This window comes from Phacochoerus africanus, chromosome 9 (genome assembly GCF_016906955.1).
Source record: "Phacochoerus africanus isolate WHEZ1 chromosome 9, ROS_Pafr_v1, whole genome shotgun sequence".
Classification (NCBI taxonomy): Eukaryota; Metazoa; Chordata; class Mammalia; order Artiodactyla; family Suidae; genus Phacochoerus; species Phacochoerus africanus.
In genome coordinates this window covers 60,048,969-60,332,072 of record NC_062552.1, presented here as the reverse complement: position 1 = coordinate 60,332,072, position 283,104 = coordinate 60,048,969, and the positions used below count along the sequence as shown (strand labels likewise).

At 45.5% G+C, this 283,104-nt stretch overlaps 4 protein-coding genes across 17 annotated transcripts; 2 read left to right on the top strand and 2 right to left on the bottom strand.

Moving 5' to 3' along the window:
* Nucleotides 1-9,147: 9,147 nt before the first annotated feature.
* UBL7 (ubiquitin like 7) lies at nucleotides 9,148-22,621 on the bottom strand. 4 transcript variants are annotated; one of them, XM_047796104.1, is made up of 11 exons: nucleotides 22,560-22,620; nucleotides 21,004-21,216; nucleotides 19,881-20,000; nucleotides 16,866-16,948; nucleotides 16,016-16,100; nucleotides 15,013-15,070; nucleotides 14,170-14,303; nucleotides 13,861-13,910; nucleotides 13,451-13,618; nucleotides 12,759-12,881; nucleotides 9,148-9,393 (listed from the first exon to the last, which is right to left on the bottom strand). In XM_047796104.1, exons 1-11 carry the CDS (start codon nucleotides 22,597-22,599, stop codon nucleotides 9,256-9,258), a joined length of 1,212 nt encoding a protein of 403 aa, XP_047652060.1. In that variant the 5' UTR covers nucleotides 22,600-22,620; the 3' UTR covers nucleotides 9,148-9,255. The 4 variants fall into 4 exon arrangements, with proteins under 4 accessions (XP_047652060.1, XP_047652061.1, XP_047652063.1 ...); XM_047796105.1 differs by having other exon boundaries at nucleotides 22,511-22,574; XM_047796107.1 differs by lacking the exons at nucleotides 14,170-14,303; nucleotides 15,013-15,070 and having other exon boundaries at nucleotides 22,560-22,621.
* A 76,393-nt stretch (nucleotides 22,622-99,014) lies between these two features.
* On the top strand, nucleotides 99,015-187,029 carry ARID3B (AT-rich interaction domain 3B). 8 transcript variants are annotated; one of them, XM_047794817.1, is made up of 11 exons: nucleotides 99,055-99,162; nucleotides 101,693-102,336; nucleotides 134,510-134,581; nucleotides 134,792-134,864; nucleotides 148,228-148,411; nucleotides 151,439-151,734; nucleotides 151,853-152,107; nucleotides 153,598-153,699; nucleotides 174,220-174,352; nucleotides 182,498-182,615; nucleotides 186,951-187,029. In XM_047794817.1, exons 2-11 carry the CDS (start codon nucleotides 101,770-101,772, stop codon nucleotides 186,954-186,956), a joined length of 1,806 nt encoding a protein of 601 aa, XP_047650773.1. In that variant the 5' UTR covers nucleotides 99,055-99,162; nucleotides 101,693-101,769; the 3' UTR covers nucleotides 186,957-187,029. The 8 variants fall into 8 exon arrangements, with proteins under 8 accessions (XP_047650770.1, XP_047650773.1, XP_047650772.1 ...); XM_047794814.1 differs by lacking the exon at nucleotides 186,951-187,029 and having other exon boundaries at nucleotides 99,015-99,162; nucleotides 182,498-182,758; XM_047794816.1 differs by lacking the exon at nucleotides 186,951-187,029 and having other exon boundaries at nucleotides 153,601-153,699; nucleotides 182,498-182,755.
* Nucleotides 187,030-188,885: 1,856 nt separating this feature from the next.
* CLK3 (CDC like kinase 3) lies at nucleotides 188,886-203,370 on the top strand. 3 transcript variants are annotated; one of them, XM_047794825.1, is made up of 13 exons: nucleotides 188,886-188,998; nucleotides 192,115-192,266; nucleotides 192,939-193,155; nucleotides 195,006-195,102; nucleotides 195,380-195,446; nucleotides 197,762-197,878; nucleotides 198,446-198,612; nucleotides 200,830-200,924; nucleotides 201,017-201,146; nucleotides 201,385-201,467; nucleotides 201,995-202,074; nucleotides 202,252-202,342; nucleotides 202,961-203,370. In XM_047794825.1, exons 2-13 carry the CDS (start codon nucleotides 192,115-192,117, stop codon nucleotides 203,135-203,137), a joined length of 1,473 nt encoding a protein of 490 aa, XP_047650781.1. In that variant the 5' UTR covers nucleotides 188,886-188,998; the 3' UTR covers nucleotides 203,138-203,370. The 3 variants fall into 3 exon arrangements, with proteins under 3 accessions (XP_047650781.1, XP_047650782.1, XP_047650783.1); XM_047794826.1 differs by lacking the exon at nucleotides 188,886-188,998 and adding an exon at nucleotides 191,838-191,927; XM_047794827.1 differs by lacking the exons at nucleotides 188,886-188,998; nucleotides 192,115-192,266; nucleotides 192,939-193,155; ... (1 more) ...; nucleotides 195,380-195,446; nucleotides 197,762-197,878 and adding an exon at nucleotides 197,894-198,030.
* A 476-nt stretch (nucleotides 203,371-203,846) lies between these two features.
* On the bottom strand, nucleotides 203,847-267,905 carry EDC3 (enhancer of mRNA decapping 3). Of its 2 annotated transcripts, none has more exons than XM_047794823.1 (7): nucleotides 267,750-267,905; nucleotides 246,424-246,634; nucleotides 242,712-243,031; nucleotides 227,968-228,303; nucleotides 211,492-211,645; nucleotides 207,425-207,642; nucleotides 203,847-206,325 (listed from the first exon to the last, which is right to left on the bottom strand). In XM_047794823.1, exons 2-7 carry the CDS (start codon nucleotides 246,585-246,587, stop codon nucleotides 205,991-205,993), a joined length of 1,527 nt encoding a protein of 508 aa, XP_047650779.1. In that variant the 5' UTR covers nucleotides 246,588-246,634; nucleotides 267,750-267,905; the 3' UTR covers nucleotides 203,847-205,990. The 2 variants fall into 2 exon arrangements, with proteins under 2 accessions (XP_047650779.1, XP_047650780.1); XM_047794824.1 differs by having other exon boundaries at nucleotides 267,844-267,901.
* Nucleotides 267,906-283,104: the final 15,199 nt, after the last annotated feature.

Genomic DNA, 283,104 nt, shown 5'->3' with positions numbered 1-283,104 from the left:
GAGAATTCAGAGTTAATGATAACACTGCCCACATGCATGGCAACTCGCAACACACAACCCACTCCCACCTACACTCTCCCCGCCAGTCCTACATTCTCTCCCATGGTTAGGGAGAGAGCACAACCCCGCCTTAGAGGAGGAAACTGAGGCAAAGAGAGGGAGAAGGATCTTCCCATGGTCAGCTGATGGAGTCAGGATGGGAGGCTGGGTTTTCTAATTCTAGGAGCAACAGCTAATGCTGAGGTCACTGTATGCTGTGCATGTTTTATAGCCTCATTTTAATTTCATCTTCACAATCTTCAGAGGTAGGTGTTATTATTTGGCTCCTTTTGCAAACATGGAAACCAGGGTACAGAGAGGGGATGAGATGTGCCCAAGGTCACACACCTCATTAGAGAAGGGCTGGGATTGAAGCCCAGGCAGTCTCTCTGGGGCCCACACCTGTATCTTCCATATCGTAATGCTCTCGATGCAATGCACCCTTCTGCTGCTGCCTCTTGTGTATGGCTGGATCCATGCGATCCTCAGAAAGATCCAGAGAAGTTACCAGGTGTTGGACAGGAGGGCAGGCCAGGGACTGGGCTCAGCCTCCCAAGCAACAGGGCAGCAGATGGAAAATGGGGCAGAGGCTGGGGTGGAGCGAGGGGGTTGTGCTAAAGACGGTCCCACCTCATGTCAGAGGGTGGGCCTCTGGCTGGGTTCCTCCATGCTCAGCTCAGCACCTGCTTCACCACCAATGGACACCCTGAGCCAGCCAATCTAGGGGCAAAGGGCCAGCTCCAGATGGCAGCCCACTCCTGGTTGGCTATACAGGCAGCCAGGGGAGGTGAGAACTGAGCTGGTGATTTAAGGCAGCCGTTCTACAGAAGGAGAATGCAGCTTGACTATGGGCATGGAGGGGAACAGGTGCCCAGGGTGGGGAGAGCAGAGAGCCAGTATGTGGCATGGACTTGCCTGCCTCAGGTGGCACATGGAAATCAAATCAGAATGGTGAGGTGGTGACAGGAGCCTGCCCTTACTGGGGCCCAAGGCTGGCTTTTGAGCCTGGACCAAGGATGAGGGTGTGATCTCCACTCATGGCCAATGATGGGAAATGGACCAGCAGAGGAAGGAATAGATGTGGATGCTAACAGGTCTGAAGGGGAGGCACATTCCTGCCTTTCTCCTTCCCCACAGCTGGGGGCATCGGGGAGGGATGCTGAGAGAAAGAAACAATGTGGGGTCTCCTAAGTAGGAGAAAACTACCTTGAGGAGGTCTTCCCTGTGAGCAGTGGAGGCACAGCCAAATCTAAGAAAGCCCCCTGGGGAATCAGATAAATGGACACCACAGACCTGGAGTTCATAACCCCAAAGCTGCAAGAGGCCCTAGAAGCCCTCCCCAGTCTTCAGAACAAGGCCTTTGAGAGTCCTATTCAAACATTCCTCACTCTCCAAGCTTCTTCTGACCCCTCCTCAGCCCTGATGCCATGGCTACCCCTGCTCTTCAAAGGAGTGACCCACCCCTAACAAGAGGCCTGTGGGAGGCATAAGGATGAAGATATGAGTACCCCAAGCCCACCACAGCCTCCTCATGCTAGACTCCCTGCTGCTATGAGCCCTCAGAGCTTGGTACCCACCCAGGACCTCTGGCTACTAATAATATCAACTCTTCCTGTGCCCCCATCATCACCACCCTTGACTACAGGGGCAGAGAGACCAGAGAGATCTGTCTATAGGGGAGTTTTACTATTCGGCTCGAGCCTCTGGGGGCCATGGGGAAGTACACTCAGTGTGACAAGCAGCTGGTTTTTCAAGAGAAGATGAAAATGAGTTTTCTTTGAAATTCCCAATTAAAAAAAAATTTTTTTTGGCCACGCCTGCAGCACTTGGAAGTTCCCGGGCCAGTGATCAAACTCAAGCCACAGCAGTAACCTGAGCCATAGGAGTGACAATGGTGGGTCCCCAACCACTAGGCCACCTGGGAACTCCCTCAGTTTTAAAATATTGGCAAATAATTCAAAAGTAAGATATTTACGGTCATATAGGCGACATCCGGTAATTCTAACTTACTGTGTGCTCACGGCGTATAGGCCTGTGACTATCTCACAGGAAAAGGTATGGTCACACTAGCCTTAGATTCCACTGAACTTTGCCCAGCTCTTGGAAGACCATATGAGGGCTCTGGGCTGGACCAGGTAAGGTGTGCGGAGGAAACCCTCCTTGGCTCATGCAGAATCTAATAGCATAGTTCACCCTTCCTAGTGCTCTGCCCACCCCTAAACCTCTGCCAGGATGTTCCCCTCAAATGCCCACACCTCCGCTCCTACCCAAACCCGCCTCTACCCTCTAGGCCAGCTCAGAGCCACCCTGAATGAGAACTTCTCAGAATTGCCACCACGCTTCCTGAGGGTCAACACTTCCCAGCAGCCTGGAGGATAAATACTTCCCAGCAGTATCCCATTCCTGCATCTCTGTTCTCTGTCCTCGTCATTCTAGATGAATTTTTATTTGACTGGCTTTACCCTAAATTGCTAAGGTCGGAGTCTGGCCAGCCAAGTTCAAAGACAAAAAGTAAAAATCCGCAGGGTGATATTCAGTGATGGACAGGAGACTGACAGAGGAGAGAGAGACCTTTTCTCCTTCCATCAGGACACTCAGGTCACCCCAAAACATGACAGGTCTCCTTGCACGGCTTCCAGGGGCAGCACAGCGTCCTTAGCCCCAAAATTGCCCATATGGCACCAGGCTTGTGGTGTGAGTGCCACCTGGTGGTCACTCTAGAACAGAGCAGTGTCTCAGTAGAGACCAAGTGCATAGATAACACAGTCGACCCTTGAACAACACAGGTCTAAACTGCGTCGATCCACTTACAGGTGGATTTTTTTTTTTTTCCATAGAAAATACTATAGGAGTTCCTGTTGTGACTCAGTGGTAATGAACTCGACTAGAATTCATCTGCAAAAGGTTGCATATTCTATCCCCGGCTTTGCTCAGTGGGTTAAGGAACCCGCACTGCCATAAGCTGCAGTGTAGGTTGCAGATGTGGCTTGGATCTGGTGTTGCTGTGACTGTGGCTATGGCTAGAAACTGCAGCTCCAATTCAACCCCTAGCCTGGGAACTTACATATGCCACAGGTATGGCCCTAAAAAGAAAAAAGAAAATACTACAGTACTACGTAGTCCAACCCCCAGTTGGTTGAATCCTCAAATGCAGAACAGAAGATCTGGAGAGCCAACTGTAACTTATACATGGATTTCTGACTGCACAGAGTCAGCACCAGTTGACCCCATCTTGTTCAAGGGTCAACTATATACCCCCAAGCCTTTCTGGAAACAAACTCCTCCCTCCACACCTCCCTACCCTCTCTCCTACCCCCCACCCCACCCCCGAATCCATCTCTGAGCCTCCATTCTCAGCGCTCCAGGCCTGCGGCAGAGCAGGATCTTGTGGGAGTCATGTGGAACTCATCTCAACTAAGTCTCCTGACCAGATATGACTGGGAGGCCAAAGATCAAGTGTTGGCTTGGCCAGTGACCCACATTAAGACTCTGTCCCAGGCCAGGCCTCCATTTCTTTGTTTACAAAATGAGAAAGAGAAGCTACACCATCAGCTCTTCTTCTAGTCTATCTCCTATCTAGACTAGAGAAAGACAAAGCTTTCTCATTCCATCTTCTGCATTGTTTTCTTGTTCACAGGATAAAAGAAACATGCTTTTAAATCTCTGGAGGATAGATGGCATCCCAGGACCCTCCCAGTTCTGATGTGATCCCTGGGCCTGCTGGGGCTACCTGAGTAAGGAAAAGAAGTGCATGCAGATGCAGTTTCCCACAAACAGTTCACTTCCTTTCATAGATACAGTGATCCAAGAATCCTAGTCCTTTGGGTTAGAAGTAACTCTCAGAGGTCATTCAGTCTAACCTGGGAGCTCCTCACAGCAGCCCTTTTGGCATCTGCTTACATACCTCCAGTGTGTATAAGCTCACCCCCAAGGCAGCCTTGCCCATCTTGTTTGGCTCTGACACAAAGCCTTCTTCCCCAGTGGAAGACTCCCACCCAGTGGTCCTAGGTCTGTCCTCCAAGGCCACACAGAGCACGTCTAATCCCTCTTCCTGGCATAAAGCCCTTCAGGGATTTCAACAGAGGTCATGTCCTTCTGAATACTCTTTCTTCACAGTAAATAATCCCAGTTCCAACCAGGTCCCTCATGGGACTTCACTTAGTCTCTCTAATCCTGGTTGGTTCCTAGGACATCACCAGGCTGTCATTTAACAAACTTCTCCTGAGACCAGCCTAGGTGCTAGGCAATTTGGTTTGTGTCCGTCTCCTTCAAAGAGTACCAGATCAGATCAGAGCACCTAGGGGAAATGCGGAAGAATAAGGGGCTGGAAAGATAACTTCCCCGCTCCTATTACAGCCCCTCCAAAGGCACTGCTTCATTGGGCTGAGACACCAGGCTGTTAAATCCTGTTTATCTTAGCCTAGGGTCATCCTTGGGCCAATTCCCATCTATCAGCAGTGGCTTTTCTGAGGTACTGGTTGATAAAGATTGTCAGTCTGAATCTGGGCCCAGGAGGGGAAGAAATGAGACCCTAGCCTGCAGGAGAGCAGCTGATTTTCTAGGCCCCACCAGAGGCCCCCAGAGTGCCCTATTCCTAGGGCTGCCTCGTCTTCAAGCTCCTGACTCTGTCAGCCACCTAGAACGTTCGCTAGTCCAGCTCCGAGTGCCTTCATATCTCTAATAGATACGGTGTCAATGTACACATATAAGTTGCGAGGGAAAACGTCAAACAGATACGACTGAGGCTCCAAGAGGTTAGGTTCGCTGTGGAAAAGAGACCTACACCTCGCTCATTCTGACTTTGAAGCCTGATTTCCCTCCAAGCCTCAAGCTCCAATTTCCAGGAAGTATGAGTGGTGAACAGACCCTTCAGACCCTCTGAGTGGCTTCCGGCCTGCCAGCCCAGCACGAGGCCCCAGGTGGGTGCAATGATGGAATCGTGCTGATACAAACTCACCCAAGTCCCAGAAAGGCCAGTTTCCCGGCACAGTCATGTCTGGTTAACAGGAAGCACTCATCTGTAAATGGGGATAATAACGTCTACTCCTCAGGGTTGTTAGGAGAATCAACTGAGATGGCATATGTGAGCGCCCAGCTCAATGACTGGCACAGAGGGTGGTTGATAAATGAGCGCTATTCTATTGCATTGCTATGAGCCACTTTTGCCAAAGTAGAGTAGGGCAGCGCCTGGGTCTCTGAAAAAAAAAGCATTTCAAGTATAGAGGAAGCTGAATTCTGTTACCAGCAACTGCAGACTCTACAGGAGCCAGACATGGCCAGGCCCAGGGAAACCAGAGGCACAGCCAAGCTGATCTAACCTCAGCCCAGGGCCAGAGGGGATTTGGAGCAGCTGGGTAAGTGGATAGAAGGAGGCCTCAGTAACCTCCCTGCTCCACATCCTCACCAGTCACTGCTAAATCCTGCAGCACAGGCAATAAGGGGCCACCTCAGGGTAGGACTCAGAGCTTGGTCTGGGGCCCAGGCCAGATGGGGCTGAGGCAAGCAGGAGAACCAGGGCCCATGTGCCCAGCAAGCCGTGCCAGCCCAGTCCAAGTCAGCCCAGCCAAATCTGAGTTATATCAGGAGAAGGGATCTGTTCAAAAAACTCAACCCATCTCTGCATATTTGCATATTCTATTTTGGGGTCTCTTCCTTTTTTTTCCCCTTCGCTTCCTAGAAAAGTTCTCGTGATCAATTCCAACTTCACCTCTGCTGAACTGCAAAAGCTCGCTCTCAACCCCACCTCCTCTCCAACTACCCTCTCTCGGGCAAGGCTCTCCAGAGTTCTCTGCCCTCCCTGCCTCCAATGCCCTTACCTATTCCAGCCTCTGCCCCTGCAGTTGGGCTATGACACCTCAAGGTCACCATGGCTCAAGTTGTGAAATCCCAGGTCAGCCCTTGGTTTTACCATGTATCTCTGTGGCTTCTCACACCACTGACCATGCCCTCTTTGTCCAGCTGGGCAGGCAACTTTCTTCTCCCTTTCTCAGAAAAGTTGAATTCCCTTCTCACATGACATAGGCCCAGTATTTAACTTAAAACTGCTTGATCATTATCTCCAGCTGAGAAACATCCACCTGTCTACAAGACATTCCCTCCTGGCTGTCCCATGACACCTCAAGCTCAATATATCACAAACTGGTCTTGCATTACAAATCCCAAGCCCAATCCCTCATTCTTGCTGCACCATCTACCCACTCACATCCTGCCCCCCCCCCCCAAATCCAGTCTTTCACATCTCACATCCCTCTCCTCCTCCCAGCTCCCCTGCTGCAGCTCTAGCTGAGGCCCCCACTGTGTCCCATCTGGAGGCAGTGAGCCTCCGAGCTGGTCTCCCACTCCCAGTCTCACTTCCCACAAATCCAGCCTCCACGCAGCTGTCAGATTATCTCACACAGGAGTGTGGTCCCCCCACTGGCCTGCTAAAGCCATCCAAAGGGTGCTCTTTGCCTTCAGGATGAAGCCCAATCTCGACCTGATGAAACCCCCCCCCACACACACACACACACACCTCCCACTTCTCCACACTCAGAAGCCACGGCAGCAGCAGGAAGGGCACTGGCTTTGGAGGAAGACAGACCTGAGTTTCTAAGGCCGACTTGCCCACTGCTCCACCATGAGATTGTGGACAGGTGATCCCACCTCTTAAACTCGGTGTCCCCATCTGATAAATGGAGCTCATCATAATACACTTTCCCAACATGTGTTATCAACACTAATTCCTAAAGTCTCTCCCTACCCACCCCCTTCTCTCCTCCCCAACTCCCACACTGCCCGTCACACACAGTCAGTTCTAAGTGGCTCACAGCTTCCCCAGTGGTTTCCCTCCAACTGCCCCATCTAGCCACACACAGCCTCAGTGGCCTAAAATGTAAACCTGACTCCCCTGATTCAAACTCTCCTGTGGCTTCCCACTGTCCTTAGGATGAGCTCAAACTCCTTACATGGCTGAAAATGATCTAGCCTCTGCCTACCTCGAAGTCCACCCTAACACACAGGGCTCCGGGAGCTGTCTTCTCCCAGGTCCCGGCCCACTCCACACGTACGCCTTCCTGTCCCACTCCTCCTTACCTGCTGCAGGTCTCAGGCTGATGCCACCTTCTCCAAGAAGCTCTCCCTCATACACATCCCCACCCTAACCCAGTTGAGCTCCCTTCCTATCAGCCCCAAACCCTCAGGACCTGCCTGGCCTGTTCTCATTGGGCTTTAGTGTGAACATTCTGTTTGTCTGTCTTACCAAGTGCACAGCTCTAGAGAGCAAGGACCTCGTCATGTTTACCTGGCACAGAGTAGAGACTGAATGTTTGTTGAAAGGGTGAAGGGCACAATGGCGAGGAAGGAATCCTTGGCCCATGGAAAGCCCCAGGCTCGGTGGGGGCACTTATCAGACTCAACCTATATTATTTAAAACATGGCTACAGGAAGCAACGCCAACTTGCCAAGACCCAGGAGGAAAGAGCTGACAAAGAAGGGAAAGGGAAATCAGGGGAAGGTTCAATTCTGGGAAGCAGTGTAACTGGTGTTTAGGAGTCAGTTCCAGGGACAAGGCAAGGCTACCCAAGTGTTCTGCAGCAGAATGGAGCGGGGGAGTCAAGGAGCCCCAGCTTAGTCCCTGGGGTGGCATGAGCCACCACAGAATGGAAACCAGCTCGAGGAAGGCTGTATCATGGGGATGGGGAAGGGCTGTGTCAGCCCTATTTAACCAAGGCAGGCCTCTGAGGATGGAACTGGCCTTTGTTTTCATCACAAACAAGCCAGAGACATCAGGTTCAATGACAGAGCTTCCCGGTCTTTGCTGCTGCACAAAGAGGCAGCTGCGATCCAGGCAGACCACTGAGGCACAAAGGCCAGGCACCAAGAGGCCTGGTGGGTTCTGAGCCTTTTCAGCCGAAGCAAACACCCCTCAGTATCAACTCTAGGATGGAGAGGGAAATGTGGAGAGACTTCGCACTTTCTGGAAGGAAAGAATAGTGTGCCATTCAGGTCGCATCTGGAGTAGGAGGACCTCCAGTACCTCTCCTTAGGAGTATCACTGATAGACTTGAGGTCATTCAGAGAGAGGAACAGGCCATGCCAAGGGCCAAAAGCAGGAGGACAGGTCAAAGGGCAATGAATCCCTAACACTTTCCTGACTGAAGCCCTGTTCATGGAGAAGGGGCAGGCTTGTTCTGTGTGGCCCCTCAAGACAGAAAAGGGGCTCAGGGGTAAACCCTCTGGGGACAAAGGGCAGAGTAGGCAGTCCTTATCAGCGGTAAACCTTTTGTCCCAGAAGGTGACAAAGGGGATGAATGGCCGTGATCACAGATGCTGGAGGTAAAACCTCTGCCAAAGGCACAGGGCAGGAGCAAACCTCAGAGCAACTTCCCACCAAAACACCAGCTGAAGGGAAGGATTTTTTCCTGACAAAGTATTCAAAGCACATGAAACCCACTCACTCAGCTTGGACATGTCTGTGACGCTCCAGGGAACATGGTGCCAAGGGGAACGAGCACGGGCAGATGGAGCAGCAGCTTGGGGGTTGGTGCCCTCTCTTCAATATGAAAGCTGGGCCCCATTCGTGGTGTTGTTGTTGTTTAGTATTGTTATTTAACTGTTCTTGTATTTACGCCTTTAGGACAGAGAAGAGGGCCCTGCTTCCTGGCACAGCTCTGAGGCCTGGATTCTGGCATCATTACAAATCAGGCATCAGAACGCCTGTGAGGCTAGGCTAGGGGATGGATAAGAAATCTTTTGCATGCCTTTGGGAGAGGGAGTCATGTAGAGGGGGAGCTTCCCCGACCTGCTCCCCCCGAAGTCCACCTGGCCACTCCTCGCTGGTCATTTCAGAAGCACTAGTCTCTTGGCCACAGCAGCCACCCTGAGGACCAGGCAGCAGTCCTTGGACACATCCTGAGGATGCCACAGCCCCAAGCACCAAAGGGTCTGGGCTATCGCTGGAAACTTCTCCCAAAATAAGAGTGTGTGTGGGTGTCACACAGCACCTCAGGACGTAGGGCTAAAATTCACCCAGGGCCCAGAAGCAGGGGCACCAGGACCCACACACCACACTCGCCCCACTGCCTCCACCAGCTCAGATCAGCCAGAAAGACCAAGCACTGGACAAAGCAGGTCGGCCATCAGGTGTATTGGGGAAAGGAGAGATGGGGCACCTTCAGGAGTGCTTCCCACGGGCAGCTGCCTTGGCAGTTTGCTGGGGGCTCAGGAGGACCAGGGAGTTCATGGGGCCCCGCCGGCAAAGATGAGCTCTAGGGCCGCTTGGATGTCCCCCCCGGTGGCCTGCAGGGCCCGCAGGCTCAGCTCATCATCCTGGATGCCCATGTCACGTAGCTGCTGCAGCTGGGGTTGCCACTGGCTCTGCAGAAAGACAGGACAAGTAGAAGCTGTTAGTTAGGATCCTACAGAAACTCACTTATGTCTCTCCTGTCAGGGAAGAGATGGTGGGTTCCTCCAGCAAATCTGCTGATGTGAAGTCCCATATAATACAGTGCTTCTAGGAGGACTACAAGAGAGGCCTGAGAGGTTAGAGAACAAATTAAAAGTTTTTCCAGGGAGCTCCTGCTGGGGAGCAGAGGAAACGAATCTGACTAATAACCATGAGGTTGCAGGTTCAATCCCTGGCCTCGCAAAGTGGGTTAAGGATCCAGAGTTGCCGTGAGCTGTGGTATAGGTCACAGAGAAGGCTCAGATCCTGAGTTGCTGTGGCTGTGGTGTAGGCCAGCAGTTGTAGCTCCAATTCAACCCCTAGCCTGGGAACCTCCATATGCCATGGGTACGGTCCTAAAAAGCAAAAAAAAAAAAAAAAAAAAGTTTTCCCAATAAGAAAGTGGAATATGTAACATACGGATCAAAAGAGAAATCAAGAAGTTAAGTTCTCTTGTGACTTGGTGGGTTGAAGATCTGGCATTGTCTCTGCAGCAGCTCAGGTCACTGCTGTGACACAGGTTCAATCCCTAGCCCAGGAACTTCTGCATACTGCACATACAGTCGAAAAGGAAGAAAAAAAATGATACCATGCTTTAGGAGTCCCCTTATGCCCCAGTGGGTTAAGGATCCAGAGTTGTCACTGCCGTGGCTCAGATTGCTGCTGTGGCATGGTTTGATCCCTGGCCTGGGAACTTTCACATGCTACTGATACAGCTAAAAATAAATAAATAACAAGCCTGACTTGTATCCATGAGGATGTGGGTTTGATCCCTGGCCTTGCACAGTGGGTTAAGGATCTGTCGTTGCCATGAGCTGTGGTGTAGGTCACAGACGTGGCTCAGATCTGGCATTGCTGTGCCTGTGGTGTAGGCCAGCAGCTGAAGCTCCAGTTTGACCCCTAGCCTGGGAACTTCCATATGCTGCACATGCGGCCCTTAAAAAAAAAGAAAGTGAGAGAAAGCAAAGTAAACTTCTAAATTTACTAAATTTCGAAAGATTACTTTGTTTTTCCTGCTAGATGTGCGCATGCGCGCCCCCCCCCCACCCCACTCTGCTCCTTAACGTGATACATGATGAAAAGTCTTGCTCTTACCTACTCCCTTCCCCACCCCCAACAACCCATTTTCTCTGAGGAAATATGAATCTATGTCCCTATATTTGTCCTCTTCTTATATCCTTCCTTTTTTTCTAACACACAATGTATCCTGCAGATCTCTCTATGCCACTACATGGAGAACATATACTGTATAATACTCCAACTCATGGGTGCCCCAAAATATTCTACAACTGATGTGTTTCGAATCTTTGCCATTACAAACAACACTGCAGTGACTGATTCTGTGTGTCATTCTCTTCATGCACATACATCTCCATGATAACTTCCAAGACACAGGACTGCAAGGAATCATGCGGCTTTAAGGGCCATCTGTACTTCCTTTATTATGAATAGTTGGCTCATAACCTTTGCCCATTCTTCTACAGAGTTGTTGGTACTAAATTACCAGAACTTTTACAATTCAGGGAGGTTTTGCCCTTTGTCTGATATGTGTCACAGATTTTTTTTTTTTCCTCAGTTTCTTCTTATTTTCAGACTTGGTTGGTTGGTTGGTCTGCTATGGAGAAATGTTCACTTCTATATGTTACTCTTTATACAGTAATTCCTGGATTTTAACTTTCAGCTATGAAAAGCCTTCTTTACTATAAGGATTTAAAGAACTTTAGTATTTTCCAAACTTCATCAACACCTTGATCTCAGGAAGGAGGAAGTACACACCTTAGGGAGAAGGATGTGCTCACCCTGTGGGAATGAGAAGGCAGTGGGATGAAATACAAATTCAGAGAGGCACGCAGGCAAGGGTGCGGATGTGGAAGGCTTTTAAAAAACCACACAAACCATGGAGTTCCCATCGTGGTGCAGTGGTTAATGAATCCGACTAGGAACCATGAGGTTGAGGGTTCGATTCCTGGCCCTGCTCAGTGGGTTAACGATCCGGCATTGCCTTGAGCTGTGGTGTAGGTTGCAGACGTGGCTTGGATCCCGCGTTGCTGTGGCTCTGGCGTAGGCTGGTGGCTACAGCTCCGATTAGACCCCTGGCCTGGGAACCTCCATATGCCGAGGGAGCGGCCCTAGAAATGGCAAAAAACAAACAAAAAAAAAACCACACAAACCAACTCAAATTCCTTTGACAGGCCAGGTGGAGACACGAAAGCCACCAAGCTGGGCAGTGGCGTGAACTGTCAGCAGGCTGGAGAAGATGACGGAATGGAAAGACCAGCTGTCCACGGATCCTGCTTCCATTCCCCTCACTGTCCACCGGGGCCACGTGGGGCAGCGAGAACTACACGGGCCTGACTCTGTCTGCATCACTTAACGGTCAAGTTCCAGAATGAGGTTCACGCCGCAGGCTTAAGAGCGAAGGAGAGAGAGTGAAGCAAACAGCTGGTGCACAGAGGCATGTAGGAAGATGGGAAGCCCTGGGGTCCTCCACTTAGCTGTGAGCTAAGCTTCCACCTTCTGTGAGGCAGGGGAGATGGTGTCACTCCCTGCTTAAAATCTGCCATGGCTCCATGGTCATCTCAGGACAAGTCTGATCTCCTCACCCACGCACTCAAGGCCCTCACACTCATATTCCTGCTCTCCTTTTCTTCACCACAGGATCTTACACACAAGAACACTGTCTCCTGGTCTTGCGGATTTTAGTCCATCACATGTACCCTCATATTCACTCAAACAGGTAGCTGCCTCTGCCTGGACACCTCCCCACTTCAACCAAACACCCTTTTCCCCGCCTGGCTAACCTCCAACTAATTCTTTGACAGTCAGCCCAAACACCTCCTTCTCAGAAAAGTTTTGCCTGACCCACGCCTTCACCTCAAGCCTGGGCTGCCTGGCGCCCCTCCATGACATGGCAGGGATGAGGACCGCTCGTCTCTTCCCCAGAAGTTGGACCTGGATCTGGTCTATACCTGCTCAGCAGCTCATCAACGCTCACGGAACGCATGAGCGACTCCTCGACCACAACTGCCACAAGCATCCTAGCCAGTCACAAGCATCCTAGCCTGTCACAAGCATCCTAGCCAGGTGGTCCCTGGGGTCAGGCGGTGGTCACTGGGTGCAGGAGTGGAAGCCACAGGGACAACCGCCCTTGCTGGGGGCATCCTCTCCTGTCACACTGCCACGGCCCAGCTGTCCTGGAGCAAAGCAGGCCAAGTGGGAAGGGCCTCCACAGAGCACAAAAAGCTCAGTGTCCAAGGTGACAAAGAGCCGCGTGGACACCAGGAGTGGGAAGACTGACCTGAAGGCTGGGCTGCCCGGAGGCCTGCAGCGCATGCTGTAGGGCTTGGCTGAACAGATCGTTGGTGATGGGCGTCCCTGACTGGACGCCTGAGGACATTGGGGAGGTCCCAGAGGAATGGCCCTAGAGACAAACCAGAGTCAGTGCCACCCTCAGAGCCATCTCGATCTCCCAGCCCACACCCGCTGCTGTCGCCTCACCCCAGGCTGCCCCTGGGTGCCCGCTGACTGCCTCCCAACAGGGGCCTGCGTTGGTCAACCACACAGAGGCATCCAAGAGCTCAATGTGTGGCCAGGAAAGGTGCTGTTCTCTTTCGCTCCAGTGAGATGAATCAAGCCCCTCACCTAGCCTAGGACCCAGCACCGGGAGGGATGGACTTGGAAGCTGGAGTGATGGCCGCTGGGAAGGCTTAAGCCTGTGGTGTTTGGCCCCTTTCAGGGAAACGTGAGGGCACAGTACTTGAGGAGAGGGTCTTCCACACTGCTGGGAGGAGGAGTCCGTCAGGACTGTGCTGAACCCCGGACCTCTGAGCCCTGAAGGCAGATGAGGGGGAGGTCGCCTGAGCTGCAGTGGGAAACCCACCAGGGCACCAGGCAGAACTCAGCTCAAAGCGGATCTAGCACCAGAGTCAGCAGACCTAGGACCTTCTCCCATGGGGGCCAGGCCGCGTTCTTCCCGCCCTCTCTCCATACCTGGGTGCCAGGAGTTGGCGTGTGAGAGCTGCTCTCCGGAGTGCTGGCCAGGGCCAGGGCCGTGGCCAGCTCGCTCTGAGTGATGGGCCGGGGTCCGGCGGCTCCACTGTACCCCAGGGAAGCTGGGCGGGAGCTGGACGTGCTGCTCGAGGGCGTGGACCTGGCGCTCTGCACAAGGGAGGCACCCAGATCAGGGAGCAGCCCTGGGACAGCCCACATGAACCCCAGCCCGCTCCAGGAACGGTTCTTGGGGAGACTCCCCAAGCTGCCAGGTTCAGAAAGCAAGAGCAGGACACAGCTGGGCCACCAAAGGGCCTCGGACCACCTCTCTGCGGGGGCGTGCCGGGTCCCAGGGAGGGATGCATCCCCGGCACCATCTCCCCCAACTGGCACGCAGCCGGGCCACTTACTGGGTGAAAGTCATCCTCCTCATCGGAGAGCCCTTCAAACAGGAAGCCACCTGGAGGAGGGAGAACAGATTTCAGGAGGAAGAACAGAAAGGCACAGGCGTAGCTCCAGAATCAGCTCTAGCTACTCTCCAAACTCAGATTTTCATCTCTCCCCTTGGAAAATTACAGGACAGATGCACTCCCTGACTCAAAGTGAGAGTTCCCAAGGAACGCCCTCTGCCAGCACTATACATAGCTGCTGAGTGAAGCCAATCCCTGGGCCACTGCCTGCTCCCGAGGCGGCCTGCATTCTGCTGTCCTGGCGCTCACCTGGCATGTCCCGGTATGAGCTGGAGGGCATGCCGCGGGAAGAGGTGTCGGCCCCTGGCAGTGGCGTGCTACCTGCTACTGAGTGCAGAACCAAGACAATGGCATTTACCAGGGCTGGGTGAGCAGGCACCAACCTGAGATGGGACAAGAAGAAACCCAAGGATGACTAAGACAGAGAGAGCCCCCTTGGCAATGACAGGAATCCTTTGTGTCTCTGACAACAATCAAGTCACCCATGCCTGCCCTTAAATTCCCCACCCTTCAGCACCTCCCTCCAGTTGGTTTGTACTGTTGCTGCTCTGCCCTCAGAAAGAACAGCAAGGCCTTCACCTGCGGGCCTACCAGAGATGCTCCACCTTCCCCTCCAGCAATTCATGATGGGACACACACAACCCAGGAGGCTCAGGGGCCCAACCACTACTTTACTGGGCAATATTTGATAAGTCCCTTCTCTTCCAGGGTGTGGCTGTTTTCTTCATTTGCAAACAAGAGGATACAACTTCTACTATCCCTTCCAGCTCTAAAATTTTGCCATCTATGCACCTGCTTCTTTCCCCAGATTAAAATCCTCCAAAGGCCCCCTAATAGCTACTGAATGAGATCTAAACAGATCCTGGCCTGCGAAGCCACCTCCCTCAGAGCCCTGCTTCATTCCAACATCTCGGCATACCCCTGCCCTTGGGCTTTACTATTCCCCCAGCAGCCCTTGCTCATTTTTGCCTCCTGACACATTTAGGAGACATATTTGGAGGATGGGCTCCAAGAGCGGAATCTGGGGCCACAATTAAGGTTCCTGGCCCAACCATGAGAAATAAGGTCCCTTTTGTAAATGGATGTACTTACGTATCAAGCATGTTGGGATCAGCAAAGACAGAGAAGAGGTCCTTGTCCTGGAGAACCCCTGAAGCAGAACAGGGCTCATCTCAGAAACTGAAAATTCAGCCAGGTCCAATGGGAAGAAGAGGCTTTAGGCCTCAGAGCAACTGGCTTAACAGGGACTTGAGACTACAAAGCAGCCCTGAGGAGAAGTGGGGGAAACAAAGCACCAGCAGCACAAACCCCTGCCTCTCCACTGCCCCCTGCACTGAGGGTATATCCAGTGTACCAGCACACCAGCCTCTTTCCCCCATATTTCTGGGTTCTTGCCTTATCCACCAACATATGCAGGAAGTCTTCCCTGATTGCAATGGTTTGGGCTAAACATGGCTCCCTCATAGTCTCATTTTCTTTTCCTCTTTTGCTTTTTAGGGCCACACCCGCAGCACATGGAGGTTCCTAGGCTAGGGGTCTAATCGGAGCTATGGCTGACAGCCTATGCCACAGCCACAGTAACATGGGATCCGAGTCATCTTTGCGACCTACACCACAGCTCATGGCAATGCTGGATCCTTATCCCACTGAGCGAGGCCAGGGATCGAACCCGAAACCTAACGGTTCCTAGTTAGATGCATTTCCACTGCACCACGACAGGAACGCCTCGTTTCCTTTTTCTTTCTTTTTTGGCCGCACCTATGGCTTGTGGATGTTCAAGGGTCAGGGATGGAACCCGCGCTACAGAGGCAACCCAAGCCACTGCAGTGACAACACTGGATCCTTAACCTGCTGTATCACAAAGGAACTCCTCATAGTCTCATTTCTGATGTCAAGTAAGCCATGATTTCTCCATGGGACTGCCAGCTCTTGGAGGGCTGGGTAAATGGAACACATCTGGATTATTCCCTCTCCCTCCACATGACCAGCGATTCTACATTCACAAGATGGTCTAAGGTTCTTTAGGGTAACTGCCTCCTCCTGCCTTCTCTTTCTCCAGCTGCTCCTACTTCCTTAAGTTCAGCCTTGCACTTACCAAGAGCAATGGGATCACTGCTGAGGCCCGGGGTGGCCACAATAATCTGATCCAGAGATTCCTTATTGCTGAGCATCTTAAAGACCTGCAGGAGAAATGGGGAGGGCTGAGCACTCCAACCAGCTCACTGCACTCAGCAGATACCCACACTCCACTGCAGGACCCCTTCCTCCCTCTCTAAGTGCTTGCCCATACACCACCACAATGCAACAATGGCCCCAGGAAACAGATGAACTCTTTTTGCTCTGAGATCATGGTTACTGGAGGGGAAACAATACAAAAGCAAGATCGCAGTAAACCTTCAGTCTCTGGTCCTCTCCCACATTTACGGCTCTAATGCTTCCAAAATAAAAGCTCTCATTATAAGCCCCATAACAAAGGTTTCTCTAGATCCCCAAAGTCCCTTTCAATCTCCATACAATTACCATTTCACATTTATATATAGTGAGAAGTTTGCAGCTGTGTTAATTTTGCCTATCAGCTCTCCTACAGAAAAACATCAGTGTGTTTTCCCAATGAGGAAATCCTGGTGAGGAGCGGCGGGCAGGCAGTTCAGCCAAAGTCAAAGAATGAAGCCCAGCAGAAACAGTATGTGGATCCTTTGACTGCAACCACATTCACTCCATGACGCCGATGTCAGGAGGGTTGTATCATTATCATTAGACCGAATCAATAATGCCTAGCTGAGAGCCTCTTTGGGGGAAGACGGGGCTCTACTGAGACCCACAGGCATGGCAAAAACTCCCCAAGGAACTCTTGGAAGCCATGGCAACCGGCTTCCAGCTCCTACTCTGCACCACTTGCCAGCAGGCCTGGCAAGAGTCTCACAGGCACTGTGGCACATACTCACCGCCTCCCTGTAGGAGGAGCTGCTGTGCAGGGCAGTGTGCAGCACCCGGAACTCCCTCAGGGCAGCCACTTTGTCCACAGGTTCTGGGGACAAGACACTCAGTTACCCTACAACCTGGACCCTGCCCTGGCCACAAACACAGAATATCATTTCAGCTCATGCCCAGATGCAGGTTCCCTTTCCTCATCACCCCACTAAGAATGAGCTTCTGTTCAAAAAAAAAAAAAAATTATGCCACAGATGTGGAAATTGCACTCTCTTTAAAGCATCTTCAGAGGATAAACAAATTGAGATTCCAGCAGAGGGGAATCTTACCACATGAAAGAGACTGCTCTGATAAATATCCCACTGCAGGAAAACTAGACCCTTTACATTTGCAAAGGAGGGTATAATGAACTTGGTAGATTTTAGCGCAGTGATTTAAAATAAGTGCTGCAAGCCATCTGAACAATATGGAGCTATGTTGACACAATATGTTAAGAGAAAGAAATAGAACATAAAGTTGTATGTGCATTCTCTAGTAAAACTTTGTAAGATGTGTCAGTACGCAGGTGGGCCAAGGGTGGAAGGGAACAAGCTAGGGTGATGGGATCAGGGGTAACTGTGTTCTCTTGGATATTTTCTTTCAGGCTTCTGTAATATTATTTTGATTAAAAAAATAAAACATACAATGGGAGTTTCCTGGTGGCTCAGCGGGTTAGGGATCTGGTGTTGTCACTGCTATGACTCAGGTCACTACAGTGGAAAGAGTTGATCCCTGGCCCAGGAACATTTGCATGGCATGCCCCCCCCCCCCCCCCCCCCGCAAACAACCAAATACAAGAAGGACCAAGGAAACACTGTACTTCTAGGGTTCTTAACAAACTTTCATCACATGCTCAAAAGCAAGTATATCACTGGGACTCAAAGCTCCTTTTTGATATTTGGACAGTATGACTTACGTATGTGGGAAGGCTTAGCAGTTGTCTTAGTTTTATTTGGTTACTTTACTATTTAGGACATCAGCTCATTTCATAGGCAAAGAAATTTGGTTTAGGAGTTCCTGCCATGGTTCAGGAAAATGAATCTGACTAGTATCCATGTGGACACAGGTTCAATCCCTAGCTTCGCTCAGTGGGTTAAGGATCCAGCATTGTTGTGAGCTGTGGTGTAGGTCAAAGACATGACTCTGATCCCGCCTTGCTGTGGCTGCGGTGTAGGCCAGCAGCTACAGCTCTATTCGACCCCTAGCCTGGGAACCTCCGAATGCCATAGGAGCAGCCCTAAAAAGACAAAAATAAAAATAAAAACAAAAAAAATCTCCAGGCAGAAAGGGGGAGGAAAAGGAACTTAAAATCTTAAGGCCATAATCAGCCAAAAGTTATGCTTGTCTCTTTAACATCTCTGAGCTAATCTCACCCTTCGGAAATGGGAAGCAGCCATACTGGTAGAAAGAACACGGGCTCTGGAGCCAGGAAAACCTAGATTCACATTTCAGCTCCTGCAGTCATTTCCTAAGCAGGTGACCTTGAATACATACCTTTCTAACCCTCTTTTTCTTCATCTATAAAATGCTAATGCCATTACCTATCCTGCAGAGCCACTGTAATTATTAAATGAGATATCAAAAAGAAACAATCTGGCTGGAAGAAGCAACAAATACTGGCTTTCCTTCTGTCAATCCCCTCCAGCCAAAGACCAGAGGGGCACACCTGCAGCTGAGCAGGTTGTATTCACTGCTCCCTACAGAGAGAACGTGCACCACAAGAACCATGGGGCAGTTCAAGAAGAGGATGTTAGAAAAGACTTAAAGATTTGGGCTTTGGTTGGGTGACTCGGGGTGGGGTGGGGGGTTAAGGAAGCAGTGTTTTGCTATGGATTGGAGGCTGTCTGGAAGTAGGGGTGATTTTATGATCAGGTTATCTTAAAAACTCTAGAAGGAAGGAATAACTAGAGCAAGATGAAATCGGTAACTGCTAAAGAAGCAGTGGTCACTCATGGCAGCCAGGATGGAAGGATATTTGGTAATTTTCGTGGTTTGGACAATGTTCAGGCTTTTGGCTCTGTTCAGAAATGAGAAGACTCTTATTTTTGTCTTGATCTATTACAGTCCCAGAGTGAGTAGTCTTGTAGATGTTGGTGATCTATGAAACTGTTCTTATTTCAAGGCCTAGCTGAGGGCCAGGCCATCCCCCAGATATCAGAGACTGCCTTTCTCTTTCTCACTCCCCATCAGGATACAAAAAAAGATTTTTTTTTTTTTTGTCCTTTATGTTTATAACTGAAAAGAAAGAAAATTTCAAGCTCATAACCAGTCATAGCAATCATGAACATTATAAAAATATGTAAAACTGCCCATTTTTAACAAAGCTAATCTCTTATACAGCTTAGCTCTATCCTCGTGGAGGCTTTTAAAACACAAATGCAAAATTTAAATTAGTAATTCCAAGCAGCACCTTTTATTAATAAGTCATTAAAGGCATTAGAGGCTTTGTATGTTTTCTCCAAGGGCTATTTTCATATTGTTCGAATATTTTCAAGTCAGGAAAATAAGTTACCAATATAGCAGGAGTAAGCTGACTGAACAAATCACCACCTGAAGCATTTTGTGGGAAGATCTGCTAACATGAGAACAAACTACAGCATTTAGAGGAGGGCAAGGGCTTTCTAGCTTTTTTTCTAATGAGAACAACAATAACAATAACAAAAAGATACAAAGTCCACTGAGAAATAAACTGTTGCCCTAAAGGAGTTTAAACAGACACATACTCCCCATCCTATTAGAACAGTGGGTAATGAACTTAAAAGTAGAGAAACAAATCCCCTTCTGTCAGTGGTGCTGGCAGCAAGAAGACCAGAATTGCGCTCTATTTATCAACATGGTCTAATCCAATAAGTAATAAAGACATCCCCTATTATCATCTCAGTAAATCAGTCCTTTGTCCCACTCAGGCTCTGCCTCAAGAACACACAGATCCTCCTGCCCTTGTAGATATTACAGAAGCACTGCCTGTCTAAGAGCCAACAATCTCTCACCCGGTTTCTGATCAGGCTCAGGCCAGGACTTGCGCAGAACATGGACTGTGGACCCAGGCTGAATGCCATAGAAGTCAAGAGTCTGATCATCTTTGAGCTTCCGGCCACAGTAGATGAGATCTAAAAAAAAAAAAAAAATCCTGTTCATTTATCTTTTGCTCCTCAAAACAATACACGATACATGCTTTAAACAGTACTCTTATTTAATAAGTACGTTTTAATAACAATTGATAGCAGGTACAAACTGATAAAATACAGAATCTACATGCGGGAAAGCTCTAGAGCTTAACATCGTGAAGACTGTTCAATTTAAAGGAGTGGGAAAGTCCAAAAATAAAAAAGGATGAACCCAGTATTTTTTATGCCTGAAAACACACTTTTTGCCAGTTTATACCATTTTTCAGTTTATATGCCATTATGTTTATAATGTAATTAGTAGAAAGCCCTTGCCACCTTTCCTTCCTTTTTCACTGCCTTCTAACCAACCAACCATCCTTCTACACATGCCTAAGACCCACCTCAAATGCCATATACTGAGGGGCTTTCCCTGACCAGCTTCTCTTTCCCACCCTAAATTCTTGCTCTTTCAGAGAAAGAATTCAATAATGTCATAGTTAAAGACCTTTGTGATAAAGCAGGTGAGTATAATGTACAACTAAAACGGCAACCAGTAGCTTTGTTATATGACTTGTGTCTCTATTCACCCAACAACAATCACTTCGCTGGAGTGTTAACATTATGAGACAACAAGTCCCAAACTCTTTTTTATTGTTGTTGTTGTTGTTGTTGTTGCTATTTCTTGGGCCGCTCCCGCGGCATATGGAGGTTCCCAGGCTAGGGGTTGAATCGGAGCTGTAGCCACCGGCCTACGCCAGAGCCACAGCAACACGGGATCCGAGCCGCGTCTGCAACCTACACCACAGCTCACGGCAACGCCGGATCGTTAACCCACTGAGCGAGGGCAGGGACCGAACCCTCAACCTCATGGTTCCTAGTTGGATTCGTTAACCACTGCGCCACGACGGGAACTCCCCAAACTCTTAATTTACCCTTGTAATTCCAGAATTATTCTCCCCAAAAAGAAATCAGAGTAGCAGCCCATCCCCAGTCCACAGAGACTCACCAATCAGCTCCGGGTCTGGAACAGACTCCTGGAGTTTGCCAGCAATAAGCTGTTTCAGAAACGAAATACTATACCCCCCCAGTGAGTATTCTCCGAGCTCCGCCTCTGGCAACCGAAGAATAGATTTGGGGGCAAGTGGCTGGTCAGCCAGCTTCACCGCCAGGTGCCAATCTGAGAGAGACATCCTCTCTCTTTCGCGCTCTCTCTTTCTCCCTGGAAAGGAACAAAGCCTTAATGGTTAAAGGACAGACCATCACTCTACACCAGCCCCACCCCACCAAGGGGCTAAATGAGAGATAACTCAGTGTGACACTGTTGAAAAAGCCTAGGAAGCAGCATCAGGAAGCTAGAACTAGAATCTGGGGTCCTCTCTCATCCTATGACAGAGAGCAAGGAACTTCAGCTCTCTAGGCCTCAGTTTCTTTGGCTTTCAAGTAGATATAAAAATGCCATCCCAGCTAACAGGAATGTTGTGAGATTCAAATGAGATCATCCAACCCTCTCCCCTATGTACACTCTTCATTATCTCTTGCTTTAACTGCTACAACAGCCTCTCGCCTCTCCCTATCAAATATCCATGCTGCCAGCCAACTTGTTTTAAAACCAGATCCAATCAAGTCATTCCTCCGCTTAGAACCCCTCCAATGAATCCAAACCACCTCTACAAATAAGTCTAAATGCCACAGCCTGATTTTCAAAACCATTCACACCTTTTCTCTCTGACAACCGCCTTCCCCAAGAGCTCTGGCCTGCCCCACCCTCCCCAACACTCAGGTCTATCCCCAGGAAGCCTGGATTCACAACAAAGTTCTCCTCACTTTATACCTCTGCTCATCTGCTAACTCCTCTGCATGTAATTCCACTTCCCTCTTCAGTCTCTAAGCAAACTCCTACCAAGACCAACCCAAATACAACCTCTCTGTCCTCCCTCCCTCCCCTCTGTTGTTCTCACATTCCCTCATGGCAAAGGATTACAAACATCTGTTTACATCTCAATCTCCCCGCATCCCATTCTTAGAGGCCCTTGACAGCAAAGACTAGAATTTTTTGTCCTTGTTGTCCCAATGCCCAGTACATATGAGTGCCTAGAAAATGAATCTGAAACTATGAGAAAGAATCTTGTAAGGCAAGCCAGGCCATTGCTATAATCAATATTGCTTCCAAAGTGGCTTCTTTGGAAGAGGAAAGAAAGGCTTCGAGGCCGTCCAGCAGACCCCAGGGCACCCTCAAAACCTTCCATCTTTGCCTTTAAACAGGAAGGAAATAGGTCTTTTAATATACCCTATCTCATTTAATCCTCTCAACTGGACCCCGAGGCAGGCATTATCATCTACGTACTACAAAGGAACTGAGGCTCAAAAAAGTGAAATCACTGGCCCAAGGTCACTGACAGTTAATACTGGGACAGGAATACTATCTCCTGGGTGACGACCCCACCATTCCCAAGGGACCTGCGAACTAGTCAACACGCATTGAGCCCGCGCGGCCCGGGACCCAGCGCCCTCACCCGTCCCGCGGAAGGAACCCGGCCGCAGGGCCGCCGTGTAAACACTCACTCAGGTCCTCTCGCCGGAAACCGGAAGCTCCGCGCTGCATTCTGGGAGTTGCAGTTCCTACTGCGGCTCCTGCTCCTTTATAAACAGCTTGCCGGCGAGAGGCGCTAGTTGCAAAGTTTCCGGTTCCGGGGAGGGTGTGACTTCGCGACCATTTGAAAGTTACGGCGCGAGGGTCTCTGGGTGCTTTCGCCTCAGAGGGTACTGAAATTGTTAGTGTTCTAGGGTGTGGGTCTCTTGGGTCGTAAGAGCAAGGCTTGGTGTGAGGTGTACTGCCCGGTGATTCCCGCACTGTCCTGGGACGCATGCAGAGTCCGTAGGTTACGCCAGGTCCTTACAGCGTCACAGGTGGGAACGCCCGCTGCTGGGCTCTCGGCCTGATTGCGGACCCCAAATGCTCCAACCTTTCCCTCTGCGAGGGCCCTTTCCCGAGCAGCTTCTTCAGACACTCCTCAGCGGTTCTTTGCAGCCCTCACAGAAGACGACTTGCCTTCGGTGAAATCAGCCTCTTTTGTGACCCTCGCCTCTGGATTCTCCCGACTAAACCTCCCTGTGGGGGCTTACCAGGAACCCAATGATGACTTCCTCGAAAAGTCAGTTCTTAGGAGTTAGCAAACCGGGTTCCTGGTCCGCCCCAGTATGCGATGGTGGGATTTATCTAGGTCATTAATGGAATCAATTCGGGGAGGAGAATTTTCACTGAATTCTCATAGAAAATGCATACAGTCGTCCCTAGGTGTTCGCGGGGCATTGCTTCCTGCACCTCCTCCTCCCCCCGCGGATACCAAATCCGGGGATACTCACTTTATGCAAAATGGCATATAGTCTGCCCTGCCTATTCCCGAATGCCCTGTCCCTCGGATACTGAGGGGCCAACTGATTTTATGTTGTTGTTGTTTTCTTTTTAAGGCCGCACCAACTGTATTTTAGATGCATGGTTAGAATGGATTGTATTTGCGCAGGTGTTAGGCCTAGCCAATCAATTAGCGGAGCCACTTTTCTTCTTTTTTTCAATGGCCACACCTGCAGTATATGCAAGTTCCCCAGCCCAGGGGTCGAAATGGAGCTGCACCTGTGGCCTAGCCCCAGCCACAGCCACACCAGATCCGAGCCACATTGGCAAGCTACACTGCAGCTTGTGGCAACACCAGATCCTTAACCCACTGAGAGAGGCCAGGGCTTGAACCCGAATATCCTCACAGGGACAACTGTAGGATTCTTAACCCACTGAGCCACATGGGAACTCCTTTTTTTTTTTTAATTTCTTTTTCTTTCTTTCTTTTTTTTTTTTTTTTTTTGACTGTGCCCAGGGTATATGGAAGTTCCTGGGCCAGGGATGCAACCTGTGCCACACAGGCAACCCAAGCCACTGCAGTGAGAAAGCCAAATCCTCAAACCACTATGCCACAGGAGAGCTCTTAAAGGGCTGGCCCATTTCTGATTGGACTCTACTTAAGGAATTACTCCAAGGGCTAAGGAAAGGCCAAAAAAAAACACACAAAAAAACAAAAAACAGGTGAATGTAAGAAAGTAATAAGGTAGGTCCTAGGAACCAGCCAGGGTTCTTGGCCTACCTTACTAGAAATTGATAAGAGGCTAAGCAGGAAGTTCAGGCAAGGCTTTATTGGGGCCCCCACTACAGCAGGAGGGAGCAGAAATCAGCAGTAGGTTCCCTTGCTCGATCACTGAGGGGGACAAGGTTGTTCCTTTTATGGGGTGAAGGTAGGGGCAGGTCCAGAGATCAGGCCAGAGGGGTGGCTTAAGTGGCTTGCCCACCCCTTTGGTGGTGTTGTGTACAGGGGACATGTGTAGAACCCTGCTTTTGCTCTTGGCTCTTTAAAAGTGGCAATTGGTTTTTCAGTCTTTTTGTATATGTATTTTTTAATTTTATTGGCATATAGTTGATTTACAAAGTTGTGTTGGTTTCAGGTATATGGCAAGTAGATCAGCTATACATATATCCATTCCTTTTCAGATTCTTTTGTCATATAGGTTATTACACAATATTGATAGATTACCCTGCCTATACTGTAGGTTCTTTTGTTTTTGTTTTTGTTTTTGTTTGTCTTATGTCTTTTTAGGGCCGCACCCGCGGATGTGGAGGTTCCCAGGCTAGGGGTCTAATCAGAGCTACAGCTGCCGGCCACAGCCACGCCAAATCCGAGCCTCGTCTGCGACCTATACCACAGCTCACAGCGATGCCGGATCCCTAACCCACTGAGCAAGACCAGGGCTCGAACCCGAAACCTCATCGTTCCTAGTCAGGTTCATTAACCACTGAGCCACGACGGGAACTCCGGTAACCCTAAATTTGATTTTGAAATCTTTGAGTCTGTTTTGTAAGTTCTTTGGATTATTTTTATTAGATTCTACATATTGGTGATCTCATATGATACTTGTCTCTGTCTGACTTCACTTAGTATGAAGTTGCTGCAAATCCGTGTTGCTGCATTTGACATTTCGTTTTTTTTAATAGCTGAGTAATATTCCATTGTATATATGTACTACATCTTCTTTATCCACTCCTCTGTTGATGGACATTTAGGTTGCTTCCATGTAAATAATTCTTCAAGGAACACTGGGGTGCATGGAAGCCTTTTTGTATCTTATTGTCCATAATTTCCCCTCCTGTGCATGCATGGGGTTATTTTTAGTCCCTGAGAGTTTCTTTGTATTTTGTTGCTCAAAGAGACATTTGTCCAGGTGCAAGCACTGTAGCCACTGTAGCAAAGGGTCCCAGGTCCTAGGTCCCAGCCTGCCTCATTCCCTCATGAGAGATTCAGTACCTTTATTCTTAAGGGATAAGGGCCCAAAGTTCTCTGCCAAAACTTCTTCCTGGTGGTCAGGACCCTGGTTTTCCCTAGAGGTGTGGAAGGCTACTTTCCACACCTTGCTGACTGTTCCAAGGATCTGTAAGGACCTGGGCCACCCTCCACTGGAACGGGTTGAATCCTTTAGCCATCATGGGTCTTCCTTGAAATTGTTGGAGCCTAGAAGACATAAACTTAACCAGAAAGTTAAACAAACAAAGGCCAAGAAGAAGAACAATGGTCTCTAAAGGACCTGGAAAGGAAAGGAACCAGGTTAACTTTGGGAGGGATTACTTAATTGTTGACCAGACAGTGAAGGCACTATTGCCCCTGAAAAAATTGTGAAGCCAGTCTTCCTGGGCATGTGTTTCCTTAATATTCTACCTGTCCTATCACATTAATTCAGGTGCAGCAGGAAGATTAGTTATTGCATAAGCTCCACCTTATTCTGCCAGGAGATAATCAAGAGCCGGATGATGATTAAAAGCAAGAAACAAAAGAGGTCTTAAGTCCTGTTAAGGCTTGTCATATAATTAAGCTGTCTGATGAGGTTTCTCAATGCTGCCTTCATTATAGGTAAGCCTCTCCATGGAGCTGCCAGCCCTGCCTCTGCCAAGATCGCTCTTAGTGCTTTCCGGATTTGGTGGTGGGCCAGAGTGGTCCTATAATAGGTAAAAAGTCCCTCTTATCCCTGTAGTACACTCTTCTATAAAGTGAACATTGTCAGTGCATTTATAGGCTATAACTTGGCTGGAAAAGGACAGGGCCTGGCCAATTTATGAAGGTTTGGATGTTGGCAGAGGAAAACAAAGCTTTAAGGCATGCAGACCTGAATGTCTGTCTCATGGTTGTTAAGAGCATACAACCCTTGAAGGATATAATTCTTGTTAGTATACTTAAACAATTAGGGGACAGCGGACCATTATGTTGATAAGATATAAATCTCTACAACATTTTAAACAAGGTGTTCATGTATGTTCCTTTTGAGTACAAAAGCAAGAATGGCAAATGGGAGTCCAACCCACTACATTATTTTACTTATCTGTTGATGGTACCTATCTTTTGAATAAGTATTTCAGAGCTTGCACTAGCTCACAGGTCTGTTGTCCACCCATTGTAACCTGCAGGGTTTCTGGAGGTAAAAGCTTTAGTCTAAACAGATGTACCCAACTAGATATCCCTTGCAGTTTGACAGTAGTGGAGATGGCTAAAATTACTTTATGGGACCCTTGCATCTTGGCAATAATTGGTCTTTGGGGGAACCCTCTTTCCAGGTTTTAAGAAGGACTTGACCTCTAGGGTTTGTTTATTGGTGAAGTAATTCCTTCTGTATTTTTATTGGGAGCTGGTAGTGCCTTGTGGGCATAGTTCTGGATTACCTTCTGAGTTTGTCCTAGAGTAATCTCAGGGCCTAGTTCACTTCCTCATCAAGCAGAATGTCAGTGGTAAGGAAAGGCCTCCCATGGGCCATGTCAAAGACTAAGTCTCAGACCACTCCCAGGGGCTACACAGACCTCAAGGAGTGCAATAGGAAGCAAGCCATTTCAGTTTATTGGCAGAGCCTTGCTAAGGTTTTTAAAGTACGGTTCATTTTCTCTACCTTCTCTGAAGACTGAGGGTGCCAAGATGGATGTAGCTTGTAATCTATCCTAAGGGCCGTTGGGAGCCCCTGTGTGGTTTTGGCTATAAAGGAGAGCCTGTTACCACTCTGGAGAGACTTTGGAAGTCTAAACGGAGGAATTACTTCTCTTAAAAGGGACTTAGAGACTTTCATAGACTTCTCAGATTGGGTAGGGAAGGCCTCATCCCATCCCATGAAAGTATCAACAAACACTAGAAGATATTTATATCCTCATCATGGGGGCATTTGGGTGAAATTCCCCCCCACTCCCCAAATGGCCCTCAGGTTTGAACTGGCCTGAGTAACAGAAGGGGCATTGGATGAGCCTGTGGATTATTATGGGCACATAAATCCCAGGCAAGTGTTACTCATTTTACTGTTCTTTTAAGTCACTTCCCTGAAAAGGCCTTTTGCATCAAGTCCCATAGTACAGCTCTCCCATGGTGGGTGGCATCATGTAAGCTTTTAGTGAGTTTCCATCACCGGGCTTCAGGGATAAGAAACTTACCCTCCATTTTATACCAGCCTACACTTCCTTTCTCGTAGCTCCATTTCTCAGCATTTTCTTGTTCCTGTGGGGAGCATTGGGGGAGGCTAGAGAGTTCAGCGGGGTGAGCAGTGACTAGGGCCATAACCTGCTCAGGCTTCTGCACTCGAGCCGCCTGTATAGCTGTTTGATCATCTTTGCTATTCCCTTGGCTCACAAAAGATACATCCCTCTGATGGCCACTACAGTGGATTACTGCTACGTAGGTCAGGAGCTTTTTTTTGGCTGCAAAAAAAAATGTGGAAATTCCTGAGCCAGGGATCAGGCCTGCGCCACAGCAGCCACCCAAGCTGCTGAATTGACACTGCTGGATCCCCAACCTGCTGCATCACAGAAGAATTCCTGTACCTCTTTTTAAAAAGCCAGAATCAAATTTTTATATTTTATGGGGGAATTTCCAGTGGTAAACATTCCTCTTTCTTTTCCAGATGGTAGTATGAACATGTAGCATGTGTAACCCATATTTAGAGTCAGTAAAAATATTTCTTATCCTTCCCTAATTGCAGAGTTCTTATTAATGCAATTAGTTCAGCCATCTGGGCTGATGTCTGGGGTGTCAGGGCCTTGGCTCCTATGACTTCATTTAGACTGACTATGGCATACCCTGCCTTTTTTTTTTTTTTAATTCCATTTATAATGATTTTTATGTTTTCCATTATTCCTAGTTTACAGTGTTCTGTCAATTTTCTACTGTACAGCAAGGTGACCCAGTTTCACATACATTTATACATTCTTTTCTCTCACATTATCATGAACCATCATAAATGACTAGACATAGTTCCCAGTGGTATACTGCAGGATCTCATTGCTTACCCATTCCAAAGGCAATAGTCTGCATCTATTAACCCCAAGCCCCCAGCCCATCCCACTCCCTCCCCCTCCCCCTCAGCAACCACAAGTCTATTCTCTATGTCTATGATTTTCTTTTCTGTGGAAAGGTTCATTTGCGCTGTATATTAGATTCCAGATATAAGTGATATCATATGATATTTGTCTTTCTCTTTCTGACTTACTTAGTATGAGAGTCTCTAGTTCCATCCATGTTGCTGCAAATGGCATTATTTTGTTCTTTTTATGACTGAGTAATATTCCATTGTGTATATATACCACATCTTCTTAATCAAATCATCTGTCAATGGACATTTGGGTTGTTTCTGTGTCTTGGCTATTGTGAATAGTGCTGCGATGAACATGCAGGTGCATATGTCTTTTTTAAAGGAAAGTTTTGTCCAGATGTATGCCCAAGAGTGGGATTGCTGGGTCATAGGGCAGTTCTATGTATAGTTTCCTAAGGTACCTCCATACTGTTCTCCATAGTGGTTGTACCAATTTACATTACAACAGTGCAGGAGGGTTCCCTTTTCTCCACACCCCCTCCAGCATTTGTTATTTGTGGACTTATTATTGATGGCCGTTCTGACTGGTGTGAGGTGGTATCTCATAGTAGTTTTGATTTGCATTTCTCTGATAATCAGGGATGTTGAGCATTTTTTCATGTGCTTGTTGGCCATCTATATATTTTCTTTGGAAAAATGTCTATTCAGGCCTTTTGCCCATTTTTACATTGGGTTGTTGGCTTTTTTGCTGTTGAGTTGTGTAAGTTGTTTGTATGTTTTAGAGATTAAGCCCTTGTCTGTTGCATCATTTGAAACTATTTTCTCCCAATCTGTAAGTTGTCTTTTTGGGTTTTTTTTATGGTTTCCTTTGCTGTGCAAAAGCTTGTCAGTTTGATTAGGTCCCATTGGTTTATTTTTGCTTTTATTTCTGTTGCTTTGGGAGACTGAACTGAGAAAACATTTGTAAGGTTGATGTCAGAGAATGTTTTGCCTATGTTCTCTTCTAGGAGTTTGATGGTGTCTTGTCTTACATTTAAGTCTTTAAGCCATTTTGAATTTATTTTTGTGCATGGTGTGAGGGTGTGTTCCAGTTTGATTTACATGCAGCTGTCCAGTTTTCCCAGGAACACTTGCTGAAAAACTTTTTTCCCATTCTTGCCTCCTTTGTTGAAGATTAATTGGCCGTAGGTATCTGGGTTTATTTTTGGGTTCTCAGTTCTGTGCCATTGGTCTGTATGTCTGTTGTGATACCAGTACCACCCTGTCTTGATGATGTGGCTTTGTAATATTGCCTGAAGTCTGGGAGAGTTGTGCCTCCTGCTTGGTTTGTTTTCCTCAGGATTGCTTTGGCAGTTCTGGGTCTTTTATGGTTTCATGTAAATTTTGGATTGTTTGTTCTAGTTCTGTGAAAAATGTCATGGGTAATTTGATAGGGATTGCATCGAATCTGTAGATTGCTTTGGGTAGTATGGCCATTTTTACAATATTAATTTTTCCAACCCAGAAGCATGGAATATCTTTCTATTTCTTTGAATCCTCTTTAATTCCCTTGATTAATGTTTTATAGTTTTCAATGTATAAATCTTTCACCTCCTTAATCAGGTTTATTCCCAGGAATTTGATTTTTTGGAGTACAATTTTAAAAGGTATTGTATTTTTGTATTCCTTTTCTAATATTTCATTGTTAGTATACAGAAAGGTGACTGATTTCCAAATGTTAATCTTATATCCTGCTACTTTGCTGAATTTATTGATCACTTCGAGTAGTTTTTCAGATAAGTCCTTAGGGTTTTCTATATATAGTATCATGTCATCTGCATACAGTGACAATTTTACCTCTTCTCGTCCAATTCGAATACCTTTTATTTCTTTTGTTTTTCTGATTGCTGTGGCTAGGACTTCCAATACAAGGTTGAATAACAGTGATGAGAGTAGGCATCCTTGTCTTGTTCCAGATTTTAGAGGGAAGGCTTTCGGCTTTTCTCCATTGAGTATTGTATTTGCTGTGGGTTTGTCATAAATGGTTTTATTATGTTAAGGTATGTTCCTCTATACCCATTTTGATCATGAATGGATGTTGGACTTAGTCAAATGTTTTTTCTGCAATACCCCACCTTTTGGATTCCTTTTTTTTCTTTTCTTTTTTTTTTTTGCCATTTCTTGAGCCGCTCCCACTGCATATGGAGGTTCCCAGGCTAGGGGTCTAATCAGAGCTGTATCCACCGGCCTATGCCAGAGCCACAGCAATGCAGGATCCGAGCTGTGTCTGCAACCTACACCACAGCTCATGGCAACGCCGGATCCTTAACCCACTGAGCAAGGCCAGGGATTGAACCTGCAACCTCATGGTTCCTAGTCGGATTCATTAACCACTGAGCCATGACAGGAACTCCATGGATTCCTGTTTTTATATAGCTGCTTCCCTCAGTAAACCATTCGACCTCAGGTTTCTCAGGAGGTTCATGTGGATGATCAGACCTGCTAGAGTAAGTTTGTTCGGTGTTCTCTATACACTGATGCGATGTCTCCACTCTCTACCACTGGTAGCAGAGTTGCTGGGTTCAGGGTTTGGCATACCTCTAAAGTAACATCGGAAGTGTTCTTTAAGAGGGCCTGATATCTTTTTTTTTTTTTTTTAAAGGGCCACACCCACAGCATATGAAAGTCCCCAGGCTAGGGGTCAAATCGGACCTAGAGCTGCCGACCTATACCACAGTCACAGCAGCACAGGATCTGAGCCACATCTTCAACCTACACCACAGCACACAGCAAAGCCAGATCCTTAACCCACTGACTGAGGCCAGGGATCCAACCTGCAACTTCGTGGTTACTAGTCAGATTCATTTCCGCTGCGCCACAGCAGGAACTCCGGGCCTGATATCTTGTTAACCTTTCCAGTCACAGATTGTATCTGATGAGAGGTTAATACATCTAAGTGTTATTCCAGGGTAAGCTTGGACGCCTCGTTAACCAACAGGGCTGTGGCTGCTGCCCACAGGTAGCTTGGCCATCCCAGGGTCACTGAGTCCAATTGTTTTGAAAAATAAGCCTCTAGTCTCTGATCCGGTTCTGGCTTTTGGGTCAGGCCTCCTAGGGCTGTCCTGACCACTTGTAAATGTGTAGAGTAAAGGGCTTGTCCAAATTTGGAAGCCCCAGTGCTTATGCTGTACTCTACTCAGCCCTTAGAGTCTCAAAGATCTGCTGATGGACCCTATTTCATTGAAAGTGTTCCCTTTTTCTCCCTTTAGAGCCTCATATCAGAGTTTTGTTATAAGGCCCTAATTTGGTATCCAGATATGACAGAACCCAGCCATCCTGAGAAAGCCTCAGAGTTGCCCCTTGGTGGCTGGAGATGGTAATGTGCTAATGGCTGTTTTTAGATCTATGGCCAGGGCTCGTGCCCCTGGGGTCAAAACAAATCCTAAATGTTGAGCCCATTGCTGTGAGGTCAAACACTGTTCGAGTGTTTGAGGGGGCCAGTGCAAGACTTCCCTTCAACACTGGTTACTGTATGGCTTTTGGAGGCTCAGCATGAAAAATCAGGACAGAGTAAATTGTTCCCATATCACTTTTAAAATTTTTAATTTTCAGAGTTCCCTTGCTGACATAGCCAGTTAAGAATGTGGAAGATATATCATGAGGGAGGAGAACCACCAGAATTCCCAGGCCACCTCAGTCATCTAGCATGGCCATCCTAGGAGCAGGAGTACCCCTTCCCCTTCGGGACTAGGAACAGTCCCATCTCCTTTTGGTTTGCGGACAAAACATGGACCATTGCTCTTTCTGGCACTTTCAGGCCCTGTGGCTGGTTGACTTAACATTGAAGCAAATGTAGGTTTTTGATAAAACCTTGCTGGTTTTATTTCCAGGTAGATAGTTAAGCTTCCTTGGCTTCCTTGGGCTGCCCTGAGGTTGGAAGGCATGGCTGAACAGCAACAGTCATCAGTTTATCATGAGCCCTGGCCTGCCTGTTTTTACATTGCATTCTTTCTTCCTCTTCAGCCCAATCTCAATTATTAAATACCCCAAAGACCACCTCCAGGAGTTGGAATGTAGGACTTTGTTGGCCTAATTTTAACTTTTGGAATTTACCAAAAAAAAGTTTATGAGGGGCAGACTTCCTGATAAAATGTTGTCCCAGCAGAGATTGACTCTCAGGAGTAGAGGGATCAAAATTAATTTTTTTTTCCTTTTCTTTTCTTCTCTTTTCTTTTTTGGCTGCACCTACAACATGCAGAAGTTCTGGGGCTAGGAATCAAACCTGTGCCACAGCTGTGGCCTGAGCCACAGCAATGACACAGCTGGGTCCCTAACCCACTGGGCCACCAAAGGAACTCCTAGTAAATTTTCTAAGTCTCCACAAGCCATCCCCAAAAGAGAGCTGGATTTTCTTTTACTTCTTGGGTCACTCCTTTAACTTTTTCATAGTTAACCTGCTTTTTGATACACTTTCTCATCCCTAAAGTTTTTTTTTGTTTTTTGTTTTTTTGCCTTGGCTGTGCCATGCAGAAGGCCAGTGATTGAACCTGGGCCATAGCAGTGCCCTGAGCCATAGCAGTGACAATGCCTGATCCTTAACCACTAAGCCACCAGGGAACTCCAGCTCATCCCTAAGCATTTTTGCAAAGCATCAGCTTAACTGTCTAAATGATGAAAGACTTAGAAGGCACAGTTAAACACCTGATCACAATGTAGTTGACAAAGAAACTTGGTTATAATAACTAGAATTATCAGGACATACTAGACTTTTAGGAATTTCATATAATTTCTAGAGTATCTATATGAGTAACATTTACCCATACGATACCACCTAAGATTTAGTATTCATTTCACAGTGCTTCCTATATAATTTAACATAACAAATAAACCCAGTTTAAGATCTCTTTTTGGGATATTTCAGGGTTCTTTCAAAGCACAGCAAAGTTAGCTGTAGGTCAAAAGTCTTTAGTTAGAATTTGATCTTTGAGAAGTCTGTCAAAAATTTCAAAAAACTTTAAAATACCCAGTCAAATAGGATCATAGGTTACTGTGAAATATTACTTACTCCTTGAGCTGAGAGAAAGATTTCAAATGTAAATACAGGTCACTTAAAGGCACAGAAACTCACACAGTCTGTTATCAAAAGCAACATTCCGGAGTTCCCATCAAGGCTTAGCGGAAACAAATCTGACTAGCATCCATGAGGATGCAGGTTCGATTCCTGGCCCCGCCTGGTGAGTTAGGGATCCAGCATTGCCGTGAGTGGTGGTGTAGGTTGCAGACGTGGCTCAGATCTGGTGTTGCTGTGGCTGTGGCATAGGCCAGCAGCTACAGCTCTGATTCGGTCCTTAGCCTGCGAACCTCCATATGCCTCGAGTGCAGCCCTTAAAAAAAAAGAAAAAAGAAAAAAGAAAGCAAAATTCCAGGAAAACTTTGTTTTCTTATGTGAGAAACCAAATCCAGTCTTGCTTCAGCCTACTCTTAAAATCCATTTACCTGGGATGGACTGGGAATTTGGGGTTAATAGATGCAAACTATTGCATTTGGAGTGGGTAAGCAATGAGATCCTGCTGTATAGCACAGGGAACTATATCTAGTCACTTGTGATGGAACATGATGGAGGATAATGTAAGAAAAAGAATATGTGTATATATATATATATATATATGTATGATTGGGTCACTGCTGTACAGTAGAAATCCACAAACACTGTAAATCAACATAATGGAAAAAATAAAAATCATTTTAAAAAATCCATTTACCTAATTAAATTTAATCCAACCTTAGAAAATTCTGACTGAAAACAAAATTATTTTCCTAATGTTTTCTTTTTTTTCTTTTTTTGTCTTTTTTTTTTGTCTTTTTGTCTTTTCTAGGGCTGCTCCCGTGGCATATGGAGGTTCCCAGGCTAGGGGTCTAATCGGAGCCGTAGCTACCAGCCTACACCAGAACCACAGCAACACGGGATCCGAGCCGCATCTGCAACCTGCACCACAGCTCACAGCAACGACGGATCGTCAACCCACTGAGCAAGGCCAGGGATTGAACCTGCAACCTCATGGTTCCTAGTCGGATTCGTTAACCACTGCACCACGACGGGAACTCCCCTAATGTTTTCTTTCAACAAACTTGCAACTTTCTATATCCCTATTATTTTGTCCTTTATTCTTTTCCCATTCAGAAACAACAAGCTTTAGGCCAAAATCATCTCTTTTCCCCTTTAACAAAATGTATTTCTATTTCTCATAACTTCTTCACTGAAAACACCTATCCTACTTGCCTTTAGCAACCATGAACTATCTTCAGCATTCTGTAGTTTGGTAGAGAACATCTCAAGTGTCACCAAACATCTTTACTCTCTCATAAGACAACTATAGTAGGTAAATTTAAACCTGTTTAGCAATTAATGTGTCAATAGTTTATCTTATTTGCAATGGCCTGGATATTCAATGAATTTCTATAACTTTAGTCTCAAGTTATCAAAATGTGGAGAGAATACATTTGGTGGACATTTCCAAAACAATTATTCTTATAAAGTTTATCAAAATGCTCTTATATCAGTGATATTTGCTTTAAAAAATTAATCATATCAGGTATTTTCCTTGCTGACAATTTTTTTGTTTTGTTTTGTTTGTTTTTTTAGGGCCACTCCTTTGGCATATGGAGGTTCCCAGGCTAGGGGTCGAATCGGAGCTGTAGCCACCAGCCTACGCCACAGCCACAGCAATGCCAGATCCGAGCTGTGTCTTAGACCTACACCACAGCTCACAGCAACGACAGATCGTTAACCCACTAAGTGAGGCCAGGGATCAATCCTGCAACCTCATGATTTTTAGTTGGATCTGTTTCTACTGCGCCACAGCGGGAACTCCCCTTATCGACAAGTTTTATCTTTTTTTTTTTTGTATTTTTAGGGCCCAACCCATGGCATATGGAAGTTCCTATGCTAGGGGTTCGAATCAGAGCTATATAGCTGCCGGCCTAGACCACAACCACAGCAACTTGGGATCTGAGCCGTGTCTTCAGTCTACACCACAGCTCATGGCAGCGCTGGATCCGTAACCCACTGATCAAGGCCAGGGATCAAACCCGCATCCTCATGGATACTAGTCGGGTTTCTTAACCACTGAGCCACCATGGGAACTCCGATAAATTTTATAACAAAAGCAATATGCACTTAGTGATTTTCAGTAAATCCAGGTGCAATAAAATATTATATTTAGTGACTCTAAAGACAGGTCTGTATTAATTAAGCCCTCAAGCTTAAGCTAGCTTTAATACCAGATATTAATTTAATATTGAATATTTCTCAAATAACATGAACCTGAAATGTACTCTGGCAAGTTTCTTTTATATTTCTTTATTTTTTTTATTGCTCAATGAATTTTATTACATTTATGTTTGTACAACAATTGTCACAACCACATTATAGTATTTCCATCCCAAATCCCCAGTGCATTCCCCTACACCCCAGCCTGTCTCATTTGGAAACCATAAGTTTTTCAAAGTCTGTGAGTCAGTATCTGTTCTGCAAAGAAGTCCATTGTGTCCTTTTTTTAGATTCCACTTGTAATTGATACCATATAATGTTGGTATCTCGATGCCTTCACTTAGTGTGACAATTTCTAGGTTCATCCATGTTGCTGTAAATGCTGTTATTTCTTTTAATGGCTGAGTAATATTCCATTGTGTATATGTACCACATCTTCATCCACTCCTCTGTTGATAGACGTTTAGGTTGTTTCCACCTCTTGACTATTGTATAGAGTGCTGCAGTGAACATTGGAGTACATGTATCTTTCTTTTTTTTTAATTTCTTTTCCTGTGGTGTAAATTTATTTTATTTTCTTATTTTTTTATTATTACTGAATGAATTTATTACATTTATAGTTGTACAATGATCATCACAATCCAGTTTTATAGGATTTCCATCCCACAAAGGAGTACATGTATCTTTCTGAGTCATGGTTTTCTCTGGATAGATGCCCAGGAGTGGGATTGTTGGATCAAATGGAAATTCTATTTTTAGTTTTCTGAGGCATCTCTGTACTGTTTTCCACAGTGGTTGCACCAATTTACATTCCCATCAACAGTGTAAGAGGGTTCCCTTTTCACCACACCCTCTCTGGCTTATTGTTTGTAGACTTTTTGATGGTGGCCATTCTGGCTGGTGTAAGGTGGTATCTCATAGTGGTTTTGATTTGCATTTCTCTAATAATGAGTGACGTTGAACATCTTTTCATGTGTTTTTTGGCCATTTCTTTTATATTTCTGAGAGTATATGTAGGTGCGCACTTTCCTTTAAACCAATTAAATACAGCTCATTTACAAGTTAATTTTCACATAAAGACAGAACCAGAGAGCTCATAGTTTTTCCACTTGAATTTTAAAAGGCCTCTTATTTTTCTTTTTTCCCCTCACTCTGTGGGATTACAGATGGATCAGATAGTTCCTGAGAACCGAAGCAGAACAGCCACATTTCGAAGGCAGAAGAGGGAAATGCAAGCACGCAAGCACTTTTTCTTTCTTTCTTTTCTTTTTTTTTTTTTTTTTTTTTTTTTTTTGCTCTTTGGAAAGGCTGGAGCCTCAGGCAATGTGGGCTGTATTTGTATTTCAAGGCTTAAATGCACCACCATGCCCACAATTTCGGCAGAGATTTGCAAGAGCAGTTGGACAAACAGAACTGCATAAAACAAAGATACCAATGCCAGAAACTTAAAAGACACAAACAAAATGTTTTCAGGATCAAGGGGACGGGACTATGGGGTGAAGACAAAAGGAAAGGTAGGAGAGACAGAAAAGATTAAAAAAGAGAAAAAGAAGAGAGAGATTGTGGTTTTACCCACCCCCTGCAGGTGTCTATTCAGGCACCAACCTGGGTCTTCCAGAAAGGGCCAGTGGAGGAGGGAGTGCCCTGTCCACTGCTCTCCAGCGTGATCAAGCCCAGAAACCAGCCAGCTGTACACTGTGAGATTGCAACCTTCAGATGGAACTCTAACCCACACATACTCCAGTCACCAGTATGTAGAAATCAGCTGCTTCAGCCCATTCCCAATGGGACTTCTCTTGTTGGCAGGGAAATAAAGGTGAAAATACTGGGATGATTGGACTTCCAGCCACTACACGATATGAGGTTTGAACCTCTATCACTCTTACAAATCTGCTAGGAAGACCCTGCTGGACCAGGATCTGCATGGTGTAAGGCAAGTCTCTACCACCTCTCCCTGTCACCTGTCAAGGTGAGCCTTTGCCAGCCAGAGGGAGCATGGTCTCACAAGCTGAAAGAAGTGGTGATACAGCTGCTCAATATCCATTCTCTCAGAAGGATAGGACAGAAGTAAAGAGGAGAGAAAGAGAAAGCAGATTTTAGGAAAGGAAAAAGGACAATGGGAAAAGAGAAAGTGGTGAGGAGAAAGGGACAAAAAAATGGGATGAGTTGCCTGACTGAAGGTACTGAGGCCCTCAGGAGCTAGGAAGGCAGACTTATCAAAGGTGGTGATGCTGAAACAAGAGCTTCAGGAGGCTGCTTTTCACCCACAGAGAAGCCGCATTCAGTGGTCCCAGAGGTGCTCAGATCCTCTCCTGGGGCAGGACAATGGTCCCCAAAGAATGTTACCGTTCAGGGTTCTTGGCCTCCTCAATAGAAATTGGTAAGAGGCCAGGAGAGAAATTCAGGCAAGGCTTTACTGGGGCCCCTGCTGCAGCAGTGGGGAGCAGAAATGAGCAAGTTTCCCTTGCTCACTTGCTTGCTCCCTGTGAGGTGAACTGGTTCCTTATATGGATTGAGGGTAGGGGTGGCTCCAAGGGTCAGGCTGGAGGGGTGGCTTAGGTGGTTTGCCCACCCCTTTGATGATGTGTGCAGGGAGCATTTGTAGTGTCCTGCTTTTGCTCTTGACACCTTGCTTTTGCTCTTGGCTCTTAAGAAGTGACAGATTTTTTTTAGGCTCTTTGTATCATAATTTGCCCCAACTTTGCATGCGTGCAGTTATTTTTAGTCCCTTATACTTTATTTGTATTTTGTTGCTCTAGCTGTTTGTCCAGGTGCAAGCACTGCACTCACTGCAGCAAAGGGTCTCAGGTCCCAGCCTGTCTACAACTAAAGGTTGATCCAGTGTGCACAAACATAAACATAACTCTGAAACATCCCAATGTACTGCCTGGGACTAACGCAGCAACTGAGCAGGGCAACTTGACTGAGGAGAGCGGATAAACTTCAGGGTCTCTGAGGGCCTGACGTTGGAGGTTAATCACCACCCTGCTCTTCTAACATGTTATGTGGGAGATGTTCACAAAAGTCTGCCATTCTATTTTTTTTTTTAACCATACCCATAGCATGTAGAAGTTCCTGGACTAGGGATCAAACCTGCACTGCAGCAGGGACAATGCTGGATCCTTAACCTGCTGAGCCACCAGGGAACTCCAGTGACTCAATCCTGCTGAAGCCTAGGTTACTCATAGTTGTCTCCAAATAACTCCTCCCCCATTTTAAAAAAAATTTATTTTTATTTTTTTATTTTTTTACCTTTTCTAGGGCCGCTCCTACGGCATATGGAGTTCCCAGGCTAGGGGTCTAATCGGAGCTGTAGCCACTGGTCTACACCAGAGCCACAGCAACACGGGATCCGAGCCGCGTCTGCAACCTACACCACAGCTCACGGCAACGCCAGATCGTTAACCCACTGAGCAAGGCCAGGGATCGAACCCACAACCTCATGGTTCCTAGTCAGATTCGTTAACCACTGCACCACGACGGGAACTCCAATTTTTTTATTTTTATTTTTTGCTTTTTGGGGCCACACCCACAGCTAATAGAGGTTCCAGGCTAAGGGTCAAATCAGAGCTACGGCTGCCAGCCTACACCAGGGCCACAGCAATGCCAGATCCAAGCCATGTCTGCAACCTATTACCACAACCCACGGCAACGCTGGATCTTTAACCCACTGAGCCACTGAGCAAGTCCAGGGATCAAACCCACAACCTCATTGTTCCTAGTCGGATTCATATCCGCTGCACCGCAATGGGAACTCTCTCCATTTTTTGATATATCCTCTCTTTCAGAAATCCTAACTATCCAACCCTCTTAAGGCTCCTTCCTCTCCTATCTAGTAAGGTACTTTCACCTGAACTACATAATTTAGTGTTTTATTAAATTTTGTTCAATATTGTGCTTTACTGCCTGCAGGAGAAACCAGGGACCCTGTCTTCATCTTGTTTTCCTCATAGTGGAGCTAAATATACTGTATGCTCATGAATTTTTGCTTTGATTAATTTCATTATAAGCTCCATAGAATGAGCAATGATTATCCTACCCTCCACTTTATCTTCAGCAGTTGACCAGGACCTGGAACACAGTAGTTGAGTAATAAATATATGAATAAATAACTCATCTACCAAATATGGCTGTCTCGCTGTAGCTTGTTGTTTCTAGGAAAGGAGGTAAGCCTCTCTGAGTTCTGAATCATTACAGTGTAATGATATATTATTAAATGAATAAATGAATGAAGGGGGAGTTCCTGCTGTGGTGTAATGGAATCGGCAGCATCTTGGTTCGATCCCCAGCCTGGCACAGTGGGTTAAGTATGCTGTGTTGCCACAGCTGTGACTTAAGGCACAACTGCAGCTTGGATCTAATCCCTGACCTGGGAACTTCCACATGCCATAGGGCAGCCAAAAAAGAAAAAGAAAAACAAAAACAAATATATGCAATCTGTTGCCATGTTATTTACACCTCAATAAAGCTGGTTAAAAATAATAATAATTTTTTTTTAATGAGTGAAGGAATAACCCAGGACCAAACAGGTTCTTTGGGAACCAGTTCACCAAGAGCTGTTGTCAGATGCAAGGGTCAGATTCTAAGTAAAATTAGAAGTCTGGACACAAGACCAAGATGGATGACTAGATATGGTAAAAAGGAAAGTGTCCAGGCTCAGTCCTTTAGTCAATCCATGTTTGGAGACATATACCCTCATTAGCTTTCCCTGAGAAAGTGGTGAACAATTTTACATTAAACTTTCAAGAGATTATTTGCCCAATCATTAACTAAGGGAAAATGAAGAAGGCACATTTGGGGAATTCCCACTGTGGCTGAGCAGGAACGAACCAACCAGTATCCATGAGGATGCAGGTTCAATCCCCGGGCTTGCTCAATAGATTAAGGCTCCGGCATTGTGTGAGCTGTGGTGTAGGTCACAGGTGTGGCTCAGATTTGGTGTGGCTGTGGCCCGCAACTGCAGCTCCGATTCGACCCCTAGCCTGGGAACTTCCATATGCTGTGGGTGCAGCCCTAAAAAAAAAAAAAAAAAAAAAAAGCCAAAAAATATGCACATTTGTGTTTTTAAGACAAATTATATTTAATTAATAGCAGGCAAATACAATTCCTTTTTTTAAAAAAATTTTTGGAGTTCCCGTCATGGCTCAGTGGTTAACGAATCTGACTAGGAACCATGAGGTTGCGGGTTCAATCCCTGGCCTTGCTCAGTGGGTTAAGGATCGGGCATTGCTGTGGGCTGTGGTGTAGGTCACAGCCTGGGCTCGGATCCCAAGTTGCTGTGGCTGTGGTGTAGGCCAGCAGCTACAACTCCCATTAGACCCCTAGCCTGGGAACCTCCACATGCGGGAGGGCCCTAGAAATGGCAAAAAGAAATAAATATTAAATAAATAATTTTTTTATTAAAGTGTCATTGATTTACAGTGTTTCTTCAATTTCTGTTGTATAGCAAAGTGACTCAATCATACACAGTTCCCTGTGCTGTATAGCAGGAGGCAAATACTATTCCTAACTGATATATTTCTCCCTAGCTGAAACTACTTTTTTTTCCTTTTTACAGCCACTCCTGGATACATGGGGGTTCCCAGACTAGGGGTCAAATCAGGGCTGTGCTGCCAGCTTCCTCTGCAGCCACACTGGATCCTTAAACCCACTGAGCAAGGCCAGGGATTGAACCTGCATCCTCATGGACACTGTATCAGGTTCTTAACCTGCCGAGCCACAACAGGATCTCCTGAAACTACTTTCAATTTTATTTTTTTAATTTTTATTTGTTATTGAAGTATTATTGATTTACAGTGTTGTGTTAGTTTCAGGTTACAGCAGAGAGATTCAGTTATATCCATTCTTTTTAATACTCTTTTCCTGTATAGGTTATTATAGAATATTGAGTATAGTTCCTTGTACTATACAGTAGTAGGTACTATACAGTAGTACTATACTACTGTTCCTTATACTATACAGTCATCCTTGGTGCTTATTTATTTTATATACAGTAATGTGTATATTTTAACCCCAAACTTCTAATTTATCCCTCCCCCCAACCTTTTCCCTCCGGTAACCATAAATTTGTTTTTTAAGTCTTTTTCTGTTTTTTAAATAAGTTCATTTGTATCATTTTTTAATATGCCTCATAGAAGTGATAACCATACAATATTTGTCTTTGTGTGATTTACTTCACCTTAGTATGATAATCTCTAGGTCATCCATGTTGCTACAAATGGCATTATTTCATTTTTTTTAAGCTGAGTAATAGTCCATTGTATATATGTATCACATCTTCTTTATCCATTCCTCTGTTGATAGACATTTAAGTTGCATTCATGTCTTTGCTACTGTAAATAGCACTGCAGTGAACACTGGGGTGCATGTACCTTTTCTAATTATGATTTTCTTCAGATATATGCCCAGTGGGATTGCTGGATCATATAGTAGTTTTCTTTTTAGTTTTCTGAGGAAACTCTGTACTGTTCTCCACAGTTATTTTTTTGTTTGTTTTGCTTTTGCTTTTTAGGGCCACACCCACGGCACATGGAAGTTCCCAGGCTAAGGGTCGAATTGGAGCTGCACTTGCTGGCCTACACACAGCCACAGTGACATGAGATTCAAGCTGCATCTGCAGCCTACACCAAGCTCACGGCAATGCCAGATCCCTGACTCACTAAGTGAGGTCAGGGATGGAACTCGCAACCTCGCGGATACTAGTCAGATTCGTGTCCGCTGTACCACGACGGAAACTCCTCCATAGTTGTTTTTACCAATTTACATTCCCACCAGCAATGTAAAAGGGTCCTTCTCTCCACATCCTCTCCAGCATTTATTGTTTGTAGACTTTTTTTTTTTCCCATGGCCACACCCATGGCACATGGAAGTTCCCAGGCTAAGGACTGAATCTGAGCTGCAGCTATGATCTATGCTGAAGCTGCAGCAACAGTGGATCCTTTTTTTTTTTTTTTTTGTCTTTTTGCCATTTCTTGGGCCACTCCCACAGCATATGGAGGTTCCCAGGCTAGGGGTCAAATCGGAGCTGTAGCCACCGGCCTACACCAGAGCCTCAGCAACGCGGGATCCGAGCCGCATCTGCAACTTACATCACAGCTCACGGCAACACCAGATCCTTAACCCACTGAGCAAGGCCAGGGATCAAACCCGCAACCTCATGGTTCTTAGTCAGATTCGTTAACCACTGAGCCACGATGGGAACTCCAACACTGGATCCTTTAACCCACTGCCCTGGGCCAGGAATTGAGCTCACACCTCCTCAGCAATCTGAGATGCTGCCATCAGATTCTTAATCCACTGTGCCACAGTAGGAACTCCTGTTTGTACACTTTGGTGATGGCCATTCTGACTGAAGTGAGGTGATACCTCATTGTAGTTTTGATTTTCATTTCTCTAATAATTTGTAGTGTTGAACATCTTTTCCTGTACTTTTTGGCCATCTGTATGTCGTCTTTGGAGAAACATCTATTGATTTTCTGCCCAGTTTTTGATTGGGTTGTTTGTTGTTGGGTTTTTGTTTTTTTTTTTAATGTATCAAGCTGCATGAGCTATTAGTATATTTTGAAGATTAATCCCTGTTTTGTTTATGACTTCCTTTGCAATGCAAATGATGTTAAGTTTTATCAGGTCTCATTTGTTCATTTTTGTTTTTATTTTCATTGCTCTAGGAAGTGAACCCAAAAAGATATTGCTGCAGTTTATGTCAAGGAGTGTTTTGCCTGTGTTTTCCTCTAAGAGTTTTATTGTATCTGCCTTACCTTTAGGTCTGTAATCCATTTTGAGTTTATTTTTTTTGTATGGTATAAAAGAATGTTCTAATCTCATTCTTTTACATGTAGCTCTCCAGTTTTCCCAGCACCACTTATTGAAGAGGCTGTCTTTTCTCCATGGTATATTCTTACCTCCTTTGTCATAGACTAATTGACCATAGGTGCATGGGTTTATTTCTGGGCTTTCTATCCTGTCCTATTGATCTATATATTTCTGGTCTGGTGCCAGTACCATACTGTTTTGATGACTGTAGCTTTTTAATATAGTCTTAAGTCAGAGAGCCTAATTCCTCCAGCTCCCTTTTTCTTTCTCAGGATTGCTTTGGATATTGGGGTTTTTTCTGTGTTTCCATACAATTAAAAAAATTTTTTGTTCTAGTTCTTTGAAAAATGCCGCTGATAGTTTGTTTGTTTCTTCATTTTGTTTTTTAGGATCATATCTGCAGCATATGGAAGTTCACAGACTAGGGGTCCAATCAGTTCTGCAGCTGTCAGCCTACACCACAGCTTATAGCAACACCAGATCCTTAACCTACTAACTTAGGCCAGGGATTGAACCCTCATCCTCACGAATACTAGTCAGGTTTGTTACCAGTGAGCTACACTGGGAACTCCAGTAATTTGATAGAGATTGAATTGACTCTGTAGAATGCTTTTGGTAGTATAGTCATTTTTGACAGTACTGATTCTTCCAAGAACATGGTATATATTTCTGTTTGTGTCATCTTTGATTTCTTTTATCAATGTCTTAATAGTTTTCAGAGTACAGGTCTTTTGCCTCCTTAAGTAGATTTATTCCCAGGTATTTTATTCTTTCTCATGCAGTGGTAAATGGAATTGTTTCCTTAATTTCTCTTTCTGGTGTTTCACGTTAGTGTATAGATATGCAAGAGATTTCTGTGTATTTTGTTTCCTGCAACTTTACCAAATTCATTGATGAGCTCTAGTACTTATAATATCTTTAGAATTTTCTGTGTGTTACATCATACAGTGAATGTTTTACTTCTTTTCCAACCTGGATTCCTTTTATTTCTTTTTGTTCTCTGATTGTTGTGGCTAGGATATCCAAAACTATGTTGAATAACATTAGTGAGAGTGGACATCCTTGTCTTGTTCCTGATCTTAGAGGAAATGCTTTCAGCTTTTCATTGTTGAGAAAGATGTTAGTTGTGAGTTTATACCTATATTATATCGAGGTAGGTTCCCCTCATGCCCACTTTCTAGAGAGTTTTTATCATAAATGGGTGTTGGATGTTGTCAAGGTTTTTTTCTGCATTTATTGAAATGATCACATGGTTTTCATTCTTCAATTTGTTCATGTGGTGTATCACACTGATTTGCAGATACTGAAAAATTCTTGCATCCCTAGGACAAATCTTATTGATCTCAGTGTCTGATTCTTTTAATGTATTAGATTCAGTTTGCTAGTATTTTGTCGAGGATTTTTGTGTCCATATTAATCATCTATACTGGCCTATAATTTTTCTTTCTTTCTTTCTTTCTTTCTTTCTTTCTTTTTTTTTTTGTAGTATCTTTATCTAGTTTTGGTATCAGGGCGATGGTGGCCTCATAGAATGGGTTTGGAAGTGTTCCTTCCTCTGCAATTTTTTGGAAGAGTGTCAGAAGGACAGGTGTTAACTCTTTTCTAAATGTTTCATAAAATTTTCCTGTGAAACCAGCTGGTCCTGGACTTTTGTTTTGTGGAACTTTTTTAATGACAGTTTCAATTTCAGTACTTGTGGAGTTCCTGTCATGGCTCAGTGGAAACGAACCTGACTAGTATCCAAGAAGTCACAGGTTTGATCCCTGGCCTTGCTCCATGGGTTAAGGATCCAGCATTGCCATGAGCTGTGGTGTAGGTCACAGACTCGGCTGAGATCCCACATTGATGTGGCTGTGGTGTAGGCCAGCAACTACAGCTCCAATTTGACCACTGGCTTGGGAACCTCCATATGCCATGGGTGTGGCCCTATAAAAAAGATCAAAAAAAAAATTTCAGTGCTTGTGATTGGTCTGTTCATATTTCTATTTTTTCCTGGTTCAATCTTTAAAGATTGTACCTTTTTAAGAGTTTGTCCATTTCTTCTAGATTGTCCATTTTATTGGCATGTAGTTTCTTGTGGTTTTCTCTTATGATCCTCTGTATTTCTGTGGTCTCAGTTATAAGTGCTGCTTTTTCATTTCTAATTGTTTTTGATTTGAGCCCTCTTGATGAGTATGGCTAAAGATTTATCAATTTTGTTTAACTTTTCAAAGAACCAGCTTTTCGTTTCATTGATATTTTCTATTGTTTTCTTCATCTCTATTTCATGTATCTCGTCTGATCTTTATAATTGCTTTCCTTCCACGAATGGGTTTTGTTTGTTCTCTCTCTCTACTTGCTTTAGGTGTAAGTTTAGGTTGTTTATTTGAGATTTTTCTTGTTTCCTGAGGTAAGATTGAATTCCTATAAACTTCCCTTTACTGTGTCTTATAGGATCTGGATCATCATGTTCGCATTTGTCTATAGGTATTCTTTGATTTCCTATTTGATTTCTTTAGTAATCAATCAGTTGTGTAATAACATTTAGCCTCCATATGTTTGTGTTTTTAAAAATGCTTTTTCTTGCAGTCGATTTCTCATAGCATTTTGGTCAGAAAAGATGCTTGATATAATTTCAATTTTTTTAAATTTCTTGAGGCTTGCTTCGTGGCCCAGGATGTGATCTATCCTGATGAATGTTACCTGTGCAATTGAGAAGAATGTGTATTCTGCTGCTTTTGGATGGAATGTTCTATAAATATCAATTAAGTCCATCTGGTCTAATGTATCAAATTAGGCCCGTGTTTCCTTATTCATTTTCTGTCTGGAATATCTGTCCATTGTTGTAAGCAAGGGGTTAAAGTCCCCCACTTATTATTGTTACTGTCAGTTTCTCCTTTTATGGCTGTGAGCATGTGCCTTATATATTGAAGTGTTCCTATTTTGAGGGCATATATATTTACAATTGTTATATCTTCTTCTTGTATTGATCCCTTGATCATTATGAAGTGTCCTTTTTGTAACATTCTTTATTTTAAACTCTTTTTTTCGATATGAGTATTGCTACTCCCAGCTTTCTTTTTTTTGGGGGGGGGTTCTTTTTGCCTTTTATAGGGCCGCTCCCACAGCATATGGAGGTTCCCAGGCTAGGGGTCTAATCAGAGCTGTAGCTGCCGGCCTATACCAGAGCCATAGCAACTCAAGATCTGAGCCGCGTCTGTGACCTACACTAGAGCTCAGGGCAATGCCAGATCCTTAACCCACTGAGCAAGGCCAGGGATCGAACCCACAACCTCATGGTTCCTAGTCAGATTCATTAACCACTGAGCCACAATGGGAACACCTCTTCTCTTGTGATTTGATGACAATCTTTAATGTTGTGTTTAGATTGATTTTTCTTTTGTGTGTATCTATTGTAGATGTTTTGGTTTGTGGTTCCCATGAGATTTTGATATAGCAGTATGCATACATACAAGACTGTTTTAAGTTGCTGTTCTCTTAATTTCAACTGCATTTCCAATATCCTGCATTTGAACTTCTTCTTCTCTTCCCATGATTGCTTGTTTTGATATCATATTTGTGTGTGGATGATGTCCTGCTTTTACTGTATATTTGCCTTTATGGATGAGCTTTCCCATTTGTAATTTTCTTGTTTCTAGTTTTGGCCTTTTCTTTTTCATTTAGATAAATCCCTTTAGCATTTGTTGTAAAGCTGGTTTGGTGGTGCTGAATTCTCTTAGCTTTTGCTTGTCTATAAAATTTTATTTCTCCATCAAATTTGGATGAGAGCCTTTCTGGGTAGAGTATGCTTGGTTGCAGGCTTTTCCTTTTCATCATTTTAAATATACCATAGCATTCTCTTCTGCTCTGCAGAGTTTCTGCTGAAAAATCAGCTGATAACCTTATGAGGATTCCCTTGCATGTTATTTTTTGCTTTTCCTTTGTTTGTCTTTAATTTTTCTCAATTTGATTAATATATGTCTTGGTGTGTTCCTCCTTGGGTTTTTCCTATATGGGACTCTCTCTGTTTCCTGGACTTGAGTGAGTATTTCCTTTCCCATGTTAGGGAAGTTTTTGCCTATTATCTCTTCAAATATTTTCTCAGGCCCATTCTCTCACTTCTCCTTCTGGGACACCTATAATGTGAATGTTGGTGCTTTTAATGTTGTCCCAGAGATCTCTCAGACTGTCCTCATTTCTTTTTATTCTTTTCTTTATTCTGTTCCTTGGCAGTGATTTCCACCAATCTGTCCTCCAGCTCACTTATTCGTTCTTCTGCCTCATTTATTCTGCTCTTGATTCCCTCTAGGAATCAGTTATTATATTGTTTTTGTCTCTGTTCTTTAAATCTTCTGGCTCTTTGCTAAACACTTCTTATATCTTCTATGTCTGTGCCTCCATTTTTTTTCCTAGATCTTGGATTATCATTGCTATCATTACCCTGAATTCTTTTTCAGGTAATTTGCCTATCTTCACTTCACTTAGTTGTTCTTCTGGGATTCTATCTTGTTCTTTCTTCTGGAACATATTTCTCTGCCACCTCATTTTGTCTAACTTCCTGTGTTTATGGCCTCCATTCCAGAGGCTGTAAGATTGTAGTTCCACTTGCTTCTGGTGCCCCATGGTAGGTGAGGTCAGTCCAGGAATTTGTGCAGGCTTCCTGGTGGGAATGACTGATGTCTCCACTGATAGGTGGAGCTGAGACTTGTCCTTCTGGTGGGCATGGCCATATAAAAGGGCATGTTTAGAGGCAATTGTGAGCTCAGAAGGACTTTAGGCAGCTAGTCAGCTGATGCTTGGGGGTGTGTTACCATTCTGTTGGTTGTTTGGCCCAAGGCATCCTAGCGCTAGAGCCTGAAGTCTGTTGGGTAAGGCCTCCAGGAAAAGTTCACACTGATGTTTATTCCCCAGTGCTCTGCCACCAATGTCCTTGCCCCCACAGGGAGCATAAGCCAATACCCACCTCCCCAGGAGACCCTCTAAGATCCATAGTTATGACTGGCCCAGGTTCCTATGGAGTCACTACTTTGCCCTGGGTCCCAGTGCAATGAGACCTTGTATGTGCCCTCTAAGAGTGGATTTTCTTTCTCTCCCAGGCCTGTGGAACTCTTGCACTTGGGCCTCACTGGCCTTCAAAACCAAATGCTCTGGGGGCTCCTTCTGATGACAGACCTCCAGGATGGGGAGCCTGATGTGGGGCTCAGAACTCTCACTCCTGTGGGAAAGCTTCTGCAATATTACTGTTTTCCACTTCGTCGGTCACCCACCCAGCAGGTATGGGATTTGAATATATTACCAAAGTATCACTCCTACTATCTCATTGTGGCTTCTTTGTCTTTGAGTGTAGAATACATTTTTCAGTAGATTCCAGTCTTTTTTGTTGATTGTTTTTCAACAGTTAGTTGTGATTTTAGTGTTTTCATGAGAAGAGGTGAGCTCAAGTCCTTCTACTCCACTGTCTTGTTTTCCTCTGAAAAGAAATCTGAAACTATTTTTTTTTACTGCTTTTAAAATTATAGTTGATTTACAGTGCTGTGCCAATTTCTGCTATATAGCACAGTGCCCCAGTCATTCATACACATACACACATATGATATATACACATTCCTTTTCTTATATTATCTTCCATCATGGTCTATCCCAAGACATTGGCTATAGTTCCCTGTGCTATACAGTATATCCAGTCTAAATGTAATTGAAACTACTTTTTAAAACAATCTGTTCTAACTTCACTTGAGCTCTTCTGTGATTTTTTGGGGGGTTTAACTGTTTTCTAAATTAATATGGGGATTTCTGGTCTGGCAAGATAGCAAATGAAGAAAGTAAATGTATATTATATACACATGACTGGATCACTTTGCTATGCAACAAAAATTGGCACAACATTATAAATCAACTATACTTTAATAAAAAATAAATTTAAAAAACTACGGTGGGAAAGATAGAAAATGAAAATGATCTATAAATATTCCTGCTACAAACAAAAAGGTATAAAAATACTACACTTACTAAAAATCACGTAGCAGAGTTCCTGGTGGCTCAGCACATTAGGATCTGGTGCTGTCACTGTTGTAGTGTGTGTTTGACCCCTGGCCCTGGTACTTCTGCATGCCATGGCCATGACCAGAACAAACGAACAAAACAAAACAGAAATCACATAGCTATGGTCACAGGAGAAATGAGAAATCCTCAGATGCCAGAAATGAAGGGGTAACTGGAAAAAAGTTTTGAAAGCTGATAAGCACCTTTCCAAAGAGATTAGTGGTCCTGAAAACCTTGCTTGGAGATTTTTGTTTTAATAACAAAACTTTGGGCTGGGCCCCTGAGCTATTGAAACTGATACCATTACATAAAGTTGAAATCATTAAAACATTTGCATTGTATGTAAAAGGGCAGAGGACAAAAAAAAAAAAAAAAAAATCCAAAAAACCCCAAACCTATGCATCAACACTAAGAGAAAACAAGAGAAGTTCTCCGGCTCTGAGGGCAGGGCAGTGAAAGGGGAGTTATATGTGAAATAATAGTCTTCTCTAAGAATTTGAAACCCCAGGCCTGTACTTTGTGTATGTTTGTGGTCAGACATTCCGAGAAACATCCAAAATTGTTCCTGGGGTCTGCATTTTAACATACAGTTAAACAGTGGTATTCTATTAGGATATTAAAGATTTAGTGGCAGGAGGAAATATGTAGTTGGTGGCTTTTGTGTGAGTGAAGTTGACTGGCTGAGTCTGCTTTTTAATAGGGGGAAAAGGCAAATAACATGTCAATTAAACTCTACAATTAAAATTTTTTAATTCAGTTAATTCTTTGACAAATCAACAAAAACCAGATCTGTATGAATAAAAATATAAAAACCAAAGATATGAAAATAAAACGTTAGCATGCACAAAACATTACCTCAAGTTTTAAGTCCACTTTTTTTCTTTTTTGGCCATGCCCATGGCATGTAGAATTTCCTAGACCAGGGATTGAACCTACACCACAGCAGCAACCCAGGCTGCTGCAGTGACCTGAGCTGCTGCAGTGACAACTGCCAGATTCTTAACCCGCTGAGCCTCAAGAGAACCCATTAAGTCAACATTACTTAGAGATAGTTTACATACAGTAAAATGTACACTGAAAAATATTGGTCTGGGGTTCCCGTCGTGGCGCAGTGGTTAACAAATCCAACTAGGAACCATGAGGTTGCAGGTTCGATCCCTGGCCTCGCTCAGTGGGTTAAGGATCCAGCGTTGCCATGAGCTGTGGTGTAGGTCACAGACACGGCTCAGATCCTGCGTTGCCGTGGCGTAGGCCAGCGGCTACAGCTCCAATTAGACCCATAGTCTGGGAACCTCCATATGCCATGGGAAGTGGCCCTAGAAAAGTAAAAAAAAAAAAAAAAATATATATATATATATATATATATATATATTGGTCCTGGTGTTCTTGGTAAAGCAAATATGTCCTTTTTGGAGCAACACTACCAAAACTCATGCCATCCAACAGGAGAAAAGAAAGCTAAACTGAAGATTTCACACAGAATTAACAAGTGTTCCTGTAAATAAGCCATTATGAGAAAAAGTAGAATAAACGCATCACAACACCAAAAAATGTCAGATATTAGACAATTAAAAAAGAGAAAATAAGCATGATAAAATTTATTAGAGACACTGAAAAGACATCAAGACTTAAAGAATAACACATGATAAAAAAAGAATAGGATGTTTTGAGAAGGATTAAAAATAACTTTTAGAAATAAGTATTGTCACTGAAATTTAAAACTTAACAGATGTAGGTCCTTGTCAAAAATATTTTGTGGAGTTTCCATTGTGGCTCAGCAGATTAAAAACCCAACTAGTGGAGTTCCTGTCATGGTGCAGTGGAAGCGAATCCAACTAGGAACCAGGAGGTTGCAGTTCAATCCCTGGCCTCACTCAGTGGGTTAAGGATCTGGCATTGCCGTGACCTGTGGTGTAGGTCACAGACACAGCTTGGATCCCACGTTTCTGTGGCTGTAGCATAGGCTGGCAGCCACAGCTCTGATTAGACCCCTAGCCTGGGAACCTCCATATGCCTCCACATGTCTAAAAAGACAAACAAAAACAAAAAACAAGTAGTATCCACGAGGATGCATGTTTGATCTCTGGCCTCACTTAGTGGGTTAATGATCCCACATTGCCGTGAGCTATAGTATAGGTTACAGATGGGGCTTAGATCCCACATTGCTGTGGCTGTGGCGTAGGCCAGCAGCTGCAGCTCTGATTTCATCCCTAGCCTGGGAACTTCCATTTGCTGCAGATGCAGCCCTAAAAAGGAAAAAATGTATTTTGTGAATATCTTATCTCAGTTGGTGGCTTGTGTTTTTACTCCCTTAGTGGTATTTTTAAGAATTTCTTGAAAGTTTAACTTGTGAAATTTTATTTTTATGGTTAATTTTTGTTATGTCCTGTTTAAGAAATCTTTGCCCTAATTTTGCTGTTTTCTTCTGAAAGTTTTATCTTTCACATTTAGGTCTATGATTAATTTTGTATTTTTATGTATAAGGTAAAATAGGAATCAAGGTTCTTATTTTCCATATGAGTATCAGTTGATCAGAACTACTTATTTTTAACCCTATCCCCACTGAATTTCATTGGCAGCTTTGTCATAAACAAAGTAACATGTAATGGTCCATTTCTGACTCTATTCTGTCCCAGTGATGTATTTTTCTCTCCTCGTATCACTACTATAAAACTTGACTTCTGAGGCTTCAGAGTAGGTCTTGGCATCTGGTAGCATAAGTCCTCCAAGTTTGTTTTGCTTTAACATGGCTTTATCATCAATAGACAACAATTGTTAACTTTTTAATGCTTCTAAAAATATAATTTAATTGAATGAAATAAGGTTTTTTTTTTATTCTTTTTTGGCTGCCCTGAGGCATATGGAGTTCCTGGGCCAGGGATCAGATCCGAGCTGCAAGGACCTACACTGCAGCCGTGGCAACACCGGATCCTTTAACCCCCTGCAACCATCATGGGATTGAACCCACAACCTGTACTGCTGCAGTTGGTTTCTCAACCCACTGCACCACAGCGGGAACTCTACCAGTTGTTAACATGTCATAACATTTACCTTATCATTCTTTCCCATCCTCTTTATATGCATATTATTCTCCCTCCCTCTTCCCCAAGCCATTTGAAAGCAAGCTGAGGCTAAGATGTCCTATTGCCCTTAAATATTTCAGTGGGTATTTCCTGAAAACAAGGACACTTTCCTACATTGCCACAGTACAACCCATTAAAATCAAGAAATGAATATAGTTGTACCATCCCATCTAGAGACATAAATTAAATTTCATCAACTGTCCCAGGTAGATGAAGACTGATGGTTTCATTGCTGTTTTCATAAGTTATGTGGGAGATTTTCACAAAGTTTTTCATATCAGTCATTAATCCCAATAGGCTTGGTTCCCTTTAGTGGAAAATGGTATTTAGAATCCAAGTCTGGATGCTAGGTGTGTTTATTGCCACTGAGATGTTATTTCCAGTGCCTGTCAGTGGATGGACCTAGGAAATATATGTTTACGCACACAAACTCATTCATCTATATTTCCATTTTATATATATGTTATGTATATGAAGTAATACATATATGTTCTAATACCAATACTTCAAACTACAATTCAACACTCATATTCTTCTATAGTCTTCCTTTCCTCTATAATTTTATCTTTCTGCTCCAAAATGTCTCCCATTTTCCACAATAAATATACCTGCATTTACTCATATTGAAATCCATGGTGCCATCACAGTGGAGACTCTTCAAATTGTGGCTGAGTTATTTTAACATTTAACTGAAAAGTTTCCGATAGTTATGTTACTATCTGGCATAGTAACTGGTAGTTACGTTACTATCTGGCATGAGTTCCAGGCTCATCTTATACATTTCTTGCCACAAACACAAGAATGAGCCATTTGTTAAAAAGCTCAGGTGATTTTTAGTGGGAAGTGAATTTCAATCTGGGCACTAGGGATGCTTCTGGCTACTGGATTGGTCATTATTTCTAAGCTGCTTCAGTGGAGAGAGCTAGGGAGAGATCTAGATTTAGATCTTTACCTATATTCATATCTATCTCTGTACTCATAAAGATAGAAAGAGATAATTTATACAGCTACTTCAAATTCATGACTACGGGGTTTATATAAACTTGTATATTACATGTTTATTTCCTTTTCCCCACAGAGAATCCTAGTTCTCAAGAACAAGGGGAGAAGTTCCTGTCATGGCACAGCAGAAATAAATCTGACTAGGAACCATGAGGTCACGGGTTTGATCCCTGGCCTCACTTATTGGATTAAGGATCCGGCATTGCCATGAGCTGTGGTGTAGGTCACAGATGCAGCTCAGATCTGGCGTGGCTGTGGCTGTGGCTGGCAGCTACAGCTCCGATTCGACCCCTAGCCTGGAAACCTCCGTATGCCGTGGGAGCGGCCTTAGAAAAGACAAAAAAGACCAAAAGACCAAAAAAAAAAAAAAAGAACATAGGGGATATTCCATGAGTACTCATTTACTTTATCCCCCCACAGCACATGCAGAACAGTCTCCAGCATAACAAATATGAGTACTACATCACTGATATAATCATTGAGAAAAAGGTTTTAAATTGTTTGTGCATATACCCTTTTCATTCTACCTTTTCTACTCTTTCCTTTTTTCTTTTTAGGACTGCACCTGAGGCATATGGAGGTTCCCAGGCTAGAGCTTGAATCAGAGCTGTAGCTGCCAGCCTACGCCACAGCCACAGCAATGCAGGATCTGAGCTGCATCTGCGACCTATGCCACAGCTTGTGGCAATGCTGGATCCTTAACCCAATGAGTGAGGCTAGGGATCCACATCTTCATGGTTACTAGTCAGGTTCGTAACCTGCTGAGCCACAATGGGAACTCCCTCTACTCTTTTTATTCGAACAGATAAAATGTATTATCTGAGTCTATTCCCATTAAATACTTTACTTTCTTCCTCTTAACCCTTTCAATTCTCCAAAGAATCCTTTGTTTCATGTTCACCATTGGTTGGTTTTTTTTACAACTAAAACTCATTCTCTATTGGGTTTCTCAGAAAGGGCAATGATATTCCCTGAGTTTGTTTTTGTTTTTGTTTTTTGTCTTTTTAGGGCCACACCCACGGGATATGGAGATTCCCAGATTAGGGGTCAAATTGGAGCTACAGCTGCTGGCCTACACCACAGCCACAGCAACATCAGATCCGAGCCACGTCTGCAACCTACACCACAGCTCATGGCAACGCCAGATCCCTAACCCACTGAGTGAGGCCAGGGATCGAACTCACAACCTCATGGTTACTAGTCGGGCTCGTTAACCACTGAGCCCTGATGGGAACTCCCAAGATATTTTTATATTAATAGCAGTGTGTGTGTGGCCTTTATACTTGAAAATCAATTTTCTAAATATAAAATCAATTTTCTAAATATAAAATCCTTGGCTTGAGATATTTTCTTCTGATGATGAAAACCTTATTTTCTTTCCCTTACAAATTAAGTTACTTGATCTTTTTGCCTAGCTACCTAAGTTTTTTTTCCCTTCTTTTCTTAGCCAGCAAATTTAACAGACTATGTCTTGGTGTTGCTTGTTCTAGGTTAATAGTGTCTGACATGTGGTATGCTCTGGTCACTGCTGTGGCTCAGTTGCAGTCCCTGGCTCCCGGAACTTCCACATGCCTTGGGTACAACCAAAAAAAGAAAAACATAAGACAGAGCCAACAGGCACATGAAAAGACATTCAACATCACTCTTCAGGGAAATGCAAATCAAAACTACAGTGAGATATTACCTCATACCTGTCAGAATGGCTGTTGTCAAAAAGGCAGTTGTCAGCAAGGATATAGAGAAAAGAGAACCCTTTTTGGTGGGGATGTAAATTGGTGCAGCTACTGTGGAAAATAGTATGGAGTTTCCTCCAAAAATGAAAAATAGAAATACCAAGTGATCCAGCACTTCTATTCTTGGATATTTATCCAAGGAAAGCAAAAAACTCTAATTAGGAAAGATGTATACACCCCTATGTTCACTGCAGCATTATTTACAGTAGCAAGATATGGACTATTGTGTGTGTATATATACACATACACATATGAATGCATACGTATCAATCACATCTTCTTTATCCATTCATCTATTTTTTTTTTTTGTCTTTTTGCTATTTCTTGGGCCACTCCCGAGGCATATGGAGGTTCCCAGGCTAGGGGTCAAATCGGAGCTGTAGCCGCCGGCCTACACCAGAGCCACAGCAACTCAGGATCCAAGCCCCGTCTGCGACCTATACCACAGCTCACGGCAACGCCAGATCGTTAACCCAGTGAGCAAGGGCAGGGACCGAACCCGCAACCTCATGGTTCCTAGTCGGATTCGTTAACCACTGCGCCACGACGGGCACACCTCCATTCATCTATTGATGGAACTTTAGCTTGCATCCATGTCTTGGCTATTATAAATAATGCTGCAGTGAACATAGGGGCACATATATCTTTTCTAATTAGAGTTTTTTGCTTTCCTTGGATAAATATCCAGGAATAGAATTGCTGGATCACTTGGTATTTCTATTTTTCATTTTTGGAGGAAACTCCATAACGTATATATATATAAGACATGGTGACATGGCTTCCTCTCAGATGCGCATCACTCAAAGCCCTGTTTGCCTGCATCCTGGCATGTTGCTGCTCTGGACTACCAGTGTCTCCGAAGGCCACCAGAGGAGCAGACCACATAGCTCTGCTGTCTGGAAAAGTAGGGAATGCCTTGGTAGTGGCGGTGCACGGGATCAGATACTGGCCATCTGGAGGGTGCAGAGTGTACAAAGATCTGCAGGTCCCAGGCTGTCCCCACAGAAGCGTATGGGTCTGGGTGAATAACAGAGTGTGCGCACTGCCATGCTAAAGAGGGCTGTTACGCTCCAATCTGGCCAAAGTGCTGGAACTGACTCCTCTTCCCATACCAGGACATGCCAAGTGAGCACCACGACAGCAGAATGCAGGCCGCCTCAGGAGCAGGCAGTGGCCCAGGGATTGGCTTCACTCAGCAGCTATGTATAGTGCTGGCAGAGGGCGTTCCTTGGGAACTCTCACTTTGAGTCAGGGAGTGCATCTGTCCTGTAATTTTCCAAGGGGAGAGATGAAAATCTGAGTTTGGAGAGTAGCTAGAGCTGATTCTGGAGCCACGCCTGTGCCTTTCTGTTCTTCCTCCTGAAATCTGTTCTCCCTCCTCCAGGTGGCTTCCTGTTTGAAGGGCTCTCCGATGAGGAGGATGACTTTCACCCAGTAAGTGGCCCGGCTGCGTGCCAGTTGGGGGAGATGGTGCCGGGGATGCATCCCTCCCTGGGACCCGGCACGCCCCCGCAGAGAGGTGGTCCGAGGCCCTTTGGTGGCCCAGCTGTGTCCTGCTCTTGCTTTCTGAACCTGGCGGCTTGGGGAGTCTCCCCAAGAACCGTTCCTGGAGCGGGCTGGGGTTCATCTGGGCTGTCCCAGGGCTGCTCCCTGATCTGGGTGCCTCCCTTGTGCAGAGCGCCAGGTCCACGCCCTCGAGCAGCACGTCCAGCTCCCGCCCAGCTTCCCTGGGGTACAGTGGAGCCGCCGGACCCCGGCCCATCACTCAGAGCGAGCTGGCCACGGCCCTGGCCCTGGCCAGCACTCCGGAGAGCAGCTCTCACACGCCAACTCCTGGCACCCAGGTATGGAGAGAGGGCGGGAAGAACGCGGCCTGGCCCCCATGGGAGAAGGTCCCAGGTCTGCTGACTCTGGTGCTAGATCCGCTTTGAGCTGAGTTCTGCCTGGTGCCCTGGTGGGTTTCCCACTGCAGCTCAGGCGACCTCCCCCTCATCTGCCTTCAGGGCTCAGAGGTCCGGGGTTCAGCACAGTCCTGACGGACTCCTCCTCCCAGCAGTGTGGAAGACCCTCTCCTCAAGTACTGTGCCCTCACGTTTCCCTGAAAGGGGCCAAACACCACAGGCTTAAGCCTTCCCAGCGGCCATCACTCCAGCTTCCAAGTCCATCCCTCCCGGTGCTGGGTCCTAGGCTAGGTGAGGGGCTTGATTCATCTCACTGGAGCGAAAGAGAACAGCACCTTTCCTGGCCACACATTGAGCTCTTGGATGCCTCTGTGTGGTTGACCAACGCAGGCCCCTGTTGGGAGGCAGTCAGCGGGCACCCAGGGGCAGCCTGGGGTGAGGCGACAGCAGCGGGTGTGGGCTGGGAGATCGAGATGGCTCTGAGGGTGGCACTGACTCTGGTTTGTCTCTAGGGCCATTCCTCTGGGACCTCCCCAATGTCCTCAGGCGTCCAGTCAGGGACGCCCATCACCAACGATCTGTTCAGCCAAGCCCTACAGCATGCGCTGCAGGCCTCCGGGCAGCCCAGCCTTCAGGTCAGTCTTCCCACTCCTGGTGTCCACGCGGCTCTTTGTCACCTTGGACACTGAGCTTTTTGTGCTCTGTGGAGGCCCTTCCCACTTGGCCTGCTTTGCTCCAGGACAGCTGGGCCGTGGCAGTGTGACAGGAGAGGATGCCCCCAGCAAGGGCGGTTGTCCCTGTGGCTTCCACTCCTGCACCCAGTGACCACCGCCTGACCCCAGGGACCGCCTGGCTAGGATGCTTGTGGCAGTTATGGTCGAGGAGTCGCTCATGCGTTCCGTGAGCGTTGATGAGCTGCTGAGCAGGTATAGACCAGATCCAGGTCCAACTTCTGGGGAAGAGACGAGCGGTCCTCATCCCTGCCATGTCATGGAGGGGCGCCAGGCAGCCCAGGCTTGAGGTGAAGGCGTGGGTCAGGCAAAACTTTTCTGAGAAGGAGGTGTTTGGGCTGACTGTCAAAGAATTAGTTGGAGGTTAGCCAGGCGGGGAAAAGGGTGTTTGGTTGAGGTGGGTAGTGTCCAGGCAGCGGCAGCCAACCTTAAAAATGGCCTATGTTAGTTCACCTATGACTTTCTACCCACAAGACTGGTTTTGAAATCATAGTGCCTGCCACACTCTGGATATTGTTCCTGGGGTCAATAATGAGACTTAGCTTAATGTCTCATCCTATTCCTAAATTCTCAGCCAGATCTATCACTCTGAGAAAAATATTTTCTTCCTGGTATCATTCCTGGTATCATTATCAGATCCCTATTTTTTAAATCATCTCTGGACAGAACTAGAAATTCTCACACTAAGTGAGGTAAGTCAGAAAGAGAAAGACAATCCATACAATATCACTTACATGTGGAGTCTAAAATATGGCACAGGAGTTCCCGTCGTGGCTCAGTGGTTAACGAATCCGACTAGGAACCATGAGGTTGCGGGTTCGGTCCCTGCCCTTGCTCACTGGGTTAAACGATCCGGCGTGGCCGTGAGCTGTGGTGTAGGTTGCAGACTCGGCTCGGATCCCACGTTGCTGTGGCTCTGGCGTAGGCCAGTGGCTACAGCTCCGATTCGACCCCTAGCCTGGGAACCTCCATATGCCGCAGGAGCGGCCCAAGAAATATAAAAAAAATAAAAAATAAAAAAATAAAATAAAATAAAATATGGCAGAAATGATCTGTCTACAAAACAGAAACATCATGGACATGGAAGGCAGACTCGTGTTTGCCAGGGTGGAGAGGAGAGAGGGGGGACAGATGGGGAGTTCGGGGTTGGTAGATGCAAACTGTTACATTTAGAACGGATGGGTGATGGGGTCCTGCTGTACAGCACAGGGTACTGTGGTCTCTTGGGTTAGAACATGATGGAAAATGAAAAAAAAAGTCTGTGTGGGTGGCTGGGTCACTTTGCTTACAGCAGAAATTGAAGGAACATTGTAAATCAACTATAATTTAAAAAAAAAATTTTTTTAATGACCTCTGGGGAATTCCCCTCATGGCTCAGCAGAAACGAATCTGGCTAGTATCCATAAGAACACAGGTTTGATTCCTGCCCTCACTCAGTGGGTTAAGGGTCTGGCACTGCCGTGAGCTGTGGTGTAGGTCACAGTCGCAGCTCAGATCCGACCCCTAGCCTGGGAAACTCCACATGTCATGGGTGTGGCCCTAAAAAGACAAAAAAATGAAAATGATCTCTGGAATTCCCACTGTGGCTCAGCGGGTTAAGAACCCAACTAATACCCACAAGAATGCAGGTTAGATGCCTGGCCTCTCTCAGTGGATCCAGCATTACCAAAGGTGTATCATAGGTCACAGATGAGGCTCGAATCCCAAATTTCTGTGGCTGTGGCATAGGCCAGCAGCTGCAGCTCCAATTCAACCCCTGGCCTGGGAACTTCCATATGGCATGGGTGCAGTCCTAAAAAGAAAAAAAAATTTGAGCTCCGATGAAAGGCCATGAGTCTTAGCTACATTGTCCTGGTTCATCTCGCTTTCAAATTGAGTATTGAGGCACTTTCCACCCCAAAATTCTATACCAAGAAGGAATTTGCTTTGCACATTACTTCACAATAGCCAAAAGGTAGAAGTAACCCAAGTGTTCATCAAGAGATGAATGAATAAAAAAAAAATTGTATATACATACAATGGAGTATCATTCAGCCTTCAATTGGAAGGAAATTCTGACACATGCTACAGTATAGACGAACCTTGAGGACATTATGCTAAGTGAAATAAGCCAGTCACAAAATAACTGTTTGAGGAGTTTCCATTGTGGCGCAGCAGAAATGAATCTGACTAGAAACCGTGAGTTTTCGGGTTCAATCCCTGGCCTCACTCAGTGGGTTAAGGATCTGGCGTTGCTGTGAGCTGTGTTGTAGGTTGCAGACGCAGCTCAGATCTGGTGTTGCTGTGGCTGTGGCATAGGCCGGCAGCCTGGGAACCTCCATATGCCATGGGTGCAACCCTGAAAAAAAAGTGCAAAAAACAAAAAAGCTGTTTGATTCCACTTATATAAGATATCTAGAATAGTCAGATTCATAGAGGCAGAAAGTAAAATGGTGGTTGGCAAGGGCTGGGGAGCAGGGAGCATTGAGGAGTTGTTTCATGGGTACAGGGTTTCAGTTTGGGAAGATAAAAAAGTTCTAGAGATGGTGGTGATGGTTGCACAATAATGTGAATGTACTTAATGCCTCTGATCTGTGCACTTAGCTGGTTAGAATGGGAAATTTCATGTTATGTATATTTTACCACAGTTTTAAAAAATACATAGAAGACCCTGCCACCACCACCAAAAAAAAGGGAACACATCAAAATTTTAGTGATTCCACTCAACTCAGTGCTGGAACTCTTCCAGCCCCCCACTTGGCTGGAGACTGTTCTATGAATAGAGATTATGAGTTCACTAAAATGGTTGTAAAATATAAAAATATGTCTTGCTGCATATGTGGGTCTCTTTCTTCTTCTAGAGCCTGAAATAAAAATGGATAAAGAAGAAATTACTACCTTTATGGCTGAACATCTATTTTAGAAATGTTCAAGTGCCTATTTTATGCAAGGCACTCTGCCAGGAGTGGTGGAAGATGTGAAAATGCAGCATATACAAGAAGTTCATAATCTGGAAGGGGAAATGTCCATGCATAAATTTTTCCATGAATAATTTTTTTTTTGACTGCACCCACAACATATGGAAGTTCCCAGGCCAGGGATCAAATCTGAGCCACAGCTGCAACTTATGCCACAGCTGCAGCAATGCTGGATCCTTAACCTGATAGCCACAGCAGGAGCTCCCAATTTTTCTGTGAATAATTTTAATACATATGAAATATAAAATGTACCCTCTTCTGTGCCCTTAAAGCACCTGGTACTTCTCTCAGTTATTATATGTGTTTCTCTCAGCTATTGTATTGTACGTGTTGTATGTGTGATTAAATGTGTATTATACGTGTATTGTATTGTTATTAACTTCATTTTTCTTTTGTCCACAACTTGGTTGTGTTGATGCTTAATTCATCATCCTCTCTGTATCCATGCCCTTTACTAAGTAACTTTGCCATGCTGCCCACCATGAGTAGAGTGACCCGCCCACCCCTTGATTCTAGTTTCCACCATGTGACTTGCTTTGGCCAATAGAATGTAAGCAGTTATGATGGAAGCAGAGGCTTTAAAGGGACTTGAACACTGGGAGTTAACCTTTTGCACCTCTGCCATCACCACGAGAACATGCCTGGGCTAGGCTGCTGCAAAGCTGAGTCTCCTAAACTGCCTTAAGACAGGCCAGCCTAGGCTAGCTGTCTGCCAGATGACCTTATAGACATTATCACTAAGCACAGTACAGATTATCATTGCATAACCTGATGAATTGTTTACAAAGTGTACACATCTATATAATCACTACCCAGAGCAAAAAGGAGAATGTTAGCAGCATTTTATAAGAAATTTGCTTGCCCTCCACCCCCACTCTGGTCGTTACCACTCTCCTCCTCCAAAGGTAACCATTATCTTGACTTCTAACCATAGATTAGCTTTTGCCTACTCTTAATTTTTTCTAAATGGAATCATACCATATATAGTCTTTTGTGTCTGGCTTCTTTCATTTAACATTCTATTAATGAGATTCTTCCAGATTGTTGTGAGCAGCAGTAGTCCTTCCTTCGTTTTCATTGCTTTATAGTGTAGCATGGTGTGGATATAAGACAATGTATTTATTAATTCCACCTCTGATGTCTATTTGGATTATTTCTGTTAGAACCATTAGAAATAATGCTTCAATGACTATTCTTTTTTTTTTTTTTTTTTTTTTTGCTTTTTAGGGCTGCACCCACGACGTATGGAAGTTCCCAGGCTAGGGGTCAAATCAGAGCTATAGCTGCTGACCTACGCAACAGCCACAGCAACACAGGATCTGAGCTGAGTCTGCGACCTGCATCTCAGCTTGTGGCAATGCCAGATCCTTAACCCACTGAATGAGGTCAGGGATCGAACCCACATCCTCATGCATCCTAGTCGGGATTGTTAACGGCTGAGCCATGAAGGGAACTCCTGCAATGACTATTCTTACATATGTCTTTTGGTAAGCATATGTATGCATTTCTGTTTCATATAGGTAGGAGTAGAATTGCCAGGATACAGGATAATGTATTTTCAGCTTAGTACGTAATGCCAAACAGACTTCCCAAGCAGCTGCACTAATTACACTCCCAGAAGAATTGTCTAAGTCGCACTTCCTCCATATCCTTGCCAACACTGAGTATTATAGGTCTTTTTAATTTTAGCCATTCTAATGGGAATATAGTAATTCATTTTGATTTTAATTTACAGCTCCTTTATAACTAACAAGCATCCATACCTTTTCATATGAACATTTGAATATCCTCTTGTGTGAAGTGTCTGTTCATGTAAGATTGAAGTTTGTGCTTCATAGACTCTTGCACTGTTGAATCAAAAGGGCAGCTAGGCAAGGTCATGAAGCTCACATCAAAAGATCCTGAAGATGAAAAAGAACTTTGCATCTACTCAAACCAAGTCTTATCAGCATCAGGAATGATACAGTGGGATTCCAGCCTAAGACACTGAACTCTACGAAGCCTCAAATCGGAACCCAAGAAATAGGCGATGGGTTGGACACATGGCAACATGGGGATCTTCAAGGAAAACCTACTGGCTGGTTGCTAAGAGACTCGAAAGTTGTCAGATAGCCTGGAAACACCAGGACTTCAGGGTCTGATTCTCAGCCACACAGGCTCAGAAAAGAGCTTTTGCTGACACAGTGAGTCAGAAATTAATGTAAAATTCAGAATACTGATGTACTAATTCACACCATGAACCAGAATTGCCAAGCATTCCAGTCGCTGATTAGGATACTTACTCCGTGTAAGAAAACAACTTGAGAGGTCAAATACAATCAGAAGGCTGAGGTGAGCTGGAACCAGAGCACCAGAATGGGAGAATAGCAGGAATGTGCTTCCAAGACACACAGAACTGGACAGGATGTTACCTTGGGCCAGATCTCCCAACCAATGCTCAGATCAAGACTGACAGTGTCCCTTCAGTGACTTTCCTTTTTTCCAGTGTTTCCAGTGCTAATCCCCTTTCTGACTGACTTTTTTTTTTTTTTTTCTTTGTCTTTTTTAGAGTCGCACCATGGCATATGTAAGTTCCCAGGCTAGGGGTCGAATCAAAGCTGTAGTAACCAGCCTATGCCACAGCCACAGCCATGCCAGATCCTAGCCAAGTCTGCAACCTACACCATAGCTCATGGCAGTGCCAGATCCTTAACCCACTGAGGGGGACCGGAGATCAAACCAGTGACCTCATACATACTAGCCAGGTTTGTTACCACTGAGCCACAATGGGAACTCCTGACTCCTTCTTTCTTTAGATACCCTGAGGACATTTGTTGGTTGTCTTCCTATCATCTATTGCCCCACCTCTCTCCCCAGAGGTCAGTGGCCCCCTTTCAACAGACCATACTTTCCACTGGGGAATCCGATCCTTGTAGTTCCTAGAATGGTGCAATCCTAGATCTAGGTTTAGAGCTCACCACCTAGGCTAAGCCAATCAGTGCATTCCATCCTCTGAGCCCAGTGATAGGTTGAGCATATCAGCTGCAAATCCTGAGATCCTGATGCTCTGTATTTCCCCTTGGGAGCCATTTGAGAGCAACAAGGGGAGTCAGCCCCGGATTATTCTGACACAGAGGAAGGCAGAGGGGAGAGGTGGAGAGAAATTTGATTCTTAGTGATTTCCTTATTCCATTGGATCAAGCAAGCGCAGCCTCTGGACTTCTCAGTTACTTGAGCCAAGATATATTCCTCTCCTTTCTTTTTTTTTTTTTTTTTTTGTCTTTTTTGCTATTTCTTTGGGCCGCTCCCTCGGCATGTGGAGGTTGCCAGGCTAGGGGTCCAATCGGAGATGCAGCCACTGGCCTACGCCAGAGCCACAGCAACATGGGATCCGAGCCGGGTCTGCGACCTACACCACAGCTCACGGCAACGCCGGACCGTCAACCCACTGAGCAAGGGCAGGGATCGAACCCGCAACCTCATGGTTCCTAGTCGGATTCGTTAACCACTGCGCCACGACGGGAGCTCCTTTTTTTCTTTTTTTTGACTTTTTGACTTTTTGCCTTTTCTAGGGCCACTCCCACAGCATATGGAGGTTCCCAGGCTAGGGGTCCAATTGGAGCTGTAGCCACTGGCCTAAGCCAGAGCCACAGCAACGCAGGATCCTGGATCCCAGCCGCGTCTGCAACCTTCACCACAGCTCACGGCAACGCCAGGTCCTTAGCCCACTGAGCAAGACCAGGGATCAAACCCACAACCTCATGGTTCCTACTCAGATTCGTTAACCACTGGGCCACAACGGGAACTCCAAGATATTCCTTTTCCGATATAAAACAGTTTGCATTGGTCTGACAGACCTAGCTGACTATCCAAAATTTAGTCTCCTCCTCTTCTTTACTTATAGAACACCTATTTTATTCATAGTTTAAAAATATTAATCTCCCCTACTCCCCTGAGCTAAGAGTGGCAGTGTGGCCAAGAAGATGCTAATTTAAATCCCTGGGTAGTACTTCTGGACAAGTGATTAATTTCCTGATTTACAAAGCGGGGGGGGGGGGGTGCAGATTCAACCGGCACATGCCTTCTGCCTTCCCTAACCCCCTTCTTCCTGCCTGCAAAGCAGACACAATATCCAAGAGTGACAGGCAACTTGTGATCATAAAGCCAAAACACAAACACTAAGGATGGCAGAAGACAGAAGAAGGCTGATTCCTCGAGCAGCTAATCCAGTTCCCAGACTCCCTACCCTAGACTCCTCATAACATGAGAAGAGTAAACCCCTTATTGCTTTAGGCACTTTGTCAGGTTTCTGTTAAATGCAGCTAGATACAGTCCTATCACTTAGAGAATTCAGTATATTGAAATGGGATGCTGCAAGAATCTGAAACATGGATATTGTTGAGTTGTAGAGATGGGCTTTTGGGCTGTGAGGATAGATGCATTCAGACTGGAATGCCAATGACCTTGTTATACAGTGATGGAACATTTGGTCAATTTGCTTTTCTATGGGAGATATCCCACACACCAACCAAGTCTTTTGTGTTAGGGAAAATAGCTAGAATGATTCAGAATGTTAGCACACACTGGTGACTTTGTTCCATTTTTCAACAAAGTCCCGAAGGAGACTAATGAACGAGAGTTATCCAAGCTGAAGTAAAACAGGAAGGAAGTACCACTTCACTAAGGAAAACTCTTTGCTTCGGCCTGCAAATCCCCTTTGAGCATCTCATAATTTGAGACTTGCAGGGCCCAAAAAATAATCATCGCTTTTGTTTTACAAATAGGATTGGTGGACACCAAGAAGCTTAGAAGATGAGACTAGTGTCCTGGGCCTTTTCCTAAGCACCTTTTTTTAAGAATCACTGCTCTACAGAGGAAGAGGAGTCTGCAGAATGTTCTTTTCTGCCTAGAGCCTTTTGTTTCCAATTGTCTCAAGTCAGTGAGCATTAAGTTGAAGGCTAGAATAGGCAAAGCACCAGAGGCCAACCACAGAGGAGGATTTTCAGATTTAAAGAATATGGCTACATAAGAACTTTGGGTGTAGCTACTCACACATAGGATTGAGGAAGGGGCAAATAGATTGGAAGCCTACAACAATTTTGAAGGAATCATATCACCAAAAAATGAAAATGTAAGGACCTGACCAGCAAAACTTCATCATTTTTCAACCCCAGGTCCCTGAACACACACGACAGAAAAGGCATCCTCCCCAAAATTCACTTCAGATATGGTTAAAGAAGGTGACGCACAAGAAGCATCTCAAAAGAAGATGGAACTTGGACCAGGGAACACAATGGAACAGTTCCTCCCAGAGAACAGGTTGGCTAAGTATGGAAATTACTGTCAGGCAGGGAGTGCTGGCTGTTCCTGTCTATAGCAGAATCTGGTATTTGCCATAGTTGTAATATTTGCAATAGTTTTGTTATGTTTCCCATTCCTCTCTTTCCCATGTGGGAGTTTAATTTTTTTCCTTCTTCACTATTTCTCCACTATTATATGCGGAATATTTGGGGTGAAGTAACTTGGTTTTTAGTGTCTAGGTTACAGGACTATGTATGAGGATTCACAGCAGAATCCTCATACATAGTCCTGTAATGGGGAAAACTGCATATAGGCTAGAGATTCTGATTTTTGAGATGGATGCAGTGTCTGGATAAGACACTGTCCCCAGTAAGGAGGGTATATACTCTGTATATAGGAGGATGAATTGCCAAAAGTCTAGCCTGTGGCAGTCACTGTTTTCTTTCTACCAAGTAGTCATACTCCATGTCTTCTTTTCCACCGGAACCCTAAATTTGTTAGAGAAAGCAATGTGCCCAGCTAAAAATGACACCAAAGTTTTCTGGCCATTGAGACATAAGGAAAACTCTGCCAAAGATACCTGGAAAAGCTTTGCTTTCTGGTTATAAGTATCATTCCTTCTCTCCTTTTCACTTATTTCTCCTTATCTTGCCTAGAATCAGATGGAACTTGAATCTTTGGAAAAGAACGGAGAGCATTGGAAATGGTAAATATGGGAATAAATGTCACAGACTACTCTTTCTTCTTGATTTCTTTAAATTGCATGTGGCTATTTAAAAATAATGTGGGAGTTTCCTTTTTCATGCTCTGGAACTTTTTAAGTAGCTTTAAAATTTTGGTAGATTCTCCTAGGAATTCTTCTGGGCCTTGTTAATTTTTGAGGAGTGATCATTTAATTTCTTTAAATTTTTTGTTTAATAAGGTCAATTTTGGCAAATAATACTTTCCTAGGAAATTATCTTTAATCTAGGTTTTCAAATGTGTTTGTCTAGACTAATGAAAAGTAGTATCTTTTTTTTTTTTTTTTTTTGCTTTTTAGGGCCACATCCACAGCATATGGAGGCTCCCAGGCTAGGGGTCTAATTGGAGCTGTAGCCGCCAGCCTACACCACAGCCACAGCAACGCCAGATCTGAGCTGCGTCTGCAACCTACACCACAGCTCATCTCAACACCAGGTTCTTAACCCACTGATTGAGGCCACGGATCGAACCCACAACCTCATGATTCCTAGTCGGATTCATTTCTGCTGTGCCACAACAGGAACTCCAAAAGTAGTATCTTAAGACTTTTAATGTTTCTTCTGTTTCAGTGCTTATTTCCTCCTTATCATTTCTTATTTTCCATACTTATGCCTTTTCCTTTTTTTCCCTATCAGATTAGCTAATAGTTTGTCTCTTTGAATGATTTTTTTTTTTTCCTGAGAACCATTTGGACTTCTTAATTCATTTTAGATTATCTTTTTCTGTTTTCTAACCCATTAATTTCTGCTTATATCTTTAATAGTTCCTTCATTTTGCTTTCTCTTGGTTTACTTTGCTTTTATTTTTGTAGCTTTTAAATTGATGCTTAATTTAATTAGATATTTAGTTTAATAATTTTCCTCTAACAGCTATTTTATGAGCAGTACATCATAGATTCAAATAAGCCAGGTTTCCATTATCACTGTTTCATAAAATTCTGCAGTTTTTGTTTGTATTATCTATTAACCTAGGAGTTGCTTAATACAGAATTTTTAAATTTTCTAGGTGAAAGATTCTTTGCTTTTAATTTTGTTATTTATACTTTTATTGCATTGTGATCAGAGAATGTTTATATTATTGCTATTTTTATAGGTATTGATATTTTCTTTTCTTCTTTTTTGGCCGCCCCAGGGCACATGGAGTTCCTGGCCATGCAACCTAAGCTGCAGCTGCAGCAACGCCATATCTTTAACCCACTGTGCCAGGCTGGGGATAGAACCTGCATCCCAGTGCTCAAGATGCCACTGATCCATTGCACCACAGTGGGAAACCCTTGAGATTTTTTTTTGCAACCTAATAGATCATCAGCTTTCATGAATGTTTTTTCGATTATCTCATAGCCAGTGCTCTGATCCACCAGGTTCAGACCTAGCATAAAAGAATCCTCTCTTCTTGGGAAAATTCTAGCTGATATTGTTGGTATTTGGCCTCCTCTAGAACCAGGCTGCACTATTCTCTCTTCCACACCAAATCCCCACCCCCCACCCCTCAGTTCAGAGGCGAGCTCTGGAGCTGGCTCTACGGCTTTCAGATATTTATCTCTCCATTTACATGTACATTGAAGTTTAAGGTACTCTCTCTCCTGCTCCTAGGATGCTGTAGGTAAGGGCTGGGGTGATTTAATTTGCTTTCACTGTTGATTGGTGTGGGTTTTAGAGGATGTGGGAAGGGATTTAGACATCTTCCATTATTCTATAGGAATCAGGGAGCTCTGTGCTTTCTTTGTATCATATCTCTGCTGCTTTCTCTTCTTTCCTTACTTCCACTGGCTTAAATTTTCTCTTTTGCCCTTCCCTTCTCATTGATGTTGAAGTTATAGTTCTATTTCTGTTCTCTTAGTGGTAACCCTGAAAAATGGAGCCTGCACATTTAGCTTAGTGCAGTCTAAAGTTAGTAAATATTGCTACCTTTTTTCTAAACAATGTAAGGACCTAAGAATGTCTTAACTCCCATCATTGCTCTCTCATGTTATTATTCATTCACCAAACAATTTTGAGTGCTTACCATGTGCCAGGTTGATATAATAATGAACAAAAAGTGTGTGTGTGTGAGGCAGGCGAGGTGGGGGGAGAGGGGGGTTCCTGTTCTAGTGGATTTATGTTTTAGTGGAGGCAAACAAGATATAAATTTAAAATATACTATGATGTATAACGAAGAGTGCTACAAAGCAAAAAATAAAGCAAGGTAGGGGAATATGAAGTCTCCCGTGTGGGGGGGTTGGGGGGGTGGGGGGGCTAATCATTCAGATATCTTGAGGAAAAACATTCTAGGCAAAGTGAATAGTAAGTACAAAAGCCCTAAAGGACATTTTTACACATTTAAGGAATAGCAAGGCATGTGAAGCTACAGTGAAGTGAAAGAGGGGATCGGTGGTAGGATTTGAGGTCACAGAGCTAATAAGGAGATCAAAGTAGGACCTTACAAAGACTAAAACATGGCCTATAGTCCATAATAAAGATTTTGGGAGTTCCTGTAATGGTGCAGCAGAAACAAATCCAACTAGGAATCAGGAGGTTGCGGGTTCAATCCCTGTCCTCGTTCAGTGGGTTAAGGTATCTGGCGTTGCCATGAGCTGCGGTGTAGATCATAGATGTGGCTCAGATCCTGCATTGCTGTGGCTGTGGTATAGGCTGGCAACTGTAGCTCTGATGAGACTCCTAGCCTGGGAACCTCCATATGCTGCGAGTGCAGCCCTAAAAAGCAAAAAAAAAAAAAAAAAAATATGGAATCAGAGAGATTTAAAGCATGAGGGGTTGAGGCCACATGAGGAGGCATCTAGGCAGCCTGTAGGAACAGAGTGCAGCCCACAGCTCACAGTCAGGCAGGAAACGGGACTTCAGATCCATAGCCACAGGAACTGGATTCTGCCAGTCACCTGAATGAGTTTAGAAGCAGTTTCATTCCCAGAGCCTCAAAATAAGAGCTTGACCCAGTGGACACCTTGATTTTGGCCTTGTGGGATCCTGAACAGAAAACCCAGCCAAGCCCAGACTTCTGAGCTACAAAGCTCTGAGATAATGTGTGGGGATTGTTTTAAGCTGCTAGGTTTGCGGTAGCTTGTTACACTGAAATAGAAAACAAATACACACACAAGTCTTAGGGAGGCTAGGAAATGGTGTCTCCAGCTAGCCGTTCGTGTGCATTGTCAAATTTGGCAGGGGGTTCGGGTGGGAGGGTGGTTATAATGACGAAAAGAGAAGAATGAATACTGGGAGGATGATAAGATGTTCTGCCACACAATGAAAACCTGAACTATCCAATATGGTGGACATAGCCACATGTGGGTGTTGAGCACTTGGAAGGTGGCCAGTCCAAGTCAAGACATGCTATAGATGTAAAATACCCACTAGGTTTTAAAGACGTAGTATGAAAAAAATGGAATGTAAAATATCTTATTAAGCATATTTTATGTTCTATTTTGAAATGATAATATTTCTGATATATTGGATTAAATAAAATACATAATTAAGCAATTTCAACCTTCTTTTTTACAATTGTTATATCTTCTTTTTGGATTGATCCTTTGATCATTATGTAATGTCCTTCCTTGCCTCTCTCTCTCTTTTTTTTTTTTTTTTGTCTTTTCTAGAGCTGCACCTGAGGCATATGGAGGTTCCCAAGATAGGGGTCTAATTGGAGCTGTAGCCACTGCTACAGCAATGCCAGATCCAAGCCGCGTCTGTGACCTACACTGCAGCTCACTGCAACGCCAGATCCTTGACCTGCTGAGCGAGGCCAAGAATTGAACCCGAAACCTCATGGTTCCTAGTCAGATTCGTTAACTGCTAAGCCATGACGGGAACTCCCTTCCTTGTCTCTTATAATATTCTTTATTTTAAGGTCTATTTTGTCTGATATGAGTATTGCTACTCCAGCTTTCTTTTGATTCCCTTTTGCATGGACTATTTTCTTCCATCCTCTCACTTTCAATTTGTGTGTGTCCCTAGAACTGAAGTGGGTCTCTTGAAGACAACATATATCTGGGTCTTGTTTTTGTATCCATTCAGCCAGTCTGTGTCTTTTGGTTGGGGCATTTGGTGCATTTACATTTAAGATAATTATTGATATGTATGTTCTTATTGCCATTTCATTAACTGTTTTGGACTTGTTTTAGTTGCTCTTTTTCTTCTTTCTTCTCTTGTTCTCTCCTCTTGTGGTTTGATGATTATATTTAGTGTTGTATTTGAGTTAATTTTTCTTATTGTGTGTGTGTCAATTGTAAATTTTTGGTTTGCAGTTGCCCTGAAGTTTTGATATAGGAGTCTGTATATATACAGGATTGTTTTAAGTTGTTAGTTTCTTAATTGTAAGTGCTCTCCAGTGTCCTGCATTTGTACCCTCCTCCTCTCACAATTTCTAATATCGGTAGCATATTTGTGCGTGGATGATTTCCTACCTTTACTGTATATATGCCTTTACTGGTGAGCCTTGTCATTTGTGGTATTTTTGTTTCTAGTTGAGGCCTTTTCTTTTCTGCCTAGAGAAGTTCCTTTAGTATATGTGGTAAAGCTGGTTTAGTGGTGCTGAATTCTCTTAGCTTTTGCTTGTCTGTGAAGCTTTTGATTTCTCCTTCAAATCTGAATGGGAGCCTTGCTGGGTAGAGTAATCTTGGTTGAAGGGTTTTTCCTTTCATCACGTTAAGTATATCATGCCACTCCTTTCTGGCCTGCAGAGTTTCTGCTGAAAAATCAGCCAATAACCTTACCGGGATTCCCTTGTATGTTACTTGTTTCTTTTCCCTGGCTGCTTGCAGTATTTTCTCTTTGTCTTTAATTTTGGTCAGTTTGATTAGTATGTGCCTCAGGATGTTCCTCCTTGGGTTTATTTTATATGGTCCTCGTTGTGCTTCCTGGATTTGAGTGAGTGGTTCCTTTCTCATGTTGGAAAAGTTTTCAGCTGTTATCTCTTCAAATATTTTTTCTGGCCCTTTCTCTCTCTCTTCTCCCTCTGGCACCCCTGTAATACGGATGTTGGTGCATTTAACATTGTCCCAGAATTCTCTTAGGCTGTCTTCATTTCTTTTCAGTCTTTTTTCTCTTTTCTGTTCTACATCGGTGATTTCCACTAGTCTGTCCTCCACCTCACTTATTCATTCTTCTGCCTCCTGTATTCTGCTGTTAGCTGCTTCTAATGAATTTTTTTTATTTCAGTTATTGTATTTTACATCTCTGCTTGCTTAAGTTTTAAATCTTGTGTTTCTTTGCGAACTGTTTGCTGTAAATTATCCATCTTTGCCTCCAGTTTATTTCCAATGTCTTGCATCATCTTCAGCATCAACAGTCTAGAGTCTTTTTCCTGGAGGCTGATAATCTCCAGATCATTTAGCTGTTTTTCTGGGTTTTTTCCTTGTTCGTTTATCTGAGTTACAGATCTCCACCTTTTCATTTTGTATAGATTTTTGGTGTGGTGTCCTTTTTGCAGAGACTAGAGTTGTAGCCTCTCTTACTTTTGACGTCTGCTCTCCTTGTGGCTGAAGCTGGTACTGAGGACTTGCTCTAGGCTTCCTGATGGGAGGGACTGGTGCCTGCCCACTGGTAGGTGGGGCTGATCCTTATCCCTCTGGTGAGTGGGTCTTTGTCTCTGGGTGAGATTAGAGGCAGCTGTGTGTGTGTGAGGGGGTGTCTTTCAACAGCCTGTTTACTGATGGGTGGGGCTGTGATCCCACCTGGATTATTGTTTGGTCTGGGGCTTCTCAGCCCTGGGGGGTGGGGCCAGACTTTTCCAAAATGGTCACCTGTAAAGGAACACACACTGATGATTATTCCAGAGACCTTTGCCTCCAATGTCCTTTCCCCACAACCATCCACAGTCACCCTCTGTTCTCCCAGGAGATCCTCCAGGAGCTGCAGTCAGGTCTGATCCAGATTTCTGTGTAGTCTCTGCTTTGCCCTGGGACCCAGTGCACATGAAAGCCGGTGTGCATCTTTCCAGAATGGGGTCTCTGTTTCCCCCAGTCCTGTGGAGCTCCTGCACACAAGCCCTGCTGACCTTCAGTGCCAAATGCTATGGGGGCTCCTTCTCCCACTGCCAGATCCCCAGGCGTGGGGACCCCATGTGGGGCTCAGAACTCTCTCACTGTAGGTGAGTCTCTGTGATACAGTAACTTTCCAGTCTGTGGGCTTCCCACCTGGCAGGTATGGGGTTGCTTATATCGAGTAATCGCTCCTCCTACCTCTTGATATGGCCTCCTTTTTGTCTTCTGGAGTAGGATATCTTTTTTGATAGTTTGCAGTCTATTTGGTTGAAGGTTGTTCATCAGTTGGTTGTAATTTTGTTGTTTTTATGAGAGAAGGTGAGTTCCAATCCTTCTATTCCGCCATCTTACTCCCATCCTGGCTTAACTTCTATTTTTTTTTCCTTTTTTTTAGGGAAGTTCCCAGGCTAGGGGTCATCTTGGAGCTGCTGTAGCAGCCAGCCTACGTCATAGCCACAGCAACACCAGAGCAAAGCTGTGTCTGTGACCTACACCCCAGCTCATCAACCTGTCTCTTTTTACTGTTGAAAAATTCCTATTGTGGTTCAGTGGGTTAAGAACTCAACGAGTACCCATGAGAATGAGGGTTTGATCCCTGGCCTTGATCACTGGGTTAAGGATCCAGCGTTGCTACAAGCTGCAGTGTAGGTTGAGGATGCGGCTTGGATCTGGCATTGCTGTGAATATGTGTAGGCTGGCAGCTGCAGCTCCAGTTTGACCCCTAGCTAAGAAATTTACATATGGTGCAGGTGCAGCCCTAAAAAGAAAAAAAAATGTGGTTACATATGTAGTTTAAAGTTTAATTACATATGTGGCTCCAACTATAGTTCTATTGGATAGTGCTGCTGTAAACTCTTTTTCATATGTCTCAATTTTTCTTTACATGCACATGAATTAAATTTGTTTGTTTGTTTTTGCTTTTGTAGAGCTGAACCTGTGGCATATGGAAGTTCCCAGGCTAGGGGTCAAATCAGAGCTGAGGCTGCTGGCCTATGCCAGAGCAATAGCAACACAGGATCCAAACTGCATCTGAGTCCTACACCATAGCTCACAGCAATGCCAGATCCCTAACTCACTGAGTGAGGCCAGGGATCAAACCTGCATCCTCATTGTTCCTAGTTAGGTTTGTTAAGCGAGGCGAGGGATTGAACCCGCATCCTCATTGTTCCTAGTCAGGTTTGTTAATTGCTGAGCCATGAACGAAACTCCCCAAATTTTTAAAAATATTCTTTTTTTTCCCTTTCAGCACTGAAGGTTTGAAAAAGCAATGTTCTTAAAGAAATAATAACAAAAAAAGGGGGAGTTCCCGTCGTGGCGCAGTAGTTAACGAATCCGACTAGGAACCATGAGGTTGCGGGTTCGGTCCCTGCCCTTGCTCGGTGGGTTAACGATCCGGCGTTGCCGTGAGCTGTGGTGTAGGTTGCAGACACGGCTCGGATCCCTCGTTGCTGTGGCTCTGGTGTAGGCCGGTGGCTACAGCTCCGATTCAACCCCTAGCCTGGGAATCTCCATATGCCGAGGGAGCGGCCCAAGAAATAGCAACAACAACAGCAACAACAAAAGACAAAAAAAAAAAAAAAAAAGGAGTTTCTAGTCATGTTCAGCAAACCTGTTTTCCCAGATACCTTAATAAGCTAGTCGATGCATGTATAGGAGAGGGTGATAGAGATAGTTGAGGGTCTTGGAAGGAAAAGAAGGTCAGAACATCAGCTAGCACCATCATGGAGATGGAAATGTTGCGTATACTGTCAAGATTCCTCCCTTGAGGATGGGCACCCCACTATCTCAAATAAAAATCAAAGAGGGAGGGGTAACTGTTATGTAGGTAGATAGGACAACCTATCATTTTGCTAGGATGAAGGACTAGAAGTCACAGCTCAGCCTCACCAGGACACATGTATAGTGCCCTCTGGTGGACTGTGGAGGCACTAGAACGAGGTGGATCAGAATTCCCCCGCTTACCATCTCTGCCATTCTCATCCAAGCCACCATCATCTCAGGTGAGAATTATCCTAAGAGATTCCTAATTGTTCTCCTTCCTCCCACTCCTGTCCCCTAGAATGATGCCCCAAGCATCTTCTTGCATCAGGTACAGTGCAGGATATGACTGTTAATAACATGCTCATGGGCCTACTCCTGTAACTTCTTTCCTATAAAGTGGGCCCTGGTCTGACACAGTTATGTAGGATACTATGATAGCAGATCAAATACTCAATAATCCCTGGTTAGTGGTGCTGGCTGAGATGCTGTGGGCAGGAAAGGCAAACCTATACCTGGGACATGTTCCTGTTCCTGTGAAAACGAACGATTGGCCCTTCCTGGATGGAAGGAATCCAGTGCGCTCTGGGTCTGCTTTAGGCCTCACTCAAAGCTGTCTGCCTTTCATGCCACAGACTGGCGCCATATCCGTAAGTGTGTGATGTGCTGACTCTAAAACCTGAAGAGGCTCACCAGGTGGTGTGCTTCCTTCTGTGGTCAATGTAAGATGGCAATAACTTGTCTTTTACTGTGAAGGAGGTTAATCGTCATGCCCTTGATAACTGGACTCCTAAAAACTGTATCCACTCAGAAGGCCCTGAATCTTCACAGAGCTCCCTGTGGATTACATGTGTTACCAAGGCCTCCAGTGAACTCTCTACTCTTGTTCATCTGGCCCAGTTACATAACGCCATCAATGTGATACATCTGTGAGGTGCTCTGCAGTATGCCCGAATAGCCAACCCCCCTCGGGCTATATTATGATATAAGATAGGAGACATAACTTCTCTCAGCCCCTGGCAACCGCTTCTACTTTCATCTCTATGCATTTGACTACTCTAGATACCTCATATAAGTGGAATCATACAATATTTGTCTTTTTGTGATTGGCTTATTTCACTTAGCATAGTACCCTCAGAGTTCATCCATGTTGTAGCATTCAGCAGAACATCCTTCCTTTTTAAGCCTGAATGACATTCCATTGTATGCATACACCACACTTCTGTTGATCCATTCCTCTGTTACCAGGCATGGGTTGCTTCCACCTTCTGGCTGTTGTGAGTAACACTGCTATGAACATGAGTGCACTCATTTACCTGTGTTTGAGATTTATATAAATGGAATAAGTTATACTCGTGTATTCTTTTGTGGCTGGTTTCTTTCTCTTGACATTATGTTTGTGAAGTTCATTTTGTTGCGTATGACAATAATTTCTTCTTTCTCATTTGTATGTAGTATTTTGTTATATGATCACACCTCAGTGTGTTTATCCAGTCTACCATTGATGGACATTTAGGTTGTTTTCAGGTCTTAGCTATTACGAATAGCACTGCAATGAATGTTCTTGTTCATGTTTCTAGTATACGCATATATGCCTGAGGGTACCTACCTAAAAAGTTAAATTGCTGAGTCATAGACATGTTTAGTTTGACTATGTACTGCCAGATAATTTTCTAACTGGCTGTACCAGTTTACCCTCCAAGGATCACTGAATGAGTATTCCAGTTGTTTTACATCCTCGCCAGCATTTGATATCATCAGCTGTTTTAATTTTAGCCATTCTTATTGGCTTAAAGTTGTATCTCATTGTGGTTTTAATTTGTATTTCCCTGATGACTAATGAGGCTGAAAAACTTTTCATGTTTATCAGTCAACCCACATGTCCTTTTTTTGTGAAGTGTTTGTTCATGTATTTTGCCCTTAATTGAGTTGTCTGGTTTTGTCCTTATTGATTTTTTTTGGTATTATAGTATGTGTATATATTTTTCAAAAAGTTTTTAATGCTCCACTGCCAGTGGCATGGGTTTTTTCCAGAACCCCAAGGACTTTTCTTGGGCCACAGATTACACAGAACATGTCCCATCTCCCCCCCATACATGTATATGTGTGATGTATGTATATATGTATGTGTGTGTGTGTGTTCTTGATAAGTGTCCATTGTTGGATATATGTATTACAAATACATTCTCCCTCTCTATGGCTTGCCTTTTTCTCACTTAATGTTGTTTCTGATGAACAATAGTGCTTCATTTTAGTAAGTTTATCAATTTTTTTTCTTTATGGTTAATGTTGTCTTGTGCCTACAACTTATTTTTAAAATATATTCATAAGAATAAACATGTATTTATCGAAATAAAGATATTCTTTTGTGACCTAAGATTAGATTGTGTAACACCATTCCTTCTCACACAGCCTAGTGTTGCTAACCCATCAAGGGTCAGCAGTTCTGGAATCAGCAGTTTCAGGAACCATAGCAAAAGCTCCTTCTCTTTCCCACCAGAGGCCTGATTTTGTTCAGGTGTCCAACCTTCTCTACATAGCCTTGTGTTTCAGGGGAAGATGGCCCCACTCCCAGCTACAGGAGGGGCATCCCAATTGCTTAATCTAATCATGGCTCCGCTACCTCCTGCCGTGGACATGGGACCCAATCCTGGCTAAGGAAAGCTGAGAGGCTCCTGGGAAAGTCGTCTTTGCTCCCTTCAAAGAGAACAGAGAAGGTGGCCCATTTCCTACACTGGATGTTAAGGGGCTTGAGGTCAAATCTTGTACACTGAGCACAGAGATTTGCCTCAAAGAACCCGGGGCTTTTGATGACTTCAAGTGTCTTTGCTCATCCTGTACATTTCCCTATGACTGAAGCCAATTTGAATCAGGGTTCCAGTCCCTTTCAACCAAAAGCACCTAGTGACCTTGGGTGAATGACAGAATGTGGACATCCTTGCTGAACTCTGTGTGTGGGGCCAGCTTCGTGGGTGTGTGACTTATGCTGTTCTTGCTTAGTAGGACCACGTACCACCAAGCCCTGGCTTAATTTTCTGCCGTTACTGCTTTGAAATTCATAATAACTTATGAACAAAGGGCTCTGCATTTTCATTTCACAGCAGGTCCCTAAACTATGTAGCTGGTCCTGGTGATGTGACATTTCTTATCTCCTTGTTTGTCTTTATCTGCACTCTCAATCTTTGAATTTTCACAGCTTCATCTTCAAGACTCTTGTCCAGATGCCTCATCTGCAAAACCCACCAGCTTAACTAAAATGAGGAGGCCGGACCAATCATCAGCTCATCTCTTATGGATACTGTCCAGCATGGCTAAGAATTCACCTTCCCCCAACCCATTTTGGTAAGCAATGACTTTTCAGTGTCCTACAAGTGACCTTCATGAGGCAAAATTCAAGCCCCCTTGCCTGGCATTCAGAATCTTTTTCAAAATTAAAAGATTTTGTTTTTTGCTCATGTCACTCTTTCAACCTCAGCCTCTGTTACTCTCCAGTGGGAATCACCCACTTCAGCCAAAATGATAGTAATACTAATTATAATGAAAACATGCATTCACACATAAACAATGCAATAATGACAACAGACTGTACTTATACATATCACAATATTTGATCCTTATCATGTCTGTAAGATACAATTTTAAAATAGTTACCCTGTACTTTTATTCTACTACAAATGGAATTTGCTGATTGGCATTTTATTTAGAAGTCACAAACTTAATAAGTTCATCACTAGTCACTTTTATTTATTTATTTATTTATTTTCTCTTTTTGTCTTTTTTGTTGTTGTTGTTGTTGCTATTTCTTGGGCCGCTCCCACGGCATATGGAGGTTCCCAGGCTAGGGGTTGAATCGGAGCTGTAGCCACCGGCCTACGCCAGAGCCACAGCAATGCAGGATCCGAGCCGCGTCTGCAACCTACACCACAGCTCACGGCAACGCCGGATCGTTAACCCGCTGAGCAAGGGCAGGGACCGAACCCACAACCTCATGGTTCCTAGTCGGATTCGTTAACCACTGCGCCACGACGGGAACTCCCAACTAGTCACTTTTAAAAAAACTTTTTATTTTGAAAGAATTTTAGACTTACAGAATGGTTGTGTAAAAAATACAAAGAGCTCCTGGAGTTCCTGTCTTGGCTCAGTGGAAACGAATCTGACTAGCATCCATAAGGATGCAGGTTCAATCCCTGGCCTCACTCAATGGGTTAGGGATCCCGTGTTGCCGTGAGCTTTGGTGTAGATCACAGACACGGCTCGGATCCCATATTGCTGTGGCTGTGGTGTAGGCCCTTAGCCTGGGAACCTCAAATGCTGCAGGTGTGGCCCTAAAAAGATTAAAAAAAAAAAAGCAAAACAACAACAAAGACCTCCTATATAGCTTTTATTCACATTCTCAAAATGTTAACATTTTACCACACTTGCTTTATTGTTCTTTCTCTTCCTCCTCGCTCTCTCTTTGTATATGTATGTGTTTGTGTAATTATTTCCTGAACCATTTGACCATTTGAGAGTAAATTGAAGATACTTGAGTATATGTTTCCTAAAGCAAGCACATCCTCCCACATAACAATAGAGCAATTATAAAATCTGAAAAATAACATTGTTATCTAACCTACAGACTTTATTCAGATATCATCAATGTTTCAATAATGTCCTTTATAGCAAAGAGGAAAATGGTATTTTTTGTTGTTGTTGTTGTTGGAAAATGGTATTTTTCTGGAGTTCCTACTGTGACTTCGATGGTTAAGAACCTGATATAGTGTCCGTGAGGATGCAGGTTCGATTCCTGGCCACGCTCATTGGGTTAAGGATCTGGCATTGCCACAAGCTTTGATGTAGGTCACCGATGTGGCTTAGATCCGGTGTTGCTGTGGCTGTGGTGTAGGTCAGCAGCTACAGCTCTGATTTGACCCCTAGCCTAGGAACTCCCATATGCTTCAGGTGTGGCCCTAAAAAAGAAAAAAAATAGTTTTTTTTTTTTTTGGTTCAGGATCCAATCCAGGATTACCCATTATATTTAGTTGACTCGTCTCTTTAGTTCCTTCAATCTAGATTAATTCCTCAGTCTTTCTTTACCTTCCATTACCTTGTCACTTGAAGAATATAGGCAAGAGGGAGTTCCCGTTGTGGCTCAGCAGGTTAAGAACCCAACTAGTATCCATGAGGATTCAAGTTTGATCCCTGGCCTCGCTTAGCAGGTTCAGGATCTGGCATTGCTGTGACTATGGCATAGGCCAGCAGCTGCAACTCTGATTTGACCCCTAGCCTGGGAACTTTCATATGCACAGGTACAGCCATAAAGAAAAGAAGAACAAAGAGAAGAAGGAGAAGAAGAATACAGGCAAGATATTTTGTATAAAAGTTCATCAATTTAGGTTTACCTGGTTTTTTTCCTCATGATTCCTCAAGTTCAGGCTATTCATTCTTGGCAGAAATGTCACAAAAATGATGCTGCATTCTTTTCAGCTCATTAAATCAGGAGGCATATGATGTCTCTTTGGCCCATTACTGGTGATATTAATTAACTTTGATCCCTAAATTAAGGTGTTGTCTGTCATTGTAAAGCTATTCTTTGTCCACTCATAATTAATAAGTATCATGTAGGAAGATATTTTTATACTATATCCTATTCCTCATATAACTAGCTTCCCTTTGTGGCTAGTGGGTTAAGAACCCAACATGACGTCTGTGAGGATATAGGTTCAATCCCTGGTCTTGCTTGGTAGGTTAAGGATCTGGCATTTCTGCAAGCTGAGGCTTAGGTTGCACATGCAGCTTTGATCCGGTGTTGCCATGGCTGTGATGTAGGCCAGCATCTACAGCTCCAATTTGACCCCTAGCCTGGAAACTTCCATATGCCACAGGTGTGACCCTAAAAAGAAAAAAAAAAAAAAATCCAAACAACATAGTGACTATTGTGAATAGTACCATGGAAAGTAAATCTGATTTCAGATCCTCACAACTCCCTCCTCCTGTTACCTGTTTGTGTGTGTGTGTGTGCGTGCTTGTGGCAAAGATAATGTCATATGATACTGAAGCCCATTTTATTTTCTTCTACCTGAGTATGAAGGATGACGTTTCCTCCCATGCCTTATTGTGAGGCTAGGCCCATGGGACTAGTTCTGCTTCAAGAGTTATAAACAGGAGTTCCCGTCGTGGCGCAGTGGTTAACGAATCCGACTAGGAACCATGAGGTTGTGGGTTCGGTCCCTGCCCTTGCTCAGCGGGTTAACGATCCGGCGTTGCCGTGAGCTGTGGTGTAGGTTGCAGACGCGGCTCGGATCCTGCATTGCTGTGGCTCTGGCGTAGGCCGGTGGCTACAGCTCCGATTCAACCCCTAGCCTGGGAACCTCCATATGCCGAGGGAGCGGCCCAAGAAATAGCTAAAAAAAAAAAAAAAAAAAAAAAAAAAAAGACAAAAAAATAAAATAAAATAAAATAAAATAAAAACTTAAAAAAAAAAAAAGAGTTATAAACACAAGTGATATGTGCCTTCCTGAGCCAAAGCATTTAGTGCCAGTTTGTGAATCTGCAGCTTTCTCTTCCCTTGTTGCCGCAATTATGGAGGGCTTGAGATGGGGGAGCCACAAGGTGGAAACAGCCTGGATCCCTGAGTCACCATGTAGAGAACAGCTGCCTTAAAATAGTTGCCTCTCTCTCAGTGGACATGTGTATACACAAGAAATATAAATCTTTGCAGTGATAACCAACATAGATTTCTTTTTTTTTTTTTTCCCTTTTTTGGGTCTTTTTGGGCCACACTGAAGGCATATCAAAGTTAGGGCTAGGGGGTCTAATGGAAGCTGTAGCTTCCAGCTTTTGCCACAGCCACAGCAAAGTGGGATCCAAGCCACATTTGCAACCTACACCATAGCTCACAGCAACCAATTCCCTGACCCACTGAGCAAGGCCAGGGATCAAATCCACATCCTCATGGATACTAGTAAGATTCGTTTCCACAGTGCCACAATGGGAACTCCCACTAGTCAGATTCTTAACCCACTGAGCCATAACAGGAACTCCAGATATTTCAAGTTTAATATGTTACTAAAACATAATTTAGCCTATCCTGATAAAGTCTTCTGGAAATGTTTATCACACATTAAAAAACATGTAATTATGCCCAATTTTATTGTATGTAAACCAGGTATATTATGAAATAGTCTGTATCTTCCTTTTCTTAACATCTTTGAGATTTGTCTACATCAGAAATTTTAGCTCATTCTTCTTAAGACTTGGAAAGTGCTCTATCATAGCAATGTGCTTTAATCTATATTTAGAAGGTGTATTTCTTAAATAGGTACTACGTATATATAGTTTAAAATTAAACAGTTTTAAGAGCATGTGTGAAAACTCTCCCTCCCACAGCTCCCCTATGCCAACAAATTTCCCACCAAAGGTAAGCAGTATTTTCTGTTGCATATGTATACTTTCAGAGATATGTATAGATAGAATGTTTAAATGAACCTCACTTAGTCTCAGATTTGGCTGAGACCCCAGAACAATAAGGTCATATTCAAAGTTAGATGCAAATTCACCAACACAGGATTTGCAGATGGAGAGTGTAGGAAACCAGTTTTTTTACTCTAAGTTCAGCACCCACCTCCAGCTTACAGAAGGTGTTGGAGAGGTTGAAAAAAAAGAAGATTCAAAGTTTTTAGAGAAAGCTATTGGTGTACTGAGTCACTGCCACCTTCCTAACCTCATCCTGGGCAGTGTCTGCCCCCTCACCTCACACTGATATGAGGAGGTTTCTAGGATCACATGGCAGTATGTAATACTTCTTCCAACCTAAGAGGCACAGTGGCTGATGTCTGAGTTGTGTCTGGGATATGTAAAAGGTAAAGGCCTGGCTCAGGCATCCTGTAGGGTGGAGATGAGGCTATGGTTTGAGATAAAGCAGAACTCCTGACAGTGGGTCAATGAACATGTTTTCTCTAGTCCAAATGTAGTACATAAATACAAGAGCTCTGGAGAAGTGCTGTCTTGAGTCCTGTTCAAGGAAGCTGCCTAGGGGAGTTCTCTTGTGGTGCAATGGGTTAAGGATCAACGTTGTCACTGCAGTGGCTTGGGTTTGATCCTTGGCCCTGAAACTTCCAATGCTGCAGGCCCAAAAACCAACCAAACCAAGAAAGAAAGCTGCCTGGGGAGTTCCCGTTGTGGCTCAGTAGTAACAAATCTGACTAGTATTCATGAGGACACGGGTTCAATCCCTGGCCCTGCTCAGTGGGTTAAGGATCTGGTGTTGCCGTGAGCTGTGGTGTAGGTCGCAGATGCGGCTCAGATCCTGCATTGCTGTGGCTGTGGCGTAGGCCGGTAGCTATAGCTCTGATTAGACCCCTAGCCTGGGAACTTCATATGCCGTGGGTGCAGCCCTAAAAAGACAAAAAGGAAGGGAGAAAAGGAAGGAAAGATAAGAAAGAGAAAAGGAAGGAGGGAAGAAAGCAAGCAAGCTGCCTAGAGGAGTGAATGGACTTCAGCAGAAGGAGGGTGGAGGCATTATCAGCAGAGGCCCAGAGTCTCAAGAAAGAATTGTAAACAAAGAACCACAAGAGCAATGTACGCATCTGTGGGAAAGCGCAGTGATGAGATCCCCAAAGATGAGGTGAGGGAGCTTTAAAGAACTCAGAAATACAGGCTGCAAAAAGAAAAAAAGAGTAAGGCTTAAACATCTGCAAAGCCCAGCGAATGCAGATGCTACTCACAGCTGTATTAGTTAAGTTCAAACATTACTGTCTCCCTTGGGACTTCCTCCATATGTTCCAACCTTAACAGCCTTCATGGTTGTATCAGTTATTCACTGAAAAGGGTGTCTGTCTGTAGGTGCCAGTGGGGGCTCAAATCCAGCCTGCTTTCCACTCTCCAAACCATGTATCTTGGTACAGGGTTGTATCTGCTTGGAGAAAGGGTTGCCTTTTTCGACTTCACACAGAGGCACAGTTCTCTCACCATGGGATTGCATCCACCCAGAAAAGAAACCTTTTCTTTTTTTTTTTTTTTTTTGCTTTTTAGGGCCGTACCCACGGAACATGGAGGTTCCCAGACTAGGGGTCAAATCAGAGCTGTAGCCACCGGTCTACGCCACAGCCACAGCCACGTCAGATCCGAGCCATGTCTGTGACCTACACCAACAGCTCATGGCAACGCCAGATCCTTAACCCACTGAGCGAGGCCAGGGATCGAACATGCAATCTCATGATTCCTAGTCGGATTTGTTTTCACTGAGCCACAACAGGAACTCCAGGAAACCTTTTTCTAATCTACCCAAAGACACCAGATGAATTAGCATCCACCCAGCTTGGAAAGATCAGAGATAGCAACAAGGGAAAAGTGGAAGCATAGAATGAAGAAGGAACAAAAGTGACCACACACTCCTTTTCCAAAGGAGATCACTCACATCTTAGAGGCTCACACTGAGAGAGAGAGAAAGAAATGTTTTATTTTATTTATTTATTTATTTATTTAGTCTTTTTGCTATTTCTTGGTCCGCTCCCGCGGCATATGGAGGTTCCCAGGCTAGGGGTCGAGTCGGAGCTGTAGCCACCGGCCTACGCCACAGCCACAGCAATGCAGGATCCGAGCCGCGTCTGCGACCTACACCACAGCTCACGGCATGGCCGGACCCTTAACCCACTGAGCAAGGGCAGGGACCGAACCCGCAACCTCATGGTTCCTAGTCAGATTCGTTAACCATTGCGCCACGACGGGAACTCCAAAATCTGTTTTAAATCAATTTTAGGGTGATAACTATTAGAGGGGGCTGGGCATTTCTGTTACTTAACTGATGTTGTTTGGGAGACTAGAATTTCAGGAGGACTTTTAATACATAAGAGTGGTTAGCAAAGTTGATGGACTTGACCAAGGTGAAAAAGGCAATGGAAAACCAGCCATGGAGAATAAACAAAAGGGCCAGTGGAAGGCAAAAATTAAGATACTGGAGTTCCCATCATGGCTCAATGGTAATGAAACTGACTAGTATCCATGAGGACGTGAGTTTGATCCCTGGCCCTGCTCAGTGGGTTAAGGATCTGGTGTTGCCGTGAGCTGCAGTGTAGGTCACAGACTCCGCTCAGATCCCACATTGCTATGGCTGTGGTGTAGGCCAGCAGCTACAGCTCCAATTAGACCCCTAGCCTGGAAACTTCCATATGCCATGGGTGCAGCCCTAAAAAGATTAAAAAAAAAAATTAAGATGCTTTCTGGTCTACACTCCATAGTGGAGACCTCTAGCTCCCTCTAGGAGTATACATTCTGTCCTTTAGGCACAAAGCTACTCTGTATTTCTGTGTCTTTTACAATTTGACAAAACTTCTAAATTCTCTCCAATGGAATGTGAGCTGGGTTAGGGATAATAGATGGGTGCCACTTCTAGGACTGGCTTAGTAAACACCACCACACAATGAAACTCTTTCTTTGCTCTCCTGCCACCTGGATGCATATGATGACAAGGGCATAAAAGATGACCGACAGAAGGAATCTGGATCCAAGAATGACAGGGAGGACGAGAGATGCCCCACTGAGCTGAATACCTGTCCAAGGCTACTAGGTGAGCAAGATATAAACTCCTACTTTCTTAAGTCCTTGTAATTTATGTTTGCTTGTATTAAAAGAATCATTCTGCTGTATAGCACAGGGAACTCTACCCAATATTCTGCGATAACCTATATGGGAAAAGAATCTGGAAAAGAATGGATGTGTATATGTGTGTAGCTAATCATGTTGTTTTACAGCAGAAAATATCACAATATTCAATAAAACTTTAAAAAGTGGAAAGAAATTGAAAAAATAAAGAAGTCGCAGTTCTTTCAAATCTAGAAATGGAAAACACAAGTAGAAATTAATTTCTTGGAGTTCCTGTTGTGAATCAGTGAAAACGAATCTGACTAGCATCCATGAGGATGCAGGTTTGATTCCTGGCCTCACTCAGTGGATTAGGGATCCAGCGTCACCGTGAGCTGTGGTGTAGGTCACAATGCAGCTGGGATCTGACATTGCTGTGGCGTAGGCCAGCGGCTACAGCTCTGATTTGGGAACTTCCATGTACCGTGGGTACATCCCTAAAAAGACATACACACACTCACACACAAATTAATTTCTTGCCATGCAAGGGAGAACTGCAAGGAGAGAGAATCTCTGTTTACAAAGTAAAAGATAGGGTTTCTGTAGGGCTTGGGGGAAATGTGGGGTTTGGGTTAAATATAAATGATTGGCTGTGACTGTTTCAGAGTGAAGTGGTTAGTCACTGATTGGATGGATTTCAAGAGCCGACCTGTTACAGCAGAGTTTGGTGTCTGTGAGTGATTTAACCAGTATCAATTGACTGGTCTTACCTTTTCCTGTTTAAATACCTAAGGGCATGAGTAAGGTTCTTCAGGCAAGAGTGGAATTTTTCATTCTTATCTTCCTTTTGGTCATCAATGACAGATCACGGAAGAGGCTATTAAATATTGTCTAGAACAAAAATGGGCAATTTTTTTTTTCCTGAAAAAGGGCCAGAAGGTCAATATTTTAGGTTTTGTGAGCTGTACTGTCTCTGTTAAAGCTACTCAACTCTGTTGTAGCACAGGAGCATCATGAACAAGATGGAAAACAAATAAGTGTGGCTTTGTTCCAATAAAACTTTATTTACAGAAACAGGTGGTTGGCCAGATTTGACCCTCAGGCCATAGTTTGCTGACCCCTGGTCTAGAATTCTAGATCTAATCTATCTGGATTAGGTAGGGTTATGGTTTCCCTGCAAGGTGAAATGTTGGTTTTAGTGATCATCATGATTTCTTTTTTTTCTTTTTGCTTTTTAGGGCCGAACCTGCCGCATATGGACGTTCCCAGGCTAGGGGTTGAATGGGAACTGCAGCTGCTAGCCTATGCCACAGCCACAGCCACAGCCACAGCAACGCAGGATCCGAGCCACCTCTGTGACCTACACTACAGCTTACAGCAATGCTGGATCCTTAACCCACTGAGTGGGGCCAGGGATCAAACCCACATCCTCATGGATACTAGTTGAATTTGTAACCCAATGAGCTGCAGCGGAACTCCATTTTGTTTTTGATTTAGGATCATCTGTTGCACCCTGTGATGAGACAACTACCACACAGTTGAGTTTCATGCTGACACCAACTAGACAGTATATGCCTACAACATAAAAACACAACTAGTAGAATAAGGAGAGACTGGAAATTTCACCAAAATCATGATCCAAATTTCTACAGCTTAAACCCCCAGAAAAAATTCTCTTCTTGACCTAAATTATGGGAGGAATAAGACAAGGAGTATTGCCCAGGTTGTTACTTTTTGAAACTTTTTGAAGTTTTTCTACCTTTTTTTTGGATAATGTTGAAAACCTGTCTGAGAGATCTTTGGGAATACAAGCTGCTTAGAAGCAAACAGATCTAAAGTTTCTGAGGGAACCATATTGCCAAAAACCTCACAAGCCTGGCCTGAATAGATAAGCCATAAAACAACACTTGGATCTCCGACCCTGCAGCATCAGGAAGCAGGTTGTCAAAGCTGCACAGTCCTCAAGAAAGCAATGTTCCCACTTCAGGTGGAGCAGGGCAGGGGGGAAATGGCTAAGGACTTGCCAGAGGGCAGAGCCAGGGTATAAGGAGAACAATGACAAGTGAATTTTTCCTAAAGAGCAAGATGAGTCTAATAATGAGGACTTCCTTCACTGCCAGAAGTTTTTTAACCCCTGCCTTTTAACTTTTTTAAAGATTGAAGTATAATTGACCTACAAACACTGTGTAAGTTCCAAGTACACAACGTGGTGATTTGACTTTTCTATATGTTACAAGATGATCATCATAAGTCTAGTTACCACCTGTCATCAAAGATTTTTTAATAATTCAATGAATTTTGTTATAAATATTATGTAATTATTGACTATATTTCCTATGCTGTTCATTTTATGCCCATGACTCATCTATTTTGTAACTGGAAGGCTATACCTCTTAATCTCCCCACCCATTCCATTTATTCCCTCCCACCCCAGTAATCACCTGTTTGTTCCCTATATCTGAGTCTGTTTCTGTTTTGTTGTTTGTTCATTTGTTTTTTTAGATTCCACATTATAAGTGTGATCACACAGCATTTGTTGTTTGTTGTTCTCAGACTTATTTCACTTAGCATCATACCAAGTTCATTCATACTGTTAGAAATGGCAAGATTTCATACACACACAATGTAATATTAGCCTAAAGAATATATATTTTCTTTATCCACTCATCTATCAATAGAGACAGGATGCTTCTCTATCTTGACTGTTGTAAATAATGCTATATGAACACAGGAACACATATCTTTTCAAATTAGTGACTTTGTTTTCTTTGAAAAAATACCTGGGAGTTCCCGTTGTGGCACAGCAGAAACAAATCCAACTAGGAACCACGAGGTTGCAGGTTCGATCCCTGGCTTCGCCCAGTGAGTTGGTGATCTGGCATTGCTGTGAGCTGTGGTGTAGGTCACAGATGTGGCTCGGATCCTGCATTGCTGGGGCTATGGTGTAGGCCTGCAGCTCCAGCTCCCCTAGCCTGGGAAACTCCATATGCCACAGAGGCAGCCCTAAAAAGCAAAAAAAAAAAAAAAAAAAAACCTGGGAAGTGGAATTGCTAGATCATATGGTAGTTCTATTTTTAGTTTTTTGAAGAACCCCCATACTGTTTTCCAGTGTACAAGGAAATTTGCATTCCCACCAACAGTGTACAAGGGTTCTCTTTTCTCCACATCCTTGCCAAAATTTGTTATTTGTTGTCTTTTTGATAGTAGACATTTTGACAGGTGGTTTTGATGTACATTTCCCTGATGATTAGCAATATTGAACATCTTTTCATGTGTCCTTGGCCATCTGTATATTTTCTGGAAAAATGTCTATTCAGGAGTTCTCATTGTGGTGCAACAGGATCGGTGGCAGCAGTGTCTCTAAAGTGCCAGGATGCAGGTTTGATCCCCTGCCCAGCACAAAGGATTAAAGGATCCAGCATTGTCACAGCTTTGGTGTAGGTTGCAACTACAGCTCAGATCCGATCCCTGGCCAGGGGATCCATATGTGGATCCATATGCCACAGGGTGGCCGAAAAAAGAAAAAAGGCAAATGTCTATTCAGGTCCTCTGCCCAAGAGCATTTTCATAATATACAGCTGGCAGAATTCCGTAATTGCTTCGGACATGACTGTTTCGTGTTTCATTCTCCCATTTCCAAATAGGAGTTTTTATTGCAGTTTTTCTGTCCTCTCTATCATTGGTTATAGGGTGGCTGGTTTTATTGGGGTAGTGATGAAATGGCAACAACTTGGCTTTTAGCTCATAGGTTGCTGGACCATGAGAAAATTCATCCAGGCTGATTAGAAAAGACTGCAATCCAGACTTTGATATGAAATCCAGTAATTGGATGGGACCTTGGTCATCTCCCTTGGGAGAAAGGTGAGTTTATTTGGTGACGCGAGAGGCTGACTAAAACAGAGACCTTGTCTGTCTACCAAAAGCCATTAATATCTGGGACTACTAGGCTAGTTTCCTCTATTCCCTTTTAATTCGAATGAGATCATATGACAAAATTTTCTCCAGTGTAATGTGAGTGGAAGCAACGTGTACCACTTTCTGACCTAGGGAATGGCAGACCGCAAGATGAACAGAGCCAAGGACACTGAATGACAGTAATGGAGAGCTTCCTTCCTGACCTGAATATCTGTCCAGGACTATTAGGTGAGCAAGAAATAAGTTATTTTGCTGAGTTGTGTTTTGGATCTATTTGTGCAGTAGTTTAGCTGCATGAACTGATACACACCCCATGAGTCATGCTTGTTCAACATAATGATTATATATGTACATCCTCTTTAAACATATTATTAATGGTAACGTACTAAACATCCTGCAATGAGCCTTGCTTTTTTCATTTAATGTCTTGGAAAGCATTCCATATCAGTGCATAAAAAACTTCCTTGTTTTTCTTTTCTTTCCTCTTTTGGGTTTTTGATAGCTTAAGTACCATGTTACTTAACTAGTTCCCTCCTGAAGGACATTTAGGCTGTTCCTAATCTTTTTTTTTTTTAATTTAATGTGTTTTCTTTAATCCACTGTGAGTCTGTTTCTGTTGTTCCTAATCTTTAGCTAGAGTCCTGTGTTACAGTTCTTTTAGCTGTTACTCTGCAAAGGCAAGGTGCAGGTCAGCTTCAGGTCCAGTGTCCTGGACATTACACTCTGAATTAAGAGTTTCTTTAGCTTCTTTCTTTTAGCCAAATTACAATGTTAACATGTGACCATATTGATTCTCTGTGGTCTACCATTATAAAACTCAAATGGTTACAAGTCAAATCCTTATATTGATGAGAGGAATATAGCATGGTGGTTAGCAGCATGAATTAGACAACCCTGGCTTCAAATGCCAGCTCTGCTACATATAACATACAACTTAACCTTGGGCAAGTTGCTTAACTCCTATAAGCATTAGTTTTCTCACTGGTAAAATGGGGATTAAATGATAATGTAAGAGAAGTGCTTAGTGAACGATAACTTACAACTAACAGCTAATAAGCACTGTAGAATTTTCCTTAATACCTAATTTTCTGTAATTACCAAAGAAGGCAAAAATTAAACTTGAGTCTAATGTCAGGACATGTATCATAACTATCTTTATTGTTAAGATGGGAAATTGATGGAAATGTTCTAAAATTAGGTTGTGATGGTGGTTGTACAACTATAAATATAGTAAAATTCATCAAATTTGGAGTTCTTGTTGTGGTTCAGCGGGTTAAGAACCCAATTAGGATCCATGAAGATATGAGTTCAATCCCTGGCCTCCATCAGTGGGTTAAGGATCTGGTATTACTGCAAGCTATGCGTTGCTGTGGCTGTGGTGTAGACCAGCAGCTGCAGCTCCAATTCGACCCCTAGCCTGGGAGCTTCCATATGGCACAGGTACAGCCCTAAAAAAGAAAAAAAAAATTAATTAAATATTTTTAAAAGATGGGAAATTGCTTTTTTAGAACATTAAATCATTTTTCTTTTTCAAAATGATTTTATTTAACATACTTTTCTGTAACTTGCTAGTTTCTCTTTAAATTCTACCACTGACAACTTCCTATGCCAGTAGAAATGTATTAACTGCATTCTTCTTAAAGACTGTAACTTATTTTTTTTCTAGTAACAATTCACTCATTGAAGATGCCATAATTAATATTAAAGCAAACAACACAGAGGCTTCATCGAGTTGGGGAATGAGAGGAAAAGAGTTGTAGAAAATGTACACAAACGTAAATGCCATTCTCCTGGCTCTTGAATTCCAGAAGTGAAACTGGAGGGTTCAACTGTCCATATTTGGAAATGACTGGTTGCTCGATGACCACAGTGTTAAGCTAAGTATTTTGCCCTATTTTTTGCAGAGGTTGGGGGAAGCATGAAAGGGAATTGGTCAGGAGAGTGTTATTATTAAGCCAGTTAGCTCTGTATTCTCTTCCAGCATAGTCTCAGTGTAGTTTTAAGCATTATAAAATCAAACTTTCAGAGTTCCTGTCATGGCTCAGTGGTTAACGAATCTGACTAGCATCCATGAGGACGCAGGTTCAATCCCTGGCCTTGCTCATTGGGTTAAGGATCCAGCATTGCCATGAGCTGTGGTGTAGGTTGCATACACGGCTCGGATCCCGAGTTGCTGTGGCTGTGGCGTAAGCCTGCAGCTACAGCTCCAATTTGACCCCTAGCCTGGGAACCTCCATATGCCACAGGTGCAGCCCTAAAAAGCCAAAAAAAAGTCAAACTTCTGGAGTTCCCGTCATGGATCATCGGAAACGAATCCAACTGGCATCCGTGAGGATGTGGGTTCAATCCTTGGCCTTGTTCAGTGGGTCAGGTATCCAGCGTAGCTGTGAGCTGTGGTAGAGGTCACCAACATAGCTTGAATCCCACACTACATGTGGCTGTGGTATAAACCAGCAGCTGTAGCTCAAATTCGACCCCTAGCCTGGGAACTTCCCTATGCCGCAGGTGGGGCCCTAAAAAAAAAAAAAATCAGCGCAGTTTGTTTTGTTTTGTTTTTTAAGCTTCTCCTGAAGCATGTGGAAGTTCCCCGGCCAGGGATCAAACCCAGGCCATAGCAGCAACAATACCGGGTCATTAATCGGCTGAGCCACCAGGGAACTCCCAGCTCTGTTTTTTAAGATGAAGTTTCTGAAACAGATTCCCCAGTGAGGCTATCTCTTATTCCCTGAAATTACAGCAGAGGTAAGAACCTGGTTTGTAGGGCTGGTGTCAGTCAGTCAAAGGATCCAGTTTGTGTTCTTGCCATAAAGTAGCAAATAAAGGCCTGAAGAACAGATAACCTTCTCGACCTCTCTGGCACTGAATATATTTCACCTTAATAAACTATCAGGAACTTCCATTAAACTAGGTTTCCTTTAGCTAAGACTCAGGGATAAACTAGCATTAACATAGCGTGGTGTGTATGCTGTGTGGCAGCAATAAAAGCATGATGAGCCTGGGGCCCAAACACCCCAAATCTCATAAAAGCAAGTGCTCCTCACCCTTTATTTGGGAAACTTCTTTCCCACTAAAGTTCCTCCAATATACCTTGTATCTTCTTAGCTCATGTTTCCCAAATCCTTGCCTGGTATCCTCCATAACATCTCTATACTTATCTCAATTTTTTTTTTCTTTTAACACAGAAAGGGCAAGAGTCTTGGCCAACCTTGGCAATAGAAAATGTATATTACTATCCTCAAGAACTCAACATCCAGTGTTGGCACTTGGAAATAAAAGACTTTTGATGGTTTAAAGCCCCTGGGCATGTGTGGGTGTCTATAGACATGTTTACAGGAACTGGTTAGCCCCACAATTCTCCCAGACAACCAAGCTCACTACCAAGCTGACTTCAGCTTGGGCACCCTCTCCTCTTAGTCTCACTAACACTTGACAGTGCCTGGCTTATAACAGCTCTGTCGGATGGGGAGGCAGATGGTTCCCAAAGAGCCCCAACCAAAGGCACAGACCCGAGACCAGATGTCTTATTCTAGGACAGATGGTTTAAACTGCCTCCCGTTCCCTTTTGCTCTGGCAGTCTATGGGGCTACTAAATGCTGAGGCCACTGCGGAAATCTCTCGGTGAAGCTTTGCAAAGACAGCTTTCAATTAAGTGTGAAAAAGTGTGAAATGACCCCATGTTTTCAAAGATGAGTCACTTTGGGATTGGCCTTTTTATTTGCCTTAGAGGTCTGACCTCTTCTCTTCCCAGGTGAGAGAAAGAACAATAGAGTCCAGTTCATCAAAATGTCAGCAGAGCCAAGAGTTACAGGATTGAAAAGGACTTTTGCAATGAGAGTAGATTGAAAGAGAATATGGCAAGAGAGATGCTTCCTGCAGAGGAAGGCTGGCTACCCACTTCTAGGAGGCCTCAATACTTTAAAGAATCTCAAAGTTCAGTTTTGGGCCTCAATACCCAGGTGCTGGCAGCTCCCTAGGGTTGATGAAAGCTGACGTATAACTCAAGACGTGTACACTAAATACCAACGATCTGATTTAAAATACGAACAAGGTGGAATTCCCACTGTGACACAGTGGGTTAAGAACCTGACTGTGGCAGCTTGGTTCACTGCAGAGATGCAGGATCGATTCCTGGTCCAGCACAGTGGGTTAAAGGATCCGCTGTTGCCACAGCTGCAGCTAGGATTCACTTTCAGGCCAGGAACTTCCACAAGCTGTGGCTGGAAGCTGTAAACAAACACACAAATATGAACAAGTACAAAAGTACAAAAAATTCTGTGAAAGGACTTAGGAAACACAGTCCATTAGGAAACACATCAGTCCGTTAGGAAACACATCAGTAGCCCAATTAGGCCGCAGATAACATACTGGTGTATCCACCTCTACCTCCATAACAGCAAGGTCTTCTCAGGAATGTGGACTAGATACACCTCCCTTCAGTCGTTCCCCCCGCCCCACCCCCACCCCCGCGTGCTTGACTGCCACATTCTTTCTTTACACACATTAATACCACTCACTCAACAGAGGCTTTACACATGCATTAGCCTCCTGAGGCTATACCTTGATCTCAGAACAAAAAAAAAACCTTAATCATCTGTTACATTTTAATTTTCTATTACAGTAAAAGGTATAGTAACTGCAAGACAGTCCCCTCTTGCTTTACCTGAAAGAATCTCTTATTTGGGGCCAATGCAAGTTGAAAATGTAATCACTGTTAATTTCAAAGGGAAAATATTTTATATGTTCCTGAGTTCGCAAATTGACATCCATTCATGTGGAAACACAAATTCTCTTTAAGATGGATACAATTACATCAATAATTAGCATTAGTTATAAAGGCATTTCCTTTCATTATTTATGACTAGTTACATTATTCTATAATATGGCCATTTACCTGTTTATTTGTTTCAGTTTTTATGCCCTGTGCTATTTAAGACTAAATTTATGACAAAACATACATACAAATTATACCCATTATTTATATAATTCAAACTTTAAAAAAAAAATTTTTTTTTGGAGGGGGGGAGCACAGGGTGCAGCAGCTTGATGTGGGATCTCAGTTCCCAGACCAGGGATTGAACCCAAGCTACAGCAGTGAAAGCTAACCACTAGAGAACTCCTCAGCCTTTTTTTTAAGAGTAATAAAATCAATGAAAACCATGCCCATGCAAATGATTATCACCTCTATTGAACAAGTTGAAATAAAAGAGACAGGATGTAAGATTATTCCTACTAACACTTAATTTTTTTGACCACACCCTCAGCATGCAAAAGTTCCCAGGCCAGGGATCGAACCTGTGCCACAGAAATGACAATATTGGATACTTAACCCCCTGCACCACCAGGGAATTCCATCCCTATTATATTTAAGGAAAACTATGAGAAATGTGATGGGAGAACTTAAGGTAACCTAGGCCAGCTATGTGAAGATGATGCAAGGTGGATCTCTTCTTCAGGTGCTCAGTAGCTCTAAGAATTACACAAAGCAAATCCAGCCTGGTAGATGCAAAGAAATGCCTTGGATATCAGTTATCTTTTATTGCAAAACAAAACACCTCAAAACTTCCTGGTTTAACTTTAAAACAATAAGCATTGTTTTTCACTGATTTGTGGCTTTGTTGAGGGGCTTCCTCTGTACTGGGCCAGCATTATTAGACCTAGATGGTCTACAATGGCTTGGCTCACACGTCGATGGTTGGCAGGCTAGTTGGTCTAAGGGTCTGCATTCACATGTCTGGCAGTTGCTTGGATGTCAGTTGGGGAGATGACCACATGTCTTTAATCATTCATCAGGTTAGTCAGGAGTTTTTCACAAGGTGGTGGAAGAGTTCTCAGTAGCAAGAAAGAGCAAACCATAACTGTAAGCACTCTGTAAGATTTCTAATATCAAATTTGCTAATATCCCATAGAACAAAGCAAGTCACATGACCAAGCCTAGATTCAGAAAATGCAGAAAACAGACTCCACCTCTCAATGGGAGAAGCTAAAAAATACTGTGGCTTTTCTGTTCAAACTCTCAGGAAGCCAAAGAAGAGAGATTAAATGATAGTCCTTGTAACCAGACCAGGATGAGTGACTATCTTCAGGTTTAAGACACATTACTATGAAGGGAGGGTGGTGTTCTGTTTCAAGTACTTAGGTTATCTAGTAAGGCTGCCCTCTTGGGTCCTCAACTACACCTGAGGCAGAGATAAGACCAAAGAGGCAGGCAGAGGCTAGGTCTCTGCAGGCCACATGAAGGAATTTAGGTCTTGATCCCAAGAGTAACAGGAAGCCATAGAGCGTTTTAAAGAGAGAGATAAGATCACTTGGGCTGCAATGAGGACAATAATTCTAGAAGATTTGGCAGGAAGAGGAATCTTTAGATAAGGCTTTAGTCACAGAATATGGGGTCAAGGGAAGGGGTTTTTTTGTTTTTGTTTTTTAAAGCAAAAGATGGTTGAAACAAGAGTTTGTTTGAATACTGATGGAAGGGTCCAATGTTGCAAGAGTTAAAGGGAGAACCCTGAGAATTGGGAAGGGAAATTTGAGCATGCATGGAAGGTTTGGTTTTAAAAAATTATCGTACAATAAAACTGACTGTATTTTTATTGTACATCTCTATGGGTTTTAACACATGTATAGATTCATGTAACTACATAGCCACAATCAGGATACAGAAGAGTTCCCTCACTCCCAAATCCTCCTTTTTAACTATACCTTTATAGTCACTACTCTATCCCTAACTCCTGGCTACCACTGACTTATTCTCTATCACTATAGTTTTAATATTTTCAAGACTATCATTTTGAGACTAGCTCCTTCCACTCAGCGTAATGCCTTTATTGTTATGTTGTTATAATGCCAAGTTTGAAGGTTTACTAATACTTCATTCCTTTTTATTACTGAGTGGTATTCCATTTGGGGTCAGTTTCTGATAGAATTCCCCAGGTCGGTAATGTTAGCACTGTTCTACCAGTTATCTGAGGCAAAAACCTTGGCATCATCCTTGAATCTCTAACGTATACATAATCCATTAGTAAGTCCTGTGGCTTTACTTTCAAAATACACCTGAAATCTGACCACTTCTTAGCATATCCACTGTGTCATCTAGTTCAGGCCACCGTCATCTTATGCCAGGGCTAATGCTTCCACTCTTACCCCTGTACGTTCACTGCCTATTCTCTGCACAACAGCTAGAATGGATTTTTTTTTTTTTTTTTATGGCCACACCCGTGGCATATGGAAGTTCCCAGGCTAGGGGTCAAATCAGAGCTACAGCTACTGGCCTATACCATAGCCAGAACAACTCAGGATCTAAGCCACACCTGCGACCTACACCACATTGCAGTTCACAGCAATGCCGGATCCTTAACCCACTGAGAAAGGCCAGGGATCGAACCTGCGTCCTCAGGAATCTTAGGTTTGTTACCACTGAGCCACAAACTCCTAGAATGAAACTTTCAGAGTCTTAAATGTGATCAAATCACTCTGTATTTAAAATTCTTCAGTGGTTTTGGTGGTAATAATCCAGTTGTCACCATGGCCTATTAAGTCCCAGGTAGATGGGCCCCTGGATAACTCTCTGATCTCATTTCTAACCACTATCCCCTCACTCACTTTGTATCTTTCTATTTCTATAGTATGTCAAGCATGGTCCTGCCTCAGACCATTTGAATTTGCTGTAATCTCTACCCGGAACATATTTTCTCTAGATATCCACATGGCTCACCCCCATCAAGTCAATTCCAGTTTCTGCTTAAGTGTCTCTTATCAACGAGTTTTTTTCTGACTAACATTTAAAACAGCAGTCACCTGACACCACTGTCTAACTCTTACCCTGCTTTGTTCTTCTTCATACACACATATATACACATAAACATACATGTGTATGTTTTTCTGTCTCCCTATATTAGGTCCTTGAAGACAAGGAATTTTTTTTTTGTTCACTGCTTAACAAGCACCTAGATGAGTGCCTCATCTGGAATATAGTGGGAGTTCAATGACTATTTTTTATTGAGTAAATTATAGGAGGAAAGGACAGGATGGAAACATATGTAGATTTCTAGATTTTAGGGTATTCTACATTTCCTATTACTTACACAGTAAGATAATCAGGGGAAGGGGTATGGGAAGCATAGGGTTAGAGATTTGCAGATAGTGGAGAACAAGTTAACTAGAAAAATAAAATGAAATTTCCAGGCACTGTTCGGAGCTCATTTAAGGTTGAAATCATTTAGTGATGCCTGTTTGTTCATCAGGACAATTTACTATGACAAGGTATATGGAGAAGTATGTTAGTTCATCCAGGGTGGAGGACTTAGTTGGGGAAAAGAGGGGTGTTGGGGTGGGCTTAAGAGTAAGTAAGAGGGAGACTGTAATGATATACTGCTGAATCTAAGATGGATAAGGAGTGAAGTGAAAAGTGAGGATTAAGTAGAAGCTTTCAATCAGAACTGAAGGTTCTGATAAAGTGAAAACAATGTAAATGAAGTTCTTGAGCCGTCCAGGTAAAGAATATCAAGCTGTGGTTGGACAGAGGGATGTCGGAAGTACTGATTCATGACGCAATAGGGTTTCTGGTGACAAGGTCCAGGTTTCTGACTGGGATTGGGGGGCTAATGTAAGGGATGAGGCCCGCATGTGAAATGGGTTGTCCACATTGACTGAAATGATCAAGATGGAAGATGGTTAGAGGAAAGTAAGACAAGGAGCTGGGTGAACAAATTAGCAGATGGTCTCCTCTCTACAGAGGAGTGTCTTAAGAAGTAAGCATCAGATAACATATTACTATAAATAAAATAGATAACCAACAAGGGCCTACTGTATAGCACAGGGAACCATACAAACTCTTTCATAAAAACCTATAAAGGAAAAGAATCTGAAAAAGAAAACATACATATACACGTAACTGAGTCACTGTGCTGTACATCTGAAACTAATACAACATTGTAAATTAACTGTACTTCAATTAAAAAATAATAAAATGAAAAAATTAAGTCTAGGCGTTCCCCGGTTGATCAGCAGGTTAAGGATCCTGTGTTGTCACTGCTATGGCTCAAGTCACTGCCATGGCACAAGTTTGATATCTTGCCCAGGGAACTTCCAAATTCTGCGAATGCAACCAAAAACATTAAAAAAAACAACAAACACTTTTTTTCTTTTTAGTGCAGCACTTGCAGCATATGGAGGAAGTTCCCAGGCTAGGGGTGGAATCAGAGCTGCAGCTGCTGGCCTGTGTACACCACAGCTCATGACAACGTGGGATCCTCAACCCACTGAGAGAGGCCAGGGATTGCACAGGCATCCTCATGGATACTAGTTGGGTTCTTAACCTGCTAAGCCACAACAGGGAACTCCAAAAAAAAATTTTTTTAATCTAATTTGTATGATTCACAAAAAGACTAAGCTTCAGAGAAACAAGGGTTTTTACAAAAGGTGGCAGCATTTGTCCCCCACTTTTGGAACCCAGGAAATGAAAATACTAACCCATGTGAGAGGATGCAGCATCCTTACGGGACAGCCAGGTCTCAGTCCAGTGAAGTTCGGAGAAAAGCAGATCCGGAAGCGGGAATCTCAGAAGACCAGTTTGAAAGTGGGAGATTGGGGAAGGGACTGAAGCAGAAGAACATCCTGACAGTCCTTGTCCTTTATTTACCCTACCTACCGCCCGCACTACATCACCTTCCACAATCAGAAAACGCTCAAAAAAGACTAGGCACCCCAGCTGATTTCAACTCCCCGCGAAAGTGCTGACGCCGGAACTCCTACTTGTCTCCGCTTTCCCATTGGCAGAAGCTTCCGCCAGCTTCAACTCGCTTCCGCCCACGATTCAGTAGGGCGGGGCTGTCCCTAGAAGTCACTTCCGCCCGACCCGCCCATTGTTCCCTTTTTGGCTGCTTCCGGCCTCAGGTCCCGCCCCATCCCTGTGGCCTCGCCCCTTCCCGGCCCGGCAGTCCGGCCCAGCGGTCCCGCTTCCGGTGCGGGCCCCGCCCCGGCTGTGGCCGCCGGCTGCGGAGAAGTACGAAACCCAGCTGCCGAGCCGGGGCCTGAGTGGCCGCCTCCTCCAACGACGGCTGACCCGGAGCGCCTGGCACAGGTAAGCGGCTCCGGGCTCGGCTCCTTCAGCCTCGGCGGGAGCGGGGGTTGTGGCAGGTGGAGGAGACAGAGGGGTAGGAGGAAAGGCAGGTGTGTAGAGGGAAAACGTGAAGGCGCGGGCAGGCGGAGCGCGGGGGCCGCGGAGGAAAAGTGAGAACGCTGGGAGGAGCCTGGAGGCGCCCTCGCCCATTAGGGTGATTTGAGATAAAGGGATGGGATGAGTAAGGGGCCCCCGGGAACTGAGAGGGTAAGAATAGATGGGGTTGGAGCGATCTAAGCATAGCCGGCGGATTGGCTGGGAGGTCTTGGTAGAGGTAAAAGTGATAGGGTTGGGTTGGGGGGCTATGAAGAATGGCTGGGATGTGGGGAGGTGTGGGGCTTAAAGGGAGCTGAGGCCAGAGGAATCTGGCAGCAAAGGTAAAAGGAATGGTGGGCAAGGCTGGGTTCAAAGCTGTAAGCAGTCCATTGCGCCGGACCTGGAGGTCCGGGAACTTTAGGGGAAATGGGAGAGGGGGACGTCTGAAGGGATAGAGTGGTTTATATTTCTGAGACATAACTTTTCTAAAAGTAGGCAGGTAGTATTGTTGTTTGAATCAACTAGCTACTTAGGGATAAGGGGAAGATGGGCTCTTTGGGGGAGGGTGTGTGTATCGAATTGTAGAACTGAGTCATCTCAGTCTTACTAAAGAGGCTGTGAGACACCTCCCCCTCTGCTGGGGACAGCATGCAGGGAAGATGGTGCCATAAGATGAGAAGCAGTTGTTCAATGACGGCAGGACTTGGTTGAAAAATTACCCCACTTGTGATTGATTGCCTAATGTTACTAGGAGAATTAAAATGACCACTGAATTCTTTGTTTTATTCGTTTGTTTACTTTTCTTTGATGCAAGTTATTTTTATTTTAAATGAACATTTTTGGCAGCTGGATTTAATGCGGGTGTAAATCTTTTCATGCTTTGTTACACTATAAAAAGGGCTATAGCAGAACGAAGTATTGCTTCAGGCATAACTCACACTTTCTAAAGTGCCAGGAGAGGAAGTAAAGACAGAAGCAAATTGGAATTTGAATCTCTCACAGATTGCAAAAGGCAAAAGTGGTGCTCCTAAGATAAGCAGAAAGTGAGAATTTTAAAATTTCTACTTTGCCTAACTTTAAAAGTTGTACCTTTTTTTTTCTAGCCCATTTTAAGAAATCATAAATCCAAGCAGTTTTTATTGCTTAGGGGTGTGATTACTTCCTCATGAATTTTTGAAGATGCTAATACGTTTAGCTGCTTTTTAAAAATCTTTCTACCCAATCCTAATACAGTGGAACAGTGCAAATATCAAGTCCCAACCTGTGCAGTGCAGCTTCTTCTTTCATGTGATGACAACATTGTATGCCATGTTGCAAATCCTGTTCATCTAAAGTATGCCCATGCATAGTAATCCATTCAGTTATGGAGCCTTGCTGAGGAAACATAACTCAAGTGAGGTTTGTTGCAGGTGGGGGCCTGGAACCAAGGAAAGGAAGGGGGGGGCGGTGGTTAGAGGAGGAGAGGGTGTGAAAGGGGTGTGTGTTTGGAGACTGATTGGTAAGAATGCTGATAAACCTGCCCCCAGAATACTTTTGGCCTGAAAGCCATTTCTTTTTGTATTTGTCATAGAAGTGAATCAGAAAGAAAGGGGAAGGTGAAAAGATCTGTTTACTAGGCTGTTTATAAAAAAGAAGCATTGTTTTGTTTAGACAGTATTGATACCTGTTTCCAATTAATTAACTTAAAAATCTCCAGAGGAATTACCCCCCCATTTGTTTTTGAATGATGATTGCAATTTGAAACTCTTGCCTCCTTGCCTGTTTCTTTCTCTCATGTTGTTGAAATTGGATTCTTTTTGAGTCTGTAATGTCCAGTTAGCATGGCTCACTCAGCCCACTCAAAAAGCAGGCTGGCGATTTGATCTGGGAAAAGTTTAAACCCAAGAGCAGTTTACTAGGTTTTGCTTTTCTGCAAGAGAAATCTTTCATGTGCCTGATAGCTGTGTGTCTGCTTAGGTGGCACTATCTTTCTTTGATGGGCCTGGGAACATAAGCAATATTCTCTCTCTTATAGGCAGGCCCTTCTTTCCCTTTTTTATTGTGGTTTTCATACTTAAAACCTCTGTACAGTGCAAACCCAGTTGCTTTTGCAGTAATAAACAGATTAATGTTTGATAATGTTGAGGGAGAGATCAGAACACAGATGTTTGCAGACTTGATGTCATCTGGATTTACTTCATTTCAAACCCACAGTAGTCTACCACTACTGAGATTCATCCCATATTTCTCCTCTTAAATCCTGTTCCTCTTCTTCACACTTTTCTTTATCCACCTACCACCCACCCCCCAACTCCCACCACTCACTCAACTTAAAACTCAGGTTTAAGGGCATATATTTAATGTTCAGAAGTCACGCCCTTTACTGGAGAAAAGAAAACATTCTTATACCTGTTTTATGTAGTTTTTTTCCTCCCCTTTTTTTCCCTCCTTTGTGGTTTCTATGAATCACTTAAAGGTATAGACCCAGTGTGCCTCCTGGGCTGTGCCCAGGTTCAGAGCCATGCCAATCAGTGGGTGAAGCTTGAGGCAGTCATGGAGCCACTGCAGCCTCAGCAGAAGCAGCAGCAGCAGCAGCAGCAGCCGCCGCCGCCGCCACCACAGCCACCACACCTGGCTCCTCTGCAGATGGATGCCAGAGAGAAGCAGGGACAGCAGATGAGAGAAGCCCCGTTCTTATATGCCCAGAAGCTGGTCACACAGCAGACTCACCTTTCTGCCACACCTGGGAGGCCTTCTGGCAGCCCTGCCCTGGGTCCTTTAGCCAGAGTTCCACCGGCAGTGGCCCGAGTTTTTGAGCGGAGCAAAGTGAACTCAGAGCCTGAGGAAGAGGAAGGAGGTTTGGAAGATGAGGATGGGGATGATGAAGTTGCAGAGGTCACTGAGAAAGAGGCCCAGACTGCTTCAAAATATTTTCATGTACAGAAGGTGACTCGCCAAGACCCCAGGGCAGCACCTGTATCTGGTCTGCTGCCAGCACAAGGGCTCCCACCACATGGACAGCAAGCTAAAGAAGACCATACCAAAGATGCTTCTAAGGCCTCAGCTTCAGTCTCCACAACGGGGCAGCCAGGCTGGAATCTGGATGAGCAGCTCAAGCAGGTCAGTCTTTCTGGTGTTGGGGGTTATTTGTTCTCATGAAAGGCTAGCCAGGGAGGGGTACTGGACTGCCAGGTCCAGAGTCTGTGCCTTGTCAGCCTACTTCAGTGACCAGCAGCCTAGACATGGATAAAGTTTTTTCCTCATAGTTGTTTTCTTGATTAGAGCAGTGAAATGTGTGAGTTACTTCTAAACTTCTAATTTGGATCATTGCAAGTTTAATGTGAAAGAATGTCAGCTCCAGCCTTTTTTTTTTGGAAGAATGAGGTTGCAACAGTGTGTTATGAGAGATATCTAAGAATGAGATGTGTGACTCTAATTTCAGTTTTTCTAATACTGTGGTAACAGAACTATCTTGCCTAAGTGTCTTAGCTCCAGCCTAATCCAGGATCATGCTCTTTAAGGATAGTTTTGTTGTTTTGCTGCTGAACATAGCTGAGGAGAAGCTTTTGCATTGTGTATATTTTCCAGCAAACAGCCCTTTAGACATGATTTCATTTCAGCCTTATATCACCTTCTTTGAAACAGGGAAAGGTAAACCTCAAAATTCCCTTTAACTAAGGCAAGCTTCAGTGATTCCCAAATGTGGCGGAGCATCCGTCATCCAGGGAGTTTTAAGAAATACAGATTCCAGGTTCCTAATGAATTATCTCAGTAGGTAGGGCCTAAGGAATCTGTGCTCTCAATCAAGCCTTTGCCTTCTAATCTTCTTGTCTTTCTGACTTGCCATGCAGCTTTCTTCACCCAAAGATTGGGAGTGATGATAAGTTCTTCTGGGTTAAGTGAGAGTTGTTGGTGCTTAGACAGGGAATTCATGATAAAGCTGCTAATATTTGGTACTCCCCATATAAGCACATATTCTTCATGTGGTCCAGTGGTGCTGTTTAGAAATCAGTTGTGAAGAGTTGTGGGTTTACACAGAGCAACCAAGAAGTTATATGAGAAAGATCCTTTGCAAGCTGAAAAATGAGCATCTTTGTATCAAAGAGCCCTGCCTGGGCAGTTGATCTGAGTTTTACAGTAGCAATGTTTGCAGTAGATTCAAGAGCCAGCCAAGTGGAGTTCAGATCCCATCTCTTCTGTTACCCTTGTGATCTTTTAGTAGGGCTTTTAATTCCTTTGAGCCTTCTGTGAAATAAAAATAATGAATTGTACCTCCAAGGATGCTGTGAGGATTAACAGGGTTAGCATGGAGTGGGTGATAGGACTCCAGGTGCTCTTTTTTGCAAACAGTGCCATCCTCTGCTGCATCTATACAGACATGCTCAGAAGCAGGGGAGATGCTGAGATGCGCAGAGGTTTTCCCTCAGATCACTGGGGAGTTAGTGGCAGGGCTCGGACTAGGATCAGAGAATCCCAACTTCCCCGACAGCAGCAGCCTGGCGGCCAGCCCAGACCCGCCTCCCGGCTGATTGCTTTGGTTTAGCAAAACATCTGTGACTTGCAGGCAGCCCCCGCACTGCTGTGTGGTTGGCAGAGTTCCATGCCGGCCGCTGAGTCAGCTCCTAGCAGGATCCCGCCCTGACAGCACTGGGAAAGTTCAGGCCTGAGGCGGCTGGGCTGCCCCCGCCTTGGCAGCTGGCCAGCCTCTGCGTGTGTGCGGTCGTTCCTAGAAAGTACAGCCTCGTGCGAGGAACAAGTGGAGCTCCAGAGCCTGTCTGTCTTCAGGAAGTGTAGCAGGTGTTGAGGTCAAGCCATTAGAGCTTTGAAAAAAGACACTCTGCAGAAGTGGCATGTGCGTGCACACACGTGTGCACCGTGGCAGGCACCCAGCGCTGGTTCTAGACAGCATCAGCCCTGTGGCTACACAGCTCAGTGCTCTGGAGGCAGGCTTTGGCTTCTGAAACCCTTTGAGATCATTTTGTTTCCGAAGCACATTCACTAATTATAGACTGCCTGGCAGAGCACCTGCCAAATGTTTTTAAATGCCAGCGTAGCTGAGGCCTAATCTCACACCATACATTTACCTTCCACTAGGGTTTGGAGATCAAGAACTGTGGGGCGGGGGGGGGGGGGGCGGTCACTGGGCGACAATGATTCTAAACCTTACATGTGTACTTCCTTTTTTCCCTTTGAATTTAATACTTCAAAACTGATTTGGTCTGTGCCCTCCTCCTTTGTCTAATCCTGCTTCTAAAAGTGGTAAATAATGTGCTTGGGGATTTTAAAAACTTTTTGGTTGTGCTTTGGAGGAAGGACTAAAAAAAAAAAACATTCTTGGGGAAAACCTAGAGAAACCTTTGCACACTATGAGACTAGCTTTTTTTAAGGATTCTTATTATTATTCAGAGTCTTTTGTTTCTTACGCAGTTAACTTCTACAGAGCAGAGAGTATCCATTCCTCCAACAACAGTTAACAAAGATCTTTTACGGTTGACACAAAATCATCTTATTAATGTGTGACAGTGTCCATTTTTTTGTTTTACACAACAGACTTTTATGGAGGCTTCTTTGAGCCAGGCCTATGCTCCAGGGCTAAGGCATACTTCTCCTTCAAAGGGTTGACCATTTAGGTTTTAGTAGAGGCAGTGTGGGAACTTCAAGGGGGATTGAGTCTTGGGTTGCAACAATTTTACTCTGTCCCCAAGTCAGGTAAAGCCCAACTACCCAGTCTGAGCTATGCTGCAAATGTTTTGAAACAGTTTTACTTCCGATATACATACACCAAAATAAAGTTGATTTTGGCTACAGCATAGCCAACATAGCCTAGTAAATCAATAGGAACACTCAAAAGTACTTTGCAAGATTTGACGGTAACACTGGGGGCCACAGTAGGCATCTGCCAACTGAAAAGCAAAATTTGAGGTTTAAGCATTCACAGATTATCTTTTGTTTCTGAAATCTCTTTCTTAGAACATGTGAAATCAAGATTGTTTCATGTTTTCTCCTTGAAGAAAGTCTTCGAAAATATTTGCTTTTCAAGGCCTGGGTTGTTAGAAAATATGGTAGACTCTGACACTAGAGCAATGGGAAGATGAGCCAAGTGTCTAAAATCCATCAGATTTCGATGGGCAAAGTAAATAATTGTAAAACAAGACAACAGAGCCGAGTGTCCCTTCTCTCAAAGGCGATTAGTAGAACCCTGTCAACATACAACCAATTAGGGGGTGTTGCTGATCCATTAGGGGTGATCTTCTGTCCTCCTGGGAAGAGGGCATTTCAGGCAACACAGGCTTTGTCATCTTGAGCCCGTTAGTGGAGCTAGGTTTCCAGAAGGGCAGAGACTCCTTCCCATAGAATAGGGCAATTAATGATGGCTTGACCAGCATATGGGAGCCGGAGAGTGTGTGTCTAACACACTATTCTATATCCTTCAGCGGTCACTTGGATTACTGAGTGTGGGAAGGAGAAAAGTTGACTGATTGGTCTCCCGAATCCATTACCAAGAGTCCCTCTAAATAATAAGATGTAGTCTCTTGGGCTAGACTTAGTTTTCTGGGTACATACTGCATGTCTTTGGAACATGTGATGCTTTTAGTAAAGATTGTGCAAACTGTTAAATGAAAATAAATAAGATCGATTGATAAGCTTTCTCCACTTGCTTTGTAGGTCTACTTTGCATTCCTTTAGCTTCTTTATTCATAGTGGAATGGATCTAGATCCATGGCTCTCAATAGGAGTCAATCTCCCCACCCCCTCCTGCTCCCATGGGTTGTTTGGCAATGTTGGGAGTCATGTTTAGTTGTCATGACTGGGGCAGGTGGAGAGGTGCTACTGGCATAGAGTGGGTAGAGGCCAGAGATACTACTAAACATCCTGCAATGCGCAGGACACAACAAAGAATTATCTGGTCCAAAATGTTAGTAGTGTCAAAGTTGACAGACCCTGCTTTAGGTTGTGTAATTGGAAAGAGAACGTATTACTGTGCTTTCATCAGACACTGCCCCACACTCTTCCTTTGTGTTATGTATGCTCTTGGTAACTGGGGTGTTTGGCAACCTTGAATTTTCTTCACTTCTGTTTTCAGTATCTGTGTTGAGTTTGTTTGTTCACCCCGTTATCATCTAGGTGAGCAGACTGCCCATTACTTGGCAGAGGATTGGGACCTAGAACTTGCACTCTCATTTGGCTCTATCAGGTTCTTCCAGCCCAGCATTCCATGATGTCTGAGATGTTGATGGTGATTTGTGAGAGAGCCCAGTCACCCTTCTAGACATTAACCCCAAAATGTTCAGGCATGAATACTCAGCATATGTCTCTCCCAGAGAGTGATAATCCTCTGTTGCCATCCTCAGGGAGCAATTTTTTAAAGATATTACAAAAATAGAAGAATATGAATGTGAAAGATCTTTGTAAAATTTATACCATGATGCAGAGGTTAGGTCTCATTGTCATAAGCACCTAAATAATTTTTGAAGCTATAATTTTTCAGTTTTTACTACTTCTGTACGGTAAGATGTTCCGTAAATTTTAGTGCTCCAAAACAACCCCTTTTGAAGTTTTCTGGAGCTGTGACCAAAACTAGTATTCTAGGGTTCCCTGAAACATTTTAAGATTATGTGAGCTAAAACCATTGCACTTTTGAAGCTGCTTCTTTCAATATTAAAATACAGATATTGGGAGTTCCCATCGTGGCTCAGTGATTAACAAATCTGACTAGGAACCATGAGGTTGTGGGTTCGATCCCTGGCCTTGCTCAGTGGGTTAAGGATCCGGCGTTACGCTGAGCTGTGGTGTAGGGTGCAGACGTGGCTCAGATCCCACATTGCTGTGGCTCTGATGTAGGCTGGCAGCTACAGCTCTGATTAGACCCCTAGCCTGGGAATTTTCATATGCTGCAAGTGCAGCCCTAAAAAGACCAAATATATATATATATATATTCTTTAGGTAAAAGTATGCTTCGTTTATATTGACTTCTTGTAAATACATGGTCAGTGACCTAACTTGGGTCTTTATCTTATTAACAAAGACTAATCCCCTTCATGTGTGTCCCATCCCCTCCTAATTTCAGGGACTTGCTCTATCAGTTAATTAACTTCCCTGACTCTGGACTCATTTCTGAAGTTTCTTCCATATTCACACTCATCTAGTAGTAAATGTTCTACTGTCTCCCAAATTAAAACAAAACAAAACAAAACTCCCTTAATCAGCAAATCTGCCTGATTCAATTGCTACAAGGAAATGAGAAGTTACTTTTTAAAACCTTTCCCTTGACTGCACTATCTCTTTCCAATTTGTTCTGTCATCCTAACTACCCCCCACTTCCCACAGCAAAGCTTCTCAGAGGAATTGTTGGCACTCCTTACCTCCCTCCACTCTGTCACCTTCTATACACACTTGAACACCCTTCATTCTAGACGCTGTGTCTTCTGCATCCCTGAAGTTCCTCTTGGTGAGGCTTCCCAGTGATCATCATGCTACTGAGCCCCACTTGCCCTCACCTCATGTGGTTTCTCAGCAGATTTCTTAGCAGTACCAAATTCAGTAGACTCCTCTCCTTGAAACATTCTCTGTTTTGCTTTCTATAGCCCCTCCATTGGCTTGTTTTCTTTAATCTTTCTCTTTGTCTAACCTCTGGAACTCTCAAGTTTAACCTTAGGGCTCCATTTTAACCCTTTTCCCTATATGCCACCCCTGGGCAACTGCTTTCACTCTCATGGTGTTAAATACCATCCTCAAACTCTTGACTCCGGAGTATATTGTTTGAGCCCATATTTCCATTCTGAGTTCCACGAATATATTCCCAACTACCTTCTTGACATTTCCATTTAGATGTTTTACGGGGACCTCAAGTTTAATACATATAACTCTGGGAGTTCCCGTCGTGGCGCAGTGGTTAACGAATCCGACTAGGAACCATGAGGTTGCGGGTTCGGTCCCTGGCCTTGCTCAGTGGGTTAATGATCCGGCGTTGCCGTGAGCTGTGGTGTAGGTTGCAGACTCGGCTCGGATCGCACGTTGCTGTGGCTCTGGCGTAGGCCGGCAGCTACAGCTCCGATTGGACCCCTAGCCTGGGAACCTCCATATACCGTGGGAGCGGCCCAAGAAATAGCAAAAAGACAAAAATAAATAAATAAATAAATAAACAGCATCTTCTTTAAAAAAAAAATATATATATATATATATAAAACTCTGAATTTCCAACCTACTCCTCCACCATTATTTCCTCCTTTAATTTCCTCCTCTGTAAAGGGTATTTCTGTCCACTTGGTCATTCACGTCAGAAACCATTGAGCTGCCTATCTTTCATACCTCCTACTTTGTCGTTCCCTCTGATGATATCCACTCTATTACCAAGTCTTATCATTTCTCCCATCTAAGTATCTAGAACCGTGCCACTTCTCTTCCCTACCACCACCTCCCTAATCCAAGCTATTTACCTAGTGCTGTAGCTATCACCAAGTTTGTGTGTCTTCCCTCCCCCATTCTAATTCTCCACACAGCAGCCAGAGGGATCTTCTAAAAGGCAAATCAGATTATGTTACTCATTTAATGCCCTCCAAGTACGTCATCAGTTGCGCTAATTGTAAAAGTCAAAATCTGCATAATCTGATCCCTGTCTGCTTCTCCACCCTTATTGTTGCCGGTATCCTGACCTATCACTGTACTCCAGCCACCCTGGCCTTTACATATGCTAGTCCTGCCGAGAACATTTCTCCAGGCTAACCCAGCCTTAAGTGTTCACCTTAAAATATCACTTCCTCAGAGGCACCCTTAACCTTTAGTGTAGATCATATTACTCATTTGTAAATACCACAATAAAATAAGTCACATGAATTTCTTGGTTTTCCAGTACAAATAAAAATTATGTTTGGGGCGTTCCCAATGTGGCTCAATAGAAACAAATCCCACTAGAAACCACAAGGTTGCTGGTTGGATTCCTGGCCTTGCTCAGTGGGTTAAGGATCTGGCATTGCCATGAGCTATGGTGTAGGTCGCAGATGCAGCTCGGATTCAACCCCTAGCCTGAGTTGGGCCCTAAAAAGCAAAAAGCAAAAAAAAAAAATTATGTTTGGAAGTTCCTTTGTGATCCAACAGGTTAAGGATTCATTGTTGTCATTGCACCTGTGGCGCAGGCTGCAGCTGCAGTGCAGGTTTGATCCCTGGCCTGGGAACTTTCACATGCCCCAGGTGTGGCCAAAGAAAAAAAGTTATGTTTATGTTACTGTAGTCTAGTAAGTGTGCAATAGCATTATGTCTAGAAAAACAGGGCATATATCTTAATTTAAAAATGCTTTATCGGGAGTTCCCGTAGTGGCTCAGTGGTTAACAAATCTGACTAGGAACCATGAGGTTGCAGGTTCAATCCCTGGCCTTGCTCAGTGGGTTGAGGGTCCAGCATTGCCACAAGCTGTGGTGTAGGCCACAGATGCGGCTTGGATCCCGAGTTGCTGTGGCTGTGGCGTAGGCCAGCGGCTACAGCTCCAAATGGACCCCTAGCCTGGGAACCTGCATATGCCGCGGGAGCGGCCCAAGAAATGGCAAAAAGACAAAAAATAAATAAATAAATAAATAAATGCTTTATCAATAAAAGAAAACTAACCATTATCTGAGCCTTCAGCAAATTGTAATCTTTTTGTAATAGTAACATCAAAGATCACTGATCATAGATCACCATAACAAATATAGTAATATTTTAAAAGTTTGAAATATTTCAAAAATTACCAAAATGTGACACAGAGACAAGAAGGGAGCAAATGCTATTGGAAAAATGGTGCCAATAGACATGCTCAACACAGGGTTGTCGCAAACCTGCAGTTTGTAAAAAATGCGGTATCTGTGAAGCACAGTGAGGCAAAGCACAATAAAACAAGGTATCCCTGGAGTTCCCTTGTGGTACAGCAAGTTAAATATCTGGTGTTGTCACTCCAGTGGTTTAGGTCACCTCTGTGGCTCAGGTTCAGTCCCTGCCCTGGGAACTTCTACATACCAAGGGACTGGCCAAAAAAAACAAGCTTTTTTTTTTTTTTGTCTTTCTAAGGCAGTACCTGTAGCGTATGGAAGTTCCCAGGCTAGGTATCCCATCAGAGCTACAGCTGCCAGCCTATGCCACAGCCACAGCAACAGAGGATCCAAGCCAGATCTACAGCCTACATCACAGCTCACGGCAATGCCAGATCCTTAACCCACTGAGGACAGGGATCAAACCCACAACCTCACAGTTCCTAGTCAGATTTGTTTCCGCTGTGCCACAACGGGAACTCCCTGTGTGATTTGTCTGATATCTGAGTCCTAGACTAAATGGTAAACTCTAAGAGGATGGAGACCATGTTTGTTTCCCTTCTCATTGTGTCCCAGCACCCAGCAGAATAATGACAGATAACAGGTGCTGTATAAATATCTGTTCTACTTCCTTTTAATTTGCCTTTTTTTTCCTTTTGTGAATAACACGGTTTCATCACTTTAAAAAATAAAAATGCTTTTCTTAGAGCAGTTTTAGGCTCCCAGCAAAATTAAGCAGAAAGTACAGTGATTTCCCATATCCTCTCTGCCCCGACACATGCACAGCCTCCTCAGCTATCAAAATCTGCACCGGGGTGCTACATTTGTTACAGTGAACCAAAACTAATACAACATTATCATCCAGTGTCCAAAGTTTACCTTAGGGTTTGCTCTTTCACATTCTGTGGGTTTCGACAAATGTATAATGACATGAATCCACCATTACAGTGACGTACTGAGTAGTTTTGTCGCCCTAAGAACCCTCTGTGCTCCAGCCTATTCATACCAACCTTTTCAGATTGACTTCTTTCACTTAATACTATGCATTTAAGTTTCTTTCCTGTCTTTTCATGGCTTGATAGCTCATTTCTTTTTAGCACTAAAACAATATTCTATTGTCTAGATGTACCATAGTTTGTTTATCCATTCATCTGCTGAAGGATATCTTGGTTGCTTCCACGTTTTGGCAAGTATGAATAAAGCTGCTATAAATATCTGTGTACAGGTTTTTTGGTAGACATGTTTTTAACCCATTTGTATAAATACCAAGGAGCACAATTACTAGATTGTATGGAAAGAGCATGTTTAGTTTTGTAAGACTGCCGCACTGTCTTCTAAAGTGGCTGTACCGCTTTGCGTTCCTACCAACAATAAATGAGAGTTCCTGTTACTCCGCATCCTTGCCAGCATGTGGTAGTGTGAGTGTTTGGGATTTTGTTTTTTGTTTTTTTTTCAGTTGAAATTTTGAGATAATTGTAGATTCACATGCAGTTCTAAAAAATAATTTAGAGATCCCCGTACACTTTGTCCAGTTTCCCCCAATACTAACATTTTCAAAGCTGTAGTATACTCTCACAACCTGAATATTGACATTGATAGGAGCCACTGATCTTATTTAGATTTCCTAAATTCTGCTTGTACTCTGTATGTGTCTATCCTGTTTTAAGCCTATTTAGTTGTATGTTCAACACGTCTTCTAAAAGTCTTGATATTTAACATGCATTTGAAGCTGCAGACTCTCTTAAGTTTGCACTTTGACTGTATCCCACAAGATTTGACAGCAATGCTTCCATCAGTTAGTATTAAACATTTCAAAATTTCAATTGTGACTGCTTCTTTAACCCATGTTCCAAAGTATTTTTCACTTCTATTTATTTATTTATTTTGCTTTTTAGGGCTGCAGGTGTGGCATATGGAAGGTCCATAGCTAGGGGTTGAATTGGAGATAAACCACAGCCACAGCAACTTGGGATCCGAGCTGTGTCTGTGACCTATACCACAGCCCACCAGCAACCCGGAATCCTTAACCCACTGAGCCAGGCCAGGGATCCAGCCCACACCCTCATGAATACTAGTCGGATTCGTTTCCCCTGAGCCATAACAGGAACTCCCCAAAAGCATTTTTTTAGTTTCCAGATATGTGGGGTTTATTTTTTTTTAATATTAACTTATAGCTTGTAATTAAGCTCTAACCATTGTTGTTAGAGAACTGATGTGCTACAAGTTTTCTGGAATTTGTTATGGTAGCCTTTGTGTTGGCTTTGTATATGATCACAAGGAGATCATATGGAGATTTCTGTTAGTTGTCCGTTTGTGCTTGGAAAGAATGTATATTCTCTATTTGATAGAGGCAAGGTGTATCTGTTGGATCAAGCCTTTTAATTGTATTGTTCAGATCTTCCTTATCCTTACTAAGTTTTGTTTATGTAATCATTTTCAGAGAGGTGAAACAAAACATTCCAGTGTAAGACCTTTTTCTTCTAATTAGTATTTGTTCATTTACTCCTTGTGTATTCAAATCTTTGTATATTGAGACCACATAGGGGTCTAATCGGAGCTGTAGCTGCCAGCCCACGCCAGAGCCACAGCAGTACTGAGATCCGAGCTGCATCTGCAACATACACCACAGCTCACGGCAACGCTGGATTGTTAACCCACTGAGCAGGGATCAAACCTGCAACCTCATGGTTCCTAGTCGGATTCGTTAACCACTGCGCCACGACAGGAACTCCTCTGTGTCTGTTTTATTTAATCCATGTAGTTATTAGGACTGGAGATTCATTTGGATCTATTTGTGCCTTCTATGGACTTCCAGTTTAATGATACTTTTTCCTTGCTTTTTGTTTTCTCCTTGCCTGTCTTTTGTTTGATTGAGTTTTCTTTAGTCAGTCTTTTCTCCTTTACTGATTTAAAAGTTATGCTTTATGTTTTTATTCTTTTATTGGTTACTTTTAGGTTTTAACATTCTTGACTTGTTACACTACTCTCAAACAATATTAGGATCTTAGCTTCTGCCTCTTCAGTCCCTCTTCCAGTTTATTGTGGTATTCCAATTTGTTTTAACCCCATCCCTAAATTAGGGAGTTTCCCCCCCCCCAAGAGTCAGTATTATTTAAACTTCCCAACAAGTTTATCCATTTCTTTTCTCACCACTTCTTATATCCCACTCTTTCCCTGTGCCCTCATTCTTCTTCCTTTTTTAGTAACTCTCTTAGCAGAGATTGGTATGTGGTAAACTCAGTCTTGGTATGTCTGAAGAAAATTTTTTAATTTATGTCTTTCTTTATCTTTCCCATATTTTTGTTCAGTTGTTCATAGCTTTAGATTCTAGATTGTCTTAATACTTTGGGTCTATGATTCCATTGTCTCCTAGCAACTGTTTTTGCTGTTGAGAAGTCTATTGTCAGTGTGTCGCCTTTGTGATCATTTTTTCTTTTGTAGCTTTTAGGATTTTCCTGACTCTGCTATTTTGCACTTGCACTAGTGTTCTAGGTTTGAATACATTTCTGTGTACCCCACTTGGGCCTTGATCTGCTCCTTCAACCTGATTTGTGTCTTTTTTATTTTTCCCTTGGTTGCTATTTTTTTCTTGACCACTGTTCTATTTGAAACTTCTCATTTAGCCGTCTTTGTTTTATTGTTTCGTTTTTTGTTTGTTTGTTTGTTTTTGGCTTTGGCATGCTTGATGTGGGGTCTCAGTTCCCAGACCAAGATTGAACCTGGGCCCAGCAGTGAAAGTACCAAGTTCTAACCACTAGATTACCAGAGAACTCCCTGTGTCTTTTCTTTTATAACCTTATCACTTTATGCCTTTCTCCTGCATTCTGGAATACTTTCACATTCTGTTTTCCAATTTCTAATTCTCTCTTCAGCTCTATTTTACTTAATCACTTCAAAAGAAAAGTTTATCTTGATAGTATGTTTTAATTTCTATTCTTTTTTTGGCTTTAAAAAAATCTGCCTCTTCTCACCATATGGTTTCTCTTTCTTCCTTTAGCTCTTTGAATATCTTTTAACTTTTTAAAAACTTAGTATTATAGAATTGTTAAAACTTTTAATTGTGGAAGTCCCATATATAAAAAGAGGAGAATGGTAATGAGCCACCTGTGTCATTTACCCAGCTTCTAGCAATTACCAACATTCTGCCATTCTTTAAACATCTTTGTTTTAAAGATACTTTTAGATTATTTTATTATTTCTAATTCTTGGGATATAATTTCTAATACATGTGTGTCATGTTACTCTCCCATGCGATGGTTTATTTCCTCTTGCAGTGGTTTTTCTTTCTCTCTCTCTCTCTCTTTTTGGCTGTGCCCACAGCATGCAGAAGTTCCTAGGCCAGGGATGAGACTTGAGCCATAGCTTTGATAATGCTGAATCCTTAACCACTAGGCCACCAGGGAACTCCTGTTTTTGTTTTTCAGCATAAGTTCATTTTGAATTGGGATTTATTTCCATGGGACTCTCATGTGCTTTGGATTATGGAAAGATTCCTAAGAGGAGTTTTATTTTCTTCTCTGCTGGAACCCTACAAGTTTAGCTGGTTGTCATTAGTTTGGGGTGTATGAATTTGGAGTCTACACCTGTGCCTGGTGGAGAGTCTGGGTTTCCATTTCTTATGGACCCTCTTTTTCCATGAGGCTCCTAGGAGATGGGAAGATTCCTCACTCTTCCAGGTTGGTGAGCACTGTTTTAGCACCTCCCCAGTTCATGGAGGTGGAAGTGTAATAACTCCTGTCCTCTGGCTTTAAGCATTTATCTCGCTCTGGTTCCTGGCACGCAGGGGTCCTGCAGCCCAGGGCCTCTTCTCCCTTAGGGATGATTAAGTCCCCAGTCCTCAGCCCTCAGCTGTTAAGCACAGTATCCAGGTCTCTTCTTGAGTCCTTTAGCTTTGGCACCTGTTCACTGCTCTCTGATTCCTTCCTTTTTGTTTCTGGCACTATGGACTCTGCTTTCTTTCTTGGTTTCAAGCTTAGCTATATCTGTAAGGGGTGTGGAGTATTAAATTTTTATCTAGCATTTCTAGCAAGATTTTCTTTGGAGAGGGGAGGAGGTAGTAAAGTTACTCCACATCAGATTGTCCTCATTCATGATTTTGTTTGCTCTTTGGTTTTTTTGTTTGTTTTTGATTTTTAATAGCTTGGACTTACTGACTTCTCATGTGCTAGGTTATTTGCCTTATTTCAATGAGTTGTGTGAGGTAGGCCCTGCTGTTATCCCCCCTCTACACATTTGCTTTATTTTACAGATGAGGAAAGAAGGGTGAAATGGGCTGCTTGTGGCCTCACAGTTGGGAAGCTGGGCTGTGAACCTAGGTGGTCCAACTTCTGCCTCCATGCTCTCTTCCTGTTCCAGAGAGAGCAGGGCAAGAATAATCTTATCTCAGTGGTTTTCATTACTCCAAAAGTAACTATTTTTTCTGGTTGTCAAAGTAATTCAGACCCACTTTAGAAAATGGAAAAATTTATAAGGAAGAAAATGTAATCACCACAACCATATAACTTAGATATAAAACTGTAAACATTTTCTTGTATTTCCTTTGTGTTTTCCCAAAATGCCTATTACAGGAATATTTTTTTGGTTTTATTTTGTGCCTAACTTTTATCACCAACAGCCCATAAGCAATTTTTATAATTGAAATTTATTTTAAACTGTTACTTTTAGGAGTTCCCATCGTGGATCAGTGGTTAACGAGTCTGACTAGAAAGCATGAGGTTGCAGGTTCAATCCCTGGCCTTGCTCAGTGGGTTAAGGATCCGGCATTGCCATGAGCTGTGGTGCAGGTTGCAGACGCGGCTTGGATCCTGTGTTGCTGTGGCTGTGGTGTGGGCCGTCGGCTACAGCTCCAGATTAGACCCCTAGCCTGGGAACCTCCATGTGCTGTGGGTGTGGCCCTAGAAAAGACAAAATAAATAAGTAAATAAATAAATAAAAATAAACTGTTACTTTTAAATAGTGTGTGTGTGTGTGTGTGTATATATATATATATATATATTTTTTTTTTTTGTCTTTTTGCCATTTCTTGGGCCACTCCTGCAGCATATGGAGGTTCCCAGGCTAAGGGTCTAATCAGAGCTATAGCTGCCAGCCTACGTCAGAGCCACAGCAACGCGGGATCCGAGCCACATCTGCGACCTATACCACAGCTCACGGCAATGCTGGATCATTAACCCACTGAGTAAGGGCAGGGATTGAACCCAAAACCTCATGGTTCCTAGTCGGATTCGTTAACCATTGCGCCACGAAGGGAACTCCAAATAGTATAATTTTTTTAAAATTTGAGTTAAAAAAATGTTTTTGAGTTCTATTGACTCAGATAATTTTAAAAATATACAGACGTATGAAGTAAAAAGCCTGACTTTCCACAGATGGTCATTGTTGTTAACAGTTTTGGATTTTTTTTTTTTTGCTTTTTAGGGCCATACCTGCGGCATATGGAGGTTCCCAGGCTAGGGGTCAAATCATAGATACAGCTGCTGCCCTACACCACAGCCACAGCAACGCCATATGGGAGCCGCATCTGCGACCTACAGCACAGCTCACGACAATGCCGGATCCTTAACCCACTGAGCGAGGCCAAGGGTCGAACCCAAAACCTCATGGTTTGTAGTTGGATTCGTTTCCACTGCGGGAACTTCCAGCCTTTTCAGAGCTTTTTCTCTTCATAAATACATTTACTTGTTTGTAACAAAAATAGGAGTTATGCAACTTACTTTTTTTTTTTTTTTGTCTTTTTGGGGCCACACCTGGGGCATATGGAAGTTCCCAGGCTAGGGGTTGAATCGGAGCTGCTGGCCTACACCACAGCCACAGCAGCTCAGGATCTGAGCCACATCTGCAACCTACACCGCAGCTCATGGCAACGCTCATATCCCACTGAGCAAGGCCAGCGATCAAATCTGAGTCTTCATGGATATTAGTCGGGTTCATTACTGCTGAGCCACTACTGGAACTCCCTACTTTTTCATTCAGTATTATGACTGTCCTTTCATGCATGTTTATAAAGATCTACTTAATATTTTTTTATAAGTACAACTCAGAATTTATATAAGTAATGTAAATAGGTGCTTATGAAAACTTAATATAGGAAAATATAGAGTAAAAATTTATAGTTGTAAAAATATAGAGCCTTGTAGCCTGCCCTGCTCCCTCCCAATCCCAGAGGAGGCCACAGTTAGGCATGAATCAGCTTCTATGGCTGTTTCTATATGTTTACCTATTTAGTGTACAGTTGCAGATATACGAAAGTGTGTGTATTTAGTATAACCACAGACTCTCTTTGTAGATGCTCTTTAACCCTTTGCCCTTCTGTCTGTATTTCTGTAGAGGATAGATTATTCTGGAGGTTGAACTTACTATAATCAGAGTGTATATGTATATTACTATCTTCTCATGTTTCTATGCCTTTTGTATTTGTTCTGTGACTTACCCTGCTTATAGCCTTTGAGGTTCTCAGGTTAGGGGTCTAATTGGAGCTGTAGCTGCTGGCCTACACCACAGCCACAGCAGTGCCAGATCCGAGCTGCGTCTACGAACTGCACCGCAGCTCATGGCAACGCCGGATCCTTAACCCACTGAGCGAGGCCAGGGATCGAACCTGCAACCTCATGGTTCCTAGTCGATTCATTTCTGCTTCACCACAGCGGGAACTCCACCTTTGCCTTTTTTTCTTTTTTTAACTGTGTGTAACACGAGATTTACTCTAACAGATTTTTAAGTTCATATTATTAACTATAAGCATAATATTGTACAGCACATCTTTAGAACTTTGCCATTTTGCATGAATGAAATCTATACCCATTTCCCATCCTGCCCCCCTCCCCAGCCCCTGGCAACTGCCATTCTGCTTTCTGCTTCAATGAATTTGACTACTTTAGGTATCTCATATAAATGGAATCATGCAGCATTTGTTCTTCTGTGAGTGGCTTACTTTACATTTATTTAAAGTTTTATTGAAATGTTCGCATTTATTTAACACAGTGCCCTCCAGGTTCATCCATATTATCACGTATTGCAGGATGTCCTTCTTATTTTGTAACTAATATTCCATAATGTGTATGAACTACATTTTTATTATCCATTCATCCATCAGTGGACACTTAGGTTAATTCTATATCTTGGTTATTGTGAACAGCGCTGCAGTGAACATGAGAGTACAGATATCTCTTCAAGATCCTGACTCCAATTCTTTTGATTAAATACTCAAAAGTGAGAACTGCCATATGCTGTATCATATGGTAGTTCTATTTTTTATTTTTTCAGAAACTTCCATCCTCTTCTCCATATTGGGGACACCATTTTACATTCCAAGCAACAGTGCACAAGGATTCCAGTTTCTTTACATCCTCTCCAACGTTTGTTAATTTCTAGATTTTTTTTGTTTATTTGTTTATATAATGGTTATCCTAACAGATGCAAGGTGATATCTTATACTTTTGATTTGCATTTTCCCTGATGATTAATGACACTCAGCATCTTTTCATATACATACTGGCCATCTGTGTGTCTTCTTTGAAGAAATATCTATTCTAGTCTTTTGCCCACTTTTTAGTTAGGCTATATGTTTTTTGCTATCAAGTTGTAGGAGTTCCTTATATCTTTTGGATATTAAGTTCTTTTCAAATGTATGGTTTGCAGATACTTTATCCCATTCTCTAGGTTGCCTTTTCACTCTGTCGTTTACTGTGCAGAAGCTCTTTACTCTGTGGGGGTTTTTTGTTTTTGTTTCTGTTTTTTGCCACACCTATGGCATGCAGAAGTTCCAGGGCCAGGGGTTGAACCCATGCTACAGCAGCAGTCCAAGCCACTGCAGTGACAATGCTGGATCCTTAACCCACTAAAGCCACAAGGGAATTCCCAGAAGCTCTTTACTTTGATATAATCCCATTTGTCTCTTTTTGCTTTTGTTGCTCATTCTTTGGTGTCATATCCAAGAAATCATTGCCCAGACTAATGTCATGAAGCTTTCACCCTGTATTTTCTTGTGGGAGCTTTACAGTTTCAGGTCTTATATTTAAGTCATTAATCATTTTGACTTGGTTTTTTATGTGTGGTGTAAAATAAAGAGCCCTTTCAATCTTTGCATGTGGAAATCCAGTTATCCCAACGCTGTTGGAAAAACTGTTCTTTCCCCATTGTGTATTCTTGCCATTGTGTCAAAGATCAGTTAACCATATAAGCATTGGTTTATTTCTGGGTTCTGTATTCTTTTCCATTGGTCTGTATATCTATCTTTATGCCAGTACCATACCATTTTGATTACTGTAGCTTTGTAATATGTTTTGAAGCCAAGACGTGTGAGGCCTCAGCTTTGTTCTTCTCTCTCAAGATAAGCTATTTGGGGTCCTTTGTGGTTCCATATGAGTTTTAGAATTTTTTTTCTATTTCTCTTAAAAAATCCCATTGGGATTTTATTTTAATGATTAAAGTATAGTTAAATTACAATGCTGTGCCAACTACTGCTGTACAGGGGATTTTGATAGGGATTGGTTGACTCTGTAGATCGCTTTGGGTAGCATGGACATTCTGACAATATTAAGTTCTTCCAATCTATGAACACAGGGTGTCTTTACATTTATCTGTATCTCTGTTTTATTTTAGTAATGTTTTGTAGTTTTCAGTGTACAAATCTTTCATCTTCTCAGTTAGATTTATTTCTAAGTATTTTATTCTATTTGATGCTATTGTTAATGGGATTGTTTTTCTTAATTTCCTTCTCAGATTTTTTGTTGTTAATATGTAGAAACACAACTAATTTTCATTTTTTAACATTTATTTTGGGAACTCCCTTTGTGGCTTAGCGGAAACGAATCTGACTAGTTTCTGTGAGGACACAGGTTCAATCCCTGGCCTCACTCAGTGGGTTAAGGATCCAGCATTGCCATAAACTGTGGTATAGGTCTCAGATGCGGCTTGGGTCTGGCGTTGCTGTGGCTGTGGTGTAGGCCAGCAACCTCAACTCCAGTTTGACCCCTAGTCTGGAAACCTCCATATGCTGCTGGTGTGGCCCTGAAAAGACCAAAAAAAAAAGGCTTTTATATTGGATTGTAGTTAACATACAATGTTGTCTTAGTTTCAGGTGTACAGCAAAGTAATTCAGTTATGCATATATACGTATACATATGTGTGTATATATACATTCTTTTTCAGATTCTTTTCCCATATAGGTTAATAACAGAATATTGAGTAGAGTTCCCTGTACTATACAGTAGGTCCTTATTGACTATTCTTTTTTTTGGCCATGCCCAGAGCATGCGGAAGTTCCCAGGCCAGGGATTGAACTTGAGCCACAGCTGTAACAACAAACCGCAGCAGTGACAATGATGAACCTTTAACCACTAGGCCACCAGGGGACTCTGATTATCTATTTCATATATAATAGTGTATATATGGGTTTGTTGTTTTTTTTTTTTGTCTTTTGTCTTTTTTGTTGTTGTTGTTGTTGTTGCTATTTCTTGGGCCGCTCCCGCGGCATATGGAGGTTCCCAGGCTAGGGGTCCAATCGGAGCTGTAGCCACTGGCCTACGCCAGAGCCACAGCAACGCAGGATCAGAGCCGCGTCTGCAACCTACACCACGGCTCACGGCAACGCCGGATCGTTAACCCCCTGAGCAAGGGCAGGGACCGAACCCGCAACCTCATGGTTCCTAGTCGGGTTCGTTAACCACTGCGCCATGACGGGAACTCCTATAATAGTGTATATATGTTAATCCAAACTCCTAATTTATCCCTTCCCCCCCACAACTGATTTTTCATGTGTTGATTTTGTATCTTGCAACTTTCTGGAATTCATTTATTAGTTCTAACAGTTTCTCTGTGTGTGTGTGTGTGTAAGTAATCCTCAGAGTTTTCTACGTATAAACATGTGGCATCTACCAAAAAAGATAATTCTACTTTTTCCTTTCTAGCTTGGATGCTTTTCTTGCCTCATTGCTCTAGTACTGTGTTGACCAGAAGTGGTAAGAGTAGGCATTCTTGCCTTGTTCCTCATCTTAAAGGAAGAGCTTTTATTTTTTGCCATTAAACATGTTAGCTATAGACGTTAGCTGTTATGTTACATATATATGTTACATATATGGCCTTTAAAATGATGAGGCTGTACATTCTTTTTTTTTTTTTTTTTGTCTTTTTGCTATTTCTTGGGCCGCTCCCGAGGCATATGGAGGTTCCCAGGCTAGGGGTTGAATCGGAGCTGTAGCTGCCAGCCTACGCCAGAGCCACAGCAACGTGGGATCCGAGCCGCGTCCTCAACCTACACCACAGCTCACAGCAACGCCGGATAGTTAACCCACTGAGCAAGTGCAGGGACCGAACCCGCAACCTCATGGTTCCTAGTCGGATTCATTAACCACTGCGCCACCACGGGAACTCCCGAGGCTGTACATTCTATTCCTAGTTTATTGACTATTTTTACCATGGAAAGGGTGTTAAATTTCATCAAATGGCTTTTCTGCATCTATTGAGATAATCGTGTGTTTTTATCTTTGTTCTGTTAATGTGGTGTAGCACATTGATTTTTATATGTTGAATCATTCTCCTATCGCAGGAATCAGTCCTACTTGGTCATGGTGTGCGAGCCTTTTAATGTGCTCTTGAATGTGGTTTGCTAGTAATGTATTAAGGATTTTACATCTGTATTCATTAGGTAGTTTTCTTATAGTGGCTTTTTCTGGCTTTGATATCAGGGTAGTGCTGGCCTTATATTCCCTTTTCTTTGATTTTTGGGAAGAGTTTAGGAAGCATTGGTGTTCTTTAAGTGTTAGGTAGAATTCATTTGTCAAGCCATCTGGTTCTGGGCTTTCCTTTTTTTTTCTTTGTTTGTTTGTTTGTTTGTTTTGGCCAGTCCCATGGCATGTGGAAATTCCTGAGCCAGAAAGCTGTGCAGCAGCAGCTGCCCAAGCCGCAGCAGGGACACCACCAGGTCTTTAACCCACTGCACCACAAGAGCACTCCCTGGACTTTTCTTTATTGTGAAGTTTTTGATTACTTATTCAGTCTCTTTACTAGTTATAGGTCTTTCAGATTTGCTGTTTCTGCATGATTCAGTCTTGGTAGGTTTAAATTTCTGGGAATTTATCTATTTCCTCTAGATTATTCAATTTGCATATACTTGTTCACAGTAGTCTCTTATAATCCTTTTTATTTCTGTGGCATTGTTGTAATGTTTCCTCTTTCGTTTCCAAATTTGTCTTCTCTTTTTTTTTTTCTTAGTTTAAAGGTTTGTCAATTTTGTTGGTCTTTTCAGAAAAACAGCTGTTAGATGTGTTGATATTTTTCTATTCTCTGTTTTGTTGATTTCTGCTGTAATCTTTATTATTTCCTTCCTTCTGCTAACTTTTGGCTTAGTTCTTTTTCTAGTTCTTTGAGGCATAATTATGTTGTTTATTTAACATCTTTTTTATTTTTTAGTATACATGTTTATTACTAGTATAAACCTCTCTCCTAGTACTGCTTTTGTGGCATTTCATGAATTTTGGTGTGTTGTGTTTTTCTTGCCTTTACCTTTTCTGTTCTGTTTGAGTTTTTTGTTTGTTTGTTTGCTTGTTTACTCATTGACTCAATACTGCTATATTTAATGGAAATCATTTCCTCTTTTTTTTTTTTTGGTCTTTTTCTTTTTTTTAGGGCCACACCCACAGCATATGGAGGTCCCCAGGCTTGGGGTCAATCGGAGCTGGCGTTGCCAGCATATGCCACAGCCACAGCAACACTAGATCCGAGCCTCATCTGGGACCTACACCACAGCTCAAAGCAACACCAGATCTTTAACCCACTGAGCAGAGCCAGGGATCAAACCCGTGTGCTCATGGATACTAGTTGGGTTTGTTACCACTGAGCCACAACGGGAACTCCAAGTCATTTCCTCTTTTTTATTTTAGCTTCATAATATGAGGGGTTTTGTTGACTTACTTATTTTTTGTTAGCTGTAGCTCCGACTCAACCCCTAGCCTGGGAACCTCCATATGCTGCATGTGTGGCCCTAAAAAGACAAAAAAAAAATTTCTGCTGTACATCGTATGTTATCTTTTTTTCTTATTGATCTGTAGTAGCTATTGTGCATGGATCCTTAATGTTTCAAGTATTTTTCACAGTTGTTGGTCTTTCAGCTTGATTGCAGTTCTTTCATCAAGTAATTTAAGTTTTTGTAGCTAAATCTATTGATATTTTCCTTTATGGTTTCTGTCACACTTAAAAAGGCCCTGCCCTCCTCAGGATTATAAAAAATATGTATTGTTATTTCTTTATGGTATATTTTTGTCCTCCGTCTGGAATTAATTGGAAGGGTGTGAAGTAGGTATCAAACTTTTTATTTTTTTATTTTTATTTTATTTATTTATTTTGTCTTTTTGCCGTTTCTTGGGCCACTCCCGCGGCATATGGAGGTTCCCAGGCTAGGGGTCCAATCAGAGCTGTGGCCACCAGCCTACACCAGAGCCACAGCAACTCGGGATCCGAGCCGCATCTGCAACCTACACCACAGCTCATGGCAATGCTGGATCCTTAACCCACTGAGCAAGGCCAGGGATCAAACCCGCAACCTCATGGTTCCTAGTCAGATTCATTAACCACTGAGCCACGAAGGGAACTCTGGTATCAAACTTTTTAAAAAGCAGTGTTAAAAGGGCTGCACAGTGTTCTGACATGGATAGCACCTTCATGTGTTACCTGTTTGTTCCCTTGTTATCATACGTTGAGGTTATTCTAATTTTTTACTAATATAAATAAAATTGTAATACATTCTACTTATTTTCTTAGGATAGATTCAAGGAACAGAATTATTGGATCTGGGGGAAACTAAGAAAGTAAGGCAGTTGCATGCTGGGACTTAAAGGTGCACTGCCTCCTTTTGATTCTCAGTTGCACTCTTGGATCTCTTTGCAGCCTTCTTCAAGTCACTTCCTTGTGTCTTCCTTAGCCTTGATTTCTCATCTATAAAATGAGGGTACTAATAGTACCCACCTCAGAGCATTGTGCTGAGGCTTAAATACTTAGTGCACATAAAACAGTGGAACAAGGCCTGGCACATATTAAGTATTCGGTTATTATTAGTTGTTGCTGCCACTGTTGTTTTTATTATGATGGGCATTTTAAGGCATGTGACTTTCAAGAAAGGTCATACCATTTTTGGTCATACCATTTTGATGGGAATATAGGAGATCCCATTGTCCCAGTCCTTGTTATCATTGAATGCCACCACCCGTATGAATGATAGGCTCCTTTTTTGCCAGGGTGGAGGTGCGCACTCCTCTATTATCCTCTTGAACCTTAAAATAAGACTGCTTTCTTTAGGAAATGGCTTATATTGCCTTTTAGATCTCTTTTATGGAGTTGTATTTTAGAACTTGAAGCCTCCCTGCTTTTCAGTATGTGATTCCCCCCGCCCAAATTCATCTCTTAGCCTGTGGTGATTCTCTGAAGTTCATTTCTGTGGCTTGTTCTTCAGGTACTGACATTCATTTGAGCCCCTACCATCTGCCGGGTCCTATGACAGGTGCACAAGCCTCACAGAGGACTAAGTCACTGTCCCTGTTTGAGAGACTCAGTCTGGGAGAGGCTGCGGGTAGCACAGAGCAGTTGGCATCAGAGTTGGAACAAGTATATACCATAGTGCCATCCCCAGGGTGTAAGGGTATGGGGGTGTGGGGTTGGGAGAAGCCCTAGGAGAAGCACTCAAAATTGTAAATGGGGCTGGCTCTTGTAAACACAAAATGCCACTGTGTTCTGCCTGAGGAGACCTGTTCTGTGGAATACCCAACTTGAAAAAATGTTTTCACTTTATAATTCATCATAGCATTTTTTTAAAAAAAAAATGTTTTCTTCTTAAACATTTAAAATATGTAGTTTGGAACTTCTCTCATTAAAAACAATAGAATTACAACCAAATGCTGAACAACCTTCAACCAAATGGACTGGAAACTTTCAAAAAGATATCCTACTCCAGGAGACAAAGAGGAGGCCACATCAAGAGGGCCACACCCACAGCATAGGGAAGTTTCCAGGTTAGGGGGTGAATCAGAGCTACAGCTAGTGAGTGGCCTACACCACAGCCACAGCAAAGTTTATCAAGCTGCATCTGGGACCTATGCTGCAGCTTACAGCAACACTGAATCCTTAACCCACTGACTGAGGCCAGGGATCGAACCCACATACCCATGGATACTAGTTTGGTTCGTTTCTGCTGAGCAGCACCGGAAACTCCTTGATGAGGTTTTAACAAGGCGATTTAAAAAAAAACAAAAAAACAAAACAAAAAAACCCCTATACATTCAGCAGTTAAGTATTGACAAAAGCGCCCCCTGCCCAAAAAAAAGCAAAACAAAAAAAAAATGTAGTTTAAAGAAAGAAAGGTTTTATGAAACTTCTCTGAAGCACTGACTTCAGGCAGTTTACCTGACTTCTGCAGATCTCAGTCTGCCCTTCTGTCTGACGAAAGTCAGACACGGTGTTCTTCCACTCAGCTCTCAAGCTCTGGCTTCCTGAGCTCTATGATGTGAAGGGGTGTCAGCAACCATTGTGGATGTTCAGCTGGTAGGCAGCTCACAGGGCAGAAGAAGCAGTGCTGCCCACGTGAATCCTACAGAGAAAAGGAGCTGGCATTTTGCTCTGTGGCCCTCAGACTTAGTCTTGGCTGGGCCACTTCACTCTTGCATAGGGGTATCCTCATCACCAGCAGTGCATTTTAGTTTTTCTTCCTCCTTTTATAGGAACACCCCATTTCTGGGTAATCTTCTTGATTATTTGTGCCTAGACTGCCACCCTCTCCCCTCCCCCACCCTTCCTTTCTACTGCTTAATCAGAAAAGTGTCCCTTGGCTCTTTTTCCAAGCCACCGAGTTTGAATTGATCTTTGTTGTTAGTAAAAGGTGGGGAGGTGCTTTCTGGTTCCTGCTAAAGTTACCCGCCAGCACCAGCGGAAGGTGTGCATCTGATAATTATGGAACTCTAGTGCTTCCAAGGCCTGAGCGATTGAGCTAAGAGCAGTAATCCTGATCTTATCAGGAGGGTTTGTAGTCCAACAGTGTTGTTTATAACAGTATCTGTTTTACTTCCTGGGGCTCCCCTCCCCTTTTAGGATTCCCCTATAATCCTGCCCATTACCCCCACTGTGCATGTCTCATTACCTCCTAGGATCAGTTAAAACTGGTGGGAGGACAGAATGTTTTGCTTTTCTTTCTCCCAAGATCTGGAATTGGACTTTTAACATTAGAACATCATCAGCTCATTTGGTAGTCGGGTAGTAACAAGTGTGAAACAGATAATAAGCCTGCAGAGCCACAGGTGTAGCAGAGAAAAAGTTAGTTTATGCCTCGCTTATTAAAAAAAAATAATAGGCGTTCCCATCGTGGCTCAGTGGTTAACGAACCCGACTAGTAACCATGAGGTTGTGGGTTCGATCCCTGGCCTCGCTCAGTGGGTTGAGGATCCGGCGTTGCTGTGAGCTGTGGTGTAGGTCGCAGACTTGGCTTGGATCCCTCGTTGCTGTGGCTCTGGCGTAGGCCAGCAGCTACAGCTCTGATTGGACCCTTAGCCCGGGAACCTCCATATGCCGCGGGTACGGCCCTAAAAAAGACAAAAAATAAAAATAATAATACTAACAACAAAAATATTTTTGTTATACTTTGTATTTCAGAGTTATTAATTGATATCCGTGAGCTTGGGATCAGCCCTTTGAAGTCTAGTAATTTTACTTTGAGACTCAAGTCCTAGGAATTCACCCAGATCTGAACCTGAGGTTGGATTTGGAATCTATTAGATTATAGAGTACATGGAAAGAAATACATTACTGTTCTGCCTTCAAAGAACACTCAATAATCTCTATAAAAGTTATAACCTGTGTGATGTTCTAAGGACAGGGCAGTTTCTTAGAGGTTTCAGAATACGAGTCGCTCAAATGAAGAGTTAGTAGCTTAGTCCCTACACTTTAAACCTGAAGCAAAGAATTAACTCTTGCCTTGGGGAGAGTGAGGAATGGGAACTAAAATTGCTTTGGACATCTGAGCTGTGCTTTAATAAGATATTCCAGGTGGTCAAGGAGTAATCCTAAAATAGCCTAGATACTTAATTGCTTTTAAAGTCAGGCGTTCCTGTCTCTGGGGAGGTACAGCTCTAAGGAATGCAGTGCTGGCTCCTAAGATCTTAGAGGCGTGGTCTGGTTTTTTGTTTTTTTGTTTTTTTTTTTTCCCCCAAATCCCAGTAAAAAAGGCTCAAAGTAGCTTTCTTGGGTCAAGAGATGCTGGTTAAATGTCTCTCTCCTCACTGGAAGTTTGGCAATAAGCCTTTGGCTCCTGCTCCTTCCAGCTGCCATGACCTGGCTTCCTCCAGGGCTGTAGAATTGTTCTTGTCACCCTCCGTGCACCCCCAGAGACAGTGGTCTATTTTCGTTAGTGCTCAAAGGCTTCCTGCTTGATCCCCTGCCCAGCATCTCCATTTTCATCAGAAAATACCTTTCTCATGTTAAGGTTCAGATCCAGTTGATTCTCTGACTTGGCTGTTTCTTAAGACAGTCATTTCTCCCAGGTTGTACTGCTTTCCCTACCCCTACTCCTAACTCAGATCCTCAGCGTGGGGTTTTTGCAGAGCTGCCTAGCCCCAGTGCTGGCTTTTCCTCTCAGATCTTCAACAATATATTTTCATTGTAAATCATTAGGAGCATTAATAAATATTTTATTAAATAAAGAGTCATAGGAAGTTCCTGTGTGGTGAAGGCTAAGGGTTCAGCATTGCCTCAGCTGTGGCACAGGTTGTAACTTAGTGGGGGTGTGATCCCTGGCCCGGAGACTTCCACATGCCACAGGTGCAGCCAAAAAATAATAAAACTACTGAAAAAAAAAATGAAGAGTCATACTACTCGCATACTTGAAAGACTAAATATTGTGATTGTGTCAGTTCACTAAATTATTCTGTAATTTTAGTTGCAATCCAAATTTCCTTTTAAAGCAAGGAGGAAAGATGGGGAGCAAGTGATAGGTCTTGACAAAGATTCCAACGTTAATCTAGAAAAAATAAAGTTGTTTTTTAAATTGTCATTCTCTCCATTAGACTGTAACCCCCCAAGAAGTCAGAGGCTGTTAACAATCTTGTTCTTTTTCTCTCAGAATCTTTCACAGTAGGTAGCATATCCTAGTGATCAGGTGTTTGTGTGTGAACGGATATAATGAAAAAATTGAAAAGTGAAACTCCCCTATAATTCCAATTCAGTTACATGTCTGCGTACATTTGTTATGGTATATGATATAGTTTCCAACAAAAATGGATCATCAAAATCATCTAAATACTGATTTAATCAATTTTTTTTTTCAGAAAACATCCACTGCCTCCCCCATCTTCACAGTTCAGAGTTGAAATTTCCTCCTGGTATTCAAGGCATTTCACAGCCTGTTTCCACCTAACTATTCAGACTTGCATCCTCCCTGCCAAAACATGCCTTGTTTATTCCCCACTCCATGCTCATTGAGACTGTAAATCTCCCAGCCCATTCTTTCAGGCCAGCTTCATCTCCACCTCTGAGCCGCCTCCTTTCTTCTCCCTCCTGGGCACTTTGTGTTTGGTACTTTGACTTGCCCTATCTATTAAATGCTGTGTGTGTTCAGCTTGTTTTTCCATCTCTGTGGTAAAACTCCTGATGGTGGGAACCACTTTTGGGGTTGGGGGGAAGGGGGAGGGGGGTAATTCTCCTCAGCAGCTTGTACAATGCTCTCCCTGGGGTGGGCTCTCAGGAAATCAGCATTGAATGAATTTGCCATAGGCTCTTTGCTTCTCAGGACAGAGGGACCCTCTCCTCCAGCCCTGTCTCATGTTCGATTCCATACCCTGACATCCTAGACAGATGGTCATCTAGGGACAGGAAGCATCCTGAGAAGGCCCACTCCATTACTGAGCAGTTCTGATTGTTAGAAAAGTCCTTCTGATCGACCTGAAACCTACCCCTGTTTACTTTTCTACCCGGTAACTCTAGTTCTACGCTCTGGAGCTTTAGAGAAAAAAAGAAGAAAAAAAAAGACAACCTTACTTTCTCTTCCACAAGGCAGCCTTTTAGATTTTCAGGGAGTAATGAATACGTTTCCCCTTCCAGGGTTGAAGTGTTGGGGGAGCACTGTTTACATTTTGAGTAGCACTCAGATTAGTCGTTGATTTATTATTTTTTGAAGGCATGTTGGAAATTAAGATAACTCTGGCTCAAGTCGTCAGTGTTGGAAAGTGAGACACGTGGACAAGGAGAAATCTCGACAAGGCTCTTTACTTCTGCAGAAGGGCGCTGGTACTCCAAAAAAGCATGCGTGCTGAACAAAGGACCCTCCCCTATTTACCCCTAATGCAGGTGATGTACCTGTCCCCTTCCCATTGGTCAGGTCAGGGCGCACATTCTTCCTGGTTGGCTAATTGAGACAAATTGTTGCTGGGAAAAGAGGTAAAGAGGAAGGGGGTCGCAGGGGGCGTTTGGGCCAAACCCGGAGCAAAATGGAGTAACCAAGATTTTCCTTTTGATAGAAAAGACATTATGTTACTTTCCACAGGCATAAAGCACATGTCGCTGTGCTAAGTGCCATATTCTTCTAGAGACCCCTCAGTGGTATCACTTGCTTGTCTCTCTCCTGAGAGGAAGGGGAGGGAGGTGCTCCTCTCAGCCAGGATGTTCTGTTTTAGAGGTAGTGGTGAAAGGTTAGCAGTTCTTATTTCAGTAGCCCCAGATGAGTCCTCCTGGGCAACTGCTGTGTGAGGGCTGGTTTTCTATTTAGATGTACCTCCCAGATGAAGCCACTGAGAAGAATCAAGGAATAAAAGACTCTTCCATTCATAGGAGCCATCCAAGGCCCAGACTTGGCATTGTAGGCCTTCTGTGTGCAGAGAACGTTCTTCTTTTCCTCCCTCTCCTTTCCTAATGGCCCCTCCCAGAACACTTTCTACTGTTTCGTTTTTGTTTTTTTTTCAACCCATGAGGCAGAGAGCCAGGCACTGGGTTTCATTGCTGGCACTGCCACTTAGAAGGTCTGAGACCGTGGGCAAGTTAACTAGTTCTTTGAGCCATGGTTTTCCCATCTCCAAATAACTACCTCTGCATTGTAGAGTTAAGTGAGAAAATGCTTGATAAACTCCTGGTCCAATCCTTGTTACACAGAAGATGCACAAACACTAACTTCCTGCACCCGCTACCAATTTTGAGGGATTTACAGGCCAAACACTCTTCTGGCCTCCCTGGGGAAAATGAGCTGAATGTGGGTATAGTAGCCAAAACTAGTTTGGGGGGAGACTAGCCAAAGCTAGTCTTGGGAACAAACTGTCAGTTTCCTGTGAGCTCCTGGTGAGATCAAAGCTATTAAAGCAGGCTCTCAAGTAGGAGAGGCTGAAACGGTCGTAAATGGCAGTGAGTGGCCACTGACTACTGTTGATCCCGCACATTTCTGGGCTGTTGAATAAAACCTCTTCCCCCAGCAGGCAGACTTGCATGTGGTGACCCTTCAACTGAAGTGCTTTTCTTAGGAACCCCTTCTGACCCCTGAACTGTTAAGCTGACTCTTTTGGGGTGTGTTTTCCCAATACTCGCTTCTGCCACTCCCTGTTTTCCACCATTGCTACGGTCTCAGTCAGCCACACTCTGCATTCACGAAACTCAATCATTGCTGGGCTGATAACTCTGCACAATCACACCTGTGCCCTGTTGATAGGCCAAGAATCCTCCTGCGCATAAACTTGAAGTGCATAAGTGAGCTGTGTTTTATAGCAGTTGGTCAGAGTTAAGAACCAAGAAAATAACTGCTGAAGCCTGTAATCCTCCCAATGAAAGGAGGAGGGGAAAACAGAGTTGTGGGATGGGAGAGCCCACCTGTCTTGCAGCAGATGTGTCAGTGCTTTTTATGTGCTGGGGGCTGGGGATATGCAGGCTGCTTATAGTCTGGAGACATAGGCAGGAGCACAAGTTACCACAACACGGAGTGACACAGCCCAGAGGAGAAAGACTGGTGGGCAGAGATGGAGGCTTCACGGAGGAATTCCAGCTGGACTGTGAAGGGCGAGCAGGGTTCAGGAGTTACTCTCACCTCAGCCAGAAAATCCTGTGAAGCAAGGTCGAAGTTTAACCATCCCAAGACAAAGTAATGCATTTTCCCATCAGCCCCAGCTGAATGTTTTAAATTAAGTAATGGCCCAATTTTGCCTTGGACAAAAGAAAACAGCTCTACTCCTAGGCAACTTTTTTCCTGTGTTTTCTTTAAATAGTAACTGACATTCCTGTCGGTGGAATGGGTCAAACAGTGGGATTGCTCAAATTTCCATCCTGTTCTGACAAGTCTCCTTGTCTTCTGTGGTCACCAAGCTAGTGCATTTCAGGCCAAAATCCTGTCTAAAGGCAGATTTTTAATCTGAGTGGTTCATTCTTAGTGGACTGTGGCTAGTACATGGTCTGACCATCCCACTGCTCAGACTGCCATGGTTTGGGCAGAGCTGGTGAAAGCCAAGGGGTCACAACAACCCCCACCCCCATCTCAGAGGGCATTCTCATCTGTTCCTGGAGCTGAGCCCCCACACTCACACCCAGGTGTTTATTTTCACACATAGTCACAACCGTGGTGACACTGGCACCACCACCGCAGTGCTTGTTTTTACACTCCCTTCCTGCTCTGGGAAGCCCTGTCTGAGATTCTAGGCTGTGGATTCCGTCTTCTCCACCCAACTGAGTGTTAAATAGTTTCTGAGTGAATGTTCAGGGTGCCTGGAAGTTACTGTGATTAGCCAAAAAAACTGTGTTTTCATCTCTCTTGGTGACAGATAGAGAAAGAATCCTCCAGAGACCAGAATCAGCTTCAGATCTGCAGCTAGAGAGTTGGGAATTGAGCTGCCACAGTAAACAGCTGACATAACAGAAGCGGCAATGATCCCCCATTAAGTGTCTTTTAGCCGATAGGGGCTCCCGGGATAATTGACTTTCCAGCAGGAATTACTGGCTCAAACAAAATCACTGGGCATTAGGACGGCCTACTGCAGCCTTTAAAAGGGGACTGTAACTCTGTCTGGTTTTGCTGACCTGACAGGCATAATTCATCTTGATTATTCATTGTGCTAGTTGCCACCAGATGACACCAGATTTCTGTTGACTGTAATTACAATGTGGGGGTGGGGTTTAGCTTTTTTTTTTTTTTTTTTTTTTTTAAATAGTGTTTGTCCCTCTTGAGGCCTCCCTGATCTAAAGGTGCTGTAGGAAGATTTCTACAGCGTCTGCCTGGGGGAGATGATGAAGCCACAGTCAGATAGCATTTCCTGAGCACTTCCTTACACACGTCTTTGACTAGATAACAGGGAAACAATTTGATGTAGCCTGTTTCATGTCAACTGACAGGGCGTCACTTCTTGGTTATACTTTACTTTCGTGTGTGCTAAATTGTTGCTCTCAGAAAATGGGTCTACATCTGAGGGATCACTTTGAGTAGGGGAAAGCAAAGTATGGCCCCAAAACATAACTGAATAGTACCTCCTGCTTTCAGTTAAGCTTTACTGAAGGAGGAGGTGGGAGAGAATGGAATTAGACCAGGCTTTCATTTTATTGGCATGATTTTACGAGATCCCTCTGCAGTCCAAAGAATGTCCTCCCAAGAAACCTCTGCTCCCCAACCCCAGATGTCCCTCCCCAGCCACTTATACACCCCAGCCAGCTAGAGGCACATGTGCTCAAAGGCCTGTGGGCACCTTTGATCCTGGGGGAGAAATGAGAGCGTGCCAGTCCCATCCCTGGAATCTCCACTGACCAACGGGGCGGCTGAACAGGCTACTTCTGCCCTGACTTTTTATACTCCCCACTAGCAGAGGGACTCTCCTGTATGGTATATGTGTCTGTACATTTTTTGAAGAGGTGCTTAATTGGTTCAAATAACCAGTTAACACCTTTTAACAATGATTATAGTTCATCAGGTATTCACTAGAGCCTTATAAGTGTCAGGCTGTGTGCTGGAGGTACAAAGATGAATAAGACACTTTGCTCTCTTGGATAAACAAAAAGGTCTTACTATATATAGCACAGGGAATTATATCCAAACCATAAACCATGATAAAAAATGATATTTTAAAAAAAGTGTATGTGTGTTCATGTATAGCAGAAATTGGCACAACATTGTAAATCAACTGTACTTTAATAAAAATTAAACCAAAAGAGACACGTTGCTCTCAAGAAGTTTATAATACATGGGAATGATAGTTCATTCCAAAATATATCAAATTCTTTTTAGGGCCGCACCTGCAACATATGGACGATCCCAGGCTAGGGGTCGAATAGGACCTGCGGCTGCTGGCCTACACCTCAGCTCACAGCAGCGCAGGATACTTAACCCACCTCATGAGGCCAGAGATCGAACTCGCTTCCTAGTAGATACTAGACAGGTTCTTAACCTGCTCAGTGACAACAGGAGCTCCAAAATGTGTCAGATTCTAAACTCAAAATGTACAGGGAGTGTTTCTAGGTACTTGTGCAGCTGGGTGTGAAAGGATAGGCTTCCCATAGAAGGTGAGTTCTAATTTGAGGAATAAGAGCTATCCAACTTTGGAGTTATCTTGTGACTCAGCAGGATAAGGATCCAGTGTTGTCAGTGCAGCCAAAAGAAAAGAAAAAAGTTACCCAACTGAATAAGAGTGGAAAGCAGATTTCAAGAACATAAAAGCTTATTTGCCATTCCCTCCCATTCAGTTGAATGGTATTAGTTATAATCAATTAAATTAGGATGAGGTTTTCATCATTTCTCTAATGAAAATGAACCTCACTGTAGTGGCACAGAGTCTCTGTACATTGGGAATAATCTCGGACCCTGAGGGCCCTCAAATTACTAGAGTTCTGATCACTACGGTTAGGACTTCTAGTGAGATTTGACTGAAAGACCACAAGATCTTTGAGATCTTCAGAATCTTTGTCTTGCTCCCTTTGACTCTTTATCTTCCACTCAGAGTGTTGTGTGAGAGTCCAGGCTGGGTATCTTTACAATATACCGTAAAACATACAAACATATACTATACAGAGCTTGCAGAAAAATGGTACATCTCAGAGTGATGAGTTCCAGAATATCAGCTAAGATGAGCAGGATCTCAGAAAATTGGGCCTCGGTGTCTTCCTCCTCCAGGATTATCTGGTGTAAGTAACACCCACCCACCTCCAACAAGTGGAGATGCTTCTTCCACCTGACTTGCTCTGGTTTTGGAACCATAATTGAAAACATAAAAACAGGATGTCCCTGGAGTTCCCTGGTCGCTCAGAGGGATAAGGATCTGGCGTTGTCCCTGCTGTGTCTTGGGTCACTGCTGTGGTACAGGTTCAACCCCTAGCCTGGAAACTTCTGGGTGTGGCCAAAAAAACAAAGGCCAAGCAAACAAAAAACCCCCAAGATGTCCCTGTTGGGGCGGCGGAGGCGGTTATGCGAGTAGTCATTCATTGTGAGCCAGGGGAACACAGTTGCTAAGGGTCCTCATCTTCACCCTAAATGATTTCCTTGCCCTCTTTTTCTCCCTACTCCCTTCTGAATTCTGTGCTTTGTTCCCTTTAGAATGGTGGTTTGGCCTGGAGTGATGATGCAGATGGAGGCCGGGGAAGAGAGATCTCTCGTGATTTTGCCAAGGTCTGTAATGTTTCCTTTGGGCCAACGAAAGGGGCAGTTCTGTTGTGAGTTGTTGCATCTGATCCCCAATGATTAAGGACAGAAGTGGCCTATGGGTCACATTAGTCATTCAGATAGTTGTGATCTCAAGTGTAAGACTTCTGCATAAGATGGAATTTTTCATTGTGTGTGGTGTTTTTTTTTTTTCCCCTTTGGGGTTTGGGATTGCAGCTGTATGAACTGGACAGTGATCCGGAAAGAAAAGAGTTCCTGGATGACCTCTTCGTCTTTATGCAAAAGAGGGGTGAGTGTGCAGTCTACTCTTCATTTCAATTCACTGAATATCTACTGAATGCCTACAGTGTGCAGGTCACTGCTAGCCTCCCTCCCTACAGAGTGCCACCATTTTAGCCTAGAAGATCAAGAGCTGTGTGCTGCTGACTGGTCCCAGACCTAGCCAAATAATTGGCAGACAGACTGAAGAGGAGAAAGAGGGCCTGGGTAGAAAATGGAGGATTTCCCATTGTGGCTCATTGGGTTAAGTACCCAACATAATCTCCGTCAAGATGCAGGTTTGATCCCTGGCCTCACTCAGTGGGTTAAGGATCTGGCGTTGCCTCAAGTTTCGACCTAGATTGCAGATGGGGCTTGGATCCAGCATTGTCGTGGCTGTGGCATAGGCCTGCAGCTGCACCTTCGATTTTATCCCTACCCCAGGAACTTCCATATGCCTCAGGTACGGCCATTAAAAAATAAATAAATAAAAAATAAGGAAATTAATGTAATGATCCTCCAAGTTTGGTCCTGCTTTATTTTTTCACTCTTCTGATTAACTGGTCTCTGGAGTCATTTCAAATTCAAATATTCTTTTTTCTTAGCCTTATAACAGCCCTGGACATCACTTAAATTGATATATGAGGCTTCCTGCTGGTACATCTAGCCTTATAGAGACTTAGAAAGGCCAATGAAAGAATAGAGGCCCTTCAGGATTTGTTGGAAACTCTGAAATGATCCATGAAAAGGAAAGGCTAACTCTTTTTTCTTAGCTATTGGCTTTTTAAAGATTTTTTGCAGCCGCTGGCGTAGTCAGGGTGTGGCTGCAGTATGAGTGTGGGGTACATGGGCATCTGCTTTACAATGCACCTTCTGCCGTCTGTGTCCTTTTCTCCTTCTCCCCCCACCACCCCCCAACCATCTCTACTTTGGACCATGATGTGAGTCTTGAGCCCAGTGACTTAACTTCCTGGCTTTGTATCCTCTCATAGCAATGGGTTCACCAGCTGGGACAGCCCTTAGGAAGCATGGCCAGAACCCCAGCCTCTCTTGGAGATAATCCACCACAGCCTGTGAAGCTCCACTTTCTTCACCCTCAGGACCGAGCTGTAGAGAGAGCTGCTCCCACCAGCATCCTCATTGGTGCCCTGCCTGATCATGCATCCCTTGGTTTCTGTGTCAGCTCCTTTATTGAGACCTGGAAGCGAAATCCTCCTCTTTATCCTAGGCTGAGCTGTATGACACCCCCAGCAACTAAATGCTCTGCATTAACTCCTCTCCCTGCCTATCTCCCTCTTCCTCTCCCCACCAGCTCCACCCCGACCTCCACCTCCTTCCCTTTCCTTTACCTTCCACAAAGCCTTACTGCCTTCTTAGTAGCATGCCTGTCACTGCTGGTTTGCTTACAAAGGCAATCGAAAGTTTTGAGTCTCGGTTTCCCCCCCATCTCCAAGCCTATCAAAGCAGTCTAAGCAGCTCTAATTAGTTTACTCCTCCAACTGTTATCTGGAGCTGCATGTGTCAGTAAAAAACAAGAATATAATCCCGAAAGATAATGTGACTGCCAGCAATGAAACTCCCCTGTTGCCCTGAGAGAGAGAAATCCACTTAATACTTTGGTCTCCCCTTCCAATTACCTTTTAATTATTTACAAGCTCCACAAGCCCAGCTGGTGCAAACCCAGGAGCTGATCTCGTCTCAGAGGGGCTGCCATAGCAATATAGATTTTAATCAGCAGTGTGTCTCCTGCTTTATTTTCCACTTTATTGTTTTTTCTCTCTTCCCAGAAGGATTTTTAAAGGAAAATGGAAGTTATATCAGCCTAGCCAAGAGTGAAGACTGTTTGCTTACTACTGCATCCCCACTAGACGAGGAGCTCCCTGAGGACAGCCCCTTGGTCATTCCTCTGTGTCCCCAATGCGAGCGTAGGGCCAGAGAGGAAGGTCCTCAGGACATGTTTGTTGTAGGAGCAGTCCTCTTGCTTTTCCTAACTCAGCTGTCCATGCAGGGAGGCCAAGCTGTACCCTTGGCCTGTACCCGGCAGTCGAGACAAGTGTGTGCTGCTGTTCCAGCATTGGGGGGCTACCATCTAGTCTATTCCCGAGTGAACCCAAAGCAGGAGTAAGTGACCTGTCTTTGATCAAGTCTGTTTATTGTTATTCAGGCCCTGAGTAAATCTTCACTGTCTTCAACACGTATGTTAGGTATTTCACTATTTGCTGGCATCACCAGTGGAAGGGAAACAGTCAAGTCATTTTTGCTCCCTGTTTATTACTCTAATATAAGGTTTCTCAGCTTCAGCATATTGACTTTGGCGACTGGATATCCTTTGTTTGGGGTGCACCCCCAGTCTTGAAAACCAAAAATGTCTCCAGATGTTATAAAATGTTCCTTGTCGAGGACACTGCCATAGAAGGATGGGAGAGATGGTGAAGGTCAAAAATTTCCTCTGCAGAGAAACTCTTCCAGGAAATCATCTTACTTCCACTCAGGTAGCGGTGCCTGAGGGCGGCAGGGCCTGTGTCAGGCAGAAGTGCGTGCTCCCCGCTGTGGCTGAGCGCCAGAGGAGTGGATGACTGATCAAAGACAGTCATTCTGGGCTGGGGTGCAGGGAGCTGAGAGGAGCTGTAGCACCAACATAGCGGCGGTAATGAGAGTGAGGCAGAAATGCAGTGGCATGAGTGGTGTACATGGCCCAGGCACAACTGGAAGAATCCTTGTCTGTGGCCTGGATGAATCAGCTGACCCCAGACTGAGGAGCAGTGTTTGGCCAAGAAGTTAGCACTCCAGGCTATGACATAGCTGAGTCATTGAAGTTAACAAAGGGGGAGTGTCACCAGAGCCAGGTTTTCAGGAGGCTTGCTGAAAGCTGGGGGCAATGCAAGCTGAAGAAGCAGGGAGACTATGGAGGTTGTTTAAATTCACAGTGATCTTCTTCCTGGAAAACTGGTGTCTGATAGTCTAAATTAGAGTGGGCAGTTCAGCAGGGCTGGGAGCTATTTGCACTTTTAATCATGTGAAGCTTGCTGTCTTTACTCTTCACAGAATGGTGAGGCCTAGGGCCCCTAGAAATTTGTGACATCCCAAATTAGAGTGTCTGGGAGCACTCAGAAGGCTGATCTTGTTAGCTGGCTGAGTCCAAAGAAGGGCCTCATAGACCTTGGCAGTGGATCAGCAGCTCATCCTGCAGAGCTAATATGAAGGATAAGCAGTAGATTTCAAAGGAACCAGTGAAAATGGCCTGTGTTTGAAAGGCCCGGTGACACCCGCCTGGGCGTGGAGTAGGCTAGGCAGCTTTGACACAGCAGGCTGCACCTCGAAGGGAGTGGACCGGGCACCTAGGGAGGCAGTGTGCAGCAGGCGGCCCCAAATGACTGCAGCTGCAGGTGATAAAACTGCTGTCCAGTGGGAGGGGAGCCAGGCCATAACTGCTGCTTTGTGCTGGTCTTTCTGGCTTGTTAACATGTTTGAGTGAATTGACTGCAGCAGATGGGCCTTTCAGCTTTCGCCACCTTGGTTTCTAGGCACCCTCGTTACCCCTCCCCCATCAGCAGAACAGCCTGCCCCAGAAGGTGCCTGAGAAGAGGCTGAGGCAGCCCCCAGTTGAGCTCCCTGTGGCCTGCCTGCCTGCCTAGGGAATGGCCATTACAGCCTTGTCAGGAGGCAGGTGGAGAGGCAAAGGGCTCTGAGCTGAGGAGTGTGAGGCCAGGACTAACATCCCACCCTTCTCTGGGACCCTGAGCAAATCCTTCCTCTTCCGGGGCCTCAAGTTTCCTTATCTATAAAACAAGAGCATTCAGTTAGAGTCGATCCTGGAAGTTTCTTCCCAGTTCTGTTTTTTATTATGTGTCCATGATTGTGTCATGATTGTGTCTGTTGCACTACAACAGATAACGAGCCACCCTCGATGAGCAAAACAGAAGATAAACCCCTTGAGCAGTTTTCTTGCAAAATAGAAAAAATAAAAACTACACCAAAGACCCCCAAAACCAAACACTTCACTCCTTCCCTTGCTGAATAATGTTTCTTCATTTACTTACTGAAGCCAAATTGAATTAAACAAGTTGCCTTTAATTTTTTTTTTCCGCCCTCAAATGTTCCTCAAGAAAGATGGGTTAGATTTCAGCACTCCAGTGCCCTCTTTTGCTCACCTTTGCCACATGCATGTGTGTGTGTGTGTGTGTGTGTGTGTGTGTGTCAAACACACACACCTTTCTTTGCCTCTGAAAAAGCCAAACAGTTGTAAATAAAATGCTCACTGTGAGTGGTTTCTGAGCTGTCATTTCCTGGTTAGTTTTCCAGGGTGACTTGGCGGGGTTACTAATTTGGAAGTCTCATCAGCAAAGGCTTGTAAATAGTTCCATTCTTCCTTCATCAGTGAGGAAGAGGAGCCACTTCTCTTGTTCCCCAGGCGGTATAACAGAAGTATGGTTTCATCAAAGAAGAGGAAGATGATTTTGCTGTTAATTTTATTATCGTTTTCCCATGCACTTTACAGAACTCTTTCAACCCATTATCTGATCTGTTGCTCCCCACAGCTCCAGCCCTGTGGAGTAGAGAGAACAAAGGTTATCGTGTTAGCCCTGAAGAATCAGCCCTCAGGGTAACTGACTCACCTGAGGCCACAGAGCCGATTTAGCACTTGGCCTCCTAACCACCAGGCTATGACTTTTTCCCTCTCCTGCACTGCCCTTGAGAAACTTGTTCCTAGCACCAGCAGTTCCATCACTTCCCCTTGGAACATTAGGCAAGCCTCATCTCTCATTCAGCCTTCTGAGCCCCACAGAGAGTGTAGCCCACCTCCACAGGTCAGTGTTCAGTAGGGTCTGACAACATCTAGCTGATTAACACAGGGTAGAATTCTTCATTTAAGAAGAGTCTTCATCTCGGCATAAGGCCTATCTCATGGGGCGGGGGCAGATGTGACAGCTCACAGGGGCACAGAGGCTGCCATCTGTCAGGGTAGGATGGGGTGGGGGTGGGGCCCGGGAGACAGAAGCCCTAACAGTAGCATCTTGCATGCACCCCAAAGGCCTGCAAGCAAGGATCTCCCCTCTAGCCTCTGTTCCAGCTTGGCACACCAGCCTAAGGACCTGCTTGGTCATGTGGAAGACAAGTTTTATCATACCTCACCACAGAAGTGCCCTCCCTCCCCCACCAGCTCTGTTCAAGGCTGCAAATTGACCTTGGTTTTCCCAAATGGATTGTTGAATCTGTTTTTGATGTGTGTATACAAAGAATTTACTGTGGGAAAAGGGCTTGGTCTGCCTCAAAGTGCAATTTGAGTGTTTTTCCTCCTGTTGTGTGCTTATCTATCCATCTCAGGCAAGGAAATGTTCGTGACATATATTGCTTTGCCTTTTGGTGGAGGGAGTTTCTCGTATATTCTTTGTATCTGGTAGTAAATGGTCTGTGCCATGGACACTCTTCCTGATGGACTAAAATATGTTTGTCTTTGTCAGATAAAATGGGCTTTGGGACTTTATTTTCTAACTTTATCCCCAAATGAAAGTCCAAAATGCAAATCTTTGCCTCAGGGTAATAACCCTTTATTTTAGGCCAGATCTTTTTCTCTCCCCAGGTGATCCAACCACTGTTCAAATACTAGGGTTCCCCCCACACACACACACCCTTTTATGTTTGTGTCATTTAAATACCCTATACCTACCTAGTTATCCATGATAATGGGAAGAGATCCTCGTTTTTGAAAGACATGGTTAACTTCAGTAGCCCTTTTTGGTGTTTAAATTCAGCTTCTTCCCCCTCAAAATCCTTTATTGGTACTTACAGCACTTGGTAAAATTGGGTTGATAGTTTTGCTTGCTTTGTTCCAAGGTGAGCCAGTATTCGGTAAATCATCCAAGGGCTGGTGTAGGGAAAGTTTGAAGGTAAGCATTTGGCCCACTTACCCTGTGTCTTAAGAGGCTAAAGGCAGGGATTGACAATGGAAGCTCAGACGGCCATGCAGTACCCAGGCCAGAATGCCCATGAGTTGTTGCACCTCTCCCAGGCCAGCCTTCCACCCCCTCTCCTGGAGACACTGGCCAGGGCTGTTGATCAGCAGCAGGTAAAACAGAGAAGACCTGACAGCCCACCTCCTTCTAACTCCTTGGCCAGCTTCTCTGAACTTATTTTTTTAAGGCAGGAGACAGTGTAACCATAACCATAATTTTATTATTTGCCATAGTAGAAAACAGCACTGCACATACTGTTGAGCTTCACCAAGAGCAGTTAGCCCGAGCTAGAGTATCAAGAAGGGCAGTAGGTGTAAAATTAGCTTCTCAAGGGAGTTCCCGCCATGGCTCAGCAGAAACGAACCCAACTAGTATCCATGAGGATGTGGGTTCAATCCCTGGCCTTGTTAGTGGGTTAAGGATCCCGTGTTGCCGTGAGCTGTGGTACGGGTCACAGACGTGGCTTGGATCCCAAGTTGCTGTGGCTATGGCATAGGCCGGCACCTGTAGCTCTGATTGGACCCCTAGCCTGGGAACCTCCATATGCCGCAGGTACGGCTCTAAAATGCAAAATAAAAGTTAAAATTAGCCTTTCAGGTTATGGTGCCTCTAGAACTCCCATGCATTGCTGGTGGGAATGTAAATGGGCATAACCACGGAAATCTGGTAGTGTTCACTAAAGCCACAGTATGCTAACCCCATTACCCAGCAGTTCCACTTTTAGGTGTATCTTCAACAGAAATGAGAGCTTATGTTCACTGAAAGACACATTTGAGAGTATTCCTAGCAGCATAGCCAAAAACTGGAAAGAACTCAAGTATCTGTCAGTAGTAAGATGGATAGCTAAGTGATATATGGTCCCGTAGTGGAACATCACACAGCAATAACAAAGAATGAATTACTACTGTGTACAACTGGGAGGACTGTCACAGGTCTCACGCTGAACAAAAGAAGCCAGATACAGAACAGTGTGTACTACATTCTTCCATTTATGTCAAGTTCAAAAAAATCACCTCTGGTGATACATGTCAGGAAATGGTTACCTCCTGTGAGGAGTCGGGTGAGGGGTAGATATTGATTGAGAAGAATAATGGGAGCATGTTCTGGGGTGCAGGAAATGTTCTGCATTTTGTCCTGAGGAACGGTTACAGGATGTACTCAACAGTAAAAACCTGTAGTGGGCTGTATATATAAGATTAGTGCACCAGACTCTCTGTCAGTTAACCCCTCTTCAGTGGGAAATGGGAGGTGGAGGGCTGAAAGTATGTGCTGGTCCAGTCCAGTATTAGGATATTCACACATCCTTGCCTCTGCGCTGTCTTGTGGAACAGTCAGCTACACACTGCATGGCACACCACAGGCCCTGCTGCCCAGTTTCCCCGTGAAAGGTATTTTCTCCATGAGCAACTTGGGGAAAAATCACTAGTCATCCCTCTGCTTTCTCCCCTAGGGAGCAGGACTAGAGCAGGGCCAAAGTGAATATGCAGAGGTATGAGCAGGCCTGCTTGCCTGTCTGCCTATGCACATTCCCTGCTTAACGTGGGACTTAACTCTTCTAGGCTCCCTGGTCAGCTGCCTTGGCTCTCTTGACAGGCTATGGAAATGATGAATGATCTTGTTCAAAGCCAGGAAAAAGTAGTGAGGGTCCCTAGTGGGATCACGCCCTGGGTCCTAGGCCCTCCCCCTGACCAGTGGGCAGGAAGGGAGCCGTGCAACTCTGTTTGGGGTCCCTGCCCCCTAATTGCTTCTGGTCTTCACTGCAAGGTACCCATTTCTGGGTTGGGGAGAACTGGCCACTCATGCCATCTCCCATCTTTTGTCTCTAGGGCCAGAGGAGGCCCTCTTCTCGCTCTGCCCTCACCCCGCCCTGCTCTGTCTCTGCAGTCTGTGTGCCGGGAAGGAGAGCCAAGTGCCAGGGAGCAGCTTTTGTTTGGCTCCATCCTCACCGAAAGCTCTCCAATCACAGGTTTGGCCTGCTAGTGCCAGTGCCCAGCGGCATTCCCACCACCAAGGGTTAAAGCTCTGGGAGCCCCAACAGCTTCAGTGGGTCTGGGGGCCCTCATAAAAGCCTTTTCCGCCTTGTCCCTCGGGCTGCCTCAGGCTCCCTGGCTGAAATCTGATAAGGGGCCTCTTTGTTGGAACTGTCAGTCTCCTTTATTGAGGAGGGAACTGGAGACCAGCGGCATTTCTTGGGGTACCGATAAGGCTCTGGATTCCTGTCAGAGGGAGCATGATTAATTACCCTCAATCCTAGCTTCTGCTTTGATAGCAGTGACTGACAGTCCACAGGCTTCCCTATCAGGTGCTCCCGCCCCCTCTGGGCTGCGTGATGGGGGCGGAGATTCCACCTCCTGCCGGGCCAACCCTGGTGACCCACAAAGAGCTTTCTGCAGTGGCCGCTGACCTCCTTCCTGGTTCTCTGCAGGTTGCTTTTGCACTTACTGTGGACTAAGGCCCATCCCCTCTCAGGTGAAGAGCCTCTTTAGAGGAAGATGTAACCAGGCCAGAGATTTCTCCCCTTCCCCACAAGGCTGAGGAAGGAGCTACTGCTTATGGACTTGAACTTCACAGACCTGGTCTTAAGCCACACAGGAGCTCTTCATAAGAGAAGATCCCAAACCTAAACCATCCATCTGAAGGTCACTTGGCAACATTATTCCTTAATTCAGGCAAACTCCTAAAACCAAGTCACCTCCCTTTGGTAATAATCATGACTATCAATTTTTGTTTTAAGTTTTTATTCATAGACTCATAGGACTTTAGAACTGGAAGTCATCTAGTCCAAGTTGCTTGTTTCAGACAGACAGGTAAACTGAGGCCTGGAAGTGTTCCCAGGCCCCATCCTCACCCCCTTGGTTCCCTTTCCTGTTCAGGCCCGGAAACTCAGCTAACAGGTCTTTCTCCCTCCTTTTCATAGTTGAATCTCCTTGGGACAAGGGAGATGGCTACAGGCAGAGACAGACCAGCCTGAGGATCCTGCCTGTCTCTTAGTTGATGAAAGAATCAAAGCCAGGGCACGTTTTATGTCTGAACTGGCTTCGTAGTGTGAGAAAACCATACTGTCATCTAGAGCTGGCGCTCAGAATAGCCTCGGCTTTGTTTCTCACGGTACTGAGCAGCCCCCCTACACTGGGAGCTACTTTTAACAATGTGATGGAGGGCCAACCATGAGGAAGAAAGTGCCTGTTCCCACTGATCCCCAGAACCAGGGTGCCTGGCCACACCGCAGTGGCCCAAGTGAGGGAAATCATGACCCCTGCATGCCCAAAGTGGCCCTGGGCCACAGACCGGTCCTGCCTGTGGTTTCGCTCAGAGGTGCTGGGAAGAGCTCACTTTTGGGACTTGAAATGCAACTTTGTTCCTCCCTGGTGTTCTCAGGTCCTATAGCTACCTGTTTCCCTTGCTCTGAGCAGTCCCCCCAGCCTAATGCAGTCACTCTCTGTGTGACTCTAAAAAGGCTAAATTTTGATGAAATTTCTGTATATAATGACATTGTTGTCTTTGAAAGAAGCCATCTCAAATGACTTGACATTTAGTCTAGTAACTACTCAAAGTGAATTTGTAATTCCTTTCTGAGAAGTTGCTTTCAGAGGTGGTTTGAGCCACACTAGAAAATCTGTCAAGGTTTATGGCCACACCTTATCGTCACACAAAATCAGTATAAACAGCCTAGTCACTTCATCCTATTTTCCTGGCTTGCTTCCACGAATGACAGTTTCTAAAAGTAAAATACACCCTTTACGTTTGAAGATTTACCCTCCTTTGGAGAGAGTCAAATGAAAATAGTGCAAATTCTGAAAGCTTTCACAAACAGAGTTCCAAAACTATGTGCTCACTGGCTCTCCAAGGTTTCACTTCTGAAGGACAGCACTTCCTCAGCTGGGCAAGACCTCTTGGCTCTCACTCAGCCACGCCTGTTCTTTGTACGTCACAGACCCAGCCACCTTCCCCTCTCTAATGACTGTCTCCCCTTCTCTTTGGCCCCACTGAATGAGATCATGGTTTCTGTAGCTTCTCACAGTCCCCAGCCCTCCATCCATTCCTCTGCTGCTGGTGGTCCTCTTACTGTAGAACTCAGACTTGAAAGGCTTAACCACTCTGGGTCTCGGTTCCCCAGTCTGTTTAATAAGGGTTGTGACTGTAATGAACGTGCCAGGACCTGAGAGGTGACTTCTGTTCAGGGCTCTCAGCATTAGATTCTTTTTTTTTTGGTTTGTCATTTCTTGGGCTGCTTCTGCGGCATATGGAGGTTCCCAGGCTAGGGGTCCAGTCGGAGCTGTAGCCACCAGCCTACACCAGAACCACAGCAACGCGGGATCCGAGCCGCGTCTGCAGCCTACACCACAGCTCACGGCAACGCCAGATTCTTAACCCACTGAGCAAGGGCAGGGATCGAACCCGCAACCTCATGGTTCCTAGTCAGATTCGTTAATCACTGAGCCATGACAGGAACTCCAGCATTAGATTCTTAAAGGTAGTTGACACCCTGGTGGGCATCCCACACACATGAAGGAAATGTGTTTAATATTCCCATTTGGGTTCCACAGAGCTGGTTGCTTTGACTCTGAGAAGCAGGTTTGTTGGTTTGTTTGTTTGTTTAATTGACATGGTTGTTTAACTTATTGAACATTGTATAACATTCAAGACAGGGTAAAGGAAAAACAGGCCCTGCCTTCATAGGGCTTCCAGTCCTCCTGTGACACCAGACAAACATAACATGGAATAATTAGAGTGTGATTATTTGCTAAACTTGAAGGGGTTGTAATAGAAATTTTGAGAGACAAGAAGTCCACATGTACTGGGGTCGCTAGAAATTTCTTCCTGGAGGGAGTGAACATTAAGGATTTGAGCACAGGCAGGTCAGCTTGGGCTTGATGAGGAGGGAGAGCACAAAGCAAAAAGTACAGAAGGAGCTTGATTTATGGGTGAGGGTGAGAAGACCCGGCTGAGTAAAGTGAGAGTGAGTTGTTGGGATGTGCTCAACATACGTCGCACCTAATCTTCCAAGGAGTGGTGGGAACCCAGTCGTAGGGTTGAACATGTAAGGTGGGATGGGCCAGAGATGAGAGTATTTGTAGGTTTTTAAGCAAGGAAGCAAGTAATGTGGTCATAGTGGTGTTTTCATCAATTGACTGGCAGCAGCATTCAGGCAGGGCAGATCGATTTGAGGCTACTATGGTCAGCCTGGCCCAGGGTGATGTCTGCAGGCTGAGAGGAGGATAGCTTTAAGAGATACCTCAGGAGTTCCCGTCGTGGCGCAGGGGTTAACGAATCCGACTAGGAACCATGAGGTTGCGGGTTCGGTCCCTGCCCTTGCTCAGTGGGTTAACGATCCGGCGTTGCCGTGAGCTGTGGTGTAGGTTGCAGACGCGGCTCGGATCCCGCGTTGCTGTGGCTCTGGTGTAGGCCAGTGGCTACAGCTCCGACTGGACCCCTAGCCTGGGAACCTCCATATGCCGCGGGAGCGGCCCAAGAAATAGCAAAAAGCCAAAAAAAAAAAAAAAAAGACAGATACCTCAGTGGGGGAATCAGTGAGCCTCCCAACAACCAATTGGTGGGTAAGAGAGAAGAGAAGAGGAGCCAGTGCTGCCACTGAGGTTCCTACCCAAGACCTCAAAGAATGGTGTTGTTGGAAAAAGAGGAAGCAGTGGGGAAAAGGAGGTAGCCTAGGGGATGGTGAGCTCAGCGTGAACGTCTGACCTGCAAGTGTAAAGATATCCTCAAAGCTTCTGGAAATGAGGGCTTCAGGGTCCTGTGTGAGGGGGCCTTGGGAGTGGTCGTACCAGCCTCTCCAGGCGATGCCATGAGGGTGTGAACTCGCCAAGGCCATGAGTGTGCACGGCCAGGCCGGCCTCCAAAGGAGGGAGAGTAGCCTTAGCCCTGTCCTGCCAGGAGACCAGTTCTGCTGCACGAGACTCTTGTTCTTAGGACAGGAATGAGGTCTACCGCCCAAAACAGCAGAGAGAGAAAAAGTTAACCATCATACTAGCTATTGTGTCTCTGGAGCAGTCCTCTGATACTTTACCTCTGAATCTTTGACTCTAACTCTATGGCCCCTTTGTCCTTGACCCTCCAAAGACCAGCCAGTCGAGGCAAAGGTCTCCAAGACCTCTGGTTCCCTCCATACACTGAGAAAAGAGGCCCCGTCCCGCCATAGCCCTGCCACATGTTCATGCTCATGCTGCATCCTCCTTGTAAACGTGGGACCCTTCACTCCCCTCTGGCTCGAATTATCCTGTAAAAGAGTTGGTGAGGCCTGTGTTCCAGGGCTGAGAAGAAAATGCCATTCCTTGAGGGGGAAGAAGCAGAAGGAGTCAAACAAACAGCCCTTCTGTAATCAGACTGGCCAAAAGTCCACCAGGCAGTCAGTGAGACCTCAGCAAGACTTGAGGGGGGACGAGGGCGGCAAGGCAGAGGAGGAGCAGCCTGTGTACAGTAAAAGGACTTGCCATCAAAAGGCAACAAGTCTCATACCCTGCCCTGGACGGTGACCCTTCCCGCTGGAATTCTCCCCTCTGACCTCCAGATCATTAATCCCGAGGCTGCCAAATGACAGTCATCCATCACGCCTCCTGACGAGCATCCCGGCTGCCTGTGAAAGAAGCCCAGCCCCGCCCTCCCTGCCGTCCCCTGGTGCTCATTAGTGGGCCTTCCTGCTCGGTGCCAGGTTTCCTAATCAAGTCCCTGACTCCTCTCACTTCCCTTCGGGGCCAGTGGGCGGAAGTGGCTCTGACCCTCCCTCTTTCAGAGGCCGGGGTGGGGGGTGGGAGCGATTAGTGGAGAGAGAATTGTTGAATGGCTTTTTATCCCCCTGGAGACCCATGTGTCCAGCAGCTCCTTTGCCATAGCGGGGACACAGGAGAGAGAAAACCACTTCTCCATCCTGCAGCAGGAGAAGAAATGAGGAGAAAACAGGCAGTATGCAAATAAAAACACTGTACTGAGAGTTGCAAAAGAGAAGCCCGGGGAGCTATCTCCGTGGCCAGTGGGGCAGGACTTAACCTGTCTAGGGAGTCAGGGAAAGACTTCCCCCAGGAGGCAGCTGAATGGCTTCTGAAGGCTGCAGAGGACTGGGAGTTGCCAAATCATTAGGAAAGAATTTGGAATCATAGTCCTAGCAAAAAAAGGGGGCAGGGGGCGTGGAATCTTTCAAGTCATCTACTCCAGCCCTTCAATTTGCAGATGGGACTCAGACCCAGAGAGGCTATGTGTTTTACCCGGGGCCACACAGCCTGTGAATTAGGCCTGTCTTTCTGTTCATCTCCAGAACTGGCAGCTAGTCTGATAGTGTCCAGGCTTTGGGAGTTTGAGTCAAATTATACTTTTAAACAGAACCATGAATAGAATTTCCAACTCAGCAAAAGGTGGGCACCCACAGGTGTTTTCTTTCTCTGCTTAATGATGGCACAACCCTCTGTTTCTCTCTTTGCACAATCACAGGGACTCCCATCAACCGAATCCCCATCATGGCCAAGCAGATCTTGGACCTGTACATGCTGTATAAGCTGGTCACAGAGAAGGGGGGGCTGGTGGAGATCATCAACAAGAAGATCTGGAGGGAGATCACCAAGGGCCTGAACCTGCCCACATCCATCACCAGCGCGGCCTTCACCCTAAGGACCCAGTGAGTGGCCAGGGCCCTGGGGAAGGAAGCTGAGGCTGGAGAAAAGGGATGCTTTAACCTAGAGGAGAGGAAGGAAGGAAATTCCACTGTACAGTGAGCAAGAGGGGTGGAATTCCCAAAAGAGCCAAGAGTTTCTAAGATAAATCCCTCACTAACCTAAAGTATTCTGAGAGTGCCCTTTCCCAGGCATCTCCTGTATGCTGCTGCTTCACCATTCTGTTTTATTCAAACCTCACCAGCACCCCCATCAAGTAGATACTGTCCCTGTTTTCCAAAAACAAGAAGGAAGTCTCAGATATTAAATCGTTTGGTCAAGGCCATACCAGCTAGTAAGTGGTCAGACCGAGATTTCCACCTGGGCTCCTGTCTCTGAAATCCACTCTTTCCAGGACACCATCTCCCACATAGCACCCCCCTCCCCAAGCCTGGCCCTTTATACCTGACAATCAGCTTGCCCCAGCAATCCCAGATGCAGAGGAAGGCAGGTAGGCTGGCACCACCAGGATTGGTGACCTATTTTTTTTTTTTTTTTTTACCCATTTGAGTAAATTACAAGGATGAAAGAAGTACTGCGAGCATGAGTAGCATTGGGGAATGAGGGCCAGAAGAGACTCTGTTCTTTGGGAACACTAGATGTTGCTCTCTGAAGAACAGGGAGAGAGCAGCTATATGTCGGTTAAGGGGCGCTTTTTTTTCCCCTTCAAAAAAAATTTTTTTTTGTCTTTTTTGTTTTGTTTTTGGGGGTTTTTTGGTTTTTTGTTTTTGTCTTTTTCTAGGGCCGTTGTTTTTTTTTTTAATTTGTTTAATAAAAGTGTCATTGATTTACAGTGTGTCGCTTTCTACTGTACAGCAAAGTGACTCAGTCATATATACATTGTTTTTCTCATATTCTGTCATGTTCTATCACAAGATACTGGATGTAGTTCCCTGTGCAGGACTTCATTGCTTATCTATTCTAAATGTAATAGTTTACATCTACTAACCCCAAGCTCCCAGTCCATCCCCCTCCCTCACCTTCCCCCTGGCAACTACAAGTCTGTTCTCCATGTCTGTGAGTCAATCTCTGTTCTGTAGATAGGTTCATTTGTGCCACATTTTTTTTCCCTACGGCCGCTCCTGTGGCATATGGAAGTTCCTGTGGCTAAGGGTCAAATCAGAGCTACAGCTATAGCTACAGCCACAGCAACGTGTACCACATTTTAGATTCCAGGTATAAGTCATATCCGATAGTATTAGTTTTTCTCTTTCTGATTTACTTCACTCAGTATGAGAGTCTCTAGTTCCATCCATGTTGCTGCAAATGGCATTATTTTGTTCTTTTTTATGGCTAATATTCCATTGTGTAGATACACCATGTCTTCTTAATCCATTCATCTGTCAATGGACATTTAGGTTGTTTCCACATCTTGGCTATTGGGAATAGTGCTGCTCTGAACATAGGGGTGCACATATCTTTTTCAATGAAAGTTTTGTCTGGTTATATGCCCAAGAGTGGGATTGCTGGGTCATGTGGTAGTTCTATATTTTGTTTTCTGAGGTATCTCCATACAGTTTTCCATAGTGGTTATACCAGTTTACCTTCCCACCAATGGTGTAGGAGGGTTCCTTTTTCTCTTCACTCTTTCCAGCATTTGTTATTTGTTGATTTGTTAATGATGGCCATTCTGACAGGTGTGAGGTGGTACCTCATTGTAGTTTTGATTCGCAGTTCTCTAATAATTAGTGATTTTGAGCATTTTTTCCTGTGCCTCCTTTGGGGAAATGTCTTCTTTGGGGAGATGTCTGTTTAGGTCTTTGCCCATTTTTCAGTTATGTTGTTTATTTGTTCTTAAGTTGTTTGTATATTTTGAAGATTAGGCCTTTGTCATTTGCATCGTTTGCAACAATTTTCTCCTGATCTATAGGCTGTCTTTTGTTTTGTTTATGGTTTCCTTTGCCGTACAAAAGCTTGTAAGTTCAATTAGGTCCCGTTTGTTTATTTTTGTTTGTGTTTCTATTGCCTTGGGAGACTGACTAAAAAAACATTTGTACAGTTGATGCCAGAGAATGTTTGCCTATGTTCTCTTCTAGAAGTTTTATGATGTCTTGTTTATGTTTAAGTTTTATAAGCTATTTTGAGTTTATTTTTGTGTGTGGTATGAGGGTGTGTTCTAGTTTTGATTTACATACAGCTGTTGGGTTTTGCCAGCACCACTTGCTAAAGAGACTGTCTTTTTCCCATTGTATATTCTTGCCTCCTTGGTCGAAGATTAATTGACCATAGGTGTCTGGGTTTATTTCTGGACTCTGTTCTGTTCCGTTGATCCACATGTCTGTTTTTGTATCCAGTACCACACTGTCTTGATTATTGTAGCTTTTTAATACAGCCTGAAGTGTTATACTTCTGCTTTGTTTTTTTCCCCCTCAGGATTGCTTTGGAAATTCTGGGTCTTTTATGGATACATATAAATTTTTGGATTACTGGTTAGGTGGCATATTAAGGCCTTATTGAAAAGTAGAAGGGTTTTATCTAGTGATACTGTTCAAGCAGAAGTTGGCGGCAGAGCAATAGCCAGCATAGCAGTGTTCCCAGGGTACTTGGGTAGAGAATTGCTTCTTGGGGCATTTGACACAAAGAGGGATAGCATTTCCAGGTCCACACAAAATGGGAAGAATTGCTCCTGTCTAACCAGCCTGACTCACAACAGTTAGGAAATCAAAGAGCCAGAAAGACATTGCCAAAAACGGGCTTCATTTCTCCCAGGGCACTGGAAAGGCACCACACCAACTTGAAGCATTAGCTACTTCCCTTAATGAATGGTGCCTCTGGTTTAAGCTGCGTCTAGAACTGGGTCGAGTTAGAGGGCCTGGGTGGAGCGCCCATCTGTCCTGCAGGCTCCCCTTGCTTCAAGGGCGCGCATTGTGCTCCTTTGTCCTGCAGGACAGAGCCTGCTCCACAGAGGCCGCCTCCAGAGACTCATCGACTTACTGGGCTGTCCTGGTGCTGCGTTTTGGATGATTCTTGCTTCTTTCCTTCCTTACCTCCAGGTACATGAAGTATCTCTATGCCTATGAGTGCGAGAAGAAAGCCTTGAGCTCCCCGGCCGAACTCCAGGCAGCCATTGACGGCAACCGGAGGGAGGGCCGGCGGCCCAGCTACAGCTCCTCCCTCTTTGGCTACTCCCCTGCTGGTGCCTCTCATGCTGCCACCGCCACCACCGTTACCGGGGCCCCTGCCCTCCTCTCGCCACCCAAGATCCGCTTCCCCATCCTCGGGCTAGGCTCCAGCAGTGGCACCAATGCCAGCGGCCCTCGGATATCCCCAGCAGCCACTCTCAGGAAAGGTCTGCAGGGCCCTTAGGAGGAGGGGAGACAGGGAGGAAGGGTGCCAGGTTGCTCGGGTCCAAGATGCGGGTGGGAGGGTGGATTGTGGGTTGGATCCAGCTCTGGTGCCTTTGTCAGGTGATGGAGTCCCAGTGACAACTGTGCCCGTGCCAAATCGCCTGGCTGTGCCCGTGACCTTGGCCAGCCAACAGGCTGGTACCCGAACAGCCACACTCGAGCAGCTGCGGGAGCGGCTGGAGTCAGGGGAGCCCCCTGAGAAGAAGGCGTCCCGGCTGTCGGAGGAGGAGCAGCGCCTGGTGCAGCAGGCCTTTCAGCGCAACTTCTTCAGCATGGCGCGGCAGCTGCCCATGAAGATCAGGATCAACGGCAGGGGTGAGCACCAGGCCTGCACGCCAAACACGTGCTCCATTCAAGAGCCAGTTCATATCTCAGGGACTGAGGTGGGGCCCCTCCAGGTTCTGCCCCCTGGGCCCCCTTCGGTGGCCATGGAGATCTCAATTCATCAAGCTGAGGTCATTTTCCAGGGGACCTGAAATTGCCTCAGGCATGCCTGGCAAAAAAGGAAGAACAGTTCCAGGAGGAGGAGCCAGAGACCTTCAGGGACAACTGCTATGTCTTCCCTGTCCCTCCTGCCTTTTGATCAGTTTCAGTTAAATGGCTTGCCCTTGGAGTTCCTGCTGTGGCTCAGTGGGTTAAGGATCCAGCGTTGTTTCTACAGAGGTGCAAGTTCACTCTCTAGCCCAGAACAGTAGGTTAAGGATCTGGCATGGCTGTAGCTGCAGCTTAGATTTGATCCCTATCCTGGAAACTTCCCTGTGCCACCAGTGTGGAGGAAAAAACATAAAAACACTCACCCTTCACGCCGATACCTCACATCTCGGAGGAAGACAGTGCGTTCACTCCTGAGGCTCAGTGAGGGGCCAGGCTGCCAGTGACCCTTGGGAGAGAGGAAAGGAGGAAATTCAAGTTTGGCAGCATAACTGACATCTTTTCCCTTCCCCTCCGCATTTTTCAGGTGCCCCACCTTCTCATCCCCCAAACCACACACTCCACTTCCCTTGTTCCTCTTTCTCCCCTCCCCCACACACATTCTCTTTGCCATCCTTGCCCTTGAGTCCATCTCAGAACAAACATGAGCAGGACCGTGTTGGGGAGAAATAAGGTGTGAAGGGAGCTATGCTTAATCCCAGTCACCCTTCCTGTCCCACAGTCCCCTGGTCAAGGAGCCAAAGGGAACTGGAGGTAACAGCCCAGCCAGTAGGGTTCTGTCGTGTTACCCACTCGAGTCAAGTGCTCCTGGTCCTCCACAAGCAGGAGGCTAATAGGCGAGGCACCTCATCTGGAGTAATTCTTGGCTTTGTGAAAGGGTAGAGTCTTGTGAGCCAGACAGAGGCCCTGTGTGCAATGCCTGCAGCCTTCCACAAGCTGCAGAGTGAGATGGAGTGCCATGTGCTGGGCAGGTTGACCCACTCCTTGAGGACCTCCCAGCCTGGTTATGGGAGGAGGAGGCAGGATGAGCCCTCAGAAGAACAGGCCTATCCTTAGTGGTCTCTGATCCCCCTGCATGGTGGATAATGGAGCTCACGGTTTGCTGACTTGCATTAAAAGTATCAGTGCACAGACCTGAGCCAAGGTCAGCCTCCTTGCCTATGTGATCCCTTTTTTTTCCAAGCAGAGGGAGTTGGGGAAGTTGAAGTAGTTCAGTGGAGAAAGCAAGCAATGGCAAGCCTGGTTCTCCTGCCAGACCTTACACTCAGGAGGTTATACAGATGATTTCTAAGGCTGGGAGAGCAGGAAAGCCTCAGAGAGGACGACGCAAATGCTGGAAGGCTTGACCAAGCCCACTGTCTCCCTTTTCCCAGCAGAAGACAGAGCAGAGGCCTCAGCTGCAGCACTGAACCTGACCACGAGCAGCATTGGGAGCATCAACATGTCTGTGGACATCGATGGCACCACCTATGCAGGTGAGGCTCTTGGTGCTCTGAGGGAGGCAGCAGCATGGCAGCTAGTACAGCTCCCTGCAGCTTGTCTGAGCACCTTCCCAGGGTGGCTTTTTTGTGTAGGCTCAGGGTTGCAAAGGAAAAAGCAATTCTGGATGAGGAGAGACCGAAGATTGCTAACAGGGTGACAGATTCCCCTACACCTTTTTTTTTTTTTTAACTCAGTGAATTTTATTACATAGTTATACAACAATCATCACAACCCAGTTTTATAGCATTTCCATCGCAAACCCCCAATCCATCCCCCACACCCCACCCTGTGGAAACCATAAGTTTTTCAAAGTCTGTGAGTCAGTATCTGTTCTGCAAAGAAGTTCATTGTGTCCTTTTTTTTAGATTCCACTTGTAAGTGATACGATATGATGTTGGTGTATTTCTCTATCTGACTAACTTCACTTAGCGTGATAATTTCTAGGTCCATCCATGTTGCTGCAAATGCCATCATTTCTTTCCCTTTAATGGCTAATTAATATTCCGTTGTATATATGTACCACATCTTCTTTATCCACTTCTCTGTCAAAGGACATTTGGGTTGTTTCCCTGTCTTGGCTATTGTATAGAGTGCTGCAATGAATATTGGAGTACATGTATGTGTCTTTTTGAGTCATGGTTTTCTCTGGACAGATGCCCAAGAGTGGGATTGATGGATCAAATGGTAATTCTATTTTTAGTTTTCCGAGGCATCTCCATACTGTTTTCCACAGCAATTGTACCAATTTACTTTCCCACCAACAGTGTATTAAGGTGCCCTTTTCTCCACACCCTCTCCAGCATTTATTATTTATAGAATTTTTGATGATGGCCATTCTAGTCAGTGTAGGGTGGTACCTCATAGTAGTTTTGACTTGCATTTCTCTAATAATTAGTGGTGTTGAACATCTTTTCATGTGTTTTTTGGCCATCTGTATGTCGTCTTTGGAGAATTGTCTGTTTAGATCTTCTGCACATTTTTTGATGGGGTTGTTTGTTTTTTTGGTATTGACCTGCAGGTATTTATAAATTTTGAAGATTAATCCTTTGCCAGTCGCTTCATTGGCAAATATTTTCTCCCATTCTGTGAATTGTCGTTTCATTTTGTTTAGGATTTCCTTTGCTGTGCAGAAACTTTTAGGTTTAGTTAGGTCCCATTTGTTTATTTTTGGTTTTATCATCATTACTCTAGGAGGTGGATCTGAGAAGATAACTGCTGTGGTCAATGTCAGAGCGTGTTTGACCTATGTTTTCCTCTAAGGCTTTTATAGTATCCAGTCTTATATCTAGGTCTTTAATCCATTTTGGGTTTATTTTTGTGTATGGTGTTAGGAAGTGTTCTAATTTCATTCTTTTCCATGTGGCTGTCCAGTTTTCCCAGCACCACTTATTGAAGGGAGGGTCTTTTCTCCATTGTATATTCTTGCCTCCTTTGTCATAGATTAGTTGCCTGTAGGTGCATGGGTTTAATTCTGGGCTTTCTATCCTGTTCCACTGATCTATATTTCACTCTTTGGGCCAGTACCATATGATTTTAATGACTGTAGTTTTGTAGTATAGTCTGAAGTCAGGGAACCTGATTCCTCCAGCTCCGTTTTTCTTTCTCAGGATGTCTTTGGCTATTCTGGGTCTTTTGTGCTTCCAAACAAACTTTAAAATATTTTGTTCTAGTTCTGTGAAAAATAGCCTTGGTACTTTGATAGGGATTGCATCGAATCTGTAGATTGCCTTGGGTAGTATAGTCATTTTGATTTTATTGACTCTTCCAACCCAAGAGCATGGTATGTCTTTCCATCTGTTTGTGTCATCTTTGATTTCTTTCATTAGTGTCTTATAGTTTTCAGAGTATAGGTCTTTTGACTCGTTAGGTAGGTTTACTCCTAAGTATTTTATTCTTTTTGATGCCATGGTAAATGAGATTGTTTCCCTGATTTCTCTTTCTGATCTTTCATTATTATTATATAGAAATGCAGTCGATTTCTGTGTATTAATTTTGTATCCTGTGACTTTGCCAAATTCATTGATGAGTTCCCAGTTTTCTGATAGCGTCTTTAGGATAGTCTAGGTATAGTATCATGTCATCTGCAAATAGTGATGGTTTTAGTTCTTCCTTTCCAATTTGGATTCCTTTTATTTCTTTTTCTTCTCTGATTGCTGTGGCTAGGACTTCCAAAACTATGCTGAATAGCATCAGCGAGTGCAGACATCCTTGTCTTTTTCCTGATCTCAGCAGGAATTTTTTCAGCTTTTCACCATTGAGAATGATGTTAGCTCTGGGTTTGTCATATATGGCCTTTATTATATTGAGGTAGGTTCCCTCTATGCCCACTTTCTGAAGGGTTTTTATCAGAAATGGGTGTTGGAGTTCCCATTGTGGTGCAGCAGAAACGAATCTGACTAGTAACCATGAGGTGTAGGTTTGATCCCTGGCCTCGTTCAGTGAGTTAAGGATCTGGTGTTGCCATGATCTCTGGTGTAGGTTGCAGATGTGGCCTGAATCCCATGTTGCTATGGCTGTGGTATAGGCCAGTGGCTGTAGCTCCAGTTTGACCCCTAGCCTGGGAACCTCCATATGCTGTGGGTGCAGCCCTAAAAAGCAAAAAGAAAAAAAGAAATGGGTGTTGGATTTTGTCGAAGGCTTTTTCTACGTCTATTGAGAGCATCACATGGTTTTTATTCTTCAGTTTGTAAATGTACTGTATCACACCGATTGATTTTGGATATTGAAGAATCCTTGCATCCCTGGGATAAATCCCATTTGATCATGATGTACAATCCTTTTAATGTGTTGTTGGATTTGGTTTGCTAGTATTTTGTTGAGAATTTTTGCCTCTATGTTCATCAGTGATATTGGCCTGTAATTTTCTTTGTTTTTTTTTTGTGTGTGTGTGTGGTATCCTTGTCTGATTTGGGTATCAGGGTGATGGTGGCCATAGAGAATGAGTTCGGGAATGTTCCTTCCTTGCAATTTTTTGGAATAGTTTCAGAAGCATAGGTGTTAGCTGTTTTCTAAATGTTTTGTAGAATTTGCCTGTGAAGCCATCTGGTCCTGGACTTTTGTTTGTTCGAAGTTTCTTAATCACAGTTTCAATTTCAGTACTTGTGATTGGTCCGTTCATCTTTTCTATTGCATCTTGGTTTAGTCTTGCAAGATTGTACTTTTCTAAGAATTTGTTTCTTGGTTGTCCTTTTTTATTGGCATATAGTTGCAACTAGTAGTCTCTTAGGATCCTTTGTATTTCTGTGATGCCTGTTGTAACGTCTCCTTTTTCATTTCTAATTTTATTGATTTAAATCCTCTCTCTTTTTTCTTGTTAAGTCTGACTAAGGGTTTATCAATTTTGTTGATCTTTTCAGAGAACCAGCTTTTAGTTTCATTGATCTTTTCTGTGGTTTTCTTCATTTGTATTTCATCTGTTTCTGCTCTGATCTTTATGATTTCTTTCCTTCTGCTAACTTTAGGTCTTGTCTGTTCTCTCTAGGTGCTTCTTGTTTTCTGAGGCGGGCTTGTATTGCTCTAAACTTGCCTCTTAGAACTGCTTTTGCTGCATCCCATAGGTTTTGGAGTGTTGTATCTTTGTTATCATTTGCTTCTAGGTATTTTTTAATTTCCTCTAATTTCTTCAGTGATGCATTGGTTGTTTAGTAGCATGTTGTTTAGTCTCCATGTGTTTCTGGGGTTTTTTTGTTTTTGTTTTTGGTTTTTTTTTGTCTTTTTGCCATTTCTTGGGCCTCTCCTGCGGCATATGGAGGTTTCCAGGCTAGGGGTCTAATCGGAGCTGTAGCTGCCAGGCTATGCCAGAGCCACAGCAATGCAGGATCCCAGCCACATCTGCGACCTACACCACAGCTCACGGCAACGCCAGATCCTTAACCCACTGAGCAAGGGCAGGGATCGAACCCACAATCTCATGGTTCCTAGTCGGATTCGTTAACCACTGCGCCACAACGGCAACTCCGTGTTTCTGTTTTTTTGCAGTTTTTTTCTTGTTGATTTCTAGTCGTATAGCGTTGTGGTCAGAAAAAATGCTTGATATGATTTCAATTTTCCTAAAGTTACTGAGGCTTGATTTGTAACCCAGAATGTGATTAATTCTAAAGAATGTTCCATGTGCCCTTAGAAGAATGTGTACTCTGCTGCTTTTGGATGGAATGTTCTATAAATACCTTTTAAGTCCATCTGGTCTAATGCTTTATTTAGGGCCTGTGTTGCCTTGTTGACTTTCTGTCTGGATGATGGAAGTGGGTGTTAATGTCCCCCACTATCATTGTGTTGTTGTCAGTTTCTCCTTTTAAGGCTGTTAGTAGTTGCCTTTTTTATTCAGGTGATCCTATGTTGGGTGCATATATATTTAAAATTGTTATATCTTCTTCTTGGATTGACCCTTTAATCATTATATCATGTCCTTCCTTATCTCTTATTCTTTATTTTGAAGTCTGTTTTGTCTGATACGAGTATTGCTACTCCAGCTTTCTTTTGATTCCTGTTTGCATGGAGTATTTTCTTCCATCCTCTCACTTTCAGTTTGTATGTGTCCCTAGAAGTGAAGTGGGTCTCTTAAAGATAGCATATATCTGGGTCTTGTTTTTGTATCCATTCAGCCAGTCTGTGTCTTCTGGTTGGGGCATTTAGTCCATTTACATTTAAGATAATTATTGATATGTATGTTCTCATTGCCATTTCATTAACTGTTTTGGAGTTGTTTTAGTTGCTCTTTTTTCTTTCCTTCTCTTGTTCTCTTCTCTGTGGTTTGATGACTGTCTTTAGAATTGTATTTGCGTTGATTTTTCTAATTTGTGTGTATCAATTTTTGGTTTGCAGTTGCCCTGAAGTTTTGATATAGGAGTCTGTATATATACAGGATTGTTTTTAAGTTGTTAGTTTCTTTTTTTTTTTGTCTTTTTGCAATTTCTTGGGCCACTCCCGCAGCATATGGAGGTTCCAGGCTAGGGGTCTAATCAGAGCTGTAGCTGCCGGCCTACACCAGAGCCACAGCAACGCCGGATCCGAGCCGTGTCTGCAACCTACACCACAGCTCACGGCAATGCCAGATCTTTAACCCACTGAGCAAGGGCAGGGATCAAACCCGCAACCTCGTGGTTCCTAGTTGGATTCATTAACCGCTGTGCCACAACGGGAACTCCAAGTTGTTAGTTTCTTAATTGCAAGTGCTCTCCAGTGTCCCCTCCTCCTCTCACAATTTCTAATATCGGTAGCATATTTGTGCATGGATGATTTCCTACCTTTACTGTATATATGCCTTTACTGGTGAGCCTTGTCATTTGTGGTATTTTTGTTTCTAGTTGTGGCCTTTTCTTTTCTGCCTAGAGAAGTTCCTTTAGTATATGTGGTAAAGCTGGTTTAGTGGTGCTGAATTCTCTTAGCTTTTGCTTGTCTGTGAAGCTTTTGATTTCTCCTTCAAATCTGAATGGGAGCCTTGCTGGGTAGAGTAATCTTGGTTGAAGGGTTTTTCCTTTCATCACGTTAAGTATATCATGCCACTCCTTTCTGGCCTGCAGAGTTTCTGCTGAAAAATCAGCCAATAACCTTACCGGGATTCCCTTGTATGTTACTTGTTTCTTTTCCCTGGCTGCTTGCAGTATTTTCTCTTTGTCTTTAATTTTGGTCAGTTTGATTAGTATGTGCCTCAGGATGTTCCTCCTTGGGTTTATTTTATATGGTCCTCGTTGTGCTTCCTGGATTTGAGTGAGTGGTTCCTTTCTCATGTTGGAAAAGTTTTCGGCTGTTATCTCTTCAAATATTTTTTCTGGCCCTTTCTCTCTCTCTTCTCCCTCTGGCACCCCTGTAATACGGATGTTGGTGCATTTAACATTGTCCCAGAATTCTCTTAGGCTGTCTTCATTTCTTTTCAGTCTTTTTTCTCTTTTCTGTTCTACATCGGTGATTTCCACTAGTCTGTCCTCCACCTCACTTATTCATTCTTCTGCCTCCTGTATTCTGCTGTTAGCTGCTTCTAATGAATTTTTTTTATTTCAGTTATTGTATTTTACATCTCTGCTTGCTTAAGTTTTAAATCTTGTGTTTCTTTGCGAACTGTTTGCTGTAAATTATCCATCTTTGCCTCCAGTTTATTTCCAATGTCTTGCATCATCTTCAGCATCAACAGTCTAGAGTCTTTTTCCTGGAGGCTGATAATCTCCAGATCATTTAGCTGTTTTTCTGGGTTTTTTCCTTGTTCGTTTATCTGAGTTACAGATCTCCACCTTTTCATTTTGTATAGATTTTTGGTGTGGTGTCCTTTTTGCAGAGACTAGAGTTGTAGCCTCTCTTACTTTTGACGTCTGCTCTCCTTGTGGCTGAAGCTGGTACTGAGGACTTGCTCTAGGCTTCCTGATGGGAGGGACTGGTGCCTGCCCACTGGTAGGTGGGGCTGATCCTTATCCCTCTGGTGAGTGGGTCTTTGTCTCTGGGTGAGATTAGAGGCAGCTGTGTGTGTGTGAGGGGGTGTCTTTCAACAGCCTGTTTACTGATGGGTGGGGCTGTGATCCCACCTGGATTATTGTTTGGTCTGGGGCTTCTCAGCCCTGGTGGGTGGGGCCAGACTTTTCCAAAATGGTCACCTGTAAAGGAACACACACTGATGATTATTCCAGAGACCTTTGCCTCCAATGTCCTTTCCCCACAACCATCCACAGTCACCCTCTGTTCTCCCAGGAGATCCTCCAGGAGCTGCAGTCAGGTCTGATCCAGATTTCTGTGTAGTCTCTGCTTTGCCCTGGGACCCAGTGCACATGAAAGCCGGTGTGCATCTTTCCAGAATGGGGTCTCTGTTTCCCCCAGTCCTGTGGAGCTCCTGCACACAAGCCCTGCTGACCTTCAGTGCCAAATGCTATGGGGGCTCCTTCTCCCATTGCCAGATCCCCAGGCGTGGGGACCCCATGTGGGGCTCAGAACTCTCTCACTGTAGGTGAGTCTCTGTGATACAGTAACTTTCCAGTCTGTGGGCTTCCCACCTGGCAGGTATGGGGTTGCTTATATCGAGTAATCGCTCCTCCTACCTCTTGATATGGCCTCCTTTTTGTCTTCTGGAGTAGGATATCTTTTTTGATAGTTTGCAGTCTATTTGGTTGAAGGTTGTTCATCAGTTGGTTGTAATTTTGTTGTTTTTATGAGAGAAGGTGAGCTTAAGTCCTTCTGTTCCATCATCCTAATCCTGTTTCCTCCTCCAGCTTTTTGTTTGTTGTTTGTTTGTTTTTTGTCTTTTTAGGTTTGCACCTGTGGCATATGGAAGTTCCCAGGCAAGGGGTTGAATCGTAGCAAGCTGTAGCCACAGGCCACAGCCACAGCAATGCCAGATCCGAGCCTCATCTGTGACCTACACCACAGCCCGCAGCAATGCTGGGTCCTTAACCCACTGTGAGGCCAGGGATGGAAGTTTGTCCAAATGAATGCTAGTTAGATTCGTTTCTGCTGAGCCAAGATGGGAACTCCTCCTCGCCATCTTTGATCGAGTGATAGAGACCCCCTGTGTAACCCTTTTTCAACTATTGGTTGGCCTTTTAACTGAAAATGTCATTTAATGTAAAGAATCATAGTCAACTCTATACCTCTACTTTTAACATTATAAGTTAAATCAGTGTCCACTATTCTGCTCTTCCAATGCTCAGGTCTCCTTTCTTTGACAGTGGTTCAGCTCTTCTCTTCCTAAACATCATCTCTCATGGGCCAAGGACTGAGACACAGGCAGAGGAATCTGAATGCAACCAAGTCAGCCTGTGTTTTCATGATTTTCCCACTCAGTCTTTTACATTGTGTCTTCCTAAGTCTAATTTGGTAATGGTTTTTTGTTGGTTGGTTGGTCATTTGGTCAGTTTAGCACCTTCGACAAGTTTTTCCAAGGTATTCAACTTAGTTTTCATAGAAAAAGCAATCTTTTTCCCACTCCCATTTTGTTGGTTTAGGGGTGAGTCTGGGAACAAATCAGCTGACTCTTGTTAAGTGTAGCTTGCTGAGTTGGAACCACAGAGCCTGGGCACACTAGCCAGCAGCCTTCTGCCAGGGGCCTGGGCATTGGCCACCTCTTTACAGAAGGTATGGCGAGGTGCCCAGTGCAGGTAGGTTAGAGACACACCTCCATCAGAACCAGGGGCATTTCTGTGGGGCGTTCCCTGCCCTCTGAGTGCTCCTGCTCCAGGGGCTGGGGACCAGGCCCCTTCGGGATGCCACCCTGGAGGTCTTGTGTTCTGGATCTCTTGGGGCCACTCATGGGGGGCATCAGGGTTGGGGAAGGGAAGAGACAGAGTTTCTGGGAGCAGCCTGCAGAGAAGCAGGGATTCCAGGCTGCCTCACCAGTGACCACACAGTCGGTGCTTCAGAGGCCACATTCAGAGCCCTCTGCTAATACAGACCCCCTCGAGGAGACTGGCTGAGCTGTTGGGTAAGGCTTGAGTGCTCTTTGCCTTCTGGTGGTGCCAAGGAGGTTCAGGAGGGTTAGGAGTGGGAGTGGGTCTGTGGCGAAAGCAGGGAAGGAGGATATTGGTGCCTGGCTCTCCATCTCCTCTCATCCTCTCTCAGGAGAAAGGAGGAGGAAATGCCTCTTTCTCCCTCATCATGGGGACCAGTCAGAAGGCAATTGAAGGCTCCCCAACTCACCTGCCTCAATTCCATGCCACCTGTGCCCTTTCTCAGCAACTATGCAGTCACCCAGGTCAGGTACCTGGAGGTTGCTCTAAGAGCCCCTCAGGCCATTGCTGCCCAGAGCTGAGCAGACGCTGGTGCCCTCCTATCTCTGCTGTGTCTCAGCTGCCGCCCTGGGTCAGGCCTCTCTTCTCCGCCATTAAAGTAGCTTCCTCACAGGCCTCCACCCACCCACATTCCTCCCCGCCTCACAGAGTGGTCTCAACCCCATGTCTCCCGATGTCCCTCCTTCAAACTTTCAGGGGCTCCACAATCCCTATAGAGAGCCTAGAGGCTCTCAGGAGGCTGTTTCCTTGCCTCCCACTTCTCTAGCCCCCTCTGCCACACTCCTGCCTCCAGCATCCCCTGATTATACCACACTGCACGCCCAGGGGCTTAGAGGCTGGTGAAGAGCTTCCAATGCTTCTGTTGCCTCTCTCTGCTCTTTGCTCTCTCAGATTTCCTCTGCCTGCCACGCCATCTCCTCCTTTTTACTTGGCTACTTTTTTTTGGCCGCACCCACTGCATATGGAAGTTCCCAGACTAGGGATCGAATCCAGGCTGCACCTGCAATCTCTGCCACAGCTGTGACAACACCAGATTCTTAACCCACTCCACTGGGCAGGGGAACGAATCTGTGCTGCCACAGAGACAGCACCAGACAGATACTTAAACATCTTTGCCACAGCGAGAATTCCAGTGACCACTTTTTCTAAAAGTCCAGGCATGCTCTACTCCTGGAGCCTTTCCTGACCCACTTTCCCCTGCCCTCCAGAGCCTCCAAAACTACAGCACCCTGGGCACACTTCCCTTAGAGCCTTTGTGACAGACATTTGAGCAAATGACTCCGTCCCCTTGCCTCTAAGCCCCTGGGGGCAGAGCAGTGTCCCCCCCAGCGCAGCATCCGGCATGGAGAGTTAGCAGTAAATAGAGTGCAGTGAGCTGAAGCCGTCCCATCTTCCCCATCTGCTCATACTTCCTTCTCCCCGCCCCCTCACTCAGGTGTGCTCTTTGCCCAGAAGCCTGTGGTCCACCTCATCGCAGGATCTGCTACCCAAAGCATTGGCAGCAGTGCCAGCAGCAGCAGCGGTTCTCACTGCTCACCGAGTCCTACCTCATCTCGGGGCACCCCCAGCGCAGAGCCCTCCACCAGCTGGTCCCTCTGAGGGCAGGACCCAGCTTCCACTCCCCACTCTCCCTTCAAGAGTGGAGGAAGTTGATGCACAGAATTTACCTCATCTCTCGGAGCCCACATCAAACACCACTTGGCCAGATGTTGAGAGTTTGGATGTGTCCGTCTGTCCAGGCTCCATCAGGTCCTGCTGTACTCTAGAGACAGGGAGAGGCTGGAGAGGCCTGACAGGGCAGCGTTGTCCAATCAGGGATTGTCCTGGAGAACTGGGCGGGGTCTGTGGGCGTCCAGCTTCCTCCAGGGCTCCCAGGCCACCTCCTATTCCGGGCACAGTGTATCGACAATCTGTAAGCTGACACAGGGCTGGAGGCCCTCCACATCCCTTCCCCTTTAATTTATTTCCCTTTTCCTGCCTTCTGCCATGACCCCAGGTTCCCTGGTCTCTTCCCTTGCTCAGTCCCCATCTTTAACCTCCATGTGGGGCTTCTCGGAACCTAAAGCATGCCTTCGCAGCCCTTCTCTGCTGAGCATGGGATGAGGTCCTCCCAAACCACCTTGCCTACTGGGTTTGGTTCCTGGGCTGTGGGTCCCTCAGATTCAAGTCTTGAAGCATCTCAGGGCCCCATATCCCCCTTTTAATGGTCCCAAGAAAGGGCTCATGAGGGCCGCCCTCAGGGCCTGCTGGGCATCTGCCAAGGGAGAGGCAGAGCCTCAGGGCTGCCCAGGCAGGCCCTGGCACCCACTCCACTGACCCTTTACTGACCCTCCCAGACCTCTCACCCCTGTTGGCCAGCTCTCCCAGAAAACAGCCCACTTGTCCCTTGCGCCCCCCTTCTTCTCATGGGGCCATCTTAGCCCCAGTATCTCCAGACCTGCTGACGTCAGGTTCATTGAAATACCTCAGACTTGTAATTGTTGATGTTTGATTCTTCAGGAAGTATTTGCATCTCTGAAATCTTTTTTATATGTGTTTGCTGACTTTGTTTTTTACTTTAAAATTTTTATTGTTGTTATCATATAGCACCAAAGAAATGAAAGCAGATCACCCCCAAAGCCGAGCAAATGATCTGGTACCCCAGCCCCTCCGGCCCTTCCCTAAGACTCCAGTGAGGAGCTGGGAGAGGCAGCAGGAGAAATGACTCAGGGATCACAGTGGCAGGAGGAGGTGGAACTGAGAGGCCCTCTCTCATGCAGGTTGGGTCCTGAAACCACACTGGTTCTCAAGATGGCCCTTGACCCATTTCCCACTGGAGCATCGCAGTCCCACACCCCAAAGCCCAGCTCACCTGAGTGGGGACAGAGCGTCTCTCCTTTGCTCAACATTCCCACCCCAGAGCAGGCGCAGCCGCAGGCCTTGCTGAAGTTGAGGGTGAGGCAATGCCGAGAGAGCTCTGTCTCTCCTTTCGGACCCTTGGGTGGAGCAGGCTGCTCATGTGTCGTAAAGAGGGGGTGATTCTCCCACAAGGCTCACCTTTCAATGGAGTAAGCTCTGCAGTGTTCATAGAACCCCCCTAGTGTGATGTGGGCTGCAGTAGTGGAAGGCCACAGAGGCACAGGCCCACCCACGGTCCTGTCTGGGAAAAGAAAGGGAAACCAAATGCTTGAGCACAAGACATACCTCAGCCAGGTAAGCTGCAGCCGCGCCGGACTGCATCGCCTCTCTCCCCTCCCCCCGTCTCCACACTCTCTCTCACACACACGGTCACGCACAGCCTCATCACTGGGGGCTGACCCTCTTATAGCCTCAGAAGCCTCAATATCTTACCCGCCAGGTCCATGCAGGGCATAGGCAGAGGGTGTCCTGGGTCTGGGTCAGGGAGGAGCCCGGTTGGCCAGTGCCAGGCCCACTTGAAGACATCACAGACATTGGCCAATATGTCTTTCTCAGGGGTTTGGTCACGAAGGATGGACTCTTCCCACCCGGAGGACGCAGGGCCAGTGCACTCTGTCTTCCTGGTCATTGGATCCTCTCCCTCTCCCAGGCAGCTTGCCCAGCCTCACCCTCTCAGCAAGCCCTTGCTGCCCTCAGGGCATCAGCAGGGTCTCAGCCTGAAAGCCCCAGGGTGGGGAGCGCCAGCAGGTGCCCCCCCAGAACACCTGGGCCAAGAGAAACTTTGCTGAGGGTACAGCCCTGAGGCCATGGCATTCATTGGCCAGGGCTGCTCTGTCTTTTCCCCCTCCCTAACTTACTTGTTTTCTAACCAGGAAAAAATGTGATAGCACATGGGTAGCCTAGGCAGTGGATAAATACCTCAGATGTCCTCTTGCAGCAAGTGTCTGTATATGTTGTGGTTATTTTCTATCTTACATGTTTTCGAATGTTTATATTTCAATAAACCTCTACCTCTTCACACAAGCAGATCTCTTGGGTACTTTCAGTGACTTTTTCTTTTCTTTTTTTTTTTTTTTTTTGCTTTTTTTAGGGCTATACCCGCAGCATATAGAGGATCCCAAGCTAGGGGTCAAATTGGAGCTGCAGCTGCTTGCCTAATGCCTCAACCACAGCAACACAGGATCCTTAACCCACTGAATGAAGCCAGGGATCGCACCCACATCCTCATGGATCCTAGTCAGGCTCATTAACTGCTGAGCCACGAAGGGAACACCTTTCAGTGACTGTTTCATTGGACAGTAATAGGGAAGAAGCAAGGGCCTTCATAGTATAAGGAGCTGGGTGAACTGCCCCTCTGATCCCCTGACTTTTCCTCAACCTTCTCCCCTTAACTGCTCAGCCATCCTTTTTCCCCAAAGCACTCACTCTCAACCTGCCTTCTTTATTAGCCAGGCACCTCTGACATTGCCTGATCACCAAAACCAATACCCACAGTGTCGCAACAGGATCCCAGCAGGGCCCCACAGGGCCCCAGCAGGGCCAGGGCTCTCCGCCATTAGCAAGCCCTCTTTAAGCTCCTGCTGAAGTACAGTCCCTGTGCTTACAGGTAGATGTTTCAGCTGGAAGAATGAGATTATCGAGTGGAGACGTGAGGAAGAGGATTCTCACCAGGGGAACTGATGCATATGGAAACTCGGTGGCATCAAAGGACCTGGCATTGGGCAACTGAGCGGTGCCTTCAGAGGGGGGTGGGTGACTGGAAAAGTGTAGCTAGGACCAGGTTGGATCCCATGCTAAGTGATCTGGGCATCATCTTCTGAGTATCAGGACACTGCTAGCATGTTTTAAGGACATAAGCTCAGGAAAAGGCTTTTCTAGAAGGGTGATCTGGAACTGGGAGACATTCTAGGTGTGGGCACCCTGAGACACTGCCAGTGAAACTTAGGCCTGCTCAGCCTTTTTTCCCCTGCCACGATGTACATCCTATGGGCACAACCTGGTTTTGGTAAAACCAAAAGAAATGGGCAGATGGAGTTCCCGTCGTGGCTCAGTGGTTAACGAATCCAACTAGGAACCATGAGATTGCAGGTTTTGATCCCTGGCCTCACTCAATGGGTTAAGGATTCAGTGTTGTCGTGAGCTGTGGTGTAGGTCGCAGACTGGGCTCGAATCCCAAGTTGCTGTGGCTGTGGTTGTAGGCCAGCGGCTATAGCTCCAATTAGCCCCCTAGCCTGGGAACCACCATACGCCATGGGAGCGGCCCTAGAAAAGGCAAAGAGACCCCCAAAAAAAGAAATAGGCAGAGAGGTAAAGCACTGAGTAGTTTTGTGATTGCCTTCCTGCACCGTAACATACATACATCTTACCTGTCTGCACCTTCTGAGGGGTTTTCTCTGCCATTTTGAAGTGCTAGAAAATGAGGGTGACATTGGGACAGCCTTGAATCTCATCGATGCTTTAAAAATCTAATTTTGGGAGTTCCCGTTGTGGCGCAGTGGTTAACGAATCCGACTAGGAACCATGAGGTTTCGGGTTTGGTCCCTGCCCTTGCTCAGTGGGTTAACGATCCGGTGTTGCCGTGAGCTTGTGGTGTGGGTTGCAGACGCGACTCGGATCCTGCATTGCTGTGGCTCTGGTGTAGGCTGGCAGCTACAGCTCCGACTCGACCCCTAGCCTGGGAACCTCCATATGCCACGGGAGTGGCCCAAAGAAATAGCAAAAAGACAAAAAAAAAAATCTAATTTTGGGGGCAGGTTAGGGCCATACTTGTGGCATATGGAGGTTCCCAGGCTAGGGGTTGAATTGGAGCTACAGCTGCTGGCCTACAGCTATAGCCACAGCAACACAGGATCTGAGCCATGTCTATGACCTACACCACAGCTCATGGCAATGCCGGATCCTTAACACACTGAGCAAGGCCGGGGATCAAACCTCCAACCTCCAACCTCATGGTTACTAGGCAGATTCATTTCCACTGCGCCACAGCAGGAACTCCTAAAAATCTTTTGATAAAAATAACCAACCCTTGAAGTTCCCTTCATGGCTCAGTTGTTGACGAACCCAACTAGGATCCATGAGGGTGAAGGTTTGATCCCTGGCCTCGCTCAGTGGGTCAGGGATCCTGTGTTGCCATGAGCTGTGGTACAGGTCGCAGATATGGCTTGGATCCCATGGCTGTGCTGTGGCACAGGTCAGCAGCTGTAGCTCGGATTAGACCCCTAGCCTGGAAACTACCATGTGCCATGGGTGTGGCCCTAAAAAGCAAAAAAAGAAAAAGAAGTAACCAACCCTTTAGTACTTAAATTACTAACCAACCAATAGTTGAGATCACACCTCACAACTGTGACATACCAGGGGGCTGCCACATGGAGATTCAGCAAGCCTACTGTACAAGGAGCTGAGAGGTGAGGAGAAGCGGGATCCAGAGACATTTGAGATACAAACTGTGTAATGGCTGTGAGGGGTTGCTGAAGGAGAAGTGGCAGCTGGATGAAGTTCCTGATGGAGATGGAGAATCTGGGAAGAACAAGGCACGAGGCCACTGCCTTTCCATCCCATAATAAATTAACAGAAAAAAATGGAGTTCCCAGGTAGCTCAGTGGGTTAAGGACCTAGCATTGTCACTGTGGCTTGGATTGCTGCTGTGGCACAGGTTTGATCCCTGGCCCCAGAATATCCACATGCCATGTGTGTCTCCAGTATATATATAATACAGGAATATCTTTAAGATCTCAATAAAGGAAAGAATTCCTCAAACTAGACCCTCCAAAGGAAGTTCATCAAAAGATATAAACTGGGAGGAGCTACTTGCAACACACAACCAACAAAGGAGTAGTAGTAGAGGAGTTCCCGTTGTGGCTCAGTGGGTTAAGAACCCAACTAGTATCCCTGAGGATGCTGGTTTCATCCTTGGCCCCACTCTGTTAAGGATCCGGCATTGCCATGAGCTGAGGTATAGGTCACAGAAGTGGCTCGGATCTGGCCAGCAGCTGCAGCTCTAATTCAACCCTAGCCTGGGAACTTCCATATGCCACAGATGCAGCCCGAAAAAGAAAAAAGAAAACAGGCATAGTTGTCAGCATGTTTGTCTTAATGCTTGTTGCTAAGACAAAACCAGGAGTTCCCGTCATTGCTCAGTGGGTTAAGGATCCAGTGTTGCCATGAGCCGTGGTGTAGATCACAGACACGGCTCAGATCCTGCATTGCTGTGGCTGTGGTGTAGGCCGGCGGCTTAGCTCTGATTCGACCCCTAGCCTGGGAACCTCCATATGCTGGGGGTGTGGCCCTAGAAAAGACCAAAAAAAAAAAAAAAGGCGAAAAGAAGGATTGAGGAGAGGGAGCAAAGTCATGAACAGGTCTTCTGCAGAAGAGGAAATGGTTGGACCTCATTAGCAATCGGGAATGTACAGAAAACCATTCCATACTGTTAGATTGGCATGAAATTTAGTCTTACAATACCATGTCTTGGCAAGGGTGGGGAGCAGTGGAACTCTGACAGATTGCTGTGAGGAGTTTAAGTTAGCATAACTCAGGAAAACACTTTGACTTTATATAGTAAAATGGAACATGCACATGCCCTGGGGCCCATCAGTTATGCTCCCAGGTTTGTATCCCAGAGGAACTCTGTAGCAGAGTTCCTGCACCTTTCTGCCACAGGACACAGGACAGCACTGGTAATAACGAGCCTGTGAAAGTTACAATTACTGAACACTTGTGTGTGCCAGAATTATTTGCATGAATTAACTTATTTGCTCCTCTGCACATTAATGAAATGGGACTATAATACCCCCATTTTACAGATGAGGTGGTCCCAGAGCTGTGAGAAGAGCAGCAGGGGTTCTGAGTCAGTGGGTACAGAGGCTGTGCCCTAACCATGAGCAAGCGCTAAGCACGTTGTACAAAGCATCTCATTTAACACCGCACCCACAGACCTGTGAGGCAGTGACTTTTGTTCATTTTACAGACGAAGAAACTGAAGATCAGAGATGTGCACGAGGTCACATATGTAGTGAATGGCAGGGCTAGCTAGGAATGGACTCTAATGCAGCTGTTCGGCCTTTCCCGCATGTGCTTCAGCGAGTGCAGGGGCGACCCGGCGCGGTGAGGAGATGGAAGCAGAGGATGTGTGCGGTGTGGAGGCGCTCAGATGTTCGCGCTTCTTGGCTCTGCCTCGCCGAGCACAGGTGGCTGTCACCTGAGGGTCTTTAGCATCTCCCTGAGATGATTTCCCGGCCGCGAGCCGCAGCTCTCCCCCACCGCATTGGCCAGGGCTGGGCATGTGCCCGCCCCGCAGCCAATGGGAGGAGGGGGCGGGGCTACAGGATCGGCCCTGGTATCTCTCGGATCTTGGAGGAAAAGTGAGCGCAGGTCGCGCCTTCGCCTGCATCCATGTGAGGGGGTGTGCGTGTTCCTGACCAGAAGGAAGTGGGTAGTGGTGGCCTGGGGCTTCCGAAAGGGAAGGTTTGTAATCACTACTGGAAGAAAGGGGAGAAGGAAACGACCAGAACAGCAGGACTGGGAAGAGTGGGGATCACCCCACACACCCCTGCCCGCTGCTCTTGGAGGCAGTAAGGTACAAACCCCAGACCCAGGGTCACAGAAGAAGGCCAAAGGATGGTGGAGTGGCCCACTGTGTCAGGAGAACAAACTGGAGACTGGTCTGACAGTAAGCCAGTGGAAGGCAAGGCTCGGCATCTAGGGAGGGCCCTCGGGATGCAGCGGCAGCTGTCTGTTTTGGAGGCATTAAGGGTTTTGCCCTGGCAAGGGACCCAGACCACTCAGGCACATGTGAGCAGAAAGGAGGGGCGTTTGTTTTCTGACACCAGGGTGTGTGGAGGAGCCCAAGGGCAGTGGGACCCGGGGGCTGGCCTCGGGAAGAGTCTAGAACTCAGAAGCGCGCCCACGAAAGGTATTTCTCCCCTCCGAAGACCAGCTCAGCCTGCTGCCTGAGCCACAGACCAAACTGAGATGACACCCCAGAAGTCAAGTTTACGTCTTCTCCATGCAAGGGGCCTCTGGCCTGAACCAAAATCTCTCCATCCCAATTTCAACGTCTGGGAATCGCTAGCTGCATTTGCTTTCACTGAAATCAAGGTTTTTCCACAGAGAAAAACAAGGTAGTTGACAGCTCCCCAGTTTTATGTGTCTGGTCTTCAGCCCTGGAAATATTACTCTTTTGTCCCAAGTCCAATTATCCCAGAAAAGAACCCATCGGTTCATTTGGGTTCCGTACCCAGTGCTGGATCAATCGAGAACTCAGCAGCAACCCCCCCCACCCAAGTAGCCTTTGGATGGCAGGGAGGGCAGAGAACATTTTGTAGAGGATGATGCTGGGGAAACAGTCCCAGAGACATTCTGTCCCTTCCCCCTGTCAGAGTCCGCCTCTGCAAAACCCCACTTCACTCAAGATAGTAGATGGAGGGAGTGTTCAGCGACAGCACTGAGGAGGGTTCTGGAGGCATGTGGCCCAGCTGACAGAGCTCTGTAGGGGAAGGAAGCACCCAGGAGGGTGGGGAGGGAGGTACAAAAAAAGAAAAATGGCCAGATGACCTTGAGGGGGATGTCAACCCTAAGCTGACCATTGACATGGTCCTGCTCTCAAGTTCAGAATAGATAGTATGAAATGAGAAACCACCTTTTTGGGACAGGTTAGGCAACCAGAGAGGTTTAGCTGCTCTTTTGCTGTGTGACCTAGGGCAAGTTACTGTCCTGCTCTGGGCAGTTTCTTGTCTGTGAAATGTAAACTGTAGAGTGAGTAAAGTACAAGTAAATGAAAACTCACTTTTAAAATCGAAAGCCCAGTGCCCAGTGGCTTCCCCAGTGAAACAGGTGGCATCACTCTGCTGGCACTGGGGCCCTGAGTAGGCCAACCAAGCCCCACAAGGACCCCAGCATCCCCACAGGTCACTTTCTGCCCCACTCTACTCTGAGCCAGACAGTTCCCCTGGGAAAGGGCCCAGTGGCCTCATCCATTGACAGTCAGGAATATTGTGCTGACATGAGCATTTCAGGCCCCATGGCAGGTGGGCGACAAGGACAGTTTCTTTATAAGCCTCAGTCCTGAGAGAGAGAGAGTCCTTGGCCTTGGAGACCAAAGGCATAGTCATGGGGCCTCCCTTCTCCCCAGGAGTCCTTGTCCCCGCTTGATTCCCTGAGGCTTGTTAATCCCAACACTCTGTGCCAAGATGCCCAGCTCACTAGGCTGAAAGCCAGGGATGGACCTCAGTCTCTTGTGCTGCAGAGGGAGGCTGTGGCTCTGGGCCTCAGTCAGTCACCACACCACTTTTTTTTTTTTTTGTCTTTTTGCCTTTTCTAGGGCCGCACTTGCGGCATATGGAGGTTCCCAGGCTAGGGGTCTAACTGGAGCTGGAGCCGTTGGCCTATGCCACAGCCACAGCAACATAAGGATCCAAGCCACGTCTGTGACCCACACCACAGCTCATGGCAACACCGAATCCTTAACCCACTGAGCAAAGGCAGGGATCAAACCCACAACCTCATGGTTCCTAGTCAGATTCATTAACCACTAAGCCACCACGGGAGCTCCCCACACCACCTTTCTTCCCCAGCCTGGGTACTGCCCCTGGCTGCCAACTTTCTCAGATGCTCACCTCCTCTGTGGTTCTAGGGCTATAGCTGAGATCTGGGAGCAGATGAGGCAGAGGCTGACCCACAGAGGGCACAGAGGCAGGGCAGGAACAGATATGGGGTTGTCCTGGCTCTGTGCAGGCAAGGGGGGCCAGCTGAGGGATCCAGGAGGACCAGCAAAGGCCCAGGCTAGAAGGACCTTTTCGAGCCTGTTTCTCCCTCCAACTTACAGATGGCGAGACAAAAACAGAGAGAGAAACTGGGCCTGGGACCCACTGGGAGGCAGGGGTCACTCTGCCCACTGGTCTGGAGAATTGCTACTTGCAGGGCTTCAGAGGCAGCTAGAGGCTCCTGTCCTCTTGGTTCTGGAGCCCTTGATGCTCGGCACCACACCAGCTCCTGTTCCCTGAGGACATAGTCCAAAGCCTGAGGGTCCACCAATGGATCTGCCCCCCTACCCCTGGGGTTCCCAGAGAGCAGCTGAGGCAAAAGACAAGAAGCCACCACCCATCATCCCCTCCATGCAAGGTCCTAAAGATGAGGCCCTCAGTCAGAGTGAAACAGTAGCCAAGCACTAACAGCATTCAAGCTCCTGGGAGTGGATGTGCTACACTGTTTATCACTCCCGGCTGCATGTTATATCAAATTGTTTCCTGAGCTTCATCAGAAGTGCAGGCAGTGTCTTGCTGGTGGAACCCCGGAAAAATAGACTTTGAGACTAAAGCCCCACACACATTTGATATTGGGCTTTAATACTGACTCATCCAAACTGGACCTGAGGTATCAGGAAGTTCAGGGGGACTGGAAACAAGCTCTGTGCAGTGTGCATTGTCTGCATGATCCTCATCTCATTTTTTGAGGTAAGTACTGTCAGTATCCCCATTTTGCAGATGAAGAAACTGAGGCCTAGAGAAGCTTTTTCATGCTCACCAGCCTAGGAGGGGGTGGAGCTGACTCAAGCACAGGACTTCTCAGCTCTGAAGGCCACTCTCCTTCAATCCATGATCTCAGGCCCAGGAATGCAGACCTCTCAACCCCCCGTATCACCAGAGCCCACCTAGCCACACCCCCTTCTGCTTCTTCCCCTGGATTCCCCTCTTTAGAAAGGATAAGGATGAGAGTGAGATACATCAGGCCCAAGGCCTAGCAATGTCCCCCCCACCCCGTGCCACTGAGGGATCCTAGAGTGCGCCTAACAGCATGTCTCCAAATGCCCCTGCCATCTGCCCCAGAGCCTTGGGGCGGGGAGGAGAGCTATGCAGCTTAGTGAGCATCTCCATGAGGGAAAGGGGTTTCTCCCCCAGGGCCCTTCAGACCCAGGCGCCCCTCACCCCCACGGGCCTCATTTTCTACCAGCTCCTGTGGAGCCTCAGCTGCTGCTCCAGCCTCAGCTTCTCAGCGAGGCTCTCAGCCACCTTGAGGGGGAGGGAGAGAGGCAGTGAGCAAATTCCAGGGCTTGAGCCCTGGGGGAAGAGGCAGTGAGGGCTTGGGAGGGACTCGACTCCAGTTGAGGGAGGGAAAGCCAATGGCCAATTATCTTGTCAGGAGAGACCATAGGTTCCTCCCTGGGCAGGCCAGCCTGGCAGAGGCACAGAGGCGGGGGCAGTGCTGAGCACCTGGTTCTGGGCACCCTCCAGGGCCGGCTGCTGAGCCTCCAGCTCTGAATCCTGGGCTTGCCACATGTCCCAGACTCTCCAGCTTAGCCTGTGTCTGGGTCTGCTCGGAGCCCACCTCCTGCAGGGAAGTCTGGCAAGGGCGGGGGTCGTCGTTAGCTCCCGTCTCAATCTGGTGCTTCCCCAAGGACATCCCACTTCATCCTCACAGGGTCCTGCCTGGGACTGCACCTTGACCCGAAGACGGGACAGATGGCTGGCTGCCAGGTGCTGGGAGAGGCTGATGGAACAGCACTAGGGGGAAGGTGCGAGATGGTATCTTTCTGCCCCTCCAGACTGTACAGGTAACTAAAAATTTCCAAATTGATTCCATAAATATTGATGGGTGATGCTCCCTGTATGAATAATACCACCCAGCCCGAGAGCTGTCTGAGGGCTTCCTAGGGCAGGCCTAGGTCTTCAAATTCCCCTCCGTCTCCTGATCCTCCCACCTCTCTGCACTAGGTCCCTATGCACCAGGCTGGGTCTGCAGAGCCTTGGCCCTGACGCACTTGCTTTGTTTTGATTGGTGAGCCCATGCCACCAAGGGCTAAGTGCCTGGTCCCCACTCAGGCACCCCAAGACCGTGCAACGGCAAGGCAGCCTGGGGTCCAGCGTGGGACAGCTCAGGGCTCAGCTCTTGGCTCTCGGTGGAGACATCCTGATCCTGACTCCCTGGGTCCAACAAGCCCTCCCCTCCCCGCCTCCTGGGCTCACCCTACCTTCACCTCTCCAGGTAGCCTCGGCCTCAGTCGCAGGTCTTCTGTTTCCTAGTCACAAGGACCCTGTGTAGGCTTAGAAGGCCAGTCCATACAGCTGCATCCTCTGCCTGGGAGGCCCTACCTCCAGCCCCATCCCCAGTCTGATCTGAGGGAGGGCAGCAGGCCCACCCCAGGCCAGTTCTTACCTCCTGCAGGGGCTCTGCCCCCACATGCTCCTGACTTCTCTCCTCTGCCTCTGCTGGGGCCTGCCCTGGACACTCCTTGGGTTCCTCTGCCAGCCTCTGCCACCCCTTGCCCCCATCCCATTCTGAGCCCAGCCTAGGTCAGTGGGCCCCCCTGCTAGGACATAGGCACTAAGGAGCTGGAGAGCGTGACCCATGGACAGACACTCAGAGGGTAAACTGCATAGGGTCATAGTATCACCGAGGGTCAGAACCTGCCAACACCAGTCCCGGGGCACAGATGGGGACCTGAGCCCAGAGTCAGCAGAGGGTTTGTCCAAGGCCACCGGGCGACAACCCCACTTCTGTGTTGGAAACCCTGCTGCCTGAGAGGCCCAGGGAGGAATCTGCAGAGGCCTTCCCCAAGCTCTGGGACTGGAGGCTGAGGGGAGTGGGCCTGAGGACGAGTAAATGCCAGTCTCGTCCTCAGAGAGAAGCCATACTGGGCCCAGACCCCCACAGAGGGTTGGAGTTGTGGTGGAGCCTCCTTCTATGCCCAGACTCTGGAAGCTTGCCTGGGGTCCCTGCTGGGGACTGTGCTCATGGGAAGAGGGTGGGTGCCTAGGACTCAAGAACCCCTGGGCGGCTGGCCTCCCTTTCTGGCTGGCTGGACTGTCCAGGTTCTCATGCCCCTGTCCTGGGGTGTGGGCAGGCCCAGACCATGCCCAGCCGAGGCCACCAACCCTGGCCCCTAGCAGCTCAAGCTGCAGTTCCAGTGCCAGCTGCACCCAGAGTCCTGCTCCTGCCCCCAGGTGCCCAGCTCAGCCTGGAGTGTAAGGCCCTTGGCCATTTGCAGATTGAAGGGCTGCCTCAGCCCAAGAAACTCCACACCCTGGACCTGAGCCACCATGTACTACAGGGGCCAAGGCAGGGATTTTGGGACCCATTATACAGACAGAGAAATTGAGGCCCCATGGGGAGAAGGAGCTGGTGACTGTGGCAGAACCCAGGACATCTAGTTTTTTTGCATTAGGTCCCTGGTTTCAGGCTTGGGGTCATCAGGAAGGGCTTCTTGACCTTGGGGATCAGGGCCCCATCTCACCCCCCTCAGGCAGCCTCCAGCTCCTCCCACCTTCCATCTCTGGATCTCGCCAGCCATCTGATTGTTTTTCTTCTCTCGAGCCTGCATCTTGCTCCCGTCGCTGGCCAGAGCCAGGCAGTGAAGGACAGATTGCAGTCCCATCTGAGGGGAACCCCACCCCCATCCTTTCTCCCACTGACACCCCAGCACAGGCTCTTGGGTCCAGGCAGGGCCTGGCCTGCAGAGGGGAGCCCCATCTTCAATTGGACCCCAGTCTCTCTCCCTCACCCAGATGCAGATGTAGTGCCAGGGGGTCGGTGAACAGCCCCTCGGTGGACCCTCCAGCCTCTCTGCAGCTATGTCAAGGTCCTGGGATTAAATGAAGGAAAAAAACAGCCAAGAAAGAGCTAGGACCCCATGATCCCAAGTCACACCCAACCCACCCAACAAGAAGGTAGCAGGAAGCAAACTGGAGGGTGTTGTGGGTGAACTGTGTCCCTTATGAAAAAAAAGGCATGTTTGCGTTCTAATCTCCAATACCCCAGAATGTGACTTTATTTGGAAATAGGGTCTTTACAGAGTAATCTAATTAAAAATGAGCTGATAATAGTAGATCCTAATCCAGTGTATCTGGTGGGTTTTTTGTTTGTTTGTTTGTTTGTCTTTTTGCCATTTCTTGGGCCGCTCCCACAGTATATGGAGGTTCCCAGGCGAGGGGTCAAATCGGAGCTGTAGCCGCTGGCCTACACCACAGTCACAGCAATGCAGGATCTGAGCCATGTCTGGACCTACACCACGGCTCACGGCAACAACATATCCTTAACCCACTGAGCGAGGCCAGGGATCCAACCCACATCCTCATGGATGCTAGTTGGGTTCGTTAACCACTGAGCCACGACGGGAACTCCATCTGGGGTCTTTATAAAAAGTGAAAATGTGAAAGTTCCCATCATGGCTCAGCAGTTAACGAGCCCAACTAGCATCCATGAGGATGTGGGTTGGATCCCTGGCCTCGCTCAGTGGGTTAAGGATCTGTTGTTGCCATGAACTGTGGGGTAGGTCGCAGATGTGGCTCGGATCCCACGTTGCTGTGGCTGTGGTCTAGGCTAGCAGCTGCATCTCTGATTGGACCCCTAGTCTGGGAAACTCCATATGCAGCAGGCACAGCCCTAAAAAGACAAAAAAGGCAAAAAAAAAAACAAAAACGGGGGGGTGGGTGGGTATGGACACAGAAACATGTACCAAAGGAGAGTGCCATGTGAATACGAAGGCAGGGATTGGGGTGATGCGTCTGTGAGCTAAGGAACATCAGAGACTGTGAGCAACCAGGAGAGGCTGGGGAACAGATGCGCCCTCCCAGCCTCCTACTGACACCTTGATCTCAGACTGTCAGCCTCCAGAACTGTGAGAGAGTAAGTTGCTGTTGGTTAAGCCCCCCACTTTGTGATACTTTGTTAAGACGACCCTCGCAAACTAATACAGAAGGTGAAGGAGACAATCCCCTGTGGCAGCTCTATGGCCCAAAGCAACCCTGATTCAGAAGGGGGACTTTCACCTCAAAGCAGCCAGGCCTGCAGCAGCACGAAATGCGTAACAATATAGCATTTGGAGCTCCCGTTGTGGCTCAGCAGGTTAAGGACCCAACATAGTGTCCATGAGGAATGGGTTTCAATCCCTGGCCTCGCTCAGTGGGTTAAGGATCCAGCACTGCTGCAAGCTGCACTGTAGGTTGTGGATGTGGCTTGGAAGCAGTGTGGCTGTGGCTATGGCTGTGGCTGTGGCATAGGCCGGCAGCTGCAGCTCCGCTTGGCCCCCTAGCCTGGGAACTTCCACATGCCGCGGTGTGGCCCTAAAAAGAAAAAAAAAGGAAAAAGAAAAAAAAAAGATAGTAGCTAACATTTCACAACCACATGCCGTGTGTCCAGCATAGCACTGAGCCTTTTACATTCTTGTCCAATTTAACCCCCTCAGCCAGCTCCTGGGGTAGGAGAACTGTTCCAGTTTTTGGCTTTTATAGATGAGGCCCAGAGAAGTGGAGTAACTTACCCAATGGCGCCCAGCCAGAATAATGTGGAGCCAGGATTTAATAAGCCAGCAATCAGGCTCCTGAGCCCATGGTCTTAACCACTAATTTGGGGACAATGAAGCCCACAGTATCCCGGCATTGAAGGGGAAGACAGCCAGAGGTAGAGACCCGGAGAGGGCCTTGGTGGAAGGAGCCTGAGGTGGGGGACAGGACTGGAGGTGGAGAGACCTGGAGGCCCTGGGTCCCCCTCGCCCACACCCCTACCCCCCCACAGCCAGATGTTGATGCAGCATCAGACCCTCTCCAGCTGCTGCCCCCCTCCCTGCTGTGTTTGGCCCCTCGGCACAGGACCCCTGCCCATGACCCAGGGCGGATTTCTAGGTCATCTTCCCTGGACAAGCATAGAGCCTAGGGCACCCACTCACAGGTGAGTCCTGGGCGGGGCACCCAGGGACTAGAGAGAGGGAGACACAGCAGGGCAGTCCCCAAAGGGCATGGGGATGGACCCCAAATTGGCACTGGTTACATCATCTGCATGGTGCTTATATAGAGTTCCCCTGGAGTTCCCATCATGGTGCAGTGGAAACGAATCCGACTAGGAATCATGAGGTTGCGGGTTCGATCCCTGGCCTTGCTCAGTGGGTTAAGGATTTGGCGTTGCCATGAGCTGTGGTGTAGGTCGCAGAGAAGGTTCAGATCCTGTGTTGCTGTGGCTGTGGTGTAGGCCGGCAGCTGTAGCTCTGATTGGAGCCCTAGCCTGGGAACCTCCATATGCCCTAAAAAGCAAAACAACAAACAAACAAACAAAACAAAAAAAATACAAACCCCGTAGAGCTCCCCTGCCACCACCTCCTTCCTTCCTGGAGTCTGAATCTGCCCAGAGGGCCTGGCCCTCAGCCGCTATGTGTCCTGCCTTCTCACTCATATGGTCCACTGAACACGCCTTAAAGAACAGAGTCCCTTCAGGTCCCAAGGAGACGATCTCTGACTCTCAAGAGTCTGAACTGAGAAACAGACAAAAAATGAATGTTTTTTCCTGTACAAAAGTGCAGCTGCAAATTGTTACTGCAGATTTGCTTCCCTGAGGAAATAACAGCCCTCTCAGAGCCTCACTCTGATCCCAGTTTGTGATTCACCCATTTAGACCAACTCCACCTTCTATGAAGCCCAAGGCCAGCTAAGCACAGCTGCTGAGACCTGCTCTTCCTTTCCTTCAAGCCACAGCAGCAGACCAGCTCTGGTCAGGGTCCTGAAGCACAGAGTGGAGCCCATCCTGGTCCTTAAAATTCAACATCCCTGCTCGATATCTGTACCTGTTTCTCTGTATCTGTGTGGGGACATCTGGGAGCACATGCACCTGTCTCTGGGTGAGTGCTGATGTGTATCCTTGTGTGTACATATCTAGCTGTCTGTCTGCCTGTGCACATGTGCACTTGGCCAGGAGACTAAGGGAGGATGTTGGCCAGGAGGAGACTGTCACCAAGCTGGAGCTGAAGTCGGATGGACAGTGTCTGGAACACACAAGCCCTTGCTTTGGCCTCTGTCCCGCATTTCATGGCAACCCCTCACCTGCTCCATTGCTCATTTAAGTCAGGGACTATTCACAATACCCCACCCCTGATCTCTCCTCTCTGGGACTTTGCATGGGCTCTTCTCTCTTGTTGAAAAGTCCTTTTTTCTTTTCTTTTTTTTTTAAATGACTTTTATTTTTTCTATTATAGTTGGTTTACAGTGTTCTGTCAATTTTCTTCTACACAGCAAAGTGACCCAGTCACACATACATGTATACATTCTTTTTCTCACATTATCCTCCATCATGTTCTATCACAAGTGACTAATATAGTTCCCAGTCCCTACAGCAGGCTCTCATTGCTTATTCATTCCAAATGCAATAGTTTGCATCCATTAACCCCAGATTCCCAGTCCATCCCAATCCCCTCCCCCAACCCTGGCAATCACAAGTCTGTTCTCCAAGTCCATGAGTTCTTTTTCTGTGGAAAGGTTTATTTGTACCATATATTAGATTCCAGGTATAAGTCATATCCGATGGTATTTGTCTTTCTCTTTCACTTAGTATGAGAGTATCTAGTTCCATCCATGTTGCTGCAAATGGCATTATTTTGTTCTTTTTTATGGCTGAGTAGTATCCCATTGTATAGTTATACCATGTCTTCTTAATCCATTCATCTATCAATGGACATTTAGGTTGTTTCCACATTTTGGCTATTGTGAATAGTGCTGCTCTGAACATACGGGTGCATGTATCTTTTTGAATGAAAGTTTTGTCCAAATATATGCCCAAGAGTGGGATTGCTGGGTCATATGGTAGTTCTCCTTTAGTTTTCTGAGGTATCTCCATACTGTTTTCCATAGTGGTTTTACCAATTTACCTTTCCACCAACAGTGCAGGAGGGTTCCCTTTTCTCTTCACTCTTTCCAGCGTTTGTTATCTGTGGACTATTAATGATGACCATTCTGACTGATGTGAGGTGGTACCTCACAGTAGTTTTAATTTACATTTCTCTAATAATCAGTGATGTTGAACATTTTTTCATGTGCTGGTTGGCCATCTGTATCCTTTTTTTTCTTTGGCTCTTTGAGGATGGCTGTTCATCCCTCAGTGAGGGTTTAGAAGCTCAGAAGCCTCCTCTCTGGGGGAGAATTTCCTGTCTGCTGCCCTGCCCCCAGCTTTCAGAGTGCCTCTCCCTTCATCAGACACATTCAGTTACAATTGCCTGTTTGATGACAGTGTGCCTCTGCAAACCAGAGGCTTTTGGGGACAGGAAATGGTCTGCTCTGGTTCTCCTGTGTACAGAAGAGGGCCGGACATGTAGTAGATGCTTAGTAAATGCATGTTGAATGAATGAATGAGTGGAGAATGATGGAGCATGATGAGGAACAGGCAGAGGGAAGGAAGTGGAGGACAAAGGCCAGGGGCATTCTAAGAAGGGGGAGAGACTCATTAGCATGCAGGAAGAAAGACGGGGATGTGGGGAAGGGAATGGAGGGGAGCAAGGGCAGGCAGAGGAAAGAGGTAGACAGGGAGTTCCCATCATGGTTCAGTGGTTAACAAATCTGACTAGAAACCATGAGGTTGTGAGTTTGATTCCTGGCCTCACTCAGTGGGTTAAGGATCCGGTGTTGCCGTGAGCTGTGGTGTAGGTCTCAGACACGGCTCGGATCTTATGTTGCTGTGGCTCTGGCGTACGCCAGCGGCTACAGCTCTGATTAGTCTGGGAACCTCCACGTGCTGTAGGTGCGGCCCTAGAAAAGACAGAAAGACAAAAAAAAAAAAAAAAAGAGGTAGACAGATTGTATCTACCTGGGCAGGCCAGGCCTCATTCTGCCTCTGCTGCCTCTGTAGTTCTTCCTCCCTAAATTTCAGAGCAACTGCCCCCTGGTGCCAGCATGTCTTCCAGTACTCAGCCACCTTCTCATGAAGCCTGGGATGTGATCCTTTCTCCTCCAGCTTTCTCCTGAGGGCCACTGGTCTCTCCTGGACCTGGAGTGTGCCAGTAGAAATGAGGTGGTCTGGGCACAGCTTGGACCTCAGATCACCCACATTGTTTTTACCCATTTTCTTTTTCTTTTCTTTCTTTCTTTTTTCTTTTTTTTTTTTAAGGGCCATACGCACAGCATATGGAAGTTCCCAGGCTAGGGACTGAGCCCGAGCTGTAGCTGCCAACCTACATCACAGCCACAGCAATGCCAGATCCGAGCTGCATCTGCAACACCACAGCTCACCACTACGCGGGATCAAACTTAACCCACTGAGCGAGGCCAGGGATTGATTCGTTACTGCTGAGCAACAACAGGAACTCCTTTTTACCCATTTTCAATGATTCCTTTCCAAGTCGTGTAGATGTCCTCACTGTGTCCTGATGGCAGAGATGGGGACTAGGACAGAGACACCTCCTTCACGGCTCCCTGCACAGACACAGCCCTCTGTCCTGAGCACTTCTAATCCCAAATATCCTGACTTGAGCCGGCAGCTACGGTTATCTCATGTGTGCCCCCCCCGCCCCCCCCCGGCCTGGCCCTGGGCCAGCAGGGGGCGGCTCAGCTGTGTGTAGGGCAGACAGGACTTGTTGAAGCTGACAGATTTCCCACGTGCTCTCACAGGAGCCAGAATGTGACAACCAGGAGTGTTGATACCTGGGAAGGGGAGTCTGGCTGTGGCCACATGATTTAGGGTTGGGGCCCTGAGCTCCTCCCGCTCATCAGCTGTGACAGAGGTTGGCCCACCTCCTGTCCAAAGGCCATCTCACCTAGTATTAAAACAGGACCCCACCCTAGCCCAACTGGGACACTGAGGGTGGGCCTGAGCAGCCACTTACCAGGCCTTCTGGCCAGGGCCACCCCCAGCGCTACCACCAGCACTGACTTCTCCCCAAGCAGCTGGACACGTCTGCCTCCAGGGCCTGCACACAGTGCTCTAACACTGTCTTCTCTCCATGCAGCTGCTTCAGGTGCTCCAAGCCGACCCCTAGCTGCCGGTGGCTCTGGCCCAGCTCTTCTGAGAGTCTCCATTCACCTGTGAAGACCCCAACTCCACCCAGAGTCACAGCTCAGCCTCAGGTGAGGGAGCTCCCCTGGCTGGGATCTGTCTGCTCAAGCTAGCCTGTGGGCCTTTATTCATGCAGCTCCCTCCTCCCGAGTTCCTCATCTCTGATCTCTGCAGCCTCTGAGACTCAGTCTTTCCCAGAGGCCTCCTCTGGAGTTCCCGTTGTGGTTCAGCGGTAACAGACCCGGCTAGTATCTATGAGGATGCAGATGCTCTCTGGCCTCGCTTAGGGGGTTAAGGATCTGGTGCTGCCATGAGCTGTGGTCTAGGTCAGTTGCATACAGTGCTCAGATCCCATGTGGCTGTGGCTGTGGCATAGGCTGGCAGCTGCAGCTCTGATTGGACCCCTAGCCTGGAAACTTCCGTATGCTGTGGGTGCGGCCCTAAAAAAAAAAAAAGGACAAGAGGCCTCTTCTGATCACAAGCCCACAGAGGCTTCTCAGGACTCCAGGCTTTAACTCTGGACCAAGTGATTTAAGGCTGGACGCCAGTAGAGGGTGCTGTTTCAGTGGCCCACGATGTAAACTGTGCTCACTGGAGTTGTGCTGTGTTGAAGCCCTGCTCCAGACTGTCCCTCTTGGTCATTTTCTTTTCCATGGTGTCCTTAGATCCCCTCACCTAACCTCAGAATCTCCCAAGGACAAGGCCCAGGCTCCCCTTCTTCTCTGCCCCCTGGCACAGGTGGGTACAGCCCGGCTCAATTGGTGCCCTAGGCTTCCTGCAGGACTGAGTTTAACAGCTGTCCTAACCCACCTGGGTGAGCCTCAGCAGCTGCTCCTGCAGGAAGCCTGAGCAGAGGTCTCAGTTGCCTCCACTGAGACTCCATCTGGGCCCTAATGTGCCTGGACCCCATTGCCATCCCACTTCTGCTCCTGGCTCTGTAGGCCTGGCACCAGTATCTCCTGCAGGTACACTCAGTCTGGGGGGCTCCTCCCAGTCTCCAGATCACACTGTTAAGACCCTGAATAAGCTCTTCCTTTCCTCTAGGCTGTTTTCCCATCTTTTTTTTTGTTGTTGTTGTTTTTTCTGGAGCCGCTCCCTTGGCATATGGAGGTTCCCAGGCTAGGGGTCTAATCGGATCTGTAGCCACCGGCCTACACCAGAGCCACAGCAACATGGGATCTGAGCCACGTCTGTGACCTACACCACAGCTCACGGCAACGTCGGATCCTTAACCCACTGAGCAAGGCTAGGGACCGAACCCACAACCTCATGGTTCCTAGTCAGATTCGTTAACCACTGCACCACGATGGGAACTCCCCCTGTTTTCCCATCTTAAATGGGAGAGGAGTCAGCTGGCTGATCTCAGCCTCTTCCCAAATGTTAGGGAGAAGGGTGTCCTTCTCTGGGCTGAACAGAAGCCCCTGTTTCGCAGCAATTGCTCTGGGAATGAAGACTTGGGAGTTGAAGTATCAGGCGGGCCCAGGGTGTGGGAGGGCCAGTGTTCAGGGCTCTGCCATGCACCCACTTGAAAGAGATCCTACCACCTGGGGACTCCAGGCTGGGCTCTGGGCCAAGGGGCTGTCGGCTCATCTGGTCCAAACACTGCTGGGCCTTTTCCACTTCTGTCTGCAGTAGCAGGATCCTGGGGACAAAAGGGACTGTCTGCCTATCTTCTGCCACTCTGCCCGGGCCTCCCACACCTCCCGACACCTCCCTTGTCCTCTCTGTCCTTGTCTGGTCTCTTCCACTCCTTCTATCCTGGGATCCCCCCAAGTGGTACCTCTCCTGCTCCAGGTGGGTCAGGGAGCGTTCCACCTGCTGGCCCAGCCTCACCACCCACATCCCCCACCCTTGGCAGGGCAGTGTCTGCAGCCCCTGATAAAGCAGGCTGACTCCACAAAGCTCTGCCTGCTCCACCAGCTGTGATAAGCCCAGTTGGCCCTGCATAGACCTGTGTCCTGAACTATATATAAGGGACTGTGCCTCACTACTTTGAGGGGCTGCCCAGCTGTTATCACTACAGGCTCCAGATGTGCAACCCTCCATCTCCAGCTGGACCCAGAACACATCACCTTCTCCAGACCAGTTCCTGGCCACCTCCTTCCCTCTGAATCTGCTTGGGGAGGGGAGGGCAGAGGTTCGCTGGCCCTTCCTTTGCATCTATCCAGCCACTGCTCCCAGCCATACCAGGCAATGTGTTGCACACCTCAAGGGGGCACCATTCACAGAGATGACACTTTAAAACATGGTAGCCTGGATGGAGACTTGATTCTCCTCTGTCTCTCTGGATTCGCAGACTCTGACTAAACTTCTTCCTGAGAACATGACACCAGATGTGGGCACCAGCCCCAAACATTGTGGAGTTTTCAGTCTAGTCAGGGGAACTTGCTTGCTCAGGGGACCTCCCTGGGGCTGTGGACAAGCAAGGAGGATCAGGGGGAGAGGACCAGAGCCTCACTTTCTGCCTCAGAGCCAGCCGCTCACCCTGGGCCCTGCTGAACCCCAGCTCACTGTCCTGCCTCTGTAGCACCTGTGCCAGCTCAGACAGGGCCTCCAATGCTGCCCATAGGCAGCCAGCCAGCTTGGCCCACTGCTACCTGCTATCTGCCAGCTGCACCTGCAGGTCCTTCTCTGATGGCCTCTAGTCTCTCTTGGGGGCCCTGTCTGAACACTTGCCACAGAAAGAGCAGCCAGGCTTCTGCTTGGGCCCCAGGGACTGCCCTGCTCATCTTCCCCACACTCACCTGCATCCTTCAGTGGGGCTCAGTGGGGCACAGTCCAGTGGCCAGGGGTGATGGGAGTACTGGGGACAGCAGGCAAGGATAGGTGGAAGATCCATGGGGCTCTGCTTCAGTGGGTCCTGAGAACAGGACAGAGGGGAAACCCTGGAGCTGGGGCGCGCCTGCCTTCCCAGAGCACCAGCCTCTGAGACCCCTCAGATGTGGAAACTGAGGCCCCTGAGCTGAGCAGACACTTAAACCTTCAACCCCAACACTTGGCCCAGGATTCTCTCTGGTGATTCAGGTTTCAAATGAACACTAGTCTCAACCTTGCCAACAGTTCTCTGTCCCAACAGTTTCCATGATCTATGATCTGTGATCTGACTATAGCCCAGCCACTTGCTAAACAACCATGAGTTTATTTGATGTTCCCAACTTTGGGGTGGGGGGACTGAAGCTCAAGAGGGGAAGTCAGCTGCCCCGGTGATGCTGGTGGTCAGTCCACTGTGACCTGGGCCTACTGCCCCCACTCTGCTGCTCTCCTTCCCAGTGTGGGAGTCTAGAAATGGCCGGGGTCAGAGGAACATTTGCGGGGACACTGTATTTTAGCTCTAATGTGTGTGTGTGTATGTGGGGGGGACCAGAAGTCCTCAAATCAAATCACTGCTCCGGTCCCTGTCTGGCTTTCATAGCTGCAGCAGTAAGATGGAGGCCCTGCCTCATGACTGCTCTGCCCACATTCCCAACCTGCTCCTTACTCAGGACTGCACCACCAGCTACCAGGTCCTCTCCCTTCTAGATACCTTGACTCTCTCCTCTCCCCAACTCCAGGCTCAGGTTGCTGGAGCTCCCTCCTGTGCTGTCTCACCCCATTTCACCACCACACAAGGTGTCTCCAAAAGGCACCATGAGGACCAGCCCCTGCCCCCACTTCCCATGTCCTAGCACAGCACCCACAGCTCTACCCTGACTGGGTGCTCTATCTTTCCCACTTAGAGGCAGGGGCCCTCTTTGGGCAGCATCCCCTCTGACTGAGCCCCTGAGCTTGCCTGACTTGGTTTGGGGGAGGGAGGCTCATGGAATGGGGAGTGGCACAGCCCAGGCTGTTGAACCAGTGCTGTGGGAACACAGGGAAGAGAAGCCCTACCCTCCCTTGGGGCTCCCAGGAAGGCTTTCCAGAGAGGTTACTTTGGGGCTAAGGCCCAAAAGTGAATTAACTACCCCTGGAAGAGGGAAAGATGGATGTGGAAGGCAACAGAACAAGGGCAGCAGGACAAGGAGGGGGGGTCAGAGAAGCTGGAGCTGGAGGGAGTGGTGAGCTGAGTCAGGAGCCCATGGGGGCAAATGGGGAAATCAAGGGGGCCAGAGCTGCTGTGGTGCTTAGGTGGCTGGAGGCAGGGCAGGTGCAGGGCAGAGGCATCTCCTTGATGTCCTCCACTCGCATAGCAAAGACTTGGTGGGCACATGCATTGAGGCCTAGAGATAGAGCTTGGGCCTGAGTGGCAGCGGATGTGGAGCAGGCCTCCTCTAAAGGTGGCCCAGGCCCCTGAGCTCCCCGGCCACCAGCTGCCAAGGTCTCAGCCATCCAGCACTGGAGGAGAGAGGGGGAGGAGTGCATTGTGGGTGGAGAGTTACTCATACTTCACTTTTTCCAAGTGCTTGACACTCTGCCTTTCTTTCATCTAGGTCTGAGTTCTCTTAGGAACAAAGAGGGAAGAATGAGGCTTAAAGGTAGAGTATCAGGTAGGACAGCTGCTGGACTGCAGACTTTAGAGAAGGAGCTGGGAGATGGCTCCTATTCTATTTCTGAAAAAGAGAGCTCTGTTTCTTTACTAGGAGGCAGGGACTCCTGTGTTCTTGATGGTGGGAGGGATGGTGGGACGACAGCCCGACTTACCAGCTCAGAGACTGGGGCCCAGGTCATGACTCCAGGCTCTGAGCTCCTCCACCCTCAGCTGCTGTTGTGATCCTAGCTTGCAGGAGCCATGGAAACTGCAGGCAACACATAGCTGTAGGAGGAGGAGACACCAGAGCCCTTCCACATCATCTTAATGGATGAAACCCTTAGATGGACCCCTGCTGGTGTGGCCTCTGGCATAGGGCAAAGGCCCAGGCAAGAATGGCTGCTCAGAATCTCCCACCCCAGAGGCAGGAGCCTAAAGGGGCAGGATTTAGGGGCAGAGACAGCCGGGCTCTCGGTCGCCAACTACACAGTAGAAGCGGCTCCGGAATTTATATTGGGGGGAATGGGTGCATTTGGTTGGACCGGGACCGGGAGTCGGTCTTGAGGCTGCATTAGTGTAGTAAGCAACCCGTTTGAACTTGGCTTCGGTTGTTTACTTCCAGTGGGAGTGGTGGAACTAACGGAGATTTGTACTAAGCACCTGCTCAAGCCATCCCGTCAGACCCCAGTTTAAGGGGGAACTAGAGGTTAGAGACTGTAGAGGCCTCGCAACTCCGGAGGGGTGGGCTCCATTTGGAATCCGCCTCAGTGGCTAGGAGACTAGCCGGATGTCAGGGGCGTGACCAGCCCTCGCTGGGGCGGGGCCGGGGCCGGGGCTGGGGAAAGGGGTGGTGACAAGCAGGCCCACGCGGTGCTGGGGAAACGCTGCAGCCTCCGCATTTCAGTCTCCGGGAGGGGCGGGGCCCGGAAGGATGCTGTGTCCCTCCTTCTTGGGCCCTGGCGTGGCTAGGGGGCAATTAGAGGCCGCTCCCGCCCTCTTTGACCGACGCCAGCGAGAGCCGGGGGGACAGGGAGTGCTTGCTCATAAACCGCGAGGTCTCCCAAAGGACCTTACCTCGGTTTTCTCATCTGGAAAAGATGACCTCCTTATCTCCCTATGACCAAGAGCGGGGCAGTAGGTGGCCGGGGCTTCGGTGAGCCCGCGCCGGCGGCGGGGGCAGAGAGGTCACCAGGTGACTCCGGGAGAAATAGGAGTGAGGGGGGCCGCGGGGCTTTTCTTCGGCGGGGGTGGGACGCGGGTAGTTATGAACTAAGAAACAACTCTGGTCTGCTCACTGCCGTGCCCAAGAATGCTCAAGGAAAACGAGACTCCCTTTTACCCCAGAACCCGTCCCTTTCCCTTCAAAGGCCCCGCCGACGTGACTCTTCAGTATCTTCCCAGAAACTGCAGTGCACATACACCGGGCTTGGACGCGCCGCCATGACTTAAAAAGCTCCTCCACACATGAATAAGGTCTCATTTGCTTCTTTCACATCAGCGGGAGTCGGGACCTCCTTCCCGATCCTCCGTGGTCTTTAGCGCCCTCCAGGGCCTCGAGGCCGGGCTGGCGCTCAAGGCCTACCCAGTTTTCACTTGAGGCGACAGCGAAACAATGCCCTCCTCCCGGCGCTCAGGAAAGGAAAGGCCAGGCGGGCTTGGGCGGGGTCGGGGCTCCACCTTTCGGCTCTCAGCGCCTGTCCACCGGTGCCCCCGCCGCATCTTTGAGGCCTACGTGTCTCGTGACACGGCAGGGGGCGGGCCGCGGCTGGGGACATCCCCTCGGCCCTCCAGGAACCAGGTTCCACCGCCGCCGCAGCGACCCAGGTGGACAGGGCGGGTCCTCCAGAGTCTTCGAGTTCAAGGCTAGAGGGGCCAAGTCGCCGAGCTCAGTCGACTGACGGCTGCGTCACGGGAGGGGCGGGCCCGCCACGGGCGGAGGCCGGAGCCGGAAGCGGAAGAGGCGCTCGGAGCGGGGAGTGGGGCCTAGCCGCAGCCGGAGCCTGGGAGACGGTGAGTGTGGGGCCCTGGCCCGCGACGAGGAGCGGGGGGTTGAGTCAGAGGGGCGGGTACGCTGGGTGTGGGTCCCCGGGCTTCTAGTTCGGGCTTGGTCTGCTCTCTTTCGTTCTCTTGGCCCATCTCAGGCCGCGGCCCCGACCTCTCACCCCTGACCTGCCGCTTCTCCCCCAGAGGGCGGTCACAGCAGACCCCAGTCTCTCGATCCTGTGCGTCCGAGTCCGAACCTATGAGAGGCCCCTGAGGGCCCTGCAGGGATCCACCTTCGGCCCTATACCTGCCCGCGGAATGGGGTCAGGGTCCTACCTGGGACAGCCTGGAGGGGCTTTCAGACCCCTCCCCTAACCCTGGCTCGAGGCTGGGTCGGCAGACTCCTCCCCCCCGCGCGGCTTGGAGTCTGATTCCGGCCCAAGCTGGCTTTCCTCCTGCCCGCCCCCCCCCACCCAAGGTCTCCCCTCACCTCCATTGGCGGCGGTTACGGGGAACCCGCCTCAGATCTCTGGGACCCGCGGCGTCAGGAAGGACGCGAGCGAGGGCTGCAGGCCCCCTGATTGTTTTGTTGTGATGATGGAGCCGCTCCAGCCCGGAGGAGGGGCCGAGCCAAGCTGACAGTACAAATGCCCGGGCTGCTGCATGGTCCAGGAGTCTCTGTGCTTTAGTTCCGGGTGCGGGTGTCCTGGTGTGGAGCTGGGGTGGGAATCGCCTGAGCCAGGGCCCCGTTGAGGCGGAGTTGGCGGCCTTCCAGCTTCCCTCCTCCATGCCCTTGAAAAGGAGGAGCGTTTCACCCGGTGGTGGCGGCTTGCAAGGTGGCAGGTTTGAGGTTGCAGTGGTGGGACAGCGTCAGCCAAAAATAACCATGGGGCGCTGGGGTGGCTGGGATCCGGCAGGGCTGCCGCTGACCTGGCTGGCTGCTCTTGTCAACCCAGTTCTCTGGCCAGGAACAGCAAATGAGAAGACAGCTAGGCCTGTGCTCAGAGAAAAGCTGGCATCCTCGCCCTGGTTTCTTTCACATTACCTTTTTCTTAATTGTGCCAAGCAGAGCCTTCTGGAACGTAATTGTGGCCCTTGTTTTTCTTTTACAACCTGTTTGCTGGGGTCTCAGAGAATCAGAGATAATTGATGAGAAATGGGCCCTAGAACCCTAGCTGGGAGGATTATGAGGGGCATCTGGTGTTACCATTATTTCACCTGCCTAGAATGTGTTAAAACAGGGGAGATTATGTCCTCTCTGATTGCCTTGCGTGTGATACTTTATATCTCTCATATTTGTCATTCCCTTTGCCAAGTTGGCTGGGAGGTGGTCATATCTCCATTTTCCAGATATTGTAACCATGGCCCAGAGTGACTTGTATAAGGTCACAAGGCCAAGTAAGTGGCAGCACTGGGATTTACTTTAGGGTTTTCTACCTATACCTCTCTCCCCTCTGCTCCCTTGGGACTTATGAATTACCTTTAATGCTTTTAAGGCATTTAACATAGACCCAGAGGTGTTACTTGGAAGCTTTTTAATGAAAAGCTGCCTTCAGTACCTCTTGTGACCCATGCTAGGCATTTGACCCAAGGGCATGTACTAGGCATGTTACTTTAAGATGTGACATGAACCCTGTAAGTGATTACTGTTCCTTTGTTGCAAGAGGAAGCTGAAGGGTAGAGCTGTTTAATAACCTGCCTAAAGGCACAAGCTAGAAGTGGCCATGTCAGCATTCATGTTGACATCAGCGTGACTGAAGCTGTGCTCTTTCCACTAACATGAACATGTGTGCACTAAGAATCTTCTAGGTCCCAGGAAGGAGTCTTTAGCCTGATAATGGACTAGACCCTGTGACTTCCAGCTCTGGTGCTTTGCCCAGTGAGGATGGGCAAGGCCTTTGCCCCGGCCACTGAAGCATCTTCCATGTCACTTAGTGACATGGATGTGAGATACCGTCTTCATCCCACAGCTTGGTCACGTGACCCAGCCTAATTGGGGAGAAACAGTGAACATTAGTCAGCTGATCACCAAAAGAGAGCAGCAGTCTGAGCTCTTGAGGAGGTGTTACAAAGTATTTATCTGGAAGGATTGCTCTGGCCCAGCCTTCCTATGGAGGCAGTGTCAGGGTTTGGATTGTGGGTGGAACAGGGAGCTGGCCTCACATACCCATCTTTCTCGTTTGATGGCTGATCCAAGATGGCAATTTCCTGTGGTGGCTGTAAGTCCACACTGAACCAGGGATAGGGAGGTGGGGCCCCTTTGGCCTGCTTTCCCAAACACGCAGGCTGCCAGACAGCCGATCCTCTAGTTCCTCCTGAAATGGGTATAGAAATGGGGACAGTAGTGGGATAGAGGTGAGGCACTGCCTGGCATGGCACCAGTGGCAGGTGGTCTGAGGGTGCTAAATAGGTTTCAGGCAAGAAACTTGGTTGTTCTGAGGACTTTACTGATGCTGAGACTGAATAGATACCATCAAGGGCTGGAGAGACCCCCGTATCTGCTTGGCCAGACCCCAAGGGATGTTTGTGGGGCCCCGTGCACCTCTTTCTCCAAGGGCTGGTCTTCTCGTTTCTGCCAGTGGCTCCTCACACTAAATTGTGGTCCTTGCTCCCTTGTGTAGGGTCCAGTTCCAGAGCCTCAGCCAGACAACTTGGCTTTTCAAACTTGAGGACTTTCACCCTTTGCTCCTGTGTGTTGACTCCTGCCAGCAGCCTTTTGACTCTGGCCTCTGGCTTGACAGAAAAGGCACTTCCTAGGACCCTACAGACAGGCAGGAGGGAACTGAGCACAGGAGTCTCCCTTTCTTCTTGGCCCCAGACTCTTGTGAAGGTGCTCACCAGCCTCTCCCTGCATTCTACCTCAGCACCTGTCCTGGCTTGCCCAGTTCTCCCAGTGCTCAGACCACCAGGCCACTGATGCTCTGCTGGGGAGGAAGCTGTTTGTTCACTAGCAGAGGTGGGTGTTACCCATTGTCTGCTGTTTGACCAGTGTGACCTCAGAGTTCTTCCTCACTTCATAAACCCCTGGGAGGGGCTGCCCCCAAACAGAACAATGGGCCTCTTCTTCAGGAACACTTAGGCTGCCCAGGGAGCCCCGTGGCTGGCTGCGTGTTTAGCTGGGCTTTCTATTTCTTGTGGCCTAGATGCATCACTGTAAGCGATACCGCTCCCCTGAGCCAGACCCGTACCTGAGCTACCGATGGAAGAGGAGGAGGTCTTACAGTCGGGAACACGAAGGGAGACTTCGATACCCATCTCGAAGGGAGCCTCCGCCCCGAAGATCTCGGTCTAGAAGGTGAGAGGGAATTAGGGTGAGAGAAAGGACTCTTTCCCACTTCTGGGCTAGCGAGACAGTCTGGAGGCTCGTGGCAGCCCTGGGCCTCTTCAGGTGACGGCCACCTCTGCCCAGATCGCTGCCCTGTCTGCTTCAGGCCCCCCCCGCCCCCGACCTGCCTCAAGGTTCACTGCCATCCTTGCCGCCCTGCTTTCTCTGAGTCTTCTTTCTCCTGACATGTTCCCCTGTTTTCTAGGCCAGCATCTCCCCTGCTAATCTCTGAGCCTTCCTCAGTGTGGCTTAGGAACATCACCTTGGCCCTTCCCAGAGGTTGGTCCCTGGTCTTCTCTCAGCTCCCTGACCAAAATTACAGACTCCGCAGGCCACGGAGAGCTCTGGGACGGTGGAAGCCTCAAAGGCTTCTCCGCCATACTCATCTTACCCAGTGCTTGCCTTGTGCGGCACCGGAGGGATGCCGTCAGGAGCCACGGTTCTGGAGGTTGGACTTCATGGACATGTGCCCCACTCCTGCCCGCCCGCCACCTCTCCTAGTTTGGAGGCTGCTGTTCCAGCAGGCTACCCATGAGAGCCCTTTGCAGGGACCCCACTGCACGAGTCTTGCCTGGCAGCAGGAACCTGGCTGGTAGGAGGAAGGGCCCCATCTGACCAGTGTCCCTGTCCCTGTCTTGGCAGTCATGACCGCCTACCCTACCAGAGGAGGTACAGGGAGCACCGTGACAGCGACACATACCGGTGTGAAGAGCGGAGCCCATCCTTTGGAGAGGACTGCTATGGATCTTCACGTTCCCATCATCGACGGCGGTCACGGGAGAGGGAGCCCTACCGGACCCGCAAGCACGCCCACCACTGCCACAAACGCCGCACCAGGTCTTGTAGCAGCGCCTCCTCGGTGAGTGGTAGCCAGAGTGTGCTGGCTGGGGCTTAAAGGCCTCCTCTCTTTCTAGCCTTCTCTCAGGCTGGCTGGTCTGGGTGAGTACTGCCAGCCCCACGCACGTGCATTTGGTGTGTGTGCATGTGTGTGTGTATGTGTCGTCTGGTCCAGGTGCAGGGCTGAGCAGGGGGCCCGGCTTCTCTGTCTTCTGGCCCATGGGCACTGGCAACTGCAGGGGCTCTGGTTCCGGCGCCGGCTGGCCTCTGGCCTGTTTCCGCACTGCCCCAGGCACAGGCCACATGGTGCAAGTGGCCAGGGACACTTCTTCAGGATCCTGAATAGGATTGCTGGTATGTGGTCTGGAGCCATGCGGCCTGGGCCTTCCCACCCAGAGATTCGCCCCCACACAGCAGAGCGCTCTGACCGGTGTGGACTGCATCCACCTCTGCAGTCTCGTCTCCACACCCCTCCCCAAAGGCCCGGAGGCTGGAGCGCCCACGGGTGAGGGAGGGTCTGCCTGTCAATCAGCTCGGACTGGAAGCCTCCCTCTGACCTCCAGTCAGGCCCTCTTCAGCCCAGCCTCTTCACCTGAGGGGCAGTCAAGGCGAGGAGGACAAGCTGCCTGCCTGATGGGCATGTGAAGAAATGGCAGAAAGGCCTTGCTAGGTGCGGGTCACATACCCAGAGCAGGGCCTGGCAGCATTCTTAACGTGGAGGGTTGTTGAGATCTCTGCTGAGACCGGGAACCCGTACTGCGCTCTCTGCTCGGGGAAGGAAGGCCAGTTGCGGATCTCTGAGGGTGTGCGGTGTTCTCTTCTCCTCCCCAGCCCTCTTCCCTCCGTCACGTGCTCCCGGTCCTGAGGCCCCTGAGGAGTGGTGGCTGATCACTGGAGGGGGCCAGGTGTCTTCTCTGCCCCGCTTTCACGTGACTTCTTTGAGTCGCCATGGGTTGAGGGTTGACTGGGTGCCCGGCATGGCCTGGTGGCCTCTCTGGACACTGCCGTAGGATGGTAGTGCAGGTCTGTGGCTCTGCTGCTTCTCTTTTTGGTGCCCTCGGTTGTCATGAGGCTCAGGGTAGGCTTGACCTGTGAGTAGCATAGGTGCCAAGGCCAGGGCAGGAGCTGGCTTGGGGCCGGTGTGGGCCGTCGTGGTGGTAGGCCTTGGAGGGTCGACCGGCCCAGAAGATCCAGGGCTCCTTCCCTGCTCGAGGCTGGTGGCACAAGGGCCGCTTGATGGAAGGCCGTTTCTGGTAGTGAAGTTAAGTCGGGCCACGGATGCCGTCTTGGGGCAGGTGGCAGCTGTCGGGCACGTGCAGCACTGCGCGGGCGAACAGAGGCAGACAAGGACAGACTGGGCACTCTGCAGCTGAAGCCAGAGTGGCCTCTGACTGTTCTGGATGCTCGGACCCAGGCTGGGCCAGCCGTCTTCTTGCGCCGTTGTTCTCACTGCGACTTCACGCTGGCGAAGCCATCACGGGAGGGCCGGGGAGGGGGAGACTCAGTGGAGAAGGGAGTCAGGGCTGTGCCTCTCTACACGGCCCAGCCCCACAGCAGCAGAGGCTGGTGGTCTTTCTGAGCATTTGCGGCGTCCTTCTCTTAGATAATGTCCGAGTTTTCTTTACATACCTGTAGCTGTTTTTACTTTTCTGTTTTTGAAGTCAGTTTGTGTCTTGACGTGTCCCTTGCAATATCCCTATCGTTATATATGCTGTGTGCCTTATGAAATGCTGGGATCTGGAAAATCCAATCAACCAACCCACCGGCTCCTCACCGTCTCCACCTCTGCCTTTGACTGACACCTCAATCTGTCAATCGGAACCGCCTACCATGCGATTGGTCGGATGGCGTTTCGGGGGGCGGTGCATGCAGAGAAGCCAACAGAGCAGTAAGCGCAGCAGCCGGAGTGTGGAAGATGACAAGGAGGGCCACCTGGTGTGCCGGATCGGCGATTGGCTCCAAGAGCGATGTACAGCCACCTTTCGTAAAACTTTACCTCTCTACTTTCTACCCCCCTTGTTAGACGAGACCTCTCCCGCCCGGAGGGGCCTCTAGTGCGCGTGGCGCCTTAGCGGGGCCACCAGTAATTGCCTGAATGACACAGACGCTAGCAACTTCTGTTTTTAAGAGTGTAGCAGTGAGAGAGAAACCTTTTTTGTTTTTGAGAATTTGAATGCTGTGAACTTGCAGGAGCTGCCGACCCTCTGTCTTCCAGACCCTCATGCCCCGTTTCTTTTCTCTCCTAGATGAGATCGTGGGGAACCTGGGTGAAGGCACCTTTGGCAAGGTGGTGGAGTGCTTGGACCACGCCAGGTGAGCCATCTTCCTGGAAAGAGCTGGCCCGAGTTTCTTGAAGGTGGTGGCACAGCTTAACCTTTTTCTTTTGGAAGGGTAGCACCAAAGCAGAGTTCCGTCCTGTGCGTGTTGGGGTTTTGCTGATCCCCTGAAACTCCTGGGATTTCATAGGCAGATGGCATCCCTGCCCAGGAGCTGCTGGATAGTGAGCAGCACTGTCCTGGCTTCCTGGCTTCCCCACTTCCCCAGGGCTGTGGTGGTGGGTATCAGAACAGGGCAAGGCTCTGGCTCCTTAGTGGTCTAGAGTGCTTCTTGTGATTTCTTTTAGGGTCTGGGCCTGGCAGGGGGTTGAGAGTACTGCTGAGTCCAGCCCAAGCATGAGCGTACCCCCCACCCCTAGCCCCCAACAAGAGGTCTGCCTGAGAGGCTGTGCAGGTTCCAGTTGAGAGAAACAAGACCTTGGGCTGAGAAAGCAGGCTGCTGCCTTCTGCAGGTTGGCTGAGAGGGGTGGGCCCCTTTGAGCGTGCTCAGGTAGAGCAGGGGTACACCTGCATGTGCTGGGATGCTGCAGGGGGGACCTTGCTCCCTTCTGGGCTCAACAGTGAAATACTGTTTTGTCCCCTTGTCATCCCTCAAGGTCAGAACTCTTGCCTTCTCCACCTCAGGCTGGGGGCCTGCCTCCTGCGAGCACATGGCCTTCCTGCCTTAACGGCCCTCTCATTGCTTTGGCTACAAAGTGCTTGTGTCCTCGCTGTCTCAGTTGAGCCTGTACATGCCTTGTACTATTTTAGAGATGGGAAACATTGCTCAGCATTTGTCTGTATCCCTGTCCCCCCTCCCCCACCAAACTGAGTGGCAGAGCCACTATATGCAGTTCTCCCCCATGCAGAGGGGTGCTCGCAAAGGACAGACCCAGTGGTCCAGCCAGCCATGTGGCCTCAGTTTAAGGTAGAGGTTTTTACTGAGGGAGCCTCCCTAGGTGCCCAGATCCCATTTAAACAACCCTCAGACCTGGTGTGGCCTAAGAGGGTGGCCCGGACCCGTGCGCAGAGGGAAATGTAGACTGTGTCATGACCGGGGAGAGAGGTGGCAGATCTGAGACCTGGGCCACCTAGGGGCTCTCTGGGCTGTGTTGCTCTGAGAAGCTAGAGGGGAAGTGAGCCTTTGAAGTTGCTAATGGGCAGGCACAGGGCTCTGGGGACCTTTAGGGGATCCAGAGGAAGTCAGCCAGTGGGCTGCTTGTGAGGAGACGGAATTCAGCTCAGCAAAAGGAAGGGCGTCCAACCCTGGTAGTAGCTGTGTGGAAGTGATGAGCTCTCTGTCGAGGCTCGAAAAGCCATTGGGGGACCCTATTCTAGCAAGACGGAGGGGTGGCTTTTCCTCTGAGGCCCTTTCCTGCCTTGAAAATCTGAGAAAATGGGTTCAAGAAAGAAAAGGGGGCGTATTCACTAGAATATGCCTCTGCCCTGGGGCCTGTGAACCTTTCTTTAGGCACCAAGGCCAGCTTCCCAGAGGCCATCAGGCCACTCCCTTGCAGGTCAGGGCTTATCACTCTAGTCCCCCACTGGACATTTGACCTCTGGCTGTCCCTTCCTGACAGCTTTGGGCCTGGCAGCCTAACCTCAGCAGATTTTCTTCTCTGCTGGCATCTTGCAAATGCCCTACAGGGGTGGTGCTGAGGGTAAGGGATGTGCAGAGCAGGAACTATTAGAATCCTGATTGGACACTGAACAAGGGCTCCTGGCCACTCAGTGATCTCTGATAAATACTATGGCTGGTAGTCAGGCAGGTGGGGCTGGGGGCACGGGGTGTGGTAAGGCTCCCAGTGAGAGGAACCTACTATTGGTACTCTTACCCTCTTGCCTGCCAGGCTTTCATTCCATCCTGGAACTCCCTCCCCAGGGGGAGCTATTTGCCCAGACATGTCAGTGTGCTCCAGGAGGGGCGTGGGGGCCGCAAGAGGGTTCTGAGTGGGGTGGCCTAGCCAGGGTCAGGACCAACTGCCTGCAGGTTGGGTCATGAGTGAGTTCTGGCCTGGCACTCGTCAGCAGGATAGGGCTCTACTCCTCTGTACACCGCCCCCTGGGAGCTGGCAGTGGCCAAGGTCATAAAAGCCTAAGGCTGGCATGGATGCCAAGAGCAGCTTGCTCTCGGGAGGGTAGAAGTATGGTGTTGCATGGGGCAGGCTGCGTGTCAATCTCCTCTCTTCAGGGCAAGCCCTATTCCTGGAGTCCTGAGCAGGGTTTGCCAAGAGTTGCTGGGTTGGGGTGGAGGGTGGGGGAAGGGCAGCACGGCTTCTCATGAGAACTTTTTGCTTCCTTCCTCGATCCCAGAGGGAAGTCTCAGGTTGCCCTGAAGATCATCCGCAATGTGGGCAAGTACCGGGAGGCCGCCCGGCTAGAAATCAATGTGCTTAAAAAAATCAAGGAGAAGGACAAAGAGAACAAGTTGTGAGTGTCAGCAGGAAAGAGGAGGGACGCTTCTAAGGGTACCGCGTCCACTGCAGCCCCAGCTGCCCAGACGCCCTGGGGCTGAGCTGTGCCCTTTGACATGGTTGGCACCCTGCCTTCTCCCTGTGCCCAGAGCCGGGGAAGTTTGTCAAGTGAGTCTCGCTGGAAGGAGCCTTTGGATTTCAGTACAGGCTCCAGCACAACCAGCTCTGTGTTCTGAGGCAGGCCTCCCAGGCTTGTATTTTCTATTGGCATTTCAGTGGGGTTCTCAGGTAGTCAGAGGAGAGCCACCTTGGGCACACAGGCACTGTGCTGAGCCCTGCAAGCTGTCAGGAAGCTCAGCTGAGGGAGTTGGAGGAAAGCAGCGCAGGTCTGTGGAGTGTACTGGTCTTATCCCATCTCTTTCTGAGATGCAGGGATTATGTCCATAATTTTCTTGGCATGTATCAACATCCTGTGTGTGACCCAGTGGCCTGGGAGAGAGCGGGGATGGCTTCACCTGAAGGAGGGGGTGGGGCAGCCAGCCCCCAGCACAGATCCTGAGCCCCACCCATCCTTCTCCTCCAGCCTGTGCGTCTTGATGTCTGACTGGTTCAACTTCCATGGTCACATGTGCATCGCCTTTGAGCTCCTGGGCAAGAACACCTTTGAGTTCCTGAAGGAGAATAACTTCCAGCCTTACCCTCTACCGCATGTCCGGCACATGGCCTACCAGCTCTGCCACGCCCTTAGATGTGAGTTTCCACCTTCAGGTGGAGCATGGGGCAGCCACATAGCTGCAGCCAAGTCACCTGGCAGTCTTGCTCCCCATCATTCACACCAGCACATTGCTAACTATTTGCTGGGCCTGAGACACCAGGGCCACTTTGGCTGAAAGGCCTTGAAGTGGGCGACTGTGGGGATGGAGAGGCTGCAGTCCCCTCCAGGGGCCTCCTGAGCGATCTTCTGCCCCCAGGCACTCGGGAAGAGGTAAAAGCAAAGAGCTGTTCTGAAATAGGCCTGGTACCACCTCCACTCCCACCTTCCTGCTTAGGATGAAAAGGTCAAAGACTAATCTGGCAGACAGATCCCACCCACCACATAGACACCCTGTCTCACCACACTTCCCATCTGTCTACCAACCTCACAGAGCATATCTGCTGGTGCCTATGCCCGGCACTGCAGTATTTGCAGTGGTTGGAACAGGTCAGAGAGGCTAGTTGGAGAGGAGGTGGATAGACCTAGAGCTAGACTGCCAGGCCTGCGTAGATGATGGGACGGGGGAGCATTCCAAGCAGTGTGAGCCGCTTAGTGATGGCCCAGAGCCTGGCAGGTGCTGAAACTCACTCTGGTGAAGAGAGGGCCCGTGTTGGGAGAGGTGGGCTGCACTGTTGTGAGGGTCTTCAGTGCCAGGTGGGGAAAGTGGTGAGTGGCAGAGTACAACCATCAGTGTGATGGGGGTTGGATGAAAAAGGTGGACTCCGAGCCCCCACTCAGGGCTATGGATGAGGCGCAGGACTGGCTTTGTAGGTGGCCCTATGTTGGTTTAATGCTCTGTTGCTATCATCTTTTTTTTTGTCTTTTTTAGGACTGCACCCAAGGCATATGGAGGTTCCTGGGATAGGGGTCCAGTTGGAGCTACAGCTGCCGGCCTATGTCAGAGATACGGCAACACTGGATCCGAGCCAAGTCTGCAACTTCCACCACAGCTCACGGCAATGCCAGATCCTTAACCCACTGAGCAAGGCCAGGGATTGAACCCGCAACCTCATGGATGCTAGTTGGATTCATTTCCACTGTGCCACGACAGGAACTTCTGTTCATATCATCTTGAGGTTTTTTTTTTTTTTTTTTTTCCTGGCTGGGGAAAAATTCCTCAGCATGCAGAAATTCCTGGGCCACAGATCAGACCTGCGCCACAGCTGCGGCCCAAGTCACAGCAGTGACAGTGCCACATTCTTTTTTTTTTTTTTGTCTTTTGTTGTTGTTGTTGTTGCTATTTCTTGGGCCACTCCCTCGGCTTATGGAGGTTCCCAGGCTAGGGGTCTAATCGGAGCTGTAGCCACCGGCCTACGCCAGAGCCACAGCAACGCGGGATCCGAGCCACGTCTGCAACCTACACCACAGCTCACGGCAACGCTGGATCGTTAACCCACTGAGCAAGGTCAGGGACCGAACCCGCAACCTCATGGTTCCTAGTCGGATTCATTAACCACTGCGCCACGACGGGAACTCCCCTGACAGTGCCACATTCTTAACCCCTCTTGCCACCAGGGGAACACCCTGAGATTCTTAGTAATTTTTGAATAAGGGGACGTGCATATTCCTTTTGCCCTGGACTTCAAATATTACGTAGCTCGTGGTGGGGAGTGGGAACCACCCCAGGGCTGATGCTGCAACTCTGGTGAGACAGGCTGAGGAGGCCTGGTCCCCCGCAGACAGATGGAGGGAGGTTTTCTAAATGAAAAAAGTCTGCCGTATCCCCACTTCTCAAGTATCAGAATGCTTCAAGGCCCTAAGCATAGAGAACTCTGGAGAAAGAAGCCAGTGCAGGAGTTCCCATTATGGCTCAGCGGTTAACGAACCCAACTAGCATCCATGAGGACATGGGTTTGATCCCTAGCCTCGCTCAGTGGGTTCAGGATCTGGCATTGCTGTGAGCTGTGGTGTAGATTGCATATGTGGCTCGGATCCTGCGTTGTGTGGCTGTGGTGTAGGCTGGCAGCTCCAGCCTCAATTTGACTCTCAGCCTGAGAGCCTCCATATGCCTCTGGTGCGGCCCTAAAAAAAGGAAAAAGACAAAAAGAAAAAAAAAAAAAGTTCAGTCTGCCCACTGGCTCACTGCTGAGGTTAGGGGCTGAGAGGCTCTGGCAGGCTGGCTTTGGGGGCGGGATCTGGCCCAGCGCTTGCAGCGAGGCCAGAGAAAAGTCCAGGTTCCCAGCGTCCGCTTCCCTCCTCTCCTGCTTCCCCAGTTCTACACGAGAACCAACTGACCCACACAGACTTGAAGCCAGAGAACATCCTGTTTGTGAACTCGGAGTTTGAAACCCTCTACAATGAGCACAAGGTATTGGAGGGGGAAGGAGTAAGCCCCTGCTCCAGGGTTGGGTTACCCACCAGGGCAGACTCTTGACCCGGCTCCCCCTCCTTGCCCTTCAGAGCTGTGAGGAGAAATCTGTGAAGAACACCAGCATCCGAGTGGCTGACTTCGGCAGTGCTACCTTTGACCACGAGCATCACACAACTATCGTGGCCACCCGTCACTATCGCCCGCCTGAGGTCATCCTCGGTAAGTGACTGTGTAGCTCCCAACCCTGATAAAGTGGGCAGTTGTTGGAAGGTATGATGCCTGTCTGCCACCTGGGGCTGGTGTCCTGAGTCACTGTGGCTGTTGACTTGGCCTTATCAAGAAAGGGACTTCAGAGTTTGGGGCAAGAATCATGCCAGGCAGTGTGGTAGTTGCCCTGTGACCTCCAGGCTGGGAACCCAGGGCTGAATCTCATAGCCTCTCCCATCTTGGCTTTCAGAGCTGGGCTGGGCACAGCCCTGTGATGTCTGGAGCATTGGCTGCATTCTGTTTGAGTACTACCGGGGCTTCACACTCTTCCAGGTACGGCCTCTCCCATGTCCCCCCACTGCCCTAAGCGCTGCTGCTCTGACAGGCTGCAGCGGCCTAGTGTGGGAAGCCCTTCCACCGCTTACCAGCACGCATGGTGTGAGACTGACCCCTGAGGGTTCTAGGTGCCCAGGGGAAGGACGAGATCAGGGTGGCCGGAACACTCCGGGACTGTTGTGATCAGCCTTTCAGGATGGAGGCTTGGGATGGGAGGAACGAGCATTCCAGGCAAAGGGGCACAGCCATGAGTGAGGGCATGGAGATGGGCACTTTCTGGGGAGTGAGGAATGGAGCAGGAATGAACTCATGGGGTTCACCTGAACGGGGAGGGTCAAGAAGTCCGACCCTGACCTTGCAAGAATAGGTTGGCCTCATCCCTGGCCCCAGGCTGCCACAGGTCAGAAAGGCTAGGACTGCTGTAGGTTTCCATCTCCTGGGGCAGGGAGGAAACTTGCCCCTTCTTCTCTGAGGGTGCTAAGGCTGGCACTGACCCCCGGTTGCTCTGTCCCACCCTTCCACAGACCCATGAGAATCGAGAACATTTGGTGATGATGGAAAAGATCCTAGGGCCCATCCCATCCCACATGATTCACCGGACCAGGTAAGGAGGCCTCGGCTAGGAGCCTTTCCTTCCTTCCTTAGAGAGACCTGGCAAAGCTGCTGTCCAGACCTTCCTGCCAGGTCAGCTCAGAATCCCCCACCTGGCCTTGCTGCTGGGCCCCTGGCTGCTGCTGTCTTTTCCACTGAAGACTTGACCCTTCCTGTCCTTCATTTTCAGGAAACAGAAGTATTTCTACAAAGGGGGCCTGGTTTGGGATGAGAACAGCTCTGACGGCCGGTATGTGAAGGAGAACTGCAAACCTCTGAAGGTCAGTTTCTGGCTTCCCCCAGTTCAATGCATGCCAAGGGGACCCCAGGCACTGGGCAGACACACAGCAGCGAGACACGCTAGGCAGCCAAAGGCTGCCTCCTCACTCCAGCTCTATGGGAGTTGAGTGCTGGCAGTGGGGCTTCTTGCAGACTGCCCCAGAGGGCCCCTTAGCCCTACCCCATCCCCACAAGGTGGCTGTGAATGTAATCGGGGAGCACCCGGGGGGCCAGATGTCAGAAGCCCTTCTAGTTCCTGCCCCCCGCCCCCAATCTGGGGAAGAAGAACTTAAGCAGGACTGAGGTGGGGTGGGGGGAGACCTAGACATGGCCAGGAAGCCGCTGTCAACTGCATTTGGTGCTCAGACATGTGGATTTCACAGAGGTGCTCCCTACTCACCTGTCTGAACTTTGCGTGTGGGGCAGAGGCACCAAGCCAGGGAGACACCTAGTAGCCTGCCAAGTTCAGAGCAAACATGATTACTGGCATGAAAAGAGCTGCTCTTAGTCCGAGAGGGCAGTAGTCCTCCAGGCGGGGAGGTACCACTGCCTCCTCAGCCACACAGCAAGGCTTCCCACGACCCTGTCATCACACTGAGGCACCTTGTGTCCCTGAGCAGAGTTATATGCTCCAAGACTCGCTGGAGCACGTGCAGCTATTTGACCTGATGAGGAAGATGTTAGAATTCGACCCTGCCCAGCGCATTACACTGGCGGAGGCCCTGCTGCACCCCTTCTTTGCTGGCCTGACCCCTGAGGAGCGGTCCTTCCACACCAGCCGCAACCCAAGCAGATGACAGGCACAGGCCACTGCGCCAGGAGATGGAGAGTGGGACTGGGCTGCCCGGCCCTTTTCTCCAACCTCTACCATTGGCCCCAGGGCCAGAGCCACCCACGAACAGTGCAATGTGAAGGCAGGCAGGAGCCTGCAGGGGAGGAGACTTGATGCCCAGCTGCCAGAAAGCACAGATTTGACCCAAGCTATTTATATGTTGTAAAGTTATAATAAAGTGTTTCTTACTGTTTGTAACCCCTGGTACCAGTGTGTCCGTCTCCAGGCTCCCTGCCTTCTCCCTTCCCTACTTTATTAATAAAGTCTTTCTTAGTAGCTGAGCTTGTGGAGAGCTAAGTGTGAACTGGGCCAGGCATAGAAGGGCTAGCCAGTGAAAAGACCAGCAGCTCAGGTGTCCCTTGGGGCCCAGAAGAGCAGTTATAGCCCTGAGGTGGTAGGTCTGCTAAATGGTTCTGAAAGGCACCTGCTCCCCTGCTGGCCCTTGGCCCTCTCAGCCCCCAAGGAATGTAAGCACTAGCCCCCTGTAGTCAGCCAGGCAACACCTGGTTGTACCTATCCTTCCAGGCCTGTCCCTGGCTGGGGCTTGAGGCTGTATGCGCCCAATAACTGGTTTACTGAAAGCTGTCAAGTGTAAGAAAGAATCAAGGCAGGCTCCTAGGGCTGGGGAGGCAGTACCTCATTGCAGCCTAGACAGCAACACACCAGAGCACAGACTCAGTCACTCAGCTTTATTTTAGTGCTGGTTTTTGGTTCCCCAGGAGCTGCATGAGTGATGGTCTCAGCCACCTGACTGAGGACTGAGCATCGTGGGCAGGATGCCCCTGAAAAGAGCTGACAACAGAGGAACATGCTTTTCTCTAACACCACTGGGGAAGGCCCAGGCCGGGGTAGGGGAGAGGCTCCAATGCTGCCTGGGGAGAAAAGAGGGAAAGCCTTGGCCACTAACAATTCCCTGTGGCTCCTCAACACAAGGCCAGCACCCCAGGGCCACTGTGACTTACTGGAGCAAGCAGAGTCTTCTGGGCCAGGGTTCTTCTAGCTCTTTTTCACTGCACCCAATCAGGGGACCTACCTGCATTAACCGGAAGCCAGGGCCGGGTTAACGACTGCTTACCAAAATGCCTGTAATCTTGCACTGCTCCTCAGTTTACAGCCCTGCTTCTATAAAGAGAGGGCCCCATGTGGGGAGCTTCTTGGCCCTGAGAGTAAGCAGAGGCTCAGGAAGGATACACAGCACGGGATTCACAGTCGCTGACCTTCCACTGCTAGAGACAATTCAGCATTTGAGGGAGGATGGGAGGAAAGGAGGGACCAGCCCTCTGCCCTGCCTCATCTGCTCCTGGCTATGCTCCTATAAGAAAGTGAAAGTAGCCTGAAACCCATCGTGCCAGGGCCTACCCTGTGTCCACAATCCTTGCCAAGCCCTTTTACTCACCCCCTTAACCAGAGTGGGTGGGCACAGAGCAGAAGCCTGAAGCCCTGAAAGAGGCTTTAAAGCATAAGCCATTTGCAAAAGCCTCTCCCAGAAACTTCGGGGCATGGCTCCTGTCGTGCCAGCCTCCAGGGCCTAGGCCTGTGAATGTCCACAGGCTCAGTGCATAGGATCTGAGCAGCACAATGTTCTTTAGGCTGAGCACCCCCCAGCTAGCTCATCTAGAACTAGCCTCATTTTGGCATCTTTGAGACAGGGCGCTGGCCCTGAGCCTACTCATCTAGAAAGGACAAAGAGGGTTCAAGGCCCAGACACTGTAAAAGCTGGAGTGGAGCCCAGAGGGGAGAGACAAGCACCCTGCTCTGGGATCACAGCTGCAGAGGACCACTGCAGAGGAAGGGCAGAGGGGGCAGAAGAGAAGACGGGTATGTGTGTGTGCAGGCAGGGAGGGGAGGGGAGTGGTGGCCTAGGACAGAAGCACCAGGGAGCCTCTTCTGGCTCAGCACCAGGCTCCCCCTGGGGCCTCCCCAGTACTAAACATTAAAGCTGCACCCTGAGGGGTCTGGCCCCAGACTAGGCAAAGGCTCAGCCCCCAGCTAGAGAGTATGGGTTTGGGGCGGGGGGGGCACTGCTGGCAAGATGGGCACTGTGGTTCTCTAGTAACATAACCTTATACTACCTGTACTGAAGACAACAGAAAAACAGTAAAAACTTCCAATATAGTAAAACAATTCTGATGCCACCCCCACTTCTCTGCCTCTCAGAGTGATGGAGTGGGAAGGAGGAAGGAATCTTAGAAAAATAAAACAAAACAAAACAAAACTCCAGCATAAAACTTAGATCAGCTCAGGAGAAAGGGTCAAAAGCCCCCAAATCAACTTAAGGTGGGGCCCAGAGAAGACCTCAAAGCCCTCAGATTACATGGAGGACGCAAGTCTGCCCTCTAGTGGGCAACTGCAGCACAGCCAGTTCTACATGATCGGTAAGGGCTGCTTGGGGGGAGGAAGCCGGGCAGACAAAGCCACAAGCTCTGAAACAGAGCAAGCACAGGCCCCTAAACAGAACTGCCCCACCCCATGAGGCGCTCGTCCAGGTCCAGTGGCTGTAAACCTGAAACACAGTCTGTGAGCTGCCTATGTCTGTAAACAAAGCCCCATCTGACCACACGGGGGGCTGAGTGTATGGATCCCTGGACCCACCATCCACTCAGCCTGCCACCTGCCCCGCACACCCAGTGGGGAGGCCTTCCCTGGCTAAGGGCAGGTGACAGGTCAGTTTTAAATACCATCTGTTCTCTCAAAGAAACAAATGCAAAAGAAAAAATTGAACAAGGTCCATGAAGTTTCACATCCTTAAGGCGTTCGTTGTCAAGTTCAGTATCAGGAGCAGCGGGGGACCGCAGGGTCCAGCCTGCCTAGAGCCCTTCTAGGCGGAGTGCAGTGGGATGACAAACTTGCAGCCAAAGGGCGAGTGGTAGTTGATGCCCACCTCCTGGAACACCTGCTGGGGAATGCCGATGTCGCACAGATAGATGCGGCCGGCGTGCTCCCCTAAAGGCAGAGGCAGGCCCAGAGCCAGCGACCACTTGGCATCGATGCCCTGTTCAACTTCATGCACAGGAGGGTCTATGCTGAGTACTGGCGCTCGGTTCTGGTTGGCCCAGGCCACAGCTGCCTTGTACCAGGGCTGATCCCGCAGGAAGGCATTCTCGGGGCAATCCAGGCAGTTTATCACCAGGTCCACAGGGCTAGTGGGCAGATCTGCAGGTGGAAAGAGTGCCATCTGAAAACCCCTATGAATTAGAGAGCAGCCCAGGCTGGGGACCAGAACCAAGGTGGCCCCAAGAGTGATGCCACTCCACCACTCTGATGACGCTGCAGGGGCCACCTTTTACTGATTCCACCACTACCATGCTGCCTCCGCCACATCATTTCCCTCTCCAGTTACCCCAACAGCCTTCACACCTCTCACTGTAACAATCTTCTCTCAAATAACAGCTAAAATGATCATCTGCAACCTGAGCTGGATTATCTCTCTCTTCTTATCCTTCCATTGACTCTCCATCTCACCCAGAGTAACAGGTCAAATCCTTACAATAATCTATGATTAGACCCTGAAATGTTTAAGTCTGCTACCTTTCACCCAACCCGCCAACAATCTCTATCTCCCTCCACTCCCTTCTTCCTTTCTTTCTTTTTACAGCCGCCCTGAGGCATATGGAAGTCCTTGGGCAGGGTGGAATCAGAGCTACAGCTGCTGGCCTAGGCCACAGCCACACCAATGCAGGATCCGAGCTGAGCTGCAACCTACACCACAGCTCATGGCAACGCTGGATCCTTAACCCACTGAGCAAGGCCAGGGATCGAACCTGTGTCCTCATGGATACTACTGGGATTTGTTTCTGCTGAGCCACGACAGGAACTCCTCCCTGCTTTATTTGTCTCCATTAACACTTACTACCATCTGACCGGATAGAAATGTTACTTGTGGCCCATCCTAACCAGAATGTAAGCTCCATGGAAACACAGATTTAAGAGGAAAAAAAAAAAAAAATCCAAAAAAAACAAAACCTGCTGCCAATATCCCCAAGTGTCAGGAACGGTGCCCATCTTGCAAATATTTGTGAAATGAATAAATGGGTCCCAACCTCTCCATCTGAGTGGAGAACGAGGAAGGTGAAGGGATGGGAAGTAGGCCAGTTGGCACCAAAGTTATTTATCTCAGACACTAACTGCACTCACAGGGAAAGAACACTATGCTTGTGGTGCTTTTCCACCTGCCGCCACTGGGTGGCACTGCCAGACCATCAAACTACGGAGGAGGGAGCGGGCCTCCGCCTGGCCCTGTCCAAGTGCTCACCTTTGAGGCTAGATACTTGTTGGCCTTGGGTCTTGCTGAAGAGAGACAGCTCGTTGGTGATGGATTCCAGCATCTTCATGAAGTTGGGAAGGAAGAGGATGACCTGGACATCATGGTTAGCTAGATGCCTTCCACAGCTGATACCCTGAGCCCCCTTCACATGGGGCCCACATAGCAGGGCCACTGTAGGCCTCTGGTGAACATTTTTGGGATTCAATCTGGAACAGAAAGTAAAGGAGCATTATTAGCAGCAGGTCTGCCAATCCCTGGTGCCATATACCAGACAAGTGCCTCTCAGACCTGTTGCTCTCGGAGTTCTTATTAGTTCCAGTTTCAGAGGGGGACAAAATCCACTACAGGCTAGGTTTATACGGTGGCATTCCCACTGTTCCACACCCGAGTGTCACTTCATTTGCTGGGTCCTCTCACTAGGTAGTTCACCCAGATCTTGTTCCATATAACACTGTTCGCAGAAGGCTGCTTTCTGACCAAGAACACTTATGTTCTCACTGTGTGATCTAGTAGGTCCAAACTCTCCTTAGCAAAGAGCCTTGTCCACCTCTATAGCCTTCTTTGCTCTTCTTCTCCAACATGCCTGCTCCACTGCAGCAAGAAGACTGGTCTCATCATTTTCTCCTGCACTTGTTAGGTTCTTTATTGCTTCTACTCAAACTACTTCCCTTGCCCAGAAAGCCTTTCATCTCTGAAACTCTGACCTACCCTTTCTAGTATTACCCTGGCTCAACTCTGAAGAAACTCACAGCAAGTACCAAAGAGGATAGTTCTACATCATCCTCAATCAGTTGCCAGTCCAAGTTCTTTACTGAGCCACCAGTAAGCTAATAACAGCAATGTTCTTAAAGGCATCTATTTCACAGGCTGCCGGGTGGATTAATGGATGTAAAGCACTTGAAATAGGAACCAACACAGAGAGAGTATTCAATCAATGCTGGCATCATTTTAGTACTGGACACAGAGGAGGCAGCAGGTTAGGGCCTTCCCAGCCTCCTAGGCTGGTAGCTGCCTTGGATACCGACCTTCTGGATGAAGTCGCTTCCAGCCATTCAAAGCTGAGACCTCTCTGGTCTCAGAGAAGTCACAAGTAAAGAGGCTTGGAGGATTAGCCCTAGAGCTGCGCCCAACTCACACGCAGTGCAGTTTGCCCCCAGGCAAGAAGAGGAGATGAACCACAAGAAAGAGGCTTAGGTCCCTGCTTAGGGGCAGAGCAGTGACCGTCACTTACTGGTTTCCCAAAGGGAGGAAGACAGATGTTGTCAAGACAAAGAGGAAACCCCCACCCTCGCAATAAATTTGCAGGACTTTTGGCACTGTACTCTACTTATTCATTAAGCCTTGCATTCCCCCACCACACTGGCATCCCTTCACACAGACACTGCAGAGTTCTGGCATCTGACTCACCTGTGTCTAGTCCCTAAATGGACTCTCCCTCTCACAGAGGCATCCCCCCAGGAGAGGACTCAAAGCTGACCACAGCCCCCACATACCCAACAGCAGGGGTCAGAGTACAGGCACTGGAGACCTGGCTCTACTGTGCACCAGCAGTGTCACATGTCCGCTCTGAGCCTTAGCTTGCTCATCTTAAAGCATGAGTCATGACTCACCTTCAAGGTGAAGCTATGAGGGTCAAATTAAGTGCTGTTGTGCAACACAGTGGGAAACGCATGGCACTGGATACACCTGAAACTGCTCACTGGGGGAATCTTAGGAGAAAACCAGCAACTGCTACAAAGGCTAGGAAGCGGCTCTTTGGAGAGTTCAGACAGAGAGAGAATAGACGGGCACAAGGACAGCCATCCCCAAGAAGCTGACAAGAGAGGAAGGTGACTTGTGAGGACATTCAGATCCTGCCCCCAGACTGCTATTTCTGGGAAGCCACTTTATAGCCTTAAATACTCCCAGGAACAGCTTATTCCGAGAGATGCCCCAGCAGCTGCTCTGGGAAGAGGTTCAGCAGTTACCAGACCCAAGGGCCTGATGCCCCTTCAGAGGCAGCCTGCCCTACCGCACTCTGGGGTCTACAGTGGCTCTTCCTGGCACAGCAGAGGCAAGGGATCCAGGTTGAGAAGTAGGTCTAAATCATGGGCCAAGGAGGAATAAGCACAACTCTCTAGGCAAGAGAGTGGAGAAGCAAGGAGGGGAAATCTCACAACCAGCTTGGAGCCCTTTGACCACACTTTCCCACAAGGCTGCTGCCGTCCTCCTCCTCTTTGCTGACCCAGCAGCCGCCTGTCAACTCTAAGGGTACTTGCTCTCTAAGCAGAACCATTGCTGACCGTGCCTTTTTTCCTTCACCACCACCTCCGGGGTCTTAAACACAACCCTCTTGGTTCTCTTACGGCTCCAGCTTTAAACTTTCTTAGCCATTTTGGAAGGCTCCTCATCTCGTAACCATGCTTTAATGGTGATACGTTTTCCTCACTATCCACCCCCTCCTTAATTCTTATACCATGGACTAGGTGGTGACCTCCAGATCTCTATCTTCTGCTAAGACCTTTTTCTAAATTTCAGATTCGGGTTGTTAATGATCTATTCAGATATCTCACAGGCCTCCTAAACTCAACACATCCAAAACAAAATCCACCATCTCCCCCAAACCTGCTCCTCTCCCCACGTTCCTTATTACCTGACCAGGTGTCCATGCAGGAAAGCTTTTTTTTTTTTTTTTTTTGTCTTTTTGCCTTTTCTAGGGCCGCTTCCTGCGGCTATGGAGGTTCCCAGGCTAGGGGTCTAATTGGAGCTGTAGTTGCTGGCCTACGCCATGGCCACAGCAATGTGGGATCCGAACCACATCTGCAACCTACACCACAGCTCACGGCAACGCCAGATCCTTAACCCACTGAGCAAGGCCAGGGATCGAACCTGCAACCTCATGGTTCCTAGTCAGATTCATTAACCACTGAGCTATGGAGCAGGAGCACAGGAGCACGATGGGAACTCCTGGAAAGCTTTAAGTTCCGTGATCATCGGCGTGCCATGTTCTATCACCTCCCACATCCATTCAATTATCCTGCCCTGTTGTTTTGCCTTAAAGAAATTCCCTCATCCACCCACTTCTCTGATCCCTACTTCCTTGTTTGGATCACTTCTCATCTGGCCCCTGCCTTAGTTTTCTGTTACAGTTTTCCAGTTGGTCTCATGGTCTCTAGTCTTGCCTCCGTTCAATCTACTCAAAGTCATCTTTCTAAAACACAAGACCGATCACATTACAGCCCTACTGAAATCCCTTCAGCAGCTCCCTGTTGCTCAGCTATTACCAAAGCCCTACTTTTCAGCCACACAAAATGACTGACCGATCCACAGTCTCTCCATCCTCTCTGCCCCTTGGCACACGCTGCTCCCTAGACCTAGACTACTTTCCCCCTTCCTGCTCGCCCCTGTGCACTCGTCCTTGCTCTGAAGGACTTGGCTTGGATGTCACTGTTCTAAGTAGAAATGCAGCCTCCTAGAGAGTCTTCTGTTTTCTCCACTACAGCACTGCACTTTCTGGAGGCCTTGCTAGGCTACTGCAGGGCAGGAGCACAGTCTCTTTCTCTTTGTGGCACTGGCCCTAACACAAGGACTGGTACATGGTACCAGTAAACATCCACAAATAAAATTAAGCACTGCTCCAGATATATCAGCCCAAACAGTAGTGGAAAGGTACCAGTCTAGCTCTCACACTCAGTGGTCACGGTGATTCTAGAAGTTCTCAGGTATGGAACTCAGAACTGATTTTTATCCTAGACCCTTTGAGTGAATGATGAGTTCCAAAGGCTGGGTCTCGGAAGGTCCTTAGCAGGCAGGCCTCTGGCAGTCAGCCAAAGTCAGAGCCAGCTGTCCCCAGGAAGGAAGGGCCAAGGGTGGTTTGATGGGAGAAGAACGAGGAGTTGCAGGACATGGGTGAGGGGGGCCAACAATAACCTTGTAGCAGACAGGAGAGTGACTTCTAGAAGTACTCATGTGAGAAGGGCAGCAACTGTCCAATTAACCATGTGTGAGGTGCTGTGGTGGAGCTGAGGCAGAGTAGCATCACCCACACTTGGCCCCGCCGACCTGGAGGCACTTACCTGTTGGGTCCTCCAAGCAGGGTCAGTGCCATCTGGCTGGCACACACACCTGTCATCTCCAGTCTCCGTTCCAGGGTCAAGCCATGTTTCTCAGCCACAGACAACAGCTTTTTATGCAACTCATAGGAAACACTTGGGACAACCAGGCCAGAGTCTGCAGTTCAAAAGGACATGAAGAGAAAGGGAAAGCAATTACGGGCAACCAGGGCCACAAATGGGTGCACTTGATCTACGAAAGCCAAGCCTCTAAGACTGACCCTCCCCAGCCCAGCCACCAAAGCTAGGACGGAGGGATGCTGTGCTGTGCCCCAGAGTTCAAGCAGTGGATGGGGAACTGAGTAACAACTTGTTTGGGTTTCCAGAGAGCAGAAGTGAAGTTAAGCTCTCCTAGAAGTTCAGCTCTGAACACGAAGGCCAAATCCACCATGATGTATTTGGTACTAGCAAGAAAAGGCTGAACTCGATCAGCCACACTAGGAAAAAATAGGCTTTTCTCAAAGTGAGGGAAACGCCATTCCTGGCAGTGGGGTGTTCCTCACAAGCAGACCCCTTATCCTTGCCCCAAAGTGGAACAGATACCAGCAAACCCTCCTGACCCTCTGGTCCCTGCTGCTCAATTTCAAGGCAAGAGGACTTGCTCATCCTATCTGCTCCACACATCCTCCTCCTCCCACTCTCCTCTACTCAGCCCCTCCTTTTGGCGGAAGAAATACAACTAGAAACCTTTTTTCTCAATAATTTGTCATTTACTCCCCATTTTGGGTGACTGCAACCCAATACTCATACTACAGGGGGAAAATTACATGGAAAGCAACCAATGCCTTGCTCAGAAGAATCTTAATTTACTCATCATAAATAAACAGAACTCGGAGTTCCCGTCGTGGCGCAGTGGTTAACGAATCCCACTAGGAACCATGAGGTTGCGGGTTCGGTCCCTGCCCTTGCTCAGTGGGTTAACGATCCGGCGTTGCCGTGAGCTGTGGTGTAGGTTGCAGACGCGGCTCAGATCCCACGTTGCTGTGGCTCTGGCGTAGGCCGGTGGCTACAGCTCCGATTCAGCCCCTAGCCTGGGAACCTCCATATGCCGCGGGAGCGGCCCAAGAAATAGCAACAACAACAACAACAACAAAAGACAAAAACAAAAACAAAAAAAAAAACAAACAAAATAAATAAATAAATAAACAGAACTCTGTAAAGGTTAGGAGATCATAGTCATTGAAAGTACACCATGGAGAGTACTTGGTTTTACAAAGCCTAAGTCTATGGCAGCTGGTGCACTTGAACGAGTCTAAAGCATTAAATGTATCATTATCAAGGAACTGTTTCAGGGCCCAGAAAACCAGAACAGGAAAGGAACAGCAAAGTCAAAAAATTGTGATCTCAGTGGGTTAAGGATCCAGCGCTGCCATGGTATAAAGTCACAGACGCGGCCTGGATCTGGGGTTGCTGTGGCTGTGGTATAGGCTGGCAACTGCAGCTCTGATTTTTTTTTTTTGTCTTTTTGCCTTTTCTTGGGCCACTCCCGTGGCATATGGAAGTTCCTAGGCTAGGGGTCGAATCGGAGCTGCAGCCACTGGCCTACGCCAGAGCCACAGCAACACCAGATCCAAGCCACGTCTGCAACCTACACCACAGCTCACGGCAACACTGGATCTTTAACCCACTGAGCAAGGCCAGGGATTGAACCTGCAACCTCATGATTCCTAGTCGGATTCGTCAACCACTGAGCCATGATGGGAGCTCCGCTCCGATTTGACCCCTAGCCTGGGAACCTCCATATGCCGAGGATGCAGCCCTTAAAAAAACAAAACAAAACAAAAAAATAAATAAAAGATAAAAAACAAATGTTGAAGTCACTGGGCTGGCCCCAAGGGAGCAAGCTCTGCCAAAGAGCCCCATCTGGCCTCACTGGCTAACCAAGAAACACGGATTTCAACCAGCAGGTCATTATGGGCCAGCATGTAACTAGTCTTGTCTGGCTGGATCACACACCTTTTTAGATCCTGTATCCTCATTTACACTGTATTGAAAACTCCTCAAAGTAGGGAATTGTACTTCCTCAGCCCCCACCTCAGTTACACTGTCTTAGCTGTATTTATCTATCAACAGAGGCAAGTTCTCATCAGGTACGCAAATGTATGAATGATGCAAACCTACTGCTATTTCTGGTGTGGCTTAACTCTAAGGCAGATGTTTTCAGAAAGTTCATCATCATCCTATTGGCTTCAAAGTCCTGTACAGAAAAACTTCTTTTCCTCACTGATCACTTCAGGAGAAATGTCTTGAGGTTCTATCTGGTGTCTAATGCTGCTATATTATATAGATTCTTAAAACCACACATAATTAGGCTGCGGCTGTACATTTTAACAACAGTTATACAAGCACAATGACTGAACTTAAAGCACCCAGGTCTGTATCTTCTCAAGAGAAGGCAAAATAACAATCATGTAACAACAAAATAAAAACCATCTACATGTCAGAATTAACACTATCCTGTTGGTCAACTGAGCCCCTCCACCTGAGTCCTACCCCTGCTTGGGGCAGAAACAGCAAAAAGTGCCATCACAAGCTTTGCCTCTCCTTCACCCTTTCAGAAATGTCAGTCACTGATGTCCCAGGTGCCGATGCTGGCAGCTGTAGTCTGACCTTGCATGTCAACAGCTGATTAAAACAGCCATTTTTTATGGCCTGCTCCAGACATGCACATATTATCAGAACTAATTAGGAACCACTGATAGCATTGTGAAAAAGCTGAACGAATTCTCAAGAGTCCCAGCTACTAACAACCCTAAACCTGTTAGACAAGTCACGCACCTGCCTACTTCAAAGACCGTCTTCACCTGCAGAGTCACGCAAGGGAGAGCTTCCCCTTGGGTCTGGGCATTGCTTCCCCTACTTACTCCTTTTCTGCTGAATTTGAAACAGGTCAGGGCTGTGAGTCTTGGGCCTGCCGCCCCACAAATCAAACTTTCTTTCTGGGCCTAGGTCTTGTGCCGTGTGTACAGGCACCCCCTCTCTAGTTCTAAGGGCTCCATGGGGGCAGGCTGAGCATTTCCTGCTACTTTTCTCCTCACAGTCCTTAAGGGTATAAAACTCAAGGTACAGACCCCGCTCTGGCTAGCTAGTGCTGCAGCTGGAAACAGCGTCTGCTATATCGCACTGATTTGGGCTGGGGGGAGGGGCCTCTGTGATGAATTGGCATGTTTTGCAGCTTAGGGAAAGACAAGGCCAGAAATGCTTTCTGTTCAGTCTGCCAGTTGCAGGGTCTAGGACTCCACTGCACTCTGTTTCTCTGAAAGGAACATGCAAGCACCACAAAATGTTCCTTTTCAACAACAGTTACACACAAAGCCAACCAGTCAGACGGGCTTATCAGAAAGAGGCAGAGGGAATAAAATAAACTCCAAAGGAAGGGAACCAAGAACATAGCGTGTAAAGTGCAAACAATAACATCGCCAAAGCCTGAACATGGGCCAAGCCTAATTATGTTTGGGTTGGAAGGTGGATCTTTATTGTTTGGGAACCAAGGCAGTAAAATCAGTTGTTAGGGCTTCTCTTAATATTAATATGTATTTTATAGCTGTTGGTGAAACAGGAGAGAGAGATAATTATAGCCCGTTCATGACAAGCAGAACACTTCTTAGGATCTGATTAACCTCAGGGTATCAAGAAAAACGGCTTAAGCACACCCAGCACAGGCCAGGACAATTCATTCCACAGCTTGAGGCAGGGCCATAGAGCCTGTGGCCCAGCACTACAGACTGTCCCTCCTGCGTGTCTCGGCCACTCCTGCACTGATTCTTCTATCTGACTATTTCAGGCCTTTCTCTCCCCAGTGGACACCTGTGCACGTTCTCACATCCTCCCTTGCACCTCCCCACACTCAAGACACCCTCCAGAGCCGCATCTAAGCCTTCCCCAGTAACCTCAACATCCCTCCCCTGTCCTGCAAACCTCCCGGCCTTTGCGTTGTCTAACAAGGCTCCCACAACAAAGTGGCATCGCAAATCCAAACTCAATCCTCATAGTGACATGGCCTTTTAATTGGAAAGGCTGTGTGTGTCCTATGTCTTAGCAATGAGGAGCACAACTCAGTAAAGGGCACAGGTATTCCTCTAGGACCGTGAATTCCTCATATTGGTTCTTTGGGGGGGGTTATAAAACCACTGGTAAATTCGTATCTTCAGACCCACAATGTACATACAGCCCTTACAGACTTAAATTAAATCTACCACAAAACTCAATTTGGTGTCAGGCATATCTCTGAAACAAGAATTGGTTACAAGAAACCTAACTACTCTTAAAACTCTATTAGGGTCCATAAGGTCTCCCATGATCTGGCCCCTGTACACTATTTAGCCTCTTTGCCTTGGACCTCAATCCCCACATGCTCCAGGAATCTTGGCTGCCTTCGTTTCCAAGTACTCCGGAGGCCTTCTGGCCTCAGGAAGCATGGCCCCTCACGAGCCTTCCCTCCTCAGGCACTCTTCTCTCTTCCAATGCTCCCCCACCCCACACAGGGCTAGTTCCTCATTCTTTAGGCTCAATTTAAACATCCCTCAGACTCAGCATGCTGCTTACTTCCTTCGTTGTATTTAATACAAGCTGTAAGTGACTCTTTTTTCTTTTTGGACTATAGCTTTGCTAGACTGTAAGCGCCACGAGGGCAGTAACCCTGTCTCGTTCACCCTTCTTCTCCACGGTGTCTTCGGTGCTAGCACAGAGCCTAGTGGAGGGGCTGCATGAACACATGCTGAATGAGCGAGGAGGAAACCTACCCAACAGCCTCAGGGCGTTCTGCAACTGGGTAAGAGCCCAGCTGTAGGCAAAGCCAAGCATGGATGAGATGTTTCTCTTTCCCCACTTCTTCCTCCCCCTTTAAACTCTAGACAAACCTCCTATCCACACTGGACCTCATTCCTTTGGGTTAAAGCTCTACTGGAACAAGCTTTGGACTCATGAGGTAAAGGACTTCCTGACAAGATTAACTCATTAATTATAAAGGGGGAAAAGTATCTTTACAAGGAAGGAAACTGCTGGACAACACCTTACCAAGGGATCAAACCAACCTCAGTGATGGGACAAACTGACATCATATCCTCTATAACGTGATGCCCCAAGAGAGAGCCCCACCAAAATCCTGGAAAAAATATTTACCATGAATTATATCAAAAGAAAACAATCAGCAAATCAAAACTAAGGGGTATTCTGCAAACCGTCTGGCTTAGACTCTTCACAAATGTCAATATCACAAAAGACAACAAAAGCTGTGGGTGCTGTCCTGATTAAAAGAAAGAGATATGACAACTAAATGTAACAGACAATAGTTGATTAAAAATACAACTATAAAGGACACGATTGGGGTAACTGGAAAGTTCTACATATGGAGTGTGTATTAAATAACACTTTTGTACTAATTTTAAATTCCCTGAGAGCAATTTTTTTTTTTGCCTTTTTAAGGCCACACCTGTGGCATATGGAAGTTACCAGGCTAGGGCTCCAATCGGAGCTACAACTGCTGGCCTACACCACAGCCACAGCAATGCCAGATCTGAGCCATGTCTGCCAACTACACCACAGCTCATGGCAACGCTGGATCCTTAACCCACTGAGCGAGGCCAGGGATCAAACCCATGTCCTTATGGATACTAGTCAGGTCTGTTACCACTGAGCCACAATGGGAACTCTTCCCTGAGAGCAATTTTATAGTTCGGTTGTATAGAGCAACATCGTATTGAAAGACATATGTAAGTATTTAGGGGTGAAATGTAATGAGTGCAACTAAAACTCAGATTGTTCAGGCGTGTGTGTGTGTGTGTGTGTGTGTGTGTGTGTGTGTGTGTATTTATGTGAAATAAATGTGGCAAAATGTGAATTAGTAAATTTAAGTGAAGGATGTATGGCTGTTCATTCATTATACCATTCTAGCAACTCTTCTGAAAAATTTGAAATATTTTTCAACATAAAAAGTTGGAGAGAGGAGTTCCCGTCGTGGCGCAGTGGTTAACGAATCCGACTAGGAACCATGAGGTTGCGGGTTCGATCCCTGCCCTTGCTCAGTGGGTTAACGATCCGGCGTTGCCGTGAGCTGTGGTGTAGGTTGCAGACGCGGCTTGGATCCCGCGTTGCTGTGGCTCTGGCGTAGGCCGGTGGCTATAGCTCCGATTCAACCCCTAGCCTGGGAACCTCCATATGCCGCGGGAGCGGCCCAAGAAATAGCAACAACAACAACAACAACAACAACAACAAAAGACAAAAAAAAAAGTTGGAGTTCTGATAAGCAGCAGAAGTTGCTGTGGCTATGGTGTAGGCCAGCAGCTGCAGATATGACTGAACCATTAGCCGGGGAACTTCCATACGCCATGGGTTCGGCCCTAAAAAGACCAAAAAAAAAAAAAATGTTGGGGAGGAGTTTCTGCTGTGGTACAGCGGGTTAAGGATCTAGCATTATCTCTGCAGAAGCACAGGTTTGATTCCTGGCCTGGTTAACTCCAGCACTGTTGCAGCTGCAACTCAGATTCAATCTCTAGCTCAGGAACTTTTCCATATGCCACAGGTGCAGCCAAAAAAAAAAAATGGGGGGGAAAAAAAAAGAGTCAAATGTCTCCAAATATGATCAACAAATGTTTGCTGAGTAATAATACATCAAGCCAGTGGTGGGAGTGGCAGGAAATAGAATAAAAAAAAAGAATACGAAAACAAACCATGTTCCCAGTCTTACAACCTAGCTACCAACAAAAAATATATATATGCAGATATCAGAGAATACAAAACCAACTGTATTATCTTGAGCACAGGTGCAAAGTATGGATTTCAAACCAGGAGCTGCAAGAAAAATCAAATCCTCACTCTGAGCCAGGCAGGATTATAGTCACAATGATAGGAGAGAGCGTGCACTCCTTAACCCACTGAGTGAGGCCATGAATTGAACCTATGTCCGTCCTCATGGATACTAGTCAAATTTATTTTCGTGGGGCCACGACGGGAACTCCAGAGCTTAAAATCTTAAATTAAAACTGGCAATAAATTGGAGTTCCCTTTGTGGCTCAGCGGTAACAAATCCAACGAATATCCATGAGAATGTGGGTTTGATCCCTGGCCTCGCTCAGTGGGTTAAGAATCCAGTGTTGCCATGAGCTATGGTGTCGGTCACAGACGTGGCTCAGGTCTGGCATTGCTATGGCTGTGGTGTAGGTTGGTAGCTGCAGCTCAAATTCAACCCCTAGCCTGGGAACCTCCATCTGCTGCGGGTGCAGCCCCAAAAACCAAAAAAAAAAAAAAAAAAAACACCTGGCAATAAGTTGCCACGAGACGCTTTCCAATAGAAAGACTGTAGGAAGCACAAGAGTTCATTACTGGGAAAAGGGTCTAAGCCAAGATACCTGTCTTGACAGTACTGCTCTAAAGCCTCATGAAAGTGCCAACGACCAGAACCAAGCCCATCGTGCTGATGACAAGTGGCCATCTGGTTATTCAGGCCCATAAACTCTGATGGACTCCACGTTTAAAGGACTGACTACTCCTTCCACTCCTGGCACGAGAGGATCTGCTAGAACCAGAAGTTCCCCAAATCAATCAAGTCATTGTCAAGGAAGTCTGCCAGCAGAGACACAATTTCAGAAACCAGGCTCAGAAGCTCTGCTCAATTAAAAGCTACAGTGGCATGTGGTTCAGGAGCACAGATTCTGTTAGTGCAGGTTTTCAGGTCCTCCTAGAATTTACCTCATGTCTCCCTTGGGCTCTCTTAAGAGAAGAAATGCAGGAGTGGTACCCCCCTGGGCATGGGACATGGTCTAATCTGTAAACATGAGAAAAGGAATGAGTGCTGAAGGGAGATCAAGGCAGGAACCGACATGGGGTGGGCCGATGGTTTGAAAAAGCAATGAGATCATGACCAGTTCCACTGCAGCAGACACTGGAGTCTCCACAGGAGAAGGATCTTCCTGAAGAGCACAAGGGGCTCTAAAGGTAGTCTTCACTACCCTCAGGGTAAAATTCTTCAACGGCCACTTCTAAGCTAAAAGACGTATTTCTTTCTGAGTTCCTTTTGAACATATAAGCAAATGCAAAGGAGATTTCCTAATTACTTATTCTTTAAGAAATAAAAACACTGCTGGTCTCGAAAGCATTAGGACACTTCTTTTTTTGCTTTTTTTTTAGGGCCGCACTCATGGCACATGGAGGTTGCCAGGCCAGAGGTCCAATCGGAGCTACAGCTGCCAGCCTGCACCAACCACAGCCACAGCAACGCTGGATCTGAGCCGCGTCTGTGACCTACACCACAGCTCATGGCAACGCCAGATCCTTTACCCACTTGTCGAGGTCAGGGATTGAACCCGCAACCTCGTGGTTCCTAGTAGGATTCATTTCTGCTGTGCCATGACAGGAACTCCACATTGGGACACTTCTTGAAGGACTCTTGGTGATAAGCAGCAGCAGAAGGCAGCCTGGGCTGGGAGTTCGAAATGGAATGCCAGTTGTGGAAAACAACTGCCAAATGGCATGGTGAAAGCCAGCTTGTCCTGAGAGCAAGATACATCCCCACTGAAGCGCAAAGACTTGGCTAGCCAAGGTGGGAAGAATCAAGACGAAAGCCACAAAACAGCAGGAGCTCAGACCAAAGAGTCTCACTCAAACTGTGACCTCGTCATTCAAGACAGTAAGAGTAAACTCAACTTCAGATCACACACTTGCTGCTCTCCACATCTCAGCAGACACATAGTGTGGAGCAGAGAGGAACATCCTCAGGCAAAGCCAATGGGACAACTGTGGAGATTCAGTGCCAGTACCAAGGGCACCCTGGTGCCTCCCATCTGGCTTCTACACACTTGAAGACAAGAGAAGGTTACACAGTGGAAAACAAATGGTGGAAGTTAAATCAGAAATCTACCAAAAAGGAAGGGCTCTTGAATAAACATACCTGAGAAGAATTTATCAGAGCCCAGGAATGAAGAGTTTCAGACACTTTAAAGTCACTCCTGATTAAAGATTTACTGGAACACTTAGCTCCAGCAAAATGAGGATATAACAAAATCGGGATAACCTCATAGAGATGCTATGAACATTAACTGAGACAAGCATGAGAAGTGCTTAGAATGGTGCCCAGGACTAGTAAACACCCAACGAACATTTAATATTATGATGTTGATCATAATGTTGTTTCTCCTGAACCAGGCCCTACCCTTTGCTTTCTGCTACCTCTAAATCTTGTACACACTTCTATTATTTGTTTGTTTACACATCTGGGTGCCCTATACTCTAAGGTCCCTGAGGTTATGGGCAATGATTTAACTAGAGTATCGAGAATAGTGCTTGGCACAAGGGAAAAATTTTGCAAACGTTGATGCTCTGAAGTAATTTTACTGAGGCAGACTCTGTAATTCACATTAAAGTCAAATATTAACTAAATAATAATTATAAGCCAGGCATTATACTACCTGCTTTCCACATGATCTCATTTACTAGTGAGATAATACAGTGACAAGTATTATCCCACTCTACAGACAAAGAAAGAGGCTCAGTAGTCCCCACGTGGCTACATAACTAAATTCTCTGATTCTACAGAAGCCCCTCGTTGAAGCCTGTAATAATTAATAAGTCCCTCATTGTGGTAACTCTAGTATCTGCTTTCTTTCGGCTCAGCCACAAAGCAGGAGGAAAAATCACAAAACCATGTAGACTTGGCCTATTATAAACTCATGTAATCTAACCACAACTAGACTCACTGCCATTCTTCATGCCCCTCAGATTCAATGCTTTTGAATCCTCTTGTTCACTCAATCCCTTTTGATCTGTTTTCAAGCATCAAATCCTATCAAATTCCCCTTGGTCATTTCCCTCACATCTTTTGTCTTCCTCTCCATTCAAAGGTCCAAAGCCCTGGAACATTAGTTATTTCATCGGCCTAATTTATCTTCCTGTTCTAATCTCTCTCTCCTCAAATTATACCCTGAATTCTATCATGAGATCAGTCTTCCTAAAGACTAACACATCTTCCTGGAGTTCCCATTGTGGCGCAGTGGTTAACAAATCCGACTAGGAACCGTGAGGTTGCGGGTTCGATCCCTGGCCTTGCTCAGTGGGTTAAGGATCCGGTGTTGCCATAGGCTGTGGTGTAGGTCGCAGATGCGGCTCAGATCCTGCGTTGCTGCGGCTCTAGCATAGGCCAGAGGCTGCAGCTCCCATTAGACCCCTAGCCTGGGAACCTCCATGTGCCGTGGGAGCAGCCCTAGAAAAGGCAAAAAGACAAAAAAAAAAAAAAAGACTAACACGTCTTCCTAAAAGAGACTTTGGATCATGTCATTTTTAGAATCCTTCAGTTGTTCCCCATGGCCATAAAACAGAGACGACACCAGTACACAGGCTCTCTGAGCTCTGGTCTGAAGTCATTTTAATTTTAATTTCATTTATTTATTTTTTTTTGCTTTTTAGGGCCACATCTGTGGCATATGGAGGTTTCCAGGCTAGGGGTCTGTCTAATCAGAGCTGTAGCTGCCGGCCTACACCACAAACACAGCAATGCCAGATCCGAGCTGTGTCTGCTACCTACACAGCTCAAGACAATGCTGGATCCTTAACCCACTAAGCAAGGCCAGGGATCGAACCCGCAACCTCATGGCTCCTAGTCGGATTCATTTTCGCTGCACCATGATGGGAACTCCTCTTTTTTTTTTTCCTTTAAGTTATTTTTAATTCCTGCTACTCTCCCACACAAAACCTCTGCCCTGGCCAAACCAGTCAATGGCCAATCTCCTATATGGTCCTTTACTCACACTATTCACCAGCACTTGCCCAGCCTACCTGTGAATTTCCTTCTCTTCTTCTCTGTTGACATCCTGCCCATGCTTCAAGGCTTTTGTCCTGCTCCCTTTGTGAAGCCTTCCCTGATTAGCCCAGGCTTCAGGACCTCTCCCTGCCTCTCAACAGTCAGTGCACTTCATGTCTGCACTCAGTGAACTCCAGATATATATGATACCTTTCCATTTACCAGCAAACTTTAATAACTTGAATGCTACAACTGTCTTAGAATGACTTACACATAATAACCACAGGTTTTTTTTTTTTTTTGCTTTTTAGGGCTGCACCTGCAGTATATGGAAGTTCCCAAGCTAGGGGTCGAATCAGAGCTCCAGCTGCCAGCCTATGCCACAGCCACAGCCACATGGGATCCAAGCCGCACCTGTGACCTACACCACAGCTCATGGCAACACCAGATTCTTAACCTGCCAGGGATTAAACTCACATCCTCAGGGACACTAGTCAGATTCATTTGCACTGCGCCACAACGGAAACTCCTAACCACAGTATTCTGACCGACCCAAACTGCCTTAAGTATTACTTCTTAGAATATTACATGAGTACTTAGCAAAGATTCTTCTCTCTGAAAAATCTTACCACTCTCCCAAACAGTGTTCTTTGGGGACTTCTCACCTCTGAACACAGAGGGCTCGCATGCATCCAGCATTTTATAGCCAAACTTAACAAACATGTATGTGACCACTGGATACTATTATTTAGCAGTGCAGGTCCAAGCTGAAGGAAAGTCTGAGGAACGTTTGAGGCAGCAATACTATTTAAGAACCCAAAGTGGCTTTCCAGAGAGAAAAAATTTGGGTGCTAAATTTAGTTGCTTCCTCAATGTGTTTTCCCAAATGTGTCTTCCCAATCAATAGAGCTTTTATAACACCCCTTACCACACACACATACAGTTGGCAAGGAGTATTGCCAAAAGAAATATGAGCAATTAGGAGTATAACGGATTAGAAACTGTTGACAACACTTAGCCACTTAGCATGCAGTCAATGTGCAAGACCACTGTAATGGTAATACCAGCAGCAAGCTGCCAGAATTCTGAAACCCGAGCCATTACCAAATAGGTAGTAAACATTATGTTCTTTTGCTATTCTGGGAATTAGTAGAAAAAAAAGGTATTTGGAGTTCTAGAACATGAAGGTTACAAGGCTAGACTGGAGAGCTGGCCTAGCTACGGTACAAATGCTGATTTAAGTTAACCTATTTCTGGGGAATACTAAAGAGAGACGGCTAGACAGTCTAACTGCCATTAAACCGTCCTTCTCTTCTTACACTATAGTCTTCTTTCTTTTTAACTTATCCGCATTCAGAAAAGGAATGGAAATGTGACAGATAAGAGCCTTTACCTCCCTGGAACTCAATGTTCTCCATCTGTAAAATGAGAAAATTATACTACCTGATCAAGTAACCCAACACTAACATTTTGGGGCCCTAGGTTGTTTCTCCACATATTCCAGATAGTGTGCCTTATTCTGATACTAACATTTGAATAGTAGATCCCAACTGGAAAAGTATCCCCAGTCAGGCACTACCTGAATAACCCTGAGTGAAAATCTGCTTTGAGGCTTATGCCCTGGAGCCAGATCAGAGATAAAAATCATCTATAGAAGCTACTCAGCAAGATAACTGCTTGCTTGCTCTATTTCCAGCATAGACCCTGCTTGGCAAAAAGACTTCATTTCTACTCCTTACCATTGTTAAGAAGAAACAGAAACCAGACAGCATGAGGCTACAGGGCCTGTTTCCTCTCTGTCATGCTCCAGTGAATGCAACTGGTCACTACACACTGGCAGCTGCCACACCTGAGTTCTTGGCCAAGGTCCAGCACATGTGCTTTGTAGTATGTCTGTTAATGGCTATTCTGGGAAAATAGTTTCATATGAGGAGGGAACTCTGACTTCCGTCATTAAATTAAAGCAAGTGCGGAGTTCCCATGGTGGCGCAGTGGTTAACAAATCCGACTAGGAACCATGAGGTTGCGGGTTCAGTCCCTGCCCTTGCTCAGTGGGTTAACGATCCGGCGTTGCCGTGAGCTGTGGTGTAGGTTGCAGACGCAGCTCGGATCCCGCGTTGCTGTGGCTCTGGCGCAGGCCAGTGGCTACAGCTCCGATTGGACCCCTAGCCTGGGAACCTCCATATGCCCCGGGAGCGGCCCAAGAAATAGCAAATAGACAAAAAAAAAAAAAAGAAAGAAAAAAAGAAAGGGAAGGGATCAGAGAAAAGATGGCAGAGTAAGACTTGAGCTCACTTCATGAAAACACCAAAATAAACAACTGCTGAACAACCATCGACAAAAAAGACTGGAAACTATGAAAAAAGATATTTTACATCCAAAGACAAAGAGGAAGCCACAACAAGACGGCAGAATGGGCATTTTTCACAATATAATCAAATCCCGTACCCACTGCGCAGATGACTCACAAACTGGAAAATAATTATATCACAGAGGTTCTCCCACAGGAGTGAGAGTTCTGAGTCCCACATCAAGCTCCTCAGCCTGGGAGAACTGGGAGCCCCCAGAGCATTTGGCTTTGAAGGTCAGCAGGGCTTGAGTGCCAGAGTTTCACAGGACTGAGGGAAATAGAGACTCCACTCTTGTAGGGTTTACACAAGGTTTCACATGCCCTGGGACCAGAGCAAAGCAGTGACTCAACAGGAGCCTGGGCCAGACCTACCTATAGGTCTTCAAGGGTCTCCTAGGGAGGTGTGGGTTGGCTGTGGCTCAGTGGGGACAATAACAATGGTCACAGAAGCCCCAGGGAATATCCACTGACCTCCTGGAGGTCAACATTTGGCACCAAGACCTGGCTCCACCCAATAGCCTGAAGGCTCCAGTGCTGGGACGTCTCAGGCCCAACCACCAACAGGTGGGAACACAACCCCAACCACTGGTAGACAGGCTGCCTAAAGTTGCCTTGAACCCACAGCTGCCTCACCTCTAAACACACCCCTTACATGGCCATGCCCATCAGAGGGACAAGACCCGGCTCCACCCACCAGTGGGCGGGCACCAGTCCCTGCCACCAGGAAGCCTGCACAAACCCCTGGACCAATTTCACCCACCAGTGAGCAGACACCAAGAGTAAGAGGAACTGCATTCCTGCAGCCTATGGAATGGAGACCACAGACACAGAAAGTCAGACAAAATGAGATAGCAGAGAACTATACTCTAGATGAAAGAACAAGATAAAAACCCCAGAAGAACAGATAGCAAGGGAAATAGGCACTTCATTTGAAAAAGAATTCAGAATAAGGGCAGTAAAGATGATCCAAGATCTCAAAAAACAGCAGACGCACAGAGAAGATTTAAGAAATATTTAACAAAGAGCCAGAAGATTTAAAGAACAAACAGAGATGAACAATACAATAACAGCAATGAAAAATATCCTAGTAGGAATTAATAGCAGAATAAATAAGGCAGAAGAACAAATAAGTGAGCTGGAGGACAGACTGGTGGAAATCACTGCCAAGGAACAGAATAAAGATAAAAGAACAAAAATAAATGGAGACAGTCTAAAAGACCTCTAGGACAACATTAAATGCACCAACATTCACATTGTAGGGGTCCCAGAAGGAGAAGAGAGAGAGAGAATGGGCCTGAGAAAATATGTGAAGAGACAATAGGTGAAAACCTCCTTATCGTGGGAAAGGATACACTCACTCAAGGCCAGGAAGCACAAAGTGTCCCATAAACCCCAAGAGGAACACACCAAGACATACATTAACCAAACTGAGAAAAATTAAATATAAAAAGAAGATACTAAAAGAAACAAGATAAAAGCAACAAATAACATACAAGGGAATCCTCATAGGGTTATCAGCTGATTTTTCAGCAGAAACTCTGCAGGCCAGAAGGGAATGGCACGATATATTTAAAATGATGAAAGGGAAAAACCTATAACCAAGCATACTCTACCGAGCAAGGTTCTCATCCAGATGTGATGGAGAGATCAGTCTGAAAAAAACAAGCAAAAACTAAGAGAATTCAGTACCACCAAACCAGCTTTACAAATGCTAAAGGGACTTCTCTTAGTGGAAAGAAAAGGCCACAACTAGAAACAAGAAAATTATGAATGGGAAGGCTCACCATTAAAGGCAAACCTACAGTAAAGGCAGGAAATCATCCATACAAACATGTGAATGATATAACTGACAAGGGCTTAATTTCCAAAATATACAAAAAACTCGTACAACTTAATAACAAAAAAAGAACCCAATCAAAAAATGGGGAGAAGACCTAAAGAGACATTTCTCCAAAGAAGACATACACATGGCCAAGAGGCACATGAAAAGATGCTCAGCATTGCTAATTATTAGGGAAATGGAAATCAAAACTACAATAAGGCATCACCTCACACTGGTCAGAATGGCCATCATTAAAAAGTCTACAAATAATAAATGTTGGAGAGGGTATGGAGAAAAGGGAACCCTCCCACACTGTTGGTGGGAATGTAAATTGGTGAGGCACTATGGAAAACAGTAAGGTGATTCCTTAAAAAACTAAAAAATAGAGCTATCATATGATCCAGCAACCCCACTCCTGGGTATCCAAGAAAACTCTAATTCAAAAAGATATATGCGGAGTTCCCGCCATGGCACAGTGGAAACGAATCCAACCAGTATCGATCCCTGGCCTTACTCAATGGGTAGGGGATCTGGAGTTGCCGTGAGCTGTGGTGTAGGTTGCAGATGTGGCTCGGATACCATGTTGCTCTGGCTGTGGCATAGGCCAGCAGCTACAGCTCCAACTCAACAAAGCAAAAAAAAAAAAAAAGATGTATGCATCATTTGCAATAATCAAGACATGGAAGTAACCTAGATGTCCATCGACAGATGAATAAAGAACATGTGACATACACACGCAATGGAATACTACTCAGCCATAAAAAAGAATGAAATAATGCCATTTGAAGCAACATGGATGGATCTTGAGATTATCATACCAGGTAAAGTCACACAAAGATGAATATTATCCATTACTTATATGTGGAATCTAAAACAAGATACAAACAAACCTATTTACAAAACAGAAACAGATTCACAGACATAAAAAACACATTTATGGAATGAACTGTAATAAAAATTTTTTAAATCACATTTATGGCTTTCAAAGAGGCAAGAGGGTTGGAGAGGGATAAATTAGGAGGTTGGATTTAGCAAATACAAACTACTATATATAAAACAGATAAACAACAAGGTCCTAATGGAAAGGACGGGGAACTCTACTCAACATTCTGTATTTTTTTTTTGTCTTTTTGTCTTTTTAGGGCTGCAACCACAGCAGATGGAGGTTTCCAGGCTAGGGGAAACTCTAGATCCGAGCCGCATCTGTGACCTACACTTTAGCTCATGGCAATGCCGGATCCTTAACCCACTGAGCAGGGCCAGGGATCAAATTCGTATCCTCACGGATACCAGTCAGGTTCATTAACCGTTGAGCCACAACGGGAACTCTGACATTCTATAATTCTATATGGCAAGAATATGAAAAAGGATGGATATATGTATAACTAAATCACTTTGCCATACACCTGAAACCAACACAACACTGTAAATCAAGTATACTCCAACATAAAATAAAAATTAAGTTAAACTGACAAAAAAAAAAGAAAAAGGAAAAGAAAGAAAGTGAAGACCAGCCAGTGAGATGTAGGGTTAACTTACCTGTGCAGAACTCCTTGCTTACATTGTGGGGCACTGTGATCCGTCGGTAGACAATGGGCTCTGACTCCAGGATGTTCTCATCATGGCGGTACCGAGTAGGTCTCTCATTTGGGATGCCCCGGGAACGGCTACCACTCCTCCTCTCATAGGTATCAATCTCCTCAAACACAGCTGCCTTGTCAAAAAGGGCCAAGTTCCCTTCAAAATCAAAATCTGTGTCTGGGATCTCCTCAATATCATCCCCAAAGCACTCATCATCTTTATTCTTCATTTGGCCATTCTTTAAGCCACTTTTCTTTGGAGTTGCCTGATTTGGGTGCCTGCTACTAGATGACCCTGGAGAAAAAAATAGGGACTAAAGTCAGTGTGCCCACGGAAAGTGCTCAGCAGAAGTGGGAAATACAAAAAAGAAAAAAAAAAGTAGCATAAACTACCACAAATTTCATAGACTAATAGATCTTATATATTACCCAAGTAACAGTAAATATGAAATAAACAGTACTCTTGGAAATCTTGTTTTTTATTTTTTTTTCTTATTTCCGTTTTTTGGGGCAATCTTAAGCTCTACCCTTCATAGGGAAATTGGTAATAACCCAGGCTTTTTTGACAACTGAATATCAAAACAATGCAAGGCCAAGAATATAGCAGTCTCTTTCCACAGATCTGGGTGATTTGCTTTTGAATGTCCAGCAGCTGATTAAGAGAGAACTAGTCCCAGAGTAAAAGAAGGCCAAGCAAGTCCTCATAACCTGAAGCTCATAGGAAGACACTATTCAAGTGGCTCTAAATTCTGTCCTTACCAAGACAGACCAGGGATCAGATCAAGGCTGCAGTTGTGACCTATGCCTCATCCAGCTGCAGCAACACTGGATCCTTAACCCACCATGCAGGCCAGGGGTTGAACCTGTGACTCAGCACTCCAGAGCCGCCAATGCCAATTTGATTTTTAAACCTGGTCTCAGGCTAGACCCAGCAGGAAGGGATCCCTATTTAGACAGATTCCAGATCTTGAGCCAGATACACATCTACCACTTTAAGTTGATATATTTTGACCTGCTTTTAGATCTTTTGTGATCTTTTTTCTCAAAATTTTACTATTTCTGGGTAAGCTATTTCTGAACCATCAAATAATGACAAGGACCATATTGATCGTACCATGTAGAGGCCACCAAGATACATACAACACCACAGCAGTCAGTCACCCTCTGTCTCTGAGACTCTATTTGGCTACCACACATCAGTCAACTACTCCTATAGCAGCCAAGGCAGAAGACCCCACACCATCTCTTCCCAGAGCATCCTATACTGAATTTACAGTTTGATGCCCATCCAGTCACCCGGAAAGGTATGCCAAACTGATTAAACTGAACCTCCAAAAGTCTGAATAAACACAACGCACTTCCTTTTTTTTGGGTCTCAATCTTTAAGGCCACACCCATGGCATATGGACATTCCCAGACTAGGGATTGAAATCAGAGCTGTAGCTGCCAGCCTACACCACAGTCACAACAACGTCAGATTCAAAACGCGTCTGCAACCTACACTACAGCTCATGGCAAGGCTGGATCCTTAACCCACTGAGCGGGGCCAGGGATCAAACCTGCGTCCTCATGGATGCTAGTTAGATTTGTTTGCACTGAGCCATGATGGGAACTCCTAATGTACTTCCTTTTTTGAGTCTTAACTTCTCAATTACTGAAAATACTCAAGTAGAGGTCAGAATGATCATAAGCAAACCCTCTCTCACACATACCATCCCAACTTTACTGCTTAACTCTTTTCACAGCAACTCCCTTCTATCCAATGGACCACAAGTCAAGAGACCTAGGATCTAGGTGCAGTTCTGTCATTAACATGTTATAGGATCTTGTATCTATCATCCAATTTCATAATTTCCTTGTGTATAAAATACTCAATGTGGTACCCCCTAGCACACAGCAGGCAGTCAATAAATATTTAACAATCAACATCAGCAAGATCAATTACAGTAATTATTCTGAAAGATATGTACTATGCAAATATAACTCACATCCAAGTATTCCTAATGCCAAATACTGGTATGAAAAAAGGTTGTGCTGGCAGTAAAGATGAGATTTAAGCTGCTGAAAAAACTCAAGGCTAACCAAAATTATGAAGGGGAGGAAGAGTTAGTTGAGCCATCATAAAGAGTTGAGATTATGAACCACTGAGATGCTTGTCAAAGTTTGGGTTAATTCTAGTTCTAATAATTAGATAAAAACATTTATTGAGAGCATGCTGTATGCCATAGCTAGGTACTAGGAATACAGTTTATAACTAAGACATGTTACTCAAAAAGGAAGGGGGAGAGAGATATAAGCAATTAACTAAAATGCAATATAATGAGAATTATAGTAGAAGTTTATATAAAGTATATGCAAATAAGCATGAGAAAGCAGAGCTGGATTAGGAATGGGAGAGCAGGAATTCCTGGCGTGGCTCAGAGGTAACAAATCGGACTAGTATCCATGAGGACACAAGTTCGATCCCTGGTCTCGTTTGGTGGGTTAAGGATCCGGTGTTGCTGTGAGCTGTGGTGTGGGCCAGCAGCTGTAGCTCTGATTTGACCCCTAGCCTGGGAACTTCCATAGGCTGTGGATGCAGCCCTAAAAAGACCCCCCCCAAAAAAAAATTATCACAACATTGTAAATCAACTATACTTCAATAAAACTTCAAAAAATGGGGGGAAAAACCTGTGTCCATGCAAGTGGATTTACATCAAATGTTTAGCACTGTGGTAAAATATACATAACATACAACTTACCACTTAAACCACTTTAAAGTATACAATTCAATGGCATTAAGTACATTCACATTGTTGTGCAACTATATGCATTTTTAACTACTAAAGCATAAAAAATTAGTAAGTGGCTTAAAAGATTCCTATAAAGAAGCTATAAAGAAGCTATCCCTTATAGCATAGCTGATTAAGGATCTAGTGTCATCACTGCTGTGGTGCAGATTCGATCCCCATCCTGGGAACTTCCATATGCCATGGGTGTGGCCCCCCCACAAAAAAGAAGCTATGTAATAAAATAATATTAATAATGCAATTGTAAGTGAACAAAAGAATGGCAAGGACAACGCTTCTCCTATTTCTCTTACGAGCCTTCTTTAACCAAAATGAGGTTTTTCAAAAATTAATCTCAGGAGTTCCTGTCGTGGCTCAAGGAAAACAAATCTGACTACAAGGACACAAGTTCAATCCCTGGCCTCCCTCAGTGGGTTCAGGATCCAGCATCGCCATGAACTGTGGTGTAGGCTGCAGAGGCGGCTCAGATCTGAAGTTGCTATGGCTATGGCATAGGCCAGCAGCTACAGCTCCATCGACCCCTAGCCTGGGAACCTCCATATGCTGCAGATGCAGCCCTAAAAAACAAAAAATATAAATAAAATAAAAAATTAATATCATCGAGGAGTTCCCACTGTAGTGGAGGGGTTAAGGACCAAGTGTTGTCTCTGTGGTGGCACAGGTTCAACTGTCAGCCTGGCGCAATGCCTTAAGGATCCAGTGTTGCTGTAGCTGTGGCATAGGTAACAGTTGCAGCTTGGATTTGATCCCTGGCCAAATTGGAAAGGAAGAAGTAAAACTATCACTATTTGCAGATGACATGATACTATACTTAGAGAATCCTAAAGACTACCAGAAAACTGTTAGAGTTCATCCATGAATTTGGCAAAGTCACAGGATACAAAATTAATACACAGAAATCGACTGCATTTCTATATACTAACAATGAAAGATCAGAAAGAGAAATCAGGGAAACAATCCCATTTACCATTGCATCAAAAAGAATAAAATACTTAGGAATAAACCCCTAAAGAGACAAAAGACCTGTATTCTGAAAAGTATAAGACGCTGATGAAAGAAATCAAAGACGACACAAACAGATGGAAAGACATACAATGCTCTTGGATTGGAAGAATCAGTATTATCAAAATGACTATATACCCAAGGCATCTACAGATTCGATGCAATCCCTATCAAAGTACCAAGGACGTTTTTCACAGAACTCGAACAAAATATTTTAAAGTTTGTTTGGAAGCGCAAAAGACCCAGAATAGCCAAAGACATCCTGAGAAAGAAAAACAGAGCTGGAGGAATCAGGTTCCCTGACTTCAGACTATACTACAAAGCTAGAGTCATCAAAAATGTATGATACTGGCACAAAGACAGAAATATAGATCAGTGGAACAGGATAGAAAGCCCAGAATTAAACCCATGCACCTACAGTCAACTAATCTATGACAAAGGAGCCAAGAATATACAATGGAGAAAGGACAGCTTGTTCAATAAGTGGTGCTGTGAAAACTGGACAGCTACATGTAAAAGGATGAAATTAGAGGAGTTCCTGTTGTGGCACAGCGGAAACAAATCCGACTAGGAACCATGAGGTTGTAGGTTCGATCCCTTGCCTTGCTCAGTGGGTTAAGGATCTGGCAGTGCTGTGAGCTGTGGTGTAGGTCACAGATACAGCTCGGATCCTGCGCTGGCAGCTACAGCTCCTATTAGACCCCTAGACTGGGAACCTCCATATGCCATGGGTTCGGCTCTAAAAAGACAAAAAAAAAGAATGAAATTAGAATACCTCCTAACACCATACACAAAAATAAACTCAAAATGGATTAAAGACTTTGTGAGAAAAATAGAATGTGTACATGTATGTGTTACCATGCTGTGCATTAGAAAAAAAAATTGTACTGGGGAAACAATTTAAAAAATAAAATTAAACTTTAAAAAATAAATAAGGAGTTCCCATAATGGCTCAGTGATTAACGAATCGATTAGGAACCATGAGGTTTCTAATTTGATCCCTGGTCTCACTCAGTGGGCTAAGGATCTGGCATTGCCTTGGGCTGTGGTATAGGCTGCAGACGCAGCTCAGATTCCAAGTTGCTGTGGCTCTGGCGTCGGCCAGTGGCCACAGCTCCAATTAGACCCCTAGCCTGGGAACCTCCATATGCCACGGGTGCAGCCCTAGAAAAGCCAAAAAAATAAAAAATAAAATTTACTTACTAAAAAAATGGATTAAAGACCTAAATATAAGACCAGGTACTATAAAACTCTTAGAGGAAAACACAGGCCAAACACTCTGACATAAACGATAGCAACATCTTCTCAGATCTACCTCCTAGAGTCATGACAATGAAAACAAACAAATGGGACTTAAACTTGAAGGTTTCTGCACAGCAAAGGAAACCCTAAACAAAATGAAAAGACAACCCACAGAATGGGAGAAAATATTTGTAAATGAAGCAACTGACAAGGGATTAATCTCCAAAATTTATAAACACCTTCTACAGCTCAATACCAAAAAAACAAACAATCCCAACAAAAAAATGAGCAGATCTAAACAGACAATTCCCCAAAGAAGACATACGAATGGCCAAAAACACATGAAAAGATATTTAACATCACTAATTGTTAGAGAAATGCAAATCAAAACTACTATGAGGTACCACCTTACACCAGCCAGAATGGCCATCATCAAAAAGTCTACGGACAATAAATGCTAGAGAAGGTGTGGAGAAAAGGGAACCTTAATACACTGTTGGTAGGAATGTAAATTTGTGCAACCACTGTGGAAAACAGTATGGAGATTCCTCAGATCTATCCAGAGAAAACCATGACTTGAAAAGACACATGTACTCCAATGTTCATTGCAGCACTATATACAACAGCCAAGATGTGGAAACCACCAAAATGCCCATCGACAGAGGAGGGGCTAAAGATGATGTGGTACATATACACAATGGAGTGTTACTCAGCCATTAAAAAGAAAGAAAAAACGGCATTTGCAGCAACATGGATGGACCTAGAAATTATCATACTAAGTGAAGTCAGTCAATGAGACACCAACATCAAATGCTACCACTTACATGTAGAATCTAAAAAAAAAAAGACACAATGAACTTCTTTGCAGAACACCTACTGACTCACAGACTAAAAAACTTACGGTTTCCGGGAGTTCCCGTCTTGGCTCAGCGGTAATGAGCCCAACTAGGATCCATGAGGACGCGGGTTCGATCCCTGGCCTCGTTCAGTAGATTAAGGATCCAGCGTCGCCATGAGCTGTGGTGTAGGTCACAGACATGGCTGGGATCTGGCGTTGCTGTGGCGGTGGGGTAGGCCAGAGGCTACAGCTCCAACTGGACCCCTAGCCTGCGAAGCTCCATAATGCCGCAAGTGCAGCCCTAAAAAAAATTAAATTAAAAAACTTACGGTTTCCAAACGAGACAGGTTGGGGTGTGGGGATATGCACTGCGGGTTTGGGATGGAAATGCTATAAAATTTGGTTGTGATGATCATTGTACAACTACAAATTTAATAAAATTCATGAAGTAATTTAAAAAGGGGGAAGAAAAGCAAAAAATAAAATAAAATATATTAATCTCATCAAGGAGTTCCCACTGTGGTGGATGGGGTTAAGGACCCAGTGTTGTCTCTGTGGTGGCATAGGTTCGATCATCAGCCTGGCTCAATGCCTTAAGGATTCGGTGTTGCTGTAGTTGTGGTGTAGGTCACAGTTGCAGCGTGCATTTGATCCCTGGCCCAGGAACTTCCATATGCTGTGGGTGCAGCCAAAGAAAAGAATAAAAAAGAAAAAATTTAATCTTATCACATCTGAGAAGATGGTCTTCCAAATTAAAAAGTAATCAAGGTTATTCTAAACATGAATCTATATGGACTACCACTGATTAACTTCACCCTAAGAATATACTCTACTCATATCCCAGGGCCAAATCCAGCTCAGGCACTGCCTATTTCTATAAATGAAGGGTTGTGTTTGTTTTGTTTGTTTTTTGTCTTTTCAGGGCCACACTTGAGGCACATGGAAGTTCTCAGGCTAGGGGTCAAATCAGAGCTGCAGCTGCTGGCCTATACCAAAGCCACAGCAACATGGGATCTAAGCCATGTGTGCAACCTACACCACAGGTCATGGCAACACCAGATCCTTAACCCACTGAACAAGGCCAGGGATCAAACTCATGTCCTCATGGATATTAGTCGGGTTCATTTCTGCTGAGCCATGACAGGAACTCCTAAAGTTTTTTTGTTTTTAGCCATGCCTGCAACATGCAAAAGTTCCCAGGCCAGGGATCAAACCCATGCTACAGCAGTGACCCAAGCCACTACAGTGACAACACAGGATCTTTAACCTGTTGTGCAAAAGACCTTCTGTAAATAAAGTTCTATTGGAATAACAGTCACGCTCATTTGTTTACATATTGTCCAAGGCAGCTTTTGTGCTACAAAAACAGTTAAATGTTTGAGACAGAGACCTTATGGCCTGCAAAGCCTGAAATATTTAATGTATGAACCTTTATAGAAAAAGTTTCATCACCCTGCTCTACACCATGCCTCTCATGCTGGAAAGAAAGGCATTCTTTCTAGCTATGACTGCCATTAAATTTTTAAAAATTTTTTTATTAATTGTACCTAACCAGAGTTCTTTGAATCTCGTTTTATTCAAAGCGTTAAGTGCGTCACTTATTAAACTACTGTCTTCCAACACCACACTCACCTTTTGCGGTACCAGCTAGAACTCTACAGACTACATTTTCCCTTCCTTAGCTGGCTTCCTGTTAGCTTCTACCACCAGAAGTCGGTACCTGAAGAGAGTAGGAGGAAAGAAGAAGGAGATGGGACTTCCTCCTTCTTATTTGCTCAATACTGCACCAACATTGCATTGCCAGTGGGCTCCAGTCTCCAGTTTTACTCTCTGGCATACACAGAACCAGTTCTGCCAAAGAGTGGCAGAACCATGTCATTCAGTTCTGTCACCCGATACCATGCCTGCTCCACCATAAGTACACAAATCTCTGCTGAATTAAAAAATCAAAGCAGACATATCAAAAAGCAAAACAAAAACCCCCCAAATAAACAACAAAATAGTCTAAAGAGGTTATAAAAGACAATTTGAGACTAACTATGAGAAAGAAAGGGAGCCAACAAAAACTAAGCCAAGGGTGTTGTGTGACTGAAAGAGACAGGAAGATAAAGTTGTCAACAATAATACAAGGGGACTATGAGACAAGAGCTTCAGAGAAAAAGAGCTCAGTCAAGTCCAGTACAAACTGACAATGAACTATCCTGGACCTATCACACTGATAGAGGAAGACAAGCAATTAATTGATGGGAGAGAAGACAGGATAAAAGAAGCAAAACGGGGAGTTCCCATCATGGCGCAGTGGAAACGAATCCGAGGAGGAACCATGAGGTTTCAGGTTCGATCCCTGGCCTCGCTCAGTGGGTTGAGGATCAGGCGTTGCCGTGAGCTGTGGTGTAGGTCACAGACGCGGCTCGGATCTGACGTGGCTGTGCCGTAGGCCAGTGGCTACAGCTCCGATTAGACTCCTAGCCCAGGAACCTCCATATGCTTTGGGTGCAGCCCTAAAAAGACCCAAAAAAAAAAAAAAAAAAGAAGCAAAACGGGAAATCATTTTTGGCTCCGCCACAGACTCTACAAACATAACTTACAATAAAACCCACAGTTGTGACTATAGAAAGTATCAGGTATTTTCTCATGTTCCTACTGAATATAGGTCTTCCATTCATTCATTTGACAAATATACACTGAGAACTAGCTATGCTCCAAATACCGTCAGGAAAGCCATCAGTGAAAAAAATTTCCAGGAAGAAATTCTGATATCACAGGTCGGCAAGAAAAAGTTAAGAGAATATCAAACAAATGAAAGGCAGGCTAACATGCTCAGTTGCCTTTTTTTTGATAGGCAAGAAATAGATTGAGATAAGATGCTTGTGAGAGATGCAAGCAGGCAGGCAAGGAGGCTCTGCCTCAGTTGTCTCTTATTCTTCCTTTGCCTCGTACTTTGATACAAACATTGGGAAGCCCTGGGTGAATAAGCTGTCTCAATACTTGGTTTACTCAGCTCAAAGGGCTGGGCTCTATATTAAAGTGGCCTTTGGCCAGTAGGAGAGAAAATCACTTCCCTTGGAAAAGATAAACAATGCTTCCCAGATGTCTTTACTTTTCAATTTCAAGGGCCAAGTGTATGTTAACACTAGAGGCTGGCCGCCTTCCTGTGCCATTTTGCTGCCAGCCTTTGGCACAGAGGTCCTTTGGCCAGGACAACTTATAACAAATCCATTGTTGTGTAACCCTCAATGCCACTTATTTATTGGTTTTTGTCACACACATATTGTAAAGGGGAACTCTGTCCTGCACTTGGCACGCTAAAGGGCACCTGAAGGTCAAATTACAATTATTTTTTTTCTTTTTAGGGCTGCAGGTGTGGCATATGGAAGTTCCCAGGCTAGGGGTTGAACTGGAGCTGCAGCTGCTGGCCTATGCCACAGCCACAGCAACACAAGGATCCAAACCGAATCTGAGACCTACCCCACAGCTCATGGCAACGCCAGGTCCTTAACCCACGCTGAGCAAGGCCAGGGATCAAACCCTCATCCTCATGGATTCTAGTCGAGTTCATTTCCACTGAGCCACAACAGGAACTCCTACATATGTTTTAGTGCCAGACTAGAGGGGCTTTGTGAGGAGGTTTCTGAGAGTATCTGGGACCTTCTTTTCAACTCCCAAATTCTAGGTCAGTAATCAGTCAACGTCTTGGCTCCAACAGCAGCACCACGGGGTTTTTCCAAGTCTGCTGAATATATGAAGCACATCTAAGGAGGTTAAAAAGTCACATTAGGATCTCAGAAGGACCACAAAAACATAGCAAAAAATAACTTTCTGCCCTCACTCAGTGGGATCACTGTTACACTGAGCAGACGATACACAGACATGTATCCTTAACAGGCCTCAAGAGGCATCCCTCTGCTCCCTCAGGCTGATATTCCATTTATCTACTTGAAAAATATTCTGAGTTGTCTGTTCAATGACCAAGGTTATAGAAACTATAACCACCCTCCTACCACCAAGCCTAAAAGAAGAGATTAAAATCTGCTTGTGCTAAATCTCTCATCAAGTTGGACTAAGGAACCAGAATCAACAAACTCCTCAAAAACTCATTACTAACCCTGAAAGATCAATTAAAAGCCAGAATTTACAAGAGATTATGCTCCTATAGCTTTATCAATCTACTGGCCTCAACATCAATGTACATAGAGAAAATGTGATTTATAGATCTCTAATGAGAAAAATACTTAATATCCATTTCTCACTCATCAATGAAAAAAAACATTAATAATCTACATTACAATTATGGTGGGAAGAAACCAACCTATCTCCTTGGTATCCTTAAAATGCTACATAAATGCTAAGTAATAAGTCAATCTCTGGCAGACTTTTCTACTCATCTTACAGGGTTCACCGATCAGACGAATAAAAGTAACTCTGCTTACTATGACAAACCAATTCTGTGACACATTTCATCATCAAATTCCCACGCTACAGACATTTCCACACAAATCCAGGTTCAAAAGAAATTCTCAGAAAGAGAATCCAGCATTTTACTGGCTTATTTACTGATCATGATCTCTTTACCTTATTTACAAGCTGTTACTAATCTAGGAAAAGGGAATGGACCAAATAGCAAAAGCAGAAGCAGAATCAACCAGAGTATACTTTTGAGAATGACCCCATGTTCTACTACACTAGAGTGACGTGATAAAGAGCTAATAAATTACTTGGTTGTTGTTGTTTTTTTTCTTTTGGCTGTACCTGCGGCATATCGAAGTTCCCAGACCAGGGACAGAACCCATGCCACAGTGGTGGCCCAAGTTGCTGCAGTAACAACGCCGGGTCCTTAACCTGCTGTGCCACAAGAGAACTCCTAAATTACTTGTTTTGAACTTAACTGTACTCTTTCAAGAAGCTGCTACAACTGTAAGTAACAGGGGGAAAAAAAAAGAAAAGAAAAAAAAGAAACAAACCAATAGTCTCATAACATCCAGCATTCACACCCATAGGTATTTACCCAACTCATCTGAAAACTTATATCCATATAAAACCACAAATATTTATAACAACTTTATTCATAATCACCAAAAGCTGGAAGCAACTAAGATGTTCTTCAATAGGTAAATGGATAAACAAATTTTATATATTCATACAATGGAATATTATTAAGCAATAAAAGGAAATGAGCTATTAAGTCACAAAAAGACATGGATGAATCAAATACATATTGTAAAATAAAGAATTCTGAAAAGACTACATATATGTGATATTCTGGAAAAGACAAAACTACAGAGATAGATGATAAAAAGATCAGTAGTTGCTTGGTGGGGAGTGGGGAAGCGATCATGGAGGGAAAATGGAAAAGACTGAATAGGTTAAACACAGGGATTCTCCACAATACTGTATTGATAGATATAAAATAACATGTATTTGTCAAAGCCTTCAGAACTTTAGAGCACAAAGAGGGAGCCTAATGTACGTAAATTAAAAAAAAAAAAATCATTGAGGAGATTGGAGGAGCCCAGGATGGAATGCAGAATGCAAGCAAATGATCTGTTACAAATATATGAGACTAGTCAATAAAGAGGATGGGGGCATGGGTTAGAGTTAGCAATTCTGATACTGTATACTGGAATTAAATAATTTAAGTCAATGATGAAAGACAGTATGGATTTCTTGCTGTTGGGAGTAAGAGGTTACAGATGAGAAAAGGAGGCTAGAATGAATCATGTGGTGCTGGATTAGACTTGGATACATCAACATGAATTGACATTTAGCTTAACATAGTAGTGAAGGTTACATATATATGTATTTATTTACAGGAGTTCCCGTTGTGACTCAGGGGCTTAAGAACCCAACTAGTATCCATGAGGAGGTGGATTTGATCCCTGGCCTTGCTCAGTAGGTTAAGTATGTGGTGTCACCATGAGCTGTGGTGTGGGTTGCAGACATAGCTCAGATCTAGTGTTTCTGCGGCTACAGCTCTGATTTGACCTCTAGCCAGGGAACTTCCATATGAGGCAGGCATGCCCCCCCCCAAAAAAAAACCAAAATTTATTTACAGATATGTGTATATACACTGGTTTAAGTACACACATATATTTTCTTGCTCTGTCAGCTGAAAGGGTGACACCCAGTAGCAATAAGCACGTCTACTGCCTAGATTGTGGTAATACCATTCTCTAATAAAATGAAACAAGGTCCCTAGGGCTGGGGCAGAAAACACAGATAAACCTAGAGCATCTTGCAGTGCCTGAAAGGGAGGAAGTTCCAGGAGGCAGGGAATGTATAATGGGGGCATGCCAAAGGGACACAGTAGCCAACTGAAGGAGCACCCAGTGGCCAAAGCTGAAACAATATGAGCAGCAAAATAAAGTGGAAATGAAGTATAACCCAAAGTATAAAATAAATACTTATAAGTCCATACTCATAAAGATAAATGACTGAATAAGTAAATGAGGGAGAAGAAAAATCTCTGGAACAGAAAAATCCCAATAATTTATGTAGATACTCTGCATGACTCTCGACTTCTTAGGGGTGGGCTGCAGAATGACTTCAGAGGACAAATCTGACATATACTACCTCAGCCAGGCACTTGAGGTCAATATCAAAGTCAGAAACAAGGGAGTTCCCATTGTGGCTCAGTGGGTTAAGGACTGATGTTGTCTCTATGAGGATTCGGGTTCAATCCCTGGCCTTGCTCAGTGGGCTGAGGATCCAGTGTAGCCGCAAGCAGCAGTGTACGTTGCAGATGGATCTGGTGTTGCCATGGCTGTGGTGCAGTTCTGATTCATCCCCTAGCCCAGGAACTCCCATGCACTGCAGATGCAGCAGTAAAAATAAATTAAAAAGTCAGAAACCATGTTGTTAGTATATACTCTTGATATATGATGAAAATGACACTTTATCTCTGTGATCTTCCTTTCCCAATCACATGACCCCGGTCTAATAATAAGAAAAACATCAGGATTTCCCATCATGGCTCGGTGGTTCAAAAATCTGAGTAGCATCCATGAGGACACAGGTTTGATCCCTGGCCTCGCTCAGTGGGTTAAGAATCCAGCAATGCTGTGAGCTGTGCTGCAGGTGGCAGATGTGGCTCGGATCTGGCACTGCTGTGGTTGTGGTGTAAGCTCTGATTCAACGCCTAGCCTGGGAACTTCCATATGCCACTGATGCAGCCCTAAAACAAACAAACAAAAAAACCAAATACCAATTGAGGCATAGTCTACAAAAATATCTGACGAGTACTGTCCTGGTCATCACAAAACAATGAAAGTCTGAGAAACCGTCAAAGTCAAGAGAAAACGTGACTCCTACATGTAACATGGTATGCTGGATGAGAGCCTGTAACAAGGAGCCTGGGTAATAAAAACTAAAGCAATCTGAATAAAATATAGATTTTGGTTAATGTCTCATCACCGTTTCATTAACTGTAACAAATATGTCATAAAAATGTAAGATGTTAATAATAGGCAGAAAATATGCAGAAAAAAATTTACAAATTGCTAACAGGCACTGTCTCCAAGTACATGACAGATTATAAATTGCTTGAATATTTGAACTTTTAATAAACAAGTCAATTTTTTTGATAAAGAAAAAAGGTTTTTTTTTTTAAGAGAATAAAGCAAAGTAGAAAATGTTAAAGTCTAAATGGAAAAAGTCATTTTCTATCTAAGCATTTTACAATTTTTCAAAGGATATAGAAGAACTAACAATTCAACTTCAGGTTCAGGTCTTCATTTGTCAATTCATATAGTTATTTAAGATGTACTGAGGCAAAATGCCTCAAAATACATTTAAAAAAAAATTTCAGGGAGTTCCCGTCCTGGCGCAGTGGTTAACGAATCCGACTAGGAACCATGAGGTTGCGGGTTCGGTCCCTGCCCTTGCTCAGTGGGTTAAGGATCCGGCGTTGCCGTGAGCTGTGATGTAGGTCGCAGACGCAGCTTGGATCCCGCGTTGCTGTAGCTCTGGTGTAGGCCGGTGGCTACAGCTCCGATTGGACCCCTAGCCTGGGAACCTCCATATGCCGCAGGAGCGGCCCAAGAAATAGCAAAAAGACAAAAAAAAAAAAAAAAATTTTCAAAATGTCAGTAGCTTATTCACAGAATCAGGCATTTTGAAAACTTAAAAATGTTGGGTCCTGAAAGGCCACACAGGGTCTAGTGGATCTGTTATAATTCACTACTGTAACATTACTCTAGTAAATATGTTAAAGAGCATACCAGATCCTAGTGAATTAACTATGGTCTATAACGAGTAAATGGCATTCAACAATTCATTAGTACCAAACAAAACTGGGAACAAATACACACACCAGTGCATGCTCTCCTTGATGTGCTAGCAGGGAGTGAATACAGCAAATCTAAAATTGTCAGTATGTCAGATATTGTAAGATCACAGAGATGTCTAGGCCCATCGCTTTCTCTCTTCTAAGGATGGGAATTAAAATACAAGAAGAAAACTTATTTGAGAATCCCCTAGAACAGCTTAAGTGTAAGTTCAACCCAGGTATCACTACTACCACCAGTTAGCAGATTAAAAACAACATCGCTTTTGTCTGTGTGAACTCAAGACAGATGAATGACTTTTTTTGGAAGGAAGGGAAGTGGTGAGAGAGGGCAAGGAGCTGGTGTGAGTCTCTAACAGCTTATTTCCTTTCCCTTATTATCTTGAGGAAATAGCTCCAGAATGAAAGAACCATGCTATATTTTTGTGAAGCTCTGCCAGCATCTTTTTTTATTAGGGTAATAAAGGATTTATTTAAAGACTAGCAATGAATAAGAGCTTATAGACATGAAACATCAGGTAAAAAAGAAATATTAACTCAAACCAACTTACAAGAGTTGTGCCGACGCCGGAAGCTTTTGGACTGACTCAAGGACTCCATGTGCCTATCCACATAGCTCTTTGAGCACTGCTGCTGCTGGGGAGAAACGGCAACATCTTGGCTCTTGACATCTGTCCTCTTAGGGATGTTCTGAGGGGCACTGCTGGAAGAGGCTGGCTTTTTAACCAACTTGCCCATGCCATTCTGACCAATACCTACTTGGCACCCAACACCAGAGGGGCCTAATTCTGCCTGATGAAGGTCTCCAAAATGTTGGTTTTCTCCAGGACCTGGTATCTCCAGAATTTTTAGTTCCGTAATGTCACCTGCCCTGAAGTACACAAAAGAGCCCAAGTCAAAACTGTAATAGTGATAACAGTGATGAAAATGGGATCAAAAAGAACCAGCTATACCGTAGCAGGGCAGCATTTCAATGAGTCATCAAAGGCAAAAACTAGAAAAGGTGGTAGAGTACTTAAAGATAAGGCTCGGCCACCAACATTCAACTGTCACAGCACTGGCCTTTAAAGAGACCTACTGTTAACCACACAACTATTATTAACATCTTAGATTGCTAGAATGCTTAATTAATGGCTTTTTTTCATTCATTCACTCATCTGCTCATTCAATAGGTATATACAGAGTACTCACAATGTGTTAAGCTCTGTATTATGAGTGGAGCATACAGAGATGAAAAGCAATACATGCCCACAAGGAATTCACAGTCTAGTCAGCAGAAAATTCAGGTAGGTAATCACAAGTGTTAAAAACCATGACAAAAGGTGTGCACTGGGGACCAATGCACCCCGAAGCAAAACATATGTTAGTTTGGCAGAGATGGATCAAACACTTAAGCTAAGTCTGGCTGGGGAGGAAAACAAAGAGTTGGCAAAACAGTCTGGTAGGGAGAAGGGCACCTCAGGCCAAGGCTCAGAGATGGAGAAAACGTGGGCCATCTGGAGAACTTCAAATGTGACAGGGTTACTAAAGGGAAGAAAGCTTGTGCAGGGCCATTAGGAGATCAGGCTGTGGAGGAAATTAGGGACCAGATCATAATCACAATGTATTTTCCTGATGGCTACAGGGAAGGTGGAGAAATTAGAGGCAGGGGCACTGGTTAGGAGATAAAGAACATGGGGATGAACAGGGCAAGTGACAATGCAAAGGAAGTGGGAAGGATGGAACCAAGAAATATCAGGAATCCACAGAATTTGGTGACTAACTAAACATGAGGATCAAGAGAAAGACTTTATTATGATTCCTAAATTTCTAACTTGGGTGAAAGGTGTCATCAGTCACTAATTAAGGATAGAACTTTGGAGGAAGAAATGTGCAGGTAACATAGTCAGCTCAGCTTTGAAAATTTTAAATTTAAGATATCTGTAGGATAGCCACTTGGAGATGACCAGTAGACAATTAAAGTGTATATAACACAGATAATGGGTCTAAATTAAAAATCTGGGGTCTCATTAATGTGTAAGAAGGTATACAAGAGATTGTCTAAGGAGAATACAGACCAGGAAAAGAATCAAAGATGTAACTCCGACTAAATCCATCTTAAAAAGTGAGTAGAGGAGTTCCCATCATGGCGCAGTGGTTAATGAATCTGACTAGGAACCATGAAGTTGCAGGTTCGATCCCTGGCCTGGCTCAGAGGGTTAAGGATCCGGCGTTGCCGTGAGCTGTGGTGTAGGTCACAGACGCGGCTCGGATCCCTTGTTGCTATGGCTGTGGTGTAGGCAGGCAGCTACAGCTCCGATTCGACTCCTAGCCTGGGAACCTCCATATGCTGCGGGAGCAGCCCTAGAAAAGGCAAAAAGACAGAAACAAAACAAAACAAAACAAAAAAAAGTGAGTAGAAGAGGGGTTCCTGTGGTGGCGCAGCAGAAATGAATCTGACTAGGAACCATGAGGTTGTGGTTCAATCCCTGGCCTCCCTCAGTGGGTTAAGGATCCAGCGCTGCCCTGAGCTGTGGTGTAAGTTGCAGACGCAACTAAGATTCTGCATTGCTGTGGCTGTGGTGTGGGCTGGCAGCTGTAGCTCCGAGTGGACCCCTAGCCTGGGAATCCTCCATGTGCCGCAGGTGTGGCTCTAAAAAGCAAAAAAAAAAAAGTGAGTAGAAGAAAAGGAACCTGTGGGGCTGGGGAGAAAAAGTGTATAAAGGAATGGAGGAATACTTGGGAAGAAAACCCAAAGGGGTGACAAAGAAACTAAAAGAAGAGGTCACTCCAATGGTTAGGGAACATCTGAATAAGATTAGATTAGAACTGAGACACTGCCACTGAATCTGGCAATTAGGTCATTTTTAACCTCAGCAAAAGCTAGCTCAGGAGTTCCCACTGTGGCACAATGGGATCAGCAACACAGGTTCGATCCCCAGCCTGTCAAAGTGGGTTAAGGATTCTGGTTGCTACACCTGTGGCATAGGTCACAACTGCAGGTTGGATCTGATCCCCAGCCTGGGAACTCCATATGCCATGGGGCGGCCAAAAGAAAAACAAAACAAATTAACAAAAGCAGTTAGTTCAGCAAGATGGTAAAGACAGAAAAAGATAATGGTGGGGTAGAAAGAGGCTAGTCTAAGACACAAAGGGAGTAAAAGGAGACTATATTCGACCTTGAATATGGGTTTGAACTGTGTAGGTCCACTTAAACGTGGATTTTTTTTTTTTTCAACAAAATACATATTACAGTACCACATGATCCACAGATACAGAACCATGGATACTGAGAGTTACACCAAGATTTTGGATGGTGTAGGTGGTTGGCCTTCTAACCTCCTCACTGTTCAAGGGCCAACTGCATTCTACTCTGAAAAGAACTGTGAGTCTAAAGAGAAGGAAACCGACAGGGCAATACCTAGGGCAAATGTAAGGTGTGTGGAGGGGTAGTGTTTATACTATGGGGGAGGCCTGAGAATGTTAGAAAGAGAAGAGAAAAGAGCCAGTATTAAGGTTGAAAGTGAAGACACAAAAGAAAAGGAGCAGGGTCTCAAAGGAGATAGGAAAGCATAGCTCATAAAGCATATGTGATAAGGTTGGCCCTGAACACAAAGGGCATTCCTTCCATGGAGACTTCAGAGGAGATAAGAAATAAGAATTGATATGCCTACAGAAAAGGTTATGTGTGGGTGTTACATAGGAAGTCAAGGAAGCTCTAGCTCAAGACTTTTTTTTTTTTTAAAACATAAGAAAGGGAGGTTATCTGCCAAATTTATAAAGGAGGGATGTGAAGACATCTGAGCTTGAGATCTTTGGCAAATTTATTCCTGTAGCTAAGGACTTTAGCTATTGGCTACAGTGTGTTCTCTGGAGAGAAATTATAACACACACCTGCAAAGAAAGATAGTTACACAGGGGGGAAAGAAGTCAATAAAGACCTTAGATATAAGAAAGAGCAAACAATCCAGAACTGACAAAAGAAATCTGAAACCATAAAAGAAAACAGAAAGATTATTCAGAGTCTGACATTGAAATACTGCATAAGTTTGACAGAGATAATAAAAATGTTTCATAAACCTTGAATCATTTGCTAAAAGCTAATTATAACATAAAGTCTCTGCTGAAAAGAGCAGCAGGACTATAAGATCTGATTGTAAAATCTCACCCTTGACAAGACTCTACTGAAAAATAGCCCTGTGCAAGAGAATATTGGCAACAAGACCCAGGCTCAAGCTCCCCAGACACCAAGCTGGATTTGGAAGAATTAGTCAGGATACTCACCTGAAGGTGACTTCTGGCACAAGGCACTTCACTCCATTGTGGAAAGGCCGGGTAAGAGAAATGGTCTGGCTGACCTGATCAACTGCTGATACTCTTCCCTGATAGACACCCAAGCTATCTCCACAGTTGATGGACACAATACTGCCCAGCCAATCCGTAGCCATGTTTCAGCTGTAAGGCCACCGTGGAGACAAGGAACCATGCAGTGCACCTTAAGAAACAGACACATCTTTAATTCAATTCAGCAAATATTATATTAGGTTCTGTACCAGGTGTTATTTGGTAATACACATTCTGTCACATCCTTGAGATAATAAAGCATAAAAAATAAAACTTGTTTTCATTGGAGTAAGCATATTAATGAATAAGCAGTATCATTTAATGTATATATAAAGATCTTTAATTACTTTAAATCACATGTACTGGCTGAAGATATTTACCTAGACATTAAATTGCACAAATTATCACCTGTTTATAATGTATTATATTTTAATATATCTGCCATCAGAATGCTTTCAAAGAGATAATTAAGAAATAATATATAAAAAATAATGTTAGTAATGTCTGAGTAGCTCATTATCAGACTAATCCTCTTGCTGAAGATAGCGAAAAATTCTGGACAAATTTTTGTTTAAAAAAAAAAACTGGGAGTTCCCGTCGTGGCGCAGTGGTTAACAAATCCGACTAGGAACCATGAGGTTGCGGGTTCGATCCCTGCCCTTGCTCAGTGGGTTAACGATCCAGCGTTGCCATGAGCTGTGGTGTAGGTTGCAGACGCGGCTCGGATCCTGCGTTGCTGTGGCTCTGGCGTAGGCCGGTGGCTACAGCTCTGATTCAACCCCTAGCCTGGGAACCTCCATATGCCGCAGGAGTGGCCCAAGAAATAGCAACAACAACAACAATAACAACAACAACAACAACAAAAAGACAAAAAATAAAATAAAATAAAATAACTACATAAAAAAAAAAAAACTGACTGAAGGCATTACAGAACACTACACCTAACAACTACAGAATAAATATTTTCAAGTCCACGTGGAATGTTCATCAATATACACTGGGCCTTAAGTTAGTATCAATTAATTTCAAAGGCCTGAAATTAGACAGAGTATATTTTGTCCACAAAGAATTAAATTTGAAATTGATAAAATATTTCAAATATACCAAATATCTGAAAATTAAGCAAGACATTTCTAAATAAACTATCAGTTAAAGAAATCAAAAAGGAAGTTAGAAATTCAAACAATAAAAATGAAAATAGAATGTATCAACATTTGTGGGATGCACTTAAAAGTAGAGCTTGAAGGGAAGTTTATATATATTTATAGATTTCTAATTTAAATGCTTATTTTAGAAAAAGAGAAAGTTTTCTTCCATCTTAAGAAGCTAGTCAAAAAAGAGCAAATTAACCCAAAGTTATTAAAAAGGAACTAAAGAGTAAAATAAATGAAACAGGAAATAAAAATCAAGCCAAAAATCAGTTCTTTGAAAACATTAATGAACTTGATAAATCCCTAACTAGACTAACCAAGAGATACAACATATATTGTCAGTGTCAGGAATAAGCAAAGGGACATCACATGCATTAAAAAGATAACTTTGGACTTCCCATCGTGGTGCAGCAGAAACAAATCCAACTAGGAGTGGGTTAAGGATCTGGCATGGCCATGAGCTGTGGCGGAGGTCGCAGACATGGCTTGGATCTGGGGTTCCTGTGGTTGTGGCATAGGCTGGCAGCTGTAGATCCAATTGGACCCCTAGCCTGGGAATCTATATGCCATGGATACAGCCCTAAGGGAAAAAAAAGAAAGATAACTTTAAGCCAGTAAATTTTATTTATTTTTAGGGCCACACCTGCAGCGTAGGGACGTTCACAGACTAGGGGTAGAATCAGAGCTTGTGGCAATACAGGATCTTTAATCCACTGAGGCCAGGGATCGAACCCACATCTTCAAGAATACAAGCTGGATTCTAAACCTGCTAAGCCTCAATGGTAACTCCCTACACCAGTAAATTTGACCACTCAGATGAAACAGAGAAATTCTTTCTTTTTAGGGCTGCACCTGTGGCACATGGAAGTTCCCAGGCTAGGGGTTGAATCAGAGCTACGCCTGCCAGCCTACACCACAGCCAAGCCATGCCAGATCCAAGCTGAATCTGCGATCTACACCACAGCTCAGGGCAATGCCAGATCCTTAACCCACTGAGGGAGGCCAGGGATTGAAGCTTCGCCCTCATGGTTCTAGTCAGATTCGTTTCTGCAGTGCCACGACAGGAATCTGAGAAATTCTTGAAAAACAAAAGTTACCAAAACTAATACAAGAAGAAATAGAAAGGGAGGTCCCGTTCAAAAACAGGCAGGATATACTACCTAAGGCAATCTACAGATTCAATGCAATCCCTATCAAATTACGAAGGACATTTTTCACAGAACTCGAACAAAATATTTTAAAGTCTGTTTGGAAGCACAAAAGACCCAGAATAGCCAAAGACATCCTGAAAAAGAATAATGGAGCTAGAGGAATCAGGCTCCCAGACTTCAGAATATACTACAAAGCAACAGTCATCAAAACCACATGGTAATGGCACAAAGACAGAAATAGAGATCAGTGGAACAGGATAGAAAGCCCAGAATTAAACCCATGCACCCACAGCCAACTAATCTATGACAAAGGAGACGAGAATATACAATGGAGAAAGGACAGCTTGTTCAATAAGGGGTGCTGGGAAAACTGGACAGCCACATGGAAAAGAATGAAATTAGAACACTCCCTAACACCATACACAAAAATAAACTCAAAATGGATTAAAGACCTAGATATAAGACTAGACACTATGAAACTCTTAGAGGAAAACATAGGCCAAAAACTCTGACATAAACGACAGCAACATCTTCTCAGATCCGCCTCCTAGAGTCATGACAATAAAAACAAAAATAAACAAATGGGACCTAACCAAACTTAAAAGTTTCTGCACAGCAAAGGAAACCCTAAACACAAAAAGACAACCCACAGAATGGGAGAAAATCTTTGCAAGTGAATCAACTGACAAGGGATTAATCTCCAAAATTTATAAACACCTTTTGCAGCTCTATACCAAAAAAAACAAACAACCACATCCAAAAATGGGCAGAAGATCTAAACAGACAGTTCTCCAAAGACGACATACAGATGGCCAAAAAACACATGAAAAGATGTTCAACATCACTCATTCTTAGAGAAATGCAAATCAAAACCATGATGAGGTACCACCTTACACCAGCCAGAATGGCCATCACCAAAAAGTCTACAAACAATAAGTTCTGGAGAGGGTGTGGAGAACAAAGAACCCCATTACACTTTTGGAGGGATTGTAAATTGGTGCAACCACTGTGGAAGACAGGATGGAGATTCCTCAGAAAACGAAAAATAGAACTACCATTTGATCCAGAAATCCCACCCTTGGGCATCCATCCAGAGAAAACCACGACCCACAAAGACACATGTACTCTGATGTTCACTGCAGCACTATTTTCAATGGAAACAATCTAAATGTCCATCGACAGAGGAGTGGATCAAGAAGATGTGGAACATATACACAATGGAATATTACTTAGCCATTAAAAGGAACAAAATACCAGCATTTTTAGCAACATGGATGGACCTAGAAGTTATCATGCTAAGTGAAGTCAGCCATACAATGAGACACCAACATCAAATGCTTTCACTGACACATGGAATCTGAAAAAAGGACAGACTGAACTTCTTTGCAGAACAGATGCTGACTCAGACTCTGAAACACTCATGGTCTCCGGAGGAGACAGTTTGGGGGGTGGGGGTATGTGCTTGGGTTATGGGATGGAAATCCTGTGAAACTGGATTGTTATGATGATTATACAACTACAGATTTGATAAATTCATTTGAGTAATAAAAAATAAAAATATATATATTAAAAAAATAAAATAAAATAAAAACAGGAGTTCCTGTTGTGGCTCAATGGGTTAAGAATCCAACTACTATCTATGAAGATGCAGGTTTAATCCCTGGCCTTACTCAGTGGTTTAAGGATCCGGCATTGACAAAAGCTACATGAAGGTGGTAGATGAGGCTAGGATCTGGCGTTGCTGTGGTTGTGGTGTAGGCCAGTAGCTGTAGCTCCAATTCAACCCCTAGCCTGGTAACTTCCATATGCCACAGGTGCAGCTGTAAAAAAAATAATAAAGCAGGGAAGGGGATAAGACAATGCTGGTGGATTGGGTGAAGGGCAGCAATAGTAATAATGTACTACGGTTCTGCAAGACATTACTAATGGGGAAAACTGGGTAGGCTATATGGAATCCCTGTGTTATTTCTTACAAGTGCATATTAATCTACAGTTATCTCAAATAAAAAAGGTCAATTTTTAAAAATCAATGTCCTACCACATTAAAAAAAAAAAAAGGAAATGAGGAAATCGTGTACAATCATGCCCATAAATGCAGAAAAGAATTTTGTTGACAAAATTCAACATCCATCCATTGTATAAAAAAAGAGATGGTGGGTGTTCCCATTGTGGCTCAGGGGGTTAAGAACCCAACTAGTAAACCTGAGGGAGCGGGTTTGATCTCTGGCCTCGATCAGTAGGTTAAGGACTCAGCATTGCTGCAAGGTGTGGTATAGGCCACAGTTGAGGCTCGGATATGGTGTTGCTGTGGCTGTAGTGTAGGCTGGTGGCTACAGCTCCGATCAGACTCCTAGCCTGGGAACTTCCATATGACACAGGTGTGGCCATAGAAAGGAAAAAAAAAAAAAAAAGAGAGAGAGACAGTGGCATATACAAATTATAGCTACATAACAATTATAACATCTGGGAATTCCCATCGTGGCGCAGTGGTTAACGAATCTGACTAGGAACCATGAGGTTGCGGGTTCGATCCCTGCCCTTGCTCAGTGGGTTAAGGATCCAGTGTTGCCGTGAGCTGTGGTGTAGGCTGCAGACGCGGCTCAGATCCTGCGTTGCTGTGTCTCTGGCATAGGCTGGTGGCTACAGCTCCAATTCGACCCCTAGCCTGGGAACCTCCATATGCCGTGGGAGCGGCCCAAGAAATGGCAAAAAGACAAAAAACAAAAAACAAAACAATTATAACATCCTACTAATGGTGAAACAATAAGTCTTTCTCCCCCAAGACGGGGACAAGGCAAAGAAGTCCACTTTCACTTCTACTCTTTATTTAACACTATAGTATAGGTCCTAGTCAGTTCAATAAAACAAGAAAAAAATAAAAAGCATAAATACTGGAAAAGGAGAAGTAAAGTTATCTTTAATTGTAATTATATTGATCATGTGTAAGAAGAAAATCATAAGGAATGTATCAGGAAAAAAAAAAAAAAAAACTCCTGGAGTTCCTGTCGTGGCATAGTGGTTAACAAATATGACGAGCATCCATGAGGACACAGGTTCGATACCTGGCCTTGCTCAGTGGGTTAAGGATCTGGGATTGCCATGAGCTGTGGTGTGGAATGCAGATGCAGCTTGGATCCTGCATTGCTATGGCTGTGGTGTAGGCCTGCAGCTACAACTTTGATTGGACTCCTAGCCTGGGAATCTCCACATGCCACAGGTGAGGCCCTTAAAAAAAAAAAAAAGATGAATAAAAATTCCTGCTAGAATGACTTTAGGATTACAGATAGATGCTCAATATGAAACAAACAACTGTGTTTTACATAATAGCAAGAAACAACAGCAAATAAAAATTTTAAATACTATTTATAATATTAAAATATAAAATACTCAGGAATAAATCTAACAAAAAATGTGTAGGATCTCTACGATAAAAACTATGAAAGACTGAGAAAAATTAAAAGAAGATCTGAAGTACCCGCCATGGTGCAGTGGAAATGAATTCAACTAGGAATCATGAGGTTGTGCATTCAATCCCTGGCCTCACTCACTGGTTTAAGGATCCAGCATTGCCACGAGCTGTGGTGTAGCCTGCAGATGTGGCTTGGATCTGGCATTGCTGTGACTCTGGCGTAGGCCGGCGGCTACAGCTCTGAATCAACCCCTAGCCTGGGAACCTCCACTTGCCATGGCTGTGGCCCTAAAAGGACAAAAAGACAAAAAATTTTAAAAATTTAAAAATTTTAAAAAAGATCTAAATAAATGGAGAGATAAAGGATATACTGCATTCACAGGCTGAAGAGCTTAATATTAATTCTCCCCAAATTGATCTGTGGGTCAAACATAAATATTAATTTAACCACTGGCCTGGGTCTATTTATAATAGCTGAGACATGTAAACAACCTAAATGTCCATCAAGAGACGAACAGATAAAGAAGACACACATGCGCACGCATGCGCGCATACACACAAACACACACACACAGGAATATTACTCAGCCATACAAAAGAATGAAATAATGCCACTTGCAGCAATGTGGATGGACCTAGAAATTATCACACTAAGTAAGTCAGAAAAAGATAGACAACTACCATATGATATCACTTATATGTGGAATCTAAATTATAACACAGGAGTTCCCATGGTGGCCCAGGGGTAATGAACCAAGCTAGTATCCATGAGGATGCATTTTGATCCCTGGCCTTTCTCAGTGGGTTAAGGATCTGGCATTGCCACAAGCTGTGCTATAGGTTACAGATGCAGCTCATATCCCCTGTTGCTGTGGTTGTGGTGTAGGCCTCAACCCGTGGCCTGGGAACTTCCATATGAGCAGGTGCGGGCCTAAAAAGATTTTTTTATAAAAAAGGAAAAATCTGGAGTTCTCATAATGGTGCAGCGGAAACAAATCCGACTAGTAACCGTGAGGTTGCAGGTTTGATTCCTGGCCTCGCTCAGTGGGTTAAGGATCCAGTGTTGCCATGAGCTGTGGTGTAGGTTAGAGACACGGCTCCAATCTGATGTTGCTGTGGCGTAGGCTGGCAGCTACAGCTCCAACTCGCCCCTAGCCTGGGAACCTCCATATGCCATGGGTGCAGCTCTAAGAAGCAGAAGTAAATAAATAATGGAAAAATTTGATGAATTAGATTTCATTAAAAAAAGAAAATTTTTTTTTTTTTTGGTCTTTTTAGGGCCACACCCGAGGCATATGGAGTCAAATCAGAGCTGTAGCCTCTGGCCTACGTACGCCACAGCAATGAGGGATCCGAGTGGTGTCTGCAACCTACACCACTGCTCACGAGGTGAGCTTAACCCAACTGCAAGGTCAGGGATTGAACTTGTATCCTAATGAATACTAGTCATATTCGTTTCCACTGAGCCATGACAAGAACGCCATGGTTTCATCAAAATTTAAAAGCTGTCATTAAAAGTTGACCAAAGAACACAAATTGGAAGAAGTGTAAAAAAGATGCAGCAAGACCAGGTGGGAAACAACTAGAACAGTTAATTTAAGAGATGGTGGTAAATTGGACTAGATAGAATCAATGGAGATGGAAAGGAGCTGATGGACTCAACACCTATAAAGACGATGGTTTGAATTTGGTGATGATTTAATATGGTAGATAACAGAAGGGAGGGGGTGAATCACTATTAACAAAAGGTGGAAGTTCCTACTGTGGTACAGCTGGTTAAGGATCTGGTGTTGTCTCTGTGGTAGCACAGGTTCAATCACCAACCTGGTGCAGTAGGGCAGCTGTGGCATAGGTCATAACTGTAGCTCGGATTCAATCCCTGGCCCTGGAACTTTCATATGTTGTGAGTACCAGTACAGGGAAGGGGAAGGGAAGGGAGGGAGGAAGAGAAGGAGGAAGAGAGGAAAAAATAAAATAAAAGGTGAACAGAACACACAAAACCCCACAGTCTTTACACACATACCATCATATTGCGTAACAATTGCAGCAGCTAGCATTTACTGCAATGTCTCAAGAATGAGCTAAAACTTTAGGGCATTCTTTCTTCATTTATCATAACAACCCTATAAGGAAACTATTTTACTATCCCATTTTACAGATGGGGAATTTGAAACACAGAGATTATAATGAATGTTTTACACACTTGTAAGCAGAGACAAAGGCAACTTCTTAGTACAATGGCATATTTTCCATGCTGTACATATTATTATACTGAATTTACATATTATAGTTTTCTTTTAATTGGACATTTAGATAATTCTATTTTTCACAATTGTAGTTAATATAGCAATGATCAATTTCATTCAGTGCTTGTCTTAAATTATTTTCTTAGGATAGAGCCTAATCAATCAAAAGGAAAAACAACCTAACTTTGATTACAATATACCAGAGCAGAAAACTATCTTTTTTTCAAACCAAGTCATTCTCTGGATGGGTTCAGATAGTCATACATTTAAAATAATGGTACTGTACTAAAATATCTAGGAAGGTATTCCATACAATCTAGCCCATCTCAAAATCACTCCAGTGAAAAATCCCAGACAGATAAGCATTTCAAGAAAACATCCAGATTTTGAATGGCAAAAAGATGTTTCTGACCTCTTCTACTATAATCACCCCCAAAATAAGAAAAAAGGAAAGGTAAGTCACAAGCAAGGAGAAAAATACTCACAATAGATATATATATAAAATAAAGGACTTGTATCCAGAATATATAAGGCTTACAAATCAGGAATAAAAAGGAAACACCACATCTTTTTAAAGCAGGCAAAAGAAGTTATATGAATAGCCAATAAACACATGAAAAGCTGTTCATCATCATTAATTATTAGGGAAATGAAAACTAAAACACAATGAAACTACCCAAATGTCCATGATGGATGAGGGAATAAATAAAATACACTATAAAATATTATATATATATATATATATATAAAATATCATTCAGTCTTTAAAAGAAAGGAAGTTCTAAAGCTGATGACATAACCTTCCCAGATTTCAAACAATACTACAAAGCTATAGTGATAAAAACAGTGTGATACTGGCACAAAAACAGACATATACAGATCAATGGAACAAATAGACAGCCCAGAAATAAATCCACAAGCCTAAGGTCAATTTATCTTAGACAAAGTAGGAGTTTCTGTCGTGGCTCAGTGGAAATTAATCTGACTAGCATCCATAAGGATGCAGGTTCGATCCCTGGCCTCACTCAGTGGATTAAGGATCTGGAGTTGCCATGAGCTGTGGTGTAAATCACAGACTTGGCTTGGATCTTCCGTTGCTGTGGCTGTGCCACAGGCCAGCAGCTGTAGCTCTGATTAGACCCTAGCTTGGGAACTTCCATATGCTGTGGATGCGGCCCTAAAAAGCAAAAAAAAAAAAAAAGAATATACGTTGGAGAAAAGACAATCTCTTCAGTAACTGGTATTGGGAAAGCTGGACAGCCACATGCAAATCAATGAAGTTAGAACATACCCTCAACACCAAACACAAAAATACTCCGAATGGGAGTTCCCGCTATGGCTCAACAGTAACAAACCTGACTAGTATCCATGAGGATGCAGTAGATCCCTGGCCTCAATCAATGGGTTAAGGATCTGGGGTTGCTGTGGCTGTGGCATACACTGGCAGCTGCAGCTCCAATCAGACCCCTAGCCTGGGAACTTTCATATGTCATAGGTACACCCCTAAAAAGACTACATACAAAAAAAATTCAAAATGGCTTAAAGATTTAAATATAACACCATAAAACTACTAAAAGAGAACACAGGCAACACATTCTGTAACATAAATTGTATGTTTTCTTAGGTCAGTCTCCCAAAATAAAAGTAAAAATAAACAAATGGACCTAATCAAACTTAAAAGCTTTTGTACAGAAGAGGCCAGAGATGGAACCAGAGTCAGTGTAGAAGCTTCCCCAAGTAGTTATGCTGTCAGCTACAAGTGAAGTCCTTGTAAAGCAAAAGAAACCATAAACAAAATGAAAAGATAACCTATGGACTGGGAGAAAATATTTGCAAACGATATAACCAACAAGGGCCTAATTGCCAAAGTATACAAACAGCTCATACAACTCAATAACAAAAAAAGAATCTAATAAAAAAATGGGCAGAAGGAGTTCCCATTGTGGTGCAACACAAACGAATCCAACTAGGAACCATGAGGTTTCGGGTTCCATCCCTGGCCTTGCTCAGTGGGTTAATGATCCCGCATTGCAGTGAGCTGTGGTGTAGGTCACAGACAAGGAGGCTCAGATCCTTTGTTGCTGTGGCTGTGTTGTAGGCCAGCAGCTGTAGCTCTGATTTGACCCCAGTCTGGGAATCTCCGTATGTCACAGGTCTGGCCCTAAAAAGCAGGGGGGGTGGGGTGAAGGCAGAAGACCTAAATAGACACTTCCCAAAGAAGATATACAGATGGCCAAGAGGCACATGAAAAGATGCTCAGCATTGCTAATTATTAGAGAAATGGAAATCAAAACTACAATGAGGCATCACCGCACACTGGTCAGAATGGCCATCATTAAAAAGTCTACAAATAATAAATGTTGGAGAGCGTGTGGAGAAAAGGGAACCCTCCTACACTGTTTGTGGGAATGTAAATTGGTGAGGCACTATGGAAAACAGTAGGGAGGTGCCTTAAAAAACTAAAAATAGGGAGTTCCCGTCGTGGCGTGGTGGTTAACGAATCCAACTAGGAACCATGAGGTTGTGGGTTCGGTCCCTGGCCTTGCTCAGTGGGTTAACAATTCGGCGTTGCCGTGAGCTGTGGTGTAGGTCGCAGACATGGCTCAGATCCCATGTTGCTGTGGCTCTGGCGTAGGCCGGTGGCTACAGCTCCGATTGGACCCCTAGCCTGGGAAACTCCATATGCCGCGGGAGTGGCCCAAGAAACAGCAAAAAAGACAAAAAAAACCCCTAAAAATAGGAGTTACTATGTAGCGCAGTGGAAACGAATCTGACTAGGAACCATGAGGTTGTGAGTTCGAACCCTGGCCCCATTCAGCAGGTCAAGGATCCAGCATTGCCATGAGCTGAGGTGTATGTAATTCACAGACATGGCTCGGATCTGGAGTGGCTGTGGCGTAGGCCAGCTCTGATTAGACCCCTAGCCTGGAACCTCCATATGCCACAGGTGCGGCCCTAAAGAGACAAAATGACCAAAAAAAAAAAAAAACCCTAAAAATAGAGTTACCATATGATCCAGCAACCCCACTCCTGTGCATCCAAGAAAACTCTAATTTGAAAAGATACATGTACCCCAGTATCTATTTACAATAATCAAGGCATGGAAGTAACCTAAAAGTCCATCAACAGATGAAGAGATGAAGAAGATGAGGTACATATACGCAATGGAATATTAGCCATAAAAAAACAATGAAATAATGCCATTTGCAGCAACTTGGATGGACCTTGAAATTATCAAAGTAGGTAAAGTCAGACTGAGCAAGACAAATACCATATGATATCATTTATACATGGAATCTTTAAAAATTACACAAATGAACTTATTACAAAACAGAAACATACTCACAAACACAGAAAAATTTATGGTCACCAAAGGGGAAATGAGGTGGAGAAGGATAAATTATGAGTTTGGGATTAGCAGATACAAGCTACTACGTATAAAACAGATAAACAAGATCCTACCATACAGCACAGAGAACTATAATTAATACCCTATAATAGACCATAATGGAAAAGAATATGAAAAAGAAATACATATATATATATATATATGTATGTATGTATGTATAACTGAATCATTCTGCTGTACCCAGAAACTAACACAGTAAACCAACACAGTAAATCAACAACATGTCAATGTAAAAAAAAAAAAAAAAGAAATTCTGTTACTTCTTGTCATGGCTCATCAGTTAATGAACGTAACTAGTATCCATGAGGACACGGGTCCAATCCGTGGCTTCTCTCAGTGGGTTAAGGATCTGCAGACATGGCTCAGACCCTGCATTGTTGTGGCTGTGGCAGAGGCTGTCAGCTGTAGCTCCGATTCGACCCCTAGTCTGGGAACTTCCATGTGCCATGGGTGTGGCCCCAAAAAGACCAAAAAAAAAAAAAAAGAAAGAAAGAAATTCTGATGTACGTTACAATGCAGATGAACTTTGAAGACATTATGCCAAGTGAAATAAGAAACCAAAGGACAATAAAACCAAGAGCTGGTTCTTTGAAAGGGTAAACAAAATTGACAAACCTCTGGCCATACTTAACCAAAAGGAGAGAGAAAGAATTCAAATAAACAAAATAAGAAATGAAAAAGAAGAAATCTCAACGGATACTGCAGAAATACCAAAAAAAACTATGAACAATTATATGCCAACAAGTTTGACAACCTAGAAGAAATGGACAGCTTTCTAGAGACACAGAGCTCACCAAAACTGAATCAAGAAGAAACAGATCAACTGAACAGACCAATCACTAGAAATGAAATTGACTGTGTAATAAAAACACTCCCTACAAACAAAAGTCCAGGACTAGGTGGCTTCACAGGCAAATTGTACCAAACATGAAAGAAGAACTTATACCTATCCTTCTTAAACTTTTCCAAAAGACTGAAGAAGGAATAATCCCAAAGACATTCTATAAAGCCACCATCACCCTAATATCAAAACCAGACAAAGATACTACCAAAAAACAAAATTAGGAGTTCCCGTTGTGGCGCAACAGAACTTGCAGAACCATGAGCTTGCAGGTTCAGTCCCTGGCCTCGCTCAGTGGGTCAAGGATCCGGCACTGCCGTGAGCTGTGCTGTAGACTGCAGATGCAGCGTGGGTCTAGCGTTGCTGTAGCTGTATGATGTAGGCTGGAGGCTACAGCTCTGATTCTACCCCTAGCCTGGGAACCTCCATATGCTGTGGGTGTGGCTCTTTAAAAAAAAAAATTATAGGCCAATATCTTTGATGAATACAGACACAAAAATTCTCAACAAAATTTTAGCCAACCAAATCCAACAACATATAAAAAGATCATACACCATGACCAAGTGGGATTCATCCCAAGTTCATAAGGATGGTTCAACATACACAAATCAGTCAATGTCATACACCACATTAACAAAAGTCAAAAACCATATGATCATCTTAATAGATGCAGAAAAAGAATCTGACAAGATCCAACATCCATTCATAAAAGAAACTCTTGGAGTTCCCGTCGTGGCTCAGTGGTTAACGAATCCGACTAGGAATCGTGAGGCTGCGTGTTTGGTCCCCGGCCTTGCTCAGTGGTTTAAGGATCTGGCGTTGCCATGAGCTGTGGTGTGGGTTGCAGACGCGGCTGGGATCCCGAGTTGCTGTGGCTCTGGTGTAGGCCGGCAGCAACAGCTCCGATTAGACCCCTAGCCTGGGAACCTCCATATGCCGTGGGAGCGGCCCTAGAAAAAGCTAAAAGACAAAAAAACAAAACAAACAAAAAAAAGTAAAAAAATTCTTACTAAAGTGGGTATAGAGGGAACATATCTTAATATAATAAGAGCCAGTTATGATAAACCCACAGCTAATGTACTCAAGAGAAATGCTAAAAATCTTCCCGATAAAATTTGGAACAAGACAAGGATGCCCACTCTCACCACTTTTATTCAACATTGTTGGGGCTACAACTTTGAATACAATCAAACACAAGAAATAAAAGGTAACTAAATTGGAAGGGAAGAGGTAAAACTGTCATTCTATGCAGATAACATACTATATATAGAATACCCTAAGGACTCCACATAAAAACTACTCAAACTGATCAACGAATTCAGCAAAGTAGCAGGATACAAGACCAACATTTAGAAATCGGTTGCATTTCCGTATACTAACAATAAAATATTATAAAAGGAATATAAAAATGCAATACCTTTTAAAATCGCACTCCAAAAATTAAATACCTAGGGATAAACCTTACCAAAGAGGTACAAGACTTATACGCTGAGTACTATAAAACACTAATCAAGGAAGTTAAAGAGAATTCAAAGAAATGGAAAGATATTCCATGCCCCTAGATTCAAAGAATTAATATCATTAAAATGGCCATACAACCCAAAGCAATTTACAGATTCAATGCAATCCATATCAAATTACCCATATTTTTCACAGAACTAGAACAAACAATCCAAAAATTTATATGGAACCATAAAAGACCCAGAATTGCCAAAGCAATCTTGAGGAGAAAAAAGCAAGCAGGAGGCATAACTCTCACAGACTTCAGACAATATTAAAAAGCTACAGTTATCGGCAGTTCCTGCAGTGGCTCAGTGGTTAACAAACCTGACTAGCATCCGTGAGGATGCAGGTTTGATCCCTGGCCTCTCTCATATGAAGAGAAGTCAGAAGGAGAAAGACAAATACCCTGTGATATCACTTATATGTGGAATCTAAAATCTGACACAAATGAACCCATCTACAAAACAGAAACAGACTCACATCCATCTTTAAAGTTTATATCATGGAATTTTAAGATTTTTTAAAATCTTTTTTGTTATATTAAAGTTTATATCATGGAATTTTAAGATTTTTTAAAATCTTTTTTGTCCTTTTAGGGCTGCACCCATGGCATATGGAAGTTCCCAGGCTAGGAATTGGAGTTATTGCTGCTGGCCTACACCTCAGTCACAGCAACACCAGATCTGAGCCTCGTCTGCGACCTACACCACAGCTCACGGCAATGCTGGATCCTTAACCCAATGAGTGAGGACAGGTATCGAACCCCCAGCCTCATGGTTCCTAGTCGGATTCATTTCCTCTGTGCCAAGATGGGAACTTTAAATTTTAAGAATCTTCAAGAAAAGTCCTTTATTAACTGAAAACAGTAAATCTAAAACAAATGGAGTGCCAACATCTGGGTTTCTAATCAGATGAACCATTCAGGGAGGGAGCTTCATCAATTACTAACACCTTCATGTCAAAAAAAAAAAGCTACCACTGGAACAGAAGATCTAGGAGCTACAAGCAGACCCATCTTTGATGCCTTTTATCTTCTACTTTTCTATCAGGGTACAACATAGATAGTACATCTACAGAGTTTAAGTTTATAACCCAATGAGTTCTTACATATTATTTTACCCAAATAACCACCACCCAAATCAAAACACAGTATTTTAAACACCCCAGAAGGTTCCATGTGTTCCCACAAAGGTAGCCATTATTCTAATATCACGACAAGATTCATTAGCCTGTTTCTGAACTTCCTATAAATGGAATCATAAAGGTTCTCTTGTAAGTGTTTGGCTTCTCTCCCTAATATTACATCTGTAAGATTCATTCCTGTTGCATGCAGCAATAGTTCATTTTTTCTCAAGGCTATGCAGTATTCTGTTATATAACTATGCCTCAATATATTTATCCATTCTTACTGCCCACCCCCCGTTTTTTAAGTTAGAGCCATACCCATGACATATGGAAGTTCCCAGGCCAGGAGTAGAATATCAGAGTTGCAGGTGCCGGCCTACACCACAGCCATAGCAATGCCAGGTCCTTAACCCACTGAGCAAAGCCAGAGGTCAAACCCGAATCCTCATGTATACTAGTCATTACTGCTGAGCCACAATGGGAACGCCTATCCATTCTACTGCTGACAGACAGTTGCATTATTTCCAGTTTGGGGGTTTTGTGAATAAAGAATTAAATAGTTTTGCATACGTCTTTGTGGTGGACAAATGTACCCATTTATGTTGGGCATATTACATAGGAGTAGATATGGGACAATTCTGCTCAAATGCTATCAGGATTTCCAGACTACTGAATTCCCCACTAGGTATGAAACTTTACTGAATCATTTCTCTTGTAAGAAGCATTTTTTTAAAAACCTTTTAGAGCTGCACCCATGGCATATGGAAGTTCCTAGGCTAGGGGTCAAATGGAGCTGTAGCTGCCAGCCTACACCACAGCCACGCCATATTCGAGCTACATCTGTAACCTACACCATAGCTCATGGCAATGCTGGATCCTTAACCCACTGAGCAAGGCAAGGGATCAAACCCATGTCCACATGGATACCAGTCAGGTTCGTTACCACTGAGCCACAATGGGAATTCCCTTGTAAGAAAGCCTTTAGATAACGAAGTTATGCAACTGAGGCAGTTGCCAAAATGATTCAAAAACAACTTGGCAATCACAGACCTACGAACTTCCATCCATCTACCACATCAGACAGAACTCACAGCATTCAGATCCAAGGAGCAATCCCTTGGTCTCCTAAGGACAATTAAATCAATAGCTATGGATGAGTGAGTTGTCAGTTATGGATTTCTGAAAAAGTAGGTATTTTCCCACACATCTATGTAGAAAGGTGTTTGTAGAATCAAAAGGTTGGGAATGGCAAAGGTCTTAAAAGGAAACATCTAGTCCTTAGCTTCCACAAAAGGCAGCATAGTGAAAAGGGCAGGGACTTTTTGAAGGCAGACATCACAGGCCAGCATTATGAGCAAATTATCCTAATCTGAGCGTCAATTGTATAAACTACAAATGGGAATTATAGTTGACCCTTGAACAACATGGGCTTGAATGACACAAGTCCACTTACGTGCCAATTTTCTTCACTAAATACTAAAGCAGTATAAAATGGGCAGTTGGTTGCATCTGAGATGCAAAACTGCAGATACAGAACCATGTATATGGAGGGCTGACTATAGGTTACATGTGGATTTTTGCAGAGTTGGTGGCCCTAACCCCGAATTGTTCCAATCAGCTGTATACTAACTATACTATCACCTCATAGAACCATGGTGAAGATTAAAAGAGATAATCTATATAGTTTCTACCATAGGGCAAATTTTATTTCGAAAGTCTCCTTTTTGCAGAAGGAATACTTGGCCAGATAGGAGATTTGAGTTATGGCTCTACTGTGAGGGCCACCTTCCTCATCACCTGAACAAAACCACAAAAATGCCTAAATAACTTCTGCAACATCTTGGAAACGAAGTCTCAATCTTCAAATTGCAGTACATATATCCTTTGGGATACACAAAGATACACAAGCAAGAGAATCAATTTCCAAGCTATTCTTTCATAAACTTGATCTGCCTGGACAGCTGGATTATTAATAAAAGATTTTCAACCATAAAATTTGCTACTTTTTTTTTCTGTTTACGGCCACACCTGCGGTATATGAAAGTTCCCCGGCTAGGGGTCAAACCAGAGCTGCAGCTGGGGCCTGTGCCACAGTCATGGCAACATAAGATTTGAGTCACATCTGCGACCTACACTGCAGCTTACAGAACACCAGATCCTTAACCCACTGAACAGAGACATTGTCAGCTCCTTGACTTGCTGAGCCACAATGAGAACCACAAAATTTGTTATCTTTTTTTTTAGGGCCCCCAAGTGCGACATATATAAGTTCCCAGGCTAGGGGTCGAACTGGAGCTGCAGCTGCCAACCTATGCCACAGCAACACCAGATCCAAGATGTGTCTGCAACCTACACCACAGCTCATGGCAATGTTAGCTTCTTTAAGCCACTGAGTGAGGCCGGAGCTTGAACCTGCATCCTCATTTATACTGAGCCACAATGGGAACTCCCTCAAAATCTGTTACTTTCAAACAAGGGTCAGAAAACTATGGCCCATGTAACAAATCTGGCCCACCACCAGTAAAGCTGTACTGGAACACAGCCACATGCAGCTGCTTGCTTGTTGTCTGTGGCTATTCTGCTCTACAGTGAGAGAAATGAGTAGTTTTGACAGAGACGATATGGCCAGGCCATTTACAGAAAAAGTTTGCTGACTTTTTTTTCTTTTCCTTTTTTCAGGCCACACCTGTGGCATATGGAAGTCCCCAGGTTAGGGGTCGAACTGGAGCTGCAGCTGCCAGCCTACACCACAGCCACGCCAGAACCGAGCCCCATCTGCAACCTACACCAAAGCTTTTGGCAACACCAGTTCTCTAGCCCACTAAGCAAGGCCAGGGATCGAACCCACATCCTCATGGATGTTAGTCATGTACTTTACTTGCTGAGCCACAATGGGAACTCCCCTGCTGACATCTGTTTTAGGATAAAATTCTGTGGGAATGGAGTTTCCACTGTGGTACAGCGGTAATGAAACTGACTAGCATCTATGAGGACGTGGGTTTATTCCCTGACCTCGCTCAGTGAGTTAAGGATCCAGCATTGCTGGGAGCTGTGGCACAGGTAGCAGACACCGCTTGGATCTGGCATTGCTGTGGCAGAGGCCGGCAGCTGCAGCTCCAATTCAACCTTTACCCTGGGAACTTCCATATGCCACAAGTGTGGCCCTAGAAAAATACAAAAAAAAAAAACCTCTGTGGGAAAAGTAAAATGGATACAAGTTCAAAAAGAAACAGAGAAGTTCCCGTTGTGGCACAGTGGAAACGAATCTGACTAGGATCCATAAGGATGCAGGTTCAATCCCCGGCCTTGCTCAATGGGTTAAGGATCCAGCATTGCTGTGAGCTGTGGTGTAGATTGCAGATGAGGCTTGGATCTGGCCTTACTCTGGCTGTGGTGTAGGCCAGGGTCTACAATTCCAATTTGCCCCCTAGCCTGGGATCCTCCATATGCCATGGGTGTGACCCTAAAAAAGCAAAAAATAAAATTAAATTAAAAAAGGAAAAAATATGAAGTGGACAAATTCCCAGAAGGACAGAAGGATACAATTATCATAACTGCCCATCAAAACTGCCTCAAGAAGTGACAGAAAATCAGATAGATCTATTCCAAGTAAAGAAAGAGAATTAGTAATTTAAAATCTTCCCCCAGAGGACTTTACCACTGATAATCTCTATCAAACATAGAGAAAGAAAGAAAGAAAGAACAATTCTACACAAAAAACTCTTTCAGAAAACAGAAGAGGAACATTTCCCAACTCATTGTATGAGGGTACTTTTACTCTGATACTAAGGTGAGCCAGAGACCACATAAGGAAATATTAGACCAATAGCCCTCGTGAATGTGGGCAAAAAATTCTTATCAAAAGATGAGCAAACTGAATTTGGCAACATATACATACAAAGTATTCTACATCATGACTCAACGGGATTCATTCTAGGAACACAGATTGGCTTAACATCTGAAAATCAAGTATTATAATACACCACTCATACATATCCCTACCTTAAGAGTTTTTTATTTTACTTTATTTTTATTTTTTTTGTCTTTTTGCCATTTCTTGGGCCGCTCCCGCGGCATATAGAGGTTCCCAGGCTAGGGGTCTAATCAGAGCTGTAGCTGCCAGCCTACGCCAGAGCCACAGCAACACGGGATCCAAGCCGCATCTGCAACCTACACCAGAGCTCACAGCAACTCCGGATCGTTAACCCACTGAGCAAGGGCAGGGACCGAACCCGCAACCTCATAGTTCCTAGTCGGATTCGTTAACCACTGCGCCACGACAGGAACTCCATGAGTTTTTTAATATAAAAAAGGTTATTTGCATTTTTTTTTGTCCTTTTTTGCCTTTTCTAGGGCCGCTCCCACGGCATATGGAGGTTCCCAGGCTAGGGGTCTAATCAGAGTCGTAGCCACTGGCCTACGCCAGAGCCATAGCAACGTGGGATCCCACACCACAGCTCATGGCAACGCCGGATCCCTTAACCCACTGAGCAAGGCCAGGGATCAAACCCGCAACCTCATGGCTCCTAGTCGGATTCGTTAACCACTGCGCCATGACGGGAACTCCTATTTGCATATTTTTAAAACACCAAATTTCTATTATAGGTAGAAAGATCTTTTTTAAAAAAGCCAATATTTATGTGAGAAATTACAACATAAATTATTTAAAATTAAATATTTATCTACTTAAATTTATGATGACCCTCGCATTTCATTAAACTACACTGGGCAAATCTTGAGATTAACCAGCTAATACTTTCTCTCTTCACGTCAAAAAGGCAACAAATTTGATAAGCACACCCTCCAGATAAGGCTTCAAATACACACTGTGTATAAAGAGAGTGAAAGAGCCTCAATGCCAATCACCAAAATCCCAGCTGTAAGTTGTGTAAATCAAATCCCTCCAGACACAGATGCTTAAAGACACATGACTTCATCTATTTATCACAATCTGGCAAATACCCCATCTCACCCACCAGGTCATTGTAAAAGACTTAAATGCCTTGCCAAAATTCTGACACACTATCACTATGGATACTGTACTCCTTTGGGACACCAATATGGATGTTCTGTCCTGTTGTTCTGGCTGAAGAATTCTAGCAACCCTGATCCTGTGGTTAAGAACAGAAAAATGATACACTTTTTCACCCTGCATTAGAGAATCTCAGGAATCACAAATATCTTAAACATTTTCTAGCCCAATGTGTTTCAAACTACAGGTCTTTAGCAGGCAGATTCATTAGCTGTCAGAGTCAATTTAGTGGCTACAATCAACTTTTTTTTATTTTAATGAAATAGAAAATGTCAGAGGGCATCATATGTAGAAAGAGTAAACTTTTGTTTGTGTGTACACACTCTATGCATGAGGGGATCACAGAGAGTCACTATGTAAAATACATTAACTGTGGATCACAGGTGAAAAAAGTTTGAGAGACACTATGCTAGTCCCATAGCCCTACAGCCTCAGGAAAGCTCCACCCAAAAATTCTCAGCAGTCAAAAAGTTATGTTCTTTGTATTTGTAACCATATGCACTTCACACAGAGAAAACAAAAAAGTAGCAATTTTGTGCTCAATATACTTAATCTGCCATTCATAATAAAGACTAGAATCCACCTGAGGTTTCCAGCTGAAATAGTAACCTGTCAGAGACATTTATGTTTTGATGGGATTAAGACCTGTATTTGACAGACCACAGACAACTCAATTTAGTCTGTGGCTAGGAAAGAGAACAAAAACCACTCAAGGCCTCGAGTTCTTCATCTGTAACCACAAAAGAGGACTGTTAGGGCTCCTAGCTCTGGAACTAGATTTATTGACAACCACCTGGCCAAGCAAGTGAGGACCACGCCTCCCACACGCCAAATGAACCATTCAACAAGTCAATGACCAAATCAACCAATATCACACAAAGAGCACTGATAACAAATTCAAACTTATAGCAACAGCAATAAAAAAAAAAAAAAAACAAGGGAAAGTCCCTAGGATTCAGCAGAAGCTGTGCCCTGAGCCAACTATCATTACTTTCTCAGCCACCCTTCTCTCTCAGACCCCAGTTCACTTCTGTCTTCCAGCTATGTGGCACTCGCGCTCTTCCCTGCCACCTGACCCCACTGTGCAAAAGAAAACTGAGGCACGGAGCACTAAGTGGACGGGCTGCAGCAGCCATCAACAAGACTAAACTAAGAGCATAGGCCACTAATGGCTCACACCTCCCACAATTCCTCGACTATTCTCAATCCCGCTCCCCTCCGACTCTCACCTCAAACCACATCCCCAAAGCAAGCCTTAGTAATGGGCCCCCAGCTCGTGCTCGCCTCTATAAAGGTCCAAGGCCTAGAACCACGAAACCTAAAAGCAAACCCTCCTGGCAACACCGGAAGCCTCCTCCCACGAGCGCCCAAGAGCCACCCGCCTCCCCTTCGCTCCCACCTCCACGCCGCCGGGCCTACGCCTCCTCCGCACACCACACGGAGCCGGCTCCGAAGCACTCGAAGACCTGAGACGGAGAGGCTTCTCCACCCACCTACACAGCCCGGGCCGCGGCCGCCTCCGCCGCCGGAAGCGTCCAGCGTCTCACCATCGTCCTTAGGTCACTTCCGGCGCGACGCCTCGGAAACCGAAGAGCTGGCTGTTGAGGGGCGGGGCTCCCGGGAAATTTGAGAGTTTGAGAGAACCTGGCCTCCGCCAGCTCTGAGGCTTTCCGGAATCGTTCCTGCGAGCCCATTTGGCGTGCCCCGCCTACTTCTGTCAAGTGGATTCTGTTTTCGAGTAGAGGGTCTCCCGCACTCGGGGCATATGAAAGTTCCCAGGCCAGGGATCAATACCAGCCACAGCTGTGACCTAGCCACAGCTGCTGCAATGGATCCTTAACCCGCTGCGCCCCTATGGGAAGTCCATCTTGCTTAGTGTGTGTGTGTGTTTTACTGCCACACCCTCTGCCTATGGAAGTTCCTAGGCTAGGGGTCCAATCGGAGCTGTAGCTGCTGGCCTAAGCCACAGCAACACCAGATCCGAGTGGGTGTCTGTCTGCGACCTACATCACAGCCCAGGGCAACGTAAGATCCTTAACCCTCCTTAACCCACTGAGAGAGGCCAGGAATCAAACCCGCTTACTCATGGATACTGGTCGGGTTCCTTATCGCTGAGCCACAAGGGGAACTCCTATCTTTCTTATCCTTTTTTTTTTTTTTTTGTCTTTTTGCCATTTCTTGGGCCGCTCCCGCGGCATATGGAGGTTCCCAGGCTAGGGGTCGAATCAGAGCTGTAGCCACCAGCCTATGCCAGAGACACAGCAACGCGGGATCCGAGCCGCGTCTGCGACCCACACCACAGCTCAGGGCAACGCCGGATCCTTAACCCACTGAGCGAGGGCTGGGACCGAACCCGCAACCGCATGGTTCCTAGTCGGATTCGTTAACCACTGAGCCACGACGGGAATTCCTATCTTTCTTAGTCTTAATTAAAAACTCCTCTAGTTCCTCTTACGCTAATAGCTGGGCAGAAGACTTAGGGGCGGGGCTTGCGCCTAGTGACGGGAACCTCATCTTTGACCATTTTCAGCTGTGGGGTGCAATAAGTAGATCCCCGTGGTGAGTTAAAGGAAACGAAAAATTCCCTTTGTTGTTTATCTTCAGAGTTTATCAGCTCCAGCTCATTTTGGGCTTAATGTCAGCCAGTAAGAGTAGTTAATTCTCCTGTGCTTCCCTACCCCCATCCCCACCCCCATTGTTCATTGGGAGGAAAAGTGCCGCTCTCTTTTCCGTGGTATTTTAGTCTTGATTTTGAAAAGAGTGGACGTTTAGGGCCAAGACAGTGTAATGAAGAATTTTAGAGTTTAGAGTTTGCAAGATCATCTTGAAGTCTGACACCTGGTTTGGGAACCACTGCTTGGGAGGGCAGCGTAGAGTAGCGCAGTTGTCTAAACCTGGCTCTGCAAAATCAGTTGAGCTTTTTGAATTTTTCTCTTTTCAGGAACTCTCCCTTCTCTTTCTGCATCACTGGAGTAGTAGTAGGTCTGGAGGGGCAGTAGCATCTATTATTTAAAAGGTTTCTCCCAGTCAATTCTTAGCACACCCCAGGTTTGGGAACCATTGCTGTATCAGATGCAGAGCTGAATTCTTGCCCTACCTTTAGAAAATATATATTGTTATTTTACAAACGATCTGTGCAACTCTGGAGACAATAGCTAATAAAGTTGCTGTGAAATAAAATGAGATAATATGCGTCTGAACATGGTTGAGATTCCAAAAAAGGTAGTTGATTCTCCTGTGCTTCCCTTTGGTTATGTTTCTATAGTCCACTCCGAACAATTTTCTTTTCTGCTTTTTAGGGCCGAACCTGCAGCATATGGAAGTTCCCAGGCCCGGGGTTGAATTGGAGCTGCAATTGCCAGCTAGCGCCATAGCCATAGCAATGCCAGATCCGATCCGCATCTGCGACCTATACCACAGCTCACTGCAATGCAGGATCTCAGACCCACTGAGCAAGGCAGGATCGGGATACTAGTCAGATTCGTTTTCCGCTGAGCCACAACAGGCACTCCCAAACAATTTTTTAAATTCACAAGAGAATCAATCTTTCGTCTTGTGGTTGTTCTCTGCTGAAAGCACTGCTGTAGCCTCCAAGGTCATTTGGACGTTTGTCTGCTCATGTATCCCCATCACTTTGCACAGTGCCTACCAAATAGTAGGTGCTAAAATAAGTGTTTGTTGAATGAATGAACAGATTGCTCTGAGGCAATATAGGACTTTCCTCAGAGCTCAGAGTAGGAAGCTCTAGTCAGATCTGAAGTCCTAGTTGGTCAGCCATTACACTTGGGAAAAGAGATCAATATCTGCCTTAATTCCATTAAATGAATTGCTCTGCTTAGAATTATGCTATATTGTTTTTGAACTTTCATCTCATGGAAGGATCAATCACCCAGACTTTTAAATCTTTTCATGATTTTAAGCATTAAGTTTCTCCTTTGGCCTACAAAAAGTGGCAAATACATTCAGAATTGGAAAAGAGAATCATTGTTTTCTCTAAACTGTGTCCATTCCATTCTTTCTCTAAGGGCTGGTCATTTGAGAATCTCAAAGATTCTCCCTGAGAAGGGGATTGTTTCCCTTCCTGACCTGAGTGTATAAGAGTTACTTTTATTTAAGTTCTTTCAGAAACCACAAACTAGTTGTATCCTACTTGTTAAAAATACATATTCTCAGAGTTCCCATTGTGGCACCACAGAAATGAATCTGACTAGGAAGCACGAGGTTGCGGGTTCGGTCCCTGGCCTTGCTCAGTGAGTTAAGGATCTGGTGTTGCCGTGAGCTGTGGTGTAGGTCAAAGACTCGGATTGGATTCTTTGTTGCTGTGGCTGTGGTGTAGGCCAGCAGCTGTAGCTCCGATTGGACTCCTAGCCTGGAAATCGCCATATGCCTGGGGTGCGGCCCTAAAAATCAAAAAACAAAAACACATTCTAGGGAGTTCCCTGGTGGCCTGGTGGTTAAGGATTTGGTGTTGTCACTGCTGTGGCTCAGGTTCAATCCCTGACCCAGGAGCTTCCGTATATCAAGGGTACAGCCAAAAAATATTTACACCTCCTAGGCCTCACTCTCAAGAGTCTGACTCAGGAAATCTGGGGTGGAATCTAGGAATCTGTATTTTGACAGGGAGATCTGATGCTGTGGCTGGAAGACTGTACTTTTGGTGCGACATCAAGTTCTTTGCTTAACAGAGAAAAGATAGAATCCTCCTAGCATCACTGCTCCTTCTCCAAACCTCCCACCACCACTCCATGTCCAAATCACACACAGAAATTGACAAGGTTTACTCCTCCAAAGCCTAATTCTTTCTTTTGCCTTTTCCTCTGGGCTATGATGTCTCCTACACAAATGCATATTCAGTTTTGCACAAAAGGCTTGTTCTCTCAGCAGAATCTAGAATTTGAGGTGTTCATTAATTGCACAACAAATTCAGATTAAAGATTGGCATTTTACAGAGTTAGAGAAGGTGGAGAGTCATCCTGTGGCATTGTTCCAAACCCCTTGTCCTTGCTACAGTCATGGGCTATACTCCTTATGTGTTAAATTCAAACACTGGTTTGGACAAGAAATAACATATGCCTGAAACATCTTATCATACAAGATATTAAGAAACTGCAAAGACTACTAGATTTTTGTTAAAAGAAAGATGGCAACTTGAAGAGGTTCCCACTGGTCAAAAGTAGAACAATTTGGGCATCAGTGAAAACAGTAGAAATTCATCAAATATATTAGGATCCATGTATCACTAATGATAATTTTTAAACACTTAAATGGCAACATTTAACCATACACCTGGTGCTCCCATTATTATTTATTTATTTACCCAAGTGAAATTAAAATCTATCCACATAAAAACCAGCCCAGGGATGTATATGGCAGCTTTATTTATAATCGCCAAAAATTGGAAACAATCTAAATGCCCTTCAGCTGAGGAATGGATGAACAAACCTTGGTAGATCAATACAAGCAATAAAAATGAACAAATCAGTACACGCAAAAAAAAATAGATTAATCTCAAATGCATTATGCTAAGTGAAAGCCAGACCTAAAAGTCTATATGCTATAATCCTATTTTTACGACACTCTGGAAAAGGCAAAACTATAGGTGCAGAAACCAGGATTTACCTGAGCATGTGGAATGGGAAGTTTGACTGCAAAGGGGAAGCACAAGGGAATGAGGGGATGTGAAAATTGAATCTTGATTGTATGCATTTAAGAAATGCGTAGAATGGGAGTTCCCGTAGTGACTCAGTGGTTAGCGAACCTGACTAGCATCGATGAGGACTCGGGTTCAATCCCTGGCCTTGCTCAGTGAGTTAAGGATCCCAGGTTGCCGTGAGCTGTGGTGTAGGCCGGCAGCTATAGCTCCAGTTGGCCCCCTAGCCTGGGAACCTCCATATGCCACAGGCATGGCCTTAAAAGATAAAACGACAAAAACAAAAACAAAAAAAAACATAGAATTTACACCAAGAAGAGTGAATTTTATCATATGTAAGTTTAAAATAATTTTTAAACTAGATTACAACATTTGATCCCACAGAGAATCATTTTCTTAGCTGTTTATCAATTAATAGTACTTGTAGTATAGGAAGAATAAAGTAATCTAAAACCCAAAAACAATAGGTAACTGTTGGAGGATGCTAGAAACTAACACATTATTTTGAAAACAAATAAGTGAAGTGAAAGAATCAGCATATAGTCAGCCTTTTGGGGGGCGGGGGTGCACCATTGGCATATGAAAGTTCCCAGGCTAGGAGTCAAATCGGAGCTACGCCTGCTGGCCTACACCACAGCCACAGCAATGTCAGATCTGAGACCTACACCACAGCTCATTGAGACACCAGAACCTTAACCCACTGAGCAAGGTCAGGGTTTGAACCCACATCCTCATGGATACTAGTCAGGTTTGTAACCGGCTGAGCCACAGAAGGAACTCCTAGCCTGCCTGTCTTATGCCATCTGTACTATTGAGTACACAAAAGAGAGGAGGGGAAGTTTCTCTTTGAAAAAGTATTCCAGGGAGTTCCTAGAAAAGAAAATCTAAGAGTTCCCATTGTGGCTCAGTGGTAATGAACCTGACTAGCATCCATGAGGACTCAGGTTTGATCCCTGGCCTTGCTCAGTGGGTCAAGGATCTGGCATTGGCATGAGCTGTGGTGCAGGTTGCAGATGTGGCTTGGATCCCGTGTTACAGTGGCTGTGGTGCAGGCCGGCAGCTGCAGCTCTGATTCAAAACACTAGCCCTGGAATTTCCATATGCCCCAGGTGTGGCCATAAAAAGGAAAGAAAAAAAAAAAGGGAAAAGAAAAAGTATTCCAGCTAGTAAATGAAGAAGAAATGATAGCATATCACTTTGCTACCTCTAATGAACTAAATGATCTAGGCATTGAACATTAACAGCTGTTAACATCATGAAAGAAAGACAATCAGACATTAAATACTGCTGGATAGAAGAATGTAATACTATTTATGGAGTAAACTTACCCCCCTAAATCAAATCTGAAGCAGAACAAACCTCTAGATCTAACTATCAATTTACAAGAAATACATTGGACAAAGAAACATTAAATGACTGCATAGAGATGCAGTAAGCAAAATCCAAACTATGAGAAATTCTAGAGGACAAACCTTTTTTTTTTCCAGCACATTTCAAGAGGGAACAAAAAGAGAAGGGTGTACCTATATAGTTTACATAAGCCTTAAAAGATAACCAATCAATATGCAGATTTTGTTTGGAACCTACTCTTTAAAACATACTGTAAGTCATGTTTTTGTGACTTATTAAATAACAGGAAGTTCAAACACCTTGGATATTTACTGATTTTAAGTTTTTATTAATTTTTAAGCATGGTCTTCTTTCTTTTTTTTTTTTTTTTTTTTTTTTTTTGCCATTTCTTGGGCCACTCCCAGGGCATATGGAGGTTCCCAGGCTAGGGGTCTAATTGGAGCCGTAGACGCCGGCCTACACCAGAGCCACAGCAACACAGGATCCAAGCCGAGTCTGCCACCTACACCACAGCTCACGGCAACGCCAGATCCTTAACCCACTGAGCAAGGCCAGGGATCGAACCTGCAACCTCATGGTTCCTAGTCAGATTCATTAACCACTAAGCCATGACAGGAGCTCCAGCATGGTCTTGTTTCTTGAGAGTCCTTTCGGAAATACATACTGAAATATTTCCTGATGAAATCATATGATGTCTGTTTAAAAAATAATATGAAGTTCTCATATTATTTTTACTGTTTGAATTTTTACAAAGATTATGTGTAATTAAAAATTTTTTAACTTTTAAAAATTATTTCAGGGAGCTGCCGTCATGGCTTAGCAGTAACGAACCTGGCTGGTAATCCATGAGGATGTAGGTTCGATCCCTGGCCTTGCTCAGTGGGTTAAGGATCCAGTGTTGCCATGAGCTGTGCTGTGGTTTGCAGACTTGGACTGGACTGGGCATTACTGCGGCTGTGGTGTAGGCCGGAAGCTATGGCTCTGATTCAACCCCTAGCCTGTGAACTTACATATGCTGCGAGTGCAGCCCTATGAAAACAAAACAAAACAAAAAATTATTTCAGGATTTACCATTGTGGCTCAGCGGGTTAAGGGCCCAACATAGTATCCATGAGGATGCAGGTTTGATCCCTGGCCTCACTCAGTGGATTAAGGATCCAGCCTTGCCACGGGGCTGCAGTGTAAATCACAGAGGTGGCTTGGATCTGGCATTGCTGTGGCTATGGTGTAGGCCTGCAGCTGCGGTTCCAATTTGAACCCTAGCCCTGGGGATCTTCCATATGCTGCAGGTACAGCCATGTCATACATATTTAAAAAATATTTATTTTTCCAAAGAGTCGTAACATGGAGCATTTTCAGGGCATTCCGTTCACCACCTCCACCCACCTACTCTAGAGAAAGTTAACTCCCACTATACCAAAGCCAGAGCCGGCCGATCAGAATGGGGCGTTGGTTATCAATGCAGAAAAATGTGTGTTAAAGCTATCAGAAAAGTGTAATTTCATGTGCACTGGCAAGCAGTGGGGAAACCCATTTTTACAACTTGGATTCCAATCAAAGAGCTACTTCCTGCTTCACCCACCAAATGGGGAGTTTGCAGCAGCCCACCGTTCACCTCAGCACCTCGAAGAACCAAAAAAAATTCAGGGCTTAGAAACACAGATCAAGACGCTGAGAACCCAGGTGCCATTAGCAAGCCCAAGTGCCCCACGAAGTGAGAAAATTCCTAGCTTAATAAGTGGAGCAGGATACCAGCTGTTTACAGGGAACATTAAAGGAAAACAAAGCCTCCTAATAGCAATACAATCTGCAATTGTTTAAAAATTATTTAGAGTGACAGTTGAAGAAGGACATAAGTAGTTCCAGACTGACAATAAGGCATGACAATTCTAGTACACAGCATTTTGGCATCCGGAAAACGTTCCACAGAGCTTGGAAGAGGAGGAATCCAGGCTGACCACAACAGAGGCACTTTTTATGGTCACACTCATTTAAGGAAATTGGATATATGGATAAGCTCAGGAAAGAGATATGAGATTTAGAATTCATCAGTAATCAGGCAGAAAGAAAAGTTCCAGTAATGGGCTATCCAGGGATAACACATAGCATAAGAAGAGTCAAAGGCCAACAACAGAACTCTGAAGATCACCAACATTTAAGGGATACACACAGGAAGAGAATGAGTCAAAGGAAATCAAGAAGCAGCAGCTAAGACTACAGAAGAAAACACAGCAGTGGGGATGCCAAAGAAACCCAGAAAAGAGAGCATTTAAAAGAATAGTACAACAGTGCTAAATACTACAAAGAGTTCAAATCAGAAGAAAACTGGGGGGAAAAAATGTACATTAGATTTAGCACCTAGGTGGTCCCTGGTGATTTTGACAGGGGTTCCATAATGGAGTGAAGGGGCCAGAAATCAAATGTCAGTGGGTGAGGAGAGAATGAGAGGTGATCAAGTGGAAGCAGTGAGTGTAGACAACTTGGAGAAGTTTGACTATGAAGGTAAGAAGTGAGATACAGCAATAACTACAAGGTAGCTGTTTATCACTCACCAAATCCTCCGGAAGCCTCCCTAAACTCCCAAGTCACAGAACTCCACCAGGTGTTGCTGGTTATTCACAGTTACTTGAACTGGGTGGACCCTGCCTGACCACTGGAGTCAAGTTTCCAGGAGTTCCTGGTAGATAAAAAACTAGTGAGCAACACCCATTTGCCTCTCCTGACGTATGGAAAAGAGCATATGTTTTAACGAGACTTGCAGACCATAGTAAGAGTATCTAACAAGGACATCAACCACCAAATTCTTAGGTCAAGAACAGCACAGCCCTGGGGGTTCCCTGGCAGTCTAGTGGTCTGGTGGTGGTCAGTGCTTTTGATAGGGATGGAGCAGGATAGCCACACAGGTAGTCATAGAAGTCCCAAAAGGGGACCACAGACAGAGAGGGAAACCTAGGGCCCCTTGGGAGACTACTGTAAGTTAATAATCATTCACGAAAGCCATCAGAGCCATCAGAGCAAAGCAGGCTTAACTATAAAACCATAAGTAAAAGCATATGATATGCCTCAGATCATTAAGTGAAAGATAAAATGAGGCCTGCATTCAAGTTCAGCAAGATGATGACCTTTAGGGAATTCCCGCTGTGGCTCAGCAGTAGTGAACCTGACTAGTATCTGTGAGGACATAGGTTCCATCCCTGGCCTTTAGCTCAGTGGGTTAAGGATCCCCAGTTGCCATGAGCTGCAGTGTAGGTCGAAGAAGAGGCTCAGATTCTACATTGCTGTGGCTGTGGTGTAGGCAAGCAGCTGCAGCTCCAATTCGACCCCTAGCCTGGGAACTTCCATATGCTGCACGTGTGGCTCTAAAAAAAAAAAAAAAAAAAGTAATGACTCTTAGGATCAAGGAAAGGAATTTAAGGGAATGATGACATTCCAAAGTAGAAGACCCTCATTATACGGAAAGCTGAGATGATTCAACATTTTTTAGCATATGTTACCACCCTTCTGCTGATTTGAATAAGTATCATGATAGTCCTAGTTTGATGTCATATAGTCAGATACTCTCTTACTGGATACAGAGAGGGAGCTAATGATGTAAGCCTGACATCCACTCTAAGAAAGAGGAAGAGGAGTTCCCATGGTGGCCCAGCAGAAACGAATCTGACTAGGAACTATGAGGTTGCGGGTTCCATCCCTGGCCTCGATCTTTGGGTTAAGGATCCAGCATTGCCATGAGCTGTGGTGTAGGTCACAGATGCGGCTTGGATCTGGCATTGCTGTGGCTCTGGCGAAGGCCGGCGGCAACAGCTAGCATTCGACCTCTAGCCTAGGAACCTTCATATGTCGTGGGTTGCGGCCCTAAAAAGACCAAAAAAAAAAAGAGAGAGAGAGAGAGAAAGAGGCTGGTCTTTTCCCACCTACCCACTTTCCTTGGATTATAAAAATGTAGCCCACTCAATCCTCAGGGCCAAACTTCTTTGCCAGCCCACTTGTATCCCTCACAACCTTCCTATCGTAATAAATCTGTCTTGCCTATCACTTTGTCTCTCACTGAATTCCTTCTGCACTGAGACACAAAGAACCTGAACTTCAGTAAATCCAAAAAACTGTGGGTTCAAGTCCCAATCTGGCTTCTGGCTAGGTTCAAGTCATGATCGTTGTCAGTTTCACTTTCATCCCTGAGACCTGGGTTCAATCCCTGGTCTGAGAACTGAGATCCCACATCAAGCCACTGTATGCATGGCCAAAAAAAAAAAAAAAAAGGCACTAATCTTGACTTGAAAGTACATGGCGTTCTAGAATGATAGAGCTGAAAGGAACCTTAGAAATTATCTACTGTGAGGTGAGGTGAGGACTTGACGAGTTAATGGTGGATCCAACATTGGGACTCCATTACTTACCCTTTCAGGAAAACATACGTCCCAGTTTGCCTAAAACAGTCTCAGTTCACACCTGTTACCCATAACAATTATTATCACTTGCTTTTATCAGTTGTGTTCTGGTTTAGACAATAAATTTTATAGTCACCCTACTTATATAGCATAAAGTTAGGGCTAGGCCAGCAATGCTAATTACTTATAAGATTATTTTTCTCTCATGTGATCTCAAAGGTTTAAGTGTCTTAAACTCTTACATATCATTTTATAAGTGAGGTGAAGTACATGAAAGCAGGTCCCAGACTCTAAAATGCTAAACAAGGTCAGGATTAAAAAATAATAATAACCTGGAGTTCCTGCTGTGGCGCAGTGGGATCTGTGGCTTCTCTGGAGCACTAAGGTGCAGGTTTGGTCCCAGCCAGCACAGTGGGTTAAGGATCCAGAGTTGTAGCTGCAGCTTGGATCTGATCTCTGGCTAGTGAATTTCATATGCTGTGAGGTGGCCAAAACATTTTTTTAAAAATAATAATAATAAGCTTTGATTAGGCAAGACTTTCTAAAATATGACATCAAAAACACAAGCAACAGAAGAAAAATATATAAATTGTACTTCATCAAAATTTAAAAATTTTGTGCTTCAAGGGACATATCAAGAAAGTAAAAGATGACCCACAGAGTGGGAGAAAATATTTGCAAATCATATATCTGATAAGGGTCTAGTGTCCAGAATAAAGAACACTCAGAACTCAACAACAAAAAGATGAATAACCCAGGAGTTCCCGTCGTGGCTCAGTGCTTAACAAATCCGACTAGGAACCATGAGGTTGCGGGTTTGGTCCCTGCCCTTGCTCAGTGGGTTAGGTTAGGGATCTGGCATTGTCATGAGCTGTGCTGTAGGTTGCAGCTCGTATCTGGCGCTGCTGTGGCTGTAGCATAGGCCGGTGGCTACAGCTCTGATTCGACCCCTAGCCTGGGAACCTCCATATGCCCTGGGAGTGGCCCAAGAAATGGCAAAAAGACAAAAAAAAAAAAAAAGATGAACAACTCAATTTAAAAATGGGCAGGAGTTCCCATTGTGGCTAAGCGGGTTACAAACCCAACTAGTATCCATGAGGATGGGAGTTTAATCCCTGACCTAGCTCAGTGGGTTAAGGATCTAGCGTCATGGTGAGCTGTGGTGTAGGTCGCAGATTCAGCTTGGATCCTGAGTTGCTGCAGCGTAGGCTGGCAGATACAGTTCCTGAACGACCCCTAGCATGGGAATTTCCATATGCCGCATTTACGGCCCTAAAAATAATTAATTAATTTAATTTAAATGGGCAAAGTACTTGATAGATACCATCAGTTTTACTGGAAGTTAATAGGGAAATGGATTTGTCTCATAGAACCTTGTCTCACCACCAAAATTGTTGCAATTTCCTCATCTCGTTATTTGTTTTTTCTGGCTTTTTAGGGCTGCACCTGTGGCACATGGAGGTTCCCAGCCTATGGGTCTAACGGGAGCTACAGCTGCCGGCCACAGACACAGCCACAGCCGTAGCAACTACACCACAGCTCACGGCAATGCCAGATCCTTAACCCCCCGAGCGACATTTAAGAAATCTCTTGGTTCTTAGTGGGGTTTGATTTGTTTCCGCTGTGCCATGACGGGAACTCCTCCTCATCTGGTTAAAAAAGAACTCCCCAAACAAACCATTCAGATTTTTCAAGGGATAGCTTTGCATTTTGGCTGAAATCATCTGGGAATTGCCTTTCCTTTCTATCCCATTTTGGTGAAATCAAATGCATAAAACAGGCGTCCGTGCAGTAAGCAGGGATCCTGACTCACTGCAGATGAGGCTGAACTAGGAGGGTCATGGCCAGGCACCTGTGGTCCGCCAGCCACAGCTACAAACCTTCTCCCACTGTGCGGTGTTCTCGCTCCTGTTCCACCTCTCCCACCACACCCTGTGATCCTTACCAGGTCCTTGATTTTCTCTTTCAAGCTTCTTTTCCTGTGTCTAAGCTAGAGAGAATTATCTTAATTTTCTACATGGGGCAGGGATAGATATTGAGCAGGAAGAACAAAGGGAATCTAGAACTGGGCCAGATAATAGGAGAGGGTGGGCTTCCTGTTTGAAAAGACCTCCAAAAAGAGACCAGACAGCAACTGCCACCGTTGTGGCTGCAGCCTTGCCTCAGGCTTTAGGCCCCTCCCAGCTCCAGCCACTCAGCCTCCCCTTCCCCTCCTTGGATACTCAGAGAGAAACCAGCTCAGCAACAACTGGCCTTTTCAGATGCTACTGCTGAGTTGCCACTTCTTACTCTCGCCCAAGGGCTTTAAATGGTTTCAGGACATTCAACTTTACAACTCTCAGGTTCCCAGGCAAAGCCTAAAGAGTTGCATGCAGACCCAGAAGCTCCTGATTTTCCTCACCTGGACCTGTGAGTTGTCAACTTAAAAAATATGCACAGCTTAAAAGTTAGAGTTAAGTTTTATTTGGGGCAAATGAGGACTATAGCCCAGGAGGCAGCATTTCAGATAGCTCTGAAATATCCCAAAGAGGCGGGTGCGGGGGTGGGAGAATGTCAGCATATATGAGATTTTGATGGAAGGGGAGGTTCATGCAACCACGCACACATTTTACAGAAGTTGCTGCTAGTCTAATGAAGGCTACTGCTAGTAACAAGGAGCAGACGTCACCGTGAAGGATTTTTAGTGTTTTTTGTACACATGAGGAGATGCAAGAATTGGGCTCATAAAATCTTCTCCTGAAAATATCTGACAATCTGAAGACGTGTCAGTTTTCCCAGAGCACAAAGTGCCTCACTCCTGATCTCCACCCTGAGCTCCTTTCAGGGGGTGTTGAGAGTTGGCAGCTGCAGTAAAGGCAGATGGCCAGTGCTGATCTCCAGTTCACAGAGTCAACTGTTAAAATATTCAGGAGAGGCGATCTCAGCTTGCAGACACAGAGGTGGACCAAACAGAACCCCGAGGTTGGTAGGGAGGGGATTGGATGGGAACCCCTCCTAGCTCATCACGGCAAACAGCGCAGAGCCTTCCAGGTTCAGTGTGTTCCTGAGGACTTAGAGGCTAGCTGTCCTCCCCAAGCACACCTCAAGGGTCAGATTACTGTGCAGAATGTTTAGGAGTTCAGGACACTTGTGCCTGTTCCCCACTTGCCCAAACAGGTAAAGATTGGAAGCTGCATATCTCCTTGCTCCCTTGTTCTTCTCCTCCATTACCTTAGAGCCACATCCTGACATATCTGATTTTCCCCCTGCAAGAGAAGGGCTGGAGAAAGTGGGAAGTAAATGAATAATTTTGCATACAGGGTAAAAACTTTTTTTTTTTTTTTTTTTTTGCTTTTTAGGGCCTCACCCATGGCATATGGAAGTTCCCAGGCTAGGGTTGAATGGGAGCTACAGCTGCTGGCCTACACCGCAGCTACAGCCACACCAGGTCCGAGCTGCATCTGCGACCTATGCCACAGTTCATGGCAACGCTGGATCCTTAACCCACCAGGAATCAAACCCGCATCCCCATGGACACTAGTCAGGTTCGTTAACTGCTGAGCCATAATGGGAACTTCCCAGGGTAAAAACATTTAAACAAACTTTGTGCTAAACCCAAGAATGCTTTGGACTACTTCACAATTCTGCTCTTTCTTTGATTCTCTTCCTTCCCTTCTTTCCTTCTTTTTAATAGATTGAGGTTATTCTATGGAGGACTCACCAAGAGATGCTCAGGAAATTCCCAAAGGGGAAAACATATCTTTATTACTTTATTTGTTTGTTTGTTTGTTTTTTCTTCTTAGGGCCACACCCACAACACATGGAAGTTCCCAGGCTAGGGGTCAAATCAGAACTTCAGCTGCTGGCCTACACCACAGCCACAGCAACACCAGATCCAAGCCTTGTCTGTGACCTACACCACAGCTCATGGCAACGCCAGATCCTTAACCCACTGAGGAAGGCCAGGGATTGAACCTGCATCCTCATGGATCCTGGTCAGATTCATTATTGCTGATAACGACAGGAACCCCTGGGACATGTTTTGATTGTATGTATTTAATAGTCTAGGTCCTTGGCTTCTAGACCTATCAAAAGCCTAACAGTCATTTTGATCCCAACAATTACCTATATTACAATACACACAGGGAGTTCTCATTGTGGCTCAGCAGTAAGGCACTTGACTAGTATCCATGAGGATTTGGGTTCGATCCCCGGCCTCACTCAGTGGGTTAAGAATCTGGCGTTGCCATCGGAGTTCCCGTTGTGGCTCAGTGGTTAACAAATCTGACTAGGAACCATGAGGTTGCAGGTTCCATCCCTGGCCTCCCTCAGTGGGTTAAGGATCCAGCGTTGCCGTGAGCAGTGGTGTAGGTTGCAGACGCGGCTTGGATCCCACATTGCTGAGGCTCTGGTGTAGGCCGGTGGCTACAACTCCAATTCCACCCCTAGCCTGGGAACCTCCATATGCTGCGGGAGCGGCCCAAGAAATGGTAAAAAGACAAAAAAAAAAAAAATCTGGCGTTGCCGTGAGCTGTGGTGTAGGTCGCAGATGCATCTCAGATCTAGCTTTGCTCTGGCTGTGATGTAGGCAAGCAGTTGTAGCTGTGATTCGACTCCTAGCCTGGGAACTTCCATATGCCTCAGGTGTGGCCCTCAAAAGACAAATGACTATATATATACATACACATACACACATGTTGGGGCACTACTAGTAGCATAGCCATTGTCATATCAGATAGTCCAATAACTCATCCTATAACAGAAGATTAATCCTTGTTCACTTATAGACTACATTCAGTGGATGTTCTTAATCTGCAAATTGATCTTAGCAAAACTCTGGCAATGATGAAAATCTGGATAAATGGACAAATGTTCTGAGATCTAATTTTCTTGACCCAAAAAGGGGTTGGAGAAAGAGCAGCCCTTGATAGCTGGAACTGACCTGATGCTCACAGCTAGACCTCAAGATTATTACAGACTGGTCTGATGCTTATAAACCACTTTGTTCTCCCCTTCTCTGGTTCTTTTCTCATAGAACACCAGCCTCATACAGGTTATTCGGAGAACATGATAAAATGAAACTCTTCATAGAGTCAGGAGTAGAATAGCCACAGAAAGAAGGGAATAGGAAGTTACTGCTTAATGGGTGTAGAGTTTCAGTGTTGTAACCTGAAAAGAGCTGTGGGTACGGATGGTGGTGATGATCGCATAACATTATGAATGAACTTGATACCACTGAACTGTACACTTAAAATGCTTAAGATAGTGAATTTTATGTTGTGTGCATATTTTAGCAACTTTTTTAAAATGAAAAAAAGGCTGCTTTATAATTTTGCCTAAGCACAGATAAAAGTAAGGTCACAACGCTACCCACCAAATTCCCTGTT

What these genes read in the sequence shown, in the direction of transcription:
- UBL7 (XM_047796104.1), bottom strand. Translation starts at nt 22,599, where the DNA reads ATGCAGCGCGGAGCTTCCGGTTTCCGGCGAGAGGACCTGA. An exon ending in GATCCCAACATGCTTGATAC is followed by an intron (nt 14,304 to 15,012) that starts GTAAGTACATCC and finishes GTCCCATCTCAG; the next exon opens with GTTGGTGCCTGCTCACCCAG. An exon ending in CGCCAACTCCTGGCACCCAG is followed by an intron (nt 12,882 to 13,450) that starts GTATGGAGAGAG and finishes GTTTGTCTCTAG; the next exon opens with GGCCATTCCTCTGGGACCTC.
- EDC3 (XM_047794823.1), bottom strand. Translation starts at nt 246,587, where the DNA reads ATGGCTACGGATTGGCTGGGCAGTATTGTGTCCATCAACTGTGGAGAT. An exon ending in GTGCCAGAAGTCACCTTCAG is followed by an intron (nt 243,032 to 246,423) that starts GTGAGTATCCTG and finishes TGTGTACTTCAG; the next exon opens with GGCAGGTGACATTACGGAAC. An exon ending in CCGGCGTCGGCACAACTCTT is followed by an intron (nt 228,304 to 242,711) that starts GTAAGTTGGTTT and finishes TTTTTTCTCCAG; the next exon opens with GGTCATCTAGTAGCAGGCAC.
- CLK3 (XM_047794825.1), top strand. Translation starts at nt 192,115, where the DNA reads ATGCATCACTGTAAGCGATACCGCTCCCCTGAGCCAGACCCGTACCTG. An exon ending in GAGTGCTTGGACCACGCCAG is followed by an intron (nt 195,447 to 197,761) that starts GTGAGCCATCTT and finishes CCTCGATCCCAG; the next exon opens with AGGGAAGTCTCAGGTTGCCC. An exon ending in AGAACTGCAAACCTCTGAAG is followed by an intron (nt 202,343 to 202,960) that starts GTCAGTTTCTGG and finishes GTCCCTGAGCAG; the next exon opens with AGTTATATGCTCCAAGACTC.
- ARID3B (XM_047794822.1), top strand. Translation starts at nt 101,770, where the DNA reads ATGGAGCCACTGCAGCCTCAGCAGAAGCAGCAGCAGCAGCAGCAGCAG. An exon ending in GATCAGGATCAACGGCAGGG is followed by an intron (nt 152,108 to 153,597) that starts GTGAGCACCAGG and finishes CCCTTTTCCCAG; the next exon opens with CAGAAGACAGAGCAGAGGCC. An exon ending in TGCCCCTCCAGACTGTACAG is followed by an intron (nt 174,353 to 182,497) that starts GTAACTAAAAAT and finishes CTCTCCATGCAG; the next exon opens with CTGCTTCAGGTGCTCCAAGC.